The 257,608-nt window shown below is 40.8% G+C and overlaps 3 protein-coding genes and 1 pseudogene across 5 annotated transcripts; 2 read left to right on the top strand and 2 right to left on the bottom strand.

Annotated features, from left to right (window-relative positions):
* The first annotated feature begins 14,938 nt into the window (after positions 1 to 14,938).
* Positions 14,939 to 65,807, top strand: SPICE1 (spindle and centriole associated protein 1). The gene is made up of 18 exons (XM_069472619.1): positions 14,939 to 14,949; positions 20,178 to 20,276; positions 22,884 to 22,931; positions 27,238 to 27,381; positions 30,542 to 30,644; positions 31,478 to 31,584; positions 34,142 to 34,257; positions 43,621 to 43,760; positions 43,961 to 44,098; positions 44,460 to 44,725; positions 46,137 to 46,268; positions 50,267 to 50,417; positions 51,762 to 51,986; positions 57,391 to 57,875; positions 61,166 to 61,346; positions 62,993 to 63,095; positions 64,096 to 64,183; positions 65,608 to 65,807. Exons 2-18 carry the CDS (start codon positions 20,178 to 20,180, stop codon positions 65,659 to 65,661), a joined length of 2,580 nt encoding a protein of 859 aa, XP_069328720.1. The 5' UTR covers positions 14,939 to 14,949; the 3' UTR covers positions 65,662 to 65,807.
* Positions 40,982 to 42,666, bottom strand: LOC138387730 (ATP synthase subunit beta, mitochondrial pseudogene; annotated as a pseudogene).
* A 10,393-nt stretch (positions 65,808 to 76,200) lies between the features above and the next one.
* CFAP44 (cilia and flagella associated protein 44) lies at positions 76,201 to 179,719 on the top strand. Its single transcript, XM_069472618.1, has 34 exons — positions 76,201 to 76,300; positions 88,362 to 88,499; positions 89,016 to 89,169; positions 93,119 to 93,281; positions 96,598 to 96,700; positions 97,565 to 97,781; positions 99,867 to 99,981; positions 103,127 to 103,291; positions 105,278 to 105,433; positions 105,743 to 105,790; positions 106,382 to 106,481; positions 107,023 to 107,117; positions 117,005 to 117,214; positions 117,826 to 117,936; positions 130,824 to 130,982; positions 132,036 to 132,272; positions 136,224 to 136,369; positions 137,310 to 137,580; positions 139,983 to 140,038; positions 140,205 to 140,367; positions 141,839 to 141,969; positions 150,212 to 150,408; positions 152,326 to 152,500; positions 153,997 to 154,174; positions 156,956 to 157,456; positions 159,743 to 159,946; positions 161,228 to 161,423; positions 165,444 to 165,554; positions 167,075 to 167,205; positions 168,281 to 168,397; positions 169,051 to 169,252; positions 174,908 to 175,068; positions 176,298 to 176,432; positions 179,528 to 179,719. Exons 1-34 carry the CDS (start codon positions 76,201 to 76,203, stop codon positions 179,717 to 179,719), a joined length of 5,538 nt encoding a protein of 1,845 aa, XP_069328719.1.
* A 4,844-nt stretch (positions 179,720 to 184,563) lies between these two features.
* On the bottom strand, positions 184,564 to 256,715 carry BOC (BOC cell adhesion associated, oncogene regulated). 3 transcript variants are annotated; one of them, XM_069475091.1, is made up of 21 exons: positions 256,271 to 256,715; positions 251,884 to 251,968; positions 238,545 to 238,551; positions 220,241 to 220,414; positions 219,293 to 219,571; positions 202,448 to 202,594; positions 200,546 to 200,689; positions 198,819 to 199,112; positions 198,165 to 198,437; positions 196,803 to 197,110; positions 193,289 to 193,451; positions 192,802 to 192,912; positions 192,226 to 192,432; positions 191,698 to 191,879; positions 190,972 to 191,077; positions 190,508 to 190,630; positions 188,154 to 188,375; positions 187,257 to 187,492; positions 186,970 to 187,046; positions 186,288 to 186,481; positions 184,564 to 185,325 (listed from the first exon to the last, which is right to left on the bottom strand). In XM_069475091.1, the coding sequence occupies exons 4-21, from the start codon at positions 220,323 to 220,325 to the stop codon at positions 185,138 to 185,140; spliced, it is 3,339 nt and encodes a 1,112-aa protein (XP_069331192.1). In that variant the 5' UTR covers positions 220,326 to 220,414; positions 238,545 to 238,551; positions 251,884 to 251,968; positions 256,271 to 256,715; the 3' UTR covers positions 184,564 to 185,137. The 3 variants fall into 3 exon arrangements, with proteins under 3 accessions (XP_069331192.1, XP_069331193.1, XP_069331194.1); XM_069475092.1 differs by having other exon boundaries at positions 193,289 to 193,448; XM_069475093.1 differs by lacking the exon at positions 198,165 to 198,437.
* Between the last annotated feature and the right edge of the window lie 893 nt (positions 256,716 to 257,608).

The raw sequence follows: 257,608 nt of genomic DNA, 5'->3' as shown, positions 1-257,608 counted from the left end.
ACCAGGTGTGGTACACACTGAGGCCCCTCATGCCTTCCTGCATGTAGCTTGTGGAGTTTACACTGACATGTTCGGCCAGCACTGGATCTGAACTCTGCTCTCTCTGCTTTTGAGTTCTTTGGCTATGTAGTCCTCTTTGGTACCTGGGTTTTGTTATCAGTCTCACTTGTTTGGCATCTTTTGTGGAGTCAGGCTATTCCTTTTCATATCTGTTTGCTTTCTTTTCTGCCGTGTGTGTGTGTGTGTGTGTGTGTGTGTGTTGTGCTATCTAGAAGTGTTGCCACATAATAGAACACAGCCATAGGCACCTGACTGGCATTCATTCAGTCAAACTTTGCTGTGGGTCACCAATACAATTAGATAAGATTATCCTCCCATCTAGATTTTTGTCCTGAGAGTTTGGTTTTGATCCTGAGAGGTGTTCTACCTACCTGAGGGTGCTTGTTGTCAGGTCTGCATTTAGAGGTAGCTAACCATCAAGTTGGGAACTCAAGGTGCAAAGTACACAAGCTTCACTTTCAACTGACTATTGCCAGCTCTTATGAGGTTGATTAAGTCTGATTTTTTTCTATTCCTCCAGGAAAAACTCCTTTTTCTTATATGTACACTCATTACAATCCTAATTATTGTTCCTATCTCTCTAAATGGCATAACTTCACCAAAGATGATTTGGGTCTTCAGTAGCCACACGTTAGGGAACACTGGACTTGGACAAAATCATTTATTTGAAAGACACCTTAGAAAAGAAAGGGAATATGATTTCTCAGATCCAATGGGTAACATTTTTGACTGGTATGCAGAGGTCTCCAAATTAAATTCTGATTCAAAAATTGCTTTACTAAAAGATTCTTTGGTTAAAGCTAATGAGCAATTTGACAAACTTAAGCAGCAGAATAGGCTCATTTCCATTGTAAATCCTACTCCTTCTTGCTTTCCTGTTGCCTCTCTATATCCAATTCTCCTTATTCTCCTTTATCCTTCTGATCTCTCTCCTTGTGCACCTCCTTCCTTGTCTTCCCCTTGTCCAGACCTCCTACATTTTCCCAATAACTCTCCTAAAACCTAAAATGCCATTTGCTTCTAAGGATCCATCCGCTATGACCCAGGTAGGCAGGCAACTGTAGAATTTAAACCTTGGACCCAAGATGAATTAAAAGCTTTCCCTATAATTAAAGCTTTCCCTAAACTCCCAAAGAACAGCAAATATTCATAGGAGAATTTGGAATTTGTTTGGGTGCATATGATCCAGGAATGTCTGACCTATATTAACTTGTACATATGTTGGTTGGAATCTCAGATGCCAAATGCTGGATGGCAAAAGCTGATTGAACTGACCCAGAAAGGGACCTACAGGATTTTTCTTTCCATAATAAAACTAAGGGTTATAAAAACCCTAACCAAAACACAAAAACCAGAATAGTAGGTCAAAGTTTCAGAAAGGATATATACCTGAAACATTTCCAATAAAGTTGATTGGTATCATAATTTAATCATACAAACAAAGGAACAAACAAAAAAGATTTAATTATGGGAGATTTTGGGATAGAGCAGAAAATTCCTCTGACAACATTAATCTTTCTATGTTAAACTCTGCCATCTTGGCTCAACTTCTTCCTTGGACCAAACATAGCATATGAGTAATAGGTATTTCAAATAACCCGCAGATTTTCCCCTATCTCTCAGTCGTTAACTATAACCCTTGGACCCTTTGCTGGAAAACATTTCTTTCTGCTCTGTGATACCACTCCTACAAATTTAATAGGGCGAGACATGCTTTGCAAGTGGAATTGTATTTCTTTTTCTTTCTTTTTTTTTCTAGGATACTGTCACTTAGTCATGCTGGCTAGAGTGCAGTGGAGTCATCGTAGCTCACTGCAACCTCAAACTCCTAGGCTCAAGTGACCCACCTGTCTCAGCCTCTCCCGAGTAGCTGGGACTACAGGTGTGTACCACCACGTCAGGCTAATTTTTCTATTTTTTGTAGAGACAGGGTCTTGCTCTTGCACAGGCTGGTGTCAAACTCCTGGCCTCAAGCAATCCTTCTGCCCTGGCCTCCCAGAGTGTTAGGATTATAGGAGTGAGCCACCACAGCCGGCTGTAATTGTATTATGAAATACATACCAGAGAGACTATTTCTAGAGGTTTCAGAGGATACTATTAACAATCACGTTGCATCTGCTCTATATATACCTTTGCCTTCTCCCCAATTCTTGATATATACTTATCAGATAAAGATCTTGACCCTATACCTGACAGTCTGGGCTGAAATTTCTACTGACATAGGAGAAATAATTGGAGCAGACTCTATTAACATTCAGATAGATCGTACTGAATTGTTACCTAACTTCCTTAATATTTCTTAAATTCAGAAGCAAAGGAAGGCCTTAACCTTATAGTTGAGGGCCATATATCCAAAGGCCTTTCTGTAACCTGCAGTAGTGCTTGTAACATTCTTTCCCTGTCAATAAAGAAACCAAATGGACAAGGATATTGATTTGTTCATGATATCAGGGACACAGATAAAATTGTTATCCCTCACTTTCTGTTAGTACCTCGCCCAGGTACTATTCTGTCATCAGCTCCTCCTCAAACTACTTGCTTCATTGTAGTGGATTATTGCTCTGCCTATTTCAGTGTTTCCCCACACCAGGACACTCAATGCCTTTTTGCCTTTATCTGAGAGGACAACACTATACATGGACGGTTAGGCCCCAGGGGTTCACTGAAACCCGTTCCTATTTTCCTAGGCCCTAATCAAGAACTAAGAGATCCAAATTTCTCTTGTGATTCAGTTCTGATATAATACATAGATGATCTCCTATCTTGTTTAGAGGAGCCTATAAAAAGAATTCCATTTACTTACTCTCAGCCTTAGCAGAAAAGAGACATAAAGTTTTTAAAAAGATAAATGACAATTTTGCCAAAGCATAGTCCATGTTAGTGCATGCCCTATTTAAGAAGGGGAAAAAAATAATTTTCTCCTGACAGGCTAAAGACTATCTATACTAACTGATAGGATGGCCTTGCTAACAAGAAAAATTATTAACCCGCAGCCTCTCTGTGATGGCTAAGATCAATCATCTGAGCTCTCTTGCTAACAGGCAACCTGTGGGGTTCTGTCTTCACAACATCTGAAAAGAGCTGAGCAGACAGAAAGGAAATATAAATCTTTCTCTTTTACATTGGCCAGACCTAAAACTGCTTTTGAGGGTTTGCTTTTACAGCTTTGAAGAGTTCAGTTCCTACCCAAAACCGTATCTCAAGGGTGAAATTGCCAACATGAGCACATCTCCAGCAATAAGCCTGTCTCCTAGGGAAAGGCAGCTGCTTCTGTTATCAGCCTGCCTCTAAGAAAAAGAGAAGTGGATGCAGCAGTTTCACAGCTGTACCCTGCTAATTATTCCACAGCCTCTTCTCTCATCTACTGACAACAATCACTGTTGTTTTTCTTTCTCTTTGTCACCATAAAAATGGCAAGCTGCTTAGCCTGGGCATAGGCACCTCCCTTCTCGGTGACACACTATGCCGTCTCCCCTCTCTCTTTTTTTTCCTCCCCCTTGCTCCCCTCTTTTTCTCTCTCTGTCTCTCTCTCTTCTTCTAAGAAAATAAAATAAACTTTTTTTTTTTTACTTTTATATGACCTAATCTCTGTGTGAAAAATCTTTCTTCACCTGCAGCATGAACACCTAGTGAGCATTCCACACTTACACTAACTTATCCTAGACCCTCACAGAACTATAATTGAAATGATTTTTATGTGAAACGGGATATTTTTGAGAATGGGTGCTGAATTTTTCCAGGACTGTGACACTTGTTTATGAAATGGCTAAGTCCTCAACAACAGCCCCTCTCTTCTGGAGCCCAAGTATTGAACAAGCCTTTTATAATCCGAAGAAGGCTCTTCAACAGCCTCCTTCCCTAGGCATCCTTAACTAAAACTTTTGTCCCTTTGTGAGTGGGTGTTCTGGGAAAATCTCTGGGTTTTAACTCAACTTCCTAGGAACTATCAAAAACCCATCACTTGAGCCTAACCCTCAATCCAGTTGTAACAGCCTTGCCTTAGGGCAATATGGCCACTGCAAAACTTGACAATGCTTGTGCTGAATTAGTTCTAGGATCCCTGCTTTACCTCATGGTCCTCATGCAGTACTGACTTTACCACTGACCAAGGAGGACACACAACACTTTTCAGTCAGCCAATTAACCTCATATCAATTTTTGTTGCTCTTTCTCTCATATCACTATTCGCTGCTGCAATACCCCAAATCCTGCCACTCTCCTCACCTTACCAGAAGAAAGGGAACTTCACAAATGTCTTACCTTAGTTAGGGAACTTTCTATATCTTGCTCAGATTTATTAGCAACTCTCATCAAAAATTCTGACCTTATATTATTTGTTGATGGGTCATACCTCAGATAATCCTTGGCATGCTTGAGATGGCCATTTGGTGGTACCAGGATATTTAAATGAATATTATCTGAATTTTTCCATGAAACTACTCATCATGATAAAGACAAATTGGTGGGGAAATCAACATTGATAGGGAAACTTTAAAAAGACTGCTGAGATTGGTTTTGGGTCCTGTATTACGTGTAATAATGTAACAACATAATCCTGGAAAAACTACAAAGGCATGGCCAAGAATCAAAGCTTCAAAGACCCTTTGAACATCTTCGGATGTGATTTGTCTATTTTCAGGGTGGGTTAAATTATTTCCTTGCTGAAAATCTCCAGCCCTTATAGTCAGTCTCTAAAAAGCTGCAAGACTTTGTGTTTCCAACCTGGGGTATACAAACTTTTATATCAACTGAGGCATGCAATTTACAGGAACCATTATTAAAGAACATTGTAAGGTGTTACCTGTTCTCAAAAACTATGCTGTCCTTACAGCACAAACCTCTGTAAAGGTTGAAAGAACCAATGGTATTTTTAAATTAAAATTAGCAAAACTTTCCAAAATCCTTGAGCTCCCTTGGAGAAAGGTACTCCCACTAGCTGTTGTGGCCATGTAATACATTCCCTTGGGGACACATTGATTATTTTCTTATGAACTGTTAACTGGAAGGCCCATACATTTAGCAATTTTCCCCTTATTCTTCCCTGCTGTATGCAGATGTAGTAAAATATTGCAGGAGACTCATGTACTATACCCAGTCACCAACAAGTTAAGGCAACCTTCCCACAACATCTTAAACTGGCTCTTCATGATCATCAATCAGGAAATTTCATCTATTGAAAGAGACACTGGATGAAAAATAAAACTGCCCTTGAACTTCATTTGAAGGGACCTTATCAGATATTGTTAACAACAAATACAGCAGTGAAACCCCAGCAAGCAAGTCTTTGGCTTCATGTTTCACAACTAAAGAAACAAAACCAAATTCCACACTATTGGAAGGCTGCTCCAATAGGAGACCTCAAGCTGAGAATTCTGAGAGATCCTCAACAAAGCAGCCTATCTTTGGAAATAGACACTTGACCCAAGATTTTTGGAACAAGCAGATGACCTCTTAATGAACAGCTTCTACCTAAGACATTGGACCAAGACTCCTATCTAATTCCTGTTTTGTTTTTGACCTGCTTATTGATAATCATGCTTCTTATTTACTATAGACCACTGGTTATTGTCTACCTACAGTGGTCCCTTTTCTCTTTTTTCCCTCTCTTTGTTGTTGTATCAGAACATATCCATTCTAACACAATTCTTAGATTATTACAAACAATAGCCACTGCCATCAATCTTACTGACTGTTGGATATGCCGTCCATCATTGGACCCCCATGATAAAAGTCTGCAGGTGATTCCAGTTACATCAAAGGAAACCACAGGGACTTATACCAATGGAGGTTTCACTTCAAATGACTTTTCAGACATTAAACTGTGACTTTGCTAGTTTCTGTTATTCTAGAAAAAGAACTAATTATTAAAATCTATTCATCAGATCCCAAGTATTAATAATTCTTTTTATATATATATATTTTTGAGACAGAGTCTCGCTCTGTTGCCTGGGCTAGAGTGCCGTGGCATCAGCCTAGCTCACAGCAACCTCAAACTCCTGGGCTCAAGCAATCCTTCTGCCTCAGCCTCCCGAGTAGCTGGGATTATAGGCATGCGCACCAAGCCCAGCTGATTTTTTCTCTATATATTTTTAGTTGTCCATATAATTTCTTTCTATTTTTAGTAGAGACGGGGTCTCGCTCTTGCTCAGGCTGGTCTCAAACTCCTGACCTCGAGTGATCCTCCCGCCTTGGCGTCCCAGAGTGCTAGGATTACAGGTGTGAGCCACCAAGCCCGGCCAATAATTCTACATTTGAATTCAACAACCTTTGAAGGTTGATGGGCCAAATATTTGTCACCTAGAAAAGACTAATAGACATTCAAATATGTAACCCAGTTACCATAAGGCCTTGGTTCTGACTTCATGTCATGAATATCTTTTATCTTGAACCTCCATGTGCCCCTACAGGTTACTACTCCCTTTGCGGCCAGGACACATGGTCCTTTTTGCCTCAGACTAATACTTCATGTGGTTTAGTAATAGTATTCTAAGACTTGTCTGCATACTCTAATTCTATAAACCACCAAGTATGGAAATTCTGACTCAAATGCAAGCTCCAAAAGGAGGCCGTCCTTGATTATTTAAGTAATCTACCTGCGGGAATTGCTGACTCATTGTTTATATGAACAATCAGAGCAGTCTCCTCAACGGTGGGAATCATACAAATAGAAAAGACTGTAAGAAACTTATCATTAACTCTGGCAGAAGTTATTAATGATACTACCTCAGCCCTAGAGGGAATACAGATCAGTCTCAATTCATTGGCATGAGAAGTGACGGACAATTTCATTGCTCTTGATTTCTTGTTTGCTAGTCATGGCAGTGTCTGTGCCATTGCTAATACTTCTTGCTGTACTTGGATCAATGAAATAGGCAAGGTACAACAGGCTATGCAGCATCTTAATGAAATAGCTATTTGGCTTTTTAAGTTGATCCTCATGCTCTTTGGGACTTATTCTCTTGGCCTGGGTTGGGCAATTGAGGTTCCTCATTCTGAAGCATCTTACAAGGACTATTAATTACCATTATTTATGTCATAGTCATCATGACTTTGGTTCATTGCATTCTATCTAAAATCTTAAATGTGTTAGTTCAGCTACTCTCTCATCAGAATATCATGATGGTGACACAAAAAAAAGGTCAAGAAGATCTTGCAATAAAATTGACTATGGAGATAACTGGAGAATCCCAAGCGGTGAAGATGTGGATATATAGCCTTCCCTGAATTGGTCAAAGTTCTGAAAGTGAGAGAATGACTAAAAGAAGGGACTGAGGGACTGAATATTCAAAGGATAATGGCCAGACCATATATGACAGTAGAACTTGACCAACAGCCTCTGCAACAATCAGCCCCAAATGGTCAGGTATTGGTCATGACTGTCAGCTTCCCTATATTTTATGCCTCAGAACAACCAACCAGATATTCATATGACTTACATCCCAGTTTAGATATCTTTACATCTGAAAATCAGAAAATATAAAAGGTATGATTCTTCTCATAGTGGTACTCAAGATGAATCTTCCCAATATAATAAAAATTGTAGTAAAACTATGCACACACACACATACACATACATATAAATGAAGAGCACTTAAATGAGAATAAATAGAGGTCATTCATTCAGAGCTTGATATAACAAGGGATTCTGCCACCATCACTTGCATTTGGCAGAGATTCAGAGACAGGAAGAGGAGTGGAAAAAGCTTATAGTGAAATAAAGGGAAGCCTTCAAGAATGCTCTGATTAGGGGAATGAGAAGCTAGAGGTGGACTAACTAGCAGCAGGACATATTATGCTTTGGGGGAGCATGTTTCAATCATATCTGAAGCAACCAGAGAAAGTCAAATAAATAATCCTTTTTTTTTTTTTTTTTTTGAGACAGGGTCTAGCTCTGTTTCCCAGGCTGGAGTGCAGTGGCATCATCATAGCTCACTACAACCTCAAACTCCTGGGCTTGAGCAATCTTTCTGCCTTAGCTTCCTGAGTAGCTTGGACTACAGGTGCATGCCACCATGCCTGCCTAATATTTCTATTTTTTGTAGAGACAGGGTTTTGCTATGTTGCCCAGCCTGGTCTTAAACTCCTGGCCTCAAGAAATCCTCCCACCTTGGCCTCCCAAAGTGCTAGGATCACAGGCATGAACCACTGTGCCTGCCCTTTTCTTAAGGTATAAATGACATAAAATAAACTTCACATATGTAAATGATACAATGTAATAAATTTTCACACACACACAAAATCATCTGTGTTATACACATACACTTCTGAAACCATAATCAAGATAATGAATATCCATCACCCTTCAAAGTTTCCTTCCTCCTTTACATGTATCTCTTATCCCTCTCTGCTCCTTTTTCATTCTCAAGCAACCACTCATCTGCTGTCACTCTAATTAATTTTCATTTTATAGAGTTTTATATAAATATAGTCACAGTATGTACTCTTTTTTGGTTTGGCTTCTTTAACTCAGCATAATTATTTTGAGATTCATCCATATTGCTGTGTGTATCAATAATTTATTAGTTTTTGTTAATACTGAATAGTGTTACGAACGTATTTTTCCAATCATGTGTTGAAGGATATTTGTGTTCTTTCCAGTGTTTGGCTGTTTTGTGAAAGGGCTGTATATGCAAAGCAATCCCCAAACACAAAAGAAGCTGAGAAACCAAAGAATGAGGCAGACAAATTCAGTTCTTTGGTAAAAGGCTGTTTATTCAGGAACTTACAAACAGAAGTGTGGTCTTGGGCAGCAGCAAGACAGGTAGATCTCCGTGCTGATATCCCCCAGACCCAAGGTTTACATACTATAGGTAAAGGGTATACCTGCTCCAGAAGGGCAATTAAAGTTGGCCCTTCCAGGAAAAGACAAGAATGCTATGCACATCATAGCCTGTCATTTGTGTGATAACATCAAGGTTGTTTTGTCCTAAGAGCAGGATTTACCAGTTAAGTATATGCTCTTAGATAAGGAACAGTAGATAAAGTAGAAATCTCAGAAGCATTCTTGGAACTGGCTCAGAAGTCAACATGGCAATTAGCATCCATGATGGAGTTACTTTAGCCTGCATATTGCCTGTCACAAATAAAGCTGCCATAGATGTTCATGAGTAAGTCTTTGTAAGACCCTATATTTCCTTTCCTCTTTAGTAAAGACATAGAAGTAGAATGACTGGATCATATGGCAGTGCATTTAGCTTTGTAAGAAACTGTCAAACTGTTTTCCAAAGTTGTGAACAATTTTACATTCCTACCAGCAGTGTATGACAACTCTAGTTCCCCCTCATGCTCAATGACACTTGGTATGGTCAGTCTTTTAATTTTTAGCCATGCTATAGGAGTATACTGGTATCTCACTGTAGTGTTAAGTTGTATTTCTCTAATGAACAATGATACTGAGTACATTTTCTCATGCTTATTTGACATCTACATATCTTCTTTAGTGGGATGTCTGTTTAAATCTTTTGCCCAGTTTTTAAAAATTGGCTTGTTTTCTTATTGAGTTATGAGAGGTTTTTAAAATATTTTTTTTGGTATAAGCCCTTTGTCAGTATATATTTTGCAAAGATTTTCTCTGTCTGTGGCTTGTTTGGTCTCTTAATAGGTGATTTGAAAAGAAGTTTTAAATTTTTATTAAATCCAATTATCATTGGGTAGATTGTGCTTTTGGCATCATGTGCAAGAAATCTTTGCCTAATCCACAAATTTTTCTCCAGTGTTTTCTTCTAGGAGTCTATGATTTCAGATTTTACATTTAGGTCAATGACACATTGTTACTTAGTTTTTTGTATATAGTGTGGGATATAGCTCCATTATTTTGCATATGGATTCCAATTATTCCTGCAGTATTTATTGAAAAGACTATCCTTTCTTCACCACATTATTTTTGAACCTTTGTGAAAAATCAGCTGTCCATATATGTGTGAATTTATTTCTGGCCTGCATTCTGTTTCACAGATATTTGTCTATTTTTATACTAATACCGTGGTATTTTGATTAGTGTAGCTTTATAAGTAGTCTTGGAATCAGGTAGCTTTGGTAATACAATTTTGTTCTTTTTCAGAGTTGTTTTGGCTATTCTAGGTCCTTTGAATTTCCATATGAATTTCAGAATCACCTCGTCGATTTCTACAAAAAGTCTTTTGGGATTTTTATTGGGATTACTTGAATATATAGATAACTTTGGGATAAGTGACATGGAACAATATGGAGTCTTATAACCCATGAATAAGGTATGTCTCTCTGTAAATTTAGGTCTTTTAAATTTTCCCTCAGTAATATTTCATAGTTTCCAGTGTACAGGGCTTTCATATCTTTTGTCATACTTATACCTAAATATTTATTCTTTTGTATGTCATGTAAAATGCATTCAAAATTTTATATTTCTGAAAGTTCATTGTTTTTTTTTTTTGAGACAGAGTCTCACTCTGCTGCCCATGCTAGAGTGCCGTGGCGTTAGCCTAGCTCACAGCAACCTCCAACTCCTGGGCTCAAGCAATCCTCCTGCCTCAGCCTCCCGAATAGCTGGGACTACAGGCATGCACCACCAAGCCCGGCTAATTTTTCTATATATATTTTTAACTGTCCATATAATTTCTTTCTACTTTTAGTAGAGACGGGGTCTCGCTCTTGCTCAGGCTAGTCTCGAACTCCTGAGCTCAAACAATCGACTGGCCTTGGCCTTCCAGAGTGCTAGGATTATAGGCGTGAGCCACTGCGCCCAGCCAGTTCATTGTTAATATGTGGAATTATACACAATATTTGTGTATTGCTCTTGTATCCTGCAACTTTGCTAAATTCCCTTACTAGTTCTAATGGCATCTTTCTTTATTTTCAAATTCTTTATTTTCAAATTCTTTCTTTCAAATTCTTTCTACGTAGACATTCATGTCATCTTGGAATAAAGACAATTTTAATTTTTCCTATGTCATTGGAATGCCTTTTATTTGTTTTTCCTGCCTGGTGGCATTGACTAGAGCCTCCAGTACAATGTTGCATAAATGTGGTGGACGTCCTTGTCTTTTCCTGATCTAAGGAGGAAAGCATCCAGTCTTTCACCATTATGTATGATGTTAGACGTAGGTCTTTTGTAGATGTACTAATCAGTTTGAGAAACTTCCTTGCTATTTCTGGTTAACTAAGAGTGATTATTAAGAATAGATATTGGCTTTTGTCAAATGCTTTTTCTGGATCTATTGAGATGTTTTTATATATACATACATACACATGCATATGTACATATATATATGTAGTGAGGGTCTGCTGGTGATAAATTCTATCCATTTCTCTATGTGTGGAAACATCTTTATTTCACTCTCACTTTTAAAACATATTTTTGCCAGATATAGAATTCTAGGTTGACTTTTTTTTTCAATACATTTAAACTATTATTCTGTCTTCTTGCTTGATTTGTTTCTAATGAGAAATTGATGTTATTCTTGTCTTTGTTCCTTTGTACATAACATGTCTTTTTTCTTTGGCTACTTTTAAGACTTTTTTCTTTATCACTGGTTCTGAGCAATTTGATTATGATGTACCTTGATATAGTTTGCTTCATGTTACTTGTGCTCAAGTTTCTTTGAAATTCTGAAGGTAGATCTGTGGGTAATGATGCTGATAGAAAGATTGAAGGAGTGATGGGAGCTTATGGAAGTTCTCTTTTGATTAATTCAATGTTATCAATGAAGTAGGAAGCAAGATCATTGGCTGAGACTGACGATGGGGAAGAGATTTTTGGTATGAGAGAAGGCATAAAACTGACATCTAGAAGGGTAGCAGGATCAATGGAACAGGGACCTGTTACAGGATGTTCAAACATCTTTTAGGGCCCACTTAACGTTAGTGATCATGAATTTAAAGTCGGCACGGTTTTTTTGTAAATTCCTTCATGTGGTCTACACAGCTCTGCCTGTCCTGGCTCCAGACTACTAGGGCAGCCTCCCCTCACGACACGCTCCCACTCTTCTCTCAACTCCAGACATACTAGACTTCCTGCTTTTTGCATTTGCCATATGTCTTTGCACGTGCAGCTCCCTCTGCAGGAATTCTCTTCCCTTCTCTAATGGCCTACTCATCCTTGCATCTGAGCTTTTCTGGGTAATTGAAATATTCCTATAATAATAAACTTAGTATCTAGTTAGTGTGCTTCATTCTTAGCACTTGTGACAGTTTTAATTTTGCGTTTGTGTCATTGATAGCTGTCTGCTGCTTTGTGGTAAGTTTCCCGAGGGCAAGGACCTTGTGCCCATTGAACCCATTATAGTCTCTGGCACATTTGTAGGTGGTAATAAATATTTCTGAATAAATGAACAGAGGTGAAAGCAAATAAACGTGATATGTAAAGCCTGGTGTGGGGAGCAACATCTTTCTCTCGGAGAATTCTCGAGGCACTAGCTAATACCGCATGCCCGTCCTCCAATGGGTTGCCCCGAAACCTGCGGAAAGAAAACCGTCACTGCCTTGCCACGCTTTGGGAGGTGCCTGCGCACTGGGCTCACCGGATATACGCAAGGGCATGGGGCGGGGTTATGGTAACCCAGGCAACATCCCGGAAACGACTGGCTGCGCTGACCTGTGGCGCGCTCCGCGGTTCCAGAACCTGAAGTTTTTAGTCGTGGTGAGGGCGGCAATCGGGAAACGGCAAGGCAGGTTGAGACGATGGAGCGGAGGCCTGCAGCCCGCAGCCCTAAAGAGCCTTGGGCACCGGGCTAGATATGGGGCGGGGAGAACGGTGGTGGCGTCTCTCTTTCTGTTCCCTGGGAATCCAGGCGCCTGGGTCGGGAAGTCCTTACTAGAGAAAAGCGCAGCAGCGGCTCTGTGTTTTGAGAGTGTATGTGCGTGTCAGGATGCGTGTCTGGCTATGTTTGTGTCTAGCGCGCTCCAAGAGCACCCTGAGTGTGCGCGTGCGCACCGCTTTCGGGCCCTTTTGCACAGAACTAGAAATTGAGGGTACTGGGTTGTAGCTTTCAAGCAGTTTACCGTCCAGCAGGAGAGAGACAAACTATCCAGGATACGTTGGGACCGGGTCATTGAAATCGATGGATGGACATCAGAGAGGGGTTTCTCAGAAGAGGCCGGCTGAATGTGTTTTGAGGAGTCCCCGGAGTTAACTCGCTAGAGGAGGGAGTGAAAGTCTGTAGGGTGTTCCAGGCAGAGGAAAGAGTGGTCGTAACTACACGTTAAGGCGAGAGCTTGGTTTTAGGATGTGTGGGAGATGTGAGAGCAGGAAAGACTAGAAAGGAAGGTCAGCCGGGCATCAGGTGTGGGAGAGGACCTGAATGTCAAGCTAAGTTGGATTCCTCTCTACAGTGGGGAGCCATTCAAATTTTTAGAGGAAGTAAGTAAAGGGCTGAGACCTACACTCTGTCCATATATCTGGGTAAGACTGATTGAAGGGACACTGGAAAAAGTTCTGTTTCCCTTTGATCGGTTTTCCACACTAGTCAGTGAGTTTGCTAAACCTGATCATAACTCTCCCTGCTTAAAATTCTTCAGTGGTTTTATATGGTCTTTAGGATGGTGTTCAAATTGCTGTGACTCACAAGACCATTATCTGCCCTCTACCTTTCTATCTTCTTTAGCCTCTTACCCTTTCAAATCTTTGTTAATCAAACTGAACTTCTGAAACTCTTTGTGAGTGCATTTTTCCTTGCCTGGAATGTTCTTTCCCCATTTCTAATTTTTATTCCTACTTTAGCACTCAGCTTAAACATTTTTGGGGATTAGGGAGAGGAGGTTGCCTTTTCTTACTGTGTAGAGTAAGTTAAATACTTCCATGGCACATGGAATTTACTTCTCGCGTTGCCCTTTTGTTGTAATTAGTTGTTTAATTGTGGTCCTCTGAAAAACTAAATTCTGCGAGGGCATTGACTATTCTACTTTCTTGTTATATCTGGTGCCTGGCTCTTGGCAGTTACTTTCAAAATATTTGTTGAATTAATAGATGGATGATGAAGTGAATGAGTGAATGGCAAACCAAGTAGGAGAAATAATGAGAGCCTGAACAAAAATATTTTTAGTAGAGATGAAAAAGAGTGGACAGATGGGAGAGATTTTTAGGGAAAAATTTTTAAAATTAATAGAGTGATATCTGTTTGACTAAGAGACAAAAAGGAACATAGGATGATGCTAAGGTTTTAAGTTGAATCCAACTAGAAGGATGATAATTCTGTAAGTTCAGCTTAATTCAGCAGACATTTACTGAGTCAGCCAGTTATAGTAATATATCAAGAACTAGTGATTTGGGGGGCATGGATGATAAGCTGTATTTTGATACACTGTTTTGAGATATTTGGGAGCTATATACAATAGGCAGTTAGAAATGAGCAGTTGGTGTTTGGAGGAAAGGTGTGATGATTTGGGACTGATTTTCACAGTGTGTTTTGTGTGTCCGGTACATTCATAACTTTGCAGTTATGAATGGAAAGCTGGCACATATTAGACTTGTTCACTGTTGTATCTCCAATGCCTAGCCAGTGCCTGGTATGTGGTGGGTGCCCCTGAACAATTATTGGATGAAAGGAGGGGATATCTGATAGGAAGGCAAGAGGACTGGGATAGAACTGGGTGGAGGTCCTTGATTAAGTTATATGTGAGAAGGGAGCTCCCTTTTCACAGCTAATACAGCCTGTGAAGAAACAGAGAAAAGAATAGAAAAATCAGGATATTTTCTCATTTCTGATTGGCCAGTTTACTAGTTTCCTATGTAACAAATTACCACAAATTTAGTGGTATAAAACAATTTCATATTTACTCTCTCACAGTGTCTGCGGGTTATGAATTTCAACATGGCTTAACTAGGTTCTCTGCTTAGGTCTCACAAAGCTGTAATCAAGTTATTGGCCAGGCTGCATTCTCATCTAGAGGCTCAACTTGGTAAAAATCCACTTCCAGGTACACTCAGGTTGTTGGCAGAATTTATTTCCTTGCTGCTGTATGAGTGAGCCTCACCCAGCATGCCCCCCACACCGCCGCCACCATGGCCTCTTACTGAAGGCCGACCTCAGGTCCTAGAGGCTGCCTGCAGTTCCTTGAGTTCCTTGCCACTGGCCTTTTCCATAGGCAGTTACAACATGCCAGTTTGCCTCTTCAAGGCTGGAGAGCATCTTTTGCTACAGTCTTCTAAGGCAGTCCTGTATAACACAATGTAGTCACAAGAATGACATCTCTTCTCACATTTGCCTCATACAGGGGTGGGAGACCTGCGGCCTTCTGATTTTGAGAATGTTCTTTTTTAAGTACCAAAGGAGGCAAGAAAAGCTTCATCTTTCTCTGCTGCACCCCTTTTAATAAAAGGATTTGTTCTGCAAAATTTGGATTCAGTCAAAAGGCTGCCGTCAAGGATCCAGAAAGCCACAGGTTGCCCCAAGTGGCCCCAAGGCCACAGGTTCCCCACCCCTAGGAATTGAAGTGAAAAAATGGCAACAGATGTGCATCGTCACTTCACCACTGTTCTGTCAGGTGAATGGGGTTTCACTGAATGTAACATTTTCTTATGTTAAAATTGGTAACTTTATAGTCACACAAATAATACTCAGGCATTTGATCAGGTGTTTATATTAATTTCTATATCTCTTTGCTTAAAGAAAAGCTTTTCTGATTGGATATATTATGTTTATTATCAGAAGTCACCATTGGTGTATAAATAGCTTTGATAAAAAATGCTATTTTTTCTAAATTTTTGATATTGTTATATTGAGGATCTCACCTTTGAAAGAAAACAAGTATGTGGGCCTTTTGACAGTTGTTTTTGACTACTCGTATTCATGACTGGTCTTTCAGAATTGAGGCTGGTGGAATTTTAGTCTCTGAATAAGTATAATATTTTTTTTTTTTTTTTTTTTGAGACAGAGTCTCGCCCTGTTGCCCGGGCTAGAGTGCCATGGCATCAGCCTAGCTCACAGCAACCTCTAACTCCTGGGCTCAAGCAATCCTTCTGCCTCAGCCTCCCGAGTAGCTGGGACTACAGGCATGTGCCACCATGCCAGGCTAATTTTTTCTCTCTATATTTTTAGTTGTCCATATAATTTCTTTCTATTTTTAGTAGAGATGGGATCTCGCTCTTGCTCAGGCTGGTCTCGAACTCCTGAGCTCAAACGATCCACCTGCCTTGGCCTCCCAGAGTGCTAGGATTACAGGCGTGAGCCACCGCGCCCGGCTGTGTATAATATTTTAAATGTTGTAACTTGAAATATATTTTCTCCCTTATTTTTAAGAGTAACATAGGTAGAGAACATTGAGAACAAAGAGTAACATTGTAGAAAGTTTGGAAAATATAGAACCAAACAGAGGTAATCTAATTCTAGCAAAGTTTTCTAGCATGTGCTTTACAGTCATTCAGACCTGGTTTCAAATGTCATCTCTTTGCTCTGCCCATTATTATTTGTGTGACTTTGAGCAATATACTTACTCTCTAACCCTCATTTTTCTTATTTGGGGATGAGGTTAATAGCTGTTGTCGCTGACCCCATTATCCTCAACACTTAAATAGAACTTTGTGTATGCTAGGCAGGGTTCTAAGTGCTTACGCATTTAATTAGTTCCATTTTACAGTTGTGGCAAAGGTGGGATGTGAACCCAGGCAGTCTGATTCCAGGCTATACTCTTAACCACTATGCTATTTTGTCTCTCAAGATAGTGCATGCCTTGTAGGGTTGTGGATCAAATGTGAAGCTCTTTGCCAAAATAAGTGCTTTTAAATAAATCTTCTTAATATAATTTTAATGGATATGTAATCTTAATATAATTTTAATGGCTATACAATCATATAGATTTACTGACATTTTATGATTCCCCTTTGTTTTTGCAGAGTAATTTGGAGATCTAAGTGGTTTAAAGATCAAAGTGGGCCGGGCGTGGTGGCTCACACCTGTAATCCTAGCACTCTGGGAGGCTAAGGTGGGAGGATCACTCGAGGTCAGGAGTTTGAGACCAGCCTGAGCAAGAGTGAGACCCTTGTCTCTACTAAAAGTAGAAAGAAATTAGCTGGCCAACTAAAAATATATATAGAAAAAAATGAGCCGGGCATGGTGGCGCATGCCTGTAGTCTCAGCTACTTGGGAGGCTGAGGCAGAAGAATTGCTTGAGCCCAGGAGTTAGAGGTTGCTGTGAGCTAGGCTGACGCTATGGCACTCTAGCCCAGGCAAGACAGTGAGACCCTGTCTCAAAAAAAAAAAAAAAAAGATCAAAGTGGTTAAAATACATTAGATTCCTTTGTTTGAACAACTATTATATTTTTTGATATCTTTTTTTATAATAGCTTTATTGAGATAAAATTAATATATCATGAAATTTACCCTTTAAAGTATACAATTCAGAGGTTTTTAATATATTCACATAGTTGTGCAACTATCATCACTCTCTAATTCTACAGAATTTCATCACCCAAAAAGAAACTCTATACCCATTGGCAGTAGTCAGTCTCCATTCCCTGCTCCTTCTAGATGCTGACAACCACTAATCTACTTTATGTCTCTATGGATTTGCATATTCTGGATGTATCATATAACTGATATCTTACAATATGTGGCCTTCCGTGCTTAGAACCTTTTCAAGGTCTATCCATGTTGTAGCATATATCAGTACATCATTTCTTATTGTTGCCAAGTAATATTCCATTGTGTGGATATACCACATTTTATTTATACATTCATCAGTTGGTGAACATTTGGGATATTTCTTCTTTTTGTCTATTAAAAATGCTGCTGTGAACATTTATATAAAAGTTTTTATGTGGACATATGTTTTCAATTCTCTTGGATATGTACATGGCAGTGGAATAGCTGCTAAGTTATGCGATAACTCTTGTGTTTTACTTTTTGAGGAATTGCCAAACTATTTTCTAAAGTGCCTACACCATTTTACATTCCCATCAGTAATATATGAGGATTGCAATTTCTCCACATTCTTGTGAATGCTTGTTGTTCATCTTTTTGATCATAGCCATATTAATGGGTGTGAGGTAGTATCTCATTGTGGTTTTTATTGGCATGTCCTAATAACAAATTATGTTGAGTATCTTCTCATGTGCTTATTGGCTGTCTATAGTATCTTCTTTGGAGAAATGTCTATTCAAGTCCTATGCCCGTTTTTAAATTTTTTTTTTTATCATTGAGTTGTAAGAATTCTTTATATAGTCTGGATATAAATCCTTTATCAGAGACATGATTTGCAGATATTTTCTTCCGTTTTATTGGTTGTCTTTTCACTTTCTTGATTGTGCCTTTGAAGCACAAAAATTTTTAATTTTGATGAAACCTAATTTAGTTTTTCTCTGTTTGCTTGTGCTTTTGGTACCATACCTAAGATACCATTGCTTAATCCAAGGTTCACAGATATTTATTCTTATGTTTTCTTCTAAGAGTTTTATAGTTTTAGCTTTTACATTTAAATCTGTGATTCATTTACTGCCTTAACCTCCTAAGTAGCTGGGACCCATAGGCACGTGTCTCCGTGCCTGGCTAATTTGTGTGTGTGTGTGTTGTGTGGAGATGGGGTCTTGTTATGTTGCTTAGGCTGGTCTCAAACTCCTGGCCTCAAGCCATCCTCCCACCTTGGCCTCTCAAAGTGCTGGGATTATAGGCATGGGCCACTGCACTTAGCCTTATGATTCATTTAAAATTAATTTTTGTATATGATGTGAGGTAGGGGTCCAGCTTCATTCTTTTTCACACGAATATCCACTTGTCCAAGTACCATCTGCTGAAAAGACTATTCTTTCCCCATTGAATTGTCTTGGCATCCTTTTTGAAATTAAACTGACCATAAATGTAGGAGTTTGTTTTGGACTCAATTCTATTCTATTCCGTATTTTTAAATGGTGTTTATGACTCTGCTACTTATTGTGTGACCTTCACAGTTGGTTAATTTTTTTGTCCCTTTGTTTTCTCATTTGTAAATGAGTAATACATAGTAAGTACCTCATAGGATTATTGCGAGGATTAAAGAAGATAATGTGTAAAGAGTTTAAAACAGTACCTGGCTTATAGAGTAAGCACTCAATATGTATTAGCTGATGACGTCATTACCACTGCTACTACTACATCATCATCATCATAACCACCATAAAATTAAATGTTATTCCCTAACTTGTGTGTGACTTATTCTCTTTTGCTGAATTGTAAACTCTGAAATTAGATACCATGTTTAAAGAGTGAATGTGCTGGATAAGAGAGAGTACAGAGAACAACCAAGATTGAGGGCAAACTCTTGAGAAACACTTGCATTTAGGTATTTTTATTACAGTAGACAACTTTTTTTAAACAAAGTACTTAAGGAAAATACTAGAGTCTTTGTTTTAGGCTAATTGGGAGTTAGGGGGTCAGTTGGAAAGTTCTGTAATTATTTAGGTAGGTAAAAGGATTCCACAATAGGAGTCAAATACATGTGTTGCTTTTTTAAAAGTCATGTACATGTATTATAAAATCCTAGTGTTTGGGAACTATGGGTCTTTTTTCTAATTTTTTATATTATGTTTAGTCCAGTATCCTTAGCATTGCTATTTTAAGAGTGCCAAGCTAATGTTGGCAATTTACAAATTCAGGTTTAAAATCCTTAATTAGTTCCATTTACTATTATGTGAAGGATATATTAGATGTGGTATCATACCTCATTTTTTCTCCAAAGTTTAGCTACCTTTGTTTTAAGGTAAGCACATATGTATCTGGTAGTGATTTTGAGTGTTAGAGTGCTTAAAAAAGAACTCCAGCTCTCTTTTGCCCTCTCTTCCCTTCACCTTGAATTCATATTGTTAGCATGTGACTGGCATTTTTTCTACTAATTGTGAATTTGTATAAGTGATGACAAAGCTTATAATTGCTGTCCTAATTCTCTGCTGTAGGCCATAATTTCTGCATTCCTAGCTTTCTTTATTAGTCAAATATACATAAGTTATTGACTTGATACTTCTTTTATTATAGTTATCTGTACCAACTTTCTATTAGTTGTAAAATGAGAGAACCAAGTATTGTGATAGCCTTCCTTAATCATGCTTAAATTTTTCTTCTGATGTTTTCAGATTCATTTTGTTTTTCCTGGTTATCTTCTTTTCCCCTCTGGTGATGCTTAATTATTTATTTACTTTTTCTCATATATTAAAAATTTGATGTGATTATTACTCGTAGATGTCGTTTGTCAGAGTGCACCGTTACGGTCCCCGGGGAGGCGGAAGAAAAACACTGAAAGTAAAGAAGAAGAAAACTGCGGTGAAGCAAGAATGGGATGTAAGTCTAGGTGGGATAGTAAGCAATATAGCATTAATCTGGAGCAACAAACACGGTGATATGGCCCTAGTCACTCAGGACGGCGTTCTCAGTGGGGCTCAGCTTGTCGTAGGGTGGAATGGGTTTCTGGGCATGTTATATCCTAAGTCTTGGAGGGAAGAGCAGAATCCTTTGGGGAGGTTTTTAGAATACATATGTCTAGGCTGTAACCTCCATCTCCTTTGAAGAATTAGAATCTTAAAGGGGTGGGGAACGTATTTTAAAAAGTCTCCTCTCCTCTACTTTGATTGAGAACTCACTGCATTAGGCAACTCTAGTTCACCTATGTCACTGAAGTTTGTGAATTCTTTTGGTACCTTTTTTAGATTTGTCCACAGCAACCAGTGGTACCATAACCATATGAGTGGCATTTTTGGATGAAAAAATAGATGATCCTTGCTGTCTTATCCCTTGAATTATTTGTTGCTTACCTACAGGGCTTGGTCAGTTTCAGTCCAAAGGTTCTCTTAAGATATAAGACAAGTCTCAAGTATCTGAGATGTATGATCTCTGGCTCCTAACCTGAATAACACCTGGTATTACCAAGGAAATTTATATTTTCTACAGCTTGATACTTTGGTTTGGACCATGAGATTTTAAATGCCTTTATTTTCTGTTGTGGAGAGTAACTAGTCAGGGACTAGTTTGAATCTCAGGGATTCTTTTGGACTTGGAACCTTCTGGTTTGCTGCTGACCACCTTAGCCAGGAATTCTGGGCAAACTGACAGCTTTTGGAAGTGGAGCAGGGGTACTTCTCTGTATTTAGATTGTTTTGTTGTCATCTGATTGGCTATAAAATAAAGTTGTGACTCTAAGGTAATGAAACTGATTAAAAGGGGGAAAAAGTACACGTAACATAAGTGTTGTCCCCTTCAGAGTGGTTACTTTGGGAAGTTCGGTACAGTTGACTCTTGAATAACATGAGTTTGAATTGTGCAGGTCCACTTATATGCAGAATTTTTTCAGTGAATACAGTCAGTCCTTTGTATTTGTGGGTTTTGCCTCCACAGCCAAAGGTGGATTGCAAATATAGTATTTTTGGGATGCAAAACCTACATACACAGAGGGTTGACTGCAGGACTTGAGTATGCATGGATTTTTCTATATGCTGGGGTCTTGGAACCAATCCCTTGTAGATACTGTGGGATGACTATATTTATTCCTATATGATGCTATTGTTCAAAACTTAATCAAAACCCATTATTTGAAATTGCATTAAAAACCTTCCGTACTTTGCATTTTATCTCCAGTGCTGGAAAAATTTTGTTTTTTGAAGGCAGACTGAACATAGAAAACAGTCATAAGTCATTTGGAGTGAATGGCAAATGAGGGAGAAGAGATCAAACTGATTAATATTGTTTTGATAAAAATAAATGAGATATTTTCTAAAATGGCTTGTAAATTAGATTTAAAGGCAATTTCAAAAGAAAATAGTTTTAAACACAGTAGTATTGATAAATATTATATTTTCTTCCATGAGAATTAATTCTAAGCACATCCTTGCTCATTTGTATGCCTGAATTTTTCTGTGATTATTAAAAACAATTCTCATGATCCTATAGTTTTACCTTGTGCCTTTCTTTTTTTTTTTTTTTCCTCTTAGAGACAGGGTCTTGCTATGTTGCCCAGGCTGGCCTCAAACTTTTGGGCTCAAGGAATCCTCCTGCCTCAGCCTCTTGAGTAGCTGGACTAGTGCCACTGTGCCCAGCTTATGCCTTGTACCTTTCTAGATCAATGTAAAAGGAATAATAGTTTTTGTATAAAAAAGGCTTGAGCTATGTAATAAATAGAAATCATGGCCAAAAAGTTTAATCTGTGAATACATCAGAAGCTATTTTGACTTAGTTCTCTTTGTATTTCCCATCACTTAGAAGTAAAACTCTTAACTCGTTTTGTTTTCTGCCTTACTGAATCTGTGTAGCAAAATGGCTGAAGTCATTTTGGAAAGGGCTAAGTTGCAGGCTGCTACTTAAAGCTGTGTAGGCTGTATACCACACAATTCCAAGGGCTGTTAGTTACATGGACTCAGATATTAGTGGTACCTTCTGGAATTGTGCAGTGTGGTTACCCTGTCATGTTAGTTTACTTTCTTTTTATTGGACTATTTTTACATTTTATGAAATTATGCATTGCCCTCAAACTTCATCTCTCATTGTATTAATTAATAGTAGGTTCTGTGCTTAAGGTGTTTGTGGATACAAATTGAACCTCCCTTTGGTGATCACACTTTGTTTTAGGAATCTTTAGAGTTGCCTCATGGAATCCTGGGATTCCATGGAATACTCATTTTGAAAATTACTACTCTCTTTTATTCATTGTTTTATATAATATATGATTGCTTGGTAAATTCAGTGCTTATTTTCTGTAAGACACCTAAAAATAGTCTTTTATATTCTATAAGACACCTGAAAGTAATCTGTGTTAATATTTAAATTGAGAATACTGATACCTAGAAAGGAAAAATTTTTGGTCCCAGGATTTTGAAACCATTTCAGCCATTAAAATCCAGTAGAGCTAATGTTTTATAAGAAAACTTTTTTTTAAGAAAAGGTCATCTTTTTTTGCAGAGTACCGTGAATGATCTGACAGTTCATCGGGCAACTCCTGAAGATCTAGTAAGTTTAATATCAAAAATTAAGTCATTTATTCAAAGTATTCAGTAATCAAATCTCTCTAGTCTAATATTACCCTGTGTACATCTTTTCTTTTTAAATCTATAGACATTATTTGTTATTACTTCCCTATACAAACGTGTTGGTCTAGTCAATGTAGTAGTTTATCCATTGAACATTGCCACATATATTTCCACATTTGCACCCCAATTTGTGCTATTTTGCTTATGTGGAACAATTTTCCTACCTTCTTCTCACCCTGTCCAAGTCTTATTGTACTTCCTTATCCTGGTTCAAATTCTACTTTTTAAAAAGTTTCCACTATAGATTTTTATAAAAATGATGGCTTTATTGAGATATAATTCACATGCCATCAAATTTACCCTTTTAAAGTATGCTGTTCATTGGCTTTTAGTGTACTCAGAGTTGTGTAACCATCATCACTATCAACTTTTAGAACATTTTCATTACTCCATAATGTAACCCTATATCTATTAATAGTCCCTCCCTATGCCTGCCTCCTTCCAGTTTGTGACAATGACTAATCTACTTTATGTCTTTATGGATTTGCCTGTCTTAGACATTTCATATGAATGGAATACAACATTAAGACTTTTGTGTCTAGCTTCTTTCTCTTATCATAATGTTTTCAAGGTCCATCCATGTTGTAGTATGTATGTATGTATCAGTACTTTATTCTTTATTATTGCTGAATAATATTCCATTATATGGATATACCATATTTTATTTATCCAGTTGCCAGTTGGTAGACATTTGGGTTGTTTTCACTTTTTGACTATTATGAATACTGCTGGTATGAACATTCATGTACAAGTTTTTGTATAAACACATGTTGTCACTTCTTTTGTGTGTATATCTAGGAGTAGAATTGCTGGGTCATATAGTATCTCTATATATGATTTTCTGAATAATTGCCAAACTGTTTTCCTGAGTGACTGCACCATTTACCACGAGAATGAGGCTTCCAATATCTCTACATCATTGTTACTGTTACTTTTTAAATTTTAGTTCTGCTAGTGGGTATAAATTGCTATCTCATTGTGGTTTTCATTTACGTTTCCCTAATGACAAATGATATCAAGCATATCTTCATGTGCTTATCGGTCGTTTGTAGTATCTTTGGAGAAATGTCTGTTCAAATCCCTTAATTGTTTTTATTTTTATTTTTTTTAATTTTTTTTAGTTTTAAAAGGATCTATTTCTTTTTATTATTTCAAAATATTATGGGAGTGCAAATATTTTTGGTTATATGGATCACTTTTGTTATGCTCGAGTTAGGGTTATAAGTGTGCCTATCACCCAGATAGTGTTCATTGTACCCATTAGGTAGGTTTTTGCCCATCCCCCCCTCACCTTTCCCCCTGCTTGATTTTCACTGAGTTTTACTTCCCTCTGTGCACATGTGTGCTCATTGGTTTGTTCCAATTTAACAACAAATCCATGTAGTGTTTGTTTTTCCATTCCTTAGATACTTCACTTAGGATAATGGTCTCTAGTTCCATCCAAATTGTTGCAAAAGGCCTTAATTTATCCTTTTTCATAGCTGAGTAGTATTCCATAGTAAACATATACCACATTTTGTTAATCCACTCATGAATTGATGGACACTTGGGTTGATTCCACATCTTTGCAATTGTGAATTGTTCTGCAATAAACATTGAAGTGCAGGTGTCTTTTTTATAAAATGACTTATTTTCCTTTGGGTAAATGCCCAGTAGTGGGATTGCTGGATCAAATGGTGGGTCTACTTTTAGTTCTTTGAGGAATCTCCATTATGTTTTCCATAGAGGTTTTACTAATTTGCAGTCCCGTCATCAGTGTAGAAGCATTCCTTTCTTTCTGCATCCATGCCTATGCTTCGTTTGGAACCAGAAAAGAGCCCAAATTGCCAAAACAACCTTACGCAAAAGAACAAATCTGGAGGCATCACTTTACCAGACTTTAAGCTATACTACAAAGCTGTAGTAACCATAACAACATGATGCTGGCACAAAAATAGAGACATAGACCAATGGAACAGAACAGAGAACCCAGATACAAAACCATCCACATACAGCCAGCTGATTCTTTGACAAAGCAGACAACAATACACACTGGGGTAAAGAACCCCTATTTAATAAATGGTGCTGGGAGAATTGGAGAGCCTCATGCAGAAGACTGAAACAGGATCCATATCTCTCACCACTCACAAAAATTAATTCAAGATGGGTAAAAGACTTAAATATAAGGCATGAAACCATAAGAATGCCAGAAGGAAATGTTGGACACTTCTAGATATCAGCCGAGGCAAAGAATTTATGAAGAAGTCCCCGGTGGCAATCACAGCAACAACAAAAATAAATAGATGGGACTTGATTAGATTAAAAGGCTTCTGCACAGCTAAGGAAATAATCAACAGAGCAAATAGACAACCTACAGAATGGGAGAAAATATTTGCAAGCTATATATCCGAAAAAGGGCTAATAACCAGAATCTACAAAGAACTCAAGCAAATCAGTAAGAAAAAAAAACCCGTTAAAAAGTGGCAAAAGACATGAACAAAGCTTTTCAAAAGATAGGCAGATGGCCAATAAATATATGAGAAAACGCTCAATGGCACTAATCATCAGGGAAATGCAAATTAAAACCAAAATGAGATATCACTTTACTCCAGTTAGAGTGGCTTTTATTCAAAAGCTCTTAGTCATTTTTAAATCAAGTTATTTGTATTTCTATTATTGAATTATAAGAGTTCTTTATATATTCTGAGTATAACCTTTTTATCAGGTATGATTTACAAATTTTTCTCCTATTTTCTTAGTTTTCTTTTCACTTTCTTGATGGTGTCCTTTAAGCATGAAAGTTTTTAATTTCAATGAAGTCCAACTTATTTATTTTTCCTTTTGTCACTTTAATTTTTAGTGTCATATCTAAGAAACTATTTTCTAACACAGAGTTCACAGAGAGTTACTTTTGTGTTTTCTTCCAAGATAGTGCATAACATTTATCTTTATATGGATATGCCCAATTTCCCTGGGCAGATTGTTAATGCTGTTGAGAAATGGGGACTGTGTCTTATATGTCTTTGTGTACCAAGAAGTCCTAGTTCTGGTAGGTGCTCATTAAATATTTATTGAAACTAATAATGACCTCCAACTGACTTAACATTTTTTTTAATGAAAAATTTCAAACTCAAATGAAGGTAGAGACAAAGATATAAAGAACTCCCATGTACTGTTTACCAGCTATAATAGTTATTAAAATTTTATCATAGTTGCTTTATTTATCATACTCTCTTCTTCCGTCACTGAACTAGTTCAAAGCAAATTCAAAAGAATACATCATTTTGTATCTATATGTTCAATTTGCATTTAAAAAATTGTAGACTTTTTTTTTTTTTTTAACATAATCATAGTGACATTATTACACCCAACAAAAGTAAAAATAATTTTTTGGTATTACTTAATACCCAACCCATATTCTAATTTTCCCAATTATCTCAAAAATGTCATCTTCGTTTGTTTTTTGAGTCAGTATCTTTACATAATATTTGGCTATTAGTCTCTTAATGGACTGATTTCTTATTTACATGGTGAAAACTCAGTAGTACATTTTATTAGGTAATACATGTTTATATTCACAGATCTGAATACTAGTGTACTTGTAGAACCAAATATCTGCTTTTATTCCTTAGCCACCTCAGTGTATTTCTCCCCTCTAATTCCTGAGGCCTGTGGCTCATACCTCTTCTTCTGCTTCACGAACTCCACTTCCCTGGATTTTTGTATCTTCAGTGACCCACTTTCACATGAAGCCATTGAAGGCCTATAAAAACACTGCATTATTTATTCTTGGTAGTGATGTGGTTATCATGAAATGAGAGTGTCTTTGCCAAAGATGACTCAGTGTGTTTTGTACCTTGTACATTGTGCCCAGTCAGTGTGTGTGTGTATGTATGTTTAAAAAATGCTGGTTTTGACCTGCTGACCCCCATTGATTTTGCTACTCATTAAATGAGTCCCAGCCTGTGATATGAAAAACACCATAGTCTTATACACAGGAAGTAGAAATTAAAGTTATTTTCGGTATGTCTTTTAGTTAGGTCTACTAGTTCTAGGTATTTCTTTTTTCAAAGATCATTTTTGAAAATTTAGAGGACTGAAAATTTTGGCTGTGAACATATATAAAATGCATATGTTGGATCAGAAAAAATTTAAAAATGATGAACTAGACTAGGTGGTCCCACCATCTGAATGGACAACTTCTTTGTTCCTGAAACATTCCTTTATATTTTTTTCTTTCTCTATAGATACGCCGTCATGAAATACACAAATCGAAGAATAGAGCATTAGCACACTGGGAACTCCAAGAAAAAGCTCTGAAGAGAAAATGGAGGAAGCAGAAACCAGAAACTTTGAATCTTGAGAAAAGAAGATTGTCGATCATGAAGGAGGTAATGCTAAACTGCATTATCTTTAGAGTTAGAAAGAGAAAGAGATAAATAGGATTCTCTTTTTTCCCCGAATTAGATTTCACATTGGAGAGACTCTAGTAATTATTGCATCCTTATACAGTGATCTACATATGGACTTTGAAAATAGCTGCAAAGTGATGATTAGAATCTAGTTTGGTAGTTTAAATTTCTGCTCCACAACTTACTACCTATGTGACCTAACCAAATTTTTTAACTTCTCAGCCTGAATTTTCTCATATTTAAAATGGAATAATATTATTTGCTTGATTGCATTGTTACGAGATTTTAATAATATAATACTTGTGAAGTGATTAGCACCGTCCTTGACATATAATTAGTGTTTTATATATAGAATCTACTCTAATTATTAATATTTTTTTCACTTTAACAGCAGTGCTATTAGATTACTTTGCAAAAGAAAAAATATGTGCTTGCCTAACTGGGTAGTAAGCCCCTTGTCTTTGGATTAACCTTTTGCCAGGTATTATAGGATGTTTAGATAAATAATCAGATTATGTAGGGATAAACAGTATGGGAAATAAGAGGAAATTACAGTAGTTATTTTGCTGTATTTGAGTTGAAATCATCGTATAGGAATGTGCTTTGTATGTAGCATTGTTTCTCATTGAGGTTAAAGCTTATGGCACTTGGCTATCTGGGTGACCTTTCATGGCAGCTTTGAATCATACTCTGTCTTTTGAGGAATTCATTAGGCTTCATAGTGAAATAAAACCTCAATTTTATACATCATCAGGAAGAATGGTATCTCCCAAATAAATTTTTACAAGAGCTTGAGAAAAGAACAGTGGATTGTTTGAGAAAGAATGCTTCTTTACAGTCATGTACATTTAAATATTGTACATTAATTCTCAGTGAAAGGCCTAAAAACATAGGTCTGACCAGGAAAAAAGGCAGCCCCCTTGTGGTGCAGTGCCAGACTCTCACCTTGCCACTATAAATAATGTAATGAATATCCTTGAATATATTTTTGGGTACATGTATAAGTATATTTATGGGACAAATTCTTAGAAGTAGAATTGCTGAGTCAAAGGAGATATGCATCTTTTATTTAGTATTGCTAAATATGTAATGTCTATTTAAAAAAAAAAAAAAGGCCGGGCGTGGTGGCTCACGCCTGTAATCCTAGCACTCTGGGAGGCTGAGGTGGGTGGATAGCTCGAGGTCAGGAGTTCAAGACCAGCCTGAGCAAGAGTGAGACCCCATCTCTACTAAAAATAGAAAGAAATTATCTGGCCAACTAAAAATATGTATAGAAAAAATTAGCCGGGCATGGTGGCGCATGCCTGTAGTCCCAGCTACTTGGGAGGCTGAGGCAGTAGTATCGCTTAAGCCCAGGAATTTGAGGTTGCTGTGAGCTAGGCTGATGCCACGGCACTCACTCTAGCCAGGGCAACGGAGAGAGACTCTGTCTCAAAAAAAAAAAAAAAAAAAAAAAGAGGATGGGCTTTATGAGAGGAGTGATAAATCTAGAAAGAAGAAAGGAAAGCCAATGCGCTGATCTTTGGCCACTCAAACCATCTGCCCAAAGGGCAGAGACTAGCTAATGGTGACAGGAGAATGACTCTACTTGAGAACTTATTATAATTAACATCAGATTTCAATATGATTAATAAGATTATTCCTTCACAATCAGCATCTGTCAGTTCTATCTCATTATTTTGTTAGAGGGTCAGTGCTATTTTTTTAAATACTAAACTCTTAACATTGCCAGTAGGCTTTGTGTAATTTTTCTAGTGATAGATTATAGAGATTCATTCACTGATTGTTAAGTTCTTAATTGTATGTACTTGCAAGATGGCTAAGCAGGGATAGAAATTTGGTTTAGGGGATAATGTAAACTGTAACAACATTCTTAAACATCTCTAGAGTGCTATACTGGTTTTCAGTGTGTCCATATCCTTGTAACACCTTGGTAGGGTTGGGAGATGGTTGTATCTCCATTTATATATCAGGAAACTAAGTTTAAACGGATTGGATTTTGCTTAGCATCACTTGACTGGGCTTAAAACCCCAGTCTTCTGGCTCCAAATTTACTCCAACCTTATACTATTCCAAAGCTTACTTTTTGTGGAAGGAACAAATTCAGGACTTTATTCTCACCAACTGAGCCTGCCAATCTGTTTGGCCATAGCAGGGGAAGAAGGAGAAAAATTAGGAATGTGAATCTTGTTATTTTTCTCTTTGTGTCCTAAAATAATAACTGAAGTCAGGTTATATACTTGTGTACATGGTGTAGAGAAATTCTGGTAAGAGTATTTGTTGCTAGATGTTTTATCGATTTGAGTCAGTGTTGGAAACTGTACAGTTTCCAATTTTGAGTCTCTTTCAACTTAAGAATGTCATCTGGTAGTGGTGGATAGAGTTATCTTGCTTTTACTCTAGGCTGTGGCCTTGCTTACAATTATGAAAGTTCCGAAGTTGAAAGCATATAATCAGAGGTACTATGATAATGGTATTTTTTGAGTTCCCACCTCTCCAGGATAAAAATCTGACTTGTTTATAAACACAGAGGCATAATATTTTTTTTAATCCTAAAACTCAGATCTTACATCCTAAAACTCATATCATACATCATATTTTTTAAGTTGTGGATCATGACCCATTAGTGGATTATGAAATCACTTTAGGGATTGAAACACCTCTGAGTTTATGGCTCAAAGATTCATATCTTTAATCTGTACTTTTCAAACTGTGGATCCTAATTTGTTAATGAATTGTGAAATCAAGTTAGTTGCAACCATCATTTAAAAAATAGAATAGAAATTAAAAAGAAAATATCATAGTGGTTCTCATGCAAGTTTAAGTAAAACTTTAATTTTGTTTTATATATAAAAATATACAAAACACATATATACATATATATACACACACACATTATATATATTTGTATTCATGTGAATGTACTGGGTCACGATTTGATGTTATTTCTTTGGATTGCAGCCAAGCATTTGAAAGCCACTAATTATTGTAATAGCCCCATCTACTGGTACTTACAGATATTGCCACTGAAGAATTTTAGAAAGATAGTGAGTGGCCTCTGAATGGTCTTTTCCTTTGTGATTTGAAAAGTAAATATATTTTTTCTGAATATTAATATTTTTCATTAACATGTATCCAGATTCTTTCTGATCAATACCAGATGCAGGATGTGTTGGAGAAATCTGATCATTTGATGGCTGCAGCAAAAGATTTGTTTGTTGATTTTCCTCGTAGACGCACAGGTAAAGTATTCAATTCAAACAAGAGCTTCTTTTCCTTATTAACTATAGCCCACAAGTGACTATTTGTAGGAATTTAAAGTTCTTTCTTAGGCATCGTGTTACTTATATTACAAATATGCTAGGGTGAATTTACAAGAGTTGCTAGGGTTAGTCATTATAATTTGTTTGCATTCATTAAGAATATTAACTACTTGTATTACAAATTATTCAGCTAAGGAAAGGTAAATTGTTATTATCTACTAAAATATTTTATGTTGTAATGTACTGGATTTTGTAATTTTTAAATATGACTTAATTTTTAGCTTATTATTAATAATATTAAATTACCATATAATTATGGTACTTGTGTTTATATATAATTTGAGTAAAGCTTAATTTGCAACCTAAAGCAACATCAGTCTCTTTCTACAAGGTACTTTGCCTCTTGTCAGATACATAGCATTATTCATTTTAATGTGTATATAATCCATTGTTTATTTTAATCTTTCAAAATCAGATCACTAGTTTTTAGGACAAGACTTGAATTCTGGCTTGGCCATTTATTAGTGTGACTCTGGGCTAGTTGCTTAATGTCTGTGAGTTTCAGTTTGCCAATCTATAAAATAATAATAGTACCTACCTCATAGGGTTTTGTGAGGGTAAAATGACTTGTTATATGTAAAAGCATTTAAAACAATACGTGGCATATAGGAAGCACTGTGTAAGTGTGAGCTGCTATTGTTACTATTATTTGAGATTTTCACATGATGATGCAAACCTATGGCCGTGTAGAGCTTGTGATGTCAATTTAATTAAATGATACAAAATCATCATGACTTATTTTTCTTTTGCAGGGTTTCCAAATATAACAATGGCTCCTGATTCCTCACAGGGTCCCATTGTGGTAAATCAAGATCCTATCACCCAGGCTATTCTTAATGAATCTGTCATTGAACCTCAGGTAATGTGCTCTACTCACAGCTATAATGTTCATGCTGAAATGAAGTTTTAGTCTATGTAGGCGTTGGGATAAACATTTAAAAAAATTAAATATTAACTACTCTTACTCAAACATATTTCACTTTTTGTGAGTACCATCCTAAACAAGACTGGATTAATATAGCTAAAATTTATGGAGTGCTTATCTAGGAAGTGTAGGTGGTGTCATTATTCCCATTTGACAGATGAAGAAACTGAGGCTCAGAAAAATGAAGTGGCTTGTCCAAGATCACATAGTCTGCATCACAGGTGGGATTCAAATCTAGGCTATGTGGCTTCACAAGATTGCCACAAGTTATCATTATGGAAATAGCAGAGAGTCTTTCTACTTGGAGTCAGGTGGATCTGCTACTTACTGGTTGTTTGATCTTGAGTTGATTTCTTAAGATATCTGAGTTGGTACGGAATGTTTTTGTTAAATGGGAATAGAATTATACCTGATATGGTTGTGGCATGGATCAACTAAGATAGGTTGTATAAAGTGTTTAGCATAATCAATCTTCACTAAATATTAGTCCCTTTTAATGTATTAGTATGTGTAAAAAGTAGCTGCCGAGGAAACTTGGAATTTATCGACTAGTTAACATGGGAAAATCATGTTACAGTTGTAAAACATTAACATTATTGCTGTAGTGCTATAAAGTTACTTTTATAACTTTAATTTAAAATCATATAGTGTAGTGCACTGTTTATTTAGCAGTCATACTTTAAACACTTCCTATCATTTGGAACCTGGAAACAAGTGTACAATGTATCCTAGCAGTGTGGAATAAAGCAGTCATATTTTATTCTGTTGAACAGAGGAGTCCATCCTCACACCTGAGCTTATTAATTGAACACAGTAGTAGAATTTCAGATTAATGTTACTGTTATAACTAATTTTCTAACCTGGTTTAATTTCTTTGTCAATTTACTGCTGATAATAGATTAAAAACAGTGAGATGAGCTTCTCAGAGTAAGTCAGAAATAGCAATGAGAAATGGCAGTGAGGGAGGAGAGAGAAGGCACCTTAATAGATCAGCAGAGGACCACTATACATCAGAAAAGAAATTGATATATTGCCATAGGTAGTCTTGAGTCACCAAGAAAAAACGAAATTACAGCTGTATTACTTTATGCCTCTGGACCCTAGTTGCTTCATCTGTAATAGGAATGAGTGAGACTAAATTTACTTATTCACCATGTAATATATCAGGCCCTGCACTAGATGCTGGGCTACATGGATGAATAAGGCATGTCTCTGTCATTGGGTTGAGGACATGGCAAGAGCTGAGACAAGCAGGAGCTAGATCATGAAGGACTGAGGAACCAGAAAGTAGGAGAGCCACTAAAGAATTTAAAGAAGAGTGGAATCATGATGAGATCAACTGTGGTGTAGAAGATGGATTGGGGAGGGACAAGACTGGAGAGAGGGTGTGGTTAGAAGACTTAGGTGGGGATCTTAGTGAGAAGTGGTGAGGGCCTTACCCAAAGCGGTGCCAGTAGGGAAGGAAATAGAGGAGAACAGGGATAGATATGAGAGGGATTAAAATAAGGTAGAGTTTGGGTGGCTGATTAGATATGACAATGAGAAAGAAGGATAACTCCTAGTTTGCTGGCTGCAGTATTTGAGTAGATGGTAACACTGTTCATGGTCTTAGGTAATATTGGCAGGAACAAGATTTCTGGAAGAATGATGGGAGAGACTTAGGAAGATGTTCCATTTTAGACATGTTGAGTAGGGATATCTTTTAGGCAATTGAATATGTCTAGAGCTCAAGAGAGATCTGGGTGGAGATGGAGATTTTGAAATTAACAGCAACTTTGGAATGAGATAAAATCATTCAGAAAGTGGATCAGATGAGAGGAGAAAAGGTTCAAAGGGAGTATATTGAATCACATCAGATATAAAGGAAGGGTAGAAAAAGGAGAATCAATAAAGGAGATTGGGAAAGAATAGCCAGAAGAATAGAAGAAAATCTAAGAAAATATGGTATCATGGAAGTTAAGGGCAGAGTGTATGAAGAAGATTTTAAAGGAAAGAAATGAGTGGTCATTAAAGTCTAATGAGTCTAAAAAGTAAAGAAAGGTAAAGACAGAAATCTCCATTTGATTTAGGAATAAGTGTGTTGTTGTTGACCATAGAGAGAGCAGTTAAGAGTGGAGTGGTAGGGCAGAAGCAAAGTTGCAGGTAGATGGGGAATGAAAGGTGGGGAACAACTCATTCAAGAAGTTTGGTGGTGAAGGGTAGAGAGGAGATAGATAATAGCTCAAGGTGAGTGTCAGGGTAAGATAGGAGAAATTTACTCATGTTTAAATGTTGATGAACTGAAGCCAGTACAGAGAGAGGTTGAAGATACAGGAGAGAAAAAGGACAATTGATGCAGTAGAAAGATATGAGAGGGTTTGGGTTCTAGAACACACGTAGAAGGATTAGCTTCAGAAAGAGGGACCCCTCTTCTGTTACAACAAAAAGAAAGAAAGCATGAATGTGTATATAATCAACTTGTGTTGTTATTTTTATTGTTGTGTTGAGATAGGCTCTTAATGAAGTGGATGACGAAGGAGAAGAAGGAACAGTTAATAGCCAATCAGGAGAAAGCGAGAATGAGTTGGATAACTCTCTAAACTCTGAGCCTAACATGAATACAGACAGGTGTGTATCTATGGCATAAGTGTTTACAACTCTTACCTTTTTTCCAAGGCCATTTCAAATGTTTGTTTATCGTATCATCTTTTTTATTAATTGGGACTTTATTTTTATTTAAAAATTGTTTTTATTTGGATTTGATTTCAAAAAGGTTCTAAGAGTAGTATAAAAAGTTCCTATATGCTCTTCATCCAGACTCACCAATCGTTAACATTTCACACATGTTTTATTATTTTCTCTCTTTTTCTGAATATTTATACACATACACATATGCACACACACACACGCACATGTACACACACAAACACACACATTTTTAAAGAACTGTTTGGGAGTCAGCTGCAATACATGTGTTCCTTTATCCCTAAATACTTTATCCCTTTATCCTTTATCCCTAAATACTTCACTGTGTATTTCCTAAGAACAAGAGCATTCATTTACACATCACAGTACAGTGATCACAATCAGGAAGTTACACTGATTAAATACTACTATTTAATCTGTAGGCCTTATTTAGATTTCTCCAATTTTCCCAATAATATTTTTTATGTTTATTTTATTTTATGATTAAAGAATCAGTCATGATCACTTACTGCATTTAGTTTTCATGTCTTTCATTTTTAAAAGATCTGGAAACTTTTAAAAGCAAATCTTAGTGTTTCTTTGTCTTTCATGACATTTTTATAGTTTTGCTGAAGTACAGTGCAGTTATTTTATAGAATTCCCTCTAAGTTTGCTTTCTCTGACATTTCTTCCTTATTGGACTCAGGTTATACATTTTGCTGAAGTGATGCAAAGTCCTCAGTGCATCGTATCAAGAGGCAGTGTTGTCGTTGCTTCCATTATTGGTGCTGTTAACCTTCATCTGTTGGTTAAAGTGATGTCTGCCAGGTTCCTTCTGTGTATTATGATCTTATAGTTTCTTTTATAAATATATATGTTGATGTTCATTTGTCACACAGTTGGCCAATGGGAGCTTCTTCAAGTCATTCCTATGTCTTTCTGACATTTCCTCTTTTTTTTTTTTACATTTAATTTCTTGCATAGTATGGTTCTTATTACATCCTTCCCTTTCCTTGGAATCAGCCATTTCTTTAAGAAGCCCTGGTTTATTTTAGGTTTATTTTATTGAGGATAGGTGTTTAGAAACCAAACATGTTTAAGGCTCTGAATTTTCTATGATCACTACTTTAAATGTATACCATACTGATATGTAGTGTTTTCTTTAGAAATGAGATAATTTCAGTTAATATTTCCACTTTTACCTAAGAGTTTTCTAGTAGGGTTTTTAAAAACTTTCCAGAGCTTCTTTGTTATTTCTAGTTTTATTACATTACATTCAGAGTGTGATTTGTAATATTTCTATTTGTGGAACTTAATGAGGTTTTCTTTGTGACCTAATATATGATCAGATTTTTGTGAATGTTCCATGTGTGTGCTTAAAAAGGTATATACTCTATTAACAAGGTATAAAGTTTTAAATGTATATCCATAAGGTCTACCTCATTGATTATGTTGTTTACTCCTTCTGTATCCTTATTTATTTTTGCCACTATCTTATACTGAGAGTGGTGTATTAAAGTCTCCTACTATTAGTGTGTTTCTATTTCTCTTTGCATGTTTTGTTTAAGTATATTTAATTCATTTTAGAGTTAAATACCTCTTTTCTTATACATATATGTCCATAAGTGTTATATCTTTGTTGTGATATATAACTTTTAGCATTATAAAGTATCTTTTGTCACATTTAATGCCTTTGGCTTCAGTTCTACTTTGTCTGATATCAGGAATGAAACCTTTGCTTTCTTCTTATTTTCAATTTATCTTTGATTTTTATATTTAGCCTTTTATGTTTTATATCTTTTTATATTTAGCCTTTTGGAATTAGTTTGTGTTAGGCATGTCTCTTGTATTCAAGGCAGAGTTGGGTCTCACATTGTGAGCCAATTTGAAAATATTCTTCTTTTAATTGGCAAAGTAAGCTTGTAATATTTACAGATATGGTTGTGTTTGACGTTAACTCTGTCATATTTTATAGTACTGTTAATTGTACTATATTACTGTTTTCCTTTTCTGTGGGATATGTTTTCTCTGTTCTTTTTAAAATTTTCTTTTGGTATTTAGGAAGTTTGTAATTTTGTCCTGGTGGTTACCTTTTTATATACCTTTTATAGAGCCTTTAGTCTGTTTTCTTATTTAACCTTTCACTGTCAGGTGTGTCAGTTTTAAGTATTTTTTTTAATTCCACCTTTTGCCTGTATGCCAAGTGAGTTATTCTATGTCGCCATTCTTTCCATTCTTTTCTCTCCATCCTTCTCCCCATTTTTTAGTTGCATTTTTTGCTTTGACCAGAACATTAAAGATTTACATGCTAAGCTTCCATGTGTATCCCATTTTTGTTTTTGTCTTAGAGCTGCAATTAAATATATTAATTGCTCATCATCATCCCTTTTATGATTTTTTTACTTATCATTTAGTTGGATCTCTTGGTTAGATAAAGCTCATGCTGTAGAGCTTATGAATATAGTATATCCTGAATTCTTTAGAAGTTTTTCTATAGCTTTTATATTTGAAGGAAAGCTTGGTTAGATATAAAATCTTTGGTTCATGCTTTCTTTGGTTGATTTTCCGTGCTACTCCACTTTTGGCGTGCTTTGTTATGTTGCTTTGGAGGTCTGGTGCTAGAATAATTTTCTTACCCCTATAAATGATTTGGTTTTATCTAGTGACTTGATTTCCTTTATCTTTAAAATTTATTTCTTTTATCTTTAAATTTAAGTATTGCTAAGATATGTCTTAGAGTTTACTTTTCCAGAACAATTTTTCCTTTCCCAATAGTTAGCCCTTTTAAGATATAAATTTGGTTCTTTGTTTTTCTCTCTAACCCTTTTTATTCTTCTTAATCTTATTTTTATTCTTTTTGTTGTTTTACTGTAATTCTTCAGTGTTCCTTATTAAATTTTTATTTAATAATTCTCCACTGGACACCTTATAATTTAGTCTTTATTTCTGAGGTTTTTTTGTTTTTTTTTTTGTTTTTCTCTTTTGGAGACTGAGTCTCGCTCTATTGCCTGGGCCAGAGTGCAGTGGTGTCTTCATAGCTCACTACAACCTCAAACTCCCAGGCTCAAGTGATTCTCTTGCCTCAGCCTCTCAAGTAGCTGGGACTACAGACACATGCCACCACGCCTGGCTAATTAAAAAAAAAAATTTTTTTCCCATAAAGACAGGGTCTTGTTATGTTGTCCAGGCTAGTCTTGAACTCCTGGCCTCAAGCAATCATTCCACCTCGGCCTCCCAAAGTGGGATTACAGGCATGAGCCACCTTTCCTGGCTGATAGTTTTTTTCTTTTTTTTTTTAAACTTCTTTCCTGAATTCAGTTCATTCTTGTTTTGTTTCTTCTTGGTGTTTGGCCATTTTTGTTCTTAATTTTGGAATTTCTGATTCAAGATTTATATACATACATCTCCAAATGCTTGTTCAACTATATTTAATTCCATTTGGAATACTGAGTTATAGTTTTCTTCTGCCCTCCCCTTTTTATGGTGTGTTCAGAGAGGAATTTTCAATAGCCAAATACTTCAATTAAAAATTTCTATTTTTGTCTTTGTATGATTGTAGACTGTTTTGGTCTATACATTTTTAGACAGGGTTGAGAGTTTGGGGTGGTTTATAAAATTCCTAGTTTTTTTTTTTTTTTTTGAGACAGTGTCTTACTCTGTTGCCCTGGCTAGAGTGCTGTAGAGTCAGCCTAGCTCACAGCAACCTCAAACTCCTGGGCTCAAGCGATCCTACTGCCTCAGCCTCCCGAGTAGCTGGGACTACAGGCACGTGCCACCATGCCCAGCTAATTTTTTCTGTATATCTTTTTAGTTGCCCAGATAATTTCTTTCCATTGTTTTTTTTTGTTATTGTTGTTTTGTTTTGTTTTTTAGTAGAGACAGGGTCTCACTCTTGGTCAGTCCGGTCTCGAACTCCTGAGCTCAAATGATCCTCCCGCCTCAGCCTCCCAGAGTGTTAGGATTATAGGCGTGGGCCACCGTGCCCGGCTGAGATTCCTGGTTCAAGAGCATGCTCTTTGGTCAATTATATTGAAGCACAGTTTATATATTTACAAAAAAAGTATTGTGAGTGAAAGTTAATTTATCCTCCAGTATTGTAGTTCTCTTTTGCCTTGAAAGACTCTTGCCTTTTTTCCCCTTTTCCACTCAGTCTCCAAAGTATACCTCTCCCCAAGAAATGATGCCTTTCCTGGACTACCACCTTGGATTCTACATTCTTTAAGGTTCCTTTTTCGTAGTGTTAGGTTCTCTCAGTGTTTTTGTTTTTGTTTTTTTGGGTTTTTTTTGGTGGTTATTATTTTTTAAGTACTTGTACCCTTAGAGTGGACTTTCTCTTTCTGGGGGTAATTTTTGTCACCATTAGGCTCTCAGCTTTCCTCTTGTCTGTGTAGTCATTTTGAATTGCTCCAACTCTCTGTAAAGACTTCTGGCAGGAGCTCAGGAAATATCTTTGTTGGAATTTGGTATTTATTTTTCTACTTACAGGTAATTCGAAGTTAGTAATAGTCTGTCTTCCGGTAATGTAGAAGGTGTGGCTTATGTGCTGTTTTATTGGCTCTTCTTAGCACTGTATAGTGTTTTGGAGGCGATGTAGAGTTTTTCAAATTTCGTGATCACCATTTTCTTATCAATACTTGGAATTATGTATCGTCTCTTAAGTACTTTTTCAGAATCAAAATAGAAGTAGTCTAATACAGAATTGCTTTTATTTGTTACATTTGTATCAAATTGTGTTTTTTATTTGATCGGTTAAGGTTAGTTTTATTTTGTTAGTTGTATGAACAGGTAGTTTGCAACTTTTGAATACCTTATGTCTCAAAATGTTACTTGTTAACTATTTGTCATGCCGTGTTGGAAGATGCATTAGGCTTGGAATCATGTGACTACACCTTTGGATATTTACAAGGTAGATAATCTGTGGGTTTTTATTTCCTCAGTTGTAAAATATGACCGGTAGAACATACAATTTCTAAGGTGCCTTCTGGTTTGAAAATTTCTATGAATATATGCTCTGTGAGCTCTAAATAGATTTCTTATGGAGATAATATTATACATTATAAATAAGTTTCTAATCCAATCCTTAAAAGCCTCTACTGGGTCACTGATTTTTCTGGGGATCAGTGCATTCAGAGGAAGGAGCAGTGATTGCTAGTGTTTTCCTCACTTTTTCCTTTGCCACTGTCTTACTCTGTAGACCTTTGTGAGTGAAAAAGAAAAGGTAGAATTTGTAAAGAAAAGGCAATGCTAGAGGCATCTATGGCAAAAAGGGAAGAAGTCCCAAGTGACAGCAACTGGATGACAAAATTTCTCTTTCCAGTAGGTTTGGGCAGCTCCTTTTGGGTGGGGTTCGTATGTAGGATATAAATTAGAGATGTTGATATTCCTTAGTTCTCTATGAAATAATGTCCTTAGAATACTATTTCAATGAATGCTGTCAGAAAATAGAATTGGTGCTGAGTGGTCATCAATGAAAATGAAAGGAGCTTGGATTTGAATCAATGCCCATTGTAAATTAAATGAATAAAATGAAATGAGTTCATTTCAGTAAATAAAATGAGTAGTCTGAAATGAATTCCAGATCTAAAGAAATTTATTGTTTTTGGATGGAGATAAATACTTTAATTACTTCCCCCACCCCTGTATTTTAAGAATAATATGCAGAAAATATTTTGAGCTTTTAAAATGGAAGTTGCCAAATAAATTTAAGGTGATATATTAGTTTCTGGGTTGCTGTAGCAAATTACCACAAGTTTGGTGGCTTGAACAACAGAAATTGATTCTTTCCCAGTTCTGGAGACCAGAAATCCAAAATCAGTTTCACGAGGCCTACGCCAGGGTATCAGCAGGGCTACACTACTCCAGAAGAGACTCTGCTCTAGAAGAGAATCTGCTCCCTGCCTCTTCCAGCTTCTGATATGTGTTGGCTTTCCTTGGCTTGTGGCTGCATCACTCCAATCTCTGACTCTGCTTTTACATCATCTTCTCCTCTGTGTGTGTGTCAGACTCTCTCTCTTCCTGTCTCTTATAAGAAGGTAGATAATTGTATTTAGGGCTGCCCAAGATAATCTCAAGATTCTTAATTACATCTGCAAAGATCCCCCTTTTTTGCCATATAATGTAATATTTACAGGTTCTAGGCATTAGGGCATGGGAATATCTTCAAGGGCTGTTATTTAGCCTATGGTTCTCCTAGTAGCCTTCAAAGATTCCCATTCCTAATTCTCAGCATCAGTTCAATAAAAATAAATAAATAAATAAATAAAATTGAAAAAATGCTTACATAAGTATCATCACCTCAAAAGTTCCAGATCTCATCATCTAAATGAGGTACGGGGTGTAAGATTCTGAATATGATCCATCCTGGTGCAAAATTCTTTTCTATCTCTGGTCCTGTGAAACTAAGAAACAAGTTATCTGCTTTCAAAATATGGTGATAGGACAGGTATATAGTAACAGTTATAGATGTTCTCGTTTTGTTTTTTATGTTTTTTTTTTTTTTTTCCTGAGTGGCATACATTATATCGGAAACCTTAAACACTCTTCAGACAAAGCATAATGTCTTTAGTCAAGACTCATGTGGTTTATACAGAAAACTGAAGCTTTTTGGATTAGGGGCAAGGAGAGGAACGGTATAGAGGATGAATGCTTAGTTTACCAGAAAGACCCCTCATGATGAATGCTTTTCAGCTAGCTTATATCAGCTTTGGCCATAGTGTTTTCAGTGGGTCTACCATGTAGAAGGCCTGTTCTGGGAGATGGTCATATTCACCTGCCAAGATCTGCTGGGATCGTTTGGTGATTTCCTTCGTGGGTACCAGCTTCTGCATACAACCTGTGAAGACCTCAGCAACCTGGAATGGCTGAGACAAGAAATACTGTATTTTTCCACGCTTGGGACACAGTCAGTTTGTCTTTCTCAGAAAGTTCATCCATACTCAGCATGGCAGTGATGTCCTGGCGGGATTTGTGGTCCTGCGGGATCTTTTGCATCCCACGGGCAACATCATAATGCTCATTGTCAACAATGTTGGGATCCATAATGTGAGAGGTGGAGTCTAGAGGATCCACAGCTGGATAGATGCCCAGCTCAGATATTGTGTGGGACAGCACAGTGGTAGCATCCAAATGGGCAAAGGTAGTGGCGGGGCAGTCAGGTTATCAGCAGGCACACAGAGAGCCTGTGCAGAGGTGAGAGATCCCTTCTTGGTGATGGTGATTCTTTTCTGCATGTCAGTGGCCAGAGTAGGCTGATAGCCCACAGCAGATGACACCATTGAGCCAGCCTGGGTGAAACAAAAGATGTTTTCAATAAGCAACAGTACATCTTGATGTTCTTGGTCTCTGAAGTATTTAGTCACTGTCAGTCTAGTTGGAGCTATGCAGACACAAGCACCAGGCAGTTCATTCATTTGACTGTACACCAGTGCTACCCTGGGTGTAGCATCTTTTAAGTTGATAGTACCAGACTCAGTCATTTCATTGTATAAATCATTGCTCTCTCACACGTCCTCTCACTAACACCAGCAAACAAAGAGTAACCACCATGGGCTCTGGCAACATTGTTAACTGCCTGATCATTAGTCTTGCCAACTCCAGTGCCACCAAGGAGCCCAATTTTGCCACCCTTGTCATGGGGAGCTAGCAACCCCATGACACTCTTGATACCATTCATCAGAATTTCCTGTTCAACACTCATTTCCATGAATTCAGGACCCTCAGCATGAATGGGAGCAAATAGTTTGGTTTTGATGGGAACTTTCTCATCAATAGGTTTTCTAGAGACATTCACGATTCTGCCCAAAGTCTCGGGACCAACAGGAGTTTTGATTGGTGCACTAGAATCCAGGATATTCTGGCCTCTAATTCAGCCTTCTGTACCATTCATAGCAATGGTCCTTACTGTGCTCTCACCCTGATGCTAGGCCACCTTGGAAACCAGCTTGGTCTCTTGCCTTGCACTTCCAGGGCATTTAGGATGGGTGATAGTGCCTCATCAAACTGGATGTCCACCACTGCACCAATGACTGCTGCGATGTACCCAGTGGTAGCACCTGCCTTTGGTAACTAGTCCCCTTTGAATGGTCTATGTCATAGAACTTTTGCTAAATAAACTTTTTAGCAACTAGTATTGTAATATGCTGTCCATAGGTTGCCTGAAAGCAACTCCTTTAGGCTGAAGTTTGTGGCCACTAAATAAGATTCATCCTTCCTCTTTTTCTTTTTTAAAACAGCTTTATTGATTTATGGTTTATTCACCATATAGTTTGCTCATTTAAAATGCAATACTTAGTGGTTTTTAGTATATTCAGAGTCATACAGTCATCACTCTTTAGTACAGAGTCATACAGTCATCACTATGATCAATTTTAGAATATTTTTATCACCCCAAAAAGAAACCCCATACTCCTTAGCTGTCAAGCCTCATTTCCTCCCAAATTCTTCCGCCTTTGGCAACTGCTAATCTATATTCTGTCTCTATAGATTTGCCTGTTCTGGACATTTCATATGTACATAGATCATGCAGTGTGCTGTATTTTGTGTCCAGTGTCTTTCACTTAGTATATTTTTAAGATTCATACATGTTGTGGCATACTGATAATATATTTCATCCCTTTTTAAGGCTGAATAATATTTCACCGTATAGCTATACCACATTTCACTTATCTGTTCATGAGCTGTGGATATTTGGATTGTTTCTACTTTTTGGCCCTCTCCCTCTTTTAAATCTCAATCCAAGTGAGATATAGACAGTTGAAGAAAAATATCAGCTTTAATCATGATAAAGATGTTTATGGCATAAGGCTTAGCTCTGTAACCTAAGGGTTTGCAAATACTAACCCCCTAAACTGCAGCCCTTCTTTATAATCCCTCTGCCTCCTCCCTGATGCACATGTGCAGAGTCTGCTTCATTAAGTTTACTTTAGTGATGAGCAGAGACTGCTCTGTGGACAGGCTCCTTCCTAGGAGAGTGAAACCAAAAGGGGCTGAGCCATATCTGCTTAATTATACTACTCTAGAGAAACAGAGGAGGATGGAGCCATACCACAAAACTGCAGAAAGGGCAAATGCTTCTACGTTAGGGGCCAGCGTAGGTACGAGACCGGAAGGCAGATGGAATGATTCTTTCTAATGCCAAAATGATAGGCATTTTTGCTATCTACCTATCATGTCAGTTAAAGCGAAAAGTATTTTTTCTTTGATGACAAATTATTAAAAGTTCTTTCAAATCAAACATGTAAGCAGTTGGACAGTTTAAACGATAGTACCTATTAATTCTAAAATAGCTTATTGTCCCATAATTTATAGGTTTCTCCATGAACTAAAGGAAGAGAATTCTGAGTTAATTAGTCAACTGTGGACTGATATTCAGCAGAAAATGGCGACACAGTCACAAACAACCCCTGTAGGAACTCCATCATCTGTTCTTTCATCAGGGGAACAAAGAGGTTTGTTCTCCTTTTGCAATATTTTTAGTAGCCTGCTTTGTTAGGTTCTTTCTTGAACACAGTAATTTTTAAAAGAATGTTATTTGAGTTTTAACTGTCTCAGCCTAATTGGCTAAAATACTAATGGCTCTATCAACTGAAATACTTTTTTTAAGAGGTTTATTTACTTGAGATACTTTTGGAAATATTGTTCCTTTTAGCTGCTCTGAATGCTACCAATGCTGTCAAGAGAATCCAAACCAGGCTGCAACCTGAAGAATCTACTGAGACTGTAGACTCAAGTTATGCTGTGGGACAAGTGCTAAACTCAAGGAAGCAAAAACAGCTATTAAATAAAGGTTCAGTCCCTTAATTTACAAAGCTAAATTATTAAATATGTAACTTGATACAGCTATCTTAATCTCTTAGTAAATGTTTCTTTCTTTAATCTCATCCAGTTGGATCCATTTAAGTAAGAGTTTGTTGAATGGTAACTAAGAAATGCCTCTTTTCATACATAACTCTGGAAAGATGGTTCTAGTGCATTCATTATAGATAGTGTAAATCTGGTTTAAATGGTATAGATTTTAACGACAAAAATGGTGATAACTTCTATAAAAATTTCTAATAAATTGTGAACAACAGTCAAAAAGTTTTTCTAGTAGTTTCTAGTTTTCATTTTTCCTGGTCTTGAAATAGAATAATTTCTGTCCTTAATAGTGAAAAGAAAACCAGATTTGCATGCTCCTTCCAAGCAGAAGAAAAGCATGTTACCAGGTAACAGAACCTCTACAGACTTACCGAGTAGCAATAACTGCAACTTGGATGTCCTCAAACACATGATACACGAAGTGGAACACGAAATGGAAGAATATGAGCAGTGGACAGGACGCGAGGTTAAAAGACTGCAGAACAGTCAGGGTCTTACAGGCTTCACCTTGTCGCTGGTGAGCTCCCTCTGCCGCCTGGTTCGGTACCTTAAAGAGGTAAGAGCATGAGGTAATTAGAGTCTTCTCTTTAGGCAGAAATGGGAGGGAGGGGTTCCTTTCCACTTAATTTATTGCAACCTCCAAATAAAGTACAAATTTGAATAGCTTTGCTTAACATACCTCTATTTTAGATTATCTGCATTAAAGTTTTACATTCTTAATATCCTTCTGCCGTTAGTTGATACATGCTCAGATAAATGATTTTGATTTTTATATCAGCTTTAGCAAATTATAATTAGTAAGGTAAATCTATAAAGATTATATCTTGTGCTAATAATTAATATGGCTATTTAAAATACAACTATTAACTGTGTCCTTATTCTATTGCTTTTCTCTGCTTCCTACTTCTATGTTAGTTTAGTTTGGGGAGTGGCATTGCCTATAATCTGTAGACTTGATAGGTGAAAAATTCTTCATGTTTTCTGTATGTCTAGTAACTTAGGTATGGCTTCATTATCTAAGTGGGAGGTGTTTTACTGTTGTGAAAATAATTTATAAGACAAGCAAGAATTGTTTCTTTAATTTTTTTGCAAAAAATAGTTCATCTTCACAATGCTGTAGTATTAGAGTTAGCTATTCATTTCATCTTTTAAAAAATCTGGTTAAACTGTTATTTATTGTATTTTTAAATCTGTTAAATATGACAAAAATGTTTAAGGAAACTTTATTATTTAAAAGAATAGATTCACCACCCTAATTCAGATATTTCAGTTTCTCTGGAGCTCTCTTTCTAAAATTGCTTTTAAATGAAAGATTTGTTTTATTATGAAAACTATTAAAGTCTTAACATTCTTTCACCCTTAACTCATGAATCTTCAGAAGTGTAGTTCTGGCTTTCAGAAAGTCTTATAGGCTTAGAAACGTGTAGCTTTTTAGTTAATCATTTGCTCTATAAAAACCTAAACGATTTGAACCTGTGGTCATTTATTTTTAGTTATATTCTAACAAGTTTCATTTTTGAATCAGAAATATAGTCATATGGTATGAAATTCTAAGATATAGGGTATACAATGAAACATCTAACTCTCATCCGTAACTTCTAGCTGACGTGTTTGCTTCCTCTTTGTACCCAACTATTATTACCAGGTACAAGTGTATTCTTCTAGAGATGATCTATGTATATTCAAACAATATGGATATATATATCCCGCCACTTTCTTTTATAAAAATTGTAGTTATTTAATTCTAGATACCATTTTTTTCATTTTATTCTATTTAAAAAAGGGAAGAACATAAAGTAGCACATTTTATTTAATATAATAAACCTTTAAATAAAAATTCTTAATTTCATTACTGTCACATAATATATGCTTCTTTATAAATATCTTCTTTGATGGCTTTCAATAGAAACTTTTAGTTTTCAACATGTGGTACTATTGGTGGAAGTTTATTTGATATTTTTCTGTAGAGTGAGCTCCAGCTACGTAAAGAAGTAGAAACAAGGCAGCAACTGGAACAAGTATTAGGTGATCATCGAGAGCTCATTGATGCTCTGACAGCTGAAATTCTTCTTCTTAGAGAAGAAAATACCACTACACAGGTACTCAAGTGAGAGCCCAGATTTTTCTGTATTTGGTAGTATAAAACTTTAAACATGTACGGGATTCTCTTGTAGTTGCCTCTGTTTTAGCTGTGCTGATGTGATTACTTGTTAACCTCATTATTATCATTAATGGTAACTGTTATTGAACATTTATTATCTTGGAGGTACTATAGTAGAACTTTGGACTACAAATAGCATATAGACTGTCTGCTGTCTTTAAGAAACTTATTTAGTGGGGAAGACAGAATCTACATTTAATTGATAACTACCAATATTACAGTAATTAATCCAAAATGTGAAACGAATGTTATGATAGCCCCTTTTACTTTCAAACGATAGTACATAGCCTTTGAGGAGCCCTTTTGTAGTTATGTCAGATGCCATTTACAGTTGTTTACAGTATCTTCATATTTGTTAGGTGAGTCTTCTTTGCCACTTGACTAATTTTTCCTTTTCTTTTTTTTGAAGACTTACACAGTACTCTTTCTAGAAAACCTATTGTTTCCATGCTGCATTAAGCATTCTTCTTTTGTGTACTTCTGATACTGTGTGGATATTGCCATTATTGCATTTACCAAATTATGTTATAATTATGTGTGTACTTGTCACTCAAACTGTGTGGTTTTTGAGTGCGTACAGTCTATTTTATTCATCTTTTTGTTTGCATGTAGTAATTACTATTACTTTTATTGATACCAGAAGAGAGTAGAAGAACAATAATTAGAAGATAAATTGTGTTTATGTCAATAGACATCATATGTAAGATGTGTAATTTTTAAAAATTGATAATATAATTCACATACGATGAAGTCCACTCTTTAAAGTAATAATTCAATGTTTTTAGTATATTCAGAGTTGTGTACCAGCACCACTATCTAAATCCAGAACACTTCCCTCACCCCAAAAAGAAACCCTACCCATTAGAAGTCACTCTGTATTCTCCCCTCTCCCAGCCCTTAGCAATCACTAATCTACTTTCTGTCTCTGTGAATTTGCCTGATATAGACATTTCATAGAAATAGAATCATGCAATATGTGGTCTTTTGTGTCTGGCTTCTTTCACTTTGCATAATTTTTTTCAGTTTCATCTATGCTGTAGCATGTATCAGTACTTCATTCCCTTGTATTGCCTAATAATATTCTATCATATGGACATACCATCTTTTATTAATCCATTCATCAGTTAATGAACATATGGTTATTCCCACTTTCTGCCTATTGTGAATAATGCTGCTATGAACATTCATGTGCATGTTTTTGTATGAACAAATGTTTTCAATTCTTCTGAGATGCGCAGTTTTACAATGTACTGATTTATTCAACAAATCTTTATTGAACACTTATTGAGGGCCTTCCATTGTTCTGGGCGCAGGAAATACAGTAGTGAACAAAATATAGAAATCCTTGCCCTCATGGAGCTTACATTCTAAATAAATCATTTAAAAAAAGCAAAGTTTATGGTAAATTAGATGATGATATGTACTTTGAAGAAAACTAAAGCAAGTAGAAGGCAGAAGAAGTGCCTAGGATGGGGTGGGATGCAATTATAAATGGAATGGCCCGTGACTGTCTGAGGAAGTGACATTTGAGCAAAGACCTGGAAGAGGTGAGGGAGCGAGCGTGCAGGTAGCTGAGAGAAGAGCAGTCTGGGCAGAGAAAAGGCAAATGCAAAGGTCTTAAGGTGGAAGCATGGCTGGTGGGCTCATCCAGGAGATCAGTGTGGTGGGAGTAGAGTATGGGGAAGAGAGAGCAGAAAGAGGCAGGATCAGATAAACTAGATCACATAGGGCTTTGCATGCTAGTTAAGGACTTGGGTTTTTACACTGAGTGAGGTGGGAAACCACTGAAGAGAATAGATGGGATCTGACTTGGGTTTTAAGAGGATCACTTTGGGCTACTATGTTGAGACTAGGTTGGAGATTGCTGCCTTTTTTCAAGTCTTAGTGCCCTTAGTGTCTCATGACACCCCTAGGCCACAAGAAATACTTACCAGTTCCATTTATTAAGTAAAGTACAAACAACTGTGTTCTAACAACTGAGTAGCTGTTTGAGAAAAGGTAATGCTTTATTGTAAATAACCACAATTATTTACTAATGGAATGTGTATACCTTTTGAACACTGTACTTCTTCTCAAAGCTTGGAATCATGCTGGACATTGTCATTCTTATTTCCTGTTCCACATTCATTTTCATCCAGAACTTGTTTTTTTTTTTTTAGCATAGCACAGCTGAAAACCCAGCCACAAGAAGATTTGACATTAGCAAAAGGAACGTAATGCAGTCTAATGTTGAAACTGTGAACTGCCTCAAGCTAATAGTTCACCAGTGTCTGATAGATGTTGAGCATCTCTGTTTCCCTTGAAAATTTAAAATGTCCTCTGGTGCCCCTATGAGTTCGCTATGGTACCCTGAGGCATATAGTTTGGGAACCTCAGCATATAGTTTGGGAACAGTTTAGGACTAGAGTAGGTAGCCAGACACAAAAGCAGAGCATTATATGTAGAAGTTACTGGAATAATTCAGGTTATATATGTCAGCTTGGTCTAGGGTGGAAGTGGGAGAGGGTATGAAATAAAAGTGATCAAATTCTCAATATGTTTTGAAGGCTGACCAATGGAGTCTGCTAATGGATTGGATGTGAGGTGGAGGAGAGACTACTAGAGAAGAGTCAAGAGTGATTCCAAAGTTTTGGACTGAATAATTAAAAGGATGAAGTTGCTATTATGAGGTGGTGAAGGCTTCAGGAGGAGTTGGTTTTATATATCTTAAGATTGAGAAGTCTGTTTGAGTTCTAGATGGAGATGTTGAGTAGGCTACTGGATATATGAGTAAAATTTTGGAAAAATTTGGGCTGGTGGTATAAAAATGTTTAGTGAACTTCATTTAGCAGTATTGTTAGTAATATTTTTGATCTGGCCACACCTGATTTTTATCAGATATCTATATATCTCTAAATATTCTCTCTCTCTCTCTCTCTCTCTCTCAGATAATAGTTTGTCACAAGCTGTCATCCTTGGCTTCTTTTACTTTTCCAAGTTCTCAGCAATTTACAAAACTCTCCTTTTCTTCCTTCTACCTGCCATCCTCTCTGCTTCTAAGAACCACTTGTATAACACTAATACATCACTTAAGAAAGTGTGCATTATGTGGTTGTAATCAAACCTGATGCTTTCAGATGACCTACGTACATCTTCAGTGTGGAAAAGATTAGGAACAAAACACATTCACCTAAACTGGGCATTCTAGTTGATTTTGAAGTGTAAGAATGGAATTCCAAACAACACATTCAGCTATTTGACAGAAAGTAAATCTATGGCTATGGTATTTTGTGAATGATCTTTTAAATAAGAGAAAACTTTGTGTAATATTAAAATATATATATACACAGTATATGAGATATATACCTATATACATAGACAAATATGAGAATATGTATACATATATAAAATAGTGCTATCTCTCTCTCATACATGTGCATAAAATACAAAGTTATAATCATATTGCATACAAAATTTTGTGCTTTTCTTTTTTCTCTTGACATTATCTCACATGTATTACCATAAATCTTTATAGTGTTCATGCTTATCAGCTTAAATGCCTAAGTAATATTCTGTTGAGTTTCCTCCACTACATGTATCTGTGTCTCTCTGGATAACTTGAGAGTTACTTGAAATCATCAATATGAAGAGGTTTTGTAAATTGAAAGCCCTATAAAAAAAGGTTAATTCTTATTGTTATAGGAGAGTATTTATTAATTACAATTCTATGATTTACTTAACCATTTCTTTACCAGGGGATCTTTAGAATATTTATAAATATAAATAGCATTGTTTTAGAATTTGAATGAAAGTCTCAAATTCCTGGAGTATTTAAAATAATGATATTATACACACACACACACACACACACACACACGCTTTGTATGGTTTACTTTTTAGGTGATGGTTTGATGTTTGATATGCCAGCAATATTATTTCACTTCTTTTCCTCTCTAGGCGAGACTTCATCAGTACATGGTCACAACAGATGAGCAACTTATATCACTTACACATGCCATTAAGAACTGTCCTGTGATAAATAATAGCAGACAAGAAAGTCAGGCATCAGAAAGGGGAGCCACAGGTAGAAGAATTATGGAAAGTCCAGGTGAGTATGGTTTTATTATTCCAGACTCATTAAACTACTTAATGGCCTTAGAGTAACCAACCAACCAATGAGCATAGATGGAGTAGGCTCTTTATGCATACACAGTATTATAACTACTGCAGTTGCACTACTTTTCCAGCTAATATTGGTTGCCTGCTCTATGCCGAGTATCTTTTAAGTCTAACATGTATTATCTCATTTAATCCTTATCATAGTTCCATGAGAAAGATATTGTTATCCCCATGATTGTTATCCTCAGAAGAAACTGAGGCTTAGAGAGGGTTGATAATTTAGCAAAGTCACACAGGTAAAAAGTGGCAGAACTGGACATCTAGACCAATGAGACTTTAGTGCTAGTACTTTTAATTATAGCACCCCGATTCAGAAGAGATGGTTTTGGAAAGAAAAAAAAAAATACTAGGTTTTAGAAATTTATAACTTTTGTTCATGTGTGATAATGTTTTGAAATTCTTTCCATACCCTGTGTGCCATCATGTACTATCAGCTGAATAAAGACATGTAGGCTTTTTCATGTTTTTTACTTTTAAGTAAGGCTTTGATGAGTATCTGTGTGGAAAGTGTTTTATATATTTAGAATGGTTTTCTGAGGATGGATTCTAAGAAGTAGCTGACCAAAATTTAACTTGCATGAGGTAAACTTAATGACTAATGGTGGGTCTCTGTCTTCTGGTAGAGTCTTGCTATTAATATCTCAATCAAGGAATATGTCAGTGCTTTACTATTATTTGAGTTAAGCTTCACTACCATGAAAGTTTTACTTATAGATGAGAAGGGCTGGGCGTGAGTGTATTGTAAGGTTATTGTTAATTCTTATTATTGCCTGTGGAAAGAATCAGAAAGATTTATGTAGGTGAAACCAGTTTGGCATCTTCCTGAGACTTAGCTCTTATAATCCTTTTAAAATAATATGGAATGTGACTATACTCTGATAATGCACAGCCTGTGAAATTACCTTGTTTTGTCATGAGCCTTGTATATGGAGGTCAGTGCATTGCTATGCCCTACTTTTGCCATTTTGTTACTTGTCATGATCATTAGAAAGCTATCCACAACAAATAACGAAAAATTCTAGAGTACCAGGTAAGATTTTTTAGGAGTCCCTAAGTGGCTTTGCTTTTACAGCTTTGAGGCCCTTAGTGCCTTTCTCAAAAGTAGCAACCTCTTCCCGGTTGCTGGCAAAGGAAGATATAGTCTAGAAAGTGAAGGCTTTATGGGCCATGTAGATTTTGCCCTGTACTGAAATGTGTTTAAGAATAAATACCCCAAATGTGCCCATTGTTCCTTTTTGTTCCTTAAATACTAAAATCCTCTCATCTTCTTCAGAAGGTCCAGTTGTAAATGCTAATGTCTCCGTGCCATTGATGTTCAGAGGGGAAGAAGTGGTTGAATTCCCACAGGAAGAGCTGCCTGTTAAACTGTCTCAGGTGCCAAACCCCACAGATAGCGTGAATCTGGCCAATAGTTTCCCAGCACATATTTTTGAGCCAGCTGTGTTGTTAACACCACCCAGGCAGAAGAGCAACTCAGAATTCTCTCCTCTGCAGGATGGTAAGCAGGCTTCTTCTAAAGTTACATGGAAGTTGTTTTTCATTCTTCATTTATGTAATGCAGTGTGCTTACTGTTAATCTGAAAAACAGAATTGAAAAAGACACTGATTACTGCCCATAGCCTTTAAGCTGAAGGAAGAATTTTCAGGGTGGTTTATATTACTTGTGTTATAACTATGGTGAATTGTGACATTGAATTGATTCCATTGTATAATATATCTGTTCCATTAAACATTGTAAATATTAAATTCAGATCAAAGGATCACAGTCCTTGGCATTAAGATGCAGACTAAGGGGAAGTCCCTTTGTCCTTGTGGTCCAGGGGTATATGAAGGAGTAAGAAACAAGAGATTATACTCCAGAGAATAATGAAAGTTGGATCAAGGAAAGGGAAGAACTGTGACTTTAAGGATTTTGTAAGTCACATTATATTAACCTCTTTCTCATTAAAAGTTTTCAGGTCAATCAGTTGAGGAATTTTATAATGAAAGTTGATGGACAATTAAAAATAGCTTTAGAGTTACTTTTGCAGCCACATGTAGTGTTTTGTATGAAAATGTTAAAAATGTATTACTAATCCTTAGCTCAAAGTTTCTTAACTTGGGGTTCATGAATGGTCTTCAGAAGTTCCATGGACTGCTTCATTGTTGGGAAAATCAAATTTATTTGTCATATGTGCATTTTCTTCTAGAGCTATTGCTTTTATTTCATTTTTAAAAGAGTTCTTCAGTCAAAAAAAGTTGAGACTCACTACCTTACACTCTTCTCCAAAGTGTTTTGAAAAGTATTATTCAACCTTGATTTGCCTGAATTTTTGTCTCTGAAAAGACTTTTATATTCTTATGTAGAGGAACAGAAAAATAAATTTTATTGTCATTGGGACATACAAATTTTGTCATATATTTCTGTACTTTGACGTATGTTTCCAATAGAGAACATGAGGAGGCAATATGGGTTAAAGAAAATGACAAATCCCTGCTGTTAAAGAATTTGTTTTGGTATTTATAACGTGAATGTAGCATCTGTCAGATCAGTGTGGCGCAGTGGTGACAGTGCCAGGCTGAGAGTTAGAAGTGCTGGCATCTTGGCCCCGTCTCTCAGTGACTAGCTGTGAGGCATGAGGCTCAGACACTTAACTTTTCTGGACCTCAGTTTTTCTATTTCTAAAATGAGAGGATTTTTCTTTATTTTTAATGTTCCTTCCAGCTCTGTGATTCAGTGTTTCCTCTTCAGGGGGCTGGCGAGTGTTATTAACTCTGGCTAGATTAAGGAAGTATAATTTCAATTCTGAATTCACAAGGGTGGCATCAGTCCAAGACTGGACAGGGAAATGCTGGGCAGATGTCCTCACAGAAGTATTTTTTGTGTAAGGTTATGGTGGCCTTTGTACAAGGTTGTAGTTTTTACAGTCTTTTGTGATAATTGTTATCAGGCATATATACACGAGAACACTTCCTTCATGGTCTTCTCAGGCTCCATTTACCAAAGTTTGACAAAAGTGACTCCATTTTGATTCTGACAACTTTTACAGCACCCACAGGGTCTCCTTCTCCTCCCCTACCTCTAGGCCTATTCCCAAGGCAATCATTTTTATCCCAATTTGATTTTCTTTATCTGGTAGTTATCTTTGTAATCAACATAAAATATTTTTACATCTCTTTTCTTGAGATATCAACTTTGCACAGTAATTATAGATTCTGTCCCTTAGAAAGAAGAGGGTATAATTCACATCAACACCTACCTCTTTTCTCTAATTTGGGCTAATTATATTTTTATTTTTAATTTTTCTATCGCTCATCTTTATAACTTTAAATACTTTGTATTTATTCTTCATTAACTTTAGTCAGTATCTATTGATTTCCACTGTGTGAGAGTATGAGCTCCTCTTGACTTCCTTCTATGTCTCCTGTTTTCTACCTCCCACTTCAGTCAGCTATACCTTTTCTTTCACATTATTAAATTTGATTGCACTAACATTCTTCCATTGCCACAGTTATGTTTCTGTGTTTTGTATATATGGATACTGAAAAATAAAAACAAATAAATAAGTATTACATTTTCTTCCTGAGTTCATTGTTACTGCCAATCCTTGTGCCAACAAAGGAGAAAGTCCTTATTATGAAGATCAAGATGAATTCTTACTTCATCAGTTGCTTAGAACCTTTTAGTTGCTCTATAGTTATATTGTGACTTTCTTGTTCAGTTTTTGCTTTGCCTAGACTTTGAAATTGCTTTTACCCTCTTGCTGACAAAAGAATGATGTGCTTTCACCATATCTTCAAGTCTTTTAGTCATACTTCCTATAGTGTGGAATCTGCTTTCATCCCAGGGACACCTACCGAAAGCCCTTCAAACCTGCTGCAGCCTTGACTGCTCCCTGGGCCTTCCCCATAGCTCTCATGCTGGAACTTGGTATCATCACACTCTTGGGTTGGATCAGCTGTTTCCTGAATTTCATTTCCTCTTTTTTGGTTTTCTTTCTCAATTTTCTGACAGAAATAATCAGAAAGAGTGTGTACAGGGTAAACTTTGAGTTCTTGAAAATCTGGAAGTGTTTTTATTTTTCCCTTATACTTGATTGATAATGTGGCTAAAGAGTTCTAGGCCAATAGTCCTTTTTCCTGATAAAGATACTGTTCCATTGATTTCTAATATCCAGCATTCTGTTGAGAGATCTGATATCATATCTAACTTTTATTTCTTTGTATTTTTTCTCTGTGAAAGCTTTTACGATCCCTTTATTTTAATGTTGAAATTGTACAAGGTGTATCTAAATATATTTTTTTCCCTTCTTGCACAGTGAGGCACCAGTTAGACCTTTCAGTCTGAAGACATGTGGCTTTCTTGAGTTTTGGGAAATTATATGTTGACCTTCAGAAGTATTTTCTCATGTATTTAGCCTTATAGCTTCCTTCTTAATATTCTGGAAGATTTTTTTCACTTTATACTCAAGCCTCTCTTTTGGATTTTTAAAAATTCCATCAATTATATTTTTAATTTCTAAGCAAGAGCCCTTTCTTGTTGTCTGATTGTCCCTTTTTCATTGATACTTATTAAATGAATGCAATATCTTCCAGAAGCTCTCTTCTGAGGATACCAGTTAGAATTTTGTTACATTCTCTTCTGTACCTGAATTTTCTTTCCTTCTTGGTCAGTTCTGTTTACCTGTCTTGCCTTTTTTTCTTTTGTGCTGCTGGTTTTCCTCATATGTTTCATGATCCTGTATTGTCCATTTATATTTAAGAATAAATAAGTTGAATATTACAGGTAGCTGGTTTAAATTTTCTCTTCTGTGTTTTAGATTGGTCTAGGTCTGTTTTCTCAATAGGCTTTCCCTTACATAGTTGCTTTGTGTACATAGACATGATATTTTAACTATAGGCTTCCTTTTAGAGTGTGCAAGTCAGATCTAGCCATTCAGTTGGGGCTGCCACATTTACTCTCCACATCCCTAATTTTTGCTTAGAAGGATGGGTCAGGGAAGTAGTGACCAATACAGCTTAACTGGCATAACTGTATAGTAGACAAACTTTCAAGCAATTCCCCAGGTTTCAGTCCTGCTTCTCACTTTCTTCCTCTATACCTATAAGCCAGCTTTCTGGCTGCAGCCTTTTCAGGTTCCCCTGAAAGACTAGTTTTCACTTGTTTCCTTGTATTAATAACATATACATATTCTGGACGATGGCTTCATTCTTTCACATTCTTCCCATCTACTCTCAGCCTTCCAGAAATTTGTTGGAATATTTTATTTGCAAATGATGCTATTCCAAGACCATTCTGTTTACTGATTATGGATTTATTTACTCTTTTTTTTTTTTTGTCCTTTTTTTTTTTTATTTTTATTTTTTTTTCAATTTAATGTTACAGAATCAAAGAGTCTAACAGTATATCTTGTTAGATACAGGGATTTATTTACTCTTATACTTCCTTGCTGTCAATGACAGAAGGTGAAATAAATGTATGCTCAGTCTGTAATTTTCAATTGGAAGCATCCCTCCTCTCAGTTCACTCCCAGTTAGGTCATTCTACCTAAACCACTCTTGCAAAGGGCTCCAGTGGCCTCCATGTTACTAAATCCAGTGTACACTTTTTTGTCCTTATAATTCTAGATCTTATGATAATATTATGCACAGTTAACCACTTTTTTTCTGTTTCATGGATACCACATGAGTGTAAATATTTTTTCAGCTGCTCCATTTCAGTCTGCTTAGCAGTTTTCCCCACCTTTTACCTGATCCTAAATGTTGAGTTCCTCGTGTCTTGGTTATGGTTTCTTTTCTCACTCTATTCTTTCTCTCTAGATAATCTGACTCCTTCTTACGGCTTCCAATACCTTCTACGTGCCAGTGACTTTTAGTTTTATATCTTAGCCCAGATGTCTCTGTCAAATTTTCAACCCATGTATCCATCTACTTAGATGGATACATGGATGAATCATAAGGCATCTTAAACCTAGCATGTTTAAAACTGAATTCTTGATAACTTTCCTTCCCTGAAGTCTGTCCTTGTTTTCAACATCTCAGTAAGTGGCATCACCATCCACTCAAGATACATAACATCTTGATCTGTGTGTTTCCCTCACTCCCCTCTTCCAGTTCATCACTCTCAGCTCTATTGCCAAAATATTTCTCAAATTTATTTACTTTTCTCCATCTCTAATGCCAACATACCTTAATCAAAGCCAGCATTGTGTTTTTTCTAGGCTACCACAGTTTCTTCCTGGACTTCCTAATTTCATTTCTCCTACCTTCACAGCATCTAAGAAATGTAACTTGAATCATTGCCACACTTTCTCTAGGTTTCCATTGCTCTTAGATTAAATTATAAAATTCCTAACTTAGTCTAAAAGGCTTTGCCAGAAATGGCCACTGCACACTTCTCTAATCACATATTTTTCTAATTCTCTCCTCATTGCTACACCACAGTTAGACTGGCATCTTTTCTTTGCTTTTTCCTGTTTTTGAGCCTTCACATATGTTGTTCTCTCTGCCTGTAATGTCCTTTGCTCTAGTTTCTGCTACACATGTAGTCCTTTTAAAATTTTACTTCCTCAGAGAGGCCTTTCCTGGCCATCCTCAGTTTAAATTAGGTATCAACATTCTCCTCCTCATCCCCCCAAGATTCCCAGGTATGAGTTAATATGTGTGTTAAAATGTGAACTTGGCAGATGGTTTTTTCACAAGGATACTAATAAATGCTTTAAGGAATATAAAAAGTCTCTATACTTGATTGTTAGGGGTGGCACTGGTGGTATATTCCCTGCTGAAAATCATTTAGGCATTTGGATGCCAAACCCTTCTATTGAAATACTTCTCTAACTACCATGAAGGGCTAATGAGATGATTATAGTGTCAATCTATGGGAAAATAATACATGTTTATTACTTTTTAATTCTAATCTACAGTATTGAGGAGGACTGTTCAAACTCGTCCTGCTCCACGAATTCCTCCAACTGTGGAAATAATTGAGAAGGAACAAAATTGGGAAAAGAAGACCTTACCTATTGATACAGACATTCAGAGTTCAAGTGAAGAGAGTCGTCTTTTCACTCAGAGGTGGAGAGTTTCTCACATGGGAGAAGATTTGGAGAACAAAACTCAGGCTCCTGTTGTTAACCTCTCACAGCCCCTCTGCAATTCCCATTCCAGCACTCAGCAATCGAGAAACCCTGTGTTCTCAGAAGAGCCTCCAGTACTGGGTGATGGGCAACAGCTTAGAACAAATGAGGCATTAATACAAAGAAAGGACATAATGGCACGAATTGCTGAGTTGACACTGCAGAATTCAGCTATCAAGGCACATCTGAATAATATTATTGGGCCTGGGGGAGAGCAAGGGGATGGACTCCGGGAGCCGAACAAACAGGAAAGCGCGAGTGACGTGACTGCTGTGAGTACCATTTAAGGACTGGCTAGAGACATACAGGAATTTAGGTAGGGTTTAAGCTTGGGCGTCAGAAGAGACTTTTCAGAAGTGATTCTAAATAGCTTTGAGGCTGCCACTAGATGGTTTATGCCTTGGCCTGTTCTTATCACACAATAGGTATAAGTTATTTATCAGTTTATATTGCACACACAATAAAAGAAGACAACATAAAAAATACGTAAATGAGAAAAATAGGACAAAATGTGTAGGAAAGCTGAGATTAACCTAGGAATTAAGTTTTAAGTATAAGATGTAGAATTAATAACACTTAAAAGTTTGCCACACAACTACATTTTAATTGAAAGTATTCTTACTTTTGAAGTGGCTCATAAAAGAATATTGGCCCTCAACTCATAAGAAGTTGATTTTTTAGGACACAGACTGTGTTTTCCCAAAGAAATGATGTTTTAAAGGATTATTAAGGCCGGGCGCGGTGGCTCACGCCTGTAATCCTAGCACTCTGGGAGGCCGAGGCGGGTGGATTGCTCAAGGTCAGGAGTTCGAGACCAGCCTGAGCGAGACCCCGTCTCTACTAAAAATAGAAACACATTATATGGACACCTAAAAATCTATATAGAAAAAATTAGCCGGGCATAGTGGCGCATGCCTGTAGTCCCAGCTACTCGGGAGGCTGAGGCAGTAGGATCGCTTGAGCCCAGGAGTTTGAGGTTGCTGTGAGCTAAGCTGACACCACGGCACTCACTCTAGCCTGGGCAACAAAGTGAGACTCTGTCTCAACAAAAAAAAAAAAAAAAAAAAAAGGATTATTAAAGTCAGACTTTTACTGTTTGTATGAATTATCTGGAGATCTTGGTAAAATGTGGTTTCTGATTGAGTAGGTCTGGGGTAGGACCTATACATGTCTAATAAGTTCCCAAATGATGCCAGTGCTATTGGTCTGAGGGCCGCACTTTGAGTAGCAAAGCTCTGCATTATGTAGTGCCGGAGTTTTGTAAGTTCAGTAGACTTTGTGGGCTACCCTGGTAACTTAAACCTTCATTTCATTATTTGTGGGGGAGATAAGGAATTCTAAGTTCCAACCGGGGAATGTTTATAACACACCTCCTCATGTTCATCTCAATGATGGGAGATACTTCTTTTTACCCCTTCTTGAGCCAAGGTAGCTCCTGTCAGGGTTCTGATAGGGGACCGTACAGTGTTTTAGCAGTGGGAAGCTGCTGGGAAACTTCACCATGGATTAGGGGCTCCTGAGGCATCTGAGTCCTTAAGAGCTTTAACAGCAGTGGATTGAGAGCTTTGGTGAGAAAGGTTAGGGTGAGTTGGGAGTAAGGGCCATCCCTGCAAGCTCTGGCTCATGAAGAATAAGGACAATATGGGTATTGAAACACAGAAGCAGTAGTCAGAAGGGATTGGCAGAAGAGGATCCAGAAAGGAGTATTGCTAGTAGGCAGCAGCCATTGGTACAGGTGTTTGTAAGTAAATACAAACTGCCTCAATTTTGAGTCATTGGGAGACATTTAAATGTTTGCAGTTTTTTTTTTAGAGTTGTTAATATTTTGCTTTATTATACATCTTTTTTCTCAAGATTTTGATAAATTATAGATATAATGCCCCTTTACCCCTTACCTAAAAAGAAAAATAATGATCCTAATAACTACAGTATAATTATCAAAACAAAAAATTTAACATTGATACAATATTATTTAATTTACAGACCTTGTTCCAATTTCGTTATTTTCCCAATAATGTACAGGATCACACATTATATACAGTTTTCATGTCTCTTTTATCTCCTTTAATCTGGAATTGTTCCTCCACTTTCCTTTATCTTTCATGACACTGACATTTTTGAAGAGTATAGTGCTTCTTTTCTGTAGAATGTCCTTCAGTTCGATTTGTCTGCAGTTCATGTGATTAAAAAATTTGGATTAGAAAATGTTGTCAGGATTACTACGTGTGATGATGTATGCTTCTCTGTGCATCACATCAGGAAGCACATGATATCAGTTTTCTTATTGGTAATAAGGTGGTATTCTTTTTGGTTGACTATAAAGTTATAATTTTTCTTTTTAAATTAATACGTACTTTTAAATATTTTAAAACTATGTAAATACCCTATTCCTTCTCAAACCTTCAACTTTGACTTACTAGTTTTGGTATTTTATCATATATATTGAGGTTTTTTTTTTTTCATTAACAGACTTTATTTTTAGAGCAGCTTTAGGTTTGCAGAAAAATTGAGGAGAAACTAGAAAGAGTTCCCATTAACTCACTTTCCCTAGTCCTCCACCCCCTCACCAGGCATACACTTTCTTTCTCCTATGGTTAACATCTTGTGTTAGTTAAATGTTTGCAGTTTTGAAGATTATTTGAAACAGGCAACTCTTGCTTTTAAAAAGGCAGCAGAGTTAAGTGTTTTGCTTTCCTCCTGTTGCATATAGATCAAACTAGAAAGGACAATCTAATATGGCTGTCCTTACCACATTCTTTTGTTTTAACTGGAAATACAAAATAATCTTTAATTCATAGTTTTGGTATTTTTTTTTTTTTTTTTACTAATTGGCATAACCTATAAATGAGTACTTTGTACTAGCGGTTGTTTTTTCCCAAAGGGACATGTTTAACTAAATGAAATAATTATGAATGACATAAGTACATTTCCTTTGGGAATTTTCACATTAAACTTGTATTCCTTGGGTGGCTATTTTGTGCTCTACCTCTCATATTCCTTTCCAATCAACACCTATTGTTGAATCGGATATCTTAGGCCAAAAGTGGCCTGGGGAGGCTGCCACATGATGAGAAGAAGTAACAACATTCCCAGAATTTTTGCCAAATAACTCATGGTGCATGTTTGAAGATTATAATTATAGAAGCATCTGTTTCAAATATAGCAGATCCTCTTTTGTAATCTGTCAAATACCTGATGTGTCATCAATAGGTATGTGGCATTTCCTTAGAGACCAGATCACTAGGAATAGTCCTTTTGCTTGTGTGATCTTTCGTGCAGCCTAGCAACACTAAGAGATACAGGAAAGCTTTGTCCCATAGACTGTGTGCTTAGACAAAGGGACTAGACGACTTAGGTAGCACCAGTAGGAGAAGGCCTGGTATCCTTTTACTTGAGCCCTAATTTTTCAGTTAAATGATTTGTAAATTTTATTGCTTGTAAATTCTGTTCACATTTGTATATAGCAAGGGCTATGAATGCTAACTTGCTGGCACTTAGTAGAAAAGTCAAAATTGTGTGGAGTTTTTTTCTATATTGAATTTTTACCCCTTGTCCCCCAAAGACTTTTCCAGTAACACAATCTCTACCGCCAAGTAGCATGGAGGAACGGATTGCAGAATTGAATCGGCAGAGTATGGAGGCTCGTGGAAAACTACTGCAGTTGATAGAGCAGCAGAAACTTGTTGGTTTGAATCTTTCTCCACCAGTGTCACCTATTCAGTCACCTCTCAGAGCATGGACTGGTTAGTCACAAATTCATGATTTAAAAGCTAAAAATATGAAGATTTTCACTTTCTCAATTTTGCAAGTTCATATGGAGCTGAAAGAAATCTCAGAGCATGTATTTCAGTGCCTTCCATTTTTCATAGGAAGAAATAGGGCTAAGTCACAGAATGACAGAAATTAGACCAGAACGCAGGTCTTCTGATTCTTTCTATCCCACAGTGCCTAGTTAATCTTTGGTGTCTGAATTCCTAAGTTGCCCTTCCTCTAAATGGGGTTCATTACAGTATATATGATTCACTTAGGATATATGCTGCAGCTAATTGTAAAATATAAGCATCAGAATGATGATTAAGAATTTCATTGGGAGCAATTTATGTTACTCTGTTAAAACCATTAAAACATTTTCATTTGTTAATTAAACTTTCTATCCTTTTGTTACATTTAGGAATGTGAAAAGCTAGAGGGGATTCTATTTTTTTTTTTTTTTATTTTTTGTAGAGACAGGGTCTTACTATGTTTCCCACTCTGGTCTTGAATTCTTGGTCTCAAGCAATCCTCCTGCGTCAGCCTCCCAAAGTGCTGGGATTATAGGTGTGAGCCACCATGCCTGACAAGGGGTTCTAAATAATAGAATAGTAACTGAAAAATTAGTTGTCATGGTATTCACATTCAAAAAGGTACTGATGAAACAAAGTGTATATCAAGTTGCTTTTTAGCCAGAAATTGAATTAAGACCCTCAGGGCTGATATACCTATTTCATAAATAAGTAAACTGAGGCACAAAGAGGTTAAGTGATTTATCTGAAGTTACAAAGCAAATTGTGGATTTGCAATAGTGTTCTTTCCCTTCCATTGGTTATATCACTAAGGTATTCTTTTTATAAGTGAAATTCTTGGTTTCACAGGAAGCTCTGTGGGCTATAATGATAAAAATAAAAATAACCCATATGCCATCAAAAACCTCTTTTGTTTTCTAGGGTGACTGAGAAATCTTTTATAAAACTAAATAGGGTTTTATTACCTGGTAAAGCCTGGAAATCACTATTTTTAAGGAGTGATTCACAGGAGCCTCTGTGAAACTGCCTGGGATGGACATAAAGTCTTTCATTAGTAAATACTTAGTAAATATATGTTGATTAATTACCTAATTCTGAACTATGGAAAATATACATAATTATACTGGCTATTGGCTGTATGGAGCTCTTCAGCCAGCTTTCCCCTCCTGCTTTAATATTAGTCTTCAGTAACAGTCATAGTGTAAAAGATTTAAATGATGTAAAGTTTTACTGAATGACTTCAGAAATTTTTTTCCTTTTTTTCTTTTTTTTGAAAACTTTAGCTGTTTTTGACAAAGTTCTCAAGTTCTTTAGAGCTAGCTCTTAATTTCTGTTTTTTACTTCCAGATCTGACATGATCCCACTTGTCTGAAGATTCTGGCTCTCTATGAACTGGCATGCCACTGAATTGACACTAGTAACTAAAGTTTCTTGTCTCACAGTTCATTTTTTAAAAAAATCTTTCAAGTATATCTGTGGGCTATAATGATAAAAATACAGAAAGAACCCCTAAATTTGTAATGTGCAATTTGTAGTAAGATAGAAGTCAAGTGAAATTTTTATTTTTATTTCATTGAAAGGTAATGAAACTAATGTTTATATTTTAGAAGAAGGAAAGAGGACAATCGAGGTATCTATTCCAGCCGCAGAAGCACCAGAAAGCTCAAAATGTAGTACTGTCTCTCCTGTGAGTGGGATAAATACAAGAAGGTAAGGTTACGGTGTGACTATTTAGTTAAAAAAAAAATCAAAAATGTGGTATATATTTTATTCTCTTTGTGAAAAAAGGAAGTGCATAATATCTGACTTAGGTTCAGACAGACTCATCAAGAGAAAATAAAGTAATTGGAGAAGAGAATTTGGGGGGAAAAAGAAGAGTGAGGAATAAGCTCTAACTAAGTAGAAAAGTATGAGTTAGCTACTAAAAACAAAAATAGGATAACACATATGTAGAATATTTATGAATTATAAAATTTGGAGGTAATATATGACAGGGAAGGTGAATTGACCAGAAGTATTTTCCTCCTTTATAATAAGTGAAACTGAAGCTTGTATAGCTAATTGGATGATTTGCCCAGATGAGTCACATGGTTGGTAAGCGGTGACACTATGGACATGCCTGGCCCTTCTGTCTCCAGTCTGCATCCTTACCGTTGTACTGTGCTGCTCCAGGTCTTGTTACTCTTCTACTGCCTTGACCTTCTTCCCCACTCCTGCACATCCATTTTTCCCTTTATTGGTAAAAATTTACCTGTAGGATATTGTAATGGCGAATACATGTCATTATACATTTGTCAAAGTCCATAGAATGTATAACACAAAGAGTGAACCCTAATGTGAATCATGGACTTCAGTTAATTACAATAATATATCAGTATTAGGGCTTCAGTTTGCCACACTAATGCAAGGTGTTAATAATAGGGGAAACTATGTGTGGAAGTGGGGGTGAGGAACAATATGGGAACTCTGTACTTTCCATTCTTCTTTTGTAAATCTAAAACTGCTCTAAAAATAAACTCTATTAATTAAAAAATAACTTCTAAGTTGGTGAAAATATGTTACAAATAATTTACCTCATTTAGACCTAAGTCAGCCATTCATTTCCAAAGCTCTTGTCTGTCAGTGTTGAGAATTATCAGTTGTTTGCATAATTTTCAAAGGTTAATAATGATAGCTCATTCTCTCATTTTCTTTTATTTCTCATAAATAGATCTTCAGGGGCTACTAGCAATCCTTATTCTCCATTAAATGCCACCTCGGGAAGTGGGCGATTCACACCTCTTAATCCAAGAGCAAAGGTACACAATAAAATGTAATTGTGAAATGTGTACAGGGGTCAGGATGGCAACGGTGGAAGGTGACTGATTTGGTGATTTTCATTCTTAGTTATTATTCCTGTTACCCTAAAGATGATATAAAATTCTTTTTATTTTGGTTATTTTGGTTTTTTTTTTTTTTTTTTTTGAGATAGAGTCTTGCTCTGTCGCCCAGGCTGGAATGCACTGGCACAATCAGAGCTCACTGTGACTTCGAACTCCTGGGCTCAAGTGATCCTCCTGCCTCAGCCCCCAAGTAGCTGGGACTACAGGCATGAGCCACCACACCTGGCCGATATAAAATTCTTTAAAAAAAAGTACTAATTCACCTTCATTAAAAAATATAAGACATATACCTCTTTTGTTCTATGGTAACTAAGGAATAAGGTAAAATTCGATAGGGTATTCAACAGTCCTTAAAGACTCTGCATCAGGCAGAGCTTCCCAAATACTGTGGCAAGACCCACAGTTGTGCCTTGTATGGGTTGTAGGTGTACTGAGATAGTGGTTCCCTCAGTCCTTCTGTGACTGGGTGGGATCTGGGATAGCCAGAGCCCTGGGCCATTCACTTTCCTTGTCACTTTATCCTAGGGTGCCATACTGAACGTGCCTCTGGTTAGACAGATTAAGGCACAAAGGGTAAATAAATATCTTATGTGTTCTCCATGTGTTTTGATATGTGTAAAAGCTAAGCATTTCACAATGTATCCAAAATTTTTGCAGAAAGCATTTTTCTATGTTGTTCATGTAGCAAAATATTGTTCCTTTAAGTATTTGGTCATAATAAATTATTAGGATATCTTTAAAATTGTAAAAATTATTTGCAGACTTGAGCCAACAACTATCTGATATGGGGAGAATCTTTGCTATTCTTTTTTAGTATGTGTGCCACTGAAGCAAGCACTCTTTGCTGTTCTTATTACTAAATTCAGTAATTAGACCAAAGACTGGTGCCTGTATAGCCCAAATTAGTTGATAGGTGTAGATACCGCAATTGCCTTAGCACTATAAGATTTGTCCTTTGCTACTTCTTATATTCTAAAAAAGCTTTAAAGTAAGCTATTTTATATAATTTACCCTTAGTTCCTGGAATTTAGTAAAATTTTTAAGATCAAATAACTTTATTGTTTTTAAAAGTTGTACCTATGATTTGTATAAAACACTGGATATATCTGTTTTAAAAAAATTAAGACTCTTAAGTCAACAAGGGGATCTGTTGGTCAGGTAATCAGTTATTTGCTAATGTCTGTTAGAGCATAAACATTGGTGGTAGCAATTTGATTTCCAGTATTGTTCAGTGGCACAGGATGACTGCTGTATGTACTTGGTCTAAATGATCTGTAAATCTTGAGTGGTCTCATGTTTCTGATTATCTTATAAATTCTTTCTGTATCTTTGTTCAACAGATTGAGAAACAAAATGAAGAAGGCTGGTTTGCTCTTTCTACTCATGTGTCATAAGTGAAGTTGAGTTTTACGGAGTTCTCAATAATTTATTCTTGGCCTTCCCTTTCCCTTTCCCTGCTTCTTTCAAGTCTTTACATCCTTCTTTCAAACAAAACCTCTAAAATCCTGCAGATTTTAATACTAATAGAACAGAGAAAAAAAGCAAATCTTTTAGTTTTTGAGCTTTTCAAATGTATTTTCAACAGCCAACCAACCTACAACTCTTTGTGAATAAAATTTTGACTGTAGAGAAATTAAAGTTTTATATTCTAATAATTTCTTAAGTGTTTTAAGGTTTTTTCTTGAGTAATACCTTTTTACTTTTATCATCTTTATTCAGTTTTTTTGGTCTAGTATATCTTAAATATTGATCCATTTCAGTTTTTTTCTCGAAGAAGTAATTTGCTTTGCATATAACTTATAATAAAATGCCTCTGTGTGATTAGAGTCTGGCTTTCAGAAAAATGTAACACCTACTTTTGGTTTCTTTTTTGATGAGAAGTCACTGCTGTCCATCGCTTTTTCCATCAAGTAGAATATATAGCCTTAAAAAATAAGCCTGGGGATGTTTGTTTATATTTGCTTAAGCAGGTAAGAGTGGTTGTATATCTTATAAAATTCTCATGTAGTTTTTAAATGTGAAAATGTCATCAATACTAGTAATGTACATCAAATAAATAATGATCATAGAACTCAAATGTCTAAATGCAGCATTATTGATTTAGTGGCATATTTACTATTTCAAACAATTAAATAGAAAAAGTTGCTGTCAATTTTGGCAGCCCTGAATTTAAGGAGATCATTCAGGATAGATTTTTCTTCAAAGCACCTGTTTAGTTTTCAGAGGTTGCTTTCTATTTTAAACTTGTTTTTTGAATGATCTCTGCCCTTTGGTTCCACGAAGGGAATTCTCAAGCTGAGTGAGGTGGGAGTGGGGTGGGACAGAACATTGAAACTGCTTGGGGAACTTTTCCTCTGCAGTTGTAAATCACTGTTCTAGGAAGTGTCTTGTGTAACTTTCACCTGGGACTTTCATTTTTGTTGTGGCAAAAATAAAATTATTTTCTTCTATTACTGATTTTATTTATGTGAATTCATCTGTATTCATTTGCATTATCGCAATTTCTTTCATCTGTATTGCGCTCTTGAAAGTTGGTATTGAATAAATGCTATCCCTATCTAGGATATAAGCCATTTTGGTGTTATTCCTTATATTATTGAAATGTCAAGTTTTCTGCTTGGTTTGTGAATGCATTCTTTTGGTGTGCATTTTCCTTACTGTTCTCCATCTGGTTAGCTCTTTACCATTTTTGCCTATACTTCTTTAAATCTTAAAAGCCGTACTTCTCAACTTGGGGAGCAGTAAAAAATACCAAATGACTACGTGGGGGCTGAGCCCTGGGCATGGTATTTTAAAAAGCTGCTCAAGGTGATTCAAATGTGCAGCCAGGGCTGAGAACTATTGCAAAAGAGTTTTATCACTAGCTCCCTGGCAACCTGTGGGACTGACATTTAAGTGTCCATGCTGTTAACGTGAGTTTTAGCTGATAAAGTATAAAATACACTTATAACTTTGTCTCAAGCAGTACAGAAGCAGTCCATGTAACCAAAACATTTGTAACCCCATAACTTTGTGAAATAAAAAAAATAAAATAAATATTTTGAGTTGACAACAACAAAAAAATACAAAAGTAGATTGAAAAAAAACCCAAGAATAATAGATGAAGGAAAAAGAGCCTTTTCTTTCTTAGGCCCTCTGAAGTAGTGCTTCTCAATTTTGGCTGCCATTAGAGTCATCTGGGGACCTTTTAAAATTCCCAATGCCCAAGGTATCAGACCAGACCAATTAAATTAGAATCTTTTGGGGCAGGACACAAACATCAGCATTTTTAAAAGTCTCCTCAGATGGTTCCAGTGTGCAGCCAAGCTTGGGAGACATTATAAAGATATTTATCATTCCAAATCATAAATTGGTCCACATTTGATTTTAAGTAACAGTTAAACTACCTTCGGGCCTATTTATTAGCCTTCAGACCCATCTGTATGAATGGGCCTCATAGTATGGACCCTGACCAGCAGCATCAGTATAACCTGCGGTACTTGTCAGAAATGAAAATTCTTAGGGCCTATCCTAGACCTATTGAATAAGAAATTCTGGTGTCTGTTTTAATAAGCCATTCAGGTGATTCCGATGCATGCTATTGATTTATAGCATTACACACGGGTGAACTCTACTATATTTGACTGTGATATACTACATTTGTATTTACTTTTAACAACTCAAACTGAGATTACTTGTGTTTAGATTCAAATATTTAGATATTATATGACTTCTTCAATATGCCCCAAAAAGCTGCTAACAACTTGTTAAACTTGAAATTTACAGTTTCCCAAATTACAGCTTGAGAGAGAAATTAAATCCACAATTATGATACAACTTTTAATCATTCCTATGCCATATAACAAAATCATTTGGATTAGCAGAATTTAATAATAATTTGACTGTTTACTAAGTGCCAGGCACTGTTCCAGCCACTTTATGTGCTTCATGACACCTTACGAGGTAGGTACTATTATCCTAATTTTACAGATGAAGAAACTGAGATACAACGAGATACGTACTTTCTTAAGTCATACACCGGGGAGTGGTAGCACTAGATTGGGAACATAGGCAGTATTTCTCCAAAGCTTATGCTATGCTGCCTCTTGATGCAGAGTAAATATATTTTACAGTGTGTATGGTATGGAGGCAGCATAATAATAATAGCTGTGCTTTATTGAGCCATTATTGTGGCAGGCACTGTGTTAAACTGCAAAGTCTCCATTATCTCATTTAAATCTCATAGCAGTCTTATGAATTAGAGATGTTTAAATGCTTCCTCCTCCTCTAGTACCTTTATAAATGAAGAAACTGAGCCCTAGAGGTGAAGTAAGTTGCCCAATGTCAGAGTACTTATAAGAGGAAGCTCTTTCTTGTAATTATTGGATTTCTCCTAATTTATCAGAACCAACTAATGTTGCACAGTTTTGGTTAAGTGTGCAAGTATTGCAGCCAGGAAGCTTGCATTCAAATGCCATCTCTGCCACTGGGGCTGTGTATCTTGGGCAAATTAATGTCATCTTTCCCACTGAAAGTCACAGATAATAATATATTTTTCCTTAGAGGCTTGTGAGGATTAAGTGAGGTAAATATACGTAAATGTGCTGAGAACAGGGCCTGATTCACAATAAGCATTCTAATGATGACTGCCAAACTTTTGTGTACAAGTAAGTACACTATTTCCTGTGTGTTTGCATTTTTAGACATTGTATAGTGAATTTATTATTTTTTTTCAGATTAACCATTAGACAGTGATTTAAATTTAGAGGTATTTCACCTGAAAAGATGGTTGGAGGTTGAGAGAAAACATATTGAGCATATGATTTGAAAATGTAACTAACATGCTGTTTAAAAATAAGTTTACTCTGTTTTCTAACTTTTCAGTCACCCGGACATATCATTTAATAATTAATAGTGAGGATAATGGTCTATTTTTTTTTTTTTAGCCCTGGAGAATACTGTACTAATAAGGACTTTTCAATATTGCCAACAAATGCATGGTATAAAGGTTTTGAAAAACTTATATAACATGGAAACCAATAAAGACAAATTGTATTAGTTATTTTTTCTTATCAGTTTTATTGAGAAATAATTTATATACAATAAACCACATCCATTTAAAGAGAACAATTTATTGGCTTTTGTATATCCTCATGAAACTACCATTAAGACACACCATTTCTGTCCTTTCTAAAAGATTCCTTGTGTCTCTTTGCAGTGCATCCCTCCCTTTGCCCAAGCCCAAGGCAACCATTAATCTGCTTTTTGTCACTATAGGTTTGTTTGCATTTTATTTAAATGGAATTACACACTATGTACTATTTTGTGTCTGGCTTCTTTCACTCACCATAATTGAAATTTAACCATGTTGTGTGTATTAGTTTCTTCCTTTTACCTCTGAGTAATATTCCAGCGTGGACATTTATCCATTCACTTGTCAATGGTCATTTGTCTTATTTTCAATTTCTGGCTGTTGTGAATAAAGCTTCAATGAATATGTACAAGTCTTTATGTGGACATAGGTTTTTATTTTCTTCAGTAAGTACTTTGGATATGGAATAGGTTGGTATATATTTAACATTTAAAGAGCTTGCCAAATGATTTTCCAAAGCGTTTGTGCCATTTTACATTCTCAACAGCAGTGTGTGAGAGTTCCAGTTGCTCCATATCTTTCCACATTTGGTGTTGGCAGTCTTTAATTTTACCCATTCTGGTGGATATGGAGCGATGCGTATTGTAGTTGGTATCTCCCTGATGACTACTGTTAAGCATCTTTCCATGCACTTGTTGGCATATATCTGATTTGGTGAAGTATTCAAATCATCTGCCCGTTTAAAAAATTGGGTTTTTAATTATTGAATTACAAGCATTCTTTATATATTTTGGATAGAAAGTCCTTTGTCACATTACTGCAATGTTGTAGCCCTCTTGAAACTATTTTTTAACTAATAACGTTAGCTTGTGCACTTAAAAATCAGTATGAGAACTGTACTACAGAGAAGTCGAAGAACTGCTAAACCTAGACATCTGTCAAGCTAGTCCTGTGCTTTGTGTGCGCCCAGCATCCTGCAACCAAGGAGCCCTCAACATAGAACTTTACTCTTCAAAGCCAACAGAAATACTATAGCTTGAAAAACAACAAAAGACCCGCGATATCTTTGTTGTTGATGCTGCAGGCCAGCTGCCTATTGTCTCCTAGGACTCCTCTTAAAGTCCAAGTTAGAACACCAACACAGGACCGCTGCGATCAGGGCCGCTTGAGCCATTGAGGAATATTGCGCATGTATCTTCGAAAGTATTCAAAAGTCATTTGATTATCAACATGACATCCTGTAGAGGATAATAAAGTGGCCGAATGCTCGGCTTTTCTCTTTGACTCCGACTGTGTCATGAGGCGGAACAGCTCCGACCAGGACTGCGGATCCAATTGGGTGTTCTCCCGAAATCCGGGCGCCGGCTGCGCATGCGCCTCACGGCCTTCGCGTCTCCGCCGGTAGGGAGGCGGCGTGGCGGTGCCGTGGTAACCGCAGTAAACGGAGGCGTTTAGGCCCAAGCTGTCAGGGGAAGGGAGCGGCGGCGTTTTGTGCCTTGGGTAAGTTTGGACCCCAGCAACTGGGAGTTCCCACAACCTCCCCCTTCAATCCGTTAGCAGTGAACTCTCTTAGACTGACCCAGTGTTCTCCAGGCTTTGCTGAAACAGGTTCCTTCGCCCTCCAAACATTTGGAGGGACTAGCATTCGCAGGCATGGAGGGAGGCGCTGTGTGGGCGCAGTTCCTCCCTGCAGGGCGCTCACACTCTGGCTCGGCAGAAGGCAGCCAGGCGGCACGGTGCGAGCTGTACCCAACTAAGGCAGAAGCAGCAGCGAATCCGGTGGGAAAGTGCCCAAGCTCTGGGCACAAGCAAGACACCCTGCCCCACACAGCTGTGTGACACTTGGCAAGTTCACCCCTCTGCACCACTTCGGTTTCCTCATCTCCAAAAAGGAAGGTGAACATGCTTACCTCATGGAGTAATAATGCAGGTAAAGTGCTTACTTAGCACATGCGTAGCACAATGTAGGTGCACAATAAATATTTGTTGAATGAATAGGCAAAGACATAGCATACAAATTTGCTACTCAATGTGTCCAGTCAACCGTGAGTTGTCTGGGGCCCCTACTGACTAAAACTTTTGAGAGGTGAAGGAGCTGAGGAGGAACTAGGGAGAGAAAACGACAAGAGCTGAGCTGCAGTGAGTTACAGACCATGTGAGGAAGGACCTCGCCATGCACCAAGGACTCTGAGTTATTTGATGGCCACGAGGAACCATTAAAGGTTTTAAATAAGAAGAATGGCATGTTAAAAGCTGTGTTTAGAAATGACTTAGCAATAGGACTTGGAAGTCATTTCATGATAGGTAAGAGGGTAGGTTCAAAGAGTAACTGCTCTGCTTCCTCATCTGTAACATAATAATAGTACCTACCTCATACGGTCGTTTTGAGATGTGATGTGTGCTTGACACATATTAAATATTTTAAAAAAACAAGCTATTCTTTCCATAGTTGTCTATCACATTGCAAAGTAAAACCTGAGAGTCTGTCGGGTAGAGGGGAGGAGGGAGGGAGGATGGGTATATACACACTTAATGGGTGCGATGCGCACCCTCTCGACTCAGGTGGGGCAAAGGCAATATATGTAGTCTAAACATTTGTACCCCCTAATATGATAAAATAAAAAAAAAATAAAAAAAAAACAACTGAGAGTCTATTCTTACTTTGAATCTTAACATGACCAGCTCTGGCACACTGCTGGGATTGAGTGTGTGAGCTTGTGAGAGTGAGGACCAGACCCTGGACTCTGGCGAATGAATCAGAGTAATGTCTCCTTGGAGAGCACTCTGTCTGGCTTCCAGCCAGCTGCCTTCTAACAACATACTCCTCTGTATCAATGTGTGCTGTTATATTCTTTTTTTCTTTACTCTTCCTTAGGGTTCACTCTGTCAACCTAAATAACAAATAGAGAAAGGCTTTCTAAAAGAAAATTATGTTTATTCAGGAGTAGGGCATTGCAATGGAAATATGCATGCCATGGTAAACTGTGTGCATATTCAGGGAGGTAAAGGAAGGCAAAAGCTTTTGAAAAATGAGGAGGATTGCATAATTGTTTTGAGACAATTATCCCTGGCTACAAAGATCAGCAACACAGGTGATACCTGTCCAAGGTTGGACAGGCAGTTCTGGGCAGTTCTACTCCTTGTAGAAGTATTTTTTTGTATAAGGTTGTGATGTCCTTTGTACAAGATTGTGTTTTTTGCAGAGTCTTTTGGCATAGTTTTGTTATCAGGCATACAAGCATGAGAACCCTCTCTTCATAGCCTCCCTCTGCTCTATTTGTCAGGGCTCTTTTTTTTAACACCAGTGACTCCATTCTGATTCTGATAACTTTCATGGCTCAAAACTGGACAGTTCTAATGAGTTGGTTAAAAGAATTGGCTATAGGCTGGACCAAAAAGCCTGAATCTAATGAAAGGAGATTTATGGTAGTTCTGCAAATAGACTCTCAAACCTAGCTAGTTGGGTTATTAAGACAGGACATGATTTAGAACATACAAATAAGGTTAAGTCATTCTAGTTGGTTACAGATTGATTGTGATGAGTTGGTATATAATAAACCTGTCTGCCCCTGTCTAAGATAATGCAATCTTAGACTGTCTTAAAGAAACAAAATGATTGATTCCCAACAGGTGAAGTGATAGTTCCTCTCTTCTAGAAAGTATCCACATCCTACAAAGAAGGTGTGAAGTTGGACGGGATATGTGATGCAATTGGGAATATGAATAAATTGGGAATTTACTTCTCGAGCTATCAGGGTGGTGAAAAAAGTTGGAAACATGTCATTGAGCAATAATTGAAAGAGTTGGGATCCTTTCACTGGGAAAAGAGAACTGGGGAGAAATGAGAGCCAGCTACAGTTATTTGAATGGCTGTAAGTTTGTTCTGAATGCCAAATGGATCCAAGTTGCAAGGAGGCGGATTTCAGTTTAATATAAAAGGTACTAAGAACTAGAGCTGAGCATTAACAGAATGTGCTCACCCTCTCACATGAAATATTTAAATTGAAGCTGATTGACCATCTCTTGAAGTGTTCCTTCATTTGTTCATTTTTTCAGGAATATATCAATACATTCATCTCTTCACCCATTTTACATATTGAATGCCTGTATCTACCATTCTTAGAACTTTACTGTATTGAATCACCACCGACATCTCAGGACAACCTTATACAATGAGGTACTGAATTTTAAAGATGGGAATACTGGCACACAGAGGTTAAATACTTGGTTAACACCTCACAGCCAAGAGGAGGATTAACCAAGATTTAAACCCAGACTGACTCTGTAGCCAATGCTCTTATCCCTGGCCAACACACTAGACGCTTTTCTAACAGTGCTGGGCTAGGTGTTGTGGATGTATTAATATGACCTGTGTGGTGTGGGAGGTTTGGCTAGATAAGGCCTCTTTCAATGCCAAAGATTGCATGATCATATTTATTGAGTCCCATGTGTATAAAAGAGAATATCTAGTAATAGTGAGAACAACTACCATTTCTGAGTGCCTGCTAGATGTTTTATATCAACTCATGGTTCTTAACCCTGGTTCTTATGCCTGGTTGCACCAAAGAATCACCTGGAAAGTGAGGCCCTATTAATGGTATGTTTTTAAAAGTTTTCCAAGTGATTCTAAAGTGCAGTCAGAGAACTGTGGATATTAAAAGGTACCATTTAATATTTATATCAACTCTACCAGACCGCTTTATCTCCCCCACTTTACATACAAAAGGGCTAAGAAGTCAAGAAACTTGTTTCTTGGCCAAGCTGGGATGTGAACCTACATCTCTCTGGCTCCAAAGTCTCTCCAGGTTACAATACAATTGCTTGATCCCTTTGTTCTAAAAAACAAAAACAAACAACTCCTTATTCCATCTCACCAATTATACTGCTAATTTCCAGAAGACCAGGAGCCTCTCCTACCTGAGCTGCTTAACTAGTTTTTATAGGTTCTTCAGTCACCTTTTATGACCCAGAAGAGCTAAGAATAGACCTCAGTATTTATTGTCCAATATTGCTATTTCAGAACACTGGGCAAATTCCTTGGGTTCTAGTATTTTCTCCAATGCTGTACACAACCTGATGTTAATTGGGTTTGTGATATTGAAGTTTATTGCATGGTAATATTAGCCATTTGAGGAATATATATGTTTATGATAGCATAGAATAAAGTGTAGTGCTTTTATCTTGACACCTACCTACCTTTTGTTGTAGTTCAACTCCTTAGTTACCAGAAGGTGGTTTTTTTTTTTATCCGCCCTATGATTATCTTATGAATAAATTCATTAGGTCTTATGGGCTCTTTTTATTAGAATCTATATTCAGTTAACATTTGATTATAATATGTTAAAAATAAATGTATTTAGAAAAAAGAAGATTTATTTATTTATTTATTTTGAGACAGAGTCTCGCTCTGTTGCCTGGGCTAGAATGCAGTGGCATCAGCCTAGCTCACAGCAACCACAAACAGCTGGGCTTAAGCAATCTTTCTGCCTCAGCCTCCCGAGTAGCTGGGACTACAGGCATGTGCCACCATGCCTGGGTAATTTTTTCTCTATATATTTTTAGTTGTCCAAATCATTTCTTTCTATTTTTAGTAGAGACGGGGGTCTCACTCTTGCCCAGACGGGTCTTGAACTCCTGACCTCGAGCGATCCTCCCACCTTGGCCTCCCAGAGTACTAGGATTATAGGTGTGAGCCACCGTGCCCAGCCCAGAAAAAAGAAGATTTAAAGGTAGAAAGGGATCTCATGAAGTTTATGATTGATGGGAAGCAGGAAAGAAAACTAGGAGATTCAAATCTTTGAGAGGAACTTGACCTGTCATTCTTAGCTTTAAAGGGGGCCAAGAAATGCCAAGAAATTCAGTGGCCTCTGGAAGCATAGAACTACTCTTGGATGACAGACAGCAAGAAAACAAGGAGCACAGTCCCACAGCCACATGGAACTGAATTTTGCCAGCAGCCTAAATCAGCCCAGAAATTACTTCTTCCTCTCCTTACCCACTTTTGGTGCTTCCTATTGCTTCCCTGGTGAATCTCAGCATTCTCTCCTGGATAATCTATTCGAAGTGTGAGAATCTGCTTACTCTTCTGGTTCCTCTCCATGGAGGAGGCACATACTACCTGTCTAGTTGGCCATCTTGATCCTATCTCCACTGGCCAACTCTTAATCATCATCGTGTCTCAAATACCTCTTCTTTAACTCCCAAACATGGTTTAGGCTTCTTGCTATACATGCCCACAGTATCCTATTTTTACTTTTGGTAGCACTCATTATAATTACTTCTTTAATATTTATCTTTCTAAACAAGTTCTATAAAGTTAGGGGCCATATTTCTCTTGTTCAGTATTGTAATTTAGTGCCTAACATTAGACTTGATACTTCCGTGTGACTTGTGCAGATATGAAAAAAAAATTAGACTTGATATTATACATAATATGTGTGCTCAACCAGTATTTTAAAATTGAAATTGATTAATAACACCAAGGTAATTTGATAATGCGAAGAGGAAGAGGGAGGGATGGACCAAGCGAAAGATGGCAGGTTAGTTTTAGTGGTGGAGCATTTGGGGAAAAGACACACTTGGATGGTGTGTTTCACTGTGCACCTCTGGAAAACCAGAGTGCACCACAGTGACAAGTTTGCCTGGAGAAATGGAATCTGTGATTATAATTTGCCATTTTTCAGAGGTCTCTGATGGTGGGTACACCCTTCTGCTGGTAGGTCATCTTGGATCCTCTGCAAACATAGTGTTATCAACATGCATGGTGTTTGGCACTTGTGGAATTTGTTAGGGGGAAAATCTATTCATTTCTATTTTATAGCATCATACCTTTCTCTATCTCAAATTTTCACTTACAGAGGAAATGAAGGAACCAGATGATCAGGATACTGATGGGGAGAAATCAGATAGATCAAAGAGTGGTACGAGGCTGTCTCAGAGGTCTTCTAAATATGAATCAAGATGTAAGTAAAGACAATAATATATACACTTTTAAATTATTGAATTTAGATAAATATTTAAATGATCAATCAGTTTTTAAAGTAGACTAAAAAGAGCAGAGTCTTGTAAAATATATCTCTCATACTTTCTTTTCTCAGAAAACTTCGGGAAAATAGGCTCCACAAAAATGATGGAGTTAACTAAGAAAAAAGATTGCAAGGGGTCCAGGAAATAGGAGATTCAAGATAGGAGAAAAGTAAAGGGAATGCCCAGGATGACACCTGGGTGGCCATCCAGAAGACAACTAGGGAAGGAGAGTTTCAACCTCCAAGAAAGGTTAAAGTGTTAAATGACAGATTGTCTGACAGGTGCATGTGGAAAATTGAATTGAGTGGAATTTTATAGAACTATGACAAGATTTGAGAAGATTCTTCCAGAGATTCCAAGAAGTCAAAAAAATGAAAATAAGTGAGGTAATTATTAATTTTAGGAAAAGAATGTTGTTCAAGAAGGAAATAAAATAGTACACTCTTAACTTAGAAATGAATGTATTAGACCCTCTACTAAAATGAGTAACTAAGGTCTTTTACTACAGGTATGTCGTGCTCTAATTATATTGGGAGGATTGGTTGTCTCTATTGCAAGTGATGATCAAGGTTTAAAATTCTCATATCACCTGGTAATAAACTATCTAAAAATGATTAATTGAGAGAGAGTAGTGTATCCATATTATTTAGAAATATGGAGGTAAATATCAGAAGATAAATATTAAAAGCTAAAAGTGACTGCTTCTGGAGAGACGGAGAAAGTTGTTGAGCAGGGAACAGCCAGGTAGTTTTAAAATAAATTTTTAGCACCACTTGATTTTTTAAAATTATGCACATGTACTTCTTCAACAAAAATAAAAATACTCTTTTAAAAAGTAAAAAAAAAATAGATAAAATAATTTTTAATGAGTCAACATCTGAGTTATAGAACAGAAATGATTTACTTGGTTAACTCCCTTACAAAACTGAAGTTCCTTAACAGCAGAGTCTGTGTTGGAATCATTTATCTCTAGCTCCTGGCACACCGAGATTACTGTCACCTCTGTGTTGATAATAACCAATCTGTACATCTGGTCTAGGTTTCTCCTGTGAGGTCTACTAAGCCCTTACTGGACTTTTCTGATACAATACAATGGAGAGAGAGCTGAACTTTGGTTTTGAGTCCTGAATCTACTACTTGGAGATGCGTGATCTTGGAGAAGTGACCTTTCTGAACCTCAATTTTCTCACACGTTAAAACAATAATTGTGACTCACTTGGGAATTAAATTTGATAACATATGTGGAACCATTGCATAGACTGCAATAGAAGAGAAAGTGAGGAATTTTGTAACTAGGATTTTTAAAAGATGGCTGGCTCTTTCTGACTGGGCGTCGTGGTATTAGGTATCTTAGTGGAATCTTGACTTTTTCAGGATCTGATTTTAAATATAATTTCAGAAATTTAATTTTGACTGTTTACCTAGAGGAGATCAGGTCTTGGGAAAATTAATTCAGAAACAATTGGCATTAAATTCTTTTAATTTATCTCAGACATGTCTTGTAAACCCACGATTTCTCCATGTTATCTTCTCTTGCGACATGGATTTCTACTTAAGTCCTCCTGTCCAGGTCTCCCTCCACGCTGCCACTAAAGTTACCTTTCCAAAATGTATGAATATATCACTTTCCTTAAAAACTTTATTTTGTTCGTCTGGTTTTTTTTTTTTTTTTTTCCATTTCCACTTTTCTGCATTCTCTACATTTCTGACACAGGGTTGTCCATTTTTTGGTTTCCAGTCCTTGGCAGTGTGTTCCTGGATGCCACTCTCAACTTTCCGATGGATTTAATGGGAATGACCCTTTGTCTAGCACTGCCTCAGGACCTCCCTTTCTTATGTCAGCCCCTTTTAAGGGCAGGTCTCCTTAAGTGCAGCCTTGCCCTATGCTCAGCTCATAACTAGTTCACACATTGTGGGTCTTAGGATCCCAAATGATAAGAAGAACTAATTTGCTGGCATCCTGAACATCCCTTACCTTGGTGCTGTGTGAAGAGGTCTCTGTCCTGGTTCAGCCACATACCTGATAGCTGCACTTCCCCCCCCCCCGCCCCCCCCCTCCCCAGAGACCTTGCTTTTCTCTCAGACTTCTAAACTGTCTGAGCATCTTCTTATCCTTAGGATTCTCATGCAGAATGAATAAAATTCCTGGTTTTCCACTCAAGCAGAGAAGTTATAATGGACTCTTCCCCATATACTTAAGAAGGGGTTTTGCTATACCTAAGACCTATTAAGAAATTTAGGCCAAGTGTATCAGCCAGACCACCCACATTTCTCACAAAGGTGAAGGATTATCAGTTACTAAGACATTGATTTCTCTGGTTCTTATCAAAGGACTAAATTATTGCTAGTATTATATAATAAGTTAGGAAGAATTTTGGTCTCTCCTATTTTCAGCAATATTTTGAGTAGAATTGGTATTATTTCTTCCTTAAATGTTTGGTAGAATTTACCAGCGAAGCTATCTGGGCATGGAATTTTCTTAATGGGAAAATTTTAACTATGAATTCAATTTCTTTAATAATAGAGTGTTGTCTATTTCTTCTTTTCTAAGTTTTGTAAGTTTGCATCTTTCATGGAATTTGTACATTTCTTCTTAATTGTCAGATTTGTTGGCATAATTCTGTAGGATCTATTTTCTTTATTTTTTTTTAATTTTTTTTTTTAATTAATTTTTTTTTTTTTTTTTGAGACAGAGTCTCACTCTGTTGCCTGGGCTAGAGTGAGTGCCATGGCATCAGCCTAGCTCACAGCAACCTCAAACTCCTGGGCTCAAGCAATCCTTCTGCCTCAGCCTACCAATAGCTGGGACTACAGGCATGTGCCACCATGCCCAGCTCATTTTTTCTGTATATATTTTTAGCTGTCCATATAATTTCTTTCTATTTTTAGTAGAGACGGGGTCTCGCTCTTGCTTAGGCTGGTCTCAAACTTCTGACCTTGAGCGACCCTCCCGCCTCGGCCTCCCAGAGTGCTAGGATTACAGGCATGAGCCACTGTGCCCGGCCAGTAGGATCTATTTTCACTCCTGATATTGAAGATTTATATTGCTGCTCTTTTATTTCTTGATTGGTCTAAGAGTTTATCAGTATTGTTGATCTTTTCAAAGAATAAGATTTTGGCTTTGCTAATTTTCTCTGTTGTTTGTTGGCTCTTTATCTCATTGAATCTTGCTCTTATTTTTGTTATTTCTATTATTTATTGTTTTTTATTATTTACTTCCTTCTACTTGCTTTGGGTGTTCTTTGGATTTCTTTTTCTAGTTTCCTGAGGTGAAACTGTAGGTCATTGATTTTTTTGTCTGTTCTTCTTTTCATATATATATATATATATATATATATCTAACTATAAATTTCCCTCTAAGCACTGCCTTAGCTGCAGCCCACAACTTTTGACATGTTGTATTTTAATTATGATTTAATTTGAAATATTTTCTAATTTTCTTTGTTGATTTCTCCTTGACCCATACATTATTTTTTATTATGTTATTTAATTTCCAAATATTTGGAGGTGTTCTCCAAGTATCTTATTGTTTTTTACTTCTAATTTACTTCTGTTGTGATCAGAGAACATACACATTCTATATGATTTAAATCATTTTAAATTCATTGAAACTGGTCTTATGTTCCAGCAAGTGATCTGTCTTATTAAATGACTCAGGTGTGCTTGAATGTGTATTCTGTATTGGTAGGTGTAGTGTTTTATAAATATCAGATTAGGATAGTTGATGGTGGTGTTCAGATCATCTATATCTTTTTCATGTCTTTATATAAAAAAGAGCTAAGGTATTATTGGAGAGTAGTTCCCGAGGGCCCTATTATGTGTTTTCCCCATTTAGGTACCTAGGATTACTTTCTCTCCATCCAAATACATGAATCCCAAGGAACGCTGTCCTGTTGTTCAGCTAATTGGTTTGGCCCAGCTTTTATGTTTCAATCATATTAATCTTGGGCCTTTTTCCTAATCTTTTAGTCTCGTTTCATATCTACTAGATATTTTTTTTTCCTGATCAAGACATTTTATTTATTTTTATTTTTATTTTTTTTTTATCAAAAAAAAATTTTTTTTATCTTATTGTTATGGGGGATACAGAATTGCAGGTTACATACGTTGCCCATGTACCGCCTTTCCCCCCAAGTCAGAGCTCCAGGCGTGTCTGTTCCCCAGGTAGTGCGCGTTGCACCCATCATGTAGGTATATATCCCTCCCTTCCCCACCACCCCTTCCCGAGTCAGCACCTTCAAGTGTTACCATTCCCCAAACGGTGCGCAATGCACTCATTGTGTAGGCATACCCCCATCCCCTCCCCCTCCCCCCACCTCAGTCTGATATCTGATTGGTGTCGTTCCCAGATGTGTATTTAGGTGATGTTCAGGGAAACCAATTTTCTGGTGAGTATATGTGATGCTTGTTTTTCCATTCTTGGGATACTTCACTTAATAGAATGGGTTCCAACTCTCTCCAGGAGAACCATAGAGATGTCGTATCTTCATTATTCCTTATAGCTGAGTAATATTCCATGGTAAACATATACCACAGCTTACTAATCCAATCATATATTGATGGGCATTTGGGTTGTTTCCACATCTTTGCTATTGTGAATTGTGCTGCTATAAACATTCGGGTACATGTGTCTTTGTTACAGAATGACCTTTTTTCCTTTGAGTATATGCCCCGTAATGGGATTGCTGGGTCAAATGGCAGGTCTACTTGAATCTGTTTAAGATACCTCCATAATGCTTTCCACAGGGGTTGCACTAGTTTGCAGTCCCACCAGCAGTGTATTAGTGTTCCTGTCTCTCCATACCCACGCCAACATGTGTTGTTTTGGGTTTTTTTGATAAAGGCCATTCTTATTGGGGTTAAGTGATATCTCATTGTGGTTTTGATTTGCATTTCTCTGATGATTAGGGATGTTGAGCATTTTTTCATATGTTTGTTAGCCATTCTTATATCTTCTTTCAAGAAGTTTCTATTCATGTCCTTTGCCCACTTTTTGATAGGGTTGCTTGATTTTTTCTTGCTGATTTTCCTGAGTTCTAAATAGATTCTTGTTATCAGTCCTTTATCTGACATGTAGTATGCAAAAATTTTTTCCCATTCTGTAGGTGGTCTGTTTATTCTCGTGACTGTTTCTTTGGCTGTGCAGAAGCTTTTTAATTTAATCATGTCCCATTCATTTATTTTTGTTGCTGCTGTGATTGCCTTGGGGGTCTTCTTTATAAATTCCTTGCCTAGGCCAATGTCTGTAAGAGTCTTTCCTACATTTTCTTCTAGAATTCTGATTGTATCACGCCTAAGGTTTAAGTCTGTTATCCACCGTGATTTGATTTTTGTGAGAGGTGAAAGCTGTGGGTCCTGTTTCAGTCTTCTACAAGTGGCTAACCAATTCTCCCAGCACCATTTATTGAATAGGGATTCTTGTCCCCAGAGTATATTCTTTCCCGCTTTGTCAAAAATTAGGTGACTATATGAGGATGGTTCTATATTTGGATTTTCTGTTGTGTTCCACTGGTCTGTGTCCCTGCACTTGTGCCAATACCAGGCTGTTTTAAGAACCACGGCCTTGTAGTATAGTTTGAGGTCTGGCAAATTAATACCTCCCATTTTGTTTTTGTTGCTTAAAATTGCTTTTGCTATACGGGGTCTTCTTTGATTCCATACAAAGTGTATAATTATTTTCTCTATGTCTGTAAAGAATGATGTTGGTAATTTAATAGGGATTGCATTGAATCTGTAGATCACTTTGGGTAGTATAGACATTTTAACAATGTTGATTCTTCCGATCCACGAGCATGGTATATTTTTCCATCTATTTGCAAGTTCTGCTATTTCTTTTCTCAGTGTTTCATAGTTTTCCTTATAGAGGTCCTTTACCTCTTTAGTTAGGTATATACCTAGATATTTTATTTTCTTTGTTGCTATTTTGAAGGGTATTGAGTCTTTAATTTGGTTTTCCGATTGACTGTTATTGGCATATATAAATGCCTCTGATTTGTGTATATTAATTTTGTAGCCTGAGACTTTGCTGTATTCGTTAATCAATTCCAGGAGTCTCATGGTTGAATCCTGGGGGTTTTCCAGATATAACATCATATCATCAGCAAAAAGTGAGAGTTTGATCTCTTCCTTCCCTATTTGGATTCCCTTGATTCTGCTCTCTTGCCTGATAGCTCTCGCAAGGACTTCCAATACTATGTTGAAAAGTAATGGAGATAGTGGGCAGCCCTGTCTGGTTCCAGTTCTAAGTGGGAGTGCTTTCAGTTTTTCCCCATTCAGAATGATGTTGGCTGTGGGTTTGTCATATATGGCTCGTATCATTTTTAGGTAGGTTCCATCTAGGCCTATTTTGTTAAGCGTTTTTTATCATAAAAGGGTGTTGAATTTTGTCAAATGCTTTTTCTGCATCTAATGAGAGTATCATATGGTTTTTGTTTTTGCTTCTATTTATGTGGTGAATTACATTTATAGATTTACGTATGTTGAACCACCCCTGCATCTCTGGGATGAAGCCCACTTGGTCGTGGTGGATTATTTTTTTGATAAGTACTTGGATTCGATTTGCTAGTATTTTATTGAAAATTTTTGCATCCATATTCATGAGGGAAATTGGTCTGTAGTTCTCTATTTTTGTTGCGTCCTTTCCAGGTTTTGGTATCAATGTTATATTGGCTTGGTAGAACGTGTTGGGGAGAATTCCATCCTTCTCAATATTGGGGAATAGTTTATGTAGGATGGGCACCAGTTCTTCTTTGTATGTATGGTAAAATTCAGGTGTGAACCCATCTGGACCAGGGCTTTTCTTTTTGGGCAGGTTTTTTATTGCTGTTTCGATTTCAGTTGTTGATATTGTGTCTGTTCAGGTACTCTATTTCTTCCTGGTTGAGCCTGGGAAGACTATGTGTTTCTAAAAATTTGTCCATTTCCTCTGCATTCTCCAGTTTGTGTGCATAAAGATTTTTGTAGAATTCATAGATGATATCTTGTATCTCTGTAGCATCGGTTGTGATTTCTCCTAATGGAAGTTATTAGAGACTTTACTTTTGTGCTCTTGGTTAGTCTAGCCATAGGTGTGTCTATTTTGTTTATCTTTTCAAAGAACCAACTTTTTGTTTTATTAATTTCCCTTATAGTTTCTTTGTTGTCCTTTTCATTTAATTCTGATTTGATCTTAGTAATTTCTCGCCTTCTGCTGGGTTTGGGATCGTTCTGTTCTTCTTTCTCCAGCTCTTTGAGTCTATTCGTTAGGTTGTCTATTTTCATGTTTTCTGTCTTTTTGATATAGGCATTTATGGATATGAATTTTCCTCTCAGGACTGCTTTAGCTGCGTCCCATAGATTTTGGTTGTTGTTTGGTTGATAAGTTGTATCTCCATTGTCATTTAATTCAAAGAAATTTTTGATTTCCATCTTGATTTCTTCCTTTATAGAATAATTATTCAGGAGAAAGTTATTTAGCTTCCATGACTTTGAGTAAGAGTGAGGGTTTCTGTTTGTGATCATTGTTACTTTTATTCCGCTGTGATCTGAGAAGATGCATGGTATAATTTCTATTTTTTTGAATTTTTTAAGACATGCTTTATGTCCTAGGACCTGGGCAATCTTAGAGAATGTCCCGTGAGCTGATGAGAAGAATGTATATTCTGTGGACTTTGGGTAGAATGTCCTATAGATGTCAGCCATGCCCATTTGTTCTAGCATTCTATTTAGGTCCATTATGTCTTTGTTTATTTTCTGTTTAGAGGATCTGTCCTGTACTGTCAGTGGGGTGTTAAAGTCTCCAGCTATTACAGTATTGTTATCTATCATTTGGTTGAGATCTAGTAGGGTTTGCTTTATGAATCTAGGTGCACCTAGGTTGGGTGCATATATATTGAGTATAGTCATGGCTTCTTGATGAATTGTGCCTTTAATCAGTATGTAGTAGCCATCTTTGTCTTTTATTATTTTTGTTGGTTTGAAAGCTAAGTTATTGGAAATTAAGATTGCCACGCCAGCTTTCTTTTGGTTACCGTTTGCTTGAAATATCGATTTCCATCCTTTTATTTTGAGTCTAAATGCATCTTTGCAGATTAGGTGAGTTTCTTGAAGACAGCAGATACTTGGCTTGTGTTTTTTTATCCATTGGGCCAGTCTATGTCTCTTGAGCCGGGAATTCAAGCCATTCACATTTATTGAGAAAACTGATAGGTGAGACAGTTTTTTTGTTCAGCTTGTTGGGTAGAACTTCATTGCGATGTTTTCTCTCCTGAGCCATTGTGGTATCTGGAATTTGATCTTTAGCTCTTGAGTAGTTTTACAGTCGTGGATCTTCTTGTGCTGATCCGTGTGTAATTCTCTTTTGAGTACTTCTTGGAGGGCTGGTCTTGTCTTGGTGAATTCCCTCAACCTTTGTTTATCTGAGAATGTCTTGATTTCTCCTTCGTATAGAAAACTTAGCTTAGCTGGGTACAAGATTCTAGGCTGGGCATTATTCTGTTTTAGAAGTGTGAAAAGGGGCCCAAACCTCTTCTTGCTTGTAAGGTTTCAGCTGAGAAATCTGGTGTGATTCTGATGGGTTTTCCTTTGTAAGTTACTTGTTTCTTTCTCCTTACAGCTCAGAGAAGAGACTCTTTAGTGGATATTTTGGTCAGCCTGATGACTACGTGGCGTGGTGTTTTCCTATTTGCTATGAATCTCCCAGGGGTCCTTTGAGCTTCTTGAATCTGTATGTCTAGAGTATTGGCAAGGCCTGGAAAGTTTTCCTTGATTATGTCTTCAAATAGCTTGTCCAACCCTTGCTTATTATCTTCTTCACCCTCAGGAATGCCAATAACTCTCAAGTTAGGTTTCTTCACATAATCCCACATTTCTTGAAGACTCAGATCATTTCTCTTACTTTTTTGATCTATCTCTGTGACTGACTTATTTAGTTGGAAGAAGTTATCTTCAATTTCTGAGATTCTTTCCTCTGTTTGATCTACCCTGCTCTTGAGACTTTCCACAGTGTTTTGTAGCTCTCTGAGTGAATTCTTCACTTCTAGGAGTTCAGTTTGGTTTTTCTTCAATATTTCAATTTCTTTAGTGAATTTTTCCTCCAAATCCTGTATTTTTTTTGTGTGTTTTCCTTGTGTTGTTTATCCATTGATTCTTGTATATTATTCAGCTTGTTTATGATGCATAATTGGAAATCTTCCTGTGACATGTTGGTGTTTTGAGTCTGGTTTGTGTCAAATGGTTGGGAGTTGGTATTTCTCTTTGGGGATGAGCTTTCCGTTTGATTCTTTGTGCTCTTCGTGTTTTTTCGCTGGGCCCTTCCCATCTAGATTTATCATTGGATCTTTTCTTATAGATTTAGTCTGGTTAACAGCACTCTTTGTGCTCTATTCTTAGGCTGTGAAACAGTCCAGGTATGTTGCTTCTTTTGGCAAGAGGGGGAGACTGTTGTGTATTGTTTAGAGATTTTTCTGTTTCCATTGGGGGACTGCTTCTGATGGGTCCAATTCTAGAGGATTGGAGTGATCCAAGACCGCTTTGGCGAGTTAGGACACTGTGTTGTGGTCTTTCAGAAGGCAGGCAGGGTCCACACTAGTAGTAGACCGAACTTCTCTTTGTTTGTTTGTTTGTTTCCCTTTGGTTCTTCCTCTATAGGGGAGGTTTCTGTCTCTATCTGCAGGCAAGATACTAGCTATGGGGAGAGGACGGTGCCCTCGCTTGCTCAGTGCCCCAGTTGCTGTAGCTCCCACGGGCAAAAGTCTGCCTTGGCCCAATGTCCCCAGGGATCAGGTTCCACACTCTCGCTTCTCGAGAAGTATTCAGTGTTTACACATGGGCGGGGCCCCTATATAAGGTCCGTGGACTAGGGGAGGGGGCCGTCCAGGGAGCCTCTTGGTACCCTATTGCTCAGCAGTGACTTGGCTGTGGGCCCTAAGATGGCGATTGTGTGCCCGTAGATCACCGGCGCTGGGGGTGACTACTCAGGATCCGGTATGTACCAGAGCCAGGGACCTGGCCCGTTCCGAAGCTCACCGTGGGTCCCCAGTTAGAAGGCAAAAAGAGAGAAGAAAGAAAAGAAAAGAAAAGGAAAGAAAGAAAAGAAAGAGGAGAAAAAGAAAGAGAAAGGAAAAAGAAAAGAAGAAAAAGAAAAAGAAAAAAAAAAGAAACAAAAAACCAAACCAAAAACACCAACAAAAATGAACAAAAACAAACTACATAGCACCACACCACTCCGCAAAGCGGAAAGATACACAAATCTGAAGTATATAGTTCGGGGATTCAAAGTTTTTGTTTCTACGCCTTAGCGCAGCTCCGCCCCTTCACGCCCGCCCAGCTGGGTCCCGGGCGGTTTCGCAGTGGATTTCAAGATGGCGTCTGCGCGCCCGCACAGCTCCGAGGGTGGTGGGGATCCAGCCTCCGCGCTCAAAAAGGTGCAGCAGCCACAGGCCCGGAGGGCAAAGGTGCCCGCCGAGGCTGTCCGGCTCGTGAGCCGCCTCAAAAAAAAAAAACCAGAACAATTCACCAAGAATAAAATACATAGTTCGGCGAGCCTATTCTTCTTCTTCTTCTTCTTCTTTTTTTTTTTTTTTACGCCTTAGTGCAGCTCTGCTCCTTCACGCCGAGCGTGGCCCCGGCAGAGATTCCCCCAGGGTCCAAGTTGTTCACCATTTATTGCTACCCAGCGTGCTCATACATATCCCGCACTCCTGGCGTTGGTTCAGAGACCAGCAGAGGGCGCCAGGCAGAGAGAGCCGCTCCGCACTTTATGGCTCCCGAGCCGTTTCGCCCTCGCTTTCAAGATGGCGCCTGCAGAGCTCCGGGGCTGGAGGGGACTGGCTCCCTGGCAGGCAGAGACGGCCACTGCCCGGGGGCTGGCCAGCAAGGACACGCACCAGGGGCGACCGCTGGAGAACTGCCGAAAAAGGCAGCACGGGGTACAACGCTATTTCCTGTCCGGGAATCTTTTGTGTTTTTCCACCCTGGTGCAGATCCGTCCCTCCTCACCAAGCACTGTCTCAGCTGAGAGCCCCCAGGTTCTAAGGTATTTTCCCAAAAAAGCCTCCTGTCTGCAATGCCCCACGTATCCCTCGGTGATTCTGCCCTGGCCTGAGGCAGGGCTCTATTCAATTGGGAGCGGAGGTCATTGAGGAGAGCAAGCTGCTTTCCCAAGAGGCTGCACCCGCCCCAGCTGGGGGCGGGTGTAGCCGACAGGCACTCCGCTGGCTAGTGTCTGTCCCGCGTTCCCAATTTTCGTTCACCTCAGACCTCACTCGCTCTGTTTGTCCCATGCTGATTCTCCGTGGATTCACACCGCTGTTCCTGTGTGGGAGCGGTCCTCTAGCGTTGTGGCAGGTCCGGATCGATGACTTCCTCACTGGGAGCCTCTACTAGGTATTAATACCTCTGGTACCTAGTAATACACTTGCCATTTTTTTCCCGTATTCTTTCGAAAGCCCTAATTTTCACCTGTTCAACATTATGTAACTTAACCATACCCATGTTTGGACTTGATTTGTATGTTGGCTTACACCTGAGCTCATTCTATTCCCATTCCAATTCTCTTTCCTGCCTACATTGTCCTGGAGCTCATATTCTAATTTATTCCTGGGATATCACTTCTAAGGGAAATAATCATACTCAGAGAAGGTTATTCTTCAATAAGCGTTATTTGTCTTTAAAATAACTGGTCCTCTATAAAAGTTGGTAAAATCAAATTGAATCGAAATTATGACCGTGGCATAGTAATCACTCTCTTCTTTTATCTTTTATTTCCCTGTTAAGTAAGCAGTGATGGGAAATAGACGGGAAATGAACTGAAAATGGAGATTAACTCACAGAAAAGAATTTTTCATTTTGTAAAGTTACGAGACTGACCAAATAAAATGATTCTTCTAGGTATTTTTGAGTATGTATTAAAATTGACCAAATTTAACAATAAGCAAATTGGAAGTTTTAGCTACTCTGAGAATAAGAAAATGCTTAATTCAAAATTTAGGAATTACTAAAACAAATTATTTTTAATAGCTCCTATGAAAGAAGATACCACAGATGAAACATTTATTGAAGGAGAAGATTCATATTTAGAGGATGAAGACATAGATTTGGAAGGTTTGGAAGGAAGTTCAAGTTCATTTCAAGATGATGATTTGGAAATCACTAGATGTAAGTATTATTAGTTCTCTGTCAGTAATTGCCACTGTTTTAATAAATTGAATGGTTTTAAATCCACAGCAAGAGAAATTTGCTGGATGTGGATATGTGGGAATGATAAAAGGAAAAGTATTGCACATATTTTGGTAGGGTAGTTTAGCAGCCCTGGAGTTATATATTCCATTTCTGAGAACCATGTATAGAACTCTCAGACTCAGTCTTGTAGGTTTTGAGAGGGCCTGAGGAGTGCTCTACCCCAGATTAGTGAGAGTTCTCCAGCTCTCCCTTGGAACTGACTGGGAGTTGCTCTTTGAGACTGTTACAGCCATGAACAGATCTCAGCATCCCCCCTGACAGGCATGTTGGTCCTTCCTCCCATGCTCATTGGTGGGTGGCATCCTACGTTCAGGCCAGTAGGGGTACTTACTGCTGGAGTATTGCAGGCTACGTACATTTCTCCTGTCTTTGGGAAATACAATTTTGGATTCACCAGACACTCTTCTTAGTTAAAATATTTTAATTTCCTAGTATCTCAGGAAACCCCTGCCCCAGCTGCAGAAGAAGCAGAAGAGGAAGTTAAGAAGAAAATATCAGAGAGCTTCTACTATGATTATATGGAGCTTGCTTCAATGCCTTTTGTGACTCCAGATTCGAACATACCACTGGATCTTCTCACACTCGTGTATCCACTCTAGCTAAATATGTATAATTGGGGTATTCTAGTTTCTTAGGTAAGGGGTTGGCAAACTACAATCCATGGACCAAATCTGCCCTCCCACCTGTTTTTGTAGATAGAGTTATACTGCAGCACAGGCGCATTCGTCTGTTTACATTTTATCTATTGCTGCCATCACGCTACAAGGGCAGGGGGGTTAAGTAGTGACAGAGACCATCTGGCCTACAAGGCCTGCAATATTTACTACCTGTCCTTTGCAGAAAAAGTTTGCCAACCGCTGTCTTGGGCAATTCTAAGAATCTTGGACCTTAGAGAATTTGAGATAGAAATGTATGATCTTAATTTAAACTAAGCTTTTGTTTGATGCCAAATAACAATAAAGAGAAATGATATTTTCTGGCTGTCCTTTGCACAGGTGAAAAAGGCTGCAGTTCATGAGACACGAAGTGAAGGAGACCAGAAGGCCTCTTATTCCCATTCACCACCTCTGCCAGCTTGGCCTTCATTGCCAGTGCCTGTCATGTTAAATCATTGATTTCCCTTCTTGAAGCACTGATCTGACCATTGTCAGGCATTAGTACTTTCACATTATATATTAGATGAGTTATCAGAGAAGTGATCCTGAGGAAGTAGGGTACAAAATAGTATATTTTAATGGGTCTGGAGAATAAGAGTCTATGAAGATATGTAAAATTGGGATGACTGACAAGGGGATTTAGTGTTTGTTGTCACTTTATGATGTTGGCTTTGTGAAGCGGGTAGAATATGGTTTCCTTTGAGGTCCTTAGCTAGCAATTGCTTGCCTTTGGACAGGTAATGGTTATCACCACATGGCCTAAACCCCCAGCTGGCCTCTCATACAAGGTGTGCTTACAGAGATAGGGTGGTACACTCCCTGACTCGGTTTTGCTTTTTACATAAAAATAGAACATGTTGTTAAATCCCAAGTGTAACTCAACTAGTCCACCTGGAATCATCTTGTAACCTGGAATTTTCTCTCTTCAGGGCTTTTCTTTGGGGGGTCTTTGGACAAGTTTCTGATGAAAGTAATGCTGTTTGCTTTCTTTTAGTCTATTTTTTTTTCCAGTGGGGTGGAGGTGGTATATCAGAGTCACCTGGAAGCTTTTCCTGAAGTACACAATGCTCTGATGCCTTCCTGGACCCACTGAGCTATTTCTGTGTGGAGACAGGCTTGGGCATATGTACTCTGCTAAAGCTTCCCAGCTGGTTTTGCACCTGCTGCCTTCCCTCAGCCCTAGCACTGGGAACCCTCTGCTCTAGGATGGGAGGGTCTTTATTGGAGACACATGCCTAGGCTCTAAACAGCTCAGTCAAAAGGACCTCAACTTTTATTCCAATGTATGAATATTCTCTGGTCATTCTGGACTAGTGGCTATATAAGCTATGTAGCCTTTTCTTGAATACTTTCAACACCATGGAAATCGTGAAGTAGCTTATCCTATTTTTGGAGAGCTTGCATTATTAGAGAGCTCTTTGAGGCTTTGGATCAAAATCTGCCTTCTCTGGGATGGTCCCCATTGGACTTAGTTCTACTCCCTGGAGATGGAACAAATATAATCTTTGTATGTTGTAAGAAATTCTAAGTGGTCAGTTGTCATGTATCCCCTAAATCCCCTAAGTACTCTTTTAATTAACCTTTTAATAATTATATTGATTCTATTTCAGTTTTAAAGTTTGTATCTTCTAAATCAATTTATTTTAGCAAGAAATGTACCACTTATGAAATATCACCTAAACTATGATGTAACTTATAAGAGACATTAACTAGAACTTAACACAGTGTTTAAATAATATTAAAATAGACACCCTAGATGCGCATGAACAAACATTGAAGGCCCTGAGCCTCTGGCAGGAAGTTAAGAAGAGGTAAGGCAGAAGGGTGAGACAAGACAAAAGAGAGTTGAAGCTACATCAAAATACATTTTCGAAACTCTGCTAATTGCCACTGTCCTTTGGGGCTGGAAAGAAAGGATTGGATTCTATTACGTTATGCATTAATTAATTAAACAAACATGTATTGAATACCTAATAGGCTCAAGACATCGTGTGCTAGGCATTGTGGGAAATAAAGATGGCAAGAAGCAGTCTCTGCCCTCAACTGGGTTGTAATTTAGACAGGGAGGATTTGAGAAGTTACAATCTCAGGAATTCTGGGTTTGAAAGGGCCTTTGATCAGAGCAGTAGCGTGTCAGAGGGAGTTTTCCCCTGAAATTCGAGATGATGACGTGAGATAAATAAGAATATCTCTGATTCCTAATTTTCATCCAAGTTAGTGAAGAGATGGTAACCCACTTCTCTCATAGTTACTGACACACTTTTAGCCTTCTAAAGTATTATATCCACACCTGGGAAGAGAAAAAGAAAGGAAAGAAGCAAGAAGGAAAGGTGAAAGCACTGCTTTGAAGAAAAGGAAAAAGAGGCTAGGCAAAGCTTCCTGCCCCATGCAGGCTCTGTGAAGATGAGGAGATCTTTATCTAGAACCAACACTTTATTTGTCCTGTGGCTAAGGAGGCCCCAGGTATTCTCCTTGAGGCCTGAATAGCTTACTTTAGATCTTTGGATCACATATTCATGCACATTTCTATGTAAGATTCAATTTTAGGCATCTCTGTCTTTATTAAATTTATAAAATTCCTTTTTCTTGAACAGATCAAATACCCTGAAATGCTTTCTATCTCTCTTTCAATTTAACTATTAGGTAATGAGATAGGCTAGGTATAGTTGGTGATAATTTGTTTATATTTCACAATTCAAATGGCATTAATTTAAATATTCTTTTTTACATTCTACATTTTCTTCTTGTTAAGAGTTTCACATAATTTCTTTCTCTGAAAATTTTTACTTACAAGTAAGTGGAGTCCTCTAAAATCAGAACTTGCTTTTTAAAGAAGGGCTCAGGAAATAAAAAGTTCTTCAGTGATACTTCACCTTTGGAGTCCAGCAGCAAATTCTGGTAAACAAAAAATCTGTCTGCCTAAGCTACACTATATATTTCATTTGCCAACTCTAATTTATTTTCATAGAACGATCTCATTCAACTTATTTATTACTTTTATATCATATGTATATTGATTTGAACTTGACTATACTAATAATGTACATTTAAAAGCTGTTTATATAACTTAGACTTTTTTTACCTCTATTTTGAATTAGTGCAGTTTTACTCTATCACACACACACACTTGCCTACACATGCGTATGTATATTAACAAACTCAGAAATGTTAGTCTATTAACTACATGTATATTTATATACTATATGTTATATAGTATATATACTGCATGTTATATAGTATATATACTATATATACTTCTATATTATATATTGCTTAATCGCTTTTCATAATTTATATGAATTAAATTTCAATATTTATGTGAGTTTATTATAGTAGTTATGTTATTAAATGGTATTTTAACATTTCACAAACATGTCAGAATTTTAAACATCTTGTCTTGCCATGTCAAGGAAGAGGCCTATATAATATTTTTACTATGGTCAGTCAACACACTTAACAGGCATCGTGAATCCAAAGATGATGAAGATATGGACTTTCTCCCACATTGTACAATGTGATTTTAGTTTCAGTGGGAGAGACAAAAATGAAATTATTTGGGTGACAACTGTACTCTTTATGATACCCAAATAGAAGGCTTAACCTTATTTATTACTACAGGAACAATGTGATTTCAGGATTTCCCTAGTAAAATTAAAATATTAACTAAATCAGAGTATGAGGATTTTAACCTAGTTTAAAAAGAAAATTGTTAGTGATACACAGAAAATTTTTGAATTTCATGGTAAAATTCAACTACTTCAACCTCAAATCTTTAAAAGTATGGATTTTAAAAATGTATTTGTTTTATCACTTTTCCAATCCCTAGGATGGTTGGGTTTTTTTTTTTCCCACTCGTTTTCCTTAGCAACTTTCCCTCAGGCATTCTTTCGGTTATGACTGCAGAAAGCGGGCCAACCTACAACTTATGGACAGCAATATCGCACTGTACATAGCTGGGAACCAACTGATCCTTCTGAATTTGAAAACCAAGGAACAGATCTACCTGCAGAGTAGCAGTGGTGAAGGAATTGGTGTCATTGGGGTATGTCTTCAGGAAAAAATAAACCATCATTTTGATTGTTCTGCAGACCAGCCAATGGTGGTTGTTAGGTGCCAACACCATGCTTGGTATTGTGGGATCACATAAGATACACAGCCTTCTTTATTCTAAGGCACTTTCAATTCAAGTATTACAAACGCTGCATTTACTGACATTATCTCCATGCAATATTGTAATGTTATTATCCCATTTTGAAGATAAGGAAGCTGGGGCTTCTAGAGATCAAGAGACTTCCCCACCATAACCATGCAGGTTCTTTCAGAGATTAGAAGTAGAGGTGAGTGAGATTCTTGATCTGAGGACTGAAACAGGCACATGGCAATGGGAATGGAGAGGGGAGAACAATATGAGACCCACTGATAGGATGTAGGGAGAGGTTGACTATGGAAACAGTGAGATGTATGGAGTGAGAGATAATGTCATGTTTATGTCTTTCTTGATCATCTATCTCTATAGATGTGTACATGATAAAAGTCCCTGTCCACAAAGAGTTTGTTATAAGACCAATTAATAAGTTCAGCAAGAATTTATTATATAATACTGTGTGTCCAACACTACATAGAACATACAGTGGGGGATTTAAATGAAAATCTTATGACCTCTATGAATTCAAAGAGTTTAAAATCCATCTAAAGAGACAAGTCCTATATTTAAAAAAAGAAAAACAAAAAACTAGACACACAAGTACACGATAATGTGGCAATAGCTGTGTATAGAAGTGCATGGGCCAAATGCCAGGGTGGTGGGTTTTGTGGAGGGAAGGCAGTCAGGGGCCATGAGGTATCAGGAGCTCTGAAGGCCACACCATCAGCAGAGGACTAAATTGTCACATATTTAGCTATAACTTTGTGGCCAATGATAGTTTTAAAATTTCTGTTTTGCTATAAAATAATTTGGGTTGAGGACAGTAGTCAGAAGTGTCGTGTGGTCAAGAATGCTAGTCCTCATCCACCTGGATATTGAGCAGTTTTACGTCCACAAGGGCTTTTCTCCCTGTGAGCTGGAGCTATTGGTGCCTAGAGTGACAGAGGTCCTTCCTCCACTGTCCACGTCACCTCGTCTTTTCTGAAACTGTTATCCAATTGAGGATGAGAAATACTTTTGCAAGGCTATGAGAAACCTGGGAGAAATGTGTTTGGGGCCTATAAATCATCTTCCAGAAAAGATATGGTGACTAATTTCAGGTCTCCATTAAAAGTAAAACACTCACACTCAGTCCCACAGCGGCCTCCAATGTGGGAGAGGAGAAGCTTTTTTACTTACTGTAGATAAGACCTAGAAAGGTAAAAGATTTTCCTGAATCTCCGTTCAAACTTCTGTGATCACATATCCTACACCAGTGGTCCCCAACCTTTCTGGCACCAGGGACTGGTTTCATGGAAGACGATTTTTCCACAGACTGGACACCTGGAGGTGGGGGCTGGAGAGGAGGGGGCTGGTTTCGGGATGATTCAAGCACATTATATTTGTTGTGCAGTCAAACCTCTCTGCTAATGATAATCTTTCTTTGTAGCTGCTCCCCAGTGCTAGCATCCCTGCCTTAGTCCACCTCAGATCACCAGGCATTAGATTCTCCTAAGGAGCCGCAACCTAGATCCCTTCCATGCACAGTTTACAGTAGGGTTCGTGCTCCTATGAGAATCTAACGCAGCAGCTGATCTGACACAAGGCAGAGCTCAGGCGTTGATGTGAGCAATGGGGAGTGGCTGTAAATACAGATGAAGCTTTGCTCGCTTGCCTGTTGCTCATCTCCTGCTGTGTGGCCTGGTTCCTAATAGGCCACCGACCAGTACCAGTCTGTGGCCTGGGGATTGGGGACTGTAGTCCTACACAATATTTCTTTGTAAATGAGGATCGAGACAGATATAGTCTTAATCCAGTTCCCCTTACCTGCTTGAGATCTACTGTTTGTTAGTCCCATTTGCTTCTTGGCTCCAATACATGGCTTGAATCCTATCTCTCATACCACACTGCAGCCTGTATGACTGCAGACAAGTTACCTAATCTCTCTGTGCCTGTTTACTCATCAATAAGATGGGGATAACAATGTTATCCAAGCTCACAAAGTTGATGTGAAATTTAAAGGAGTTAATGCATAGGAAACTTAGATCAGTGTCTGGCACATAGTAGACACTCAATAAATGTTAGCTGTTTCAGGATTACCGTCATCTTGCTGAGCGTCCATTCTGTAACCACAAAACTATTTCAAGTTGAAGTGACAGGGGTTTATTTGAATGGAAGGATAAGAGGCAGCTTGCCAGTAGGAAGTCAGCCTATCCTGGGTCTTTTGGCCTCAAGAGTGAAGGGAAGAAAAAGAGCTACATTATCTTGGGTACCAGGATTTACAATTTATATCTGAGAACCAAAATTATTTTCCTTAGTTATATAACCAGGAGTTGCACAATAGTATCTGAAAATAGAATTTTATGAGTACAATATGTGTTTCAAATAGCTTATTTTTATAACAGCCTATTTTTATTTTTATTTTTATTTTTTGGCTAGCCATTCACTCTCCCTGCACATTTGGCTTACCAGGGAACAAAACTAACAGAAATGAACATATGATTCTATTCAACTTCTATGGCTGTCATTTGAAATGCTGGCACTAATAGTTTATTTGGAGCATATTTACTATATTTTCCTCTGTGTCTGGCTTGGAAATGTTATATCTTTCTCACTTCTAGTAAGTTTACATTCATTTGTGGTAAGTTTGTCCAGGGTGAAATTTTTTTAATTGGGATGTAACCTACTCTGGAAACATGGATTCCATACATTCCATGAATTTTCCTGTACAAAATTTAGATTGATTTATATGCAGGGTGAATAATTCATCTCACTTAGTGCTTCTCAAAGCAAGGTCCCGACCAATAGCATCAACATCACCTTGGAACTTGTTAGAAATGCAAATGCAAATTCTCAAGTTCTAGTCTGACCTATTAAATCAGAAATTCTGGGGGTAGGGCTTGCAATCTGTGTTTTAGTAAGCCCTTCAAGAGATTCATATGCACACTAAAGATTGAGAACCATTATTCTAGCTCTTCTAATGGCAATTTAAAAAATTGTAGAATTAGAAATGACTGTCCTTAATAAAAATAAAACTCAAAATGAGTATTCTACTAGTTTTAGTTTAAATCATATCCCTGATCACGTTTTTATCAGATGCTCAGTTTTGAGTTTTCTATTGGAGTAGATCCCAATAAACAAAATATGAAATAATGGCTACTAAATATTGCATCAGTAGGATTATTTATATTAAAATCTTTCTTTTAATATTTTAGTGAGATTTTATTTTTTATAGGTTCATCCGTATAAAACTCACTTCACAGTAGCTGAAAAAGGAAGTTTTCCAAATATTATCATCTATGAATATCCTTCTCTGAGGCCCTACAGAATCCTTCGAGGTAAGTCCAACAGAATCTTTGAGATATTCCATGTTCAAGGTTACAACATTCTGAAGAAGATACAGTGTTATTGAATCAGTCAGAATTCTCCACAGAAACAGAAATAGTGGAAGATAGAAAAGAAATTTCTTTAACATAATTGGCTTGTGCAATTGTTGGGGCTGGCAAGTCTGAACTTTATAGGTCAGGCTGGCAGGCTGGAGGCTCTTGAGAAGGAGTTGAGGCTGTAGTCTTCAGGTAGAATTTCTTCCTTTTCAAGGAAACCTCAGTTTTACTTTTAAGGCCTTTCAACTGATTGGATGCGGCCCACCTAGATCATCAAAGATAATCTCCTTTACTTAAAGTCAACTGATTGTAGATGTTAACCACGTCCACAAAATACTTTCATGGCCAACATCTAGATTAGTGTTTAATTGAATAACTGGATACTATAGTCTAGCCAAATTGACAAATAAAATGAGCCATCACAATTGTCTTACAATTCTGTTTTTCATGTAATTAATTTCAGTAGTCAATTTTTTTTCTTAGAGTTTTTCAGTGGTGGATTTTAAATTGTAGATTGATTTCTCTCTGCTATCTAATATGCTTTTGTATTTCTCCCCCACTTCATAAAATGGAATGTTCTCAAAGTGGTTTTCTCATGTAAAATGTGATTTTAAGACTTCTTCACCCTCCCCCTTCATATTATGTAATTCATTCTAAAAACCAAGGGTGATGAATGATTTTGAAATTGTTTCTGTAGGGAATTCGTACATTAATACATATCACCAAGGGCTGTCTCCCTCTCTGTTTTATTTTTATAAGACATTTCTGAAAATGAAATAAATGTGCCCTTATTTATTAGACCCCCATTCATCCTTCCAGATGGGACTGAGAAGGCATATGCTTACGTGGACTTCAGCAACGACGGTACCTTGCTGGCCTCTGTTGGTAGTAACCCGGATTACACACTGACCATCTGGAACTGGAAAGAAGAGCAACCCATACTGAGGACAAAAGCTTTTTCGCAGGAAGTTTTTAAGGTTACTTTCAACCCTGAAGACGAAGAGCAGCTGACTACATCGGGATCAGGCCACATCAAGTAGGTCGGGTGACCAACAGAGGTGCCCGTGGATCTCGTAAGACTATTTTCTAAGACGTTCTAAGAGCTGCAGACCTTTTTGCCATTGTTGTTAACATTGGGATCATTTAAAAACGTGTTATTTTTAAAACTAACTAGCAGTGTACCTTTTCTAATTTGATACGTGGGATTTTATTTCCAAAGATAGCATAGATAAAAGAAAAGCTTTTAAATATAGCGTGCTGCCTTCTCATAGGTTTTACTTCCTAAGAGTTTGTATAGTATCTTAATAACTAACATTGGTGTGGTGTTTCCAAATTCATATTGAGCTTTCACTTCCACTACTAAATTTCTCGTTTTTAGCAACTCAATCTTCATCTGTAAAACAAGAATTGTCACAGTGTTATTCCTGACAAGAAAGACTCAGTACTAAATGGTGGCAGAGCCTACTCTTGATCTCAGGTCTCACTCCAAATTCCATGCTCTTTTCATGCTGTACCCTGGTCTGTTTCAAGGATGGAATGATTTTGTCCTTCTCTAGCTTTGCTCCACCTTGTCTCTTGCATTTGTTTAACAACTGTCCACCATCACCACCTTAAAGCTGCTAATAACTTGATTCCCAGTGTCTTCCTTTTTTTTTTTTCCTTTTCTTTTTTGAGACAGAATCTCACTCTGTCACCCAGGCTGGAGGGCAGTGGTATGATCGATCATAGCTCACTGCAGCATCAAACTCCTGAGTTCAAGTGATCCTCCTGCCTCAGCCTCCTGAGTAAGCTAGGACTACAGGGACATGCTACCAGACCTGGCTAATTTGTAAGGTTTTTTTTTTTTTTTTTTTTGTAGAGACAGGGTCTTGCTATGTTTCCCAGGCTGATCTCCAACTCCTGGCCTCAAGCAATCCTCCTGCTTCAGCCTCTCAAAGTAGTGGGATTACTGGTGTGAGCCACTGCACCTGGCCCCCAGTGTTTCTTTAAGAGAAAGACATTTTTATCTATCCTAAATTATTATTCTACCAATTTACATCTGGTCTTTTTATTATTCATTCACTAGTAATACAGAATAATTGAGCAGATTTTTAATTGTAATTTGGAGGGAATTCTCAAGTAACCCTCTGCTAGCTGTAGGCTAAAAATTTCCAATTCCTTACGTTTTCCTATCATTTAGTAATATGTTTATGTTCTCTTCACTGTATTTTTGGGGAAAGACAGACATTGAACAATTAATTTAACATGTGAATTACTATAAAGAAACCCAGAGTACATGGAAACATATCATCAGAGGACCTACCATATCTTTGGAGAAGGATTTTGGTTGTCTAGGCTTTTGGCTTCATATTATTGGTTTGTTGATACCTTCTATTATCTATTTTCTATATAATTGGATAAAATTATAAATTCTTTTTCTATGTGGTCTGTCGTCATCATTCTGATTGTTCATTTGTTTAGACTATTAATAAGAAAGTTAGAAATAACTAATATTTATGGATTGCTTTTATGTGCTAGGTACTTTTCTAAGAGTTTTTCAATTTTATGACATAGGTGTTATTTTCATTTTATACCTGAGAATGAAGACACAGTGTGATCAAGAAGATCACTCAGAGTGACATAGTAGTAAATTAGAATTTTGGGGGGAAACATTTATATTCTCAAAAACAGTACTATCTAATAGAACTTTCTGCCAGGTTGGGAATGTTCTGTGCTGTTCAATACAATAGCCACTAGCCACATGCAGTTATTGAGCACTTGAAGTTGGCTGGTCTGATTGAAACACTGAATTTTAAAGTTTATTTAATATCAATTAATTCAAATCTAAATTCAAATAGTCCCATATGGCCGGTGGCTACTGCATCAGACAGCACAGCTCTTAAATATCAGCTCCATGAAGGCAGAGAATTTTATTTTTTTGTCTAGTTTGCTCATTGCTGTATTAATATTGCCTAGAACTTTGCCTGACAGATTGTAGATACTTAGTACATGCTAGTCAGGTGAACAAATGAATGAAATAACATATGTGACTATGAAATACGTAAATGTTTGGGTCGTATTAAAATAAAAATAAGTAAAACTTCTCTAAGGTCCATTTGGTCTCTTTCTTGTTCATTTGCAGGTTCTGGGAAATGGCTTTAACATTCACTGGTCTCAAGCTGCAGGGATCACTAGGACGATTTGGCAAAACAGCCACTAGTGATATAGAGGGCTACATGGAGCTCCCGGATGGGAAGGTGACTACAGCCGCTATTCTACAATAATAAAATTGTGTTTTTAAATATGTGTATGAAAACATATTACATTCTAAAAAGCTCTGCTGATTTCAATAATAACAGATATTATAATTGTAAATGTAATGAACATTTAATTTTACTTCTTCAGGTTATCAATTGTAATTAAAATATTTCCCTGAAATTGTCATAATCTGTATGTACATACTATTTTCTGTTTTCTTTTTACTAAATATTATAAATATTAATATTTTATTAAATATTATACACATATATAAAGTATGTGAGCATTTTTATATATTACACAGTGACATACTTGTCACTCTTAATTATGTCACAGAGTTGTAACATTTGTATTAATACTACTTATGTTTCCCCTGTTTTTTCTTTGCCATGATGCTCCATGATGCTTACTGGGTCAGAGGTTACATACAGTCTTTTGATTTTTGTTTTTATTGTCAGATTATTATTCAGGTATTTTGAGCCACTTTACAGGGGCATCTACAACAATGCAACTTTAATCTGTTAGCTTATTCTTTAATATTGCTAGTTTATTTCTTCTCCTCCTCTTGTAAAATTTATAGGCATACTGCCTGAAATGATAGTTAATTTGAATCAGTTGTCCATTGGTATGTTATCTGGTTTCCTCTTAAGGTGAATTATATAGTATTATTTATGAGCATCTCAGTTAAAAGTAAATGCCCACATACAAATGTTACTCTCACTTTAAGGAACTAAATGATCTAATCATCTACCTGATGAAATTCCTCAATTCAAACACACGGTGTAAAGGAGGAAATAAAAAGCCTTGGATGCTGGCTAAACTATATATCCAAAGCTGTAAGACTATCTTAAAGCATTCCAGTTTCAAACTCTGAATATTATAAGAATTAAGCTAAGATAAATATCAATACAATGTTTGTTGAAAACATAATATGAGATATATCTTTAAAAGGTTCAGTAGAGTTTGTGTAGATGTAGGGGAGAAAGAAGCCATTTCAAATTATAGAGCTACAAAAGGAAATGTTTAGAATTAGGAATAAATTTTAGATTTTTAGAAGGCAGATTGGAACAAAACATTTATGTTGGCAAAGAGTGGAAAATTTAGGTTGAGAAATATTGTAGGGTCCTAGTATACAAGGAGTATAACAGCCAGGAAGAACTATTGTATATTGGAAGACTAGAATTGCAAATCAAAGAAATAATAGATAAATTTGGCCAAAAATGCCAGATGGATGAGAGGAAGGGATATCTGGAGTCAAGGGGATGAGCTAGAAAGGAAGCTGTTGCTATTACCTAAAAAGAGATGATGAGGGCCTAGATGTCTCAGGACAAATGGAAAAGGAAAGCTAGATATGAGTGACATTTCAGAGAGGAATATCATGTAGGTTTTGGTCACTATTGGTGGCTTTAGCCATTGGACAGAAGAAAATAAGTCTAAATAAAGACTCTACCACAAGTGGGCTGAGTCTTAATAACAGGTAATAATAGGTAAAATAGATAGGGTAGGTAAAAATAGATAGATGCATGAGGTAGAAAGATGGAGTAAAGTTATCAGTTACTCTAGTTGAGAGGGAAATGGGAATGTGGAACCCTAGAGCAGGCCGGCAGGCAAAAATTAGATCAGAGTGTCCCAAAGTGCATTTTATGGAACGTTAGTCTACACAGAAATTCCAAGAAAATAAGACTTTCCTAGTCAAATTCCTTTATACCTAGAAATTCGTCTTGGTGATTCCCAGCAAATATTCCTAATAAAAGTTTCCAAGGGTCCTAGGGAAAACAAACTTGTCTGATTTTGTTTATCCTAGCATCTACCTTCTGAGGTAGTATAGTCAAGAACAGGAGTTTTTTTGGGGGGGGTGCTGGGCACAGTGGTTCATGCCTGTAATCCTAGCACTCTGAGTGGCCACGGCATGAGGATCACTGGAGGTCAGGAGTTCAAGAACAGCCTGAGCACTGAGCAAGAATGAGACCCTCTCTTTACTAAAAAACAGAAAAAAAAATTAGCTGGGCAAGTAAAAATAGAAAAAACTAGCTGGGCGTGGTGGTGCATACCTGTAGTCCCAGCTACTAGGGAGGCTGAGGCAGGAGGATCACTTGAGCCAGGAATTTGAGGTTGCTGTGAGCTAGGCTGATGCCACAGCACTCTAGCCCAGGCAACAGAGTGAGACTCTGTCTCAAAAAAACAAACAAAAAAAAGAATAGGAGTTTTTGAACCCTGGTGCCCATATTAGAATCGTGACTCCTCTGGGCAATTCTGGGCAAGTTATTTAACTGTTTTGTGCTTCAGTTTTCTCCTCTGTAATATGGGGATAATGATAGTCAAGATTACCATTGGTCCATATGTCCTTTGCAGGAATGAGAAAAAGCTATTTCTTCTGGAAAAATAAAGTATTCAACATGCACAACTGTACATGGTATCCCTCATAAATGTGCCTAGTTGATATGGTTTTTAGCATTAAATATATATGTAACTATACATATATGTAAGGTGTTCAAGCAGTGCTTGGCACAGAGTCAATGCTGAATGAGTATCATGTATTATGTGACACTTGTTAAACATCCTAGGAACTAATGTTTGGTGTTATGTACTCTGGGAAATTCTGGATTAAACAGATTAATTTGAGGTGGTTCCAGATGACTGTCCTTGTTTGAAATTGGATATTGTTACGCTATAATCTGCTCAACTGAGTACTAGCCTCACAATTTACCTGTCATTTTTAAAATTTGATAGTATCGTACTTAAAAAGTAGAATCTCATCTGTCAAGAACTTTAAGCATATCTCTAATTTTTGACCCATTAATTCCTCTTTTGATGTATGACCTTAGGAGATATACAAAGAAATCTATTATATATATATATATATATATATACATGAAAAACTACCAGCAACACACAACCTAATCACAATGATGTAAAACTGTACATGATGCAAGAAAAAATACATCAAAATGTGATTAGTGGTTGTGTCTGGGATAGTAGGTTTTTATTTGTATATTTTCTTATTTTTGTATATTCAATTTTTTATTTTCATGACCAATAAAAGTAATCTTTAAAAAATAAATTTCACCCACTATTTGAGGCATGAATATATATATATTTCTGTTTTAATGTGCATGCCTTTCTTTCCATATGCCTACCTGCTAGGTGCTCTCAGGATCAGAATGGGGCAACATGCTGCTCTGGGAAGGTGGTCTCATCAAAGTGGAGCTCTGTCGAGCTGGGAACAAGTCTTGTCACCATGGTCCCATCAACCAGATAATGCTGGATGAGGGTGAAGTTATTACTGTTGGGTCAGATGGATGTGTTAGGGTAAGTTTTCTTGATACTTGAACAGTAGCTCCTAAAGTCTAAGACTTTCAAATTACCCAAGGGATTTTATCTGGTGTTTATTTTTCATTACAGTTATTTTATGAAGGAGATCAATGATTATTTACTCCTAAGACCAATTCATTTAAAATAATTCTTCCTTTATCATAAATACTTGCATTCTTGTCAAAATTAATTTACTACATCTTAGCACTGAAACTTTCTGAGGGGACCTCTTGTTATTTTTATTCTGTTATTGAAATAATAGCTTAAGAAAATAAAAACCCATGTTAGTACAAGATGAACAGTGGACCCACACATCTTTCCAAACTGCTTGGTATGAATGGGTCATTTTCTAGCAACAAAAGTGCCGAACATTTGTTAGTTATTTTTTCCTGAGGTTACCAATTAGAAATACACACAGAGGTGAGCTGATGGGATTTGCCTATGGTTGCTGCCGCCTCAATGCCTCTTATGCTGGGGAACTCACCTGCTTCCCCTTGTGGATGCTCTCCTGCCCAAAGCCTTGGCTGAGTGGAACAGTTCCCATGTCTAAGTCCCCTTGGTTGCTGTTCCGTCACACTTCTCCCACCCTCCCTGCCTGGCACCTTGTGTGACTGTGTATTCTACTGTTGCAGCCTGACCTGTAGTCTTGTGATTTGCCCTGTAGTCCCCTTGGTAAATATTTCTACTGTGGATTTTCATAAGATAGTGGTGGTGTTCTCTTGACATTCTATAAGCAGTATTATCAGGAGTAAGGTAGTATTTTTTAATAGTCTGATCACTCTGTTGACACCTATTGAGCTTAGTGTGTCTAATATATTGTTTAAGCTGTATCTCCTACAGTGGGTCCTCTTACCATTGGCTTTTTGAACCCACGTGTAGGTTTTTGCACGTACAATATTAAATTTAATCTTTAGTTAGATGTCATGGATTGCTCTGAGATCTTTTATGTCCTTTATTTTCTTATATACTATATTCACTATTCCTCCAAGATATATGTCACCCCAAAATATCCCAATACCAAGTGGGAGAAAACTTTAAGGGAAAAGAAGTTAAATATTTCAGAGAGGATCCCTTCATGGACACCACTAATTTCTAAGCTTGCTTCCCTTTTCACAGTGCACCCTCATCTCTTTAGTCCTTCACATTGTAAGTTTCTACCTCTCACCCTTTAGGAAAAACCTACCCCCTACTTCTAGGGGTTGGTCTGATCCTAGGATCTGGCCCTCTCCAGGGTAACCCATGGGACAACAGCAGTCTCCTGGGAGTTACTTTCCCAAAGTCTGAGTTATTCAGTCTCTCTAGGATAATACGGCAGGGTGTGCCAACAGAACTATCCAGGGTGGCTACGGCACTTCACAGGGCAAGTCCTTCTGAGTCTCTCAGTGAGGTGAAACTGAGTTCCCTCATTCTTCCTGTAGTATTCTGGACTCCTCTCCCAAGGAACAGCAATCTTCATGAGTTAGCGTACAAATTGATATTAAGTAAGACAAACATTTTCTAATGGAGACATTATCTGCATCTATTTTTCCTGCTTATAATGAAGATAGTGCTTGAATCATTAACCAAAAATGTATATTTCCCCTTTCCAGGGGCCTACTGGTGTATAGAAAACAAGGCTCCTTATACTGTCTTGCTGAACAACTGCATCGTTTACTCCATATGGCCACCTCATATGAAGAAAAACCTAATAGAAACCTTGAAATAAAGTTTATTTTGGGCAAATTAAAATTCTTATGCAAGGCTGTACTTTCTCACTAATTGCTATAAATACAAAGGAAACTATAATAATTTATTATACCCTGGTTCAGAGTAAAAAATTTCAAGGGTTGAGATTATACTCTGTTCTAATTATACCTACTCATTGTTAATTTTAATGAAACAAGAAGAAATGACTTTAAAAAAAATCAGGGCTTTTTCTGGCTTAGAAAATAAATATACAGGAACTTCTGATTGATTAAAGTATTTTCCTATTAATTTTACAAGATATGGGATTTCGAGACAATAGACACTGCTGATGTTATAGATGAGACTGGACTGTTACAGATCGAGCCTATTAATGAACTTCAAGTAGGCAAGAATGTCAAACTCTTCTCTATGGTAAAAATGAATGAAACTGGAAGTAACTTTTGGTTGGCTCAGGTATGTTACATTTTTTTCTCTTATTTCCTTAAAGTTACCTGGACATAAAATTAAAATAGTAGTATAATTGATTTTCTGGGCTGAAAGTCCATTTGACTATAAGTATTATGAAATGGCTTTGCTTACTGTATGGTTGTCTTCTAAAATATATAGAAGTTGCTTTTATTAAATTTTAATCACACTCTAAAATAGATATAAGCTTTTGATATTGCTTATCCCTACTTTAATAAATCGTAGGAAGAATATTTTTTTAATTTGATGAAAGTTCAAAATGATAGAACAAAATACTATTAGGTTTTTATTTTTTAGGATGCCAATGGAGCCATATGGAAGCTTGACCTTAGTTTTTCAAATATTGTAAGTTACCTGTTATTCTTATTTTTTCTTTACTTTTATAGTAAAAACCTTTTTTGTTCTTTAAAGGCTACTTTATCTTTCTTCATGTTTTATCATTGTTCCCATCAAAACTTGCTCAACATATGCTAATCATGAGAGTTCACTCTCTTGTTATAATTTTACATTAAAAAAGGTGTATCTCATAGTAAAACTTACAAGATAAGTGGCAATGACAATGCCTAACACGATACAGTGCTTTACAGTTTTCATAAATATATGGAATTTTTATTTATATTATCTCACAAGATCCTCACTGCTACGCTGTTTAGTAGGCAGGCAGCTGTCATCATCTTGTTTTACCAATGAAGAAATGGAAACTGGCATTTGAAGTGACTTGAGCAGAGTCACATAGTCATTAAATTCAAAGCCAGGACTCCATGGTTCTTCTAACCCAACGTCCATATTCTTTTCTAACCTTTTATGCTTTTTCATATTTTTATTCAAATAAAATTGCACATGTGTTATAGGGTTCTACTTGCATTTTTAAAAACTTGACCTTAATTCTATGTTACCCTGTCTTTGAGATGTAATAAGCTGTCTGTCTGTTCTCAGACCCAGGATCCAGAATGCCTCTTCTCCTTCCATTCTGGAGCTATCCAAGATTTAGCTGTTTCTCCTATCACTTACCTCATGGCCACAACTGCCTTGGACTGTAAGTAGGGATTCAATGAAAATATATCTGGCCTTGTTTTGTTTTCAGTATGATATTTATATGTATTTAAAAACATTTGAGGATTTTTCCAAAAAAGAAACCTCTTGAATGCAGATGAGGTGAGTTGTTGCAGAGTGTAGAGGCACAAAATGCAGCAGCCATGGTTATTGTGAGAGATTAAAATAAGAACACAATCTGTAAGTTGTTCTTGAAAATACTATTTATTTTTCAAGTGTCATTTGTGCTTTTCCTAGTCTTTCAATCTCCTTTCTTCCTTAATTTCTGGCAAGTCTATATGAACTATGCAAGGTGAAATTGATCCACCAGTTAATCATCAGTTCTCTTCTTTATTGTGAATGTTTACAAATTATCTGTTTAAGGTTATATGTGGAAATTTTTGACTAAAGGGTATTGAATTATTAACTGATTTACTTATTTATGAAATTTCTTATTATAATATTCAATATGTAAAAAGTAAGCCAAGATTATTTTTAAAAATATTATGTATATAATTTTTTCTTTTAAAACTATCTTTCTATAGGCTCTGTTCGAATTTATGATTTTGCTGGCAAAACTCCTTTGGCTCAGATGAAATTCAAACAAGGAGGTACTGCCCTTGCTTGGGTACCCCAAATGGTATGTTTGTTGTTTTAATGAACTTCTGAAGAATCTATTGGTAAATATGGTATAGCAACACTATTTCTTGGACATTATATGTATTTTCTGACTTGGAATTTTAGGGAAGAATAAAAATTCTAAGTTAGTTTATTTTGCTGAGAACATGATAGAAATCATAGCATGACCATTGTTATGGGCTTAGTTCTGATTTTAATGAAAATTCTATTTTATACTGCCTGCAGATTAGGAGTAGTTCCATGTTGCAAAGTAATTACCCAACATAAATTTATGTATTATATCTGTCCTCCATCTATCTGACTCCAATTTCATTCATCCTATTAATATTTCCAGAGTGCCTACAATGTGCCAGGCTTTGCTCTAGATTCTGGGAATATAGCAGTGAACAAAAAGATGAATATAATTGCCCTCATGGACCTTACATTTTAGTGGGAGGGAGGCAGAGGCAGACAGTAAACAAATAAATGTGTGTTATGTTAGGTAATGGTAAGAGCTATAGAAAAAAATTATGTGGAGATAGGAAGTTGCTCTAGTTGTCCATTGCTGTGTGATAAACTATCCTAAAATGCAGTGGCATAAAACAGCAATCATTTTATTTTTATTTTATTTTATTTTTTATATTTTTATTTCAGCATATTACAGGGGTACAAATGTTTAGGTTACATATATTGCCTTTGCCCCACCTGAGTCAGAGCTTCAAGCGTATCCATCCACCAGATGGTGAGCACCGCACCCATTAGGTGTATATATACCCATCCCCTCCTCCTGCCTCCCATCTGCCCGACACCCAATGAATGTTACTACTATTATGTGCACATAAGTGTTGATAATTTCCTACCAATTTGATGGTGAGCACATGTGGTGCTTGTTTTTCCATTCTTGTGACATCTCAATTAGTAGAATGGGTTCCAGCTTTGTCTAGGATAATACAAGAGGTGCTAGATCACCATTGTTTGTGTTTTTGGCTGAGTAGAACTCCATGGTATACATATACCACATTTATTAATCCACTCATGTATTGATGGGCACTTGGGTTGTTTCCACATCTTGCAATTGTGAATCGTGCTGCTATAAACATTCTAGTGCAGATGTCTTTTTTATAGAATGTCTTTTTTTTCCTTAGGGTAGATACCCAGTATGGGATTACTGGATCAAATGGTAGCTCTATTTGTAGCTCTTTGAGGTATCTCCATATTACTTTCCACAGAGATTGTACTAATTTGCAGTCCCACCAGCAGTGTATGAGTGTTCCTATCTCTCCGCATCCATGCCAACATTTATTGTTTTGGGATTTTTTGATAAAGGCCATTCTCACTGGAGTTAAGTGATACCTCATCGTGGTTTTCATGTGCATTTCTCTGATGATTAGAGATGTTGAGCATTTTTTCATTTTTCTTGGCCATTAGTCTATCTTCTTTTGAAAAGTTTCTGTTCATGTCCTTTGCCCACTTTTTGATAGGGTTATTTGATTTTTTTCTTGCTGATTTTCCTGAGTTCTATATAGATTCTAATTATCAGCCCTTTATCGGATGTGTAGCATATGAATATTTTCTCCCATTTTGTAGGTTGTCTGTTTGCTCTTGTGATAGTTTCCTTGGCTGTGTAGAAGGTTTTTAATTTGATCAGGTCCCATTTATTTATTTTTGTTGTTGCTGTGATTGCCTTTGGGACCCTCTTCATAAATTCTTTGCCTAGGCCAATGTCTGTAAGAGTTTTTCCAACATTTTCTTCTAGAATTCTTATAGTTTCATGTCTTAGGGTTAAGCCTGTTAGCCACTATGAGTTGATTTTTGTAAGATGTAAAAGTATAGATCCTGTTGAGTCTTCTACATGTGGCTATCCAATTTTCCCAGCACTATTTATTGAATAAGGATTCTTTCCCCCAGCGTATGTTTTTGTCTGCTTTGTCAAGGATTAGATGGCTATATGAGGATGGTTTTATATCTGGGTTCTCAGTTCTGTTCCACTGGTCTATGTCTCTGTTCTTGTGCCAGTATCATGCTGTTATAGTTACTATGGCCTTGTAGTATAGTCTGAAGTCTGATAAATTGATGCCTCCCAATTTGTTCTTTTTGCTTAAGATTGATTTTGCTATATGGGGTCTTCTCTGGTTCCATACAAAGCATAGAATTATTTTTTCTAGATCTGCAAAAAATGATGTTGGTATTTTAATAGGGATTACATTGAATCTGTAGATCACTTTGAGTGGTATGGACATTTTAACAATGTTGATTCTGCCGACCAATGAGCATGGCATGGTTTTCACCTGTTTACTCCTCTGATATTTTCTTCCTCAGTGTTTTGTAGTCCTCCCTGTAGAGATCTTTTACCTCCTTAGTTAAATATATTCCTAGGTATTTTATTTTCTTTGTTGCTATTTTGAAGGGTACTGAGTCTTTGATTTGGTTCTCAGTTTGACTATTGTTGGTGTATAGGAATGCTGTTGATTTCTGTACATTGATTTTGTAACCCCAGACTTTGCTGAATTTGTTTATCAATTCCAGTACTCTCGTGGCAGAATCTTTGGGGTTTTCTAGATATAAGTTCATATCATCAGCAAAGAGTGATAGTTTGACCTCTTCTGCCCCCATTTGGATACCCTTGATTTCATTCCCTTGTCTGATTGCTCTGGGTAGAACCTCCAGCACTATGTTCAATAGAAGTGGTAAGAGAGGGCAACCTTGTCTGGTTCCAGTTCTAATTGGGAATGTTTTCAATTTTTCCCTGTTCAGTATGATGTTGGCTGTGGGTTTGTCATACATGGCTTGTATCATTTTTAGGTAAGTCCTGTCTATGCCTATTTTGTTAAGTGTTCTTATCATAAAAGGTTGCTGAATTTTGTCGAATGCTTTTTCCCTGTCTATTAACAGGATAATATGATCTTTGTTTTTGCTTCTATTTATGTGGTGAATTACATTTATAGATTTGTATATGTTGAACCATCCCTGCATCTCTGGGTTGAAGCCCACTTGGTCATGATGGATTATTTTTTTGATAAGCACCTGAATTGGTTTGCTAGGATTTTGTTGAGAATTTTTGCATCTATATTCATAAGGGGTATTGGTCTGTAGTTTTCTTTTTTTGTTGCATCCTTTCCTGGTTTTGGTATCAGGGTGATGTTGGCTTCATAAAACCTGTTGCGGAGGATTCCTTCCTTCTTGATGTTGTGGAATACTTTCTGCAGGATAGGCAGTTCTTCTTTGTAGGTCTAGTAAAATTTGGGTGTGAAACCATCTTGTCTGAGACTTTTCTTTTTAGGAAGGTTTTTTTATTGCTGCTTCTATTTTGGTACTTGATATTGGTCTGTTCAGGAATTCTATTTCTTCCTGATTGAGCCTAGGGAGGCTGTGTGTTTCTAAGAATTTGTCCATTTCCTCAACATTTTCAGGTTTATGTGCATAGAGGTTTTTATAGTATTTATAAATGATATTTTGTATTTCCATGGTATCAGTTGTAATTTCTCCTTTTTCATTCTTTATGGAGCTTATTAGAATCCTTTCTTTTCTGCTTCTCATTAATCTAGCAAGAGGCATGTTAATTTTGTTTATTTTTTCAAAGAACCAACTTTTATTTTATTAATCTTCTGTATAGTTTTTTTGTTATTGATTTCATTTAGTTCCACTCTGATATTTGTTATTTCTTTTCTTCTGCTGGGTTTGGGGTTGGTTTGCTCATCCTTTTCCAGTTCTTTGAGATGATTCATTAGATTGTTGATTTGTGATCTTTCTGTCTTTCGGATGTAAGCATTTATGGATATAAATTTTCATCTCAGGAGTGCTTTCGCTATATTCCATAGATTTCGATAACTTGTGTCTCCTTTATCATTTAGTTCAAAGAATCTTTTGATTTCCTCCTTAATGTAATAATCATTCAGCAGAAAGTTGTTTAGTTTCCATGACTTTCTGTAGAGATGAGAGTTTCTTTTGGAGTTGATTTCTAATTTTATTCTACTGTGATCTGAGAAGATGGATGGGATAATTTCTATTTTTTTAAATTTGTTGAGACATGCTTTGTGGCCTAGGATATAGTCAATCTTAGAGAATGTCCCATGAGCTGATGAGAAAAATGTATATTCAGTGGTTTTGGGGTAGAATGTTCTATAAATGTCAGTCAGGCCCATTTGTTCTAGAGTTGTGTTTAAGTCCATTGTTTCTTTGTTTATTTTCTGTTTGGAGGATCTGTCCTGTTCTGTCAGATGGGTGTTGAATTCCCTGGCAACAACAGTGCTGCTGTTTATCATTTTGTTTAGATCACATAGGATTTGCTTTATGAATCTGGGTGCACCAGATTAGGTGCATAAATAGAATTGTTATGTCTTCTTGTTGAACTGTTCCCTTCACCATTATATAGTGACCATCTTTGTCTTTCATTACTTTTGTTGATTTGAAGACTAAGTTATCTGAAATCAGAACTGCTACACCAGCTTTCTTTTGGCTTCTGTTTGTATGAAGTATTGTTTTCCATCCCTTACCTTGAGTTGAATGCATCCTTATGGGTTAGATATGTTTCCTAAAAACAGAAGATACTTGGCCTGTGTATATTTATCCCTTTGGCCAGTCTATGTCTCTTTAGTGGGCAGTTGGAGCCATTGACATTTATTGAAAGAATTGGTAAGTGGAGCAGATTTCTATTCATCCTGTTGAGTTGAACTTTGTTGCTTTGTCTTCTCTTTTGAGCCATTGTGGTATCTGGCCTTTGACCTTTAGCTTTTGGATGATTTTACATTGATGAGTGTTTATTGTGCTAATCCGTGTGTAACACTGTTCTGAGTACTTCCTGGAGGACAGGTCTTGTCTGGATGAATTCCCTCAGTCTTTGCTTGTCTGAGAAGGACTTTATTTCTCCTTCATATAAGAAACTCAGTTTTGTAGGATACAAGATTCTAGGCTGGGCATTATTCTGTTTAAGAAGAGTGAGAATGGGGCCCCAGTCTCTTCTGGCTTGTAAGGTTTCAGTTGACAAGTGTGCAGTTAGTCTGATGTGTTTTCCTTTGTAGTTTACCTACTTCTTTTGCCTTGCAGCTCGTAGGAGGTAGGAAGGCCTCTTTTATGTTTATTTTGGCCAATCTAAAGACTACGTGACATGGTCTCTTTGTGTTTGCAATGAATTTCCCAGGAGTCCTTTGAGCTTCTTGTACCTGGATATCTAGATTTTTAGCAAGGCCTGGGAAATTTTCCTCCACTATATTCCCAAATTGTTTATTGAACCCTTGTTTATTTTCTTCTTCACCCTCAGGGATGCCTATACTTCTCATGTTAGGCCTCTTCACATAATCCAATATTTCTTGTAGGCTTTGCTCTTTTCTCTTATTTCTATGCTCTATCTCTGTGACTGACTTATTTAAATGAAAGGTGTTATCTTCAATCCCTGAGATTCTTTCTTTGTTTGATCTATCCCATTCTTGAGGCTTTCCACTGTGTTTCATAATTCCTTGAATAAATTCTTCATTTCCAGAAGTGCTGTTTGATTTTTCTTTAATATTTCAATTTCTTTCGTCAATTTTTCTTCTAAGTCCTGGATTTTTTGTGTGTGTGGTTTCTTTGTGTTGGGTATCCATTTTCTCTTACGTACCATTGAGTTTTCTTACAACCCATGTTCAAAATTCTTCTTCTGTCATTTTAGTGTTCTCAGTTTGGTTTATATCCATTGCTAGAGAGCTGATGTTCCCCTTTGGGGGTGTGCTTTCAGTTTGATTCTTCATACTTCCAGAGTTTTTTCACTGATTCCTTCCTAACTGGAGCAGCTGTTGCTTCTTACCTTTAAATTTTTGTTTAGATAATGACACGGCCTGTTTAGTCTCTGAGCCAGTAGGTCATGTTTGTGGGTGAGATTCGACCATACCCTGTGTGATGAGTCAGTAAATGCAGAAACTGCGTGTGCAAATTGACCTCCCTGTCAGTAGGTGGCGCCTGCTGGGAGGAACAAGCTGCAGTGTTGTTTTTGGGTCCTGTAACCAGCTCTCATTCCTTTGGAGAGGAACTCTAGTGACTCAGGTGGCCCTGGAACTTCCAGGTGTGTCCTTATTTTCCACCTAGGGGCAGGGGAAGGTGGGGGAGTGAGGCTGGGCACGGCTGGGTTGAGTGAGCCTGCCCTCAAGCTCCACAAATGCTATTAGCAGGGGTCAAAGGTCTGTTCTCTGCTTCTGGGCAAAACTACTAAAAACTACTAAAAAGTCTGCATGTGAGGGTGGGGCTGTCTGAGACAAGCAGTCTGGAGCAGGCCTCACTCCTGTCCACCCTCCCCTATTCTGCGGTTTCTCCCAGGCCTGTGCCAGCAGGCAGGACCTCAAGTCAGCAGATCTCCCCTGATTGTGATGCAAGCCAGGAGGTTCCCTGCCCAGAATCACAGCCTGAGCTGGGAGTATGGCCCTTCCATGGGAGGAGGATTACCCTTCAAGGATGCTGCAGCTAGCAGCCACTCTGGTCTGTCCCTGAAGGCACACACACCTCAGCAGACTAGTTCACAAGTATCCCTTCTGTGCCCCCAGGCAATGCGATCAAGACCTGGGTGTACGGAATCTGGTCTGCAGGCCAGTCCCGTGGGTCCAGGAGATCAATCCCTGACCCTACCAGGGAGAAGAGTGCTGGTCTCCAGTGACTCGTGGGGTGCCCAAGCTGAATCAATGTCTTTCTGTCTTGGGGTTTGCCCCGCTCTGTTGGGGAGTCACCAGGCAAGCAGCACCTGGGAGGGCTGGCAGGTAGGGAGTACACAGTCCAAGTACCCCTCAGTCCACTGCAGGGTCCCAAAAGGGACGATCTGGTTCCCTGTAGATGCCTCTCTCTCAGCAGCTGTGGGAGAGAAGGGGAAGGGGAGAATGAAGCAATATGGCACCTGCTGATCGGCTTGGGTGTGTGGGGCAGGAGGTGCCCCCAGGGAGCTGGGAGCCTGGTGCCCTGTCTACAAGAGGCTCATTGCTCACTGGTGGCGGCAGTCTCTGGGCTGGTGTTAGCAGCTCTCTCCAGCAGCTTGGGAGCCCACCAGCAGTCCGAGATGCAAAGGAGGGGAAATTTAACTGCTCCACCTAACCTTGTCACTGGTTTCCAAGCCTCTCAGGGTTTAGACCCTGCCGATGCCTTTCTCCTTCCAGTTCCGCTCCACAGCTTCATCCTTTAGAGTCTCCTGTAGTTTCAGGCACGCTTCCTTCCAATCCTTATGCAATCTATGTTTGTCTGCCTATTTGTTTTTTTCACTTTAATCTAAAATCTATCTTTCATGCAGAGACACTCTGGCTGGAAGTTTTTCTCGTCTGCCATCTTCAATCATTTTATTTTGTTCACATACTCTTTAGATTGGGAATTCAGATGACAGTTGGATGGATTGTCTCAGCTTCAGAGTGTCTGAGGTCTCAGCTGAGAAGACTTGAATGGTTGGTGCCTGGAATATCCATAGGCTTCTTGATCACAAGGCTAGCACCTGGATTGGATGACTTGAAGTCTGGGCTAAGCTAGGACTGTCAACAGGAGTGTTTACCTAATGGCCTCTCCATGTGGCTTGGGCTTCAACACCGCATGGCAGCCTCAGGACTCACACTTCTTACCTGGTGGCTCAGGGCTCCAAGATCTAGTGTTCCAACAAGCAAGGCAGAGGCTGATGGCCTTTCATGGCCTAGCCTCAGAAGACAAAATATCACTTCTGCCATACTCAGTTGGGTGAAGCAGTCACACAGTCACAAGCCCCACCCACATTGCAGAGGAAAGGTCTTAAACTTCATCTCACCACAGGAGGCGTATCAAAGAATTTGAAACTAGGTTTTTAAAATGCCATGGGAGTATTTTGGGTAGTGAATAATCTTTACTGTTTTGAGTTGAAATCAAAGAGAAAATATTCCAGACCAAAATCAGATGTAAATATAACTGGAATAAAGGGAAATTTCATGATGGGATCAAGATCAGAAGGAGAACTTAGGCCAGGGAAAAAAGCCAGCCCCATGTTGAGGCTAGAATAAGCAGAAATGATGGAGCATTTGAACAGGTGGACTTGGCTCACTCTTTATCCTAATCTATTTACACTCTTAACTGAAGTCATTAAAATATAATATAAATATATAAAATAATATGTAATTGAATCATTTATTCAGATGGTTTTGTGATATTAATGGAATGTTTCCTTTTCAAGCCTATATCTAAGTAGTGATCATATGGATATTATGCTAAAGTTGAAATGTCCCTTCTCCATACTTCCTTGCCTTTCTAGAAGACTTTACATTAGTCTTTATGACTCGCTCAGGTCAAACTTCATCCCCACATAGCCCTCTGTGAACTCACCTTCAAGTAGAGTTAGGTCCTCCTTCCTTTGTGATTTTTCCCCTGAGGGCTGTATATGTATCTAGTATGGCACTTATCAGGGCATATTAAGATTATTTGCTTTATTGCCTATCTTTGCCACTAGACTGTATGTTTTTCATGGTGACAACCATACCTTGTTCTTCTTTGAACCTCCAGTACCTCCGTAGTTACTGGTACATTTAGACACTTAGTAAATATTTGTTGAATAAACAACATTCACCTGGAGTTGAATGGAGTACGGTTTCCTTATTTCCAAGATTCTCTAAACTGCCTGGCCTCAGGGATGGTCACTCTGCTCTGAAGGATGCCTGAGCTCATGCCCTTCTCCTGAATGCCTTCCAAGACAGTAGTCAGTACATTCAAGCATTACCACATTTGTATCTCCAGCCTAGACTTCTCCACTAAGCTGTAGACTATATGTCATCTCCATTTTGAGATCCCAAGGGGACTTCAAACTCAACCTGTCTAACTCTCTAAATCAACAATAGCAACAACAAACTACACACACCTGACTCTCTTCCAGTGTTTTCTGTCTCAGTAAATGCCATTATGAGTCATCCTTGATACCTCCTTCTGCCTCATCCCTCATATCCAGTTGTCATCAAAGAGGGCCATTATACCTCTCCCTAAAATATGTCCGTATCTGTCATCTCCACTGCATTACCTCAGACCAAGTGACCACAATAGTTCTCCTAAAGTGTGGCAGCCATCTCTTAATAGAGCTTCCAGAAGGTCTCCCTGCATCCTATCTAGACCATCTCAGATCTGTTTTCCATACTGCAGCTAGGATGACATTTTTGAAATAGAAAATCTGACCATGTCAACCTCAGCCCCTGCAACGCCCAACTAAAAGTGCTTTGATGGTTTCCCACTTCTCTTGGGATAAAGAATATCCTTAATGTACCCTGTAAAACATTTTATGATCTAGTGCTTGCCTCTCTTCCTTTCCAGCCTCTTCTTTTGCCCCCTCATGCTAGTCTTCTCTAGTTAGACTATAACTTTGTCTTGAGGTATGTTCTTTCTTGCCACAGGACCTTTGCATAAGCCATATCTGCTCGCAGGAGTGCTTGTTCTACCTTCCTATGCCTAGGTAATTCCTGAGCATCCTTTGTATATCAGCTCCCCCATCTCTTCTTTAGGGAAGCCCTCAGTCTCAGCCAACTTTCTGTGTTATATGCTCTCAAAGAATATGTTTTTTTCCTTTAGTATTTATTTCAGTTCATAATTTTACACTCATTTGTGTGTTGATTAAGGTCTGTCGCTTCCAGTAGACCATAAACTTTGTGAAACCAGGCACTGAGTCTGTTTATGTTCACCACTGAGTTTCTGGTGATAGGTGCTTAGTAGGGGGTAGGCAGATACTCTGCTAGTGTTTGCTCATTGAGTGTTTGGATTGCATTGTTTACTCTTCTTGTGGTTATTAGTGATAAAAAAAGAAAACTCCTAGAATAGATAGAGGTTATAGGAAAGTGGCATAAAGAATTGCCAACAGGCAGCCAATGTTAAATTACCCTAAGTCTAAATAAAATATGGTTATCTGTTATATAGTAAAACTTTCTTAATCAATTAATTTCAGGTCTTTTACATTTAATTTTTTCCAAGGTAAGCTACAATGGAGCACAAATTATTGTAGGATTTGAAGATGGAGTTGTTCGAATTCTTGAAATTTATGATCCAAAAGGGCTCACGATTTTTGCAGGACGGAAGAAAATTTTGGATGCGGATCTTCGCTTGAAACATGTTTTCAAACCCCATACTGCTTCTGTCACTGCTTTAGCTTATGAACACGATGGGGAAATTCTAGCCACAGGGGTAAGTAGTAGGTTTCCTTTCTTTTCCTGTTGAAATTTCATAATTAACCTTGTCTTATAAATCTGCCTACTTGATTGTGCCTTACTAACTGAAATACATTTTCTAAGAATATATTTATATTTTGTTTTCTTTGTATTCATATTCTTTCAGTGTGATCTGTGTATAACATTTAAAAATATTCTTACAGATTGAGTTCTAATGCTTATTGTAAATGAATAGAGAATTTTCACTGGGGATCATGCTAGATGTATTATTTATAATTAGTATTTTACTGAGCATGGGTAAGTTCTTATGTAGAACTGCCATAATGAAGAGAATAACTGTGTAAATTCTTTATGCATTAATAGGTGAGCATATGCATGGTAGAATTTTTGTGAATTATCACATTTTCAGAACTGCATAATGGAACACGTGGCTTGTCAAATGTTCTCATGGAAAATTAAGCAAAAATTTGAAATGAGAATTCTCTCAGGATAACCTGGGGTATATGACCATTGTAGATATAAGTATACAGTAGATATACTGAATGCTATTAAATGCTTTTTTTTGTGATCTATGGACTAGATTTCACAATAACATACATTTGGGGGGGGGTGTGTCTTTTTTCTTAGAGTAAAGATCACACTGTATTCTTCTTTGAAGTGGAAAGGGACTATAAGCCAATTGGTTATATTAATACTCCTGGACCTGTTTGCCAGTTAACGTGGTCTGGGATCTCTCATGTAAGTCATTATTAATTGTCTTCATGCTTAAATCTCAATTACTATGTAGTGAAGTAATCTTGTAGATGGACACTAGCAGGTGGAATTATCAGCCCCACTCCTGGACCCTGCAGTGGGGGCCAGGGATGCAGCCACAGGAAGCTCAGCTGGCTGGTACTTGGCTTGGTTAGCTGAACATCACTTAGGAGCCCCACATTCTCCTCATCACCTCCTTTCTCTTTCATGCTTTAATTGATTGGCAATGATCCCCTATCAAAATGCAGGTTTATATATCAGGCTTTGCTTCAACCATGGTAACTTTTGGCCAGAAACACAGCGTGTCAAAATGCTTTGACCTGAATCAGTCAGTCTCTCTGAGAGTCAGAAGCTCAATACCAAGGTCTGAGTGAACCTTTCCTCATCTTTATCTCTACTTCTCCTCTGCCCCCAGTCCACCTCTATTTTCTCTCCTAATCTTTCATTGCTCCTTTCCTAATGATTAATAATTCAGTATTAATTATTAATCTCACTTAATATCTCTAATTTTACTAACTGTGAGCACAGGATAATTCAGTCACATGAATACTGATTGACTGTCTAAACGAAGGTGCCAGGGTCATAATTCTGATGACCTTCATGGAAGTGCCATCAGTATGATTGAGGTAACATTTGTATTCTCCTTGAAGCTCTTCTCAATAAAGGGCTATAAAAATATATTAGTATTGTCTAGAAAAAAATGCTTTTTAAAATTAATCAACAAATACTCATCGTCTTCATAGCCATTGTGGTGGATTCAGTAAACAGTACAAAACAGTTTCTGTTCTCAAGGAGAAAAAAATACGTAGATTAAAAAAGTTAAATTACTCTTATGACTGAACAATAAAAAGTTTCACAAGGGAGTTGGTGACTAAAATATCAGTGGTACAGACAATATATATTGTGAATTTAGAGCAGGGAACTATCAAGAAAGGAAGAAGTTAAAATAAGTTATTATTTTGTATTATTGTACCTTAATTTTGAAGAATTGGTAGGAGGTAGGCAGGTGGACAGGAGGTAGGTGCAGGTGGCTAGGTGAAGGGAACAATAGCTGCAAAAGAAGCTCTGTGAGAAAGCATGAATGTTCACGTCACAAAATATAATATTATATGCACCCTTCAGTCATTTTCCTACACACAAAGGCAAAAAACAAACCAGCATTTGCCAAGGGTTAGGAATGGTGGGTGAGAGGAGAGTTAGTGTGACTACAAAAGAGGTAGCTTGAAGGAGATCTTTGTGGCAATGAGATAGTTTTTTAATCTCCATTGCCATTATGGTTACAAGAATCTACACATGTGAAAAAATGGTATAGAACTATGCACACATTCTATACTCATGTCAACTTCCTGGTTTCAGTATAGTCACATAAGATGTAACCAATGGTAGAGACAGGGTGAAGGGCACATGATAGCTCTCTGTGCTACCTTTTCAACTTCCTGTCAATCTATAATTATTTCAAAATAAGTTTAAAAAATTAAAAGTAGGTATCTTAATTCATTTATGTGCTGTAAAGGAATACGTGAGGCTAGGTAATTTATAAAGAAATGAGATTTATTTGGCTCATAGTTCTGCAGGCTGTAAAGGCAGCATGGCACCAGCATCTGTATCTGCCGAGGGCTTCAGGCTACTTTCACTTATGGGAGAAAGTAAAGTCGAGCTAGCAGGTACAGAGATCACATGGTGAGAGAGGAAGCAAGAGAGAGTGGGGAAAGGTACCAGGCTCTTTTTAACAACCAGCTCTTGTCAACACTTATAGAGTGAGCACTCACCCCCGCATCCCTGCTAGAGGGCATTCATCTTTTCATGAGGGATCCTCCTCTATGACTCAAACGCCTGTCATTAGGCCCCACCTCCAACATTGGGGATAAAATTTCGACATGAGATTTGGAGGGGACAAACATCTAAATTACAGCAGTGGCATACAAGACCAAAAAAACCCAGCATAATTTAAAAGTCATTTCAGGCAATACTGCCTGTTAGTACTTGTGTTTCTAGTATTTTTTGAGAATTATTACTAATGTAAAAGTGAATTACTCTGTGTAACTGATATGCCACAGACCTCAACTGTCCAAATAGCAATAAGCCCTCGCCCCTACCAGCTCAATTATCAGATCTTATTTCTGTCTGAAAGCATTAAGCTTTTGCCCTTTGTTCTGGGATATTTCCAATAAGACTGTGTCCCATGGGCACACAACCATTCTGCCGCCATGGTCACTACCATGTTCACTTTGGGAGCAGCATAGAGAAGATACAAGGGAGTCAAATCACAGGCAGATGGATCTATTGGGCAGTTGCATTCCAGGTAAGATATGACCAGAGTATGAAAGAGTGTGCAGAGAAGAGATATTTAGAGGACAGCATTGACAGAACTTGATGATTTTTTGATTTTCTGGTGATAATTTTGAGGTGTCTGAATGGGTTTCATTACAATTTCTCTATGATGTGTTCTTTCTCCTGCATTCTCCCTGTCACCAAAACCAGAATTTTGAGAATTATTCTAGTATTTTGCCTACCTCTAACCACCTCGTCCTTCAGTGGTTCACCAGGCCCTATTGATTATGCGTCTTAAATGTCTCTTGAATCTGCTTCCTCAATATCCTCTTTGTTCCTCACTGTTTCATGCATTATGCTTTTGAACTTGATCTTCACTGCCTAAAATGGCAAAACACAAAGAAGAAAGCAAAAGATGAAAAGACAGACAAAAGACCTACAAGGAAATAATGAACAAAATGGCAATAGCAAATCCTTCCCTATCAATAATGACTTTAAATGTAAGTGGATTAAACTTTCCAATCTAGACACAGAGAGGCTGAATGAATAAAAAAACAAGACCCAACTTGGTTGAAAGTGAGGAGATAGAAAAAGATATTTCATGCAAATGGTAACCAAACATGAGCAGGGCTGGCTATATTTATATAAGACAAAATAGACTTTAAGTAAAGAACTGTGATAAAATATAAAGAATGACATTGTATAATGATAAAAGAGTCAAGCCACCAGAAAGATACAATTATAAATACATATTTACCCATTAGAGCACCTAAATATATAAAGCAAACCTTGAGAGAAGTGAAGGGAAAAATAGTAATACAGGAATAGTAGGAGACTTCAATACCTCACTTTCAATAATGGATAAAACGTATAGGCAGAAGACCAGTAAAGAAACGGATGGCTTGAACAACACTACAGACCAATGGACCTAACAGATGTATTCAGAACAGTCCACCAACAGCAGCAGAGTATACATTCTTCTCAAGTGGAACATTCTACAGGATAGATTGCATGTTAGTGTTCTTACTGCAATAAAATAAAATCTTAAGAAAAGAAATAAAATCATAAAACTAAAATAAAAATCCTGTTCCTTTGAAGCCGTTGTCATTCAGCTAGCTATATCACCTTTTCTCTTTATATTGTCATCTTCTGACCACCTGGTGGACTGGTTGATCCCATTTCTTTATTAAAAATTTGAGAATGTGGTTATCTTTGTCTTCATTCAAAGAGCAACAGTTATTCTGAATGATGCTGACACCACATGGATAATTAATCAAATGGCATCAGGCTCTGAATTCTTGACTCCCTCATCTCCCCTGATCTTTACAGCTCACCCACACATTTTCACAGCCACTCACCGGACAAATGTTACTGTGTTTACATTTGCTACAGCTGTCATAACAAAATACCACAGAGTGGGTGGTTTAAACAACAGAAATTTGTTTTTTCACAATCTGGGGGCTAGAAGCCCAAGATCAAGGTGTTGGCAGGGTTAGTTTCTTTTGTGACCTCTCTGCTTGTCTTGAGATAGCTGTTTCTCACTGTGTCCTGACATGGTCATCCATATGTGTGTGTTGTCTATGTCATAATCTCTTTTTATAAGGACACCAGTCACATTGGATTAAGAGCCTACCCAAACAAATCCATTTTAGCTTAATTATCTCTTTAAAGGCGCTTTCCCCAAATGCAGTCACATTCTGAAGTACTAGGAGTTGGAACTTTGACATATGAATGGGGTGGGGTCATAATTTAGCCCATCAAATACTTATAAGAACTCAAGCTTAAAAGTCAGCTATTCAAGTAACCTGTTCTCTGACTTCAACCTTTCTCCTTTCCTGACTATTCCTTTGGCTACTCCATGTCCAGTAGTTCTGTGATGGCACAGAGACCTCTATTTCCGTTACCATTTGCTTTCTCTAACCTGTTAGCTCACTGTTTTCTTAACTTCCTTCCATATCCACCTTAAATTTTATGATTCTTCATTTCAGTAATGCTATGGACTGAATGTTTATGCCCCTGCTCCTCCAGTTAATATGTTGAAGCCTAAATCCCCAATATGAGGGGGTATTTGGAGGTGAGGAATTTGGAAGTGGGGCCTTTGAGAGGTAATTAGATCATGACGGTAGAGCCCTTATGAATGGGGTTAGTTCTCTTATAAGCGGATGAAGAGATCAGAGCTTGTTCTCTCTGCCATGTGAGAAGGCACCAAGAAGACCAACATCTACAAACCAGGAAGTGTATCCTGACCAACACTGGATCTGTCAGTACCTTGACCTTGGACTTCCCAACCTCCAGAACTATGAGAGATGAATTTCTGTTATTTAAGTCAACTAATTTCTGATATTCTGTTATAGCAGCCTGAACTGAATGGGACAAACAAAGATCAATAGCATTCGTCCAGTGCCCTGATCTCCCTTGTCTCTCTCTTTTCTTCGTACACATCTAGCAAAAATCCATCCCTGAATGCCCCCAACTAATTTATATTAGGCTGCAGTGATCAGCCGAGGATTGCTAGAGATAGTTATATGTCAAGGAAGATTAGCTCTTCCATAATTTAGTGATTCAAATGGCCTCGACACAATCTGTGAGATGCTTCACAAATCCTATCACATTACTCTCGCTGACTCCCTCCTTCACACACAATGACCATTTTATTTTATTTTATTTATTTTTTTTTTTTTTGCAAGTTAAAAACAACAGTTTCATATTTTTTTTCCCCACCCCCCCTTTCCCGAGTCAGCACCTTCAAGTGTTACCACTCCCCAAACGGTGCGCAATGCACTCATTGTGTAGGCATACCCCCCATCCCCTCCCCCACCCCCCACCTCAGTCTGATGTCCAATTGGTGTCGTTCCCAGATTTGTATTTAGGTGATGATCAGGGAAACCAATTTTCTGGTGAGTACATGTGATGCTTGTTTTTCCATTCTTGGGATACTTCACTTAATATAATGGGTTCCAACTCTCTCCAGGAGAACCATAGAGATGTCGTATCTTCATCATTCCTTATAGCTGAGTAATATTCCATGGTGTACATATACCACAGCTTACTAATCCAATCATGTATTGATGGGCATTTGGGTTGTTTCCACATCTTTGCTATTGTGAATTGTGCTGCTATAAACATTCGGGTACATGTGTCTTTGTTACAGAATGACCTTTTTTCCTTTGGGTATATGCCCAGTAATGGGATTGCTGGGTCAAATGGCAGGTCTACTTGAATCTGTTTAAGATACCTCCATAATGCTTTCCACAGGGGTTGCACTAGTTTGCAGTCCCACCAGCAGTGTATGAGTGTTCCTGTCTCTCCACACCCATGCCAACATGTGTTGTTTTGGGTTTTTTTGATAAAGGCCATTCTCATTGGGGTTAAGTGATATCTCATTGTGGTTTTGATTTGCATTTCCCTGATGATTAGAGATGTTGAACACTTTTTCATATGTTTGTTAGCCATTTTTATATCTTCTTTTGAGAAATTTCTATTCATGTCCTTTGCCCACTTTTTGATAGGGTTGCTTGATTTTTTCTTGCTGATTTTCCTGAGTTCTAAATAGATTCTTTTTATCAGTCCTTTATCTGATGTGTAGTATGCAAAAATTTTTTCCCATTCTGTAGGTGGTCTGTTTATTCTCGTGACTGTTTCTTTGGCTGTGCAGAAGCTTTTTAATTTAATCATGTCCCATTCATTTATTTTTGTTGCTGCTGTGATTGCCTTGGGGGTCTTCTTCATAAATTCTTTGCCTAGGCCAATGTCTGTAAGAGTCTTTCCTACATTTTCTTTTAGAATTCTGATTGTATCACGCCTAAGGTTTAAGTCTGTTATCCACCGTGATTTGATTTTTGTGAGAGGTGAAAGCTGTGGGTCCTGTTTCAGTCTTCTACAAGTGGCTAACCAATTCTCCCAGCACCATTTATTGAATAGGAATTCTTGTCCCCAGAGTATATTCTTTCCCGCTTTGTCAAAAATTAGGTGACTATATGAGGATGGTTCTATATTTGGATTTTCTGTTGTGTTCCACTGGTCTGTGTCCCTGCACTTGTGCCAATACCAGGCTGTTTTAAGAACCACGGCCTTGTAGTATAGTTTGAGGTCTGGCAAATTAATACCTCCCATTTTGTTTTTGTTGCTTAAAATTGCTTTTGCTATACGGGGTCTTCTTTGATTCCATACAAAGTGTATAATTATTTTCTCTATGTCTGTAAAGAATGATGTTGGTAATTTAATAGGGATTGCATTGAATCTGTAGATCACTTTGGGTAGTATAGACATTTTAACAATGTTGATTCTTCCGATCCACGAGCATGGTATATTTTTCCATCTATTTGCAAGTTCTGCTATTTCTTTTCTCAGTGTTTCATAGTTTTCCTTATAGAGGTCCTTTACCTCTTTAGTTAGATATATACCTAGATATTTTATTTTCTTTGTTGCTATTTTGAAGGGTATTGAGTCTTTAATTTGGTTTTCCGATTGACTGTTATTGGCATATATAAATGCCTCTGATTTGTGTATATTAATTTTGTAGCCTGAGACTTTGCTGTATTCGTTAATCAATTCCAGGAGTCTCATGGTTGAATCCTGGGGGTTTTCCAGATATAGCATCATATCATCAGCAAAAAGTGAGAGTTTGATCTCTTCCTTCCCTATTTGGACTCCCTTGATTCTGCTCTCTTGCCTGATAGCTCTCGCAAGGACTTCCAATACTATGTTGAAAAGTAGTGGAGATAGTGGGCAGCCCTGTCTGGTTCCAGTTCTAAGTGGGAGTGCTTTCAGTTTTTCTCCATTCAGAATGATGTTGGCTGTGGGTTTGTCATATATGGCTCGTATCATTTTTAGGTAGGTTCCATCTAGGCCTATTTTGTTAAGCGTTTTTATCATAAAAGGGTGTTGAATTTTGTCAAATGCTTTTTCTGCATCTAATGAGAGTATCATATGGTTTTTGTTTTTGCTTCTATTTATGTGGTGAATTACATTTATAGATTTACGTATGTTGAACCACCCCTGCATCTCTGGGATGAAGCCCACTTGGTCATGGTGGATTACTTTTTTGATAAGTACTTGGATTCGATTTGCTAGTATTTTATTGAAAATTTTTGCATCTATATTCATGAGGGAAATTGGTCTGTAGTTCTCTATTTTTGTTGCGTCCTTTCCAGGTTTTGGTATCAATGTTATATTGGCTTGGTAGAACGTGTTGGGGAGAATTCCATCCTTCTCAATATTGGAGAATAGTTTATGTAGGATGGGCACCAGTTCTTCTTTGTATGTATGGTAAAATTCAGGTGTGAACCCATCTGGACCAGGGCTTTTCTTTTTGGGAAGGTTTTTTATTGCTGTTTCGATTTCAGTTCTTGATATTGGTCTGTTCAGGTACTCTATTTCTTCCTGGTTGAGCCTGGGAAGACTATGTGTTTCTAAAAATTTGTCCATTTCCTCTGCATTCTCCAGTTTGTGTGCATAAAGATTTTTGTAGAATTCATAGATGATATCTTGTATCTCTGTAGAGTCGGTTGTGATTTCTCCTTTCATGTTCCTAATGGAGGTTATTAGAGATTTTAGTTTTGTGCTCTTGGTTAGTCTAGCCAGGGGTGTGTCTATTTTGTTTATCTTTTCAAAGAACCAACTTTTTGTTTTATTAATTTCCCTTATAGTTTCTTTGTTGTCCTTTTCATTTAGTTCTGATTTGATCTTAGTAATTTCTCGCCTTCTTCTGGGTTTGGGATCATTCTGTTCTTCTTTCTCCAGCTCTTTGAGTCTATTCGTTAGGTTGTCTATTTGCATGTTTTCTGTCTTTTTGATATAGGCATTTATGGATATGAATTTTCCTCTCAGGACTGCTTTAGCTGCATCCCATAGATTTTGATAAGTTGTATCTCCATTGTCATTTAATTCAAAGAAATTTTTGATTTCCATCTTGATTTCTTCTTTTATAGAATAATTATTCAGGAGAAGGTTATTTAGCTTCCATGACTTTGAGTAAGAGTGAGGGTTTCTGTTTGTGATCATTGTTACTTTTATTCCGCTGTGATCTGAGAAGATGCATGGTATAATTTCTATTTTTTTGAATTTTTTAAGACATGATTTATGTCCTAGGACATGGTCAATCTTAGAGAATGTCCCGTGAGCTGATGAGAAGAATGTATATTCTGTGGACTTTGGGTAGAATGTCCTATAGATGTCAGCCATGCCCATTTGTTCTAGCATTCTATTTAGGTCCATTATGTCTTTGTTTATTTTCTGTTTAGAGGATCTGTCCTGTACTGTCAGTGGGGTGTTAAAGTCTCCAGCTATTACAGTATTGTTATCTATCATTTGGTTGAGATCTAGTAGGGTTTGCTTTATGAATCTAGGTGCACCTAGGTTGGGTGCATATATATTGAGTATAGTCATGGCTTCTTGATGAATTGTGCCTTTAATCAGTATGTAGTAGCCATCTTTGTCTTTTATTATTTTTGTTGGTTTGAAAGCTAAGTTATTGGAAATAAAGATTGCCACGCCAGCTTTCTTTTGGTTACCATTTGCTTGAAATATCGATTTCCATCCTTTTATTTTCAGTCTAAATGCATCTTTGCAGGTTAGGTGAGTTTCTTGAAGACAGCAGATACTTGGATTGTGTTTTTTTATCCATCGGGCCAGTCTATGTCTCTTGAGCGGGGAGTTCAAGCCATTCACATTTATTGAGAAAACTGATAAGTGAGACAGTTTTTTGTTCAGCTTGTTGGGTAGAACTTCATTGTGATGCTTTCTCTCCTGGGCCATTGTGGTATCTGGAATTTGATCTTTAGCTCTTGAGTAGTTTTACAGTCGTGGATCTTTCTTGTGCTGATCCGTGTGTAATTCTCTTTTGAGTACTTCTTGGAGGGCTGGTCTTGTCTTGGTGAATTCCCTCAACCTTTGTTTATCTGAGAATGTCTTGATTTCTCCTTCGTATAGAAAACTTAGCTTAGCTGGGTACAAGATTCTAGGCTGGGCATTATTCTGTTTCAGAAGCGTGAAAATGGGGCCCCAACCTCTTCTTGCTTGTAAGGTTTCAGCTGAGAAATCTGGCGTAATTCTGATGGGTTTTCCTTTGTAAGTTACTTGTTTCTTTCTCCTTACAGCTCGGAGAAGTGACTCTTTAGTGGATATTTTGGTCAGCCTGATGACTACGTGGCGTGGTGTTTTCCTATTTGCTATGAATCTCCCAGGGGTCCTTTGAGCTTCTTGAATCTGTATGTCTAGAGTATTGGCAAGGCCTGGAAAATTTTCCTCGATTATGTCTTCAAATAGCTTGTCCAACCCTTGCTTATTATCTTCTTCACCCTCAGGAATGCCAATAACTCTCAAGTTAGGTTTCTTCACATAATCCCACATTTCTTGAAGACTCAGATCATTTCTCTTACTTTTTTGATCTATCTCTGTGACTGACTTATTTAGTTGGAAGGAGTTATCTTCAATTTCTGAGATTCTTTCCTCTGTTTGATCTACCCTGCTCTTGAGACCTTCCACAGTGTTTTGTAGCTCTCTGAGTGAATTCTTCACTTCTAGGAGTTCAGTTTGGTTTTTCTTCAATATTTCAATTTCTTTAGTGAATTTTTCCTCCAAATCCTGTATTTTTTTTGTTTTCCTTGTGTTGTTTATCCATTGATTCTTGTATATTATTCAGCTTGTTTATAATCCATAATTGGAATTCTTCCTGTGACATGTTGGTGTTTTGAGTCTGGTTTGTGTCAAATGGTTGGGAGCTGGTATTTCTCTTTGGAGATGAGCTTTCCATTTGATTCTTTGTGCTCTCCGTGTTTTTTTGCTGGGCCCTTCCCATCTAGATTTATCATTGGATCTTTACTTATAGATTTAGTCTGGTTAACAGGACTCTTTGTGCTCTATTCTTAGGCTGTGAAACAGTCCAGGTATGTTGCTTCTTTTGGCAAGAGGGGGAGACTGTTGTGTATTGTTTAGAGATTTTTCTGTTTCTGTTGGGGAACTGCTTCCGATGGGTCCAATTCTAGAGGATTGGAGTGATCCAAGACCGCTTTGGCGAGTTAGGACACTGTGTTGTGGTCTTTCAGAAGGCAGGCAGGGTCCACACTAATAGTAGACCGAAATTCTCTTTGTTTGTTTGTTTGTTTCCCTTTGGTTCTTCCTCTATAGGGGAGGTTTCTGTCTCTATCTGCAGGCAAGATACTAGCTATGGGGAGAGGACGGTGCCCTCGCTTGCTCAGCGCCCCAGTTGCTGTAGCTCCCACGGGCAAAAGTCTGTCTTGGCCCAATGTCCCCAGGGATCAGGTTCCACACTCTCGCTTCTGGAGAAGTATTCAGTGTTTACACTTGGGCGGGTACCCTATATAAGGTCTGTGGACCAGGGGAGGGGGCCGTCCAGGGAGCCTCTTGGTACCCTATTGCTCCGCAGTGACTTGGCTGTGGGCCCTAGAATGGCGATTGCGTGCCCGCAGATCGCCGGCCCTGGGGGTGACTGCTCAGGATCCGGTATGTACCAGAGCCAGGGACCTGGCCCGTTCCGAAGCTCACCGTGGGTCCCCAGTTAGAAGGCGAAAAGAGAGGAGAAAGAAAGAAAAAAAAAAGGAAAGGAAAGAAAGAAAAGAAAGAGGAGAAAACGAAAGAGAAAAGAAAAAAAAGAAGAAAAAGAAAGAAAGAAAAAAAAAGAAAAGAAACGCAAAAAGCCAAACCAAAAAACACCAAAAACGCCAACAAAAATGAACAAAAACAAACTACATAGCACCTCACCACACTGCAAGGCAGAAAGATACACAAATCTGAAGTATATAATTCAGCGACTCAATGGTTTTTTGTTTGTTTGTTTGTTTTACGCCTCTCCTCTCTTCTCCTCTCCTCAAAGCTTCAAGCCCCCTACTCCCACTTTCACTCTCAGCATCACTTAATTCATTGAAGATCTAGGAGCCCTCAGGCAGGAGCTCCTTCACTTCCCACTACCAAACAGAAAATCCCGTTTATCTCTGTATGCTCCTGCGCTTCCTCCGTCTTTTACAGTAGAGGAGCTGTCTCCATTCCTGCTGACTGCCAGTTCTGCCTCTTGTCCTTTTGTTTCTACTCCCTTCCACTTTTTTTCAATATGGCACATTATTTCTTGTCATATAAAGTTAACCTCACCTGTTTACTGGATTGTTTCCTTCAGTATTTAAATATGTTTTTGTCTCTCCCACTTAAAAAGGGTAAATTCCTTGATCTCATATTAGCCTCTAGCTACTGCCCCATCTCTCTTAGAAGCTGACTTTCTCAAGAGCACTGACTATTCCCACAGACTCCATGTCCTTACATATCACTCTCTCCTTTATGTGCTCTTGCCTGGATTTTAATCTTATTATTCCACCAAATCAGCTCTTCTAAAAGCACCAATGATATCTATTTAATATTTAGTTCTTATCTTTCTTGACCTCTTAGCATCATTTGACCCTGTTGACCTTTCCTTACTTGAAATACCATCTCCCTTTGACTTTTCTGATACTATGCTTTCCTGGTTCTCTCTCCCACGTCTTGTTATTCTTCCTCAGTCTCCTTCACCCAGCCATTGAGTGTTAAGTTTTCCTAAGGCTCTCCCAATCTCATTTCTTATTCTGTTCTCTTGCCATAGGTGATGCCGCCCAAGCCCATAATTCTCTTGTGAGCTCAAATGTGCCACAGGACCTTTGCACATGGTGTTTACTTAATACAGCATGCTCCTTCATACCCTCCTCTAATTCATCATATAATTATAATTTATTCATCCTTCACCTTGAATCTCAGATACCACCTTCTCAAAAGCATTGCACAACCTACTTGTTCTTGTGGCACCTCTCCAGCACTTTGGCACTTATAATTTATATGTATTTATGTGATTTGTTAAATGACAGGCTCTCCCATTGGAGGCAAGCTCCATAATGGCAGAGACTGTATCTGTTTTTCTTATTATTATTTTATCCCTAGCACTTAACAAAATGCTGGTTACATAGTAGGCACGTAACAAATAATTGTAGAATGAAATCACTAAACTATAAACATTTCGAATAATGTGTCTGTGAAATATCAAGATGGCGATGTCCCATTCATAGTTAAATACTTGGTTTTGGAGCCAAGAGTGATGTTTGGGCTGGAAAGATTAATTTGGAATCTAATTACATGTGAGTGGTAATGAAGGCTATAAGATTTCCCAGGGAATGCTTGTTGAGAAAAAAGAAGGAAGAGAAAAAAACCTTAGGAACATTTACATTTAATGAACTCAGGCAGATAGAGAATGACCTATGAAAGGAGGCTGAGACTGACTATGCCATCCAAATACTGCAGATTTTTCTTGGCAGTCTTAATTTTAATATTCAGCCTTTTAGGCTAACAGATTTCACAACCACATATTTGGCTCAGAAAATATGTTATGGCATCTATAAAGAAACCAAATCTAATTTTAACAATTACCTTATTAATTAGTAATTATATAATAATAATTAGTACTAAGCTTGACTTACTACCAATAACTGCAGTGAGGAATTAAGTATCTTTTAAACATGGTTAATATACATAGTAATAATATTTTTTCTGGTTTATAATCTTTTAGAGCTATGCTTCTAAACATTTGCCTAAATGTAAATGATATGTTTGCTCTTTCTTTTTTTTAGCCTGAAAGCACTTTACTTATTATCTGTGAGAATGGCTATGTTCTTGAAGCTCCACTTCCCACTATAAAGGAAGAGGATGATAACAAAGTAGTCTCCTATGAAATCAAAGACATGTGCATAAAATGTTTCCATTTCTCAAGTATCAAATCTAACATTCTGGTATGGAATATTTTTGAAGCATTATCTTCTAATATTTTTCTTTCTTTAGAATATAAAATATCCGGTGTTAAATGCTGGGGAATACAAGGAAGAATAAAACATAGACCTTAAGGAGTTTATAATCTGGTAGGAAAGCAGCTAACTGTTAGAAAGCAATAGTGAATAGATACTGAAATTAAAGTGCAAAATAAGGAATTTTAGGGGCGTGCAGAGGAAAGGACAGATGACTGATGGAGGGGTAGGAGGAGGTCAAAGATGGCTGCATGGAAGTTACATTTAGGACTTAAAGAATAGGAGGAATTTTGAGAGGGTGAGAATGGGGAGGATGGCAACACAGGCTGGGAGAACATCCTGAGGGAAGGCAGGGTTGTGAGAGTTTCAGTGTTTTCAGGAAATGAAGATTGAACTGGTGAAACAGAGGGATGCAATTTGTGGGGGGGCATAGCAAGAGTATGTGACCAGGGCATGGACCCCCTTAAATGCCAGCCAAGACATTTCAGTTTAGACCATTGGGATCCATTGGCAGTTTTTGAGGAGGGGATTGATGTGATGAGATCGTATAAATTAGAGAGAGAATTCTGAGGTGTAAACAGAATGAAGAGGTGAAAGATGGGCAGCATGAATATCAGTGTCAGGGGCTTTTGCAGTGGACGGTTGATACATGACGGGGACCTACATCACACTGTTACTAAAGTTGGAAAAAACTGTACTCGTGGACTATTTCAGTCCACGTAACTCCCGGGTTGACAGTGATAGGCTCTGAGGGAAACTGTATTTATCTTCTCTATTTAGGAAAAAGTGACCAAATAATTTCTATAAAACCAGCATCGATGGGGGTAAAACCAAAATGACAGTCATTCTGATGATTTGCAAGTTTTGATGATAACATATATCCTCACAGTGATAATTATTTTCAAATGTTATTATTTGTTACATCAGGGCTGTGAGTTTTCTAGAACTCTATTTTCCTTCGACTTTCTTTGTCATCCTCAATAGTGTAAATGAATGAATGTTAAGGTTGTTTTTATATCTACTTAATGTCTCTTTTAAAAGAGATTAATAGAAATTGAAAAGAGAGAGCAACAAAAGAAGTTGAAGGAGAAGGAAAGGGAGGAAATGAGGAGGAAGGCAGCAGAAGAGACGGGAGAAGATGGAGAAAAAGAATTCCAGGAGGAGGAGGCAGCGGAGGAAGAGGAGGAGGAGCCATTGCCGGCAATCTTTATTCCACCAACCCCCTCTCCCATCCTCTGTGGGTTTTACTCTGAGCCAGGGAAGTTCTGGGTTTCTTTGGTAAGTAATAATGCAATCATTTTTACCTCAGCCCTATTCCAATATAGTTTATAGTCACCATTTGTCACCATATTCTTTCTAACCCTGATGTTAAGACTTCATTTATTAACTATTATTGTTGCTGTGAATTTTGATGAGTGGATGTGAATTATAGTTGTTTTTATATTATCTTAACATCTCTTCTATATGTCTACTTGTGCTATTATTATTTTGACAATCATAAATGTTCCAGCCAGGTCACCGGGGAGAAGGATCAAGTGTAGAAGGGCAAAAGGTGAAGGGGTTTTCCAGATGAGATTGTTGTTTTTTAATTTTGAAAATAATAGCTTTTATGGCAGTGTTATCCAGTAGACTTTTGCTTACATCTCAATCTGCAACTGTGCTATGTGCCCATATGGAAGTCTAGGAAGGTAAATGTTCTTAGATGGTCTCATTGCCACCCTGAACCTGAAGGAAGAAGGGAAAATGGAAATTAGAAATATAAGTACCAGGGACGTCACAATGTTGTATGAATACATCCTTCAGTTATATACTTTCTACTCATATCATGAAACATTTTATCAATCTATTGCAAGGCAAGATGTTTTTTGTTATAAATTTGTCACAATTTTCAGTTCTATCCACAAAAAACCCCACAATTTCTCATAGATGTATATGTGGAAGATCATTACTAATGCATAATTGGTCCCACGTTTTTGGCGAGGCCAGGACAATGACTAATCAAGGACTGTTGCTGTAAGGAGTGATGAGGGTTGACTCTTCCCCTCTTCCACTTTTCCTAGAAATGTATCTTTTTTAGCAACTTCCAAGGAGGCAAGCAGAAAGAAGGATGGAATACAGTGTTGGAGGCACCATAGGACTCCATTTATTAGTTCCTATATCCTTTCTATTTGTCTTCTGTGTTTTATGAAACAATTATTAATGATGATTATTGTGTGGAGTTCAAGGGGTGCAGGGTTAAATAAGACATGGTTTTGGCCTTCAGGAAGTTTCCTAATGAGGGAAGGAGGCACAGAAACAATTAACTATAATGCAATGGAATAGATTTGCAGTGTCCTGGAAACAGATGCAAAAATTATTCATTGTTTAACAAATACATTTAGTGCTTACATTTAGGTTTGCCAAATAAATATTATAAGGGACATATTTACACTAAAAAATTATTTTTGGTTTATCTGAAATTTAAATTTAGCTGAGTATCCTGTGTATGTATTTGTTAAATGTGGTAACCTGCTCATTCTGTACCAGGTACTATCCCAAGTAATTTACTTAACCAATGTACAAAATAAGTGCCATTATTATTGCATTTTACATATGAAGAAACCAAGGCATGTAGATGTTATGTAACTTATCCAAGGTCATGTAACTAATGAGAGGTGAAACCAGGATCTGGACTCAGGCAGTCTGGGTCCAGAGTCTGTGCTCTTAACCATTAAGCTACACCAGTGAACAAGATTAAAGCATAGCTCACAGAGGTAGTGATGCCAACTCTGCTTGATCCAAAGATTTGCCAACTCCGTGCCTGCAGCCAAGCAGATGCTGTAGAAAAACCAGTCTCATTTTGAAGTCATGACTGCAGTTCTCAAATCAGCACTGATGCTACAGGCTAACTCTACTGCCCAGCCATATCCACTTTCCAAATTACTGCTTCAATTCTTTCTTCTTCACTCAAATATTTTGTTCCTTCCCTTACTCTGAATCATAACCTCCTCTCACATTTCACAGAGAAGATAAAAGCAATCAGATAGAATTTTCTTTTCTTGTCTCAATTAGATCTAACACCCTACAGGGATCTATATATATTTTGTCTGCTTTGCCTATTATTATAATTGGTGAATGGTTCCTTGCAACTTTCCAAGGATGCTGTTCCTGATGGTCTCTTGATCCCATCCCTCCTTACTTTCTAAAAAACTTTACTTTTGAGATAAGCCACTTGGTTTCTTGTATCTTCTCTCTTTTTTATTCAGTTCTTATCATGACCATATACATGCTCCAGTACTTACCTAGATTTTCTTTCCTTTCCCTCCACTGCTCCTTTATAGAAAACTTCTTTAAAGAGTCATCTGTAGGCTGGTTTCACTTCTTCTTCTATTTGGTCTTCAACCCATTCCAGTCAGCCTTCTCTCTCCATCACTTCACTTCACCAGTGATTTCTGTACTGACAAGTGGTCAGTGGTCAATTCTCTGTCCATTGACCTTTCAGAAGCATCTGATAGAGTTGGCCTTCCATTCTTCTCAATATTCTTCCTTCTCTTGGCTTTCAAGACATCACATTCTCCTGGCTGCTCCTTTTCAGCCTCTATTGCTGGCTTTTCATTTGTCGAATAAGCTGTGAAGTTTGAAGTACTCCAGAGTGTGGTCTTGGACCCCCTCTTTCTTGTTAAGGTAACTTTACTCAGTCTCATGGCTTTAAATATCATTTATCTGCCAATGAATTTCAGATATTTATATCTAGTCCTGACTTCTACTCTCGACTTCAGACTTGCATATACAACTGACAGTTCTACTTGGCACCTCAAAATTAACATGTCCAAAACATAACTTTTAAACCATGCTTGCCCCATGCAAACCTGCTCCATCTCCATCTTAGTAAATGAGACCATCATCCTTCTAGTTACTAGGCTAAAACCTCAAGAGTTATTAAGGATTCTTCTATTTCCTTTACCTTTTGATACCCTTATATTGAAACTATGTCTCTTATAAACAGCAAATGTTTAGACTTTTTTTTATCCTATAGAGTGATCTTTGTCTTTTCATAAAGTGTTAATACTGTGTCCATTCGCATTTAATGTAATTACTAATATATTTTCATTTAAATCTACCATTTTACTAATGATTTCTATTTGTGACACCAATTCTATATTCCTTTATTCTCCTTTTTTACCTTCTATTTTGGTAGCTTTCCAATGCCTCCAACATATTTAAAAAAAATTTTTTTTCTGTTCTGTTTGTCCGCAGTGGGACAGTTTGGCTGAAACACTCTAGCCTGTCATTGTCAAAAGTAAAAATTTAGTAATTTGATTTTCAGAGGTCATCATATTGATATCTTCTCTTTCTTATTTATTCATTTATTGATTATAAAGATGTTCTGGTTCTTAATTTATTTCCTGTAATAAGGGATCTCTGGTCTATATATAGAGAGAAAGCAAATTTGAGTTGGAGCAATACAGCTCTTCCAGATTATCACTTGTCTTCTCACTAGATGGACAAATTTTTCTTAAATAGCCCTTTGTGGAAAATTAACAGTGTTTAAAGTTATCCTAGATTGAAAGGTAGCTGTAAAAACAATGACCTACAAAAACCTATTATTAAATATTGTTTATTCAGAATAATACCTGAAGAAATAAAATGGAATTCAGTAGGTAGAAGTGATAGTTCTCTTTCATTGACTTTTAAGTGGAAACAAATCACCATAAGGTTTTGGTTTTTTTTTGAGACAGAGTCTCGCTCTGTTGCCCAGGCTAGAGTGCCGTGGCATCAAGCTCACAGCAACCTCAAACTCCTGGGCTTAAGCAACCCTTCTGCCTTAGCCTCCCAAGTAGCTGGGGCTACAGGCATGCACCACCATGCCCGGCTAATTTTCTCTATATATTTTTAGTTGGCCAGATAATTTCTTTCTATTTTTAGTAGAGACAGGGTCTTGCTCTTGCTCAGGCTGGTCTCGAACTCCTGAGCTCAAATGATCCAGCCGCCTCGGCCTCCCAAGTGCTAGGATTACAGGTGTGAGCCCCGTGCCGGGCCACCATAAGGTTTTTATTAGTATAATTATATAGTTGCATATAAATGGACAAGGGAGATACTTTATGAAAAGAATAAACCTATCTCTAATCATAGAAATAGGTGGTTTAAAACATCTATTTTCTGTTTTAAAATTTGAAGTAATAAAATCTTCATGCATTCATATGTGTTATGTTTAAGTCCCACCTTTTATGTTATTTATCTCTTTTCCAGGGTGGTTATGATTCTGGTTTTCTATATCACTGTGAATTCCCCCCTTATGACAAGAGTAGCAATTTCCAAGAACAGAAAGATGAACCTTTTGATTTCCATTTTCTTGAGGATACAGAGAATAATCCTGTCCAAACTATCACTTTCAGGTGAGCAGAGTTTCAAAAAGCTCTAAAAAACTGTATTTCATTAGCATATATGTTTTTGTCCATCATGGATATTGTCCATTTTTAAAGATCCATCCAAATGAAAGGGTACTCAAACAATGTTTGGTTAAATAAATCAAATGAATACATAGAATCAAAGCTAATCCTGAAATGATATTTAAATTCCCCTTCAGATATTCTGTCAGAATTTCTGTTTATCATACAGTTAAATTGTATGTATTTACCTTCTCTTAGTTAGGAGGATGCTACTACTGGTCAGATAATAAAGAGTCAGGGTTACAATGAAAGGTTCTTTCTGGGGAAATCACATATTTAATCATTAGCCCTTTAATAATTGAGAACTGGGCTTCTATGCCAATTATGCTTCTGAAGACCGAATATAATAGCTCCAAATTTCAAATTGGCTTTTTTCTCTATCCTTTTGTATTCGTTTGCTAGGGTTGCCACAACAAAATACCACAGACTGGGTGGCTTAAACAACAGAAATTTGTTTTCTCGCAGTTCTGGAGGCTAGAGCTCCAACATCAAGTTAGCAGGTTTGGTTTCTCTTGAGGCCTCTCTCCTTGACTTACAGCTATCTGCCTTCTTGCTGTGTCCTCCTATGGTCTTTCCTCTGTTCTATAACATCCTCTTGTCCCCCTCCATGTCTTAATCTCCTCTTCTGATAAGGATACCAGTCAGACTGGATTAGGACCCACCCTAATGTTCTCCTTTTAACTTAATGACCTCTTTAAAGACCCTATCTCAAAATATAGTTACATTCTGAGGAGTTAGGGCTTCAACATGTGAATTTTGGGGGTATACAATTCAGTCCGTAACAACTTTGTTATTAAAGATTTAGTCATTTGTCCATTAATTTAAAATTGAACAGTATTTTCAGATTAATAGGAAGAACAATTTACTTTCCTTTTTTGTTTTATAGCGTTAACCAAACTATGATGTTTTGTGGAATGAGAAATGGAGCAATTCGAGTCTATCTCTTAAGTGAGAATGATCCTTCCCTGACCACTTTGGAGGACTACTGGCACTTCAATGTGCATGACAATAATTATGGATGTATTAAAAGCATCACTACTAGCTTTGATGACCGTTTCTTGATGACTGCTGGAACAGATAGTAATATCTTTGTTTTCAATATTTTTTCTGAATATATGTTAAAGAAAGACATGAAGGCCAAAGTGCCATCTTCCAGGGTATGTAAACTAACTAAACAGTTAATTAACAACAGCAAACTTTATTTTAAAATAGTGATGATAAAATTGTTTATGTTCTTTAAAAATTGAAAACTATTTAGACACATTCACCTTGTACTCCTGTCTTCCTACCAGTACTATAATTTTGACTTTCTGATTTTTCTATATCAAATATTAAAGATGTTAAATTCTCATTATTATTAAAGGTGTGGAATTCCCCAGATTAAGAAAGCATGTGTCAATGTTTCTAGGTCAATCTCTTTCTTAATCAAAGTTTCTTTTTTTCTCAAAGTGCACAATTTTTTTCAGATATATATTTTGCTTTTCATTTACTCATTTATTCATTTTGTAAGGGGCATGTATAGCCTGTACAACATAAAATGTACTTTTGAAAGGGGTTGTAAAAATATTATTGTCCTTACTTTTAGAATATGACAATGTGAGTCATGATCAAAAGATTCAGTATAAATTATTCTACTCTTAGGCAGAATAGATTATTGGCTTCATGATGAAGCTTGAGGGTTCAGATCCCCAAATTATATCCTTTTGTCCTGTCATAGAACCTGAATTTTCTGTTATCAAAGTGGTTCCTTTGGATAAAGTCAATATTTAATAACCATTAGAATTGCTCTTAAAGACTAAGGAATTGTATTAGAAAGATTATAGTTAAAATTCCTAGACCATACTGGCTTCCCATTTAACAGGTAGCCTACTTCAAAAGAACACACAAAGAATATAGGGAAGATATGAGCAGGTAAATTTTCATTTCTTTTAATAGCAGCAAAATTGGGAGTTTGGGCTACTCTTTAGGAAGGGTCCAGCTCAGAAAGAGGAATTACAGAAGGGACAGTATATGAACAAGGAGAATATCTTTCTGCCTAGTTCCAGCCCTCTCTATAGAAACCTGTATTGGATAGAAAAAAATTTATTTCACATTTGAATGTATCTTTTTATTTCTGGCTGCAATCGATATTTCTTAAATCACTGAAATAAACTCTGCTTTTAAGAAGGCAAAATTAGAAGCTTTTAAAAACCCACAAAAAACCAAGCTCTGCGTAGGTTTAAGGTTCTTACTGTACTTTAAAATCAGCTGGGGAATCCTTAGAAGTGCAGATGCCTGAGCCTCACCAAGAACAATTAAATTGGAATTTCTGAAGGTGAGGCCCAGACTTCAGTGTTTTACAGAATATCCTTCACATGATTCTGATGTGCAGCCAGGATTAAGACTCATTTGCCTTTATTTTGGAACTGTTGGAAGCACCTTTGTTTAACTCAACTTTATTGCAAACAGCTGTGGCCAGGAGACAATTGGCTGAGTATCAGTATCAAACCTTGGAAATCATACTGATATTAGAGAACCAAGGGACTTAGCTCTGGCCAATAGAAGAATAAAAAATAAATAAAATTCAATCAATTTATGTCCTAAGTGATTAATAGTAACTATAATTTATTAGCTATCACTGTCTCTTACATTGGTCATGTTCTATGACTTCACTTTTATTGAAGTCATAAACATTGACTTCCATAAATATATGTGTTTACATTTCATATGTATGAAGACTATAATAAAACAACTTGCTCAAAAGAGTCTTTATTTCTTTACAAAGAATACAGCAAAATGGAGACCTATCTGTTATGAAAGAGAACAGAGAATAAACAAGTTTAGTTTTACTTGTGAACTGATGAGTTAGCAAACTAAAACTTTGTTTTGTTCACTGAGTTATAATTCCTCTTCCTTAAAATCACAGATTAAGACATTATACAGCACAGCGCCTGAATAATCAAAGTACTTTTAAGTGATTCACTTCTTAATTTCCCTTAATTTAAAGTTATTTCCTTCTTAAAGGGAGATTTCTGATTTCATATCTCTCTCTTTCAAGGAAGGGAATTATATTGTTCTTTGCATTTTCCATTTTATGTCTTCTTTTGATAAGCTCATATAAAATGCTTTAAGTTAACAAATACATATATTTTAAAATCTTCCTAGGACACACTGAGGTATTTTGGGGAAGTATGCATATAATGAAGGGATGTGTTAAAAACAGCATTTTGAAATAAATGATCTAGAACTTTTTTTGTGAATTCTCTGTAACACATGAATATTAGTAATTCACATTTTGGAGGGGAATTACAGTGATATTAACATTTTGCAAACATATAATTAGTTTTCGAGACTTTTCCTACCTACCCCTTTAAATGAGAAAAAAACAAATAAGTTTAGTCAACTGTAATTTTCCCCTAGTTTGTTTTTTGTGAAACTACTTTTTAGACCTACAGTTGATAGAAACTGTCAGGAAAAAAAACCAAAAAAAAAAAACCTCTTCAATTTACTTCTTCCTACATATTTTAAGAGAAATATTATGTAGTTTTAAAGGGCTAATCTTTTATTTCTCTTCTTATAGTTTGGAATGGATGCAGAGCCAATTCCAAAAGATATTGAAGATCCCAAAGCCTACAGGTATGGGGATTTTTGATAAAAAATCAAGGCCTGAGTTTTTGCAAAACCAACCAACATTGTGCAGAAGTTGACCAAGCTAAATGAATTTCCAAGTTACTAAATAGTAATTTTCTCTTACCTTATTTCTGTATCATAACCTGTTATTGTTTTAAATTTCTGTTTTCAGTATTGAGAATGCCAGGAGAAAAAGAGAACATGACAAGTTAATGAAAGAAGTGGAAGAAATAAAGGCTGGGAAGAGAGAACAACTCAAAGCTTTGAGGAATGAATTTAGGAAGCTATTAGAAATGAATAAAGAATTACCAAAGCATATGCAGTTTAAACGGACAGTAAGCCTAAAATAATTTTAATTTTAATTTTAACATATGCTATTCATGAATCAAGACTAATATTTTGGCGGCAAGTAAAAACACTTAAAATCATCTTTATACTTCCCTTTATCTGGCCAGTGTGTGTGTAGCAACTAAACTACTGTAGAACTTGACACACCACATGGGTTGGCAGCAGATGAGCCTCTTTACATAACACAAAGTTTTGTATTGCACTTAGATACCTCACACTTTTTTTGGTAACAAGATAAGATATGGATATAAGTTTGAATCTGGTTATCGACTCATTGTATCTAGCCAAAATATCTGTTGGGTAGATACTTGTATAATTTGATTCTCTGTGGTTTCATTTCTGTAATTCATCAGATCTATTGAAAAGATAGTACCTGGTTGATCTACAAAGTTTTTAAAAGATGACTTAGTATAGTGGTAGTTAGGGGAGCAATCACAAAATTGTTTAAGCCAATTTTGTATTTATTTTTTTTCTTGTGGGACTTATTGCAAAGCCTCATGTACCTACTAGTAATTGGTTTTTTCATTTTGTACTATTTCCCAAATGGAATTACCGTTAAGAGTCTAATGAAGTTAAAACCTAGAATTTATCATTCTGAATATACCCGTGGATTACTTAGTCCTGTAATTCTAGAAGCACTATGCCAATTTCATATGAAAAATGCTTTGGTGAAATCATAATGTTTAACTCATAGTGGTTGAAAGACCAATTCGTAATAGTTAAAAGATCTGTATGCTATTTTACTAAGAAAAATGTAGATACTTCCAGAGTATGGATGATATAACTTAAGATAAAGAACGACTGAGGTAAGTACTGTGGCTAAGCACTTTGCACACATCATTACTTAAATATTAATAAAACAAACACCTCTGGAATGAATAATTACTGTTCATGATCTAGTGTAAATGCAGGCTCTGATATTTTTCCAGGGATGAAGGTAAGAAACTTGAGGCCCCTAAGTATCCTTATGGAAGAAAGTGGACCCCTTGATGGGGGACACTCAACAAGAACTTGGTGATGTAAAGAAGACACCAAGAACTGCCATCTTTCCTGGGTGGGGTCATACCCAAGGGGATGTTCAGCTAATGGCCAGCTCGGCCATAAACTTACCCTGTAACGAACTAGTTATGTAACAGTAGTGTCTTTGGGATGGTGAGAGTATTTTTTAAAAACTTTGTACACTCTCCAAATATTGATAACATTCATTATTTTTATTGTGGGGAAAAATCTTTAAATGTGTAACTTTATTTGAATTTTTATTAATTTCTGAGAACTTTTCTTCATATATTATGAAGGTAAGGTCAAAAGTATGCTATTTTTCCTCTGTGATAGACTTTATGATATTTGGGAGTTTCACAGTATGAATTTGAGGACAAAACTTAGAAATCTGTATCTGTATATGAAATGGAGGATTGATAAAGTACCCATTTTGATAAAAGCAAATGTAATTATCTGCAGGATTTTGATCTAGATTCCAAAATTCGTGCTGAGATTGACAGAAAAACAGCCTTCAAACTTCAACAAGTGAGAAAGGAACTAGCTTGGGAAAAAGAGAAACATGAACTTGGCCTAAAGAAGCTACAGAATAGGTAGGATCCATATTTCCTGTAATTTAAGATGTTTGAGAGCACACATTTGAATAAAGAAGTTTATAGTAGTGTCAACAAAGTGGTCAGATAGGAGGTCTCCTAGTGTACCCACTGACTTGAAATCTAAAGGAATCATCTTGTTGCTACTACAGATGTCTTCCTAAGATTTCTGCTCACTCCTTTCTAGTTTAAATGTGGAAAATTTGTTTAAAATTTAGATTTTAAAAATTATAAAATACAAATTTATGTTCTGTTTTTGACAAATTATTTATATCAAATTAATATATGAGCACATATGTGTTAAGACATCAAAAATCAAATAGAACCAAAGAACTTTTTTGTTTGATCCCTCTCATGCATTAATTCAACTTTCCAGAGGAAATTACTGTTTTTGCCCTTTATTGAGATATTATTTACATACAATAAAGTACATAAATCTTAACTGAACAGCTTGAAAATGTTTTACAGATACACATTTGCATGGCTCAGATTAAAATACAGAACATTTGTAGCACTCCAGACAGTTTCCTCATGGCCCCCTCCTAGTAAATACCTACTCTCCAAAGTTGAATCTTTATTGCCATTAATTAGTTTTGTCTGTGATCTTCTTATAAATAGAATGTTATGGCATGAACTCTTTTGTATATAGCTTCTTTTGCTCATACCATGTCTAAGATTAGCAATGTTATTGCATGTAGCAGTAGTTCATTCTTTTTCATTGCTTTGTAATACTCCATTAAATGATGATACAATTTATTCATTTTACTATTGATAAATATTTGAGTTGTTTCTACTTTTTGGATACTATGAATAGTGCTACTACAGACATTCTTGTGCATGTGTTTTGGTGGATATAAGCACTTATTTTTGTTAGTTATATACTTACACGGGGAACTGTCGGGCTATAGGTTATATGCATGTTTAGTTTCATTAGACACTGCCAGTTTTCCAAAATGTTTCAATCAATTTACATTCTGACCATCAAAGTATGAGAATTCCAGTTGATCCCCATTGGCATTAGTTTCATAGGGCTGCTGTAGCAAAGTACCACAAATTGGTTGGCTTAAAAAAAATCACAGTTTTTTATTGTCTTACAGTTCTGGAGGCTGAAAGTCCAAAACCAAAGTGTCGGGCAAGTCAGTTCTTTCTGAGCTGGGAGGGAGAATCTGTTCCATGCCTTTCTCTGAGTTTTTGGTGGTTTGCCAGCAGTCTTTAGTTCTTGGCTTACAAAGGCTTCACTCCAAATCCTCTGCTTTCACTTGGCATACTCCCTGTTTCTTCACATAGTTTTTCCTGTGCATGTCTGTTTATGTGTCCAAATTTCCCCTTTTTATCAGGATACCAGTTATGCTCTATTAAGGCCCACCATGGTAATCTCATTTTAACTTGATTACCTCTGTCGAGACCCTCTTTTCAAATAACATCACATTCTGAGGTAATGGGGGTTAGGACCTCAACATATCTTTTTGGGGGGTCACAATTAAATCCATAACACTTATGTTTGTCATCACTTGAGACTGTCAGCCCAATTTCAGCTGTTCTCTAGTAGTATCTCAGTATGGTTTAAATTGACATTTCTCTGATAAGTGATGATTTTCAGGCCCTTTTTATGTATTTACTAGTCATTTGTCTATTGTCTATTGTTAGATATTGATTCAAGTCTTTTGTTCATTTTAAAAACTGGGGTGTAAGAGTTATATATTCTATTAATAGATATGAGTCTTTGGTTATTTTCATAAATATATGAATGACTACGTATATGACATGTGCATGTACATGCACATATATGTGTGTGTGCATATGTAAAATATCTTGCTCTAGCGTGTGGCTTTACTCTCTTAATGAAGTCTTTTGTTCAACAGAAGTTTTTAATTTTAATGAAGTTCAATTTACTAGTCTTTTTTAAAAAAAGATTAATGCTTTTGTGTTGTACTTAAAGAATTTTTGCATATTCCTAATTCATGGACTAAATCTCTTTTCTTCTAGAAACTCTATGGTTTTTCCATTACCCATTTTGAATAATTTTTATGGGTGATGTGAGATCAAGTGTCATTTGTTTCTATATGGGATTGAGTGTGATTTGTTTCTATATCGATATCCAATTGACTTGGTATTATTTGTTGAAAAGGATATCCTTTCCTCACTAGATTGTAGTGATGCTTTTGTATAAGTCAGGTAACTGTACATGTGTGAGTCTGTTTCTAAACTCTTTACTCTATTTCATTGGCCTATCGTTCTGCCAGTATCACCCTATCTTAATAAAGTATTGACATATAATATTATATATCCTTCAGCTTTGTTCTTCATCTCCAATATTCGTTAGGTTCTTTGCATAGAATCAACTTGCCAATTTTCACAAAAAGCCTGCTACAATTTTGATTAGAATTACATTGAACCTATAGATTTATTTAGGAATAAAAGACATTATAACAATAAATATCGAGTCTTTCAATTCATAAACATGATATATCTTGAAAAGAATCACTTTTAATATTTTTCTTGTGGTTATGACCATTTATCTAAATATTATATGCATTTATTGACTTCCTAGTGTGGTAGGTGAGGATTTTCCTCACCTTAATGTGTTCATGCTTTCCTCTAACATCTTTAACATATACAATATATTACATTATTATTGCTTTAATGTCTTCACTAGTTATATCATCTGTGTCATTTCTGGGTCTATTTCTATTGACTGATTTAAATCTGTTCATTTTGGGTCACATTTTTCTACTTTTTTGCCTGCCTTCCTGGTAAAGTTTGATTGGATTCCAGATGTGAATTTGACATGATGGGTACTTGGTATTTCTATATACTCTTAAATATTCTTGAGCTCTGTTCTGGGACTCAGTTAAGTTACTTGGAAATAGTTTAATTTTTTTTTTTTTGTATAATTTTACTTCTTTTTTTAATTTTATTTCAGAATATTATGAAGGTACAAACATTTTGGTTATATGTTATGACTTTGCCCAACCCAAACCATGATTTGAAGTGTGGCCCTTTCCCCACTACCGCGTCCTTTAGTTGTGAGTTTACCCACCGCCAACCCCCCAACCCCTAAAGAATATTACTACTGTGTGAGCACCTTAGTGTTGATCAGTTAGTGCCAATTTGATGGCTAGTACACGTGGTGCCTATTCTTCCATTCTTGTGATACCTCACTTTCGAGGATGGGCTCAAGCTCTATCCAAGAAAATATAAGAGGTGCTAGATCACCGTCATTTTATATAATTGAGTAATATTCTATTGTATACATATACCAAATTTTAATAATCCACTCATGAATTGATGGGCACTTGGGTTGTTCCCACATCCTTGCAATAGGCAATTGGGCTGCCATAAACATTTGGGTGCAGATGTCTTTATTATAGAATGTCTTTTGCTCTTTTGGGTAGATGCTTAATAGTGCTATTGCTAGATTGAATGATATTTCTATTTTTTAGCTCTTTGAGGTATCTCCATTCTTTTCCACAGAGAATGCACTAATTTTCAGTCCTAGCAGCAGTGTAAGAGTGTTCCTATATCTCCACATCCTTGCCAGCATTTGTTGCTTTGGGATTTTTTGATAAAGGCCAATCTACTGGGGTTAGGTGATAGCTCATTGTGGTTTTGATTTGCATTTCCCTAATGATTAGAGATGTTGAGCATTTTTTTATATGTTTGCTGGCCATTATTCTGTCTTCTTTTAAAAAGTTTCGGTTCGTGTCCTTTGCCCATTTATTGATAGGGTTGTTTGATTTTTTCTTGTTGATTTTGTTGAGTTCTAGATAGATTCTTGTTATCAGCCCTTTATCGGATATGTAGAGAGGAAATATTTTCTCTCATTCTGTAGGCTGTAGGCTGTCTATTTGCTCTAAAGATAGTTTCCTTGGCTGTGCAAAAGCCTTTTAATTTGATCAGGTCCCATTTATTTATTTTTGTTTGCTGTGATTGCTTTCAGGGTCTTCTTCATAAATTCTTTGCCTAGGCCAATGTCTGAAAGAGTCTTCCCTACATTTTCTTCTAGGATTCTTAAGGTTTCATGCCTTAGGTTTAAGTCTGTTATCCATCATGGATTGATTTTTGTTAGAGATGAGGGGTGGGGATCCAGTTTCAATCTTCTGCATGTAGTTATCCAGTTTTCCCAGCACCATTTATTGAAAAGAGATTCTTTTCTCCAGTGTATATTTTTGTTTGCTTTGTCAAAGATTAGATGACAATATGTGGATGGTTTCATCTCTGGATTCTCAGTCCTGTTCTAAAGGTCTATGTCTCTGTTCTTGTGCCAGTACCATGCTGTTTTAATTACTATAGCCTTATAGTACAGCTTAAAGTCTGGTAGACTGATATCTCCCAGTTTGTTCTTTTTACTTAAGATTGCTTTGCCTACACGATGTCTTCTCTGGTTCCATACAAAGCGTAGAATTATTTTTTCTAGATCTGTAAAGAACGATGATGGTACTGTTATGGGATTGCATTAATTCTGTAGATCACTTTAGGTAGTATGGACATTTTAACAATGTTGATTCTGCCAATCCATGAACAAGGTAGATTGTTCCATCTGTTTACAGCTTCTACAATTTCTTTTCTTAATGTTTCGTAGTTCTCCCTGTATATGTCTCTCACCTCTTTCATTAAATATATTCCTAGATATTTAATTTTCTTTGAGTCTATTGTAAAAGGTATTGCGTTTATTTTTATTTTTATTTTTATTTTTTGTTTGTTTTTCAGCTCATTATGGGGGTACAAAAGATCAGGCTATATACATTGCCCATGCCTCCCCATCCCCCTGAGTCTGAGCTTCAGTTGTGTCCATTCCCTAGACAGTGCACATCACACTCATCATGTAGGTGTGCACCCCTCCCCTCCCCCACCCCATCCCCCCCAGTCAGAACTTCAAGCGTGTCCATTCCCCAGGCAGTGTGCATCGCACTCAACAAGTAGGTATACACCCATCCCTTCCACCCAGCCCCAACCTCTGTCCGATACCCAATTGGTGTTATTCCCAAATGTGCACTCAGGGAAACCAGTTTGCTGGTGAGTACATGTGGTGCTTACTTTTCCATTCTTGGGATACTTCACTTAATAGAATGGGTTCTAGCTCTCTCCAGGAGAACCAAAGAGATGTCATATCGCCATTATTTCTAATAGCTGAGTAATATTCCATGGTATACATATACCACATTTTGCTAATCCATTCATGAATTGATGGGCATTTGGGTTGTTTCCACATCTTTGCAATTGTGAATTGTGCTCCTATAAACATTTGGGTGCAGGTGTCTTCTTTATAGAATGACTTTTGTTCTTCTGGGTAGATGCCCAATAATGGGATTGCTGGATAGAATGGTAGGTCTACTTGTATCTGTTTAAGGTATCTCCACATTGTTTTCCACAGGGGCTGCACTAGTTTACAGTCCCACCAGCAGTTGTATGAGTGTACCTATCTCTCCACACCCACACCAACATATATAGTTTTGGGACTTTTTGATAAAGGCCATTCTCACTGGAGTTAAGTGATATCTCATTGTGGTTTTGATTTGCATTTCCCTGATGATTAGAGATGTTGAATACTTTTTCATATGTTTGTTAGCCATTTTTATATCTTCTTTTGAAAAATTTCTATTCATGTCCTTTCCCCACTTTTTGATAGGGTTGTTCGATTTTTTCTTACTGATTTCCTGAGTTCTAAATAGATTCCTGTTATCAGTTCTTTATCTGATGTGTAGTATGCGAAAATTTTTTCCCATTCTGTAGGTTGTCTGTTTACTCTCGTGACTGTTTCTTTGGCTGTGCAGAAGCTTTTTAATTTGATCAGGTCCCATTTATTTATTTTTGTTGTTGCTGTAATTGCCTTAGGGGTCTTCTTCATAAATTCTTTGCCTAGGCCAATGTCTGTAAGAGTCTTTCCTACGTTTTCTTCTAGAATTCTAATAGTTTCTGACCTAAGGTTTAAGTCTGTTAACCACCATGATTTGATTTTTGTGAGAGGTGAGAGCTGTGTGTCCTGTTTTAGTCTTCTATATGTGGCTATCCAGTTTTCCCAGCACCATTTATTAAATAAGGAATCTTTTCCCCAGAGTATGTTTTTGTCTGCTTTGTCAAAGATTAGATGGCTATATGAGGATGGTTTTATATTTGGATTTTCTGTTCTGTTCCACTGGTCTGTGACCCTGCACTTGTGCCAGTACCAGGCTGTTTTAAGAACCACAGCCTTGTAGTATAGTTTGAAGTCTGGCAAATTAATACCTCCCATTTTGTTTCTGTTGTTTAAGATTGCTTTTGCTAAACGGGGTCTTCTCTGGTTCCATACAAAGTGTAAAATTATTTTTTCTATGTCTGTGAAAAAAGATGTTGATAATTTAATAGAGATTGCATTGAATCTGTAGATAACTTTGGGCAGTATAGACATTTTAACAATGTTGATTCTACAGATCCATGAGCATGGTATGGTTTTCCACCTATTTACATGTTCTACGATTTCCTTCCTCAGTGTTTCATAGTTCTCCCTATAGAGATCCAGTATTGGAAGTCCTTGCAAGAGCTATCAGGCAAGAGAGCAGAATCAAGGGAGTCCAAATAGGGACAGAAGAGATCAAACTCTCACTCTTTGCTGATGATATGATGTTATATCTAGAAAACCCCAAGGTTTCAACCAAGAGACTCCTGGAATTGATCAATGAATTCAGTAAAGTCTCAGGATACAAAATCAATACATACAAATCAGAGGCATTCATATACGCCAATAACAGTCAAATGGAGAACCAAATTAAGGACTCAATACCCTTCAAAATAGCAACAAAGAAAATAAAATACCTAGGAATATATTTAACTAAGGAGGTAAAGGTATCGCATTTTTGATTTGAATTTCAGCTTGACTGTTATTGGCGTATATGAATGCCTCTGATTTGTGTGTATTGATTTTGTACCCTGAGACTTTACTGAATACATTTATCAATTCCAGGAGTATCTTGGTTGAATCCTTGAGGTTTTCTAGATAGAATATCATATCATCAGCAAAGAGTGAGAGTTTGATCTCTTTTGCCCCATTTGTACACCCTTAATCCCCCCTCTTGTTTAATTGTTCTAGCAAGGACTTCCAGCACTATGTTGAATAGAAGTGGAGATAGTGGGCAAACTTGTCTGGTTCCAGTTCTAAGTGGGAATGGTTTCAATTTTTCCCCATTCAGTATGATATTGGCTATGGGTTTATCATATATGGGCTTCATAATTTTAAGGTATGTCCCATATATGCCTGAAATAGTTTAATTTTTTAAGGCTTGCTTTTAATCCTTGTTAGGTGAGATCAGGGCAGCCTTTAGTCTAGGGCTAATTTTTCCCCACTACTAAGAAAACACTCTTCTGATTATTCCCCCCTATGTCCCATGTATTATCTGGTTTGGGGGGAACACAAGCTATTACAGCATGTGTGGGATCTGAGAATTATTCTGCCTGTTCCTTTCTGGTGGGTCTTTTCCCAGCCTCAGGTAGACTCTTCATGCATGAGCTGATCAGGCTTGCCTGAAGCCTGGAAGGGAGTCCTCTGCAGATCTTCAGAGCTCTCTCTCTTCTTTCTTTCTCTCCGTGCAGCTATATCCTCTCTGTTACTCCATCTATGAATTATAGCACTTGTTACCTGGTATTAAATCCCTGAATAGTTGAATTCCTGGATAATACTTGAATATTTGAATTTTTGAATTATAACTATATTGCTATAAGAAATTAAAGTGGCTAAGAAATTCCTCTCAGGAATAATCCTCAACATAGTAGCCTATGTTTGGCTTTAATAAATATTTATAATATATTTATATATTTGTTTATATAATTTATATATTGATATTATTTATGTATCTATATAGCAATAATTATATATATATACTATATACTTATTATATATAATTGCCTATTATATATAATAGGTAGGGAGGTAGGTTACATTTCCTCAAGGTTCGATATGATTTATTTACCATTAAACTGCAGTCTGCCTGCAAATTTTTCATTTTTTTATATATTAGCAAAATAGCGGAATTATACTGATTAATAAGGAGTTTAGTATTTTCATTAGAAGGAATTTCTACTTGTTCCTTAATCAAGTCTAATCTAACTTTCATCACATCCTGTTGGTATATGCATGGTTAAATTTTGAGACTAGTATAATATAATGGCATTATTGATAAGAATAGTATATTATAGTTTTATTTTATCACTTAATCATGCAGAATGATCAAAAGGGAGACTATTTCAAATACTCCTTTTATTTTTTCAGATTCCGTGATCCATTGGAAAGTGATGCTGTTGTAGTTCATGCCATACAAAGTGACCACAAGATATCCTCCTATAGGCTGGCGAAGCCCTCTAAGTACTCCAAATTCAAAAGACCAAGTCAAACAGAGAGAAGACCAAGCAAATTGGAGAGGTTTGAAAAAGAGGGAGCAGGAAGAAGGGATAGCCAGAAAGAAACAGGTAGCCTAAATCGGTGGTCCCCAACCCCAGGCTGCAGACTGGTACCTGTCTGTAGTCTTTAGGCACTGGGCTGCAGAGCTCTGCACCCCCCCCACCTTCCTTAGGAGTGGGGGTAGGGGTGGGGTCCGCACAGCAGGAGATGAGTGGCAGAGGGAGAGAGTAAAGCTTCATCTGTATTTGTAGCCACTCCCCATCACTGGCATCACTGCCTGAGCTCTGCCTCCTACCTGTGCCCGTACCATGTCTGTGGAAAAAAATTGTCTTTCATGAAACCAGTTCCTGGTGCCAAAAAAGTTGGGGATCACTGGCCTAAATGGCAAGAAGTCTTTTACATCCTTATTTATTAAGACTTCAAAACTAAAATAGTCTTTTTGAGGGCAGAACCTTTGAATCTTCTACAGTGGGTTGAACTCAGTCTCTTGTCCCATTCCTTCCATGATGGTCTCTTTGGAATCAATAATCAGGAGAGGTGGGGGTATGTGGTATGGCTGAGAATGAGAGGCCACATATCTCCAGCAAATGCCACATGCCCACTTGCCTCTTTAATGGAGGTTGCTGAAGAAAACCACCCTGGTCATGTGACTGAGAGTGGGTGAGAGTACTGGATGTTGCTGTTTTCTCACTTCCCACATCCAGCTGTTCTTAAATCCAGGGCAATCCTAGATTAAAGAATAATTGTTCATTTCTAGGCACTGCTTCTTTTCAGATTCCTGGGCCCCACCATAGAGTGTGGGGCTAAAACACTGCATTTCAAATTATTTTCCAAGAACATATGCTTTAAACAGAATGAAGAGCTGAGAATAGGGCTGTGAAAATAGTACCTCTAATCCCTGCAACCTGTTTCTTGTGGCTGCCCACAAGGTAACTGCAGACGAGTAGGGGGAGGACAAGATTCTGGGAACGGTTTGGAGAGCGCAGTAAAGAATTAATGAAGGGGGCTGCAGCCTGGCCAGATCTAGGCTGTCGCCCAGGGATATAGCACTGACATTAATGCTGCCTCCTCCTCTTCATTGAAAAATCTTTAATGTCTCCTTTCTGCTTCTAAATTCTGGAACCATTAGCCTGGTATTTAATCCTTCCACAATCTATCCTGATTCTATGTTTGCAACAGTGCCTTCTCATACTATTCCACTTGCCTGTTTAGTTATTGACCTGCTTGCTGCTCCCTAATTATGCCTGAATACTTCCTAATTCCACACCCAGGCTCCTGCTAGAGTGACCTCTTCACCCTTCTCCTCTCTAAATTCTACCAGTTTTGGGGGATCTAGCTTGAACTACACTTATGCTATAAAGCCTTCCCATGACCACCCAGGCCACACGAAACTCTTCTTTTTGCATACTGCTGCATATTTGAAGTATGAAATGGTGACATAATGATATAACTCTCATATTATTTAATTTTTTTCATGTCTATCTAAGGTATATCTTTATGTAGCTTGAACATGAATAATTTTCCAGTGGACTTGTTAATTGATAAAGCCAATAATTTTAAATCATAGATTTGATTGTGTGTTTCTGACCAGTTTTTTAATTGGCTACAGAGCACTTCAAATTGCATGCATCAAATAGGACTCACTTGCTTCTTCCCCCTTTCCCCACCATCATATCACAAACACTGCTTCCCAGCTTCCCAGTATTGGTTAGTGGTCCATAATTATTTACCTTGCTCTTTACTTATTTAATATATGTCCTATCTTGCCACCTTTTTAATAAGGCTTTTGGACCTAGATATTTTTTATTTTGGCAGTCCACAGTACTTATTATGGCGTTGAAGTCATAGCAGTTGCTCAATAAATACTTTGGTTTACAAATTCAGTATATTCTTTGGATATTTTTAATGTGGTAGGTTAAAAATAATATTTGAGAGTTTTATTTTTATATCTCAAAAAGACTGAAAAATGTTGATTCTCTGTACAGGTGGGAGTGTTAGCATACAAGAAGAATCAATAATAGAAAAAGGGAAGAAATTTCGGCCTAAAACGTTAAGTGAAATTATGGTGAATAATCAAATCGCGAAAACAAGGAAACTCATATTAAAAGCTGAAAAGGCCCAACTTAAGATTCAACAGCGAAAAAAAGAATGGGAGGAACTGTGAGTTTTTGTTTTTTTTTTTTTTTTACCTAACGTCTTATCTTTTTAATATGTGAGACCCAAAATATACCTTAAAGAAATCTTTCTATTTATTGACATTGTTATCATTTAAATTAAAAAGTAAAAGAACTAGAAACAGGGATGGAGATATTAAAGACAGGTCAACTGGATCTTTCAACGTAGCAATACTTTGGTGGAACTTCTATGATCCTTAGAGTTTCAGGTCCAGGAATTCCATTTTGCTAATACAATGTATAGTCAGAATGCTTTTTAAGCATTAAGAAATTTTTTTCTTTTCCAACATCATAAATATATTCTCCTGTATGTTCTTCTAACATCTTATAGTTTTGACTTGCACCTTTATCTCTAACCATCTGAGGTAAATTTCTTTTTCAAAGAATCTTTAAAAATCTAATATTAGTTTCATTTAACAAGCACGTATTTTCATTTGTTTACTTGCCACCTATATACCTTTGGTGATGTCTCTTCCTGTCTTTTGGTACTGTTTGAATGGGATTGTTTGCTTTTTTACTGTTGAGATTTGAAAGTTCTTTATATATTCTAGATTCTAGTCCTGTGTCATATATATATATATACTTTGCAAATATTTTCTCCTAGTCTGTAGCTTGTCTTTTCATTCCCTTAACAGAGCATTTCAGAGAGCAAAAGTTTAAAATTTTGTTGATGTCCAATTTATAAATTTTTTCTTTTATGAATCTTGGTTTTGGTGTCAAGTCTAAGAACTCTGCATAGCCCTAAATCCTAAAGATTTTCCCCTATTTTTCCTAAAAGTTTTATAGTTTTTCATTTTATATTTAAGTCTGCGATCTACTTGGAGTTAATTTTTTATAAGCTGTGAGACTTAAGTTGTGGTTTGTTTTGTGTGAGTGTGTGGATGTCCAATTGCTCTAGCACTTTTGTTGAAAAGGTATTTCCTCCGTTGAATTGCTTTTGCACCTTTGTCAAAAATCACTTGTGTGGATCTATTTCTGGGTTCACTTTCTGTTCCATTGATCTGTGTATCAGTCCTTTGTCCAATACTACACTGTTTTGATTCCTATAGCTTTAAAATAGGTCTTGAGATTGGGTAGATTGATTCATCTCATTTTATTCTTTTTCAAGATTATTTTAGACATAGAAACATTTAAATTCTTAGTCATTAAAAAAACCCAATTTCTAAGGCTTAAAGTTATATTAAGGTAATAAATAATAATGTTAATGTGCATTACTTAGAAGTGAACCAAAGTGATTCAGATTATCTCAGTATAATCTACTGATTGGTTTTTATTAATTTAACTATATGTTATTTTGCTTGGGATGCTTTGAAAATATTCATTAACCTCTAAAAAGTGCATGGGCTCTATAGACAAAAGTGACACCACAGACTCAGAATTATACTTTTGCTTCATGATTGAATTTGAGTGTGTACCTATATTAAAGTAGAAAAATTAGAGTTTGTTGTTATATTTGTTGTGGGTTGTCTATTTTTCTGGTAGATACAAGAGTAAACCTGATGATGACTTTGAAGATCCCAAAGATCTTCAAGCCATCAAAGAAGCCCAGCTGTACATGGGAGATTTCAATCTGAAGACAGCACCAGACTACAAGATACCTGAGCACATGAGAATAAATGCTGCCAAGAAGGAAGAGGAACTAGGACACCTAGACACTCTGGTACTTACCCAGATTTCATGACAATGAGAAGGCACCTTGGGTTTTTAATTGAATTTTACTAAAACCACCCATTTCCCTATCTGGTCAATAAATATTTATGACCACAGCAATTTCAAACTGGAAAAGACTTTCATGATTATCTAACATGCCCTCTTTTTACAAATGAGGAAACTGAGGACCAGAGAGGACAAGAGATTTGTCTATGATTAGTTAGCTAGCGTGGTAGAACCAACTTTCACGTTAATTATATGGCTCAATACCAGTTTCATGGGTTAAAGCATTATATTTTGTGAACTTTGAACCTCTGAAATTCAAACAACTCTTTATTGGGTTTAGATTTTGGCTGCCGTGGACCACCAAGGGACTTAGGAAAAAGGCCATTGTTTAGCCTTTCTTTGCAGGACTTCCAGACTTTTTTAGGTAACTCAATACTAATCAATTAATATATTGCTTTTTGACTTTCTCTGCATTTCTCCGAACTGCTAGCAATCATCCTGATTTCTGATCTCCATTTTCTTATTAAAAAGTTCTTCTTTGTACCATATTAATTCCTTAATCACCATTTGAACTGACAAGAGACTTTTTAGACTTAAAGGTTTAGAAGGCACCTAAGCTACCATTTTTTGGAGATTTTGATACTTGGCCATCTAATACAGTTGTGCGGGTTGCACATTTCAAGGCATCACATTGCAGAGGGTGCCAATCATATCAAAGATATAGTATATTTGCATATTTTATAATTTTCTGACAAATGGAAATGAAATGTCCTGGGGGAAGGGTGTCTTTTTCTGTTCACCAAAGATATACATGCCAGCAGCACAGGGATGCTGACATGGCAATGCATAGCCACCAATAAATTTTCATAGCTCGTAACTCTACCTTACTGGTCAAAATGGACATTTTGGACATAGTATTAGTGACATTTGGATTATTTTTCTAACTGTTCATCTAAGGTAGTTCTTGTTTGTCCATCATGTTCCATCTGTCATCATAGAGAAATGTTCTTATCACGATTTGTTAGTCATCCATCCTGAAATTTTATAGTCTAGTTGGGCAGGTGTGATGTCTTTAAGTTAATTGAATTATACTGAAATCTGCTTTATTAAAATGACAGCATAAAATAATGTATAATGTCTTATTCTACAGTCAGAAAACCAGAGTTCCATTTTCATCTTTGTCACTTAAGCTATATGAACTTTGCTAAGCCTTTTGCCTCACCTGTAAAAGGGGTATCAATACCAGTTAACAACAATAAGACAAGTCTAGTCTTCCTTACAGGGTTAATGTAATGGTTAAAATCAATAAACATTTATTATTGTCATGGTCAAATTCAAAATCATTCAAAAAGTATTAAGCAGGTTTTTTGGGGGGGTTTTTGTTTGTTTGTTTTATTTTTATTTTTGAAACAGGGTTTTGCTCTGTCACCTGGACTGGAGTGCAGGTGCATCATCATAGCTCACTGCAACCCCAAACTCCTGGGCTCAAGCAATCCTCCTACCTCAGCCTCCCCAGTCACTGGGACTACAGGCGCATGCCATGACGTCCGGCTAATTTTTCTATTTTTAGTAGAGATAGAGTCTCACTCTTGCTCAGGCTGGTCTCAAACACCTGAGCTCAAGTTATCTTCCTGCCGTACCTTCCCAGAGTGCTAGGATTGCAGGTGTGAGCCACCTTTGCCTGACCTTAAGTGTTTTAAAAATAGTTTATTATCTATCCCTTTCCCCTAGTGTGTTATTTGAAAAACTAGCAAGAAAAAATTGATATGGAAAGAGGCTCCTCAAAGAGGTAGGCCTTACAGACATCAGAGTGGTTTGGCTTTGTTCTTGTAGACCTAATCTTCATCCTCCAGGTACTTTACAGGTGGTTCCCTACTCACCCAAAGTGCTGCCTTTAGTGTTTAAACCTCAGTGCTTTACAGGCTTATTTTCAAGTATGCAAAACGTCTCATCTTGTTATGGTATTTTTGCTTCATGGGTAATAAATAAATATATAGGTTAAGTTTTGTAAGACTGCTTGAAGAAGTGCCTTTAGATCTTTTATTTTTTTAACTATATATTTATGCAAAGTAATTCGTAATGGCCTTTAGACCATCTGGTAGCCTGATTGCACACAGAGGGTAGGGTTGCACACGCTCTTAGGCTCTGGTAATGGCATTTAGAAAACAGACCAGGGAGAGAGCTGGTAATAAAAGAGCAACGGGCATTTATAGCCCCTGTGGCTGGAGGCAGAGACACAGCTTGGCTTAGCTAAATGGTGAAGGAACCAAGGAAAGATCCTGGAATCTCTTGGTGTGGCACAAGGAATAATATGTGGCCAAAGTACAGCATGAAAATAGGCTAACCTGCAGTTTGGCCCTAGGCGGGCAGCCCTACATGAGTCTAAGGGATTCGAGGTTCCAGCAGGGAAAGGCAGTTAGTGGCTGTCCCCTCTCTCCCTGGGGAGAGTGTCCCGCTGAACACAAGGCTGCAGGAAGGACTTCCAAGGGGTAGTGAAGGGGCACAGAGGACCTCAGCCACACGAGCCCGCTAAAGGGAGCAAATTGTGAAACACAAAGGGATACCAGAGGTCACATCAGGCTGTCCTACCATGTTGGAGGAGCTAAGTGAAAAAAACCCTAAAACCTAGAGAAAAGGGTAACTTGGTGGTGAACGAGGATTATCAGACACATTCTTATCTTGAATTTTTGCTAAGCCTATGAGTCAAGGGACAAGAGCAAATCATATTTCAAACTGTGCTTTGTAAGAGAGTTGTCTTTTATTTCCTTCGTCTTCTTTTTCTCAGGCCCATGGAAAGAAACGTCACATGAATAAGTGCATCCTCTCTCTTCGAGACCTTAAAGTGGCTGTTATCGAGGAAATTCAGTGCCTGGTACAAGAACTGAAGAGCATTCAGTCAACTCTTCACAGATCCAAGCACATCCCCATTCCCCAAATCCCTCAGATACATCCGGACGAAGTTCCAGAGAAGAGATTTCAGTATAATGAGGAAACTCTCCTAAATTTTAAGCAAGAGCAGATGAAAAAGGAGGATGAAAAGCCCCCCCAAATGGAACAGTCAGGATCTGGAGGCTCAGGTGGAAGATTTCTCAGACTTTCTTCTGGAAAGGATGGGGATTGGACGACACGAGACTCACTATCTAGATCATCAAAGCCATCAGGATTCAGTCTGGATATTCCAAAGTTTCTGGAATTTGAAAAAGCAGAGCCAACTGATGTGGAGCTGGAGATTATGAAGAGGGATGAGATTAAACACGTGTACATGCAACAGTATTTGGTCAACAGGGTAAGGGGTGAAGCTGTTCCTATTTGAAGCTAAAGGAGAGGAGAGCAGGGGAAGAATTAGTCCTCCCCACCCTTCACCTTATGAAAATCATTGTGCTCTGCCCGGAACCCTGGAGCTTTCTAACTTTTTCTTTTTGGAAAGCTGACTAGGAATGAAGGGCAGACCCATGTTTCATTTAGTTGGCATCTAACTGAAGTCAGGGAGAAGGGGAAGTGGAGGAGCAGCTTTCAGGTGGTGGACAGAACATAATTAGAAATCTTCCAGAGAAACAGGACACTGCTTGTCACAGCACCCTCTTCCTCTAATGCCTGATTTGCTCCATTAGTGGCATGTTTATGGTGATTACTGGGTTTGAAATTGTTCTGGAGCTGGAATGGCAACTGTTTTTATTTCTAGGAAAATCAGGACCAGACTAGGTCCAGTTGCACAGGATGTGCTCTGAATATGAAAGAGGACCTTTCTTGAATAGAGAGCTCCCTGTTGCCAGCCACATGGCCTCTCCTTCCTCCATGTGTCTTTCCAGCTCCATCCCGTGATGGCTCCCCCTATACCTTCCCAGCCTTATTCTTCACCATTATCTCAACTTTTTCTAGCCTGTTTTCTCACTGTTCCTGCCTCTCCCCACTCCCCCTTTCCCTCCCATACCATTCTGAGTTTCATATCTGTGCTTTTTCGTTTGCTATTTTCTTATACCTGTGATGACTTCCTTCCAGAGTTGAGATATCCATCATTCAAAGCTTAGCCCAGTTCCAAACCCTCTCCAGCACCTTCTGCCCACATTACATACTCTCTCCTTGTTTCTAAACTCCAGTTGCCCCTGTAATCAGCACCTCATATTTTACACTAATTTTTCTTGATGTTTCATGTGTGTTTTGTCTTGAAATTAGAACGCACAGTTCTTGAGCCTAAGGCCACATATACTTCCCCTGATTCCCCCACATTGCCTAGGCCTAGGATAATGCCACACATAACAGATAGTTGGTCAAAAGTTTCCATTGGTTTAATTGTAACTAATTTATTTATTTTATTAATTTAAAAGTATGTATTGGAGATATATGATAGCTAGGTAGTAGGAATACAATACTCAAAAAGGACACATTCTCTATCGTCGCAAATAGCTCTATCTTGCTATTGGAGCGAGAAAAAATAAAACAAATGTAACCCTTACAAACTTGGAGACCTATATGGTCCAGCTTAAGAATGGTGTTGCAGTGAAGAAAATATAGTCCTACCTCTGAAGAAATTTAGGAATAATTCACATTTATTGAACAAGCATTCAGGAGGAACCCACACATGGTCTATAGCCATATTTATTTAAAAGTTTAATTTTTTTCTTCTCTCTTCACTCTCTCTCTCTTTTTTAGTCAAATTGCCTAGTAATTTCACCGCCCCAACCACACAGAGCTCTTCCTCTTCCTCAGCCCCTAGTCTGGGCTCTCACTCACTATAGGCTTTTGACAGTGGAGGCCCCCTGTCACATACAACCTAATGAAAAACATAGAATGGGTCGTCTCTTCCTATTGTACTAGTTTCCTTGGGAGAATCAGTCCTTGATGTTCTCTCTTGACCTATTCCTCTCTTTTGGGATGAGGTAGGGGAGAGCTGTGCCAAAATCAGGTAAAACTGAGGACTTACAATTATTAGAACCACAGTGGAATAAGGTCTGGACCAGGACTTGAGATACTTAGGGTCTTATCCCACCTCTGTAACAAATCAGCTTTGATTTCAGGAAAATCACTTTTGGCCTTTATTTCTTCATCTGTAAAATAAGAAGATTGAATAGGTTTTTTTTTTTTTTTTTTTTTTGTGGCTCCATGATTATATTTATGTATTTAAAAATATTTACCATTCAGTAGGTTTAAAAATTTTCAAAATAAGAAGTTGGGGGAAATATTTATTTGTGCTTACTATATAAAAGACAATGTAGAGATACCATGAAGAATAAAGAGAAGACAGGTATAGACACTAGCCGCTCAGAAAGCTATGTAGGCTATACAGCACAGCAAGGAGGGCATTCTTGGTTGATGGCTTCATCAGTGGTGAAGAAATAGCTGGAAAGACTGTAGTTACAGAAATCCTACCACTTAATAAATTAATTTATATAAATTTAATGCAATTGATGGATTAATTTATGTGAATACACATACACACACGTAATTCCCCATCCATAATAGGGGCATAATGAAAAATGCTTTTAAACAAATTAGTGCTGTTAGATAGTTTTAAAATGCATTTACCTATTCTATTTAACTTCTAATATATCCTCAAATCTCTTTTCCACCTCAGATCAAAGAACTGATTGTCACTTTTGATGCAGAACTCCGTGTCCTGAGACATCAGAAGCTAAAACTAGATATTCAGATGAAATTATCCGATCTGCACCATGTCACGTTATTTCAAGAAATACTTCTCCTCAAGAATTTTGAAAAACAGGAGAACATACTTCAAGAGCGTGTTAATTCCTCAGACAAAGAGGAACAGTTCATGCAAGTATGAGCGGGCAGGAGAATCATGGCTGGCAGCTCCCTTAGTTATGTAGGGAACCTGATTCTTTTTTTACTTTTTTTCCTTCTTAACTTAATTTTCCCACTTGTTCTAGATCCCATCTTTTTCTTATCTTCTCTTCCCTCCTCCTTTTTTCTGTTATTCCTACTTACTCTCCATCTTTAGTATCTGTGGTCAGAGGTAAATAACAGATATTTTAGTGAATTTGATCTGACAGTTTGTAAGACAGGAGAATAAGATGTTCAAAACCGAGCCTTGTATTTAGTTTATCAATGGATTTCAAAAGTCTATATTTTTTGCCCTAGCTATCATATGAAATAGAGTTTTGATTATATGTTATCCTTATGAACATAACTGGAAAAGAAGTTGTGAGTTTTTTAAGTATGATAGCTAGTTTCAGTGTAATATATAATTGAATATCACAGGAAACAAAGTTTGTTATATCCATATGTTAAATCTAAAGATATAAATTATACTTATTTTTGTTTTAAAAGAAGATTCTATTAAGTAGATATCATATACTGAATAATGAGTTTTGGGGTATATCAGCTTCACTAGAAATGATGAGTCTTTTTGTTTTAGTTATCATATATCAATACAAAAATGTTTTTGAGACTACGCATGCAAAAATATTGGCTGACATGCACATGTCAATTTCTTTCTTTTTTTTTTTTTTTTTGAGACAGAGTCTCGCTCTGTTGCCCAGGCTAGAGTGAGTGCCGTGGCGTCAGCCTAGCTCACAGCAACCTCAAACTCCTGGGCTCAAGCAATCCTTCTGCCTCAAACTCCAAAGTAGCTGGGACTACAGGCATGCACCACCATGTCCAGCTAATTTTTTCTATATATATTTTTAGCTGGCCAGATAATTTCTTTCTATTTTTAGTAGAGACGGAGTCTCACTCTTGCTCAGGTTGGTCTCGAACCCTGACCTCGAGCGATCCACCCGCCTCGGCTTCCCAGAGTGCTAGGATTACAGGCGTGAGCCACTGCGCCCGGCCAATATATTTCTTTAATTTAGATTTTTTGAGGGAGCTTAGCATTAAAAAGCTGATCTGATTCTGAACTTAACTGACTTTTACAAAAGAATTATAAAATTTTAACCAAATAAATGATGTCTCTGCAAACATCAGAAATGTAAACTTCTATTAAGAAGCCTTTAAAAAATATTTGTGGACTGTAACCTTGCATTGTAAAGTACATTGCTCTCTGAACCTGGTTTATCAGAAATACTCTATTTATCTTTCGTTCTTGTTTTTATTCATTTAGTGGAAAATAAATGAAACTCTTAAAGAGATGGAAGAGAAAAAGAATGAAATCAGCAAGCTCCAGGACCAAGAAAAGGCACTGTATGCTGGTTTTCAAGCAGCGATTGGAGAAAACAATAAATTTGCTAACTTCCTCATGAAGGTCCTAAAGAAGAAGATTAAGCGGGTAAAGAAAAAGGAGGTTGAAGGAGATGCTGGTTTGTATTCCTTTCTTACATGTCATCCTGTTTTCTCTCATTAACATGAAATAGAGAAGTAACCAAGGGACCTGTTAGATACCCTATTGTTTTGACTACAACATAGACAATATAGAGGCACTGTGGCAGTTGAAGAGGAGAGGATGTAAGCCTTTAGATATTTAAACATCTGGAATCTCTGTGTGTATGTGCAGTGTATCTGGTATGAGTTAGTATGGGTAGTTTAATTTAATAAGCACATCTTTTGTGTGTTTATTTGCCGTCTGTATATCTTCTTTGGTGAAGTGTCTTTTCTTGTCTTTTGTCCATGTTTGAATAGGATTGTTTGTTTTTTACTGTTGAGTTTTGAGAGTTCTTTATATATTCTAGATGCTAGTCCTGTGTTGGGATATGTGGTTTGCAAATATTTTTTCTTGGTGTGTAGTTTGCCTTTTCGTTTGCTGTAGCACCATTTGTTGAAAAGGTTGTCTCTCTCCCATTGAATTGCTTTTGATCTTTGTCAAAATCATTTAGGCATATTTGTGTGGATCTATTTCTAGTTTGCCTATTCTGTTCCACTGATGTTTGTGTCTATGCCTCCACTAATATACTGCAGTCTTGGTTACTGTAGCTACATATTGAGTCCTGAAATCAGGTAGACTAATTCCTCCCACTTTATTCTTCTTTTTCAGAATTGTTTGACCTATTCTGTCTTTCCGTATTTGAGAATAATCTTATTTATATCTGCAGAAAATCTTGTTGGAAATTTGATAGCGATTGTGTTAAACCTGTGTATCAATTTGGAGAGAACTGTCACCTTTACTACATTGGGTTTTCCAGTGCATGACACAGTATGTCTGTTTATTTAGATCTTTGATATCTTTAATCAGCATTGTATAGTTTTCAACATACAATTCATGTGCATGTTTTGTTAGATTTATACCTATTTCCTTTTTTTAGTGATTTTAAGTGATACTGTATTTTTACTCTCAGTGTCCTCATGCTCATCACTATTAATTGATTTTTATATGTTTATCTCTTATCCCATGACCTTGCTTACTAGTTCTAGGAGTTTTGGGTAGATTACTTGGGAATTTCTGTGTAGATGATAATTTTATCTGCAAATGTGGGCAGTTTTATTTATTTATTTCTGATCTGTATGCTTATTTCCCTTTTCTTGCCTTATCGCATGGCCAGAACAATCAGTACTACATTGAAATAGAGTGCTGAGCGCTGACATCCTTGCCTTGCTCACAGTCTTAGGGGGAAAGCATTCAGTCTTTCACTGTTAAGTATAATGCTACCTGTACGTGTTTCATAGATACTCTTTATCAAGTTGAGGAAATTCCCCTCTGTTCCTCTTTTTCATAAATTTTTATCATGAATGAGTGTTGAATTTTGTCAGATGCTTTTCTACATCAGTTGATGATCATGTGATTTTTTAAAAGCCTGTTAATATGGTAGATTACATTGGCTGATTATTGAACCAGACTTGCATTTTTGAAATAAACCTTTCTTGGTATAGTATAAAATTCTTTTTATATATTGCTAAATTCTATTTGCCAGTATTTTGTTAAGAAATTGTGTACCTGTATTTATGAAGATCATTGGTCTATAGTTTTTTTTTTTTTTTTTTTTTTTTTGTACTGCCTTTGTCTGGTTTTAGTATCAGGGTAATACTAGCTTCATCACATGAATTAGAAAGTCATCTTTCCTCTTTGGTTTTCTGGAAGATCCTGTGTAGAATTGGTGGTAATTCTTCTTTAAACATTTAGTAGAATTTTTCAGTGGAATTGTTGGCACCTGAAGATTCCTTTTGAGGGAGTTTTTAAATTACAGGTTCAATTTTCTTAGTAGTTGCAGGGCTATTCAAATGATCTACTTCATTGAGTGAGTCATGGTAATTTGTAGGGTTTTTCTGAAGAACTGGTTTATTTTGTCTAAGTTGCCAAATTTATATATGTAAAGTTGTTCATAGTATTTATTTCCTTGTTATCTTTTTAATGTTTACAGGGTCTGTAGTAATATCACCTGTTGCATTCTTGATATTGGTAACTTGTGTCTTCACTTTTTTTTTCTAGTCTTGCTAAAGGTTTTCCAATTCAATTGATCTTTTCAAGAACAAACAGCTCTTTGTATAAGTGATTTTCTTTACTGTTTTTCTCCTTTCAATTTTATTGATTTCTGCTCTTATCTTTATGATTACATTCCTTCTGCTTGCTTTTGGTTTATTTTGCACTTCTGTTTTTGGGATTCGAGGTGGGAGCTTAGATTACTGATCTGAGACTTTTCTTCTTTTCTAATTTAGTGCTTTAGCTGCATACCATACATTTTGATAGTTGGATTTTTATTTTCTTTCAAGTCAATATAGTTCTTAAAATTTTTTATTTCAAAATATTAATTAAGGGAATGCAAGTGTTTTTGTTACATGGATATCTCTTACAATGCTTAAGTAAGGGCTTTTGATGTGTCCATCATCACAATAATGTTCACTGTACCCAATAAGTAACTTTCTATCCCACAGCCACCCTCCCACCCTCTTCCTTCATGGTTTCTCATGTCCTTTATATCACTTTATGCCCATGTGTACTCATCTATTAGGTCCAACTTATTAATGAGAACACATGGTGTTTGGTTTTCCATTCCTGAGATACTTCACTTAGGATAATGGTCTCCAGTTCCATCCAAGTTGCTTCAAAAGGCATTATTTCATTCCTTTTTATGGCTGAGTAGTACTCCGTGGTATGTATGTATGTATGTGTATATATATATATATATATACACACACACCACATTTTCTTTATCCACTCATGAATTGAAGAGCACTTAGGTTGATTCCATATCTTTGCAATTGTGAATTGTGCTGTGATAAACATTTGAGTGCAGGTGTCTTTTTGATAAAATGACTTCATTTCCTTTGAATAGATACCTAGCAGTAGGATTGCTGGATTGAATGGTAAGTCTACATTTATTTCTTTGAGGAATCTCCATACTGTTTTCCACAGAGGTTGTTCTTATTTGCAGTCCCACCAACAAAAGCTTGCCCAAACCCTAAGGGACAGATGTGTTTTAGTATTCGTAAATTTTTATATTTTATAAAGATATTATATATGACATTGTAAAAAATCATTTATGACACTTATTAAAGAATAAGGCAGACTTACTCAGGGCAGCTATGATAATGGGGTTTTGCAGTGGGGAAGAGAGATTGGGATCAACTCTGAATAAAACAAGGACAAGTGGAGATTTATAGCCAAGGAGCACGGTGGGAATCAGTGGACAGAAAATTACTAAGGAGTTGGATAACTCTTTGCTAGACTGTCCTAACTGGACTTTTACTGAAGGCAGGCCAGGTTGATAAGATATCAAGTGTAGGGGGATGAGGAATTTGATCACATATCAAGCAAAGTTTGGGGGGAATTTTTGCTAAACTGACTCAGCAGGATTCTTGCTACAATTGGACTAAATGGGCTAAGGACAGAGCCTAAAGTCAGGGACTAGCCAGAAAGAGGGCTCAGAGAAGACTGACTCAAGTTTGCTTAAAGGAGAGAGTCTTTGTCAACATAACACCCCCTGCAAAGTCTGGTACAAGAACCCAAAATCAAACACCTCATACTTCTGCAGCAAAACGTGAATATTCACACTAAGTAGGTTAAATAAAGACTGTAAAGATCATTACTTCAGTTCATATAACTTATGAAGATCTTTTCTGATTTTAGAGCTTTCTATGATTTAGGAATTGTAGGCTTAGTTCACCCATGTGTGTTTCAGGTGGGTTATAACACAAGCAGCTTGGCAACTTGCTCTCAACCCCATCTGACTTGATGCAGTGATAATCTGCACAACCTCCTGCAGACATTTGAGTTTGTGTTCTCTATGTCCTTAACCATTTTGAGCTCTTCTAAAAATATTGAGTAATTTCCTGCCTTATCTCTTTGTTATTTTTCTAGTGACTGACTCACTGAGAAATAGTTTACTTTAAAAATCTGGTATTTAGTTTAATATAGGAACGTCTCTGCTAACAGTGTCCTCTCTCCTTAGATGAAGATGAGGAGAGTGAGGAATCGAGTGAAGAAGAATCCAGCCTGGAGAGTGATGAGGATGAGTCTGGATCTGAAGATGATGTTTTTGATGATTCTATCTGCCCAACAAGTAAGTTGGATAAAACAGTGTGTTCTCTGTGAACTGTGGGGATGGATTGACAATACTGAGAAAGCCCTTTTTTGTTTCTCAAATCTCTGATAATAAAATTTAAGGAAAGTGTGGTTTAAAATGTAGGAAGTATAGTCTAATGAATAGTTTTTTAAAGTATAAGGGTATTTATTCATTCATTCAACAATATGGAATTTCTACTATGTGCCAGGCACTTATCTGGTGTTAGGGACGCATCAAAGAAATATAAAACAAACTCCCCCACCCTAGTGGAGCTTACATTCTAGTGGAGGAAGACAATAAATATGATAAGTAAATTAATACAGAATCTTAGAAGGTGATACATGCTATGGGAAAAGAAGTAAAGGGAGTTTAGGAGTGAGGGGGGGAGGAGAGGTTGCTACATTCAATAGCATAGCCAAGGAAAATGTTAATACTTTTGGGGGCTCTCTGGATAATTTATTATCTGTTCCCTTTGGCAGCCATTTATGAGTGACAAATTAAATAATCTGCAGACAATCAACAGTTGACTCAGAGTTATTATAAATTATGTAGCAAGTTTTATTTCATAGAGAAACACCAGATAGTAATTTATACATATTTTTACAATTTTTTGACAAACTCATTCAAATTTTTGTATTCCCAGTCTGTTTTGTAAGGGCAATTTGTACCAGTTTCCTGGAAATGGTTGGTGATTTATATTCACTATTTTCACCTAGTCTGGAGCAGCCAGACCAATATTCTTACAGTCTCAATAGATAAATGGTTCAGTAGAGAAAAAAACAAATTTTTCTGGCCAGTAGTTTGTTTTTCTAGACATTTCAAATAAAGTTTTAGTTAAGCTTTTAAAGTTTAGTTTCAAATAAAGTTTAAATCTTGTTTTACTTTTGAAAACAACAATCTTCCTAAAATCATAATATTTTTGAGAGAAATAGAGCATAAAAACCTTAAAATACAACTTGTTATTTTACAGCAGGATTAAATGGCTTGAACAATGACTCACAGCTAATATAGCAGTAGAACTAGGCTAGAACTAAGGTTCCAACAGTCCATTTTCGTATTCTATTTTTACATTCTCTATCACTTGGTGGATACATGTGGCTCTTAGGGTAACATAGTGGAAATAATAGAGAGATGATGCACTTGAATTCCATTCTGTCATGTATCTGATATGTCACCTCTCTGAGACTTAGGGCCTTCACCTATAAAATGGAAAGAATACTTCCTACCTTGCAGGGACTATGAGCCTTGAGTGAGCACATAAAGGGCCTCGCACAAAGCCTGGCTCAGAGCATTGCTCAGAATGTCAATGCTAGTATCATTGTTGTTAATACTACCATAGTTATTAATACTATTATTAATTTCCATGTGGAACAATGGAGCCATACGTGTGATAAAAGCTTGCTAGAGTAGTTCCACAAATAGACACTACTGATTCTGAAGCTCCAAAGTTCATACTTCTAGCACTACCACATTCCAGAACAAACAGGGCTGCTTTTTAATTTTAATTCTCTTTTCAGATTGTGATGCTGGCCTTTTTGAAATGGCCCTTCAACTTCGAGAGAAAAGGCTGGACATTGAGGAGGCCTTAGTTGAAGAAAAGAAAATTGTTGATAATCTCAAAAAGGAATATGATACATTGTCCAAAAAAGTATGGTGGTCTGCATACTGATTTATCCTCTCTCAAAATGCTATGCATCCTCCTAGATATCATATTGACAATGACAGTGTTAGAATTTCTCCTCAGAAAAGAAACATTTCAAATGTCATAGCCAGTTTTTTCTCCTTAAGCACAGTTGTGGTGGGGCCATTGCTCTTTTGATGATTAGACTGTTTATCTCAGTCATTGGTCTCCAAACTTTTTTGATGACATTATTCTATAAGTAAAAAAAAAAATAAAAGCCCCTCCCCTACAATAAGTGTATATATATTTATAAATAGTATTCATGAACTATTATACTAATATATTTTGTACTTTATGAAACATAAAAACAGAAATTAAAAAAGAATGAGATAAAAGTAAATAGAAATACAAAGTCTGATGTTTCATCCTGCACCCCACAAATCCTTTTGTAGGTCTCCTGGGTGCATGCATCCCATGTTGGAGACCGCTAAGCTGAGCTTCTGGTATAATATTGAGAGATTTCTGCCTTACCTGCTCATTTTCCCTCTTAGGTACTCCTGTCTAGAGCAGCATCACTTGACTTGATTAATATTCAGAAATATTCTTGATAGATTTTTTTTCTCCTCTTGCAAATAGAAAATGATTTGGAAAACTTTCAGATTTTCTAGGAGATGAAGGATGTGCTTTAGAAATACTGTAATTAGTAGTGTCATTGCTTTAAAGGGCTTTTTTTTTTCTTTAATTTATTGTGGTCATTATGACCAAACAAAATTCCCTTCATTCTGACAAAGACATTCCACACTGAGGGCCGCTTTTCATGCAGAAAATAAAAAGGAAGATGAAGATGTGTTTTCTGAGCTTTTATTCACCAAAGCTTTACAACTCTAGGGACATAGAAACAATTGAAAAAGTGGTGTGGATCATAACTTGGCAGAAAAAAATATGCATTTCCTGGGTTGCAAACTGGGACTGTGCACTTAATCACAGCCCAACAAAGGAAGTCCTGCTTATGCTTTACTTCCTCCCAACATGCCTTCATTTACCACTTTAGGTATATGCTCATTGAATCTTGTTACCATTTCACACACGGGGCTTTCTGCAGGTAAAAATCGTGGCGACTAATCTGAATGCAGCTGAGGAAGCCCTGGAGGCTTATCAGCGAGAGAAGCAGCAGCGGCTGAATGAACTGCTGGTTGTGATACCGCTCAAGCTCCACCAGGTGATGCATCTGGAGGGGTCGCCCCACCCTGTCTGAGCAGAAAAGTCATCACACCCAGGCTTTTCCAGAGAGAGATGCATGGATCACTAGTGGGGAGAATCGTGGTCCTTTGCTGAGAATTCTGCCTGTAGAATGACGCCCAGACTTTTCTTACCCGCTGTCAGATTGGTATAAAAGAGTAACACCAAAACATGCGTACCCCCCTCTGGCCCATTATCACTTTGAAAGTCCAGTCATGTCAGATCAGGAGACATGAGGAGCTGTGACTCAAGAATGGAATGGCCTGGAGGTTGAAGCCGTGGGTATCACACACGTGTCCCCCACTTTCACACCATCTTTAAAAAGACAGGAACTAATGATGCAAGAATGATCTTCACTTAATCTCTACTTATTATGGAGGGAGGTAAACACAACAGGAAAATATTTTCTCTTTTTCCCCACTCTCTGTTCATTTCCACTCTCTACTTGAATTGCAACGTACATTAAGTTGCAGGAATACATAACAGTGAGAGAAAAGGCTCATTGTATCTTCTTTTGTCAGGTTAAGAGAAGAAGCTGTGCTTTTTTTAAAAAAAAAATCCTCTTATGCTTTCTGTTACCTTACATTTAGTTTGTTTCTTTGTCTTTGATTTTGATTGGTTTTGTTTTTGCAGATAGAGTATGTGGTACTTGGAGAAATACCTAGTGATCTTTCTGGCACATTGGTCTTCTCTAACCAGTCCTTGGGGCGGCTGCAAGAACGAATCGTACAGCTCCATGAGGAGAATTCCAAGCAACAAAAACTTAACAAAGAATGGCGGGAGAGACGTAAACAGCTCGCTCGAGAAAAGAGGGAGATGACAAAAACTATAAATAGTGAGTATCTCAGCCCATGGCCTGGCTAGTAATGTTTATTGGTAGAAGAGGGAAGTATCAAGTGACATAGTCTCCAACTGTGAAAACAGTCATCAGATCACCTTTGCATTTTCCTACTTACCATTTCTCCTGATACCAGGAAAACGTCACTCTCCTGTGTTAAAAGGAGAAATCCTTTATCACAGAATCTTCTTCTCTTTGTGTGTGATTAAGATATAGAATAATATAATAACCCATGTTCCCACTACCCATCTTAAGAAATAAAACATTGAAGATATAATTGAAGCCCCTTCTCTTTCTAATACTATTCTGCTGCTCCTTCCCCAGGGGTACCCACCAGGTATGTACGAGTGTATATGTGTGTATCCACACACAATACATAGAACTGCCTTGCATATTTTTAACTATGATGATATTTATATCATTTTATGGTTCAATTTATTAAACCAATTTTTGAGTTTTCCATATTGCTACAGATAATTTATTCATTTTAATTATAATATTCCATTGTATGATATAAAAGAGTTTACTTCTGCAGTCTCCTGTTTATGATATTTCTAATTTTTCATTATTACACACGATGTTACAGCAAACCTTCTTGTAAACATCTCCTCATGCCCATGTGTGAGCCTGGTACTGGGATCTCTGGGATATAAGGGGATTTGTGCATTTTCAGCTTTCCCGGGTATTTCCAAGTTGCCCCCCAAAGTTGTTGAACCAATTTATCCTCCCCCAGCAGTGTGTGAGAATTGCCCAGGTGCCATGTTATCATGAATGCTTGATATTATCAGACTTTAATATTTTTGCCAGTCTGGTGGATGTTAAACTATATTTCACTGTGGTTTTTATTCACGTTTCCTTGATTGCTGGGAGGTTGAACATCTTTACATACATTTATTTGCCATTTATTTGTTTCCTTTTCTGTAACTTGCCTGTCATATCCTTTGCCTGTTTTTCATTTCTATTTTTTATTTGTTTTCTTATTGATTTTTAGGAAGTTTTAAATATATTCTTTTTGTTCATGAAATGCACTTCAAATTCTCTTCTAGTTTGTGGCTTGCCTTTTTACTTTGTCTAGTGTTATCTTTTTGAAATACAGATGTTTTAAATCTTAATATAGTAAATTTTATCCAACTAGTTATTTATGGTTTGTGCATTGTGTGTGTGTGTCTTCTTTAAGAAATCCCTTCCTATTTTGAGATCATAAAAATTTTTTTGATCCAACAGTTCCATTGTTGGTATCATATCCAAAGGAAATGAGATTAGTAAACAGTACGTGGAAGAGACATCTTCACTCCCATGTTCATTGCAATATTATTCACAATCAGGAAGATAACTAAGTATCCATAAACAGATGAATGAATAAAGAAAATGTGCTATATATACACAATGAAATATTATTCAGCCTTTAAAAAGAAGGAAATATTGTCATATGGAACAACATGGACGAACCTGGAGGACATTATGTTAAGTGAAATAAGTGAGGCACAGAAAGACAAATATGACATGATCTCATTTAAATGTGGAGTGTAAAAAAATTGAATTCATAGAAAAGGAGAGTACAGTGGTGGTTACCAGGGGCTTTGGTGGCAAGGGAGGGTGGGTGGTTGGGAAGATACTGGTCAAAGGATACAAAATTTTAGTTAGTTAGGAGGAATATGCCCAAGAGATCTATTGTACAGCGTGGTGACTATAGTTAATAACAATGTATTATATTCTTAAAACTTGCTGAGAGGAGATTTTAAGTGTTTTCACAGAACAAAAAATATAAGGAGGTGAGGTGATGCATGTTACTTAGCTCAATTTAGCCATTCCACAACATATACATATTTTAAAACAACATGTGCACTATAAATATATACAATTTTTATTTGTCAATTTAAAACAGATATTTTTCTGTAGTAGTGTTCTTAACATTTGTGTTTTTAATCCTCCTGGAATTGAGGTATGTGAGATGCATAGTGCAAAGATCATTATCTTTTAAAATAATTTTTATAATATTTGATAAGTGGAACATATGCGTAAGTAATGGAATATTACAACAAAATGGATCCTGTGAACCCACCACCCAACTTATTGACAATAGTATTACCAGTACTGTGGTGTCTACCTGTGTGCATTCTCTCTATCCCATTCTCTGTCTGCCCATGCCCAGAGATGGCCACTATTCCCAATTTTGTATTTAGCATTCCCTTTCTTTAAAAAAAAAATAGTTTTAACACATTTATGTGTATTCCTAAATAATATATTGCTTATAAATATACCATATGTAGGCTTTTAAAACATACTTTTTCATTTAATATTATATTTCTAAGATCAGATATGCTATTGCATGTAGCTGTAGTTTATTTTCATTTTTGTAAAATACAGTGTCATGTGATTATACTAAAATTTATTCATTCTTCTGACAATGGGCATTTAGATTGTTTCAGGTTGTTTTTGCTTTGATAATTTGGCTGTGAAAGTTCTTGTAAGTACAACAGCTGGGTTGTGGGGCACATAAGTGTTTAACTTTAAAAGATAATGCCAACTTGTATCTCAGAAGTTTACAATCCAACCAACAGTACATAAGAGTTCCCTTTGAGCTACATACATCATTGAAAATACATAATCTTATTAGGCTTCAAATTCTTGCCAAATCAGAGGGTATAAAGTGATAACTCATGTTCTTAATTTGTATTTCCTTAACCACTAATGAAGGTAAGCACTTTTTGCATGTTTTGGGGCCTTTAATGTTTCCTGTTTTATAAAATGCTTGTTCATGTATTTTGTTCATTTTTCTATTGATTTTTTGCCTTTTAAAAAATTGATATATAGGAATTAATTTTTTTGATATTAACCTTTGTTGGTTATGTTTTTTCCAAATATCTTCTCCTGTTTTAGTGTTTTCACTTTTATAGTAGCTTTTGGTGAACAATAATTGCCTGATTTTAATTTATTGATCTTTTATTGTAGGCTTAATTTTTTTTTTTTTTTTTTTAGACGTGGTCTTGGTCCATTATCCCTGGGCTAGAGTGCAGTGGTGTCATCATAACTCACTGCACCTTCAAACTCCTGGGCTCAAGAGATCCTCCTGCCTCTGCCTCCCAAGTAGCTGGGACTACAGGCATGTGCCACCATGCCCGGCTAATTTTTCTATTTTTTGTAGAGACAGGGTCTTGCTCTTGCTCAGACTGGTCTCAAATTCCTGGCCTCAAGTGATTTTCCCACCTTGGCCTCCCAAAGTGCTAGGATTATGGGCATGAGCCAACATGCCCAGTCCCTAGGCTTAATAATTTTTAAATTTATTTTTTAAGTTGTGGTAAAATGTATAAAACATAATATTTACCATTTTAACAATTTGTAAGTAGACAGTTCATTGGCATCAAGTACATTCACATTGTTGTGTAACCATCAGCATATCCATCTTCAAAGCTTTTTATCATCTTCCCAAACCGAACTCCATACCCATTAGACAATAACGTCCCATTTCTCTCAACCCCCAACCCCCGGAAACCACCATTCCACTTTCTGTCTCTCTGAATTTCACTACTCGAAGTACCTCATATGCGTAGAATAAAGATTCTTTATCTTTTTGTGACTGGCTTATTTTACTTAGCAGAATGTCTTCCAGGTTCATCCATGTTGTAGCATGTGTCAGAATTTTCTTCATTTTTAAGGCTGAATAATATTCCATCATATGTATATGCCGCATGTTGTTTATCCACTCATTTGTCAGTGGGCACTTGGATTGCTTCCACCTTTTGGCTATTGTGAACAGTGCTGCTAGGAATGTGGGTGTACAAATATCTGTAAGTTTCTCTGCTTCCAATAGTTTTAAGTATATACCCAGAAGTGGGCTTGCTGGACTACATGGCTTAGAAGTGATGGGTAACACTGCAGTTAGTTTGTTGTTGCCTTTCTCCATTCCTAGACCCCCTGGGGAGGAAGAGGAGAGCCGAGGACGTGGGGGTAGGAAGGGGTAGGTTCTTTCCATTCCAGGGAGGGCACAGCTCATGGCCAGGGGGAAGGTGGGTGGTGAGTGTTCCAGAAGCCTTTATGTCCCCAGTCGGCGCTAGCTAGTCTAATCAGCTTGGGAGGAGGACATTAGGCTGGCTTCACAAGGGGAATGGCAAGGACCAGAGTACATGTCCTAGTATATGAGGCTGCCGTGGGAGAGGGCATCCCCTTATTTGGGGCTACTTGAGGGGAATCAAGGTTCTTACTGAGAGGGGCCTCTTACTGAGGGGCCTGCTCTTACTGAGCAGGCAGCCACAGGGTGGCACACATGCAAATAATTAGTCCGTCACTGCATTTGCATCACTGATGACTATGGCCACCCCAGCATGCTAGTCCATGGGGCACTCCTCACATAGGATAGAAAGTGAATGGTCCCTGCCTGGATCATGCAAAGTGGCAGCCATGCCAATTATACTATTATACTTCATTATGACAATTTGTCTGAATACACATTTCTGCACTATAATTGCCAGCCTGACAACATAGTGAAAACCCGTCTCTACAAAAAATAGAAAAATTAGCCCAGCGTGGTGACACACGCCTGTAGTCCCAGCTGCTCAGGAGGCTGTGGCAGGAGGATCTCTGGAGCCCCAGGAGTTTGAGGTTGCAGTGAGCTATGATGATGCCACTGCACTCCAGCCCAGGGAATAGAGCAAGACCCTCTCTCGAAAAAAAAAAAAAAAAAAAAAAAGAACTGTATCATCTTGTTATACTTTAGGGCCTCAAACTCCATTTAGGGGATAGTCTGGTGACTGAGAAAGTCTTGTTACAAGACGATATTTTCTTGGAGAGCTCAAGCCCCACAAGAGGAATTTTCTCCTAGTGTTCTGGTGTTTTCACATTGGAGAAAGGCAATAAACAAAAGTAAAAGATATTGCATGTTATTAATATATGGAGGTAATTTTAAGGTGGACTGAGAGAGAGCTGAGGCCCGCAGGAGGCAGGGGAAGGCTCCCTGGGAAGGTGACATACCTGCTCAGATGGGGTTCTCCAGCCTCAGCGTCAAGAAATGAGTCTCCCTCGTCTCACAGCCTTCAGAAGTGGGCTGGGAGGAGTGAGCCGTGTGGCTCTCTGGGGGAGAGCAGTCCAGACAGAGGGGGCTGGGATGGGGGTGACCCTGGCATGTTTGAGAAGCAGAGAGGGGCCAGTGTGTCTGCAGTGGAGCATGTGAGCAGGGGAGGCGCGGGTGGGAGAGGAGGCAGGACAGATACGAGGGCAGGCAGACCATGCAGGGCCTCGGGCACCACTGTAAGGACTTTATTTTTACTTAGAGTAAGATAGAGACTTCTATTAAGTGTCCGCTCTGTTCCTAACACTAGATGCTCTAAAGCTCAATAATTTTAAAAAATTGAAAAGTTCATAATCCAGTTGGAGCCCGCTAATAGTCTGACGAGGGGCAGATCCGAGTGTGTGAGCCAGTTGTGAAAAATAAGTCAGTTTTACACAGGATTTTGAAGGTGAAAAGACAGTGCAGAAATGGGCATTTTAAATGAGAAAAGCATTAGGCAAAAAGTCACAGAGGAAAAATCGGCTGGCAACATAAAACCTTTTACTCTCTTGCAAACGCTGTTCCCTAGAATTTTATTGTTGTAGGTTGTTCATTTAATAATAACGGGAGCCATGGCACAGCTGGAGACAGTGACTGTCTTCTTTTAGAAATGGAAGAAACGGTCCGTCAACTAATGATCAGCAAGTTTGGCCGAGTGATAGACCTGGAAGCCCTTCAGACGCTTTCTGTTAATACAACACTTGAAGAACTGAAGATCAGAAAACTTCGAAAGGAGCTCTTGAATGCAAAGGAGATGAAGATGTGGGAGGTGAGGAGGAGAAGGGCAGGCGATCTTCTTTGGTCGAATCTGGGTGGAATAAGAAGTCCTGGGGAGCTGGGAGTGGTTCCTGGGAAGCACCCGTGTGGCTGGAGCCGGGTCTGTGAGTCCTGTGCGGCTCCCCCGGGATCTGAGGCCTGTCTCGGCTTCCTCACTGCTCACTTAGTTGGAGGACTTGTCTGTCTTGGAGTGAAAGCAGCGGCACTGGGTTTCAGAGTTCAGGTTGCACATAAATATGATGCAAAATGGATAAAAGGTTATAGAGAGATCCACTGTGAGGCCTGCATTAACGTATAAATTCTCTGAGAGTGTTAAAAATGGAATGCTATCTTCTGAGGATTCTAATTATATTATTGTGTAGCTTTTGCATGCTGTTCCAATTTGGAAATTACAAATCATCTCTAAGTAATACATTTTATAACCACGCATACACTGTTTGGCTGGTAGGGTCTTAGAACCTGTTAATGCCTACATATTGTCCCTGAGCCATAAGATGAGAGTGCTCTAGTTCCAGCCTGATACAGAGATAGGAGTTTTTACAAAGATTTAATAAGCCCACAAATCATTATGACCTCTCCGATTTCCTGTCTTATCCCATCAGCAGATGGGGTAGGAGCAGAGGTTTCTAAGTGCTATCTTGTCCAATGGCCCTGTCTCATCTTTGCTAATCCAAGATTTACCACTGTACTTTGAAGAAGCAAATTATTTAAGTGTTCATCTTAATGGAACTGGTCCCTATGAGAGGACTATTGGAGATAATCTGTGCAATCTAAAATAATTTGTTGCAGCAATAAGAAGACAAACGAAAGGCATTCTAAAGCTGTATGGCCATTCAAGCCATCTACCTTGAGGTTCCTGGGCCAACACTGGGGGAAGAGCAATATGTGAAAGTTTGCCACTTAAATCATCATCCTTCGTTTTACGTAATGAGTACTAGCAATCAGTCTGCACATTAGTTTCATTCCTCACCCATAGAGCAATCTGTATCTATCGTATTTCTACCCACAAATATCCTTGAGCATACTTACATTCTTCTTATCTTTAATCAAACCAGACCCAGTACAGTTGTTCCTGGCCGCGTCTTCCTATTGGCTTCTGATGACATTTCGATCTGTGCACATTGCTCCATTTGCCTGGTGATTTTGACCCAGTCTGGACACTCATTTTCTCTATCTCCTTGCTATTCACTTAATCTATTTTGCATCTTCCTTCCTTGGTAGGAAAAGATTGCGCGAGTGCGATGGGAACTAATGATGAAGACAAAAGAACACACCAAAAAGCTTCATCAGATGAATGATTTATGTATCGAAAAGAAGAAACTTGATTCTCGGTTGAATACACTACAGAACCAGCAGGTGTGGTCCTTTTCTTCAGACCCTTTTTCAGAATTGAGGAAGTTCTGTAGAGGTGGCTATTCCCAAGAATGCCAAGTGCTGGCATTTAAACAAACCTTGACCTTGACCACTTCCAGGCCATCTGGGTCCCTGAGGACACTGAGTTGGTATCAGCCACCTTACAGTGGACCTGAGGCACTAGCTTTATTGAATGCCTTTGGGTACCATGAACTTATGTAAGCACAGTCTTTAGCAGCGGTCCCCAACCTTTTTGGCACCAGGGACCATTTTCATGGAAGACAAGTTTTCCACAGACTGGGGTGGAGGTTGGGGTGGGAGGGATGGTTTCAGGATGATTCAAGTACATTACATTTATTGTGCACTTTATTTCTCTTATTATTCATTGCAATATATAATGAAATAATTATACAGCTCACCATAGGTTGGGGAACCCTGATCTACAGGGTTTGCCTTGCTTCTAGAGAGGGATGTTATTTAGGTATAAATAATGATGCCAGTATACTCCCTGAGTTTGGTGTTAAACATCCATTTCCAATCTGTTTATTTCATTTGACCTGAAGTGGGCATCCTGAATTGTGGGATCTTACATGTTACCTTATTTAAATGCTTGTTACTTTTTGTGGGTTTCAACTTGCTGTTATATAAATATTAGTGAGCCTAACATAGTACTTAATACATAGTACATGATGAATGCTATTTATTAGTAAGTGTTTACCTGGCTCAAGCCTTGCCTTTTAAGGAAACTAAAACCTATATGGCATCGTCTAAACTATATGTTACATACTTACAATATTATTTGCAAAAATGCCAGTAGTTTCTCTTGGACTTCTTTGCTTTATATTTTCTTTAAGCACCCTGGAAAGTCTAAGCCAGGTGTTCTCAGAGGATGGTCCCCTGAAGAACAGAATCAGCATAACCTGGAAAATTGTTCGAAATGGAAATTCTTGGGCCCCACCCCAGATCTACTGCATCAGATGCTCTCGGGGAGGGGCCCAGCGATCTGCATTAACAAGCCTTCCTGGTGATTCTGATGAATGCTAGACTTTAAGAATCCCTGGCCTAAGCAAAAGTCCCAAAGTTAGAAAGAATACTGTTTATTCTGTGAGGAGTGAATAAGAGGATTTGGGAGGTTTATAACTAGAAGTTAGATATGAAAGGAAGGCAAAAATTTAAATATCGAGGGCCTCTTATCCATTGGAGAATTTTTGAGTGGAGAATCAAAGCAGTAAGGTTAATGCCTAAACAAAATCTTCACAGACTAAGCAGTCAGCAAACATTTGTTGACTTGTTGTGTTTTGATCAGTCCACATGCGTTAGTGAGGAAAGGGCTCGGAGGCAGGTGATCAATTGAATGGGAAAGGAAATTACTACTATATGTTTCTTTATATAGTGTATCTTTACATAGCATATCCTTACATGTATAGCTCCCTTACATGGGATATCTCATTTAATCCCCAAACACTACTTTCCGAAGCTCAGAGAAGTTGTATAACTTGCTCAAGCTCTCAGAGCTAATGCATAGTGAAGTTAGTTTTTAAACCCAGGTCTGTCTGCCTCCAAAGCTGACTCCATTGCTTCTTGCAACCATCAAGGTGTGAACTGGGATGTAGTTGGTAAAAAAAAAAAAAGCAAGTGTCAAAAGATATTTCAAAGTAAGAACAGCCAAAATTTGATTGAATATGGTGAGGAGAATGAGGGGAAACTTAAGGTGATTTCAAAGTGACCAACAGGAGTGACGGGCCATGAGCTGGTATATCAGGCATACTTTAGCTACAAGTAACCAAAGCCCCACTGAGAGTAGCTTAAACAAATAGGAGTCCTTTTTCTCACTTGGCAGAAATCTGGAGGGAGATGACTGCAGGTTTTAGCATATGGGCCCCTGATGTCAGGGCCGGTATCTCTGATGCTCAATGTAGACTTTAAAGTCTCAGGACAGCTACTCCAGCTCTTTGTTTCACACCATGTGCCAGCCTCTTCTGTCCTTCTTATTAAGAGTGCAAAAGTTTTCTGATTCCATCCACTTAGCCACCCTAGCTGGAAGAGAAAATGGGTAGGACTAGTGTTTAGTTTTCACAGCCTCTAAAATAAAGGTGAGCAGGGGAGAAGACGCAGAAGGGTATTGAGTAACCCTTCCTTACTACGAAGGTCTGCCATAGTAAACAGGGGTAATGGAAAAATCATGGACTTTTGGCTGCAGGCAACTTTTTCCAACCCTGCTTCCAGCTCTTAATAATACAGTAACTGGGGCCAGTCCGTGAATCTGAGTCTAGCTTCCTTATCTGTAAAACTGGATTAACAACACTGAGTAGTTCAGAGTTGTGAGGATCAGATGAGAGAGCGTATGTAAAGCACCCTGCACTGAGTCTCTCCTTTAACGGATGTGTTCCTGTACTCACACCTTACTGAGCATCTCCTTCTGTAACAAGCACTAGGGCAGGGACTGGGTGCACTGGTGAGACTCAGTTACATGGGGTGCTATCTCAAAAAGGCACAAGATCTAGCAGGAATGACAGATATCGAACGAGCATCTAGGTCAAACCATATGAAATTGCCATTTTTTTTAAGCTAAATGGTCAAATATTCAATTTTATAATTACAATAATGTATACTTATGATAGATGTTTAGCTAGAAGAGAGAAGAGGAAATTCTAACCTAGTCCATTGGTCAACCTAGCGCATGGCTCCTTGAAAGTGATACGTCGGAAGTATGAGCGGGAGTTGGCTGGACAGGGAGAGAGAAATCAGATGAGGAAACAGCTTTCTTTCCAAGCACCAGAATATGGGCTGCATAGAAAAAGGAAGATATACCTTATCTTTTGTGATTCCAGAGATGAGCCTTCTAGGTAAAGTGTGACTGAGAGCTAGCTTATAGTGCTGCTCTTCCAAAGGGATTTGCATTTGAAGAGTGGTTCATTAGTACAGAGGCACATTTTAATGGTTGGGTTCAAGCAGAGGAAATTGAAGGCTCCTTAGATTAAGGAGCAGTAGCTGTTTAAACTGATTGTTAGGCTGGCACTACTAACAGATACACAGTATATATAGGAAGAGGGAAAATTTCACATCCCAAATGATGCTTAAACATTTTCTTTCAACAGGGCAATGCCTTCCAGGGCCTTCAGAAAGCAGATATCTTGGCAAAGGAGAAGGTCACTGAATTGATCCAAGCCCAGACAGAAAGGATTTCAGCCTTAAAGGAGGAGATTGCTCTTCTGCGTAAGAAAGGTGGCCTTATCCTCCCACCCATTCGGTCCTCACAAGAGAATGACATGGGGCCCACAGACCTTTGAGTTTGCTGTTTTTTTCAAACTCATCCAAGATTTTCGATATTATTTACAGAAGTTCTGTTTCCTTGTTACCTGCAACAATCCTATTCTTTTATGGTGAACTTACCCTAAAAGTCTAAAAACACATCCAGTCATGTAGTTTTAATAATTTCTCTCCAATTTAGTTATCTTAGAGCTGAATGAAGCACTCAACATCTAATTATTATAGAAGTGAACCATTTTAGATGTTTAGGACCTAGTATATATTATAAATTGAATATGAAGTCTTACAAAGCCGTATCTCACAATCGCAAGAAAGCATCTGTAATATATTTTGTTGTAGGAAATTTTCATTTTCAGGTATTCTGAATTTTCAGCCATTGGCAAGAAAAACTATCATTCAACAATCCATGAGAAAATTTCCTTTTCCAGATACTTGCATCCTTAGAACATAAACATTGATGTTATTTAGTATGCCCTAAGAGAATGCAAGAAAAAAAGACTAATTATTTTGCAAACAATATCGTAGAATAAGAAATGCAAATTCAAATTTTGGCATAGTTGACTTCATAAAGCAGTTATTTGAAGGGCTCAGGATTCAGAAAATGTAGACAGGCTTGGCAGAGCAGTTTGCTTTGGTTTGCTTTTGGTTGGCAGAAAGGAAAATAACCAGCTTCCTGAATCACCCATGCTTTTTGCAGACTTCTGAGTGGAGCAGAGGAGTGTCATTGGCAAAATGGTCAATCAGGAGGCTTTTCTCTGAAGGTTTTTGCAACTCCATCAGAATTCTAACTACAGTTTCTCATGTCTGTGCCATTTTTTTTTTTTTCCCCAGATTTTACTTGGGCCATTTCCTGGTTTGGGTACAGATCAGGAAGTAGTGAAATAGATTTACATCCCTCTGAGAGATTATCTCTAACAAACACTTTTGATTTTGCATAACATTTTAAACTAATTTAAGAGTATCCTTTTGGTTTGGGGGTAAGTGAGCATTGAAATTCATGGCTGCAACCATTGAAGAACAATCTCACTGACATTTGGAGTCCTGTTAGTAACATAGCGTAGCGCTTTAGATTCAGAGCTCTATGAGTCTGTATTAATGAGCTACTCAACTGAGGCTGTCCCAAGATAAGTTGGTCACTGAGAAGGAAAGGTGAAGAAGGCAATATTGCATAACTATAAAAAACAACTCAGCAATACCAAGTCTTCCTAACCTGTGATTAGCCTGCTAACCTGTACCCCCAAATTATTGACAGGACTTGCTTTCTTTGCATGTTAGAATATTCTTAGAGATGGCCACTTGGTCTATTGTCTCTCTAAGATTCCTTTATATCCCTATTTAAGAGGTCAGAATAGCTTACTGTTTGTACCTGTCACCATTAATTTCTGAGGCGATTGCTTCTCTACTGGAGAGCACCCTTTTATCACTTTCTTTGCTGTGTATCCTAAACTGTGTGTGCCTTCGAAGTATTTTTAAAAATGTGTTAGTCATAGCTTTGAGTGTCTTATTTATTGCCATGTAAAAATTTACCCTAAAATTTAGCTTGAAACAACAAATTTATCTCACCCCACGTTTTCTCAAACCCTATCAAACCCCAGGGTTTCTGAGCATCAGGAATCTGGGAGCAGCTTAGCTGGGTGTCTCTGGCTCAGGGTCTCTCATGGAGTTGCAGTCATACTGGGAATGGGGGCTGCCACCACCTGAAGCTTGGCTGGAGCTGGAGGAGCTACTTCTGAACCCATGCACTTGGTGTCTGGCAGGGGCTTCAGTTCCTCACCACGTGGGCCTCCCCATGGGGCTGCCCACATGACTCTCCCAGAGGGAGTGATCCAAGAGTGAGGGGAAGAGCATGAGAGAATGACACAGATGGAAGCCACAGTCTTTTACAACCTACTCTCAGAAGTGACACTGCATCACTACTGCCAAGCTGCTGTGATGTGGGAGGGGACCAAATAGAGTGTGAACACCTGGTGGGGCCCACTGGGCACCAGTGAACACCCTGGTGGGGCTGGCTGCACATGAATAACTGCCTGGGTAGAGTGGTTGTCTCCAAGAAAGATCTTGAGGAGATTCTATCTATCCCCTTGGTACTTGTGAGAACCAAGAGAAGTTATCTAATCTTCCTTTGTTTCATTTATTGTCTGACAAATGAGGAATCTATAAAAACTCTGAGGCTCCTTCCCATTCTGAAGATCTGTGATTCTATAATAATTGCAGCAAAAATGAATTTAGTCCACAGAAGAGCCATGTCAAGGATTTCATTTGTATTTCAACATAGAGTAAAACTAATCAGGATTATTATTTTTTCCCAAATTGAACTACACTATATCACTATTTAGTTTTATAATATTTCGGGCTTCATTCAGTATGTTTGGGATTTGACAAGACAACACTCAATTATTTTATTTTCGACTGGAAAAGGTATATTGATAGCTTTAGTTTCATTTCTGCTTGATTCCAGACTTAGTCTAGACTTAAGACTGAGTCTTTGGGAAGTTAAGCTTCAAACAAAAAACCATGATTCACAATTGCACAGATGTGGAAACAACCCAAGTGCCCATCAATACATGAGCGGATTAATAAAATGTGGCATATGTATACCATGGAGTACTATTCAGCCATAAGAAACAATGGTGATATAGCATCTCTTATATTTTGCTGGATAGAGCTGGAACCCATTCTACTAAGTGAAGTATCCCAAGAATGGAAAAATAAGCACCACATGTATTCACCATCAAATTGGTACTAACTGATCAACACTAATGTGCACATATGAAAGTCACATACATTGGGATCGGGCAGGTGGGAAGGGGGAGGGAGGAGGGGGAAATACACACCTAATGGGTGCGGTGTCCACGGTCTATAGCTCTAACTTGGGCAGTGCAAATGCAATATATGTCACCTAAATGTTTGTGCCTCCTTAAAAATTTTGAAATAATTAAAAAAAAGACCACAAGAGTGCAGCATGTGCAGGAGGCGGCTGGGAAAGCCATCCTGCTCAGTCACACTGCTGTCTGCCTCCTCCTGTGCTCTCAGAGGAGTAGCCTCACCTCTGAGGTGTGGCCAGAAAATCAGCCTACACTGAGTTACTTGTGGATCAACTGTTAACATACTTTGGCTATTTCGAACTCTTGTCCATAGTATCATGGACTGATCAATCTCAGCATTGCAAGAAAAAGAAACTGTAGAGTCCAGTCCCTCTGTCGCAACTTCAAAGAAGTTACTTGTTTCTCCAGAGTCAGCCTGTCCTGTCAGGGCCACCCTGGGAGAGGCCTGTGAGCCTCAGCTCAGCTCTGCACCCCACCCCCATCCGCTCCCCACAACTAGGTCTTACTCCTCCTTTAGCAATTTATGACGCCTTTGCTGACTGAATAAAAGCTTTAAAAAGGCACTGTGATAATAATTAACCTGAGCCTAAAGAAATACAAAATAAAATGAAATTGAATATCTGAGCTGTTTCATTTTCTGGGCTGAAATTTAAAAGCCTGTTGTCCTAAGCTTTTCCTTCTTTCCTGCAATTGGCTAAGGTAAATGTACACATTTATCTAATTTAACATGCCTCAGAAGTGCTTTTTCTTCCCTGGGGCTTTTTTTGTGGGGGGAGCTAAAGCCATTCAGTGTTGTGATTTCCATGCTGTGCAGAAAGCAGATGTTTTACATATCACTTCCATAAAAAATTTACCAAACTTCACTTTGGCAACTACCTTCGATCATCAAGGAGAAAAAACAAAGGAGATTTTTAAAAAGCCGGTGGGCTAGAAGGTCAGTTGCAGAGCTGAGAGCTCCTGGATTAGCAAAGCCGAGATTGAGAGCAGAAGTGACCTCTGTGCCCTCAGTGCCAGGTGGTGTCTGAAATCACAACATCTTATTTCTTCTCTTCCCTGCTCTACTCTAGTTTTTAAAAATGTTTTTAAAATTCTGCTTTCCATTGTTGAAAATCACATTACATTTCCATGAGAGTTCTCACATTAGGCGTTTGATGGGAAAAGAATACAAAAGTCTAAGGAAGAACAGGTGCTGTGTTCCTTCTGGCCAGCAGGGGGAGCACTTATCCTAAACAGTCAAGAGTCTGACTCGGTTCCTCCGTCTCCTCTAGGATCGTGTTTATCAAAATCTTCGTGATTAGAAGCCAGGGTCTGGCATGACTTAAAGAGATTAAGTGTCTCAAGTGGCATTTCATCTGTAACCCAACATTGCTGAAATCTAGAAAATACATTCCACCTCGGACCCCCCCCCCAAAAAAAAAAACTCAGTTAAAGTGTGTTAAGTTTCTCATTGCAATCTTCAGTCTCTGTCTAGTTCCAGTTCTACAGATTAAAAACGTTAGAAGTTCAATTTAAAAAACAATGTATGGTTGATCCTTTGGTTGGACAACAGTAAGTAAATGTTGGTTTTAAACTGGTGAGTCAACTACTCCAGCAATGTTGGTGTATCTTTGCAAAGAAAGGAAGTGAATTTATCACGCACAATATGTTCTTGTGTAGGTAGCATAGCACTCAACTAAATGGTATTTTGGAGAAAATATTTGGTCTTCAACACACGCACCTATATGAAAAGGTTTAGTTTCATTCCTTCAGTATGACCAAGGCTTTACCGCAGGTCCGGTTAGTAAGAGACCTGGGAGGGACTCTGCCCTTCCTTGCCTGTGGTATAGCGTCTCCCTCTTGGACTAAATAGTACATTCTGCATTAATCAAAACACAACTGGCATTCAATGTTTAAAAAAAAAAGGAGAAACATCTGCTACCTTTTCCAGATCTCATCTCTTGATGGATCTGAAAATGTTACAAGCAGGTGGGTATTTTCTTCAAATGCTCAAAGATTGAACTCTAACATCCAAAGAAAATGCTGACTCATATATGACTAAGTTGAAGGTTACAGGGAAGACTAAACATTTATTTAGAAGTTACAGTGTTTGTTTTTACAGAGATATGCTGCCACAGATTATTGATTCTGGAAGGTTTGTTAATGCTCATAGTGCTGTACACATCTCAGTCTGTTCTCATGGGCACCTTAGGAAAACACTTCCCGTGGCCCCAGCTCCAGCCACCTTCCCGGGTTCTCCAGGCTGTGATACCGTGGCCCTCGCTCTCCCTCGTGGTCGTCGTGAACAGTGAGCCGGGATGCTTCCCCATCGGCTTCTCCGTGGGCCTCCTGCAGCCTCCCGCAGTTGCAGAGGTGCCGAGTGAGGAGTCTGTGTTCTGGTCAGTCTGTGTTCCTCGTTCCTGCTCCACTCCTGTTAATGTTGTGGCTTGTTTTCCCTCTTGTACCTCAACGGGGAGGATTCCTTATGTCTCTCCAGAATTATAAAAACATATACATATATTTACAAGTGCATAAATATATAAATATGGCTATAATAGAAAAATAAATACCAATTTTCCTCTGTCTCTTTAAAAAAAAAACAACAATATATAGTCTTTCTGCGATATTGGCTGCTGCCTAAACTGTGGGAGGTGGTGTTTCAAAGGACACGTGGACTGGTGGGCTGGGAGAGAGCCGCATCCCAGGTTCCTGTCTTACGTAGGTCCCCGGGGGGTGCTGGGAACACCAGTCTCCTCTACCCACTTGGCAGGAGTCAGAACTGTCCACCTCTTCAACTGGTACAAGACCCAAGCAGCACGGGGGCCCTGCGGGGGAGACAGAGTAGGAAACATTAAAATCTAGACTGACTGAGGCATCAGCACTCAGTGGTACTGGGTCCGTCTCTATCTGTGGTGGGAACCGGTTACACTGTCCCCGGAGGGCATTTATGCTCCCCCAAGGTCTCTCCCCGACATGGGAGACTCAAGCACTTAGCCTGCACCCCAGCTGCATGTGAAGTCAGCAGAGCCCACGAAATGCAGGGGGAAACCCTGCTTTCGAGGTTCCAGCTGCTGGTCCACCCTTCGGTGTGGTTGCTGGTTATAATCATCCCATGCACAAGTCATTCACCCCAGATTGGCAGGGTCCAGTTTTAATGATGCTGGGTCTGGCTCTAGGTCTTTCAGAGTTTAATCTCCCAGAGACAGGGCCCAGGATCCGCATGTGAATGGACATGCACACCAGAGAGGCTAAGAAATATTAGCCAGTGCCCTGAGCCGGCCTGTGCCCTCACCAAGCACCCACTGGCTTCCAAGGCACAGACGGAGACAGTGGGATGAGGGTGGCATGAGTGGCCCTGAGCCCCCTGGAGACAAAGTTCTGTGGAAGCACAAAAACTTGTGATGCTGTCTGTAAGAACTTGGCTCCTTAAAATGACTGATGCAAACTTATTCCTTAATTAAGAAACAAGCCCTAACAAAGCAAGGTATTTTGGAGTGATTAGAGAATGCCTCTTTGTGTGATGAGATGCAAAAGGAATTTGTGAATGGTCTTGAAATGCAGAGACCAAAGGGCTTCTTCTTCTGAAACGGAGACGTGTCCTTATTCTCAGCCTTTGAGGACCACAGCTTGTAATGTTAGAGTAGGAGCCACCTGGGTCACCCCGTAGACTGACTGGGCCTTCAGCGGTAAAGCAGAGGGGCCGGCCACCCTCCACGCCCCGTCATCTCTCTCTTCCAAATCGCTCCTGGGTGGTGGAGACCCACCTCATGTCATCCCCGGCACTGACCTGAGTGAAAAGGGGGACCCCATGTCGCTTCCAGTCCAGGACACTCGGGGACACTCCTCATGCCTGACTGGCCCGCGGCAGCCGGCTGCTCCTGGAGGTGGCAGCAGTCTTGGCGGGGCTGGAGCAGCTGGTGAGTTGGGTCATCAGGCAGCGTGTATAAGAAAGAGCCCTCGTCCGGGCTAGACTTGGGACCCCTGCGTGGCACAAGACCAGACCGGGAGTGAGGTTGGGGAGAGGGGGCCTGGCCCCCCACACCTCTGCTGGCTGCCTCCCTGTCTGAGGGTAGGAGGGCTCAGAGGGGCCTCTGAGCATAAAGTGCACCACACCATCGTCTGCACTGATAACTCTAGTCCATTCCACGTTACTCCATGTGGGAGGATGTGAGTGAAGCCAGGTGTCCCGGGGCCTGTGGGCAAAGTCAGTTGTATGTGGGTGTTTCTGGCCCGGCTAGGGACAGGGGGTCCTGAGGAGCCAACCCATGCCCCAAGCAAAGACATCATAATTGCAACAAAATGACTTCGCATTAGGGGATGGCCCAGCAGGGCCAGGCTGTCAGACCTGGGGCTCCCTGAGCGCAGCACCACTCCCCGGCTCTCGGGGACTGCCGGGGTCCAAGGAGCTGAAGAGAAGTGGGGCTCTGGGGCTTGGGAGCGAAAGGCAGGGTGGGGAGGGGCCCAGTTACCTGATGACCTGGTGACTCTGGGGATCGTAGTCGTTGCCAAGAACATTCTGCCTCAGCAGGCCGTTGGTGTCACTCTGCTGCTCAAAAGGAAGAGGAACGGAAAGGTCATGTCAGGGAGTCCAGGTAACTTCCGGTGTTCACCAATCAGCGGGGTGACCTGTTCTTGACCCAAGAAGCCTGGCCCAGCAGCCCAGGACGATCGCGAGAAGGGGACAACCCAAGGGGCCACCAGCCGCGCCCTCGTCCGTGTTCCCCGCCTGCTGCCCGCACGCCCAGGAGCACGCTACCTGCTGAAGCTCCCCGGGGCAGTGCTGCTGGGGTCTCACGCCTGGGCAGCCCATTGCCGCCGCGGGGCAGCCCCTAGTCACAGGGACCCCACCGCCGCAGGCCCGTCCACTGACGCCACTGAGGTAGGGCTGTCCGCTGGCCCGGTGGCCCGGGAGTCCTCCCAATGGCACCATAGTGTACTGGCAGGAGGAGGGTGGGAGGACACTTCGAGGAAAGCCCAGGTCTGTCGTGTGTTCTGGAAGGACGGAGGACACAGGCATGCGTCGGCCAGGGCAGCCGGGGGCAGCTGGGAAAGCCCCACCTGGACATCAGGAAACACCTGACCACACTGGTCAAAGGACGCAGGCAGGGAGCCGACCTTGCCCAAGGGAAGGAGAACATTCTCTCTCAGAATCTCCTTCCTGTCACCCACTTCTTCCTAACATCCGGACTCTTCTGCAGCGAGGAGAAGGGTGGGGAGACACAGCAGCCAGGGTTGGGGGGAAGGAGGTGGTGAGTGAAGAGAAGGAGCAATATTTGGCAAGCGAGGCAAACTGGCCAGGTATGTTGCCATTTGAAGCAGAGATTGGTGACTAAAAGTCAGATTAGCCCAGGATGAGGGGGACAGCTGAGGGCGGCCAACTGTAAGTACGAACATGAGTCAGAGAAGCAGCTTCAGACCCTAGAGGACAATGGAGCCAGGTAAGTACCAAGCTGCAGAGTGCGGAGAGGACAGCTAGCCTCCACTTCTTTCTGCTCTCCTCACTGAGGTCCGCGAGCCGGGAGGCAGCGGCCCAGACTCCGGGTGTTCTTCAGGGCCCCCCGGGGCTCCAGCTGCCACGGGCCCTGCCCTGGGCCGGAGACGCCGCTCCCCTCCCGGCCTCCTCCCCTTGCTGTGGAGCAGGTCACTCACTCACTCTGCTTAGCCCAGGCCCTCCACAAGCAGAAGGGGATGAAGGTGACGATGATGAGGACGATCGAGCCCAGGACGACACCGACAATCAGGTAGGGCAGGTCGCTGGAGCGCGCCACCATGGCGCCAGCACCCACCGGCCGCTCCATGGTTTCAGGAGGGGGCGGCTGTGGCGGGGGCAGAGTCGGGGGCGGGAGACGACCAGGCTGACCAGAAGACTTCCGAGCTGTAATTGTGGACAAAACTCACTTCAGCATCTGTTTCTTTGACATTTCCTTCAAAGCAAATAGGAAAAAAAATACCCCAGTTCCATGGGAGTAGGAAACGAGGTCAATCTCAGGAGACAGGGCCTCCAAATCCCTTGTTTGAATGGTGGCCATACTCAGCATGACATTGGCATCTAACGTGAAATGTGGTATAACATTGTATTTCACAACACGACCTGAGATGCTTGTGAGACAAGCACAAGAGTCAAACTGGGTCCTTTGGGCAGAAGTGGTGTAGCGTTTTCTGAAAAAAATAACTGGTGAACTTTGGGAAGAAAATAGTTAAAATGCATGAAGCCAGCAAAAGGACTGGCAATGGAAGAACTGACCCCCAAATTTGCTACTTCTGGGTGGGTTGAGAGAGGTGAAGTCCTAGGTATTAGCTTGGGTCACAGAGCAGGGAGACAGGCGTTCTGGGACTCACTAGGACAAACAGCAGCCGTGAGATGCCAGTTCACAGGTGAAGGGTCAAGGCTGTCCTCGCCTCACCTGGGCTTCGCTGTCCCGGGCGTGGCTGGCACCGCTGACTCTCCGCCATCTTCTCCCCTGTCTGATTTCCCCACTGCCTCTCTGCTGCTTTTCACACGTCTCCTTCCCTGCTCTCTGCCTCTTCAGATGCTGGGAGACCTTCCTGTCGCCTCTGGGCCTATGCCCTCTCTGCGTGACCTCACCTAGTCCCCGACTTCCCCCTCTGTCCTAAAGACCCCCACGTCAGTCTCCCCACGGACCCCTCCCCTGCGGCAGGACACTTCATCTCAACGTCGCCAAAGACTCGGAGATTCGGTCAGCCTCCAGGTGGTTTGACCTTGCTCCTTTCTCATGAAACCTGCTTCTCCGCTTGCCTTCCCCACTCAGTAAGGGACACCGTCACCTGTGTGGTCCTTCAAGCCAGAAACCGCAGTCTACTTTTAACTCCTTCCACTCTCCCCCCGCCCCGGCCAGCAGTCCTGGTCCTGCCCGCCCCTCCTCAGAACACAGACCCACGCCCAGCCCTTCTCTTTCCTATAACTTCAGGGCCCAGCTCTCTGCCCTCAGCCTGTTCTCACACCGTGGCCAGGGGCCACCTCCACACACAGATCCAGCAAGGACCCTCCTGCACCTCACAGCCTGGCGTGCCCAGTGCCCACCACGGGACACGGAGTGTCCGGCCTCTTCCCTGAGCATCCCTCCCCCTCCTTCCCGGTGCCAGGCACTCCAACCATCTGGGCGGCCTGTCCCCCAGCCCACGCCGTCCTCATTCTAGCCCACGGTCAGTGTTCCCAGAGGGCCAGTACGGTGGCTTTCTGAGGCCTCTGTCCTTTTCCCTGGTGCAGCTCTGTGCAGGCTGGTGCAGGGCTCGGGCTGGGCACCCATCTGCTCCTTCACTGCACGCGGCAGCAGAGGGCGGCAAGCGCACACAGCAGGCGCTCGGTAAGTGTCTGCTGAGTGACCGAAAGCAGTGGCAGGCGGGAGAGAGCAGGCTGTTGCCCCAGTGACAGGAGACGTGTTGTCTCTATTCCCACTACTTTGTGATCTTCTGATTATGTTCTTTGCGATATAGCTGCTTATCTCACTTTCAGTATCTGCGAAATGGAGATAATGATATCTATCCCCCTGACCAACATGCAAATTAATAAGTTATTACGTGAACACGTTTCACATGTTTCGGTGCAGAGGCAGGGCCAGGGCCTGTAGTGAGCCAAACCTGGCGCAAAGCGTGCTCTACCGCTGACTGGCATGACCTTGGCCATACGGTTCCCTCCCCATCTCATGGGGTTGTAGTTACACAAACCGACCAACATAAGTGCCAAATGCTACTTCGGGAATAAAGTAACTGTAGAAAGTTCCCAACCTAAGAATGGGATCTATCCTATGAGTTCACAGATGAGTTAATTCCCAAGTTCCTTGAAGTCACCATGATGGCAGCCCACTCAGGCTTAGAATGAGGCACAGACAAATGAATAGAAGAGTGAAAAAATGATAAAGTCTGGGGCTGCTTGGAAAATAAGAAGTCCTCCTAGCAAAGAGACACCCAGCACAGCACAGGGAACAGTGCTGGCCCCTGGTTTGCTGGGAACAGCAAGAAGGGTGAGAAGAGCCCCAAGAGAATCACCTTTGGTCTCACAGATCATCACGTTGCTGAACTCGCTCTCCCCTCCTTCGTTGAAGCACTGCATCTTAATGTCGTAGGAGGTCTCTGGCTGCAGGTGGCTGATGGAGTGCCAGTACCTGTCCCCTGAGAGAGAGAGAGAGAGAGTCGTGTGTGGTGACATGTATGTCGTTTGCCTGGCCCTGAGCTCACAGTCAGTCTCAGATAGGGCTGTGTGTAGGGGACAGTGCCACTGGCTGGCACGGGGTGAAGAACCCAGCAGGAGCTGTTCCTTGTCCCACCACCACGGGAAGGCAGTGTGTGCACTGGTGAAGTGGCAGCCCCGAGGGTGTTAGGGAGGAGTCAATGATACAGAGCACGGACGCTTCGTGTCACACCAGGCCCATGTTTTACGCTTTACCAGGTCTCACCAATGCCCAGACCCCGAGCTGGTGGAGGAAACCACATGACACAGGGGCGTTTCTCACCTTCCACCATGTCCTTCTTGTAGTCATTATCGTTGTCACTGTCCGTGGGTCGGTAGTAGATATAAAAGCCATGGATTGGGGTGTTGTTGTTACTTGCTGGGATATACTGCAGGGGTAGAGAAGAGACAGGTTGACAATGGAGCAGAGAAATCATTGAAGCAAGACCACTGGTGTATGGAAATTCACCCCATCTAGGGTTTGACCTTCACTGGGGGCCCGTGACAAATATTTCTGACGCTACCCTGAGGTTCTCTGAAGAATGCTGTGAAGTTACTCATATTTTCTTTAGCCCAGAGGTCCCCAGGCTTTTGGAGAGAAGGAACAAATTGCCATTCCTCCGAAGACTTCAATCCCCTCTGAACCCTCCTGGGTATGTGAGGGTTAGTATCTCTGGCTAACAAGGGACCCTGAACAACTGTGTGGGGTTCCCTGTGGTGCCAGGGGAAGGGCAGGAGGAGGCAGGACATAACCTGAAAATGAGAACCAGGTTGGAGGTCCACCAGGGTAAGGCCCCGAACAGCAGCTCCGGCCTGCTCAGAGCCTCTCAAGTGCAGCCAGGCGGGCTTCCAGGTGCCCCCCCCACCCCCCCCCCCACACACACAGTCACGGTGGGGGCGTGTCGGGGAGGCGTCTTAGGAGAAGAGTCCAGGCAGGGAGGGCAGCCAGCTCCTGACAGCATAAGCCTTGGCCCGTCTTCCCAGTGCGTCCGAGGCCAGACCCGCTTACCATCCACTTGAGCATGATGGTGGTCTCGTTGACGGCGTCCGTGAAGGTGATATAAGGGCCTGCCACGGGCCTCTCGTACACACGGCCGCTGTAGCCTGACACCACGTAGGGCCGGGAGGGGGCGCTGGGCTCGCTCTCCCCCAGCATGTTCAGAGCCCGCACTCGGAATTTGTAAGAGGTGCCTGGTGAGAGGGGCACCCACTGAATCAGGGGGCGGGAAACGGCCTTCGGTTGCCCCTGGCCCATCAAGGCCCAAGGCCTGGAGGGCTTTCCGGGCAGCCCTTCCCCAAAGCAAGTCCTCAGCGGACTCACAAGAACTCCCGTGCTCACCAGAGAGCAGCCCACGGGAAACGGCTCTGGGCCCTGTCGTGGGAGAGGGAGCAGGAAGGGCGTGTGGGACTGAGATAAGCACAAGTGGCATCACATCCGCGTGCGCATGGAGGTCCCAGCCAGAGAAGGGCCTCTGCGGCTCGTCCTCCTCCTGCAGGTGGTCAGGGGGCGGCCGGGGGATCAGGGGCAGGCCCCTACCTTTCTCCAGGCCTGTGATCTCCACGGACAGCCGCGAGGGAGGGATGGCGCTGGTGGCCAGGATCCAGTCTCCCACTTTCTTGAGCTTCTTGTACTCCACCCGGAAGGACTGGATCGGGAACCCACCATTCCCACGGGGAATCCAGGTCACGTAGACTGAAGTCTCAGAGGCCATGGAGATAGTGGGCCTGTCCGGAGCTTCCGGGGCTGGGGAAGACCACACAGATTGAGGAGAGGAGCAGGAGGGGCCCGGCGGCATGACGTTGTATTCCGACTGGCCACGGCTGCCCCCACAGGGCCTGCTCCTCCCCAGCTCTCACCCGCAGGTGTGGGCATCAGACCTGCCCCTGCTCCCTGGCTCCACTGGGGCAGCAACCCCAGCGTCACACTCCAAGCTTTTATTTGAAAAGCTCCAACCTATAAGTCCTTATTGTGGTTAACTGGGGAGATGCCAAGAGAATGCCATAAGGACTCCTGGGCCTTCTGAGCCATGACCCCATTCAGCTGGAGCGGTGGCCCTCGGGGGCAGCTCAGTCCTAATGGGCATCCCCCCGACCGGCTGCTACTGGGGCTTACGGGACAGGCGGCCGTGGTCCGGCTGGCTGCTGCTCTGGGAACTGGCCCCAGGGTCATCTCTCTGGATCTGCTGCTCCTTGCTGGCCACGATCTCGGGTTTGGGCCGCCGTCCTGGGTGGAGATGGGTTGAGATCAGCAAGGGTGGGAGCGCACATTAGGTCTCCCTCCGCAGAGTGAGACTCTGCCGAAGGGTGTGACAACATGATATAAATAAGAACCCAGGGTGCTGGAAGCGTGGTCTGATTCCCAGCTCTGCCTGACTCTGTCAGAGAGGGACAAAGGGACGCCCAAGTGGCTGGCTGGTGACTCTCCTGATGAGAGATGGAACCTCACCTGGCACACAACCACAGGGAGGCAGTAATGGGAAGGAAAAATACAGTTCAAGGTGAGTAGCTGGGGCAAGAAGAGCAGGGTTTCCCACCTGGGCCTGGTGGGACTCGCTTGGGCCCCCAGAAGCCCCAGGCTAGGGCCGATGTTTGACTCTCACCAGTTCGGAAGGTGACCATGGCTGTCTGGCCCTCGCCGGCGCAGTTGTATGCTGCCATCTCCACTTCGTATAGGCTCCCGGGGTCGAGTCTGGTGAGGGCCAGGCGGTGCTGGTTGGCGGGAATGCCGGAGATGGTCCAGTCATCAGAGGAGTTGGTGACCTGCTGGAGAAGGTAGCTGGTGTAAGGACCAGCATCTCAGGCTAGAGCTGCAGGTGGGGTGTGGCTTGCAAGGAAAGCAGAACTGAGCCCAAGAGGGCTGGAGGAGGGCAAGGACAACGGCCCAGGCAGGGGAGCCTGGCCCTCCTGGCTATGGGCCACCCCCTTCACTGGGACAGTCAAGTCAGGCTTCCAGATGCCTCAGGTAATGATGCCATCCTAGCGCTCTTGGTGGAGAAGGTCAGGAGGCCTGACTTATGCTGCTGAGAACGTCTCCAAAGACCTCCTCCCCCTTGTATTGCCCAAAACCTCCCTGTTTTACTTCCTTCCTCTTTGCTGTATTTAAACCAAACACAGCTCCTTCAGTTTATATTCTAATGAGAGACAATGACGAGAAGGATAATAAAAGCCGCGGCACCAGTAGAAATAGCAACACTCGCTGAGAGCTTACTATATGCCGGCACGGAACTAAGCGCTTTATATGCACGACCTCATTTTTCCTCACAGCAGCCCCAGAGATCGGTGTTAATGTTGTTTCCACTTCACAAATGAGGAGATTGAGGCTTAGAGAAATGAGCAATTTGCTCAAGGCCACACTGCTAGTGAGTGCAGAGACTGTGGACTCGACTCCAAAGAGCATGATCGTAATCGTTCCCTCCCCTAGGAACAGATGGGGGTCAGAGGGCCTGGGTCCCAGTCCCGCTTGTGCAACTCTGAGCAACTCCCTTAACTCTGACCCCCAAGCTTTGCATTTCTAAAATGAGACAAATAAAATCTCCCAGGCTATTCTGAAGAGTCAGGAGATGACTCATATAAAGTGCCTCGGCCTGAGCCTGGCGCACAGCGGGTTCCCTTTCTTGGATCCTCCCCACATGCTCCTCTCAGTGAGGTTTCTGTCATTTCGATCCTCTTTGTCTCTGCTCCTGCCCTCAGTCCTTGCTTAGAACTTCAACCCCGTGGATGAGCAGTAACTATTATGGGTTACTTTCATGCCTTCTGCTTCTTAGCTGTTTAAACCTAAAGAAAAAAAATTAGGGAGCTCCAGGCTCCCCAATAGGTGATGCTGAGAGGCTGCAGCTTCTCGTCCACCCCACCTCTCAGGACAGGAGTCAGCTGTCAGCCCTGCACGTCTCCGAGAGCCTGCTGGAACCCGATGCTGTGGTTTGATGAAGGAAGAAAACAGCTGGTAGGAAAAGCTCTTATCCCAAGCAGAATATTCCAAAGTAGAACAAAACCTACCATTCAAGGCACAGGGATGGTCTGGGCTCATTAATGTCAGGCTTCCAGGACTTGTTCCAAGGGGAGAAATTTTTACAGACTGAGAATCCCCAGTGGTGCTGGAAACCCAAACACAGTAGCCCAGGGTCTGCAGATGCACCAGGAAATGGATCTCGCCTTGTGCATGTGAAAAAGTGAAAATTAGCTGAATGATTCCCAATCCCCAGCAAGGGAAGGGGGATGGAAAAACACAACCCAAAGGCTGACTTTGGATTTCAAAATTCTTTCTTGGGCGACGATCTTTAAGACACGTTAGTTCCGCAAGAGAGGAACTGCTTTCAAGCCAGAACTTCTGCCTTGGCAACGCCTGCATGGCAGCTCCGAGAGCCCCACGGGCCGGAGCCCGAGGGAAGCCAGACCCAGCAGGTGCCCCCGCGCCCCTGCACCCCTGCCCTCCTGGCGCTGGCCTCACACTTCCACTGGGCCCAGAAATGAAAATAAGAAACAGAAGGGTAATTAGTCACTGTCACAAACACTGAGAGGGTGAATGCAGCCTCGGCCTGGCATTTCCGGATCACCACGGCATGGCCTTTGCCAGCCTGCCTCTTGTGTGAGGCTGTTTCGTGGCCACCTATTGGCCTGAAAAATATTATTCTTGCTATCATGCTGGTTTTTGTCTCCTGGGAAACATGGGCGTTTGGCCTGCCCGGATCTTTGTCTACAACTCTGAGATGGAGGTGTCCAGTTACACGGGGAAATAAGGATCAGGATCAGCCCTGCCCTGTAACAGGAGCTGAACAATGCTCAGTTTGTTACAAACTCATTCGCCTCCTTCGCTGGCGGCCTATGAAGAGGCCAGCAGGCGGAGGGTTAATGAGGAACTGCCCCCCACCCCATGCCCCCACCTGGGAGGCTGCAGAGGGGGCAGCATGGGATTGCTCTACCTCAGGTGTCTCTCTGATGACCACAGGGTCCCTGTGGACTTGCCCTGACCCAAGGTCTTCTAGGAGAGCAAGTAAGGGACAAGAAAAAACAGAACGAGTTAGGGGTGGGGGGTCCAAGGCAGGGAAATGGCTCCTGCACAGCCAAAGGTTTCCACCGGGCAGGGTTGGCTCTGTTTTCTTGTTTCGGGAGGGGGAAAAAGTGACTAAATACTTTTACTTCCACATGCATATATTTTCCATATTTTCTACCAAGTGCATGTAGTATTTTTATAAGCAAAGTAATATAAATGCATAATGAAACTCAGCATTTATAATATGCCATTACTTACCAAATAAAATTTTTAAAAATCCATTTAAGAACAATAATTTTCTGCTGTTTAATGGCCTTAGAAAGAAAACAGCATATACTTGGGGAGAACAGAAATGTTTTCAAGGACATTTTCTTACAGATTTCATGGCCTCTCCCCTGCGGGGTCACAGTAGGCAAGAGCACAGCCTTGGGGGACAGGGGCAGCTGGAGGCCCTGTCCTGCCTCACAGGGCAGCATCAGGACCACAGGCCTGACTCAGCCCTGTCCTGCGTCCCGTCATGGCCTGAGACTCCCTCCCCGACAGCTCCTAAAGCCTTCACCTGGACAGACTTCCTCTGTCAAGGAGAAATAGCTGAGGTCTGAACAACACATGTGCTTTGAGCTCGAATACCTGCTTGTCAGGCCCAAGCCGTGATAAATTCTGAGAACTGAGGGAGTATTTTACAGCCCACAGAGAAAACACTTGTTCACAAATATTTGTTTTCCTGGCTTTAGAGCTAGCTTACCGTGCCAGAGTTCCTGCAGGTATGTACCTAGCAGAGCTTACTTTGGTTAAAAAACAAAATGAAACAACATCAACAACTAAGGACAGAGGAAAGCGGAGGAGGGTGATGGGACGCGGAGCCGGTGTGGGTGTCCGGGAAACGGGTGCACAGAGCTCGGACCTGGGGGCACACACGGCTCCCCCCTTGGCCTTCCAGGGCCCCACATGCCCGTCTCGCGCCGGCCCCCGGGAGGCAGGGGAGACGTGCCCTGCAGGACAGAGGCACCCCGGGCCGTGGGGTTCCTGCTGCAGGCTTAACGCCCAGGAGGCGGAGCGACGCGGGTCAGTTAAAGGAAGCCGTGTGGGGAGAGGGAGGCACGAGGCCAGGACCATGGCTGTACCTTGCGGTGCTTCACCACGTAGTAGAGGATCGGCGCCCGGCTACTGCCCTCGTGTCGAGGCCGCCACACCAGCTCGTACGAGTCTGTCTTGGAGGTCCGGGGTGAGCTGAGGATGATGGGGGCCTCGGCAGGTGCCACCTGCCCCTTCTCTTCTGGGCACTGCGGGGAGGCAGCCTGCACCGACGTGGGGGGCCTGGCGAGCCCCGGCTGGCCCCTCAGCACCTGGTCGGTGCGGCCGGGTCTGGGGGGTGGCGCAGGAGGTGTGGCGGTGGCCGGCCTGGCATCCTGCCAGGGCCTCGGGGTTGTACCTGGGGGACCCACAGGAAAGAGGAGGGAAGGGAGAGGCTGTTAGTCCCCTGCAGAGCTGCTGCCCCCAAGGAGGACACAGAAAGGAGACAGAAGACCCGAGCCAATCACCCGCCCGACCACGGGCTCTGCGAGTACAGCCGGGCTCCGCGGGGAGATGGCCGCCAGCGCCTGCCCCGCCAGAGGGGAGGCAGCCCGGCCTGTGCCCGGCCCCCATCTCTGCGACCTGCTGTTCCCCGGGGCCACATGAGGCGGGTCTCCAGTGAACTGCCCCAACTTGCTCCTGAGGCACGGGGACCCGACCCCTGCCTCCTCAGTCTAGGCGGAGGATGGGGCGCGTCCCTTCACGTGGGATCCTAACGCCATGGCGCCAGGGGGCCGCCTCCTGCTCCGCTGAGGTGACCTGAAACTCGAGGGGCGAGACCCACTGGGAATGCCCTCTGAGAATCTGAGGGGCCAGCGGGGACAACGCTTCCTTCAGGAAGCTTCCACAGACTCCGCCAACATGAGTCTCTGCTCTGCCTGACCTCCCCCCCCCACAGGACATTGACGCCTGATCGTGCTGACTCAGCACGTTATTACTCATTGTATTTTTCTCAAATTGCCTCCTTGGCAAGCTTCATCCCCGCCTTAGGAAAGTTCCCGAGGGGAGGATCTTTGTCATGCGTTGTGCAGCCTGCATTACCCAGCCCAGCGCCACCGAGCACAGGGCGACTGCTCAGTCGGTACCGGCATCAATTAGGATGAAGCAAGCCGAGAAGGACACTTGCTTTTCTTTGCTCTAGGGCAATGGTTGTCAAACTAGGTTCTGTGGAACCTAAGGAACCACTAGATTCAGAAAACAAATAAAAATTTTAAAAAAAAATATAATTAAATGAGTTATTTTCATGAGTGAAAATTTACACTTCTGATTTATTAATAAGTTAGTGTAAATTTGACCTTACAACTAAAAGCTGCTTTTATTTTTTACATAACTGGGGTTTTAAGCTGGATATCTTTGGAGAAAAGGATTCTGGGACTGTGCAGCTGGAATCTCAGACTCTGGGCTGCACCCACCTGGCCTGGCAGTCCTCAGCTGGACCACGGCATGCGCACTCCCAACCTCATTCTCGGCCATGCACTGGTAGACGCCTTCGTCCTCGGGCCCCACGCTGACCACGCGCAGGGCCCTGCGGGACAGCCGGAGGCGCTGGCTGGAGGCGAGGGGCACAGCGTTCCTCAGCCACAGCACGGAGGGCGGGGGGTTCCCACGCACCTCACAGGTCAGCTTGGCACTCTGGCCCCACGGGATGACCAGCTGGGACAGCTCCATGGTGACCTCGGGGGGTTCTGCCGGGAAACCAGAGCAGGGTGAGAAGGCCTGTGTCTTCCATCCCAGGGCCAGACGGGCAGGAGGGGTCACGGGCAGGAGGGGCTCCCTCCTTCCCCTTGGCTGTTGCTTTTTCCTACTGGGCACGGGTAGAGGGAAGGAAAGGTCCCCTGTCTCCACCGTCAGAGTCACAACAGGAAAAGGATGAAAGAGGACTCCAGGACCACATGCCTTAGCCCGAGGGATCCGAGGAGCTCTGACTCTTCAGCGAGCCTCTGTCATACACTTGGCGTGTGGCCTTTCACAGGACACTAACCTTCCCTGAGCCTGGGTTACTGCTTCTAGAAAGGCCATGCAGACCAGAGGGAAGGCCAAGGCGAAGGCTCACGGCAGACGCTCACCAAACACCTGGACGTTGTAGAGGATGACCGCTGCCCCGGGTTCCCCGACCCCGTTGTCGGCCATGCAGCGGTAGGTCCCTGAGTCCTCCTCACTGGTGGTGTCGATGAGGAGGTTGCTCAGCAGGAAGCGCGTCTTGTTGTAGCTGGTGACACTGGACCCATCCTTGGCCCACGTGACCCGTGGGGGTGGGATCCCGCTGGCCACACACTCCAGGATGAGACTCTGGCCTTTGGTGACAATGATGGTCTGGGCCTCGGGCGGGTAGATGATGCGGGCAGCCTCTGCAGTGGAGCCTGGGGGGTGAAGGGCAAGGGCAGACAGCGTGTGGACCACGACATCCTGCCAGGAGGCAGTCCCAGGGGTGTGATTTGGGATCAAACAGCCCTTCGGGGGCTTAGGACCTATGCAAAGTAGGGCAAGTTCCTTTATGCCTTTGGGCCTTGGCTTCCCTATCAGAAACAAGGGCTTATGAGCAAGAAATGAAGTAACAGAGCAGCAGCAGCAGCAGAACACCTGGGCTTAAGGTTAACTGTGTGTGAGGGCAAAGAGAGAAGGAAGAAGGCGCACAGAAGGAGACAATTTAAACGGTGCAGGTGATCTTTCGGGCTTGCACTAAGTGCCCTGTGAGGCGGAGGGTGAGATGGGAGACAAGGACCTGCTGTGCCCCAACCCACCCCGTGGGTCTCAGTCTCGAGCATCTATTGCAGCGAGCGTCTGACAGTGAGCATCTCGCTGAGCTGAACAGAACCCACTGTTTAAAGACATGCATTTCCCATATTGCGAGGTCCCCAGATGCAAATAGACTATGTTCTTCATTGCTCGGCTGGGGGAACCACGATCCTTTTTTCGGGGGACGAACTGCATAGAACTTATTGAAAGGCATGTTACTCTCCAATGTGCTGCCCTCCTCAGCGAACTTGAAGGAGTAGGTGGATATGTGACATTTTGCTTTATGTGCTAACTAGGGGCATACCCATATTTTCTAAAACATGAAACTTACACAGTTTGGGAGGCTGAAAAAAGAATACAAAATGACAGATACAACATCAGGCCCTTGTGAGGCCTTTGTTGGTGTGCAAGTGAGAGACCACTGCAGTTTAGCTTCATCAGCTCCACGTCCACCCATCTCTGGTGCCGACTCTAAGGCCTAACTCCATGTGAGATGTCACCCACCAAACAGGCAGGCGCCCTAGTCACATGCTCAGAAAGGTGGCGGTTGCCTTCAATTCATGGGGGAGCATGTGGGCTTCCATGGACGCTCCCCAGACGGAGGTGCGGGGCCACTGCAGACAGTGCAGGCCCGTGGCCTCAGGCAGGGTGGAACGGCAGGCCGGGAGGCCTCCCATGTGGGCATCCGATCTATGTACGTGCTGTGTCCACTGCTGAGCTTGAGACTGAGGCCCGTGGTCCTGCCCAATACGCATATCTGGACTGAGCCCAATCACAAAGTGGTGCAGTGAAGGAAACCTCTCTCCCCACAGGAGGAGGAGGGGATGTCCCCACAGTGCTCTGATGTGACAGCAGGCATAGCTGCCCACCTGAGCCAGGCCCGAGGGCCGTGTGCTGTGAGAGGCTGGCCCTGCAGCTACCTACCCCAGTGGAGTCCTGGGTGTCCCATGATCCCTGGCCCAGGCCACCCACCCTAAGAACACGGAATTGGAGAATGGACTATGGCACCCCCAAGAGTCCACCTCCCTTCCCAGCCGAAAGTGGACCCAGCCCTTACGGCGCACGCGCAGCCTGTCGCTGGAGCCAGAAGTTTTCACTTCCTGGGTCACTGGGTTGTAGGCCGCACACTTGTACATGCCCTCGTCCTCCTGGCTGGCGTTGACAATCTGGAGGTTCCCCGATGGCATGATAAGGTAGTTATCTGTGGAAAGGGCAGGGCCAAGGGAACAGGGGGTGAGTTTGAGTCCAGAATGCTGTGCTCTGCAGCTCCGACAGAGGTCAGTGGTGTGAGGGCAGAGGGCAGGCAGGACCCAGGTCCCAACAAGCCCATACCTAAAATGCTATTCTCCCCATAAAACCTCACACCAGGTGGGCCAGAAGTGCCAGGGAGAGAAAGTAACTAACCAGCTAATGAACTGGCTGACCAACCGACTGCCCCGAGTTAGTGCACAGGTCTGTGGGAGAGCATTCTATACTTTCAGGGGAGCTGGGGGAGGGTGGAAAGAAAGCAGGATTTGGGGTCAGGTAGACCTGAGCTCAAGCTCTGGATCTGCCTCGTACTAACTGTGTGATCTTGAGCAAGTTAATTAACCTCTCTGATCCTGTTTCTTCATTTGTAAAAAAGCATAATGTATGCCTCCTCAGAGCCATTGTAAGGATTGAGGGGCCCATGCTGCACACATGGGAGATGAGATGCTCATTCCTGCAAGCCTCCAGGAAGTAGGGAATTGGCTCTGAGTCACCGCATTATTGAATTGCTACTTGGAGAGGAATATTCTAACCTCTGACCACTTGAATGCCACTGAAAGCCCTGTCAGGCTCTGTCTGCTCCTGGTCTGGGGTGCGTGTGGTGGGGCCCCAGGGCTGTGTTCAGGTTCCTTAGATGGGAGACAGATTCAAGCTTCTCGACACCCCAGTGCCCAGGGTAGCATTTGGCTTCCTGGCAGGCACAGCACTGGCTGTCAGCTCTGAGCTTGTCCTGGAGACCCCTCCTGGGAGTGGTGGTGTCACCAAGTCTGGTGCCTGCTGCTGCTAGGCCACCAGGGGTGAGCTGCTCAGGCAAGTACCGGGTGGGGCGGGAGAACCCTTGACCGTGGTGGACGAGCAGGCCTCCTGTAGGGGCTGCTGCCAGGCTCTGCTGAGGCCCGTGGGCATGAACGCTCTTCTCCTCAGTGAGAGGCTGTTATTTCTGACTGGTTGGATTAGGGTTTTTATCCTTTTGAACAAGTTTTCTGTATTTTCTAAGTTTTCTGTAATGAACATATATTCCTTTCATAACCAGAAAGAATTAATAAAAACATCTTAACATCTATAGAATAGTTCAAAAAAGTAGATATTTTTACCTGTGGGGTCAGGTCAAGTAGGGTCTACTTGGCCTTGAGTGCAGGGTCAGCTGTGGGAAGAAGCTGCCTTCTAGTTGAAGGACATCCCCCTTCCCCTGTGACACCCTGTGGACCAAAGCTTGGCTTCCCTGGACCAGCTGTTGTGCCCACTGTGGCCTGAGCAGGCAGCTATGATAGCCAAAGTAACTGCATTTACCAGGCAGACAGGGAGAAGGAAAAACTAAGTTCCACTACAAAGATTGCTCTGCTGTGTGGGAAGAGCTCCACCTCCTACCAGGGAACCCCGAAGCTCGGGCTGGCAGCCTTTCTGTGTGTGTTTGCCTGCGGGGTCTCGTGCAGGGAGCATCCGGAGCCCTGATCCAATGGCGGCAGCTCAGTAACATCTCCCGGGGCCTCCCTCAAAGGATGAAGACACTTCTCATGGTGGGGCAGAGGACCTCCATAATGGAACTTACCTCCTTTAGGATCCCACAGGGCTAAATATCAAGAGAGAAGACAGCTGGCCAGCATGAGCACAGGGCTGTTGGCGTGTTTAGGGGTTTGGGAGGCAGCAGCTGACCCAGCTTAGCTGGGCAGTTGGAGGAGGCCAACGCCGATTCTGGCCTGGACTCACTCACCTCTGGAGGCCTCCAGCCACTCTTGTTTGACGCTGTACCGGACCTGGGCTTTGGGGTGGCTCTCGGGCAGGTGGCAGGCAATGACTGCTGTGTTCCCCTCATCCACTTCGATCACGTGCTGCACATCTAACTTGAAGTCCTGGAGATCTGTGGAGAGAAGAGAAGGTGCTGGGTGGGCCCCGATGCAGGAAAGCAACAGCGTGACATTTCCGGGCAGGCCTGTGCCTCAGTGTCATCGGTCCCAGTAAGCAGCTGCAGAACCTCACCCACTGCGGGTGTCAGGGATACGTCCCTCATCCAGCCTCCTGCTATCTGTAGGAGTTTGTGAGAATGGAATGCGTGGCCCTTGTCATCGATGGGTGTTCAACTTGGTGTCTATATAAGCTGATGGCGGGGGCTGGGGGAGAGTGTAGAGAATGCTATTAGGAGACACCTTGGACACAGACCAGCCTCTTCTGTTACACTGAGGCGTACGGGTGAGCTGGCCCTGCTCATCGGCCCTGGAAGTGGGCCGTGGTCAAGGCACCAATGTCTCAGCACAGCTGTCAGAGGCCCAGCAATGGAGACTGAAGGAAACAATGAAAAAATAATGCTGATGTCTTTTCCCCAATTCAGTCAAGAAGAGCCTTCCCAGGTTATTCTCAGACACCCAGAATGACAGATGACAGGCCCGGGATTCTGCACAATTGCCGCCATGGTTACAACCATAAGGCGGATTCCCGTGACCCAGGAGCTACATCTACGCCAGGGAGGATCCTGCCTTGGGGCTGTAGGTGGGGCTCTGTGGATGCCCTGAGGGTTTTCTAAGGCAAAGAGGACCCTCCCAGGACAACAGGCAGCACCCAGTGTGGCCCGATGGCCGTGGAAGGTGGGTCTCCAGCAGCCTCACAGCCATCTCTCCTGACCTGGCTCGGTGGGATCTAAACTGGGAGAGGGTGGAGGTCCACAGAACAAGGGCAGGATGTTTCTCAAACAATGCAAACGCCCAAACAACAAATCTCTTTTTGTATGAGCCAAATCATGTTGCAGAACAAAACAGGGGTCATTTGTACAACAAAACTGCATTCCATGTTGGAAATTTGGTTTTCAGGACTGTAGCTGAAATAAGAGAAGAAATAACATTAATGGAGAGTAAGACAGATGAAAACATTTTACCCAAACACTCTCTTCATAAAAGTCCCTCGCCCTGGGGCCCCCTCTCTGACCGCTGACCACACGAATTCTGCTCGGCTCCTGAGAACTGACAGCCTCAGGGCTTACTGCAATTTCCCTGCAAGACCCCACCTGCCCATGTTGTTGTTTCCACTGGAAACCGAGAAAGGGCAAGAATCAGGTTTCTCACAGAACACAAGAGATAATTACCAAAAACAAACTACTGTCAGCACAGGAGAGCCCAGTGATCAAGGTACTCAACAAGGTCAGGAGGTTTCCCACTTAATGGAACTTTCCAGAAGCTCTTAGTCAAGCCAGCCCAGGGCAGGAAAGCCCTACTGTTTCTATGAAAGGATCATTGTCGCTTTGATTACAATATTACACCATGAACTCTTTAGGGGCAGGAACCGAGTCTTGTTCACCTGTGTGTTCTCTGAACCTAACGCAGGTCCTGGCCCAAGCAGACACTCAGCAGATGTTGAATGAATGAATGAATATCCTGGAAGCCAAGCCTCACAAGTTAGGTGCAAGATACTCATTCATGTTGCCTGTGACCTGAAATTCATGGTTGAGTTGATCTACATTGTGAGCTCAAAGGACCTAGCACAACACATGTTCTATGAACATTTTATTATCTAAGTGTGGCCAGTGGAAGCTGTTTTGAAAATAGAATGGTTTTTTGAGAGGTTACTTCTGAGGTCACAGGAAAGAGGTGAATTGGGTCTAATAAATGTGGAGTAAGAAACACATGCTATTCACAGAGTGGTGTGGCAAAAACCATGACAGCCTGCCTGGTTCACTTCTATTGCTCCATTTTATTTTCCAGGCTGCAAGAGCAATGCCTGTGGGTCAAGGTGAGATTTCTCTTGGATTCCTTCCTTTGAGTGGGTGTAGGGGCTCATGGGCTTTTAAACACTTATTTCACCATTTTTTAATTTTGTAGGTGTGATATCTGACCTTAACTAAATTAAAAATTCCCGGTGGGAAACTTATTAATTTTTCACTCCCCACTCTAACCCCAAGCCCTACTGCACAATACTTAGAATACAGCAAATGCTCTCTAAATCCCTGCTAAGTAAATAAAGTTTGGAAGGCCGAGCCCAAGGCCAGCTTCACAGGGTGTGCAACCTGCCCCTGCTCTCGGAAGGGGCCAACACTTGGTTTAATGCTCAGTTGTCCACATCTTAAAATGCTTAATCATGTTTGAACAAGGGACCCTCCATCATCATTGTGCAGTGGGCCCCACAAATTATGTAGCCCAGTCCTGGCTGAGCCTCTCAGCCAAGACAGTTAATGAGTTTTCTCAGAGACGAGGAAGGTTTGGACTATGGGAAAGGGATTGCCTGAGCTCAGCTAAGTATTGGTAACTTTGTTTTTTGAAAGCAATTCACTTAAAAAATGCAAAGGCCTTAATCCTCCTTCAGGCCAGTGCGCCCTGTACCTGCCAAGTCAGGAGGCTCCCCACAAAGAGGGCTGTGAGTGATTGTGAGCTTAGGGGCATCTGGAAAATTCCTCAGGCACTGTGAAGCGCTCTCTTCCACGGTCTAATAAATCCGAAACTACTCCACCAAGAGTTTTTTCCCTCCCCTTTTCTTTACCTCATTCCAAGGAAACTTGCCTCAAGCCAAGAATATACTTAAACCTAGTAGATTATTTTGCAAGAAAGATGTGAGCAACTGAAAGGAGTTTGGCACCAGAACGCCATCTCCATGTTAATGGCCCCGGGTGCCTACCCATTGTAAAGTCGAAGGCTTATGTAGGCAAGGAGCATGCACTCCTCCGTGCACCCACCTCATCAACCCAACGCTGGAAAATACCGTGCCCCCCTTAGACCCCTCTTGGCTCCTGCCGCGCCCTCGGACAACTGCTCTGTTGGAGACAGAAGGTTGTGCAGTGGGGGAGCATGAAGCCGGCACCGGTCAGCCATGTGGCCAGACAGCCCCTCTGTACTGATGCCAACATGTGCACAACAGCCCGTGCAGGCAGGACCGAGGGCACCCCAGCTGGACATCCAGCTCCCCACCAGGGCCGACTGGCAGGCGAGCCTTCCTGGCTTCAAAACAAATAAGCAGCAGTTTGGTCCTTGGCCCTGTCCCCTCCCTGTGCCTCCTAAACTTAAGCCTTAGCTGTTGCTTCATCAGACAAACACTCCCAATTTTGCCGCTCCAGTAAAACTTCAGTTTCACTAAGGATCAAAGGCAGAGTAATGAAGTGATGAATGATCTGAAGACCAAGGACCCCCTTCTCCTAGTGTTTTGGGGCAGAAAGGGGGCCAGGGAGGGGTGGGGGCTTCCTGATCAATACCAGCCTAATCGGCCATCAGACGGGCAGATGCAGAGAGGAGCTCTCGCTGGCGCATGCGAAGGAAACCAGCCTGTTCCCAGGCCCCTTTGTCCCTCGCTGGCCAGGTTCCTGGCAGGGCCCTGGGCTGCTCAGTCTGCCTCACTGGGTGGAAGAAGGGGTGGCCCTTCCATTACAAATGGGGTTAGCAGGCCTCCCTGCAGAAAGGTGGATCAGGTTTCATGGGGAAATGGTTTGACAGGACACCTGCCCTTGCCTGTCCTGGTGTGTTTGAGAAATCCATTAGGGGAATGTTTGTGCAGCTTTAATCCTCTTACCTTCCCTCACACCCCTCTTTTGCATCCTCTCTTTGTGCATTCTTCCAGCTACTTCATTAACTTGTCCACATTAACCAAATGCCAGTAAGCCCACTCTGTTGTTTCTCAGCTCTCGACAGGTCACGAGTCCTGCTCCTTGGGGCCATCCTTGGATTTACTGACCTTTACTTGTCACAGAACTTTGTGCTTTCTGAGAAAGCCCATATTTTAGGCTCCATACAGAACCCTGCCCGGTTCCTCCCTTCTAGGAGCTCAGTTTCCAAAGGGAATATGTATATTCTGACACATGACTTCTGCAGGACGCCTAGATGCGCAGGTTACAGGGATTTGTTCAAACAAATCATGTGATGTACTCTGTGCTTCCTCTTCCTGTTCAAAGGGCCCAGCAGGCATACACCCTTTTGGCCATGGGAAAAATAGAAAGCAAACAGAAAGCAAAGAAAAGGCTTTCAGAGGCACACGGGTGTGGCTGCCATCACCAGGATCACACGTGAAACTACAAACTGACAAATTTTATCTTGGGTCCCTCTTGAACTTCTCATTACCTCCTAGTTTTCATCCTCCCTTTATTAATAAAAGGCTCAATAGAGCTATAAATTAAATTACAATATTTGGTGTATGTTCATGCATTCTCATAACAAACTGTCAAATTTTAATCGTAGTCTTATCCCCCAATTTTCGTGGACTTTACGTATCCAGTTACAGGGAGTGCTGGGTCTTAGCTAAATGCCCCCAGTGTAATTCATAAACCTAACAATCACTTTCAAGGGGTTTCCTCCTTTGACCCTTCTCCAAGTCCTCCCTCAGGCTGCAAATCAAAGTTCAATTCTGTTTAAGAAGTCAAGTAAGATGTTGTCTTTGGCTAGATGCTGCATGGAGTTACCAAAATCATAGCCATGAGCTCGGCTGAACACCTACACAAATCATAGCCTTCCACCCATACAGGTTTGTCTCACGTACAGTCTGGTCCCACCTTCCTGCCTATTCCCAGGGATCACAGGACAAGCCTGTGCTCCTCTGCGGAGGTTTGGATGGGATCCATCAGATTATGGGGCACCGCACGGGGCTTGCTGGGTAATGCTGCTGGGTTGGCTTAGCAGCCTCAGGGCCATCAGCAAGTTTCTGGGCTGCCTGATGGTTCTAGTCCCCAACTCTCACTGCCTCTAAGCCTCCACTTGTCCTGGTGGCAGCCTGCTGCACCTGTGGCTAATTCTACAAAGCACAGAGAGATTCTGCCCTAACGGAGCACTAGCCAGTGGCATGCTCAGTCCCCTTCTGAGAGATGGCCAAGGTGCAGGGGAAGTACAGCTACCAAGAGCCTTCTCCGGCCAACCCTCTGGCTCAGGGCTACATAGATAGACTTGTTTGTGGAGTCTTAAAAGATAAAGGCTCCCTGGCACTGCCTCACTGTGTGGCCTCTGGCGATGTGGGGGCTCTCCTGTGCCCCAAACTGCTTCACTGACGAGCCAGGAATCACACTATTCTCGACCCCCAAGTCTCCCAAGGAACCATGACTTGGCATGACCCCAGGGTTACTCCTCCAAAACAAAATGCTCCGCAAGTGAAAAATCACAGCAGTCATCTGCCAAGGATGTGGAGCGACTGCAGACACAGAGCGGAGGCTGGAGCCTGATGGTGCTCTTGTGGGGTCAGAGAGCCTGGCGCCTGCTGAGCGGCTGGGGTTTACTGTGCCTGGGCAGCATCTCAGAAGCCGTGCATTTGGGGTAGTGACTAAGCCTTTTAGCAGTCTGTAGCCCTGGCACATGACCACGGTAGCCCACAAAGCTGGGCAAAAGCAGCATGTACCGTAGTCAGCATTCGGTACAACACCATCCCTCCAGGCATCACGGAATCCTTCATTTAGCCAGCCAGGTGCTGCAGAATATCTGCCACTACAAGCACGGCAGAAAATATAAAGAAGAAAAGACGTAGCTCCTAACCACAGGGAGCTTTTAATCTAACAGACAAGGCAGGGCACAATAATTCACAAGTGTGATGTCCTCCAGCACACTCGCCACCCCCACCAGCACTGCAGCCTAAGCCAGCCACCGCCACCTACAGAAAAACTTAGAAAGGGGGTCGGCAGAGTGAGTACTGCTCCTCTCTTTGCAGGCCGGGAGAGTGGATAAACATGTTTGCTCTTTTTGGGATTTTTTTCCTGCCCATCCAATTGCACAAATAATTTTGGCTCCCGAGCTCTCTCCTGACAGCCATGGAAACATGACATAAAGTTTCTCAAACATACTTTCTGATGAAAGCAAGGCATGCTCTCTTTTATTTAAATAAAAGAGTTTCCATGGGGAGGGATGAAAAAAAACTTCTGCAGATGTGAATCACGTTAATTGCTAAATCTTGTCTCTTTCTTTTCCTTCCAGTTGAGGTGGGGTTTGCATCCAGATTTGAGCAGTGGGAGAAAGCTGAGAATGGAGGAGAGAAGAAGGAGACTGGGGGAGGGGGGCAGAAAATCAAAGTGAAGACAGGAGGGAGAAGGCTGAGGGTGGGCAGCGGGGGAGAGCGGCATAAAGGGAGGAGTGGGAGAGGAAGAAGGAGAGGGAAGAAAAAGAACCCATTTTGCAATGTCATTAAATGATTTGCAATGAATTGGCCTAAGGCTTCAGGAATTTCTTGGCTTGAACCAATTAAAAATATTAAAAAAAAAAAAGACATAAGAGAATGAAATGTGATTAATCCTCAAAGACAAATCAAAGATGGGAGCCACGTCTGCACGGGGTCTGGCAGCCAGATGAACACAGAAGATGTCTGTAGACCATCTCGTGCATCTGACTTCAGTGCTGCTGTGAGGTAGGGCTGTTAGCAGGACCGGGGAGTTTCTTTTGGACCAGATGAAGGAATGAAATAGTTTGAAAAAAGTACACTGAAGAAAGAGAGAAGGAAAAAAAGATTTACTTGCCAGCAACCCACATCACACATATTTCTCTGATCAACCAAATATAAACTACAAACTTAGCAATGGGAAAATTAATGTGAATCCCGGTGGTCTGGACTCATCAGAGCCAGAGCTGGATGCTGGCACAAGCTCCGGCAGGGCTGGCGGCCGGCACAGGAAGAGAGAGGAGAGAAAATGGAAGCCCAGGAGCTCAGAGGGAGAACGGGGATGAGTGCTTTGAACTCCAGCTGGGAGGGGGACGGGGCACTGTCCTAAGGCCAGTGGGGTCCACAGCGGTCCCTGCTTTGTTCCCCATACACCTGGGGACTGCACACTCCCATCAGCAGCGGGCCTACCATCCCACCCACCCACCATCTCCGACACGGCCCCGTGCGGGGTCTGTCAGGACAGGGGCCACCTTCACTGGCATCTCCCTTGGCGGTTCTGAGGTTCCTCCTAACATCTCCGTTTCTCTGAAGTAGTATTTTATGCTCTGACATCCATCAATTTTTCTAAACCCTTCTTGAATCTATTTGTATCTTCAACCTGTTTGTATCCTGAGTTTCTGCTTTGTCCTTTCTTATGGACTTCCTGAAAACTTTGAATAGATCAGACTTTGGTGAAGAGATCTTGAAATCTTCATGCCCTTTTTGGTCTTCTAGACTTCAAACACTTTTTATCGGGGAGTCTTCCTCTTTCAGAAAAGACATTCACGGAAGGCCTGCTGTGTGCCAGGCCCTGTGTAAAGGACACAGAGGTGCATAGTAACAGTTCCTACTCTCTAGGTGAAGAGGCCCTGACAGGAGAGGGCTACGGAGGTGAACCCGGCATGCTAAGGAAGCTGGGAAGAGGGGACCCTCCTCTAGACTTGGGAAGTGGAGGAGGTCAAGGAGAGATTCCTGGAGAAGATACTGGACTCTTGAAAACTGACAAGGAATTAGTAGCCCAAGGAAGCTGGGACCTTTCTGAGGAAGGGGATGGAAGGGAAGGGAAGCTGGGACCTTTCTGAGGAAGGGGATGGAAGGGAAGGGAAGCTGGGACCTTTCTGAGGAAGGTGATGGAAGCCACTGACAAAGCGAGGGGACGGCGCGAGACGCAAAGTGGGCCTGAGATAGGCCGTGAGTGTCCTGCTATTAAGCACAATTCTCCCTATAGAAAAAAAAAAAAAAGCTGTTTCTACCTCAGCAAGTTTTTTTCTTCTGCTTACATTTTTCCCACTATTAAGTGATTCGTCCTTTAATTTAGACGTAAACACTTTGTCCATTTGCAAGACAGACTCACTGTCCTCTGGGTCTCAGGATTATTACCAGATCCCAAAAATGGTTGAAAGTCTGAAAACAAGGTCAAAGTAGAAATTGCTAAGCTTTTCCACACACAAAAAGCAGGCAGCCAAGGGACATGTTTGCCCTCTTGGTTTTCTCTGTTTCGTTTTAAAGAAACCATCTTGCAACATGTTCCTTACAGGAGTCCAGCGATTTCAAGCAAGCTAACCAATCCTTCCCTCATCTTCTGGTGCATGAGGCCCCTCAAAGTCTGTTCTGGCTCACAGAATCCAACACACTATGTGGCACTCCCCTTTCCTCTTAGCTCAGAAAAGTGGACCTAGGATTTTATTTAAGCATGTGGCTGTGAGTGCAGAGAATGAATTGAGGAGACGGGGGCATGTTTAGAGTCCTTAAGTGTGTCCGGGTTAGAAGATGCACTGTGGACTTAAGGTTGGCTTGGTAAATAGTCACCCTTGCTAAACACAGCTTTGGAACCCTGGCTGATGGAGGCCCAGGTGTGCTGAGCAGCGCTTACACCACAGGGTGTCTGGGTGCTTGCACCAGGGCTAATAGGATTAGTGCTGCGGATGCCATTTGAAGATTTCACCACATCAGGGGAAATTCTTGTGAGGTGTGAATTTCTGCCTGCATCCCACACAAAACAGAAAGGGTTAATACAACTTTTGCCTCAAGCTATAAGGTATTCCGTATTCATTTCCTATTAAGATATTCAAGTGGCTTCAGCATCTTTTGGGTCTAAGCTGTCTTTCAATAATGTTCTTGCCCAACTGGCAAAGTAAAACGCACATAACGTATGCATAAAACAACTGGATTTCAAGCTCAAGCTACTTCTCTTTTTCTAACTACATCCCTCCATGTGGAGCTGTCTGCCTGTCTCTCCCAGCAAAGACAGACTTACACTCAGCCCCAGTTTGCAGCTTCCGACCTCCTTCCCCTCCTGGGGCAGCTCAGGAAGCCACCTGTGTTTGCTTCCCCCACCCCCAACTCTTCTCGCTACCACTCCTTCATCCCAAAGCAAAAGGCTTGCACACGCTTCCCTGATGCCCAAGCCAACACACAAATGTTTTTCCCATTTGGAGCGAATGGTTCCTTCTTGTTTCGTCAGAGAGTCCCTGGCTGGGGGAACCAGACTCAGGGGGAAGGAGGTAGTGCTGGAGAAAACATTCAAAGGTTTCCTTTCTTAGAATATGTACACACTCAAAGGGAAAAGAGATGAGAAACAGTGAGAAATGGGGGGAGCAAGGAATAGGATGGAGTAGCAAGAAAAAGACGATCAGCTGGTGGCTAGATTAAGAATTCAAAGGAGCTCACCATGGACATATCTCACTATGGAAATGAAACTCAGGGTGGAAGCATCTGCGCCACCCCAGGGGCTGCACTGGGCCTAGGTATGAGTATGCAACGCTGAGAGCTGAATTCAGTTGTTAAAGGTCTGAGAAAGGTATGTGAGGACTCAAAAAATTAAAGATAAAGGTCACCTCACACACATTGTTCAACGCACAACTCCTGAGTCTTCCTGAATCCCCTGAAATTGAAATGCATCATTGCTGGCCCTGGAGCTCCCAGTAAAATCTACCTACATCTATCAGGCAACTCTTGGGGCTGATTGCTTTATGGCTAATGTGTGCAAAGTCCACTTTCTGCATTAGACTGAGGGGTCCTCAGCGGCCAGGAGCAGGTCTTACTGTGCTGTTAGAAATCCTAAACACTTCCCAATTCTCAGGACACCAACCTCCAAAACATCCAAACATAGAAGTCGGCACTGAAGAACAGAGGCTTTGCTACTTTTCAAGTGGGACCATGAACACTGTCTTGTCTTATATAACAGAAGTCTTTAGGAATAGAATACATTGTTAAATAGTAAGATACTGAAGATGAAACTAAATGAAAGAGCCTAGGTTATGAATTGTGGTAAGAAAACATATTCTGGGAAGAGCACTCTAGTGATAGAAATGAAAGATAAATTCTTTTTATTTATTTTATTTTTTATTTTTATTTTTTTTTTTGAGACAGAGTCTCACTCTGTTGCCCGGGCTAGAGTGAGTGCCGTGGCGTCAGTCTAGCTCACAGCAACCTCAAACTCCTGGGCTTAAGCGATCCTACTGCCTCAGCCTCCCGAGTAGCTGGGACTACAGGCATGCGCCACCATGCCTGGCTAATTTTTTGTATATATATATATTTTAGTTGTCCATATAATTTCTTTATATTTTTAGTAGAGACGGGGTCTCACTCTTGCTCAGGCTGGTCTCGAACTCCTGACCTCGAGCGATCCACCCGCCTCGGCCTCCCAGAGTGCTAGGATTACAGGCGTGAGCCACCACCCCCGGCCTTTTTATTGATTGAGTTCTTCCTTGCTTGTTTTTTCTCTTTTCATCCTCTCCAGCCCTCCATTCTACACAGGATTTGAGGTAGCTTGTAAGAACATATACTATAAAACATAAGCTTTTAAAGTAAAAAATCAAGATACAGATTATATATATATATATATATATAAAATTTAAAAATTTTAAAAATCAAAACCGGGGAAAATTAGAATTAAGAAACGAAGATCTTCATGAAATTGCCAAAATTAAACTATAATTTTGGCTGAGATGCCTGTGACCAAAGCAATTCTTAACACTATGCCCGTGCCAAGGCGAGAGGGCTTCGTGAAACTGTGAAACTGTGAAACAGTGAAAGCATCTTGGAGAGGCGCTGGGCAACAGTGTCTGAGTCTGTATCTTCCAGTGGTGCAGCTCCGCCCACAGCTGAGATCTAAAACATCCAGGGACCTGAATGGAGCCCATGGCTCCATAGAGGTTAAGGAATAACCACTGCACTGGCAATGTGCAAACATCTCAGTCTAAAGGGGCCATTAATGATTTCAGGAGCTGGACGTAAGGAGAAATCTAATTCTTCACATCGTCTTTAAAGGGACATGTTCCCAAACCACCCCAGGCAGATGGTGCACTTGAGGTGGACCATGGGGGATTGTGGTGGTTACTTTTATGTGTCAACTTCGCTAGACAATGGTGAGCAGTTGTTTGATCAAACAGTAGACTAGATGTTGCTGGCAGGGCATGTTTTAGATGTGATTAATATTTATAATCAGATTTTTGAATAAAACAGATTATCCGCCATCGTGGGCGTGGGCCTCGTTCAACCAGTTGAAGGCATTAAGAGCAAAGACAGGTTTCCTAGAGAAGGACAACACAGAAAATCTGCCTAAGTTTCCTGCCTTTGGACTTAAGACTGCAACATCAACTCTTACCTGAATCTTCAGCCTACACGAGCCAATTCCTTAAATCTCTCTCTGTATAACATATACTTATACATATATTATCTATACATAATTAAATATATTATATATATTATTGGTTCTGCTTCGCTGGAGAGCCCTGACTAATACTGGGAGAAAGGAAGCCAGAAATATTTTAAGAAAGACGTGTCTACCAAGGTCCTTAATGGTCTATTCTAGTTCAAGAGCAGAATCTAGATGACCTTAATGAAGCATCTGATGGGAATGAGAGGTGAGGGGAACTGAGCAAACAGAGACATGGCTTCTGTGTGTAAAGTCTGCCGTGCGGAGGGCCAGGGTCAGCCCATCCTGCCAGTGCAGGCCAGTGCTATCTGCATGGAGGAGCGGGCAGCCGTGAGCCCAGAGAAGCACAGACGGGCAGCTCTGTGGGCTATGCCGACAACGCACAGTGACACCATGGCTGCTCTTGAAGGCGGCTGGAGTTGGGAATCTGGGCTGGAGAATACACGTATACAGGGAGCTAAGAAACTCACAGGAAATGGGTTCATTCCCTCTTTATAGCAAGCCAGTCCTCTCTTGGCTCTGGTTACGATTGGAGGCTCTGCCACTCCCTGGACTTTATTCCTAAGGGTTGTTCCCGGAAGGGCGTTGGCAGCTGGACATAGGCTCCAGGGCTTTCTGCGAGGAGATGCTCCACAACTGTTTGCTGACCAAATGGGTGAAGGAATACACCCTGGAATTCCCAAAAGTGCTTCCAAAATTGTACAATCCCATATTCTCTCGCTTGATCTTCAAAAAAATCCCATGAGACTGGTGACATAATTATTATTGTGCTCATTTCACAGGTGTGGCAATCTAGAGATTAAGTGACTTGCCCAAAGTCATGTAACTCTTAAGTGGCAGAGCTAAGACTTAAACCCAGGATTAAAAAAAATTTTTTTTTAGTTTTTTGTTTTTTTCATTAGGCCAGTTTGGCTCTTTGTTTTATTCATGGGTTAAATTGATGATAGTAACAAAGGGCCCCTGGTCACCTTCTGACCTTTCCTCAAAGTCACAGAGTCATGGGGATGGCTGCCCACGGGGACTTCTTCCTCTCCTGGCAGCCGCCTCTCCTGCTCATCTCTGATGCCAGAGAGAGGACCACTCAGGAGTATATGCCTTGCCTTCGTGCTCAGAGGACTTCAGGAGGGTGGCAGATCTGTCCAAAATTATACCAGCAGCAACTTAAGACTTCACATTAGCTTGAGGACTAAAATCCCCAGGTATAGAATTCTAGGCAACTACCCAGTTACCACCTATTTTATTTCCAACTACGACTGAGACCTGGGGATGATAGAATTGGGAGAATTAAAGAATAGGAAAAAAGGTAAAAATAAAAGATTATGTGGGAGTTTATTTGAACGGAAGATGACTAGAGGTAAGGGATGGAGAACAGGCTCCGTGCTGCACGCCGGCTCTGAAGAAGCGGTTGTGACTACTTGCTACGCTGTGCTGAGAACAGTTCTGAGGCAGAATCAGGGTCCAGTGAGGAGGAGGATGGTATCCACCGGCAGTGTCTGCAGTCGGTTCAGGAGCAGAGTGTGGGCATTCGAGCCATGTAGAGCGGTTGGCCGCCTGGTGTAAAGCTTGCAAAAAGAAAGGGAAAGGGGAGTGCGAGGAAGGAGATCAAAGTCAAAAGCATTTGAAAAAGCAAAAATCAGGCAAGGTGATCTGAAGTGAGGCACTAGCAGAAAGAGAGACTCATCAAAAATAAAGTTTAGATTAAAAAGGAAAGAAAAAATTCCCCACAAGGAGAGTGAGATGGGCACCTCCACGGAGTGTGAGGGCGGCCACTGTGCACACACCCAGGACAACCTGGATGGGGGTGGGGCGGGAGCGGGAATGTACAGATGAGACTTGTCAGGTGGCTCTTGACTTCCAGCTCCCTTTCACCTGGAAACCAGGAGCTGATGGCACCAGGCAGGGCAAAGTCCAAGGGGACCCTCCAGTCCCCAACGCTGGAGTGAAAGAGGCTAGACCAGGAAAGTTCTTCTGCTAAAGGCTTCCTTCCCACTCGAGTCCTTGAGTCAGGCCCTAGGCCCCATAGCCTAAAGCTCTGAGTGATCTCTAGGAGTTAGAAACAGGCGACGGCATCTTGCCAGCGAGGCCAAATAGCAACTGCTTTGTGTGGGGATGAACACAGGAAAGCATGGAGAAGAGGCCAGAGAAAAAGGACACCTGAAATGCTGAGCGTGTGGGGGTGTGCAAGGGTGTGCGCGCTGGCAGGCCGTGCCCAGCCTTTCCTCTGAATGCAGACCCTGCCTGGGTAATCCCATCTACCGCTCGGCCTCCCTCCTACATCAGCCAACCAGCAAAACACAGTCCCCATTCTGCTCAGGAATGTGCTTTCAGAAACTTAATCTAACGGCTGCGTCCGGGCCAAATCCCCCAATGGCATGAACCCAAAGACAGCACCCCGTTCTCTCGCCTCCCACTCCCCCGCTGCCTTCCCGCCACCCGGTCTTTGCCTCCTCCAAGCTTGGGAGGCTGCAGTTCCACTCCGGCAACTCCCTCTTCTCCGTGGCGCAGCCCCCGGTGCCGGCTCTCTCCATTTCCAGCGCTCTCCTTCCTTCTCGTCAGGCCCAAACATTTCACTTCTGATTCATGTCTAAGTGACAAGCCAGCAGTTCTTGGCTTTCAAACAAGTCTAGCTCGGCTTCTGCACAAGCCCCTTCTTCTCTCACTGTGCCCCGTTGGGTTGCAACCAAACACTTCTCTTTGTCCTCTCTGCCAACTCAGATCCCTTTAAGCACCACAGAAAGAAGCAGCCAGGAATATTTTAAAAATAAAGGCTATAAATTGTTTCTCCTCACACAGATACACCTTGAAGCAGAAGGAGGGCTCCAAGATAAATCTTCCGCTCTCCAACTCTTCCTTCTCCAAACAATAAAAGGTTCAGCCTGGCTCCTAATTAGGCCAAATGAGCGGTTATGGAATTTCTTGAGTCTCCACAGACGCGTGCTGCCCATTTGCAGATGAAATCTGCCCCCTGGGTGAGCAGCAGTACCCTCCAAGGGCACGAACGTTGCTAAAAGGCATAGCTCATTTTTAATAGTGAAAAGATGGAAGTGCCCTAATTGCCCAACAATAGGAAAAGGGTTCGGTACCTGGTGGTGAACGGTGATGTTCTAGGGCCATTTAGTAAGTGGGATCATAATCATTGGTGGGAGCTGGGAGGAAGGATTAACGAGGAAGGGGCATGAGGCAACGTGCTGGAGGGATGTGTACACAGGTGCACACATATGAAAAAGAATACATCAGTTGTTCACTTAGTATTGGTACACTTTGTGTACTTTACATATTTCATACTCAATAAAAAGTAAAGTATGCTCATATGGCCAATGGAAAATGCTTATCATACAATGTCAAGGGGAAAAAATAAGAATAGAAACTGTATGTTCAGTTTCTGTAATGACATCATTACAACAACGTAAAACTATGGGTATGGATAAAGATTGGAAGGGAATACTCCAAAAGATAATGGTGGTTGTATAAAGATGGTGGGCTCAGGGGGTACATTTTCTATATGTTCTAAACTTTCTATAATGCAATTATAATTATAATTTTAAAATATTAGTGGAGGCAGGAAGTGCAGCTCTGACCTCAGCCCTTCTTGATGTGACGAGATGACTGTTCCCACCCTCCACCCTCCTCACCCAACCTCCCAGCGACCTCCCCACACAGGGGCACAGCTGGAGGGGAGCGACCAGCTGGCTGCCCAGGGCCCAGCTGGCTGCCCAGCACCCAGGCTCCATGGGGGCTCCTGCCACAGAGTAGGGTGGCTCCCTGTGTGTGGCTCCAAGATGCAGCCCAGAGTCAGCCTGGCCCCTTTGGGAGGCAGCTGAGGACACACTGCGCCTTCCCCCTGCGGAAAGGGCAGGGCTGCTTGACTGTTTCCCAAGAAAGCAGGAATACCGCGGCAGCCTCTGCTCCACTCTCCAACGGAGTGAAGCTTCTCCAGAGATCTGGGGATGCGAGGGCAGGGAGGGGCTTTTCTCCTTTGCTTTTCTGCTTCCCCATCTCTGCCCACTCTCCTCCCAGGAGTCACACCTCACTCATCCCGGGCCCCTAGCTGGCTTGGATAGAGGGGCACTTCAGAAGTTTGCTGCCTTAGGTATATGACCCATGATACAGGAACACCAACCTCCCGGAACCACGTCAGCCCTGAGAGTGATGACGATGGTGACGTGGAATCCCAAAGCAGGGCCTTCAGGGATAAGGGGCACTGCTAAGTCATGAGGGAACAGGCCCTGGAAATCTTCTCAAAGTTTAAAGGCAAATTCCATGAAAGTCTCAACAAGTTTCCCTATTTTTCTACACTTCAGGCTCTAGAAAAGGGGCCAAGTTGGAGGCAATTCTTTAAATTTTCTGGCTACAGGCTCAGCATATAAAAATGGGCATTGGGGCAGCCTTCAGTCAAGTCTCACGTTCCCGTATGTATCATGGGTGGAAAATCAGAGGCTGTACGTATCGTGCCTGGGACACAGCACACACAAGTGGCAGTCACACACAGAGGGGGCGTGTCTGTTGCCCATGTCCATCTGGCCAAATGCAATGGGGCTTAGTCGGGGAGACCAGGGTGGTGACTGGGAGCACCTGTCCTGGACAAGGCTCCTCTTCCAGCCATGACTGTGTCGTGTCATGTGGCCCCTGCTTTGCTCTGTTGGGTCCTTACGAGATCCACTACTTAAGTAATTTTGTAAAAACTGTGCTTCACTTTCACAAGCATAAAAGAAAGAAGAGCAGTCACGTGGACAATCTGGCAGGAAGTGCATGAAAATGGAATTTACCAGAATTATTCAGTTGGGAGGGACCCTGGAAGCCATCTGGCTCTTGGTTTCCATACGTTGGCCTGAGCACCTACATTATTTGTAATGTAATCATCAGAGAAGGTAGAGATCAGAGATAACACTGATTCCATATCACAAGTAGAATGTCTACAGATGTGATGATTTTAATAAACTATCGGAGGGCAGTAACCTAAATAAAAGAATGGCAAAACTGAAAAAAAAAGGAAATGGTAGTATAAAGTCTTGGCATTCTCTTTGACCGAACTGTCACCTGATCTCTTCCTTACTTCTCTTCTCTTTGTCCCTTTGTCTCACAATTTCCTTTTCGTCACGTTCTAGTATTTATATTACAGGTATCTGGAGTAGGCTTGCTCCTCATGGAGAGAGCAAGCCAAATCTGGGATGGGCAGGCTCTGTTCAGACTATGAACTGCACCGGCCGAAGCTCTGACTGTAACCACCGAAGAGAATGGAGCAAGGGGCCTGGGGGGGCGACTGGCAGCGGGCACGCCGCACCTGAAGCCACAGGGTGACTGAGAAGAAGGGCACGGCATGGCCCAGCACTGGGGCCACAGAAACAGTTCGGCCACGCGAGAGCACCGACCAGTTTCCCTCTCTGCAGACACACTCCAGACACAGCCCCTGCTCAGAGAGGGGCTTACCAGGGCCACAGGTGAGGACCATTGTGCAGCTACCGCTCTCTAATATGAAATTTCAGCAGTCAAGGCCCCTTTTATGGTGAGACTAATGACGGGGGCACGAACGGTGGGTTGGGAGGGGACCGGGAGAGGAGAGGAAGGGCTGCACGGTGCAGAGACGCAAAGGCGCAGACTCACTGGCTAGCGTCACAGGGGCGGGCACGCTGGCCACAGCCCCCGCGGGCATCCGGGCCACACACTGGTAGCGTCCCACGGTGTGGTTGTTGAGGGCAGTGATGACGAGGGTTCCGTGGGTGATGAGGACGCCCAGAGCATCATCCGAGCCATTCAGCTCCCTCCCGTTCAGGCGCCAGGTTACGTTCATCCACGGAGGCTCCACCACACAGCCCAGGATCACGGTTCCTCCGAGCTTCTGGACAGTGGACGCGGGCTGCACAGTGACCTGAGGGACCTCGTCTGGAGGAAGAACAGGGATGCAGCAATGAAATGCCGCCCCCCAAAACCAACATCACCTTTTCAGAAGCATCGCAGTCTTTCAGAGTTGGACACCAGAGAAACTGATCTGAGTAACTCCACTGCCTCGCCCATGTCCCAGCCTGTCTTTGTCCCCAGCACATGGGGGGCGGCAGTGCGTTGTGAAGACCAGAGATCAGGCGTTGGAGTTGGGCACACCTGGGTCTGATCCCACTGCCTCTGCGGCTGAGCCATGTGACTCCAGCCTTGTAAAGCCTCAGTTTCCTCACCGGAAAAAGAGGCTAATAACATAATACTTGTCTCAGCATTTTTGTGAGGCTTACAAACAATGCATGTAAGTGGCCTGCCATGACCTCATATGGTAAGTGCACAATAAAAGGCAGCTATTATTATTACTACTTTTTCTCCTCCTCCAGAATATCTTTGAAATGAGTAAAACAGCAAAATATAACCAATATAATGTTGCTGTGATTGCTTTGCATCTGGTATTCTTATGTCCCTGAAGACCAGTGAGAAGGAAGTATTCCCTGCATCCAGGAAGAGGAAGGCCTTTTTACAGAGCTATGGTAGAGTGCTTAATGCTTCCATTGACGTCAGGGGCAAAGTGTTCTTCCCCGAGGGGCGGCTGAGAAAGGGAAGGAAAGAACTCACTCAAGTCAGCAACGCAGCCTGCGGTGGCTAAGAGGAGGCAAGCCAGGGTGACCCCAGGCGTCCCTCCTCTCTGCGTCCTCATCATCCCACGCAGCACGGTGTGTCACAGAGGGTCCAAAGCCAACGTCCCATAAGCTGCGGGGTCACTCAAAGAGATGCTGCAGTCCCCCGTGACTCTGTTGTGAGAGAGAAAAGGAGAGAAATGACCACGGTGAGGGTGCCTGGGATGTCCCTGTCATAGCCACAGGGCCCAGCCTTGTCCCTTCCCGCCGGCAACATTCCAAGTGGAGACCTGGTGGTGCTGCTGGAAGACCAAAGAACACTGGCATGCCGTTTCTCATCTAAAAGAAGCTTCTCCTAGGTTGCCCCCTGGAGCTCCTTGCCTTGAGCTAGAAGGCGATTCTGCGAGGGTAAGAATGCAGAGCCCTGCCCAGTGGACTGACAGGGGAGCACAGGACATAGAGAAGCTGAGACCTACAGCCACGTCCAGGGCACAGGGCAGTGTTACTCTTATCATTACAGGAGGCCAGATGTCCACAGCCACGTGGCATGCCATGCGGCCAGTGCAGACACTGCGGGACGCACTGCTGTGCGTGTAAGGCACACCGACTGCTCCTTGCGGAGGATGCTACTCATCAGTGAAGCCTGACGTCTCAGGGACTCATGAAAGCTCTCCTGCTTTGATTTTCCTCAGCTCCGCTCTACACCTATGTCCCTGCGAACTCCCTTTTATTCCTGGAATCAACCTACTCTCCTCAGCTTGTCTGCAACCTCAATCCCCGCAACCACACACACAGCCAAAAGTCCCACGTCCGCCAAGGCCCCCCACTTTCTCGGGGCACACAGCCTTGTTTCAGCTTCACTTGCTGCCTTCCACTTCTCCCTGCCCCTGGTGCTGGAATTCTAGACTTTTTCTTCTCTACAAAACCTGTGCTCTTGACAACTGCCAAGTTGCATCTCTACCCAGAACAACATTCCTCTGGGGCTTCAGACCACGCTGTCCTTCCAGCCGCCTGAGACACATCTCAGCTATCACCCACCCTCTTACCCCGACCCTAGAACATGAGCTTCTCCCCTTCCACAGCATTATTCCTTTTGCCTCCCTTAAGCTGTGGTGCTTAAAAGGTTCATCAAGATCACATAGGCAAGCGTGTATTCTAACACACACACACACACACACACACACACACTTCATAGCCAAAACCGAGATTTTCTTCTGTGCGTTTCACTGACAGGTTTACAAAATCTTAGCAAATAAGGAAGGTGTACCAACACCCTTGTGAGGCAGGGTGGCATTAGAATGAGTTCAGGCAACATTTAAGACAATCTTTCAATGATCTGGACAGCAGACCATGCACATATGGCAATATTAACAGTATATTTCCAGGAGTGTGACATACATTCAAAATGTTAGCTCTTCTAGACCAATTTATCTAACCAGAGACTCTTTTGAACATTTATAGTCACCACTGAAAAATCAGAGAAGTAGTCAAGCTTCTCAGCTGAGAGATGTGTTGTGTTCTGGCTGCCTGCAGAGTTTGTTGTAAGAGACGGTCTTGGACCTTTCAACCCCCATACTCTTGCCACAGGGGACTCTTGCTCTGTTCTAGGAAGTGGCTGGCATTTTCCTACACCTTTCCCTTCCCCTAGGCCCTGTGGCCCTCTGGCTTTCTGCCTGGCAGCTGAGGGAGGCAAGAGGCCCACATCTGCTCTGCCCAACGAGCACTCCTCCAAATCAGATCTAGGATGCCAGTCCCCACACTGATGTTCAGAATGTTTCCAAGAAAGAGTTCTTGCCCCTTGATTTTTATTTCCTCTCTTTGCTTCATGACTTTGATATCTGAGGACCTATAAGACTCTTCGACTGCTCTGGGAAAGGACAAGGGGACATTTTCTAAAAGGTGTTTGAAAGACAATTTGTAAAGAGATTTTTCAAAAGTTCTTTCCTGGCAAGTTAAAATAATTTCCTGTTGGTGTATGTAGACAGAGCTTTTGCTCTTTTTCAACCAATCCAGTGAATCAAAGGGCCACGTTATTACCAAAGTGCGATTCGTGAAAGCTGCAAAGGATGTGAGTACCGCTGGGAAAGGCGGTGGTGGAGGGAGGGGAGGGGGTGCCTGCCACCACTCCAGGTACCTGCTAAGCTCTTGCACAAGGTGTCTCCTTCAGTGTTCACATCAACCCTGCAGAGTGGGGACTAATATCCTCATTTTACAGGTGAGGCAACTGAGTTCCAGAGATTAAGTAACTTGCCCAAGGGCATGTATCTGCAGGCTTAGACTGAAATCCAGGTTGGGCTGATTCCAAAGCTCTGTGCGTTTAACCACAACAGTAGCCGTTTCCCATTTTTTTCCTATCAGGGTTCTGTACCCAGTGGATGTTTAACAAACAGCGTTGGAATAAGGGTGATATAGAACAGTGAGGAATTTTAACAGTGATTTCTAGAGGAAAAGTTTGTACTAAAGATCAAGCTTTTAGTGTCCTCCCAATTTTCCAGATACTTGCTTTAATTCTCTAATCTACTTTTCCCCAGTGAGATAATGTACTTATATAGGACACTGTATGAGTTCGCAGTTACGGGATTTTAGGGAACTCGCTTGTTAATGGCATGCCCCAGTTTCCCCAGCTCCTTAAGGAGACTGATAGCAAGTGTTCCCTCCGTGCCTAACGAAGGCGCCTCAGGCAGGCAGGAAGGCAAAAAAAGGAAGGAAGGAAGGGAGGGAGGGAGGGAAGGAGATAGAAAATGAATACAAAGTAATAAAGGCAAAAAGAGAACAAGCAGACAAAGAGGGATGGGAGGGCTGTTTCTTATGAGTATAGGGTGGCTGCAGAGGTGTTTGGGTTGTAAAATCGGCAAAGGTTTTACCGAGGAAATTCAGCCCAGACCCCCTCCTGCTTAACAAGGACCAGCCAAACAATTTCTGTTATTTCTGCACCCTCGGTAATTTATAAGGTTCAAAATGGAAACAGATCCCACCGCTGCTGCCAGCCACCAGCCAGCCTTTAAAAGCAACAGAAGAAAAGAATGTATTTGGGGAGTGAGAGGGGGTGAGAGGATGCAGGTATCCAAACAAGGAGAGGGGAGTTAACCCGTTAATCCCCACCACAGAGTTGTAAGCAAGTACCAGTTTAATGACCCCAAAACAGGATATGTGGGGTCCATTCATGTAAAAGCAGAACTGTAACCAAAAAACAACGAGTGCATGGGGGGTGTCCCTGGAGGTATGAGGCATCTTAATTTAGCAGCTGGGGAAACTGAGTCACCTTTTGGACCAAGTTACCTAGTAAATTTGGTCTAGAAAGATAATTCTAAAGATTTAAGTATCTGAGAACTTTGTTTTAATGGTAAGGAAGAAAAGGCAAAAAAAGGCTTAAGTTGGAGAGCCTGACTGCAGTGTAACTTTGATCCCACTGTGAAATGAACCAGGTACAACTGCAAAGTTGGGTGAAGGCAACACTAAGGCCTGTTATTTTTCTTGGCGATGCAAAGTATGTCTAGATCCTTCTTATTTTCTTACACATTTTCTCAGAAAAAGAGGAGAAATCAAGAAAAAAAAAAAACAAATGCAGAGAGAAGGAAAATGAATTTTTTCTATGAATTCCTCACTGAGGCCATTTTAAAGGATTATTTGGACAAGAAAAAGGAGAGAAAATGTGTCTCAGTAGTTTAACTGCTGACATACATGGTCCCCACTGAAATAATCTCCTCCAAACAGATGTTTTTGGAACTTTCCAAAAACAACAACAACAAAACACACTTCTGGGGTTAAGACCAATCATGAGAAACTGAAGCCTCAGAGTATTTATTTTTTGAGAAAATTACAAACAACTGAGAGTCAATCATCGTCAGGAGGAGGCCAGCTCCACCTCATCCCAAGAGGGCTGGCTGACTAACTGACCAAGAGTGAGACAAAGCCACACAGCGTCTCACCCGGGACACCCACGCCACACCAGCTGTCTCAGAAAGGGAAGCCTCTATGACCCAAAACACAAAACATGCCCTTTGGCTGTCCCAAGACCAATAACAAAGGTGAGCTGAATAGGCGAGAGTGTGATCTAGCAGACACCATAAAGAGACTTTCTTAAAAACACTCTTCTAGTGGCAAGAATGAGATGTGACCAAGTCTTTTGTTCCAGTGGCTGACAGTGGCCAGCTACATTAAAAAAAAAAAAAATTCCTGCTCTAGTTACATATTTTTTGTATGTTCCCAATTTTGAAGAGTAAGATTCACCTTTCCCAACTGTCTTTGAAGGCAGAGAAAAGCTTTGCTCCTAGAGGGTGATGTCCAGTATTTGGGGTGCAAGCGTTAGCAGCCCCTGTCTCAAAAAAAGAGGGTGGTACTCCTGCACACAGGAGTGGCAGTGGGGGAAATATCGGGGAAATGAATATGTGAGTTTAGACAGATTTAGGAGAAGGAACTAAGAAAAGTTATCAAAACATCATACTGTATACCTTTAAATATATACAAAAAACAGAGGTCATTTTTACTTAAAAAATTGTACTTTACCCACAGATCTAATTAAAAGGAAACATTTTAAATCAGGAGGGACCTTAGAGAAAATAAAATAATAGCTTAGAATGATGCCTAATGTTTTAAGTGTTATAAATGATATGTTTCAAGGCTGAGTGAGTCTGAAGGATTTGCAGAAGGTCTCCCAGCTAATTAAGAAGGGAGAGTTAAGGCTACAAGTCAGGTCTTCTCACTCTTAGTCAGGTGCTTTTTTCACTATCCCAGCACGGCCTCCCAGCAATTTGTTTCTGGAGCCATATTAACCAACTGCTTAGAAATGGTTTTAGAACTAATTTTAGAATGTTTCTGAATTACTTCATTATGCATAAAATAACGTTACCTGGATCATTATCAGTAACAGTAATTTTCTGTGTGATCATTTTTTCCTTTCATCATCTACATCCTAATCTGTAACAATCTCCGGCTGGTCATCGCACAAACCCCTTCAACAGAATTTTCTGCAATAATGGAAATGTTCTATATTTGCGCTGTCCAAAACACTAGGTAGCCACCAGCCACTTGTGACTGTTAAATACTTTAAATGTGGCTAATAGGACTAAGGAACTGAATTTTTAATTTTCTTTAATTTTAATTTAAATGTCCATAAAGGGGTAGTGGTTACCACATTGGACAGTACATCTGGAACATCTACTCAGACCACTCTGATGTCATGGGGAGAGTAATAGTGGTTTGATGTCCTTAAGTATGGGCCATGCTCTAGCCAGCCTCTAAACATATTTCTAATCCAAATTTTGTGTATGATTCTGTTAAAAAACTGTACTGAGATTTTAAAATCATTAATATTATTGGAAAAATATGACTGTACTCTACCACATATAAGACAGCATACAAGGCACTATGAGTACTAGAAGATGGATTCGGTCCTTGGGAGGTTCAAACAAAACTGGGTATGTGAGCCCCCTGGTACCGAGCAAGCACCCATAAGCGCCTCTTCATTTCCCACACTCCTCAGCAGTGAGCTTAGGGGCACCTGACTAGCGCTGGCCAATGAAGTGTAAAAGAACTGTCATATGTCACTGCTGGGCCACGGACCTTAAGAGCTGGAGAGCCTTTATCTCTTCCTCTCCAGTCTGATGACCACATCACATGGTGCAGACAGCTTAGCCATAAGATGGAAGCAAGCAGCTCAGGATGCAACATGAGATGAAATAAGCCCTTGTTGCACAAAACTACAAAAATTTTGGGCTTAGTCTCCTAAGCCCAATGCTAAAGTAACAACTTTAGCATTCTTTACTCTAATGCCTTCACCCATTTCCAGATGAGTCACAAACGGGAAGCAGCAAATCAGAACAGAGGGAGGAGAGTATTTTCAATTGCAGGTCTACAGAAAAGTTTTTCCATATATAAGGTTTAAAACTGGACCTCTTGGGGTATGTGTCTGCAAGGAGGACGAGGCCACTGTAGGAAGAGACGGACCGGGCGGGAAAGCGAGTCTTGTGTTTGCAGGGTGGTGCATCAAGTAATCAGGCTGTCATGGAAAGCTTATCTGGAACAGTGATCTCCAGACTTTTCTGAGCCTGTTCCCTCATAAGTAAAAAATATTCTGAGCAAGCACCCCTAATACATGGATATTTTCTTACTCATAAATTAAGTGCATGCACTGCAAAACTACAATTTTAAAAAGAGTTGGTAAAAGTGCAGCCATTTTTTAATGACTCCTTAATCATGACTGTTTTATATCATTAGCTACTACCTTAAGGCAGAATGCCTATTTAGGATTAGGATCATTGCTAATGATAGGGATATAATCTCTTTCAAATAGTCTGCTTGAATGTTAATTATTTTGTTGACTTCTCATCAGATGTGATTCCATTATCATTGATTTTACTTCTTAATGTGGCTTGAAAAGGGTCAGCTCTCTTGTGTTCTTCCTGTTTGCATGTACTTGGATTATCAGCATTCTCTTCAACCCTGTTTCTTTGCAGCAATTTCTTTAAGCCACTTGTCCTTTTGTGAGAGTTAATTTAGTTAAACTAAATAATATAATCTGTAAATCCACTTAACGGAAAGCAGGAAAACTGGGGAGTGAATGAAGGAGAGAGTGAGGTCCCCACTGCCAAGCTGTCTACACACGGAGACGCCTTGGATGCTGTTGTGACACGTGAAACCTAATATACTGAATAAAGGCACAACCACCAACCCCTACATTAAAGATTAACAAAGCTGAATTGCTGAATTCCTATTTTGATCGACATAAACATTAAGGGAATCTCTACTGTTTTCTTCCAGTGCTCCAAGGGAATTACATATTTTCCCATTCGGAGCGGCATCGCACTTTGGAGATTAAACTAGAAGAATGAAAAGAGAACAGGTAGAACATTGAGATAGGATCTTTGGAAGTCCAGGGCAAAAAAGTCTGAACTTAAAAAAGTCTGAACTTAACACCACAGACAGAGTGGAGTTAATGATGATTGCTGAGCAAGGGAATAATCAAAGTGGCCTTTTGGGGTGATTAGCAAAATCTGGGTTCCCCTCACTGAACTCAAAATGTATAACAAGCTGCCAACCAAAAGAGCCTACTTCCGCTCAGGCAGGTGGGACATCCTCATCATCAAGACCAGCGGGCAGGAAAGGAGCCTGCACACAGCATCTTCCCTCGGGGGAGAACCCCCATCCCGCCCCAGAGAAGCCACCTCCACCACGTGAGTCCGGGGACTTATCTCTTGATTTACCCACTGAGCTTTTGGTAAAACACATCTAATCCTCTCCTGCCTCCAGCACTGGAGGAAAAAGTTACTGGGGAGTTTCGGGGAGTTTCATTTCTTTGTCACACAAACCCTTTCCCAAAAATGACCTCATTTATTTAAAGAGATTTAAAAAAAAAATCTACAAATCTACCCATGGGGGCAGGGACTTTATTGCTAAACTGGAAAAAGAGAGAGAAGGAAAACCACTTCCTTTCTTCTACACCCCCTTCTCAATTCCCCCGCCCCTATTCCATATAAATTCAATTTGACAACCCTGCTAATTGGATAAACGCAGCTCCTACACTCCTAGAAGGCCATTCCCTTTTCTTTTTTTTTGTTTTTGGAGGGCTCAAAACAGGGTGATTGTGCTGTTCTTTAACACGAATTCCATCTGCTTTATTTCTCTCTCCATTCAGAGCTCCTCCTGAATATTTATGAGCCTTCCCTCCTCGCCTCTCCCCTTTCTACCCCACCTCCGCCCTCCTTCCCCCCTCAACCTCTCTCTCCCCACCCTGCCTCCAGCCTCCTCTCCCTTCTCTCACAGCCGGGACAAAAACCTTCCAAATGGCCCCCCCTCCTTGCTTTAGATAAACACAGGCAGTGTCAAGTGTGAGGAGTAGGGGGGCCGAGGAGGGGGCCCAACTGCCAGTCAAGCCCCTGGCCCTCAATGCGGCCCAGGGGCCTACCCTAATCTGCTGCATGCTTGCCATATGGGGGCTGTGTTGCCCTGGGAGACACTAACAGGCAGAACGGAGCTTAATAGAGTCCATATTCATTGTAATGCAGTGAGATAGCTCAAGGCACCACTGCCCCTTCGGGTCCAGTTCCATTCTTCTGTTTCCCACTTTCTTTCTGTTTTTCCTCCCTTTCTCTTTCTTTCTTTCAAAAGGACCTGGTCCCCAGAGAGCTCTAATCTGGAGAGGCCAGGCTGGTGGAAAGGCTGGACTTCGGGGTTAGGAGTGAGGATGCGATGGTGGTGTTGGGGGGGCTGCTGGCCATGGGGCGGGAAGAATGAGAAGCAGGAACTGGGGAGAGCAGAGGGGGAGAGGGTGCAGCGTCCTCACAGGGCAAGGAGCACGTGGTGCTGTGCGTGCACATGTGCGCAGGCTTTGGGATGTGCACACGTGAGCGAGCGTGCGGGTGGATGGGCACGGCCTCTGGAAGAGCCTCACCCGGCAGAACCTTTGGGGCAGAAACTTTCTTACTTATTCAGTCACCTATGCCTGGGTATTTCTGCACCCTCTCCCTTGAATCCCCGCCCTACCCCCATTTCAATCCCAGACAATTTAAGGTCATTAAAGCCAATGACACCTACTGCCCCAGGGTGTCAGGCCTGTGGCCAAGTCCCAGCTTTCCAGTTGCCTTGAAAAGTCACAGGTGTGGCACTGGGATAAAACCTCTTTGGAGATAAATCTAGGCAGGGGCAGAAGACCCACCAGCCTGCCAGGTTTGGCCCCCTTCCTCTCCAGCTGGTCTGGCGCGGAGGAGGAGGTGACAGTTGTGGTCTGCCACAGCCAAGCTAAGAGCACAGGGGGCCCCTCTGCATTGAGGGTGTGGGCTGTCAGCAGGCTGGGCCTTGTCACAAGCATATCTGCCCGAAGTGAGACTTGAGGCTTCCCCAGGTCAGAAGCCACCTTTCCCCAGAGCCCAAAAGAGAAGCGGGCGGGGCAGGGAACAGGAAGGGAATAAAGCACATTTCTCTCAACTTTGCAGAAAAAATAAAATTCATAACCAAGATATGGTAGAACTCCTCAAAGAATAAATAATTTTGTAAGTTGTAAAACATAAAGCTATTTGTTCTGTCAGTGTAAAGAAAAATCACAAATTTAAATTGTGATAGAAAATAAAAGCAAAGAAAAACTACAATAACTTTCATACAGTCTCCTATAGTTGAAACTTTAATCCTATGGTATCCCGCACACAGGAGGCGCTCAATAAATGGATTCTGCATGAATGAACATATGCTTCTAGAGTTTTACTAATATTGACAAAAAACTCGGAGCTCTTTACCCGACAACCACAGTCAGGGTCGGGGTGGGTGAGTGGCTTCCACTGCGGGTGCAGCAATACCCTGCCTCGGTGGTGCGAGCATCTCACTGGGGTCTTTTGCTGTCCCCTCCTCCAGCACCAAAGTCAGGTAGGCTAAGTCAGCTAAAACTGCTAAATCCAAGGCAGATGCCGGTGCTTATTGTTGATTGTTTTTTGCCTTCCAAACTCAATATATTCTACATTCCTAGCTCTTACCCCCAACTGAGAAGAATCATAACTGTGGTTTCCTAGCTCAACCCAAAGCCCTATATCCTAACAATCCTACAGGGAATGGTACACTGGATATTTCAAGAGCCGGGTACAATTTCAATTTCTGGCTCCAAAACCTAAAGAACATTCGGTTATCTGAAATGCTATCCAGAAGCCAGCCTTAGCTCCTTGGTCCTCAGTCTCCACTCCCTGACGACACTGGAATCTTAGAGAAGCCAGAGTAGGTGAAGACACACGACTGAGCAGGGTCTTACAGGACTTTGGGAGCACTCAGCCTCCCTGTAGGAGAAGCCTCCCCCCGTCCAACTTATTCTTTCTATATAGTCCTACTCCAGGCTATTTTGACCCAGCATAATGTATGTGTTACAGAGGAAAGCTCCACAAAGGAGAGTAGGGATACCTGAAACTCCATGCAAGCCAGTTTTGGAGCACTCTGGAAGCACCACAGAGCAGCCACTCTCTTCCCAGCCTTCTCTGTGACGAGCATGCTAGTCAGTAATCTTCCACTCCAGAAGGCTCTGGGCACCATGTTCTGAACCTGGTGATAAGTGCATGCCAACCATGTGCACTGTGAGCATACAGGGGGTGGGCAGAACTATCCCTAACAAGTCTGTGCAGGAATAAAGGTATATTCTGTATGAGATACAGCAGGAGCTGGAATGGCCAACTCACAAGGAAAGCAGGGGCAGTTACTCTAGTCTAGAGTAAATCCTTGCCTCTTACAACACCACTCGTAAGAGGACACCCATTAATGACCTACTTGTACAAACATACTCAAACTCATCTATTCTTCCCCTGTCTTCCCTAAAGCCATGAAAAGATTCACCACCCACTGAGCTGCCCAAGCTTGGGCTCATTCTGTCTCCTGCCTCTCCCTGATTTTCCACTCCAACGTCTGATCAGTTGTACGGACTCTAACTCTGGCGTGACCAGTGTTGTCCAATAGAAATATAATTCCAGCCACATGTGTAATCTTATATTTTCTAGTAGCCATGCTAAAAACTAGATGAAGATAATTTGAATAATATCTTTTAACATGATATATCCAAAATGATCATTTCAACATATAATCAAGATAAAAATTGTGAATGATATTTTTGTTTTACACCAAGTCTTCTGAATCTAGTGTGTATTTTACATTTGCTGCACATCCCAATTCAGATTGGCCATATTTCAGGTGCTCAAGAGCCACACGGGTTAGTGGCAAAAGTACTAGAGAGCACAGGTCTAGAGCTCTCCAGCTGGCTTTCTGTCTCCTCCCCATCTTATCAGCCTCCACAAATGGCAATCCCCACATTGCCATTTGCCTTCTTTCTAGAATGTCAAGCTCAACCAAACAGTAAAAGGTGATAAACGGGCAGCTACCATTCATTGAGCAAGTGTCTCCTACAGGCCATAATCATAATCATCCAATTTGACATTCTCACAGTGGCCCTATACGGTAGGTATATGACCAACCCATTTTATAGATGAGGAAACTGAAGTTCAGAGTGATTAAATAGCTTATCCAAGATCCCTCAGATGGTAAATCTCAGAGTCAGGATTTGAACCAGGTCTGCCTGAGTCTAAAACCCTTGGTTCTTTTCAATCTATCATGCTGCTTAATGTAAATTCTGACATAATATTAATAGTTGATGAACTATTAAAAATGAAAATTATAAAGATCAAATAGCAACATGAAAATAAATGTTTAAAGGATGAAAAAAATATATAGATCCCATTTTGTGAAAAGCAAATAAGCATTTGGGTGAGGCCTGGAAGGGAACATAAAAAACAGTTGATTTGAAAATGTAGAGGAATTATGAGTGATTTTTTTTTTCCCTTCTTGGACTTCAGTTTAAAAACAAAAAAGGAAATCAGTGAATGGACCCACCTTTGATAGCTCCCCAACTGAGTGTGATTAAATAAAATTCAAACTCCATCATAAAACCTTCCAGGTTCTTTATAACTGAGCTCCAATCAACCTTTCCCATGTCTTCCTCCCATAATCCCTAATATCTGGGCAAGCTGCATTTTCACACTCTCTGTTCCTTTCACGTGACCCACCTTCCCCCTCTCCCTCCATTCCACCAGTGGAACTCCTAATCATCTTTCATGTCTTATCTCCAATGTCACCTCTTTATGAAAGCTCTGTGGCTGCTCCTCATTCTTCTAGCACTTTGCAAACCTAACATAACATTTCCACAGTGATTTATGGGTTTTGTTCATGTGTCTGTCCGTAATAGCCTCTCATCTCTTCCTCCTGACCCCAGACTATAAACTCACTGAAGGAAAGGATGTGTCAAATTTACCTTGGTAACCCTAGCATCTAGAAAGCCTTGGCGCCTCACAGGGGCTTATTTAATGTTTGCTGAATTGAAGGGTTTGATTGAATTAGAAATCTGGGATCGAGAAGGAATGTTAACCTGACCCATGAACACGTAGGAGAGACGCACAGAGAAAGACACGCTGTTATCAGTGGTGGAACCAAGGGTATGTTTCTGGAAGAAAATAACTGTAACTGTGATCTTTATTTTTCAAAACCAAAGGATCCCCAGATCAGTGTGGGCAGTCATGGAGGGGAGCCAAAATGTTGATGAGGTTCTAAACTATTTAAGGACAGAAGGCTGTGCCCTGCAGATGCTCCTGTGCCTTGAGGTTCCATTCAAGAAGGTTTTTTCCCTTGTCATCTCTTTTCCCAAAACAAATACCTAAATAAGCTTGCAGCTCCAGGCTTCCTTTAATCTACGCCACCATCACCATGGCCGGGACTTGAGGCCCAGCAGAAGGAGGCAGGCAAAGGGGGAAGGAGGAAGGAGAAGTAAGAAAGCTGTGGCGTGAGAAAGAGGGCAGGTTCAGGCCTGCAGAGATCAAGAAAGAGCATGGGAAGGGAAGGAGGGATGAGAGCAGAGATGTAGGACAGGCAACTGGATACACTGAGCACTTACAATGTGCCCAGCCCAGTGCTGGGTGCTTCGTATCCGTGACCACTTCTAATCTTCACCACCAAGGGAGTGTTGCTGTCCCCATTTTGATATGTTATCAGAACCCTTCTTGCTTTGTCAAATAGAGACTTTAAGGCTAATCTCAAATTTTCATTATAGACAAAGCTTCTCCACTAAGTGACAGTGTTGGAACTCAGCAGGATCAGGCACTACAGAGCCATAAGCCTTAGTTTGGTTATGAGCTCTGCTACTTCTACCCTTGATTTAAGGTAATCTTGGATGAGTAACTTAATCTCTTTGAGCCTTAGCTTACTCTTTGTGAAAATGAGAATGATAATATCTAATTTGATGAGCTGTTAAAAAAGGGTTAATGAGATAATGTGCAAAAGCCACCTCACACATTACTGGCACACAGCAACCATGCAGTCATTCTGGGGGGCAGGGTTCATGGAACTTTTCTACTGAAAATTGGTCACTGGAGGTCTAATTTCACGCAGTGGCATTGCCACCTGGTGGGCTTATAGATTAATGTCCTTTAAGACCTAAAGACATGAAGCATTTTAACAACTCTAGACACATGATATCATCTGTTTGTTCTTTCCCATACAAGATTAAGTAATGGACTGACTGATATTCCTCCCCACACATATGCATCAGAAGTTCAAAATACATTCTTGCTGGTTGCAGTGGCTCACACCTGTAATGCTAGCAATTTGGGAGGCTGAGGCAGGAGGATCATTTGAGCCCAGGAGTTCAACACCAGCCTGAGCAAGCGCAAGACGCCGTCTCTATTAAAAATAGAAAAAAACTAGTCGGGAGTGGTGGTGCACTCCTGTAGACTCAGCTATTGGGGAAGCTGAGGCAGTAGGGTCGCTTGAGCCCAGGGGTTTGAATTGAGGCTACAGTGCGCTATGATGACACCACCACACTCTAGACTGGGCGATAGAGTGAGACCCTGTCTCAAAAATAAAAAACATTCTTTTTTGGAGAAAAACCCAATACATTCTATATAATATTTTACAGACCCTCACAACAGCCCTGTGGGATAAGGGTTCCATGGAGAGTGCTCTAGTGTTCCCAACTCTGTGGCCAGAGGTAGTTCCTAATGTCTCAGTCTCCACCCAACACTAGCCAGCATTTACTATCACTTAAGTTAATAACCTCTCCCCGCCCCCTTATGCCCTCTCTGCACTCTCTTGATGATGATAATGACAATAATAATCATAATTTCTCTGTAGTGCCTCTACTTGTTCAGAGAGAAAGGGAAAAATATCTTCATCAGACAGTAGGTCATTTGGGACAAGAAGTTACGGAGAAGTGTTTACAGAAAGGTAAACATACCCTTGTAATCCCTCCCTGACCCCCACTCCCAGGCTCAGAAAGGAGCTCACCTCTGACCTCATTCAGTGAGTGCACAAAGCCACAGCAAAACCACCTGCTCTTTTTCTACCTATCTGTTTCTAATTACAACCTACGACAATGAACTAAAATGCTAATATAGTGGCTGGAGAGCAAATAGGAACATCTACTTCCCAATCTTCTAGTGCCCAGAGTTACCAAAACAACCGATGTCAAAGGAATTATTTAGAGCCTGGGTAGGCAGTACAAAAAAAAAGTATATAAACAAACTAGCTTCAGGACCTGAAGGGCACTTAAGGCAGATCTTAAAAGCTTAAAGTCCTACCTTTTAGGAGGAAGGAAAAACGATCCCATCTGACTAGCGATCTGTGTGTGAACACAAACTTTGCAATCATGAACAGGCTCAGAGGAAGGCTGGAACACTGATTCCACCTCACAGCGCCTACCGAAAGCAACGGAGCCCTGAGAAGGGTAGGATGTATTATCCCAGGAAATACTCCAGGGAGCAAGCCAAGGCTCAGCCTGCAACATACACAGAACCGCAGAAAAAGCATTTCCCCCAAACCATCCACAGAAGTAACAGGATTTGGCTCAGAAGGAGAGTAGGAAAAACAAGGGCATTCTGCCTAGTGTTCATGCTGAGAAGAGCAGATAGAATAGCTGGCAACCCCGAAGTCGCTCCTGATGTGAGGTACAGGTCCCTGGGGTGGGCAGCAGACAGAATTCAGGGCAGTTCAGCACACCCAGCTGAGCTCCCTCTAGTGCCATGCACTATACAAAGGGTTGAGGGTATTTAGAGAAACACAAGGCACAATCCCCAGTTCACAAAGAGCTTAGGACCTAGTCCACATTCAGCTTGACAAGATCTTTCCATTATACCAAAAGTAAAAAGCAGCATGGCCCCAAATAAGATGAGTCACAAGATAAACTGTGTGTTTTACTAAGTGCAGTCAAGGAACCAGAACCAGCCACAGAGGCATAAAGGGAATGATAAAAGAAATGTGTATACAGGAGGTTGACTGGGGCTAGTAAAAAAAAATAATAATTAAAAAAAGTTAAAAAAAAAAAAAAAAAAGAAATGTATATACACATCCCTACAAACGTCCACTCTCAGGCCCTGCTCAGTACATTGGACAGTCAGTTCTCCAGTGTGAGTTTCACAACTCCTAAAAGAATGCTCCTTTCTATAATCCATGTTCGTTCCTCACATAGTCTGGGAGATTCACAGAAGTTTGTCGGTTCAGGCAGGAAAAAGCCTGAGAGCTAACAGAAGTCCATGTGTCAGGATCTCTTAAGCCTCAGCTATATCACCTACATTGTCATTCTCACACTGCCCTGTAACTTGTTTGTTTGTAAGTCTCCCTCCTTGACCCCCAGTAGGAACTCAGTGAGTGCTTGCTAAGCTGTGAAGACCTCCGACCTCCAAGGTCTTTTCCAGGCCTAACCACGGTCCACGGGGTTTGGATCTGATGAACGTGCCCGTACCTGGGCCGGAGGCTCTGGCTGCAAAGTGGAGCTTGAGCAGGGGAAGTGGACATTGGAGTATCTGAGAGGCCTGTTCCTATCTCCCTCAGGGATTTGGGTTGGGAGCCTACAGTGGTTCTTTTTCCGTGGAGAACGCAGGCAGGACACAGGTCTTTTCAAGCACGGGGTGGGTGGGGTGAGCTTGCAAAGGAGCAGGTGGAGAAGGAGCATGTAAAGAGAAGAAGGTGCCTGAGGAAGCTGGTTTCCATGCCACCGGCAGGGCTCAAGTCCCCAGGCCATGTCCGGCAGCCCAACAGTCAGCGGCTAGGCCCTCAGAGCCCAGCATGCTGTTAATTATTTAGGGTCCACCTGATCGCTAGACCAAAGGCTGAGGGATGGCAATGATTTTATTCACAAGGGCATCTTTAGCATCTACCGCAGGTCTAGTCACTCAGCAAACACCTGTGGAATGAATGAATAATGAATGACCTGAGACACAAAGGTGAAAGATCACGGCGGAGAGGAGAGAGAACCGCAGTCACATAGACAAGGAGGGAGCTGCTTTCTTAGTAGGAGAAGCCCGGCATTTAGCAAGCTTTGGGGGTTGAAAGACTTACTTTGATTTCCTCTATTAGGCAACATAATTACCGCCAATTCCAATTAAGCTGTCACTGGCAGTCACTCTCTATGCCCCTTCCCCATGATGATGAAGCAACCAATGGCACTAGGCCGACGTCTATACCCTCCACATGACTCAAACACAGGTCTTGGGTGCTATGACCCGGACTGAATGAAGATCAGGCTGCTGGGTCTTGTCCTGCCTGATTGAGGGGCTGATTCGAGCAGATGCCAGGCAAAACCAGCCCCAACCTCTGAGACACACACACACGCACACACACACACACACACATCAACCCTTAACACGCTCATGCATGTTCACAGGAAATCTGAAGCATTCAAATGAAAAGCTAAGCCTTGGGGTAAAATAGCTGAAATGCTGAAGTCAGGGCCAAGATGGGAGATGAGAAGTTACCACTTTCAGTTCACATCTGACTGCACTGTAACACAGTGTCTGTCCTAGACTTTTCTGCAAGCAAGAAACCTTTACCCTGAACTTTAAGAGGAGCTAGTTTGGTACAGGACAATGAAATTTATCTCATACAAGGGTGCTGAAGGAAAAACATTATATTAGTAAAGCATCTATAACATCACTGGCACAAATGTCAATAAATGATAGGAACTTAGAAAAGTTTAATAACTCCTTTTAGGGTTACTTTTAGAACTATTTTCATTAGTCTGATTCTTGCTGCAGATTCATCCCCAGTATTTCAACAACAGAAGTTTAAGAAAAGGCAGTATCTCAGGGGCTGGACACTCCCACCCAGGCTCTCCAGCAGTCTGCCCTGGACACGCACACTCTCCACCTCTATGACAGACAGACAGGCAGATACACACCCTCACACACAGCCTCACACAGCAAACAAGTCCAGCTCCAGCTGCTAAGTATGCTTTAGAGTCATGACAGTTTACTTTCTTTCCCATCTGACCTCATACAAACCCACTTTCTTCACCATCTCCCTGACCCCCAAATATACACATTCAGTCCCCCACCTCACTCCCACAATCTTTCCTTTCTTGGTTACAAAGCTCTTTTAAGCCACCTGAAACTTAAATACTCATTTGGAAATCTGAAGCATGCTCCAGTTGGTCTGTCAGTCAGTCCCTGCCTTCTGCTGGAAGCCCCTCACCCCAACCCCTGCCAGCTCTCCCTAACTTGTGAAGCCCAGTGGCCTTGGTGCAAGCCTGGCACATGCAGAGAAAACAAACACATGGAGTCTTGCCAGCTGGATCAGGCACCACTGTTTACAGCAGAAGCAAAGTGTGGGGAACTGGAGAGGCATGATGAAGAGAAGGAGCAGAGTGGGTGGGGATAACTCTAGCCTCCTGCTCCCGGGCTCCACCAGCTGCAAAGAGGATCCCCCTGCAGAGGTTCTGCTATTCCCAGGTGCAGGGCAGGACAGCCATCCATCATGGGTGTGACTAATACCATCACTATGCTGCAGGCAAATAGTGAAAGTCCTTGAGGGCAGAGAGCCTGCTATCTTGCGCATTAGTGTATCCCCAGCATCAATCACAATGCTTGGCACACAGTAGGAGCACAGTAAGTATGTGTTGATTAAATGAATAAACTGTTTTCCTGCCTATCCCACAAGATTATAGTTGGGGGAGGGATGTTAGTGGCAGAGGGGAGACTAGTGAGGAATGTTCAAAAAACTTATCAGATGTTAAAATATGCCATCAAAAACAATTTAGAAAATTGCTATGTTAAGAAAAGCTAATCAGGTTTCTTTACTGCAGGCCTTTTCAGAGCCTTTAATATGCTTTTACGCATCATGAATCACCAAGAGGGGGACAGAGTATGCCTTAAATTCTGTAACCACAGCCTTGGACTTATGTGACCACAAGCATGGATTTACTTGAAAAAAATACCCTTTTTTCTCAGAATATCCAAAGTAGGTATGTAGCATCACTTTTGTAATTAAAAAGGCAAATTTGGAAGGGGATAAAAAGCTATTCCAGAATATTATCATGTCATCATTGACATTTTATCTTCCCATATAGGCTCTGGGGGCCTCATTTCCCAACAACCTCTTCAACCATAAAATGTTCTTTGCCCCATTATCACATTTAAAGAGTTTGCTGAGTCTAATCTCCATCAACTCCTTTGGTTTGTTAAGAACATTTCCTCTAATTCCAGTTGCTTTCACATAATATTGACAAATATTTTGGAAAAATGAAGACACATTTAATATTTTGCTAATAATCTTTTTGTTTTTTAGAGACCAGGTCTAGCTATATTGCCCAGGGCTCAAGGGATCCTCCCGCCTCAGCCTTGTGAGTCGCTGTGACTACAGACACACACCAGCACGCCTGCTGGCATTTTGTTAACAGTATTTACAGATCTGAAATTACTTTGTTTAGTAAATTGTATAAAATATACCATCGAGTACTTAGTTTGCTAAAATTATCATGTTGAGCATGTTAATATTTAAAGATTGCCTTTTTCCTACTAAATTACCAATTTCCTACTGATTTGTAAATGCAATTAAAAGTCACTGTGATTTACTGAATGCAGTACACCAGGTTTTGTTGAAGTATGAGATTGAGGCACATATTTAGAATGGAAAGAAGCCATTGATCTTAACATAAAATGAAGAAAAATATTTGACCATTTGTTTAATTAACATGTGCAAGACAATAAGCTAATGGACATGCATTATCTTGTCTAACCTCTAAACAGCTCTTGTATTCTCATCCCAATTTTACAGCAAGTGAGACTCAGAGAGATTAAGCAACTTGCTCATCAAGCAAAGGATTCAAAGCCAAGGTTGTCTGCCTGCCTTGCCTGCTGGTCTTGGTGTCCTTGGTAGTTTTAAGCACATGTACAACAATGTTTTCAAAAAATGAACCAAGGGAGGCAAGAAAAATATTAATAGTAAGCCTGAGTTGGAGTCATTCATGTTTCAAGATATATTGGTTTGGCAGATTCCCACAACACACTCTGCATCTGAATTCTTGAGGATACGTTGTACCTGCCCTTCTGAAAGTTCCCCACACCCACCCTGGTCAGCCCAGCGTGTCTGAGTAGCTAAATACAGTCCAGAGATACGCAGAAGCGCTTTGAGTCTGGGATCCAAGTTATATGCACCAGCATGTACTGAGAGACAATAAAATTCTTCCCATTTCTTGATCTGGCCTCTCTCATCTTCCTTCTGTTCTTTCATAATGTGAGATCTAAAGCTCCCAATTCTGGCTGCTCAGGGGAATCACCTGGGGACACTTGGGAACACAACAGTGTCTGGATAGCACCTCAAGCAAATTAAGTTAGAACCTCTGGAGGTGGGTCTTGGCATCAGTATTTTCAAAACTCTTTCCTGGAAATTGTAAAGTGCAGCCAGGGTTGAGAACCACTATACAGGTGTCTCTGCCACGGTTTGTAGAGAAATTTTGGTAAAAAATGTCTGCCAGAAAGAAATGCCCTGGTTACACTGATTGGGATTAAGAGTTTTGCATAAAAGTGTTCCTTACTATACTATTTTAAAGAAATTCTTGTAATTTTTAAAGCTAAAATAAATATTTCTCATCCCACAAATTAAGTATCAATATATTTTAAGGAAGAAAACATTTTTCCCACAAAGCTTCACTCAGATTTCCCCAGATATTTTCTGGATTTTCAGATTCCTAGCTTTTTTCCCACAGAAATAAAGACCCAAGAGGAGGCCGCCATTGCAACTAGTGCCTATTTTGGGGGCCAAGACAGCCTCCATAGTAGCAAAGGTGGCACTCAAACAGGTCCCTGAGCCATAGTCACTACTGCCACCTGGGGCTAGGACCACTTACTTCTGGGGGCAGGGATGAGGTGCCACCAAGGAAGATGTCAGCAGGGTAGGGATGTTTTTCAAGCATATGCCAATTTGCGCACTTGCACATCAAAGCCTGAGAAGCATCAGTGATTCCTTTCACAAAGCCAGCACAGTCCCCATGGCTCCCAGACCACTAAGGGGAACAGGTATTGGTTATCCGGGAGTCCCACAACACCAGATCAGACCGGAGGGCTTGGCTTCACTGAAACACGCTGTTTCACAACCCAAAGGGTTAACAGCACAGCCTTTAGCTCTGATTTTCCTACTAGGGGAGGGGACAATCCCCCACGCCCACCTCGGAGCCCCAGCCCCGCCCCCAACCGGCCCGCCCACTCCAGGAATGAAGCTGCCTGCTGCCCAACATACACCCAGACTGGTTTCATCTCCTTCCAAATCCATGTTGTGTCTTAACTTCTGCCAAGAATAAAAATTAACACACAGACACACACACATACATCATGCATGCATGTATGGGATATGGGAGGGGAGGATCAGGCTGGAAGTTTAAACTGAAGAAAGGAGGAGGGGGGGCGGCTGCCTGCTCAAAGTCAGCGCCTGGAACTTGCCCAGGATCCGCCTGTGTGGGGCTTGACACGTCCTGCCTGAGGCTTCTGCCCGCTACACCCCAGGGTCAGATCTGGGGGAAGTGTCTCAAGTGTCTCCCCTCCTGTACCCCAATGCCCCATTTCATACCCTTTTACCGCCCACCCACCCAGGCCTGCCCCAGAGGGGCTCAGAGCGGCTGAACTGCAGAGCGCCCCAGAGGCCGGAAGAGGACTCCATTCCCTCCACGCTTGGAACAGCCCCGTTCCTTGCCTGCTCTCCCTTGCCAACTCCAAAATGAATAAAACAGCACTTAAAATGGCATGTGGGCCCTGGTGGTGCAGGCAGCTTGCAGACTTCTTGTGGCTACCCAGAAAAACAGGTCTGGAGATGGAGTCCCCGTTCTCAGAATCCTGCCCCACCTCACCCAGAGCCTGAATCTGGGGCTCCAGTCTCTCCTGTTCCTCCTGCCACTAACTGCCTCCTTCTCGGCAAAACCAGAAGTGCTGCTCTCTAAAGTGATTGCAGCTAACCCCTCGCCTGCCTGCGAGGCTCTGTCCGTCCCACTCCAGCTTCCCCCAGGGTTCAGATAATGGCCCCTCACTCAACTCTGTGTACCGTCATCTGGTCCTTCCCCCTACTACGGAGCAAAGCACTCACATTACTCACACCTGTCCAGAAGGGAACCCACTGTCTCATGAAATCACTGGCCTCACAAGTCAATAAACACTTATCGAACACCCACTAAATATTAGGCCCTGAGAATCCAAAGGTAAAGTTCAAGTTCAACATCTGGTAAGAGAGACACACAGAAACATCTCAGAGCACCAGGGCACAACTGCAATTCAAACCCCAGTGCCCAGAGCTGATGTGCCTTCCCTCCTGCTCCACTGTGGGGAGGCAGTGGGAAGGCTGGATCACGCACCTCTTTGGGAAAGAGTAGGCTGGTAGCAACTATCTTTGTCTTATCCCGTATGCACAGCTTAGTAAAAACAAAGTAATATTTGGAAAAAAAACCGCTTACTTTTGTCTGTCTTATAATTGTTGAATATGGGTGGTAGGTACACGGGGTTTGTATGATTCTTTCTCTTTCTAGGTATCTTTCAGTTTTTTAATTAACAAAAGGTAAGACTTTTTTTTTCAATAGGAAAAAATTTTTTTCAACTAGGTAAGATTCTCTCAAGTCTTCCCAATCCTGCACCAACTTCCAAGAATCCCCAACTACCTAACCACCCAATGTCCTCTCAATTAAGGCAAGCAGGCCTTGCCAGGCAGGTTTCAGCGAGTGCCCAGGCTCTGATGAAGGAGGGGGTGTACCTCTTCTTTGGCCCTTGAAGGCTCCCCAGTGTTGGGCAAAGAGGCACCCTGAGAAGGATCCTCGTCCCACCAGAGGAGACTCGAGGAGACCGTCTCCCTGGCTCTCTGGACTCTAGACCCGGAGCCAGTTGGTTGTCCCCCACCCTTCTGGGGCTTCCCTGTCCAGAAAAGGTCCTCCCCAGGACCCCGAGCACATCTCACCAGCGACAAGTCCCAGCTCTGGCTGGCTCTTCCCTGACTACAGAACCAACCAAGTACAGAGGCCGAGAAGTCCAGGTGAAAGACCATCAAAGAAACTGGCTTGGACTTCTGAACTTATCACTTTTCCCTGGGCCTCCACTTTCTACCTATAAAATTCTCAAACATATCATAATTGATAAAACTCTTTCAATAGCCAAATTCTCTGAGAATATGGGCTCTATAAATCAGCAGCTCACCTCAGGCCAAACTGATAATAATGAGGAGGATGGTGACCATCTAAGCATCTAGCCTGAGCCAAGCACTCTTCTAAGGAGGTAATGTGGATAAAGCAATTCAAAGCAGGATGACCTCCTGTTTTGGGGTGGGAAATATTTGGAAGCTGGGATACAGGTGTCTTGAGGGCAGTAGGCACAGTGCTCAGTAAATACCTGTTAAATACAGTTCTGGGACTGAAAGGCCATGCTGATAATGACAAATGTCTTCAGACCCCTGAGAGAGGCATGAATGAGCTGCCCTCAGGAAAGACTATTGCTGAATACCTGGACAAGCAGGAAACCTCAAGAGACTGAGGAGAGGCAGCTGCCTGGGCACCCTGAGCTTTAGTGAGTGGCATTTTTCCTACAGGGAGACAGGTCAGAACCCCCCACCCCTAAGCAGGGATACACGTCTTATCTTGGCTGAGATGCACCCAAACAAGGCCTCATGACCTTTCCCCCATACAGATCAAAGGCATTAACACTACCATTTTGGTTAATGTCCCGTGTGGGGAAAATTAGTTCTGCCTGCCTGAGATTCCATCTGCATTGGATGCACAGTTCCTCTGTACTTCCCGACTTTCAAGGTATATAGAACGTGGTTATTAAGGAGCCTCCCTGTTCCACTGCCTTGAGGGTTGGCTTGTTCTGGACAGAGAGCTGATGTAGTGGTAGATAATACTGGGAGCCCACTCTGTTTCTACAGATTGCTCTGAAAAGAAAGCACTAGAGAAGACTGAGATCACACTGGCGATTTTCTTCCACCAACACTCGCTGAAGCTCCCCCACATGGCCCTCTGCACCTCCCACTCTAATAGGAGCCCGCACCATTGGAGGTCCTGGAACGGTCCCACTGTACAGAATGCCATTCCTTATGCTACAGGTGATTTTTTAAAAAGCATCACAAGATATTTATAAATCAGTCTTTCTGAGATTTTTCTTCCCCACATCAGAAAAATAAAAATGGTTTGTCGGATCATGTATTTGTCTTTTGGTTCAGAATGTGTGGGCCCTGCTCATGGATACACACTACCTGGCATGTGCCAATGGAAGTTGGTCTGGGATTCTTTCTCAAGATTTTTTACTGTACCTCCTGTGGGGAAAGAATGTAGAGAGGGTGATTTAGGAGTGGGGGTTGGATTTGGTAGGGAACATGGGTCCTACACTTACCCAGTTCAGTAGTTCTTTATCCTCTGCCTCCCAAGGTAAACTGAGGCAAGGGCCAAGGCTTCAGGATGGGCAAATGGTCAGTAATCACTGTTATAGCCTCCCAGACTCTGGAGCTAGACCCAGGAAGACAGGGGTCAGGAGGCTCCACCCTGAATCCATAATTAACAACAAAAGCAAGAAGGACAGCTTGCCTGTAGAGCACAATTCTCTGAAGAGTTAAAAGAGACTTAAACACTCCATTGCATTAGTGCTCACAGTCTTGGAGACAAACATGGGACAGTTATTGGTCTGCACAGGTAGAGCCACTGAATGGCAGCCCAGAGCTCTCAGTGAGTCACTGGTCAGGCTACAGACTGGAGGGTGGGCCAGGTGAGCAAAGAAAACCAGAGCAGGAGATGGTACGGATTTGGATCTTCACCATGGAGCTTAGTCAAAAAGCTGACTTTCCAAGGTGTCCAACGAGTCTAATTCCTCCTTTGTACTGAACTGTGAAACACCTGGCTGGTGTCTTTAAGTGTGAGAAGGTACCAGCCAGCCTCAGCTCTCTGCTTATTCCAAACGGGAAGCAATGGAAGCCGGGGTCTGAATTTAAGTCCCTGTTCCCCAGGGTTGGAACTTTCTCTACCTAGTATACCCCCTTTCCTCAGCCCCTGGAACTTTTCAGCCTGGTTCAGACGATCCGAGTGATTCACTCACATGCACTTTCCTTTCCCCTAAATGTGGTCCAGAGCTGGAGTGGGGCTGTTCGAGCTTCCTCCTGCTCCTGTTATAAAACCCATCATCAGCACCTGTCCCACCTGTCCCCAGAGAGCCTCGTTGTTTAGAGTGACTGGTGAGTGCCCTGAACGCTGAGGGTGCTGCCCCCTAATTCCCAAAGAATCCTAGTTTTTGAGGCTGACTCAAGAACGAAGTACCTCTTGGCAGCGACAATGTCCTCAATCTCTTTGCACCTCATTGGTCTTCCTCCTAATAACCACAAAACAGGCCCCAGCGCTCAATCACTCCCAGGGCTCAACAGACATTGGGCAGGACTGAACGCAGGGACTTCAGAGGCTGAGAGACCTGCGGCCATGGCCACCGGATGTGGATGTGGGCGTGCAGGAGGGCTGCCCGCCCAGGGGACCTCACTTCCCCACCGCTTGTCCGCAGCTCCAAAGCAAGTAAAACAAACTACCGAGGAGGAAGGCAAACAGCCCCATGTGCTCCTCCTGTCTTTCTATTTAGGAAGGGAACGGGAGGGTCTGCACAGCTGATTCTTCCAGATGTGGAACCCAAACACAGGCAGCTCCTGACAGCTTACCAGCCTGGGTTAAACTCCAGTAGCACCAGGGCCAGGGACGTTCAGGGGAAGATGATGAAGGGCTCACATTGCAGATCGGAGGGGCTCTGCTTGGGGTGGGGGAGCAGTCTCAGCACACAGCTTTGGGCTTCTCCTTCTCCAGCCCCTTCGTCCCCAGCTAGATGTGTGTATGGGGCACAGAGGGCGAGAAAACCATGTTTAAGTTGAAGGAGGTTGCCAAGTGAAAGAAGCTGATCTGAAAAGGCTACAAACTGTGTTATTCCAACTACATGACATTCTGGAAGAGGCAAAACTAGATAGACAATAAATCCATCAGTGGTTGTCAGGGGCTGAGGCAAGGAAGGGAAAAAGGAATAGGTGGATTTTAGGCAGTGAAAGTAGTATTCTGTATGCGCCTGTAATGGTGGATGTATGTCATCATGTATTTTGTTGAAAACCAGGAAGTGTACAATGCAAAGTGTGAACCCTAATGTAAACTATGGACTTTAGTTGGTAATAATGTGTCAATATTGGCTCATCAATTGTAACAAATGTACTGAACCAAAAAAAGATGTTAATAGTAGGGGAAATTGGTGGGGGTTAAGTAATAGGGGGAAATCAGTATGACAACTCTGTATTTTTCATTTAATTTTCTCTGTAAACCTAAAACTGCTGGGGAAAAAAGGTACATTAATTAAAAACAATACAAAACAAAACGAAGAGGAGGCTTGGACTATTCTCCCAGCTCCCCAAGATGCTTACCTATTGGGTTTGCGGATCTGGTTGTATAATTTCTCAGGCATATTGTTCCACCATTGCTGTCTGCCCAAGACCTCCTGGGATCTTTATCCCTATTTTTTTCTTCCTCAGCTTCTAAATCTAGAACCAAGTCAGAAATGACTGAGATGCAATTTGAAGTCAGATATCCCTGCCTCTGGGTGGACATCCAAACGTGCTGTTCCTCACTTCCATGGCTTGTCAGCTCTCCATCTTTGTTACCTGTGTGCCTGGCCCCACCAGGCCCTCCCGTGTGTGTGAAGCTGAACTATTCTCAAATTCATTCCATGTCCTGGGCTTGTGGTTCCAAAGCAGATTTGACAGAACTCTAATTTCAGTCAGGCAGCTAAAGGAGGAGAGTGGTGAAGTGGATGGCCCAGGCACAGTTAGGAAATCCTAGATGAACGACTAGGCTGTCAACTGTTGGTGGGATGAGACAGTGAGCCAGGCTGGACACAGTGCTGGCCATAAAGCAGACGTTCAACAGATCCCCCTCAGGTGAGTGACGAGGAAGGTCCTCCCTCCCTCTGTCCCCCCAAGAGATGGATCAACCGGCACACTCGCGGACATTCCTGCAGTCAGTCACCTTGAGGAAAAGAGAAGGAACGGGGCTCTTTCTGCAGCAGCCTTGCACACTGCTTCCTGGCTTTTCTGAAACAGACACTGTAACATTAGACTACCCCAGAATGCATTTTCTTGTATAAATCCACATGAAGTTTTTTTCATTTTGTTTGAAACTCTTAGCATGTCCCATTTGAGATTCAGGAGAGTCCTGCAGACTAGCAAAAACAAACAAACAAACAAACAAACAAGAAAACATTTGAGCACCACTTAGCTACCAGATTCTACTCTAGGAGGTTCTACTCTACCAAATTCTACTGGGAAAACAGTGAGAAACAAAACAAAGTCCGTAATCTCATGGATCTTTGGTTCTAGTGGGAAGCAGGCAATAAGCAAACGAACAAATAAATAGAAGGTGATAATGTTAAGGGAAAATGAATTAGGTTGAGGGGAGAGAGAATGAGGGTGGGAGTGCTATTTAGTAAGGGGTGGCCAGGGCAAGGTGGCCAGGAGGCAGGGCCTGGCTGAAATGAGGGAGGGTGCTGTACAGGTGCCTGGGGGAGGGGCCTTCCGGGCAGCAGGCAGGGCAGGTGCAAAGCCCCTGAGGAGGGAGGCTGCGCAGCTAGTTTGTCTAAGGAGCAAAAAGGAGGCTGATGCAGCTGTGTGTTGGGCAAGGGGGCCAGGTGAGGTGAGAGAGGGAAGAGGTGGGGTTGAGGGCACAGAAAGGTGTTTAGATATTTTCTCTGAATGAAACAGGAAGCTACGGAGAGTTATGAACAGAGAAGTGACCTCCACTGGCTTCTGTTTCAAAAGTGTGACACTGACTTTTCTGTGAAGCACAGACCATGGGGTGGAGGGTGGAAAGGTCAGGGAAGGGCTGAAGCAAAGAGAACGCTTGGGGAGCTATTGCAATATCCAGGTCAGAAATGTTATAGAAAACGAGAGTGGCGAGAAGTCGCAGGATTCTGGAAACATTTTGAAGGTAAGGGCAATATTTGCCAGTGTAAGTGGAGTGTGAAAGCAAGGACAGAGTCAAGGCTGAATCCAAGATTTTTGGCATAACTGCTTGAATGGGAAAGCTGAGTTGGGGAAGAAGCAGAGGGGAAGCTGGGGGAGGGGATTCGCCATAGACCTTGAGCCACTGGAGGCTCCTTCAGCAGGACCTTGCACCACTCATCCTTCCAGCTCCCCAACCCCACCAGTAACCTTCCTTTCGCTCTGTTCCTCCTTCCTTTCCCAACATCAACAGCCACCTTCTCCTGACTGCTCTCAATGCATTTCATGCGCTTTACCTTGCCTCCTCTTTGCAATACCTTAAGAACCTGGGGTCTCAGAGTTTAGGCGACTTGCCCAGGCTCACACACCTGGCGACTGGCAAAGCCAGGACTAAAACCAGGTTCCAAAGCCTCCTCTCCACCAGGATGCTGCTCAATCTCAAACCTGGACGTGACTCCAGAAACACCACTCCCTCCTTCAACAACCGTCTTTCCCCAGCACTTCACCCTTCTTCTAATGAGATTCATTCCAGATTTCTGTCCTCTCAGATGGGATCCCCAAGAAACTCCCAGACTCCTCTATTCCTGCGCCTCTCAAGGAAGAATGTTAGTCAGAATTCTTTGGCAGTGAGTTCTTTTCCTTCCTCAATACCTGCAGGATCTTGAAACCCCTCATTGCTGCGTCCCACAGGAAGGCAAAGGCACCTTGGCTGGAGGGATCCAGGAGGGTTTCTGACAATATGACCAAAGTGCTTCCAACCTAGGCTCCTGCCCTTAGAAAACAGAAACACAACCACAGAAGCAGATGCATCCCATACACCCAGATTCTCAACTGTGGCAAGTTCCCTAAATTTCTCATCCCCTAACTCACCTTGGGTGAGCACAGATCCCAAAAGCCTTGGGCTTTTGAGGTGAGAAGAAACATTTTCAAGCAAAAGTGTTCCTCGTTTGGCGGAAGACTTCACATTTCACTGCATCCTCATGGTGTTCTGAGAAGGCTGCTTGTGAGATGGGAATAAAGGCACAGAGAGTTTCCATGACTTCCTCTCCATTTCCCAAGTAGTTGATCACATAATTATATCCTAAACTCAGGTGTCCTGTGTGCCCTCAAACCCAGAACACCTTGGCTTAAGGCTTTCCATGTTTGTTAAAGAAAAACAAGGAACAAAGGTAACCACATGTCATCTGCAGCCAAATCTCCACCACCCTCCTAAGCCAGTAGGGAGAGGTCTGCTGAGCTCTTCTGCAGGTAACTGCCTGTCGAATTCTTTCTGCTGGCTGCCCTATGAGTATTTGCCTGGAAGGTAGCATCTTCTGTCAGTTACCTGTCTGTCAAAGCTGCTACTTCCTTCCCCAGGGTATTTTTCTATACAAGCTGCCACTTCTCCTGACCAGTAAAAGTATCTCCTGGGCCAAACACCTTCTCCCCCTCACTCCACCAAGAACACGAAGGGCCTGCTTGATCAGACTTGCAGAGATCCTAGGAGCAAATGGATTCATCTGGCAGCTATAGTGGAAGCAGAGACTCAGGACAGCTAATTCAGACAACATCCCAGGGAGGGGGGGAAAAGTTGAAACATGTTCTGTGATGAAACTCATGATGGAGGTGGCTTCCACCACTGCCTGCAAAGTCTGACACTAGCTGAGCCACAAAGCCTCTGTCTGCAAAGTCTGACCCTAGCTGAGTCACAAAGCCTGTCTTCCCTCACGCTGCTGCTGCTGAGCCATTCAAGACCTTCTAGCTGTAGCCCCAGTTTTAAATTTGAGTCCCTTAAGGAAGTTTCGTAAAGGGCCCCGCCTGCCCCTTACAGTTTGTTAGCTGCAAATGAAACAGTTCTCCCAAAGCTCTGCTTTGGAAGAAAGCTCGCCTGGGTGTTTTTTTCCCTGCGAAACTCCAGTTTTAGAGTCTGCAGACCTGAAATGAAATCTTGGCTCTGCCACTTACCAGCTGTGAGACCAGAACAAGTCACTACAATTATTTAAGCTTCAGCTCTCTTATCTGTAGACTAGGATAACTACGCCTATCTTCACAAGATTGCTGGGGGACTGCAGCGACAATGCTTATAGTGCTGAGCACGGGGCCTGGCACACAGTAGGTGCTCACACATGGCAGCTATCATCCCCATCGCTGGAACGATGGCAGAGGCAGGCACTGCTGCTCCTCTGGCACTGAGAGTAGCCCAACTCGGCCTGCGCTCCAGGTCCATGGCTGGTCCCTGGCCCAAGCCATGGGGTGAGAGGCTGCACCAGGAGTTTTGCTTCTTCCCTGACAAGTGAGAATCATAATTCTTCCCTCACACGGTGAAGGGCAACCTGCTGCTCATGTGCACTCGCCCTCTTGGGAGGGACACTCGCCACATAAACACAAGTCTTCATTTGTAAATCAGGGGAAGAAAAATTAACTCCATCACAACACCACTTTCAGGCAACTTGTTTAGTTCTTTTCACCCACACTCAAGACCTGTATGGTGTGTCAGTGACAAGGGGATTGGTCGCCCATGTGAAACCCACCTATAGAAAGCCACCTTGTTGTTCCTCTTTGGGGAGGAGAGCCGAGCTCCCCCACCCCCCTTCTCCCATTGTCAAAGACCACCCAGTGAAACTTGCTGGCAAACTGCCACGGTCCAGACAGGCACAGCCAGGCCTAACTCCCCAGCTACCATCTCTGCAACAGAAGCCTACAGAATGAAAAGCACCTGACTGTGAGGCCTTCACAGATGGCAGACCACCAAAAATCTCAGCAAAGGGCTGCAGGTGATTATTTCAGAGGTCTATACATTGGACGATCTCACTCTTGGCTATAATACAGCAGATTCTTAAATAATTTGTTCACTACAAAACATCCATTCATAATGACAGAGGTAAACAGTTGTGAATTTCCATGACTTTATGTGGTCTCAATTGCAAAAGAGGGCACTGTGCTGACTGATTGCATTATTAAATCTTTCTCTTGGGCACAGCTGTGCAAGAAGGAAGAGCTGCCCTAGCACCACTGTGGGATGATAGTCATGAGACAGAAAACAGACAGTCAAGTGGGGAAGACGATTTGTGAAATAATTAAGAGCAGCCTCCGCTTTCACAGAAAACTAATAAACCCAGAACCCCCCAATTTTCCTCTCCAATTAACCGTGACCCATACCTAATAAACTTGCTGGGATTGTATGTAATGTTAGGTAAGTTCAGACTAGTAAAGGCACTTGGCTGGGACTAACCTGGAAAAATCTTGGCAGAGCCAGGGAAGGTGGGGGAGGGTTCTCTTCCAGAGTCCAATTCCAGGCCAGTCTGGGAGAGGGACCTCCAAGGCCAGCTACCTCCCCATGCTCCTTCCCCTTACTGTAGCTCCCATCCTTTGTGATATTTATCTTTCAGCAGCCAAGGAAGTTTGTGGGCAACTGGAGAGCCCAGCAACTATTAGGTCCCTAAAATAAATATCCCCTCACTTGGTACTCTGGGAATGATTTTAGAGCCAAGCAAACCTACTGCAGAAAGTTGAACAAATGGCAAATGGAATTGAAAGGTAAAAAGATGAATTCAGGCACGTGTTTCTACAATTCTTAGCTAAAATCTGAAGTAGACGAGAAAGGAAAAAAAAAAACAAACCCCCACACATTTTTCCTTTTCCCCCTGAAAACTATTCAGTAATTGGTTTTAGAAACTTGTCTAAGACCCAGATTTCTGAGATTCTTTCACTCAATGCAGAGATACCAGATTTCAACCTTTTTTTAAATTAACAAAAAATAAATTTAAAAAAACTACTCTGAACTTGAAATCTCATGTCTCCAACATACTCAGGCCTATCATTCACTGAGGAAAAATGTTTTCAGGGAGAAAATACTGAACAGCACATACAGGCAGGGGCAATGCCAGTCCCATCTTTGTCTTTAAAACTCAGCCTGAGACTTTGACTCCCCTCCCTTAAGGAGTCTTTCTCAATCGCCCCACCCCCAGTGCTTTAACAGGAGAGTTCACATGGCACTGACCTGCCTTTCTCTCCCCATCAGTAACAGGGTCTGGACGTGGGCTCTAGTATTGATCCCTGCCAGTCCACGCCACGGTGCCAGGCACACAGCAAGTACTCAGTCAAAGCTTGTTGAAAGGATAAAGGCTCCAACCAACACATACTTCATCACCCTCATCTTGTCCAACACTGTCCAAACTCATTTTGGAGAAGCATAAACATGTCTTTGCCATACTTTCCACTGCTCAGCTCCTTTGGGGTTATTTTTCTTCAACTCTACTTACCCTGCCCATATTATGCACTTTCCTGTTACCAACCAGGAAAAGTAGTTGAGACTCTCCTCAACGTTTTCTCTGGCAACTGAATGAAGTTGACTGTATGTTACTGGCTATGGTCCTTCTGCTATGATTTCCTCTTGCTCCCCAATAATCCTGTCCCAAACTTCAAAGGCCTTCTTTGAAGAGAAGGCCAAATTCATCATTAGGAAAAGAGAAATTATTTCCTAACTTTATTTCAGAAGATGGGAAGAAATGCAATCCCTCTGGTTTTCGTGAGATAAACATGCCTTGGTACATCAGACCACAAGGCATTCAGTGTGATACCAATGACAGAGACATAAACAGAAGGCTTTCCTCACCCTAACCTAAGCAGGACTTTTCCACAGCAAGCTTGGACTCCAAATCCCACAGTACATGGTTTGTATCTGACATGTCTGACAAAGTTTTCTTCGGGGCAGGGGGGGTTCACATAGCTAGCTACCACAGGCTTTGACAGAGTTGAACTAGAACTGACCTGAAGTTAGTCCATATTGCACCCAAAGTTGGACTCTTTCAATACTTAAGAGTGAAAAATACTATCTTCAAGGGGTAACAAAAGACATGAAAAAAGGACTGACCCAATGGGCTAGAGATATTAGACTGAGCAGAAAACCTCACCTACTTCTACTCTTTCGCTGCTACCCTCAGCCGGTGTGAACGCTGACGAGACTTCATGGGTCATGGGTTCCAGGAAGCTTGTTCCGGGACTGAGGAAAAAGAGAATCATCTCATCTTTCGAACAACAACATAAACAAACAGTTCTAAAGTATTTGCTTTTTACACGGTGCAGTGTTATAAACCATAGTAGTCCCTTATTAATCTGTTTTATAAATAAGAAAACAGAGGAAGACCAAGTTTTCTAAGATCATAGGTCTCCTTAAATGTCCAGTTTCCTGGCTTCTTGCTAGAGCTGAAATGAACAATGGATTGAGAACAATGATTACATTGTACAAAGCCATTATCTTTGTGTCCAAGCAGTCCACTTTCATCAATATTCACCAAATATTTCTTAAGAATACATTATAAGCAGGCCTCATACAAAACAAGGTGGGCTTACAGGGAAGGGGTTTGGGGTGATAAGACAGAGGGTGAGGAATGACCTCTGCAAAAATCAAGGGTTAGCTACTAGATAGGTCGGGCTGGAGCAGAAGGCTCCTACTAAAGCAACAGTGTCATGAGGTAGGACAGAGCTGCATAGGAAAGTGTTAAGCAATTTGGATTTTCAATCTAGGCAGTTTTTAAACTGGGTGGTGACTTGATTATGAGACTGCTGGAGAATGGGTGGGGTGGTGACAGGTAGGAGGTGGGGGGGCCCAGCCATGTGTCAGTTACAGTTGTCAAGGGTATCAACAAGCAGGAATGAAAAAGATGTGGAATAATAAAAGGAAGGGCAGGAGAGACTGGGCAAGCTTGGGGAAGGAGTCTGTCTCTAGCAGTGGAGATGCAGGAATAGATTAGTTCAGCGGTTTGAGGCAGTGTGAATGGAGTTCACAGGCAGAGCTAGGGCTCCAACCCAAGTTTCCTAATCCTAAAGGCAGTGCCACTTGAGATGGATCCTGCAAACCTTCCTTCCTGCATTCCACCTCCCCTTCTCTATCCATTGCCAACCCTGAGGGCTCCAAGAAGGCAAAAACCATCTTTAGGAAAGCATTTCATAAACATGGATCTCTAGATTAAAAACAAACACACTCTCCCACCCACCCCCACCCCAAATATTTGATTCGACCTCATAAATTATGAGAATATTACATGTTAAGCCTCCATGTGGGAGCACACTTAGGATTTGGGTCTTTCCTACCAACAGCAAAGTGATTGGATATATCTGTTTTCTATGAGTCTCTGGTCAAAAATGTAGAGATACTTCAGAGCTCTCTGATGACAAAAGAGTTTATACTTTTATCACAACTATGTATCACACTCCTTATCATGAGGTGGCTGACCAATTAACAGCTAAGCAGGGTCCTCTCTGTTTTTGTCCCCACACCCTCCCTCCCCAGTTGTGGTCAAAGAACTAACTATCCTAACTTCTATCAACCTCCTCTCCCAAGTAAAGCTAACGGCCGATAGCACAGGCACTTTTTCCCAAGTGAATGTCTCTTGCAATGTTGTTCTTCTGAGGTATCTTGAAAAAAGATAAGAGACAGTGTCTGAGGTTTCAAAAAGTATGTAAAAAGTATGTATGCACATGGATGAACAAAAACAAGTCATGTTACGGTATGGGATTATGGATGATTTTTAAAATATTTGCTTAATTAGTAATAGACGCTTGTGCAATAAATAAAAATTTGGGAGGAACCACCCTTTGACTAAGAAAACTTACTCTCTTGGGACAAGGAGGCTTTCAGCCTGGTGTCTGATGCGCTTTAAATGTTTACTGAATTAAAGTATGGAGATGACAAGAAGTTACATATGTTAGAGTAAATAGATTTTTCTAAATGGAACATATTACTTTCTTTCCTCTCTCTACCCAATTTCCATTCCCTTCTCCTCTCCCATGTTTTCTCAGATAGCAAAGGGGCTCAGAAGAAAGAAAGTAAACTCCAAACGTATAGTATCTTTTGGTGCCAAGTTCATACTTTTTTATTCAGAGGCCACAGAGTACCAGATAGCAATTATCTGATGTACCCAGGTCTTCTGTTGTAGTTTGAAAGACACAGAGAGAGAAACCCTGATTCATTAACCATACCAGTGACTTGCTGAAATTTGAACCCAGACTCCTAAGGCCCATGGAACACTACCCTCATCAGGTTCACTTCTTGCCCTCCCTTCTTAAACCCTGGGGATCCATGGGGAAGTCAACTGAATTATTTCATGAGTAAAATCTCCTATTCATTCTTAAGCCATGAGTTGCTGAAGAGAGCTGGGATTCTCAAATACCTAAAAAAGCACTTCAAAGACAGGAAAATCTCTGGACTCATTTGGAGAATGGAAAGGAACATAAATCACACTCCTTATCATGAGTTGGCTGACCAATTAACAGCTAAACAGGGTCCTCTCTGTTTTTTTTCCCACACCCTCCCTCCCCAGTTGTGGTCAAAGAACCAACCATCCTGACTTCTATCAAGCTCCTCTCCCAAGTAAAGCTAACAGCCTATATAGCACAGGCACTCTCTCCCAAGTGAATGTCTCCTGCAATGTTGCTCTTCTGAGGTAGCTTGAAAGAGGATAAAGAGACAGTGTCTGAGGTCTCAATCCTCTGACTTCATAGGTGTAGACAGCCTTTTGCCTCCTTAAGGGCCAAATTCTGAGTAATAAATCTATATGGGGGCGGGCAGTGTCAGCAAGGTGGCACAATGAGGCAACTCTTCTTTCATTTTTACCTCTTTGCATAAACTCACTTCAAAAACTCATCTAGCAGGAAAATCATAACTCCGCTGCTATTTCCACCCAGCCTCTGTCCCACTGACCCCATGGTGCTTCAAGATTACCACGGGAACCTTCTGGGTTTCAATTATGAGACCATTAAAAAGTGCCAATTATAAGACCTCAGAAATGTTCCTGGGAAACCTGTTATACACCTCAAAATGGCCAACCTCTTGCCTCAGATTTACTTTAAGCAAAGCTCAGAACACAGGTCACCCAGATGTATGGGCATCCCAGCCCCCAGCCCAGTCCAAAAGACCATGTTTTAATATTTTCCATGCTGCCCTTGGGAAAACGGAGATTGATTTATTGGCTGTAACCAAAGGGATGAAAAAAACATCACAGAGCTGGGCTGCCTGTTTAGGACCCCGTTGTGGAATAAATCAGAAATGTTTACACATTCAAGGATTTTTAAAATGACATTCATCAAATGGTCAATGTTTGCAAAGTTCTGGCCAACAAAGACCTAGGTGACAAACGAGTGCTGGGCATAGGGCACTTGGAGGTGGCACAAGGGCCTGAAACCAAAATATACTCTACGCTGAGGCCACTCAAGAGGTAACTATGGGTCAAAAACTTATGCCAACCCATCTGAACTTTAAGAGAAGGGATGAGGGGAGCAGCAGTACACCCCACCACACCCAAAACATGCCTGTTTAGGATTGCTGGTGTGTGGTTTGGGTATTCTTAGCTCTACTGCCGCATCTCTGGAGGAACACAACTCTGCTTCAAGTAACTCCACCACTGCCACCCCCATCCCCAAAACAAACTAAACAAAACAAATCCCCAAGGCTCCACAAACTCCTCCAGGTCTGCCTGCTTCCCACCTCCACAAATCCTCCCATCACCTGGCAAAGCAAACTAACCCTGAGCACCCTGAAAATCAAGCAGGCAGTTCAAAAACCCAGCAGAGAATTCTTCCCGGCTTCCTTGCCGTCCCCACAGCCCCTTCCCACTTGTTCCAGAGATTCATTTCCCCCACCTTCTGATAGTTACACAAACAAAAACCCACGAGAGCACAACCCCAGGAGGACACGGCGGGCGCGAAAACACACACGCACACGCACACGCACACGCTCTCCCCTCTCACCGCCCGGGCCACACAGGCACCTCTGGACTCTCCACTTCAGCCTCGCCCCTTGCCCCCTCCATCTAGGGATGCTTTTCTGAGGCTGTTTAGCTCGATCCCTGATTTCAGTGCTTTCCTTTTAAAAACACAACTACGATAAACCCTCGCCCCCGAAGGGGCCAAATGGGTGCTGAGTGGTTCTGCTTATTTGCCGACACCCACGCCGGCTTCTCCCACGGCCCGGCGTGTCAACCTTCGGGGGAAGTTTGGAAGGCTGTCCGGGCCCTTCTTCCACCCGAGAAACTTCCGGGAACCGCGGAGACGAAACCGCCAGGACCCGGCCAGACTCCACGGGCAGGGAATGGGACGCGGCGCCCCCCGGCCCCCGGCCCGGCTGCGGCTCGCAGGCGGCAGCAGCCCCGGAGCCCCCGCTGCCCGCCTCGCCCCAACTCCCGCGTCCCCCAGCAGCCACTCGCCGGCGCTGCCTGGCCTGCGGCCGCCTCCCGCCCCCTCCTCTCCCCAAACCAACCAACAAACTTTTTATGAAAAGAAAACAAACTTCAGCGACGTGACTCACCTCTGGTGCAGCCGGCGCCTGGGAAGGGCGAGCCGGGGCTCGGGGGCCAGCGTGATGGGCGCGGAGAGAGCCACGCAGCACCGCGCCGCACGGACACACAACACGCACAGGGACACCGGGGACGCACAACCCCGGAGGGCGGCCGCGGCGGGGGCAACAAAGGAGCCCCGGACGGAGAAGTTGCCTGCCGCGGAGGGAGGGCGCGTGCGGGCGCGTGTGGCAGCGCGGGCGCGAGGGCGTGTGCGTGTGTGCCGTGTGTGCCGTGTGTCGGTGTGTCTGTGTGTGCGTGCGTGTGCGCGCGGCGGCTGACACCGGCGGCCGGGCTCACGGTCCCCGCGGCAGGAAGCGGGCGCCGCGGCGGCGGCGGCAGCAGGAGGACAAGGCAGGGGACGCCGCGCCCAGCGCACCCGGTCCCTCCATATGGAAGAAGCTTTTTTGGATGACTGAGCTCGCAAACAATTCCTTCTTTTGCTTCTCCTGCCTAGGAGCCTCCCATTACCGCGCGAGGAGGAGGAGGGGGCAGCAGAGGAGGCGGGGAAGAGGGGGAGGAGCAAAATGGAGCAAAGAAAAAGTCTTGCAAAGGAAGCTGGAAAAAAAAAAAAAAAACAGTCCCCCAAACTTTAGGGCAGTTTTTCCCCAAACGCCCACTTTCTGCCGCGCCTCACACCCGCGCTGTCCTCCGACTTCTTTCTCTTTCCCGCACCAAAAGCACTGTCCTCTGCCTTTCCCTCGCACCAGGGGCTCCCTTGAACCCCCATTTTCTCCTTAGCTTCACCTCAGACCTTCCCTCTGGCATATACTATGCTTCCCTCCTTTCGCCCAGTGTCTTCTTCCAAGTATTTTTCTGACACCCATCTCTCAACTGCCTTCTGCAAACTATTGGATAAATCATTAAAAAACAAACTGATTAAATGTTCCGTTCCTCACCCCCCAAAAAGTGGGGCAGCAGCAGTCGGGAACATGATAAGGAAACTGGTCTCCGGGAAGCCCCAAGGCCGCCTCCCCCGTCCCCTCGGTGGGTTGGGCCGGGTTTGCCGCGTCCTCCGTCCTCCGTTGACAGCGCCCTGACCTCCATTCATCATCCCAGGATGTAACAGCAAGGAAAAGGGAGGGAGAGCAGGGCTGCAGGGGTGGGGGGACGGCGTGTGTGTGTGTGTGTGTGTGTGTGTGTGTGTGTCAGTGTCAGAAAACGTTCAGAGCAGTGGTTCTCAGCTGTCTCACCAGAGCTCCCTGGAAGGCCTGTGAAATCCCATTTCTGGGCCCCACCTCCAGAGTTTCTGATTGAGTGGGCGGGCCTGAGAATTTGCTTTACTGGTAAGTCCCCAGGTGATGCTGATG

Source organism: Eulemur rufifrons, chromosome 7 (genome assembly GCF_041146395.1).
Source record: "Eulemur rufifrons isolate Redbay chromosome 7, OSU_ERuf_1, whole genome shotgun sequence".
Classification (NCBI taxonomy): Eukaryota; Metazoa; Chordata; class Mammalia; order Primates; family Lemuridae; genus Eulemur; species Eulemur rufifrons.
This window is presented reverse-complemented; position numbering and strand designations above follow the sequence as displayed.

Coding starts and splice junctions, on each gene's coding strand:
- SPICE1 (XM_069472619.1), top strand. CDS start 20,178: ATGTCGTTTGTCAGAGTGCACCGTTACGGTCCCCGGGGAGGCGGAAGA. Junction 31,585..34,141: donor AATCTGTCATTGAACCTCAG/GTAATGTGCTCT, acceptor GTGTTGAGATAG/GCTCTTAATGAAGTGGATGA. Junction 46,269..50,266: donor AAGAAAATACCACTACACAG/GTACTCAAGTGA, acceptor TTTCCTCTCTAG/GCGAGACTTCATCAGTACAT.
- CFAP44 (XM_069472618.1), top strand. CDS start 76,201: ATGAAGGAACCAGATGATCAGGATACTGATGGGGAGAAATCAGATAGA. Junction 159,947..161,227: donor AAGAGGAACAGTTCATGCAA/GTATGAGCGGGC, acceptor TTATTCATTTAG/TGGAAAATAAATGAAACTCT. Junction 167,206..168,280: donor ATGATACATTGTCCAAAAAA/GTATGGTGGTCT, acceptor GGCTTTCTGCAG/GTAAAAATCGTGGCGACTAA.
- BOC (XM_069475091.1), bottom strand. CDS start 220,325: ATGATGAGGACGCAGAGAGGAGGGACGCCTGGGGTCACCCTGGCTTGC. Junction 193,452..196,802: donor ACGTGGTGAAGCACCGCAAG/GTACAGCCATGG, acceptor TACCTTCTCCAG/CAGGTCACCAACTCCTCTGA. Junction 190,631..190,971: donor CAAGAAGGACATGGTGGAAG/GTGAGAAACGCC, acceptor TCTCTCTCTCAG/GGGACAGGTACTGGCACTCC.